At 45.4% G+C, this 243793-nt stretch overlaps 2 protein-coding genes across 5 annotated transcripts; both read left to right on the top strand.

The window, feature by feature from the left end:
* Positions 1 to 7146: 7146 nt before the first annotated feature.
* Positions 7147 to 56895, top strand: vps28 (VPS28 subunit of ESCRT-I). The gene is made up of 10 exons (XM_072254354.1): positions 7147 to 7206; positions 19033 to 19091; positions 27961 to 27989; positions 28501 to 28538; positions 29458 to 29547; positions 45264 to 45369; positions 45803 to 45904; positions 51214 to 51267; positions 54079 to 54170; positions 55152 to 56895. The coding sequence occupies exons 2-10, from the start codon at positions 19061 to 19063 to the stop codon at positions 55270 to 55272; spliced, it is 663 nt and encodes a 220-aa protein (XP_072110455.1). The 5' UTR covers positions 7147 to 7206; positions 19033 to 19060; the 3' UTR covers positions 55273 to 56895.
* Positions 56896 to 58398: 1503 nt separating this feature from the next.
* On the top strand, positions 58399 to 235426 carry mapk15 (mitogen-activated protein kinase 15). 4 transcript variants are annotated; one of them, XM_072254350.1, is made up of 14 exons: positions 58399 to 58501; positions 80133 to 80231; positions 80814 to 80843; positions 85807 to 85897; positions 95295 to 95425; positions 111910 to 112073; positions 131694 to 131833; positions 167131 to 167188; positions 167270 to 167407; positions 180540 to 180645; positions 189421 to 189661; positions 202260 to 202408; positions 202612 to 202776; positions 232824 to 235426. In XM_072254350.1, exons 1-14 carry the CDS (start codon positions 58433 to 58435, stop codon positions 233007 to 233009), a joined length of 1767 nt encoding a protein of 588 aa, XP_072110451.1. In that variant the 5' UTR covers positions 58399 to 58432; the 3' UTR covers positions 233010 to 235426. The 4 variants fall into 4 exon arrangements, with proteins under 4 accessions (XP_072110451.1, XP_072110450.1, XP_072110453.1 ...); XM_072254349.1 differs by having other exon boundaries at positions 202609 to 202776; XM_072254352.1 differs by lacking the exon at positions 232824 to 235426 and adding an exon at positions 218883 to 219280 and having other exon boundaries at positions 202609 to 202776.
* The last annotated feature ends 8367 nt before the right edge of the window (positions 235427 to 243793 follow it).

Raw genomic sequence — 243793 nt, 5'->3', positions numbered from 1 at the left:
CGATGTGACTCCAGTCCCAGAGAGACATCAGGAGGGAGGATGACTCTGGTCCAGGGATCGGAAATGGCGAGGGAGTATACAGGATGGGGCAGTGGGGAAAGGGAGTGGAATGTATATATGGTACGGGGGGGAGGGGGGCAATGAGCAAGGAGTATGTGGTGCAAGTCCGGTCGGGATGGGTGATGGGAAGGTCGGATGTGGTGTGTCTCCTGTCTGGGAAGGGGCGCTGGGGTGGAAGGATGCAGTTTGACTTCCGTCCAGAAGGGAGTGGAGTTACTCGTCCAGGCCACTGTAATGGGGAGCAAGGTGCTGTGTGACTCGGGTCCAAGAGAAGGTGATGGGCCGGGAGAGTCTGCCTGTCTCCAGTCCAGGCGAGGAAAGGGAAACAGGCAGAGAGGGTGTGGTATGACTCTGGTCCAAGAGGGGGCAAAGTGGAGGGAGGGTGTGGTGTGACTCTGGTCCAGGAGGGGGCGATGTGGAGGGAGGGTGCAGTGTGACTCTGGTCCAGGAGGGGGCGATGTGGAGGGAGGGTGCGGTGTGCCTCTGGTCCAGGAGGGGGCAATGTGAAGGGAGGGTGCAGTGTGACTCTGGTCCAGGAGGGGGCAATGTGGAGGGAGAGTGTTGTGTGTCTCCGGTCCAGGAGAGAAAAGGGAAATAAGCAGAGAAGGTGTGGTGTGTTTCTGGTCTGGTGGTCAGAAATGTGGAGGGAGGGTGTGGTATGACTCTGGTCCAGGAGGGGGCAATGTGGAGGGAGGGTGTGGTGTGACTCTGGTCCAGGAGGGGGCAATGTGGAGGGAGGGTGTTGTATGACTCCTGTTCGGGAGGGGGTGATGAGGAGGGAGGCTCTGATGTGACGCTGGCCCAGGAGGGAAATGGGAATTGGGCAGAGAGGGTGCAGTGTGTTCTGGTCCGTTAGTCAACAATGGGGAGGGAGGTGAAGTGTGACTCTGGTCCAGGGGGGAGTGATGAGGAGGGAGGGTGTGATGTGTCTCTGGTCCAGGAGGGGGTGATAGGGAGTGGGGTACTGTGTGGTTCCAGTCCGGGATGGAGGGCGTGAAGGGGTGGGAGGGTGTGGTGTGTCTCTGATCCAGAAGGGGGTGATAGGGAGGGGGTGGTAATGTGTGGTTCCCTTCTGGGAGGGAGTGGTGTGACACCAGCCCGGGAAGACGAGGCGGGGTGGGAGGATTTGGTATTACATAACAGAGGCATGAGAGAGGAGCTTGCTCAGGTGGATTGGAGGGGGATATAAAGAGTGAAGGGGAGGTGAGAGTTGATATTGGACCACTGGAAAATGATGCTGATGAGGTAGTAATGAGGGAGAAAGAAATGGCAGATAAATTTCATGGGTACTTTCCATCTGTCTTCACTGTGGAAGACACTAGCAGTGTGCCAGAGGTCCATGAGTGCCAGGGAGCGGCAGTGAGTGCCATTGCTATTCCAAAGGGAAAAGTGCAAGGTAAAATTGAAGCTCTTAAGGTGGATAAGTCACCTGACCCAGATGGACTACATCCCAGAGCCCTGAGGGAGGTTGCTGAAGAGATAATAGATGCATTGGTCATGATCTTTCAAGAATCACTTGATTCTGGCATGTCCCAGAGGACTGGAAGATTGCAAATGTCACTCCACTCTTTAAGAAGGGAAGATACCAAAAGGAAGGAAATTATAGGCCAGTTAGCCTAACCTCAGTAGTCGGGAAAGTGTTGCAGTCTATTATTAGGAATTAGGTTTCGAGGTACTTGTAGACTAATGATAAAAATAAGTCAAAGTCAGCATGGTTTCTGTAAAGGGAAATCTTGCCTCGAACTTTCTCCTTTGTAATGGCAATGGCACTCACTCCCTGACACTCAGAGACCAGTGGCACAGTGAAGACTGATGCAAAGTATCCATTATGTTCATCTGCCTTTCCTTTGTCCCCCATTACTTCCTCACCAGCAGCATTTTCTAGTGGTCCAATATCAACTCTTTATATAACTGAAAAAACTTTTGGTATCCTGCTTTATATTATTGGCTAGTCCATCCTCATATTTCATTGCTTCCCTTCTTATAGCTTCTTTAGTTGCCTTTTATTCAATTTTAAAAGCTTCCCAATCATCCAACCTCCCACTCAGTTTTGCTACCTTATATCCCCTTTCTTTTATACAGTCCTTAACATCCCTTGTCAGCAACCGTTATCTACCCTTGCCATTTGATAATATCTTCCTCTGTGGGACATATCTATCTTGCACCTTGTGAACTATTCCCAGAAGCTTCAGCCACCTCTGCTCTGACATTGTCCTCCTCCGGAGCAAGAGGCTAGAGTGGCGAATGGAGACATGTGTGGACAAGGAATGCCAGAAGTAGTGATCCCTGAGAAAAGCAGTGAGGGCCGGAGTGAGGGGAGGTAAGGATGTGTTAGTTGGTGGTATCCCTTTGCAGATGGTGGAAGGAGAAGATGGCGGCACGACACAGCTCGCAGCGACCACTCTGGTGGTGATCTCTGTTATTTGTTCCTCCGTGCACAACCCTGATTTGATGGAGACAGACGTGAGAGCACGGAGGAACATCAGGTGAAACTTCTGAAATGTCTGCTTCGCTGCTGCTGCTACTGTGTAGTCCAGAATCTCTGGAGGGGAAGGCCCCAAGTCCTCGGCTTTGCTTGTTGCTCGGCGGCCAGGGCGGGGTCGAAGCACTCGGCAGAGGATGGTGCTCGGAGAGGCTGTGTCGGAAGGGCTAGTCGGAGGCTTGAAGTTTTTGGACGGACTCAGAGTCGGCTGCGGTCAGGTGCTTCCAATGGTGCTGCATCGGCAAGTTTGTGGCGCTTGGAGGTTCATGGCGGGGAGAGTTCCTCCCTTCTACCGTCTGCGTGAGATGATGAGGCTATTGGGACTTTGAGACTTTTTTTTACCGTGCCCATGGTCTGCTCTTTATCAAATTACGGTATTGTTTTGCACTGTTGTAACTATATGTTATAACTATGTGGTTTTGTCACTTTTAGTTTTGGTTTGTCCTGCGCGTTCTTGTGATATCATTCTGGAGGAATGTTGCATCATTTTTTAATGCATGCATTTCTAAATGACAATAAACGAGGACTGAGTATCCTCATAATCTAATCTAAATTGTGGAAGATGATGTGTTGGGTGCGTAGTCTCAGCTGATGGTAGGTAAGGGCAAGAGAAACTCTATCACTGTTGAGGTGGCGGGAAAGTGGATCTATGGGAAATGGAGGAAATGGAAACTCTATCACTATTGGGAAGATGGATCTATGGGAAATGGAAGAGTTGCGATGAAGGTAGTATCAGCAGTGGAGTAAGGGAAACCCTGTACTTTCAAGAAGGAAATACTCTCTGATGCTCTGGGAACAGATTGGAATAGATCAGCAGAAAGCCGTTGATTAGACAATCAAGATTTGAATAGCTCAGACCCAGCAGAAAGCAGCTGATTGGGCAGTCGAGGTCAGGTGACCAAACATTTTGAAAAGCCCAAACAGATAAATACAGGGATAGCTCAAGTGAGGCGGCCAGTGCGTGAGTGGGCCAGTGAAGGATTGGAGCTTTGAGGCTTTGACTCGAGAGGCTTCGAAGAGAAGAGGCAAGTTAGCTCGCAGTTAGTTTTTACAATGTCTCCTGAGATGGTGATGTGCCTCTCATGTGAGATGTGGCAGTCTTGGGGGAACTCCCCTCTCCCACAGAGTCACATCTGCCAGAAGTGCATACGGCTGGGCGATCTGGAAGACCGTGTAAGGAATCTGGAGCAGCAGCTGGATGACCTTCCACTCATAAGGGAGAATGAGGCAGTCAGAGATGGGAGCTACAGGGAGGTAGTCACAACTAGGCTGTCGGAAACAGGTCGTTGGGTGACAGTCAGAGGGGGGAAGGCGAAGGTGAGCAGACGGGTAGTGCAGAGCACCCCTGTAGCCATTCCCCTGAATAATAAGTTTACCGTCCTGGATACTGTTGGCGGGGACGACCGACCAGGTGTGAGTCACAGTGGCAGGGCCTCCGGCACTGAGTCTGACCCAATGGTGCAGAAGGGTGGGACAGAGAAGAGGAGAGCTGTCGTCATTGGAGACTCTATAGTCAGGGGAGCAGACAGGAGATTTTGTGGACGTGAGAAGGACATCCGCATGGTTTGTTGCCTGCCGGGTGCCAGGGTCCGGGATGTCTCTGACCGGGTGCACAACATCCTGGTACGAGAGGGAAAGCAACCAGAAGTCGTGATACATGTGGGGACCAACGACATAGGCAGGAAGAGGGATGAGGTCCTGAAATGTGAGTTTCGGGAACTAGGCAGAAGGCTGAAGAACAGGACCTCAAGGGTGACGTTTTCAGGATTGCTGCCAGTGCTACGTGAAAGTGATGGTAAGAATTGGAGGAGATGGCAGTTGAATGCGTGGCTGAGGAGTTGGCGCAGGGAGCAGGGTTTTAGATTTTTAGATCATTGGGATCTTTTCTGGGGAAGGTGGGACCTGTACAGATTGGATGGGTTGCACCTGAACTCGAGGGGGAGCAATATCCTTGCAGGTAGGTTTGCTAGCATGGTTCGGGAGGGTTTAAACTAATTTTTGAGGGGGATGGGACCCAGAGCGATAGAGCAGTGAAAGAAGTGCATGGAGTAAAGCCAGATCTAACATACAGAGAGGCTTTGAGGAAAGAGAAGCAGAATAAATGGTGTAAAGACAGTAAGATAGAAGGGCTGAAATGTGTGTACCTCAATGCAAGAAGCATCAGGAACAAAGGTGATGAACTGAGAGCTTGGATACATACATGGAATTATGATGTAGTGGCCATTACAGAGACTTGGCTGGCACCAGGGCAGGAATGGATTCTCAATATTCCTGGATTTCAGTGCTTTAAAAGGGATAGAGAGGGCGGAAAAAGGGGAGGAGGGGTGGCATTACTGGTCAGGGATACTATTACAGCTACAGAAAAGGTGGACAATGTAGCAGGATCCTCTTTTGAGTCAATATGGGTGGAAGTCAACAACAGGAAGGGAGCAGTTACTCTATTGGGGGTATTCTATAAGCCCCCTAGTAGCAGCAGAGATACAGAGGAGCAGATTGGGAGGCAGAATTTGGAAAAGTGCAAAAATAACAGGGTTGTTATCATGGGTGACTTTAACTTCCCTAATATTGATTGGCACCTGATTAGTTCCAAGGGTTTAGGTGGGGCAGAGTTTGTTAAGTGTGTCCAGGATGGATTCCTGTCACAGTATGTTGACAGACCGACCAGGGGGAATACCATACTAGATCTAGTACTAGGTAATGAACCCGGTCAGGTCACAGATCTCTCAGTGGGTGGGCATCTGGGGGACAGTGACCACCGCTCCCTGGCCTTTAGCATTATCATGGAAAAGGATAGAATCAGAGAGGAGAGGAAAATTTTTAATTGGGGAAAGGCAAATTATGAGGCTATAAGGCTAGAATTTGCGGGTGTGAATTGGGATGATGTTTTTGCAGGGAAATGTACTATGGACATGTGGTCGATGTTTAGAGATCTCTTGCGGGATGTAAGGGATAAATTTGTCCCGGTGAGGAAGATAAAGAATGGTAGGGTGAAGGAACCATGGGTGACGTGGAAAATCTGGTCAGATGGAAGAAGGCAGCATACATGAGGTTTAGGAAGCAAGGATCAGATGGGTCTATTGAGGAATATAGGGAAGCAAGAAAGGAGCTTAAGAAGGGGCTGAGAAGAGCAAGAAGGGGGCATGAGAAGGCCTTGGCGAGTAGGGTAAAGGAAAACCCCAAGGCATTCTTCAATTATGTGAAGAAAAAAAGGATGACAGGAGTGAAGGTAGGACCGATTAGAGATAAAGGTGGGAAGATGTGCCTGGAGGCTGTGGAAGTGAGCGAGGTCCTCAATGAATACTTCTCTTCGGTATTCACCAATGAGAGGGAACTTGATGATGGTGAGGACAATACGAGTGAGGTTGATGTTTTGGAGCATGTTGATATTAAGGGAGAGGAGGTGTTGGAGTTGTTAAAATACATTAAGACAGATAAGTCCCCGGGACCTGACGGAATATTCCCCAGGCTGCTCCACGAGGCGAGAGAAGGGATTGCTGAGCCTCTGGCTAGGATCTTTATGTCCTCGTTGTCCGCGGGAATGGTACCGGAGGATTGGAGGGATGCGAATGTTGTTCCCTTTTTCAAAAAAGGTAGTAGGGATAGTCTGGGTAATTATAGACCAGTGAGCCTTACGTCTGTGGTGGGAAAGCTGTTGGAAAAGATTCTTAGAGATAGGATCTATAGACATTTAGAGAATCATGGTCTGATCAGGGACAGTCAGCATGGCTTTGTGAAGGGCAGATCATGTCTAACAAGCCTGATAGAGTTCTTTGAGGAGGTGACCAGGCATATAGATGAGGGTAGTGCAGTGGATGTGATCTATATGGATTTTAGTAAGGCATTTGACAAGGTTCCACACGGTAGGCTTATTCAGAAAGTTAGAAGGCATGGGATGCAGGGAAGTTTGGCCAGGTGGATTCAGAATTGGCTTGCCTGCAGAAGGCAGAGGGTGGTGGTGGAGGAGTACATTCAGATTGGAGGATTGTGATAGTGGTGTCCCACAAGGATCTGTTCTGGGACCTCTACTTTTCGTGATTTTTATTAACGATCTGGATGTCAGGGTAGAAGGGTGGTTTGGCAAGTTTGCAGATGACACAAAGGTTGGTGGTGTTGTAGATGAGTTGGTCAGGACCAGGTCACTGAAAGCTACTGAGGAGATTCAGGACATAAATGGTGATGTTGGTGGGAAGGGACTGAACCGGGGGATAAACGGAACCGAGGTATGAGGACATGAGTTTAGTGGGCAGGAGCAGACAGAGACAATAGGCCTACCCAGACAGTCAATGTTGTGGATCTGGGGTAGGAGGTAGAGGCGAGCATGGTAACAGTGGAAGGGAGTTCTCCAGGCTATATGAGATTACTGGTGGAGGCGGTCACTGGTTGTGCTGTCACTCCGGTTCGTGAGGTGGCGCTGCAGGAGGCTGCGCGCTGACTGGTCTGGCAGGTGACGATTGGAGGGAGGTTGTGCTTTCACTCCGGTTCGTGAGGTGGCGCTGCAGGAGGCTGCGCGCTGACTGGTCTGGCCGGCGGCGATTGGAGGGAGGTTGTGCTGTCACTCCGGTACGAGAGGTGGCGCTGCTGAAGGAAGTTATGCTCTGACGCAGTTTCCGGTCTAATACGGAAGTAGAGTGGGGTCTGCGCCTCGAAGAGTGCGGACGGATTTGGTAAGATTACGGTACTGGGAGGGAGGAGGGTGCGGGTCGGTAACTGCGTCGGGGCCGATCGGAAACACTGAGCAGTCGTTCGCAGCCCTGGTCTTCCGGCATTCTCCATCACCCCCGGCACCGCTCACCACGCCCTCCGACCCCTCCCTCCCGTCTCCCATTAACACCTTCCTCCTCCACCGGTACCCGGCCGGTGCATCCAGCTGAGGCTCCCAGCGCTCGCACTAAGGACTTGGAGCTGGAGCTGGGTGAACTCCGGATCATTTGGGAGGCTGAAGGGCTCATATATAGGACATTTCGAGTGGTAGTTATATCCAAGGCGCAGGAAACTGTTTGACAGTCAGAAAGGAGCCAGTGCAGAGTACCCCAGTTAACATCTCCGTCAGTAGCATGTATATCACTTTGGATAGTGTGGGTTTGGTCCGTCAGCAGCAGGTATATCCCTTTGGATAATGTGGGTTTGGTCCGTCAGCAGCATGTATATCACTTTGGATAGTGTTGGGGGTGGGGGGGGGGAAGGGGGAGGTGTATGATCCAGCAGAGGAAAGTCACAGTGGTCGGGTCTCTGACACTGAGTGTGGCTCTGGGTCTCAGAAGGGAAATGGGAAGAGGCCCGCTGTGGTGAAAGGGGATTCGTTCATTAAAGTATGGAGCAGGAGGCTCTGTGGGTAAAAACGAGATTCCCTGATGGTATAAACACACACAAAATGCTGGTGAACGCAGCAGGCCAGGCAGCATCTATAGGAAGAGGTACAGTCGATGTTTTGGGCCGAGACCCTTTGATGGTATGTTGCCTCGCAGGTCCCAGGGCCCGGAATATCTCAGATCAAGTCTTCAGCATCCTTAAGTGGGAGGGAGAACAGCCAGAGGTCATAGTCCATGCAGGTACCAATGACATGGGTAGGACGAATGATGAGGTTCTGCAGAGGGAATTCAGGGAGTTAGGTGCTAAATTAAAAGGGAGCACCGCTAGGGTTGTGATCTCAGGATTGCTACCCATGCCAGGTGCTAGTGAGGCCAGAATTTGGAAGATTATATGGTTTAACATTGGCTAAAGTGTCTGTGTAGGAGGGCAGGCATAAGATTTTTGGATCATTAGGCTCTCTTCCAGGAAGGTGAACTGTACAGAAGGGACTGTTTGTACCTGAACTTGGTGGGGGGGGGGGTGGATTGCTCTAATATCAGAGTGGGAAGGTTTCCTAGTGCTGCGTGGTGGGAATTAAACTGGACTTGCAGGGAGATAGGAAGTTTAATGTTCCAGGGTTCCGAATTTTCAGACGTTATAGAGGCAGAGGACTGAAGGGTGGGGGGTGGCATTGCTAGTCAGGGAAAATGTTATAGCAGTGCTCAGGCAGGACAGATTAGAGGGCTTGTCTACTGAGGCCATATGGGTGGAGATGAGAAACAGGAAAGGTATGACCACATTAGTGGGATTGTATTACAGACCACCCAATAGTCAGCGAGAATTGGAGGAGCAAATCTGCAGAGAGATAGCAGACAATGCAGGAAACATAAAGTTTTGATAGTAGGGGATTTTAATTTTCCACATATTGATTGCGATTCCCATACTGTTAAAAGTCTAGATGGGTTAGAGTTTGTAAAATGTGTTCAGGAAAGTTTTCTAAATCAATATATAGAGGTACCAACTAGAGAGGATGCAATATCAAATCTCCTATTAGGAAACGAGTTAGGACAGGTGACGGAAGTGTGTGTAGGGGAACACTTTGGTTCCAGTGATCATAACACCATTAGTTTCAACTTGATCATGGATAAAGATAGATCTGGTCCTAGGGTTGAGGTTCTGAACTGGAAAAAGGCCACATTTGAAGAAATGAGAAAGGATCTAAAAAGCGTGGATTGGGACAGGTTGTTCTCTGGCAAGGATGTGATCGGTAAGTGGGAAGCCTTCAAAGGAGAAATTTTGAGAGTGCGGAGCTTGTATGTTCCTGTCAGGATTAAAGGCAAGGTGAATAGGAATATTGGTTCTCAAGGGATATTGCAACTCTGATAAAGAAGAAGAGAGAGTTGTATGACATGTATAGGAAACAGGGAGTAAATAAGATGCTTGAGGAGTATAAAAAGTGCAAAAAAAAACTTAAAGAGATCAGAATGGCTAAAGAAGACATGAGGTTGCCTTGGCAGTCAAAGTGAAGTATAATCCAAAGAGCTCCGACAGGTATATTAAGAGCAAAAAGGATAGTAAGGGATAAAATTGGTCCTCTTGAAGATCAAAGTGGTCAGCTATGTATGGAACCAAAAGAAATGGAGATCTTAAATGGTTTTTTTGCGTCTGTGTTTACTAAGGAAACTGCCATGGAGTCAATGGAAATAAGGTAAACAAGTTGTGAGATCATGCAACCTATACAGATTGAGGAGAAGGAGGTGCTTGCTATCTTGAGGCAAATCAGAGTAGATAAGTCCCCAGGACTTGACAGGGTGTTCCCTCGGACCTTGAAGGAGACTAGTGTTGAAATTGCAAGCGCCTTGGCAGAAATATTTAAAATGTCACTGTCTACAGGTGAGGTGCCGGAGGATTGGAGAGTGGCTCATGTTGTTCCGTTGTTTAAAAAAGGATCGAAAAGTAATCCGGGAAATTATAGGCTGGTAAATTTGACGTCGGCAGTAGGTAAATTATTAGAAGGAGTACTGGGAGATAGGATCTACAAGTATTTGGATAGACGGGGACTTATTTGAGAGAGTCAACATGGCTTTGTGCGTGGTAGGTCATGTTTAACCAATCTATTAGAGTTTTTAGGGGAGGTTACCAGGAAAGTGGATGAAGGGAAGGCAGTGGATATTGTCTTCATGGACTTCAGTAAGACCTTTGACAAGGTCCCGCATGGGAGGTTAGTTAGGAAGATTCAGTCGCTAGGTATACATGGAGAGGTGGTAAATTGGATTAGACATTGGCTCAATGGGAGAAGCCAGAGAGTGGTAGTTGAGGATTGCTTCTCCGAGTGGAGGCCTGTGACTAGTGGTGTGCCACTGGGATCAGTCCATTGTTATTTGTCATCTATATTAATGATCTGGATGATAATGTGGTAAATTGGATTAGCAAATTTGCTGATGATACAAAGACTGGAGATGTAGTGGACAGTGAGGAAGGTTTTCAAAGCTTGCAAAAGGATTTAGACCAGCTGGAAAAAAAGGCTGAAAAATAGCAGACGGAGTTTAATATAGACAAGTGTGAGGTATTGCACTTTGGAAGGACAAACTAAGGTAGAACATACAGGGTAAATGGTAAGGCACTGAGGAGTGCAGTAGAACAGAGGGATCTGAGAATACAGATACAAAATTCCCTGCAAGTGGCGTCACAGGTAGATAGGGTCGTAAAGAGAGCTTTTGGTACATTGGCCTTTATTAATCAAAGTATTGAGTATAAGATTTGGAATGCTATGGTGAGGTTGTATAAGGCATTGGTGAGGCCGAATCTGGAGTATTGTGTGCAGTTTTGATCACCAAATTACAGGAAGAATATTAATAAGGTTGAAAGTGTGCAGAGAAGGTTTACAAGGATGTTGCTGGGACTTAGAAACTCAGTTACAGAGAAAGGTTGAATAGGTTAGGACTTTATTGCTAATCTAGTCTTTGACTAGAAGTACCTCGGGTCAAGAATGATGAGCTCAGAGAAGGACATAAAGATACGGGAGGCGCTGGCGTGGAGGGCTATGAATGACATGAAGGAAATCTGGAAGTCAAACCTGACCAGAGGGCTTAAAAAGAGGATCTTCATAGCAGTCATAGAGTCCATTCTCACGTACGGATGCGAGATGTGGACACTCACCAAGACTATGCGAAAGTCTCTAGATTGTTGCTATACACGAATGCTCCGGATGGCTCTTGATGTGAGTTGGCAACAGCACATGATGAACATCGAGCTCTATGACCACCTACTGATGCTCTCCACTAAAATCGAGGCGAGAAGACTGCAATTAGCGGGACACTGTCTACGCCACCCCGAGCTACCTGCCAGCCTAGTCATCATATGGGAGCCCAAGCATGGGACGATGAACTCTGGGCGCCCTCCCAAGACTATGGTCAACACGCTCCTAGAAGACAGCGGCGCGGCTAATGTAGATGAACTGAACACACTGGTGAGGGAGAGGGAGAAGTGCAGAGTCCGTCATCATGCCTGACGCCGGCCACCTAGGCCTGAGTCTACGTAGTAGTTATTCCCTGGAGCATAGAAGAATGAGGGGTGATTTGATAGAAGTATTTCAGTGCTTTAAAAGGGATAGAGAGACGGGGAGAAAGGGGAGGAGGGGTGGCATTACTGGTCAGGGATACCATTACAGCTACAGAAAGGGTGGGTAATGTAGCAGGATCCTCTTTTGAGTCAGTATGGGTGGAAGTCAGGAACAGGAAGGGAGCAGTTACTCTATTGGGGGTATTCTATAGGCCCCCTGGTAGCAGCAGAGATACCGAGGAGCCACTACATTTTGGATCTCCCCGTCCCCCTCCAACTTTCAAATCCCTTACTCACTCTTCCTTCAGTTAGTCCTGACGAAGGGTCTCTGCCTGAAACGTCGACTGCACCTCTTCCTAGAGATGCTGCCTGGCCTGCTGCGTTCACCAGCAACTTTTATGTGTGTTGCAGAGATACCGAGGAGCAGATTGGGAGACAGATTTTGGAAAAGTGCAAAAGTAACAGGGTTGTTATCATAGGTGACTTTAACTTCCCTAATATTGATTGGCACCTGATTAGTTCCAAGGGTTTAGATTGTTAAGTGTGTCCAGGACGGATTCCTGTCACAGTATGTTGACGGGCTGACTAGGGGGAATGCCATACTAGATCTAGTACTAGGTAATGAACCAGGTCACGTCACAGATCTCTCAGTGGGTGAACATCTGGGGGACAGTGACCACTGCTCCGTGGCCTTTAGCATTATCATGGAAAAGGATAGAATCAGAGAGGACAGGAAAATTTTAATTGGGGAAGGGCAAATTATGAGGCTATAAGGCTAGAACTTGCGAGTGTGAATTGGGATGATGTTTTTGCAGGGAACTGCACTATGGACGTGTGGTCGATGTTTAGAGATCTCTTGCAGGATGTTAGGGATAAATTTGTCCCAGTGAGGAAGATAAAGAATGGTAGGGTGAAGGAACCATGGGTGACAAGTGAGGTGGAAAATCTAGTCAGGTGGAAGAAGGCAGCATACATGAGGTTTAGGAAGCAAGGATCAGATGGGTCTATTGAGGAATATAGGGAAGCAAGAAAGGAGCTTAAGAAGGGGCTGAGAAGAGCAAGAAGGGGGCATGAGAAGGCAGGGTAAAGGAAAACCCCAAGGCATTCTTCAAATATGTGAAGAGCAAAAGGATGACAGGAGTGAAAGTAGGACCGATTAGAGATAAAGGTGGGAAGATGTGCCTGGAGGCTGTGGAAGTGAGCGAGGTCCTCAATGAATACTTCTCTTCGGTATTCACCAATGAGAGGGAACTTAATGATGGTGAGGACAATATGGGTGAGGTTGATGTTCTGGAGCATGTTGATATTAAGGGAGAGGAGGTGTTGGAGTTGTTAAAATACATTAAGACAGATAGGTCCCCGGGGCCTGACGGAATATTCCCCAGGCTGCTCCACGAGGCGAGAGAAGAGATTGCTGAGCCTCTGGCTAGGATCTTTATGTCCTCATTGTCCACAGGAATGGTACCGGAGGATTGGAGGGAGGCGAATGTTGTCCCCGTGTTCAAAAAAGGTAGTAGGGATAGTCTGGGTAATTATAGACCAGTGAGCCTTACATCTGTGGTGGGAAAGCTGTTGGAAAAGATTCTTAGAGATAGGATCTATGGGCATTTAGAGAATCATGGTCTGATCAGGGACAGTCAGCATGGCTTTGTGAAGGGCAGATCGTGTCTAATGAGCCTGATAGAGTTCTTTGAGGAGGTGACCAGGCATATAGATGAGGGTAGTGCAGTGGATGTGATCTACATGGATTTTAGTAAGGCATTTGACAAGGTTCAACATGGTAGGCTTATTCAGAAAGTCAGAAGGCATGGGATGCAGGGAAATTTGGCCAGGTGGATTCAGAATTGGCTTGCCTGCAGAAGGCAGGTGGTCGTGGTGGAGGGAGTACATTCAGATTGGAGGATTGTGACTAGTGGTGTCCCACAAGGATCTGTTCTGGGACCTCTACTTTTCGTGATTTTTATTAACGACCTGGATGTGGGGGTAGAAGGGTGGGTTGGCAAGTTTGCAGACGACACAAAGGTTGGTGGTGTTGTAGATCGTGTAGAGGATTGTCAAAGATTGCAGAGAGACATTGATAGAATGCAGAAGTGGGCTGAGAAGTGGCAGATGGAGTTCAACCCAGAGAAGTGTGAGGTGGTACACTTTGGAAGGACAAATTCCAAGGCAGAGAACAAAGTAAATGGCAGGATACTTGGTAGTGTGGAGGAGCAGAGGGATCTCGGGGTACATGTCCATAGATCCCTGAAAGTTGCCTCACAGGTAGATAGGGTAGTTAAGAAAGCTTATAGGGTGATAGCTTTCGTAAGTCGAAGGATAGAGTTTAAGAGTCGCGATGTAATGATGCAGCTCTATAAAACTCTGGTTAGGCCACACTTGGAGTACTGTGTCCAGTTCTGAGAGCTTGGATGCATACATGGAATTATGATGTAGTGGCCATTACAGAGACTTGGCTGGCACCAGGGCAGGAATGGATTCTCAATATTCCTGGATTTCAGTGCTTTAAAAGGGATAGGGAGGGCGGAAAAAGGGGAGGAGAGGTGGCATTACTGGTCAGGGATACTATTACAGCTACAGAAAGGGTGGGTAATGTAGCAGGATCCTCTTTTGAGTCAATGTGGGTGGAAGTCAGGAACAGGAAGGGAGCAGTTACTCTATTGGGTGTATTCTGTAGGCCCCCTGGTAGCAGCAGAGATACAGAGGAGCAGATTGGGAGGCAGATTTTGGAAAGGTGCAAAAATAACAGGGTTGTTATCATGGGTGACTTTAACTTCCCTAACATTGATTGGCACCTGATTAGTTCCAAGGGTTTAGATGGGGCAGAGTTTGTTAAGTGTGTCCAGGACGGATTCCTGTCACAGTATGTTGACAGGCCGACTAGGGGGAATGCAATACTAGATCTAGTACTAGGTAATGAACCGGGTCACGTCACAGATCTCTCAGTGGGTGGACATCTGGGGGACAGTGACCACCGCTCCGTGGCCTTTAGCATTATCATGGAAAAGGATAGAATCAGAGAAGACAGGAAAATTTTAATTGGGGAAAGGCAAATTATGAGGCTATAAGGCTAGAACTTGCGAGTGTGAATTGGGATGATGTTTTTGCAGGGAACTGCACTATGGACATGTGGTGGATGTTTAGAGATCTCTTGCAGGATGTTAGGGATAAATTTGTCCCAGTGAGGAAGATAAAGAATGGTAGGGTGAAGGAGCCATGGGTGACAAGTGAAGTGGAAAATCTAGTCAGGTGGAAGAAGGCAGCATACATGAGGTTTAGGAAGCAAGGATCAGATGGGTCTATTGAGGAATATAGGGAAGCAAGAAAGGAGCTTAAGAAGGGGCTGAGAAGAGCAAGAAGGGGGCATGAGAAGGCAGGGTAAAGGAAAACCCCAAGGCATTCTTCAAATATGTGAAGAGCAAAAGGATGACAGGAGTGAAAGTAGGACCGATTAGAGATAAAGGTGGGAAGATGTGCCTGGAGGCTGTGGAAGTGAGCGAGGTCCTCAATGAATAATTCTCTTTGGTATTCACCAATGAGAGGGAACTTGATGGTGTGGACAATATGAGTGAGGTTGATGTTCTGGAGCATGTTGATATTAAGGGAGAGGAGGTGTTGGAGTTGTTAAAATACATTAGGACAGATAAGTCCCCGGGGCCTGACAGAATATTCCCCAGGCTGCTCCACGAGGCGAGAGAAGAGATTGCTGAGCCTCTGGCTAGGATCTTTATGTCCTCGTTGTCCACGGGAATGGTACCGGAGGATTGGAGGGAGGCGAATGTTGTCTCCTTGTTCAAAAAAGGTAGTAGTTATAGTCCGGGTAATTATAGACCAGTGAGTCTTACATCTGTGGTAGGAAAGCTGTTGGAAAAGATTCTTAGAGATAGGATCTGTAGGCATTTAGAGAATCATGGTCTGATCAGGGACAGTCAGCATGGCTTTGTGAAGGGCAGATCGTGTCTAACGAGCCTGATAGAGTTCTTTGAGGTGGTGACCAGGCATATAGATGAGGGTAGTGTAGTGGATGTGATCTATATGGATTTTAGTAAGGCTTTTGACAAGGTTCCACACGGTAGGCTTATTCAGAAAGTTAGAAGGCATGGAATGCAGGGAATTTTGGCCAGGTGGATTCAGAATTGGCTTGCCTGCAGAAGGCAGAGTGTGGTGGTGGAGGGAGTACATTCAGATTGGAGGATTGTGATAGTGGTGTCCCACAAGGATCTGTTCTGGGACCTCTACTTTTCGTGATTTTTATTAACGACCTGGATGTGGGGGTAGAAGGGTGGGTTGGCAAGTTTGCAGACGACACAAAAGTTGGTGGTGTTGTAGATAGTGTAGAGGATTGTCAAAGATTGCAGAGAGACATTGATAGGATGCAGAAGTGGGCTGAGAAGTTGCAGATGGAGTTCAACCCAGAGAAGTGTGAGGTGGTACACTTTGGAAGGACAAACTCCAAGGCAGAGTACAAAGTAAATGGCAGGATACTTGGTAGTGTGGAGGAGCAGAGGGATCTCGGGGTACATGTCCACAGATCCCTGAAAGTTGCCTCACAGGTGGAGAGGGTAGTTAAGAAAGCTTATGGGGTGTTAGCTTTCATAAGTCGAGGGATAGAGTTTAAGAGTCGCGATGTAATGATGCAGCTCTATAAAACTCTGGTTAGGCCACACTTGGAGTACTGTGTCCAGTTCTGGTCACCTCACTATAGGAAGGATGTGGAAGCATTGAGAAGGGTACAGAGGAGATTTACCAGGATGCTGCCTGGTTTAGAAAGTATGCATTGTGATCAGAGATTAAGGGAGCTAGGGCTTTACTCTTTGGAGAGAAGGAGGATGAGAGGAGACATGATAGAGGTGTACAAGATAATAAGAGGAATAGATAGAGTTGACAGCCAGCGCCTCTTACCCAGGGCACCACTGCTCAGTACAAGAGGACATGGCTTTAAGGTAAGGGGTGGGAAGTTCAAGGGGGATTTTAGAGGAAGGTTTTTTACTCAGAGAGTGGTTGGTGCGTGGAATGCACTGCCTGAGTCAGTGGTAGAGGCAGATACAATAGTGAAATTTAAGAGACTACTAGACAGGTATATGGAGGAATTTAAGGTGGGGGGGGTTATATGGGAGGCAGTGTTTGAGGGTCAGCACAACATTGTGGGCCGAAGGGCCTGTTCTGTGCTGTACTATTCTATGTTCTATAAAATTATGATGGGTATAGATAGAGTGAATGCAAGCAGGCTTTTTCCACTGAGGCTAGAGGAGAAAAAAACCAGAGGACATGGGTTAAGGGTGAAGGGGGAAAAGTTTAAAGGGAACTTTATGGGGAGCTTCTTCACACAGAGAGTGGTGGGAGTGTGGAATGAGCTGCCAGATGAAGTGGTAAATGCGGGCTCACTTTTAACATTTAATAAAAGCTTGGAGAGGTACATGGATGGGAGGTGTATGGAGGGATATGGTCCAGGTGCAGGTCATGGGGACTAGGCAGAAAAATGGTTCGGCACAGCCAAGAAAGGCCGAAAAGCCTGTTTCTGTGCTGTAATGTTCTATGGAACTGGAGTGCCAGAGCAGTTAATGGAGAGGTTGTGAAGGCAGATGTTCGTGACCTCAGCCAGAGTCAGGAATCAAAAGGTTGAGCATGGTGTGACTAATATCCTGAGATGTGTATATTTCAATGCAAGAAGTATCATAGGAAAGTCAGATAGGCTCAGGGTGTGGTCAACACCTGGAATTATGATATTGTGGCCATTAGTGAGACTTGGTTGTGCGAGGGGCAGGACTGGCAGATCAATATTCTGGGGTGACAGAGCGGGAGGGATTAAAGGAGGGGTGGTGTTACTGGTCAGGGAAAATATCACAGCAGTGCTGTGTCAGAACAGACTGAAGAATTGGACTGGTAAGGCTTTATGGGTGGAACTGAGAAGTAAGAAAGGTATGACCGCATTAATGGGGCTATATTACAGACCACCCAATGGTTCAGTGGACTTAACGAAACATATTTGGAGGGAATCGCAGATTGTTGCAAGAAACACAAGGTTGTTATAGTAGGTGGTTTTAACTTTGCGTTTACTAACAGGGACTCCCATTCTGTAAAAGGTCTACACGGGATAGAGCTTGTCAAATGTGTTCAGGAAAGTTTCCTTAATTAGTCCGTAGAAGCTCAATGAGAGAGAGTGATCTGCAGTAAGGAAATGAGACAGGGCAGATGACAGAAGTTTGTGATCGTAATGCTATTACTTTCAAAGTAAGTATGCAAAAAGATAGGTCTTGTCCTTGGGTTGATACTTTGATAGTGTTAGAAATGATCTGGAAAGTGTGGATACAGACAGACTGTTTACTGGCAAGGTGCAATTGCTAAACAGGAGGACTTTAAAAGTGCCGTTTTCTGAGTACAAAGGTTGTATGTGCCTGTCAGATATCGAGGCCCAGGGAAAACAAAATGTGGTGCTTATGGAAAAGTGCAAGGGAACACTTTAGAAAGAAATCCAGAGGCATGAGGTTGCCCAAGTAGTCAAGGCAAAGGAGAATTCAGATGTGTTAAGAACAAAAGGATTGCAAGGCACAGAATTGGTTCTCTGGAAGATCAGAATGGTAATGTATGCGTGGAGCCTAAACAAATAGAGAAGGTATTAAATGGAGATTCTCTGCATCTGTATTTACTCAGGAGACAACACAGAGCCTACAGAAGTCAGGCAAAGTGGCATCGACTTCATGGGACCCTATAGAAATTAGAGAGGAGGGGGTGTTTTCTACCCTGAGGCAAGTTAGGGTGGATAAATCCCTGAGGCAGGACAAGGTATGTCACTCGGATCCTGTGGGAGACAAGTGTGGAAATTACCAGGGCCCAAGCAGGAACATTTAAATCATAATGACAGTGTGTTACCATAGGATTGGAGGATAGCCAATGTTGTTCCACTGTTTAAGAAAGGCTCTAAAAATAAACCAGGAAATTATAGGCCAGTGAGCCTGACATCATTCGTGGGGAAGTGATTGGAAGGTATTCTGAGACCAGACATATGAATATCTGGATAGACAGGGACTGATTAATGATAGTCATTGTGGCTTCATGCGTAGTAGGTCGTGTCTAGCCAATCTTACGGAGTTTTTCGAGGAAGTTACCAGGAAAGTTGATAAAGGCAAGGTAGTGGATGCTGTCTACGTGTAATTTCGTAAGGCCTTTGACAGGGTCTCACATGGAAGGCTGGTCAATAAGGTTCAGTCGCTTGGCATTGAAGATGATGTAGCAGATTGGATTAGACATTGGCTTTGTGAGAGAAGTCAGAGCAGTAGTAGAGAGTTACCTCTCTGACTTGGAGGCTTGTGACTAGTGGAGTGCTGCAGGGTCCTTTCTCCCCTAATCAATGATCTGGATGATTGATGTGGTTAACTGGATCAGCAAAGTTGCAGATGACACCACGATTGTGAGTGTAGTGGACAGTAACGAAGGCTGTCATGGCTTACAGAGAGATTTGCATCAGCAGGAAAAATGGGCAAAAAAGTTGGTAGATGGAATTTAATACCCCCTACAAACCACTCCATCCGCCCTTCCCCCAGTCCCCATTGCCACCACTGGCCCCAGATTTGACCCTGTTCCTCTCTTGGTAGGGGTTCTCTTCTCCCCTGACCTCACATTTGACCCTGTTCATCTGTTGGCAGGGATTCCGTGAAGGTGTCTCTCGTCAGGATGTTCCAGGGTATTGCAGCCAGTACGGGAGGTGAGCACGTGTGGTGTGTGTGAGTATGGGGGGTGATCACGTGTGGTGTGTGTGAGTACAGGGGGGGGGGTGATCACGTGTGGTGTCTGTCAGTACGGGAGGTGATCACGTGTGGTGTGTCAGTACAGGAGGTGATCACGTGTGGTGTGTGAGTACGGGAAGTGAGCACATGTGTGTATGAGTATGGGAGGTGATCACGTGTGGTGTCTGTCAGTACGGGAGGTGATCACGTGTGGTGTGTGTCAGTACGGGAGCTGATCACGTGTGGTGTGTGTCGGTACGGGAGGTGATCACGTGTGGTGTGTGTGTGAGTACGGGAGGTGATCACGTGTGGTGTGTGTCGGTACGGGAGGTGATCAGGTGTGGTGTGTGAGTACAGGTGATCACATGTGGTGTGTGTCGGTACGGGAGGTGATCACGTGTGGAGTGTGTCAGACGGGTCACTGCTGTAATCTTTATAATTCAGAATCAGGTTGTGAAATTTGTTCATTTGCAGCAGCAGTACTGTGCAAACAAAAAGATTACTGTATGGTACAGTGAAAAATGTATGTTAAAAAATTGCAAAAATACAGCAAAATAGTGAGATGCTGTTCATGGACCGTTGAGAAATCTGATGGCGGAGGCAAAGAAGCTGTTCCTGAAACATTGAGTGTGTGTCTTCAGGCTTGTGTAACTCCTCCTTGATGATAGGGAATGGGGGAGATCTTAAATAGGTTTTTTCCGTCTATATTTACTAAGGAAGCTGGCATGAAATCTATGGAATTCAGGGAATCAAGTAGTGAGACCATGGAAACTGTACAGATTAAAAAGGAGGAGGTGCTTGCTGTCTTGAGGAAAATTAAAGTGGATAAATCCCCGGGACCTGATAGAGTGTTCCCTCGGACCTTGAAGGAGACTAGTGTTGAAATTGTGGGGGCCCTGGCAGAAATATTTAAAATGTCGCTGTCTACGGGTGAAGTGCCGGAGGATTGGAGAGTGGCTCATGTTGTTCCGTTGTTTAAAAAAGGATCGAAAAGTAATCTGGGAAATTATAGGCCGGTGAGTTTAACGTCAGTAGTAGGTAAGTTATTGGAGGGAGTACTAAGAGACAGAATCTACAAGCATTTGGATAGACAGGGGCTTATTAGGGAGAGTCAACATGGCTTTGTGCGTGGTAGGTCATGTTTGACCAATCTATTGGAGCTTTTCGAGGAGGTTACCAGGAAAGTGGATGAAGGGAAGGCAGTGGATATTGTCTACATGGACTTCAGTAAGGCCTTTGACAAGGTTCCGCATGGGAGGTTAGTTAGGAAAATTCAGTCGCTAGGTATACATGGAGAGGTGGATTAGACATTGGCTCGATGGAAGAAGCCAGAGAGTGGTGGTAGAGAATTGCTTCTCTGAGTGGAGGCCTGTGACTAGTGGTGTGCCACATGGATCAGTGCTGGGTCCATTGTTACTTGTCATCTATATCAATGATCTGGATGATAATGTGGTAAATTGGATCAGCAAGTTTGCTGATGATACAAAGATTGGAGGTGTAGTAGACAGTGAGGAAGGTTTTCAGAGCCTGCAGAGGGACTTGGACCAGCTGGAAAAATGGCAGATGGAGTTTAATACTGACAAGTGTGAGGTATTGCACGTTGGAAGGACAAACCAACGTAGAACATACAGGGTTAATGGTAAGGCACTGAGGAGTGCAGTAGAACAGAGGGATCTGGGAATACAGATACAAAATTCCCTAAAAGTGGCGTCACAGGTAGATAGGGTCATAAAGAGAGCTTTTGGTACATTGGCCTTTATTAATCAAAGTATTGAGTATAAGAGCTGGAATGTTATGATGAGGTTGTATAAGGCATTGGTGAGGCCGAATCTGGAGTACTGTGTTCAGTTTTGGTCACCAAATTACAGGAAGGATATAAGTAAGGTTGAAAGAGTGCAGAGAAGGTTTACAAGGATGTTGCTGGGACTTGAGAAACTCAGTTACAGAGAAAGGTTGAATAGGTTAGGACTTTATTCCCTGGAGCGTAGAAGAATGAGGGGAGATTTGATAGAGGTATATAAAATTATGATGGGTATAGATAGAGTGAATGCAAGCAGGCTTTTTCCACTGAGGCAAGGGGAGAAAAAAACCAGAGGACATGGGTTAAGGGTGAGGGGGGAAAAGTTTAAAGGGAACATTAGGTGGGGCTTCTTCACACAGAGAGTGGTGGGAGTATGGAATGAGCTGCCAGACGAGGTGGTAAATGTGGGGTTTTTTTTAACATTTAAGAATAAATTGGACAGATACATGGATGGGAGGTGTATGGAGAGATATGGTCCGTGTGCAGGTCAGTGGGACTAGGCAGAAAATGGTTGGGCACAGCCAAGAAGGGCCAAAAGGCCTGTTTCTGTGCTGTAGTTTCTATGGTTTCTATGATAGTTATGAGAAGAGGCCTTGTCCTAGGCTTTGGGGGACCTTGATGATAGATGCCACTTGTTTGAGATCTGCCTCGTGAATTCATCCTCAATGGTGGGGAGGCTGGTGCCTATAGACTCGTATAAAAGTACAGTACAGAAACAGGCCTTTTGGCCCCTCTAGTCGATGCTGAACTATTTAAAGTGCCTACTCACATCGAACTCACGAGAACCACAGCCATACATGTACCTTCCAGACTTCCATTGAACTTTGAAATGGAGCGCGCATACGCCACTTGTGCTGGCGGCTCGTTCCACACTCTCACCACCCTGTGAGTGAAGAAGTGTCCCCTCATGTTCCCTTAAACTTTACACCTTTCACTCTTAACCCAGAACTTCTTGTTGTTGTCCCATCCAACTTCAGTGGAAAGAAGATTGCTTGCATTTACCCTATCTGTGTTGCTCATAATTTTGTATATTTCTATAATATCTCCTCTCAATCTTCTACATTCCAAGGAGTAAAGTCCTAACCTATTCAAACTTTCCCAATAACTCAGGTCCTCCGGACTGGGCAACATCCTTGCAGATTTTCTTTGTACTCTTTCAACCTTCTTTACATCTTTCCTGTACGTAGGTGACCAAAGCTGCACACAATACTCCTAATTAGTCCTCGTCAACGTCTTATCCAATCTTAACATAACATCACATCTCCTATATTCAGTACTTTGATTTATGAAGGCCAATGTGCCAAAAGCTTTCTTTACTACCCCATCTGCCTGTGACATCACTTTCAAAAGATTATGGACCTGTATTCTCAAATCCCTTTGTTCGACCGCGCTCCTCACTGCTTTACCAGTTACCCCACAGACTCCTCTCCAGAAATGCTTTGGGAACACCTAAAAACCACCATCCTGCAAACCTCTGAGGGAGTCCTAGGGTGTTCCACAAAGAGGAACAAGGACTGGTTCGATGAAAACAACTAGGAGATCCAAGAATTGCTGGCGCAGAAGAGATCCGCCCACCAGGCGCACCTTGCTCAGCTGTCTTGTCCTGATACAGAGGGTTTTATGAAGCCCTGAGAGCGGTGTACGGCCCTTCGCACCAGGTCCAGAGCCCCTTGCGCAGTGCAGACGGTCAGACGCTCTTCACCGACAAGGCGTCCATCCTGAACCGGTGGTCGGAACATTTCCAGACTCTCTTCAGCACCAACTGCATGGTCCAAGACTCAGCAATTCATCACATCCCACAACAGCCAGAGAAAACAGAACTGGACAAGATTCCAACCCTAGAAGAGACAGTCAAGGCCGTAGAGCAGCTGAAAAATGGCAAGGCAGCGGGAGTTGATGGAATCCCACCTGAGATTTGGAAGCATGGGGGCCCAGCGTTACACACCAAACTCCACGAGTTCTTTGTCTGCTGCTGGGAACAAGGTAAACTACCACAGGACCTCTGTGATGCAGTCATCATCGTCCTGTATAAGAACAAGGGGGAAAAGTCCGACTGCTCCAACTACCGGCAGATAACTCTGCTCTCTATCGCAGGGAAAATCCTCGCAAGAATACTCTTGAACAGATTGGTGCCCATCATTGCAGAAGAACACCTCCCAGAGAGCCAGTGTGGCTTCAGAGCCAACAGGAGCACCACCAACATGGTATCTGTTCTCAGGCAGCTCCAAGAGAAATGTAGAGAACAGAACAAGGGATTGTACGTGACATTTGTCGACCTTACCAAAGCGTTCGACACCGTGAGCAGGGAAGGTCTGTGGCAAATCGTGGAACGACTGGGATGCCCCCCAAAGTTCCTCAGCATGGTCATCCAGCTACATGACGATCAGAGTGGCCAAATCAGACACAACAACGACCTCTCAGAACTTTTCCCAATAGGTAGCAGAGTAAAGCAAGGCTGCGTCTTCGCGCCGACTCTCTTCACCATCTTCTTCAGCATGAGGGTTGAAAGGGTCACAGAAGACCTTGATGATGGGGACAGTGTTTACATCCGATACTGCACTGATGGCAGCCTGTTCAACCTGAGGCGACTACAGTCCCACACCAAGACATTGGAGCAACTCATCCGAGAGCTACTGTTCGCAGACGATGCTGCCCTTGTTGCCCACACAGAGACAGCCTGCAGCATGTAACACTCTGCTTCGCAGAAGCTGCCGAGCTCTTCAGACTGGAAATCAGCTTGAAGAAGACAGAAGTTCTCCATTGGCCCGCACCTCAGGAAGATTACCACCCTCCCCGCTTCACCATCGGTGAGGTAGAGCTGAAGACAGTCCACCAGTTCATCTACCTGGGGTGCACCATCTCGTCAGATGCCAAGATTGATAAAGAGATTGACAACAGACTGGCAAAGGCAAACAGTGCATTCGGCAGGCTGTACAAAAGAGTCTGGAACAACAAGCATTTGAAGAAAGGCACAAAGATCAGTGTGTACAGAGCCGTTGTACTGACCACCCTCCTGTACGGCTCCGAGTCATGGGTCACCTACCGTCACCACCTACGACTCCTTGAGTGTTTCCATCAGCGCTGCCATCCTCAACATCCACTGGTGACTTCGTCACCAGCATCGAAGTTCTCCAACAGGTGGAGGTCACCAGCATCAAGGTCACGCTGTTGAAGACGCAGCTGCACTGGGCAGGGCACGTCTCCAGGATGGAGGATCATCGCCTGCCCAAGGTTGTGCTGTATGGCGAACTCCCCACTGGCCACCGTGACAGAGGGGCACCGAAGAAGAGGTGCAAGGACTCTCTGAAGAAATCCCTTGGTGCCTGTCACACTGACCATCACCAGTGGTCTAATCCAGCCTCCGATCGCGAGGCCTGGTGACACACCATTCACCAGTCCGTCTCCTCCTTCGAGGACGCACGCAGGGCTGGCATTAAGGACAAAAGGAGAAGGAGGAAGAACCGTGACACAGCAGCACCAAACCCAGAACAGATTTTCCCTTGCAGTTGCTGCGGCCAGGCCTGCCTGTCCTGTATTGGCCTTGTCAGCCACCAGCGAGACTGCAGCAGACGTGGTCAGCCCCCTTCCTAAATCTTCGTTCGCGAAGCCAAACCATGATGATGATAATAATGAGTGGTTTGTACATTCTTTTATGATACCAGCGACTGAGCTGAGCAATTCTGGTCACTGGCTGTAGGGAGTTTGCACATTCTCCCTATGACTGCAAGGATTTCCTTCGGGTGCTCTGGCTTCTTCCCACAGTGCCTACTCCCCACGGTATTTCAATAAATAAAGAAAGAAAACTCTCCACGGACTGTTCTGGCACTCTGGTTCCTATCCTCCCTCCAATTCTAGTTTAAACCCCATCGTGCAGCATGAGCAAACTTTTCCACTAGGATATTTGTCCCCTTCCAATTCAGGTGCAAGCCGTCTCTTCTGTACAGGTCCCACCTTCCCTGGAAGAGAGTCCAATGATCCAAAAATCTTATGCCCTTCCTCCTACACCAATTCCTTTGCTGTGTATTAAACTGTATAATCTTCTTATTTGAGCTCTCAGATAACTTTTACCAAGGTCTTAGACCTTAATTAGTATGTTAGGGCTATGGCTTGTTCACAGTCATTGTTAGGAAAAGCCAGGTGATGCAAATTTTAAAGCTTTATAAATACCCTGACTCCTTAAACCTTGTCCCAACAATCAGCAGCTATGGGTTCCTCTAAGCAGCTGCCTAGCACTCTGAAAATTAAAATAAATGATGCCCACAAAGCAGGAGAAGGAGAAGATAGCAAAGCGTTCTCAGGTAGCCATTTCCTCAGTTCGTAATGTAATTAAGAAATGGCAGTAAACAGGAACGGTGGAGGTCAAGTGGAGGTCTAGAAGACCAAGAAAACCTTCTGAGAGAACTGCTCGTAGGATTGCTAGAAAGGCAAATCAAAACCCCTATTTGACAGCAAAAGACCTTCAGGAAGATTTAGCAGACTCTGGAGTGGTGGTGCATTGTTCTACTGTGCAGCGGCACCTGCACAAATATGACCTTGATGGAAGAGTCATCAGAAGAAAACCTTTCCTGCGTCACCACCACAAAATTCAGTGTCAGAAGTTTGCAAAGGAACATCTAAACAAGCTTGATGCATTTTGGCAACAAGTCCTATGGACCGATGAAGTTAAAATAGGACTTTTTGGCCGCAATGAGTAAAAGGTATGTTTGGAGAAAAAAGGTTGCAGAATTTCATGAAAAGAACCCCTCTCCAAATGTTAAGCACGGGGGTGGATCGATCATGCTTTGGGCTTGTGTTGCAGCCAGTGGCATGGGGAACATTTCACTGGTAGAGGGAAGAATGAATTCAAATAAATACCAGCAAATTCTGGAAGCAAACATCACACCGTCTGTAAAAGAGCTGATGATGAAAAGAGGATGGCTTCTACAACAGGATAATGATCCTAAACGCCCCTCAAAATCCACAATGGACTACCTCAAGAGGCTCAAGCTGAAGGTTTTGCCATGGCCCTCACAGTCCCCTGACCTAAACATCATCGAAAATCTGTGGATAGACCTCAAAAGAGCAGCGCATGCAAGACGGCCCAAGAATCTCACAGAACTAGAAGCCTTTTGCAAGGAAGAATGGGTGAAAATCCCCCGAACAAGAATTGAAAGACTCTTAGCAGGCTACAGAAAGCGTTTACAAGCTGTGATACTTGCCAAAGGGGGTGTTACTAAGTACTGACCATGCAGGGTGCCCAAACCTTTGCTTCAGGCCCTTTTCCTTTTTTGTTATTTTGAAACTGTAAAAGATGAAAATAAAACAAGTAATCTTGCTTAAGATATTAAAGAAATGTGTCCATCTTTAACTTTATGCCTTTTGGAAATCAGGGTATCTTTTACTTGCTTAGCTATTCACAGTAACAGAAATTTTGACCGGGGTGCCCAAACATTTGCATTCCACTGTATATTTTAAATGGAAATTGATAGTTTTCTGATCGGTCAGGACTTCAAAGGATATGGTGAGAAGGCAGGTGTACGGTGTTGAGTGGGATTGGGGATCAGCCATGATGAAATGGTGGAGCAGATTTGATGGGCTGAATGGCCTAATTCTGCTCCAATGTCTTATGGTCACTCCAACGATGACCGCTACGACAATGGCCACCTTGCTTGCCCCTGCCTTACTTTAATTTGTTCTTGCCAATCAATCCAGAATGTTGACTGGCTGCTGCTCAAAGCTTCTAACTGCCGTGAGTCATTGCCTTTTCTGCTTAGTTGACAAAGTTGAGTGAAGTACGTCTTCTCAGGTTTCTGATCCCTGTTTTGCTGCTGCTCATAAGACTACCCAAATTGTACACAATACTCCAAGTGTGTCCTCACCAATGACTTGGACAACTGTACCAGACTAACAGAATGTCCCAACTCCTGTATTGATGAAAAGTTTCAACCTGAAACATCAACTGCTTATTCCCATCCATAGATGCTGCCTTCCCTGTTGAGCTCCTCCAGCACATTGGGTGAATTGCTGATGAAGGTCGGTGTTAAACACTTCTTCCACCACCCTGTGTACTTATGATACTGCTTTCAACAGACAATACATTTGTGCTCCTAGGTCTACTGTTGCCCTACATTGCCTCATGCCCTACATTATTCAGTGCAAGTCATATGCTGGTTTGCCTCACACTTATCTCTATTGAAATCCATTTAACACACCCCAGCCCACTTCATAACTGATCAAGATTCCCTTGTAATCTTCTTCGTTATCAACATCTAATTTCGTGCCATTGGCAATTACTGATCAGGCCTTGTACATTCACATCCTAATTATTTACATAAAAATAAATTGATATAGGAATAAATTGCTAAGTTGATTTGTCAGGGCATCAAAGGTTATGGGGAGAAAGCAACAGAATAGGGTTGAGAAGGATAATGAATCAGCCATGATGGAATGGCGGAGCAAACCCAATGGGCTGAATGGCCTAATTCTGCTCCAATGACTGATGGTCTTGTAATGAATTAACACGGTTGCAACAATAACCTCCTGGTGAAAGCTTTGGAGAGGGTGCAGAAGAGCTTCAGCAGGATGCTGCCTGAATTAGAGAGCATGTGCTAGAGAGGGTGGGCAAACTTGGGTTGTTTTCTCTGGAGCAGCAGAGATGGGGAGGTCTGATGGAGGTTTATAAAATTATGAGAGCCACAAACAGGGTAGACAGACTTTTTCCCAGGGTAGGAATGTAAAATATGTAGTTGTTTTCTTTACACAGAGACTGTGGGTGCCTGAGTGTGCTGCCAGGGCAAGTGCTGGAGACAAATGTGATGGTCTTGTTTCAAATGTACGGGTGAATGCCACTTTGCTGTCAAATGCAATTTCTCCGTTATAGAGCTCAGCTCCTTGTTTGACCCAAGGCCACTGGGGTCAGGTATAGGTGGCTGTGGTGGCAAAGGGAATTGCGGGTGGTGGGCTTGCCATTTGAGCAGCTGGGAAATGTGTGAGTGAATGAGAGGCCCTGTCCCTCACGTCATTGCCAGCAGTGAATCGGTGCTAACTATTCCTTTTGGATATTACAGCACAAGGCAACAAGCCGGAACTTTATGAGGTGAGAAATGAATGGGGCAGGGGGAACTGGAGGAGGGGCTGAGGGAGCTGGAGGGAGGGGTGGGGGAGCTGGAGTTAGGGGCCGAGGGGAGATGCTGTTGGAGCTGGAGGAGGGACCTAGGGGAAGGGCAGGGGTAGCTGGACGAGAGGCAGGAGGGAGGGGCAGGGGGAGATGCTGTTGGAGCTGGAGGAGGGACCTAGGGGAAGGGCAGGGGTAGCTGGATGAGAGGCAGAAGGGAGTGGTGAGGGAGCTGGAGGAGGGACTGAGGGTAGGAAGGTGGTGCTTAGAGAAGGAGCAAGGTGAGAGGAATGAGGAAGGGAGGGGTTTTTCCAAAGGAGGAGGAGCAGGGAAGCTGGAGGAGGGGCTGAGGGGAGGGAGGTGGTGCTGAGGGAAGGAACGAGGTGAGGGGAATATGGAAGGTAGGGTTTTGGGGAGGGTGGCGGAGGCAAGGGCAGGAGTTTCTTTGCATGGAGTCTGGCTCTGCACTGACTGATGGCTGCTTGTGTTTCAGGAGGTGAAGCTGTACAAAAATGCCCGGGAGCGAGAGAAGTGAGTGAGGATGTGTGGCTTCCTACAGGGATGGATGGAGGGAGGTCAAGGGTCTTCAGTGAGGAGGGAGTTTGGGTATAGGAAGGTGGGGGAAGACAGAGGGAGGGATGGGGGTATAAGTGACGAATGGTGCTGTAGCGAGGAATGGATGTGGAGGGCTGTGATGAAGGACCGAGGAAGGGCTGGTGTGGGAGAAATCTCAGAGAATCAGGGTGCGGGGTAGGGCCAGGGGGCGGGTGGTTGGTGAATGGATAGGGAGGGGGTAGGGGTGGCTGGTAGGTGGTGGGAGAAGAGTAGGAAGGGCTGAGTGATCATGGAGGAGGATTGGTCAGTGAGGGAAGGTGCTCTGTGAGGTAGGGTTGGATGGTGGGGGATGAGTAAGGAGGGCTCAGTTGGTGGGGGAGGGGATGAGGGGGAGTGGGACAGTTGGTGGGGAAGGGGATGGGTGGTGGGGAATGTGTAGAGAGGGGTGAGTGGTCTGGGGGGAGGGGATGAGGGGGTGGGGGATGTGTAGGGAGGGGTGAGTGGTCTGGGGGGAGGGGGTGGGCAGTGGGGGATGTGTAGGGAGGGGTGAGTGGTCTGGGGGAGGGGATGAGGGGGAGTGGGACGGTTGGTCGGTGGGGGAGGGGGTGGGCTGTGGGGGATGTGTAGGGATGGGTGAGTGGTCTGGGGGGGGATGGGTGGTGGGGGAAGGTTGGTTCCTGGGTGAGGGGGTGGTCAATGGAGGAGGGTTGGGTGGTGGAGGATGTGTAGGGATGGGTGAATGGTCTGGTGGGGGTGAGGGTGATCGGAGGCGGAGGGGTTGGGCAGTGGGGGATGTGTAGGGAGGGGTGAGTGCTCCAGGGGAATGGAGGGCTGGGTGTTGGGGGTGGGGGCAGGATGTAATGGAACCCTACCTGATGCTGTTCTCGAACCCCAGATATGACAACATGGCGGAACTGTTTGCTGTTGTAAAGACTCTTCAGGCTTTGGAGAAAACCTACATCAAGGACTGTGTCACTCCAACTGAGTGAGTGTCTCATTCTGTGGACAGGTGATGGAGTGGGTGGGCAAGGGTCCGTCACAGATTTGGAACAGTTCATTTATCTATCTTGTCATGTTTGGACTCCCAGTTGCTGGGAAAGTAACTGTACCATTTATCTATCATGGTTTTCTGTCCCTGAATCAGGTCCCCCTCGGCCTGAGCCTGAGATCTATCTTCTTTGCAATCAGGCCTCCCAAACCCAGTAAAATCATGGTGATCATTTCTGCTCCCTCTATAGCCTCCTGACATCTGGATAAGCAGAACTGAACACACATCTGCAAGTGTGGCCTCACCAACATCTCATGCAATTACTGTGTCACGTGACATTCCTACGGTGACACTTAAGGTCAAGTTTATCACCTGACTGTACAGATATACACTCAAATGAACCAACGTTCCTCCAGACCATGGAGCCTCCACAGCACATATAACAAAATATTACCATAAATAAATTAACAAAGTAGAGTTCCAAGTGGATTTAATGCACAGCACAGGTAAACAGTACAGTTAACAGCTCGCTATCTTGGTGATGAGGTCTCAGTGCTGGCAGGGTATTCATTTGTCTCAAAGTCTGAGGGAAGGAGCTGTTATCCAGTCCGGCAGTCCTAGTCGAGATACTCCTGTACCTCCTTCCTGACAGTGGGTCAAAACGATTGTGGGATAGGCGTTAGGGATCCTCAACAATGTTTTGCGATGCTCCTGGTAAGTATCATAGTAGTGAGGAAGAAGACCCTGCTGATCTTCTTGGCAGTTTCTGTTGCCTTCTGTAGGGTCACGCGGTCTGATTGGTTGGTGACCTGATCAATGATGGGACTTTTGTAAAATGCTGCCTTCTCCACCCTTTCTCACTGTGTCACCACTCTCGGAACTGTGTCCCTGAACCCCGAGGTTTCTGTTCTTCACCACTGTGTGTCATCACTCTCAGAACTGTGTCCCTGTACCCCGAGGTTTCTGTTCTTCACCACCCTGTGTCACCACTCTCAGAACTGTGTCCCTGTACCCTGAGGTTTCTGTTCTTCACCACCCTGTGTCATCACTCTCAGAACTGTGTCCCTGTACCCTGAGGTTTCTATACGTCACCACCCTGTGTCATCACTCTCAGAACTGTGTCCCTGTACCCCGAGGTTTCTGTTCTTCACCACCCTGTGTCATCACTCTCAGAACTGTGTCCCTGTTCCCTGAAGTTTCTGTTCTTCACCACCGTGTCACCACTCTCAGAACAGTGTCCCTGTACCCTGAGGTTTCTGTACGTCACCACCCTGTGTCATCACTCTCAGAACTGTGCCCCTGAACCCTGAGGTTTCTGTTCTTCACCACCCTGTGTCATCACTCTCAGAACTGTGTCCCTGTAACCTGAGGTTTCTGTTCTTCACCACCCTGTGTCACCACTCTCAGAACTGTGTCCCTGTTCCCTGAGGTTTCTATACGTCACCACCCTGTGTCATCACTCTCAGAACTGTGTCCCTGAACCCCGAGGTTTCTGTTCTTCACCACCCTGTGTCATCACTCTCAGAACTGTGTCCCTGTACCCTGAGGTTTCTGTTCTTCACCACCCTGTGTCACCACTCTCGGAACTGTGTCCCTGTACCCTGAGGTTTCTGTTCTTCTCCACCCTGTGTCATCACTCTCAGAACTGTGTCCCTGTTCCCTGAGGTTTCTGTTCTTCACCACCCTGTGTCACCACTCTCAGAACTGTGTCCCTGTACCCTGAGGTTTCTGTTCTTCACCACCCTGTGTCACCACTCTCAGAACTGTGTCCCTGTACCCTGAGGTTTCTGTTCTTCACCACCCTGTGTCATCACTCTCGGAACTGTGTCCCTGTACCCTGAGGTTTCTGTTCTTCACCACCCTGTGTCATCACTCTCAGAACTGTGTCCCTGTACCCTGAGGTTTCTATACGTCACCACCCTGTGTCACCACTCTCAGAACTGTGTCCCTGAACCCCGAGGTTTCTGTTCTTCACCACCCTGTGTCATCACTCTCAGAACTGTGTCCCTGTTCCCTGAGGTTTCTATACGTCACCACCCTGTGTCATCACTCTCAGAACTGTGTCCCTGTACCCTGAGGTTTCTATACGTCACCACCCTGTGTCACCACTCTCAGAACTGTGTCCCTGTTCCCTGAGGTTTCTATACGTCACCACCCTGTGTCATCGCTCTCAGAACTGTATCCCTGTACCCTGAGGTTTCTGTTCTTCACCACCCTGTGTCATCACTCTTGGAACTGTGTCCCTGTGCCCGGAGATATCTGTACGTCACCACTCTCAGAACTGTGTCCCTATACCCTGAGGTTTCTGTTCTTCACCACTGTGTGTCCCTGTGTCCCTGTACCCTGAGGTTTCTGTACGTCACCACTTTGCAGGGCCCTATATGTGTCAGTCCTCTCCTGGTTTGACATCCCACCACTTAATTTGAAGAGTTAAAATATGAAGAAGTAGAAATCAAATCACTAAATGGTGTTTTTTAAAATGATGACATTAATAGGGTAGATGGTGAGAAAGTTTTAGCCAGGGTAGATATGTCAAGTACTACACGATGTAGATTTAAGATGAGAGAGGCAAAGTTTAGAGGAGATTGTGGGTCAATCTTGTACTGTTTAGGGCCCCAAGCACTCCTTCCAGGTGAGTAACAATTCACCTGTCAGTCTATCTGCGCCATCTGCAATATCTGGTATTTACGATGCGGCCTCCTCTGCAGCAGTGAGACCTGACATAGATTGGGGTCTGCTTTGTAGAATACTTTCACTTGTCCACAATAGAGAGGATTTCCCAGTGGCCAAACATTTGACTTTGACTTCCCATTCCCATTCTTAATTGCTGGTCCAAGAACTCCTCTGCTGCCATGATGAGGCCACTCTCTGGTTAGAGAAGCAACAGCTCATATTTTGTCTGGGCAGCTTCCTAACTGACAGCATCAACATCAAATTTCCCTTCTTCCGGTAATTTGTCCCCATTACCTGTTGTCTCTTTTCTGTTTCCTGTTCTGTCTCCACTTTTACCCCTTTCTGCTCTCCCTCTGGTGCCCCTCCTCTTTCCCTTCCTCCTATGGCCCATTCTCCTCTCATATCATAAGACCATCAGTTATAGGAGCAAAATTAGGCCACTTTGCCCATAGAGTCTTCACCACCATTTCATCACGCCTGATTAAATTTTCCTCTCAGTCTCAATCTCCGGCCTTGTCCCTGTATCACAGAGACATGGCTCCAGGGTGACCAAAGATAGGAGCTCAACATTCAGGGATATTCAATATTCAGGAGGGATAGACATGAAAGAAAAAGAGGTGGGGTAGCATTGCTGGTTAGAGAGGAGATTAACACAATAGAAAGGAAGGACATTAGCCAGGAGGATGTGGAATCGATATGCGTAGAGCTGCATAACACTAAAGGGGCAGAAAACGCTTGTGGGAGTTGTGTACAGGCCACCTAACAGTAGTAGTGAGGTTGGGGATGGCATTAAACAGGAAATTAGAAATGCGTGCAATAAAGGAACAGCAGTTATAATGGGTGACTTCGATCTACATATAGATTGGGTGAACCAAATTGGTAAGGGTGCTGAGGAAGAGGATTTCTTGGAATGTATGCGGGATGGTTTTTTGAACCAACATGTCGAGGAACCAACTAGAGAGCAGGCCATTCTAGACTGGGTATTGAGCAATGAGGAAGGGTTAATTAGCAATCTTGTCGTGAGAGGCCCCTTGGGTAAGAGTGACCATAATATGATGGAACTCTTCATTAAGATGGAGAGTGACATAGTTAATTCAGAAACAAAGGTTCTGAACTTAAAGAAGGGTAACTTTGAAGGTATGAGACGTGAATTAGCTAAGATAGACTGGCAAATGATACTTTAAGGGTTGACGGTGGATATGCAATGGCAAGCATTTAAAGATCGCATGGATGAACTACAACAATTGTTCATCCCAGTTTGGCAAAAGAATAAATCAAGGAAGGTAGTGCACCCGTGACTGACAAGGGAAATTAGGGATAGTATCAATTCCAAAGAAGAAACATACAAATTAGCCAGAAAAAAACGGCTCACCTGAGGACTGGGAGAAATTCAGAGTTCAGCAGAGGAGGACAAAGGGCTTAATTAAGAAAGGGAAAAAAGATTATGAGAGAAAACTGGCAGGGAACATAAAAACGGACTGTAAAAGCTTTTATAGATATGTGAAAAGAAAAAGATTGATTAAGACAAATGTAGGTCCCTTACAGACAGAAACAGGTGAATTGATTATGGGGAACAAGGACATGGCAGACCAATTGAATAACTACTTTGGTTCTGTCTTCACTAAGGAGGACATAAATAATCTTCCGGAAATAGTAGGGGACAGAGGGTCCAGTGAGATGGAGGAACTGAGTGAAATACATGTTAGTAGGGAAGTGGTGTTAGGTAAATTGAAGGGATTAAAGGCAGATAAATCCCCAGGGCCGGATGGTCTGCATCCCAGAGTGCTTAAGGAAGTAGCCCAAGAAATGGTGGATGCATTAGTGATAATTTTTCAAAACTCTTTCGATTGTGGATTAGTTCTTGAGGATTGGAGGGTGGCTAATGTAACCCCGCTTGTTAAAAAAGGAGGGAGAGAGAAACCGGGAAATTATAGACCGGTTAGCTGGACATCGGTGGTGGGGAAAATGCTAGAGTCAGTTATCAAAGATGTGATAACAGCACATTTGGAAAGTGGTGAAATCACCGGACAAAGTCAGCATGGACTTGTGAAAGGAAAATCATGTCTGACGAATTTCATAGAATTTTTTGAGGATGTAACTAGTAGAGTGGATAGGGGAGAACCAGTGGATATGGTATATTTGGATTTTCAAAAGGCTTTTGACAAGGTCCCACACAGGAGATTAGTGTGCAAACTTAAAGCACACGGTATTGGGGGTATGGTATTGATGTGGATAGAGAATTGGTTGGCAGACAGGAAGCAAAGAGTGGGAATAAACGGGACCTTTTCAGAATGGCAGGCAGTGACTAGTGGGGTACCGCAAGGCTCAGTGTTGGGACCCCAGTTGTTTACAATATTTATTAATGACTTAGATGAGGGAATTAAATGCAGCATCTCCAAGTTTGCGGATGACACGAAGCTGGGCGGCAGTGTTAGCTGTGAGGAGGATGCTAAGAGGATGCAGGGTGACTTGGATAGGTTAGGTGAGTAGGCAAGTTCATGGCAGATGCAATGTAATGTGGATAAATGTGAGGTTAGCCACTTTGGTGGCAAAAACAGGAAAACAGATTATTATCTGAATGGTGGCCGATTTGGAAAAGGGAAGGTGCAACGAGACCTGGGTGTCATTATACACCAGTCATTGAAAGTGAGCATGCAGGTACAGCAGGCGGTGAAAAAGGCAAATGGTATGCTGGCATTCATAGCAAGAGGATTCGAGTACAGGAGCAGGGAGGTACTACTGCAGTTGTACAAGGCCTTGGTGAGACCACACCTGGAGTATTGTGTGAAGTTTTGGTCCCCTAATCTGAGGAAAGACATTCTTGCCATAGAGGGAGTACAAAGAGGATTCACCAGATTGATTCCTGGGATGGCAGGACTTTCATATGATGAAAGACTGGATTGACTAGGCTTATACTCATTGGAATTTAGAAGATTGAGGGGGGATCTTATTGAAATGTATAAAATCCTAAAGGGATTGGACAGGCTAGATGCAGGAAGATTGTTCCCGATGTTGAGGAAGTCCAGAACGGGGGGTCACAGTTTGAGGATAAAGGGAAAGCCTTTTAGGACCGAGATGAGGAAAAACTTCTTCATACAGGGAGTGGTGAATCTGTGGAATTCTCTGCCACAGGAAACAGTTGAGGCCAGTTCATTGGCTATATTTAAGAGCAAGTTAGATATGGTCCTTGTGGCTAAAGGGATGAGGGGGTATGGAGAGAAGGCAGGTACAGGGTTCTGCATTGGATGATCAGCCATGATCATACTGAATGGTGGTGCAGGCTCGAAGGGCCGAATGGCCTACTCCTGCACCTATTTTCTATGTTTCTGTATGTTTCTATGTATCCCTTCATACCCTGACTGATCAAGAGTCTATCAACTGCTGCCTTAAGAATACATAAAGATAAGGCCACTCAGCAGCCTGTGGCAAAGCATACCGCATATTCACCACTCTCTGGCTGAAGAAATCCCTCCTCATCTCCGTTCGAAAAGGACACACTTTTATTCTGAGGCTGTATCCTCTGGGCTTAGACTCTCCCACCATCGGAAACATCCCTTCCACATCCACTTTATCAAGGCCGTTCACCGTTTGATTGTTTTCAATGAGGTCACCCCTGATTCTTCTGAATTTCAGTGAATACAGGCTCAGAGCCATCAAATGCTTTTGATATGATAGGCTATTCAATCCTGGAACCCTTTTCATGAACCTCCTTTGAACCCTCTCCAGTTTCAGCACATTCTTCCTAAGATAAGGGGCTCAAACCTGCTCGCAATACTCCAAGTGAGGTCTCACCGGTGCTTTATGAAGTCTCAACATTACATCCTCGCTTTTATATTCTAGTCCTCTTGAAATGAATGTTAACATCACATTTGCCTTCCTCACCACAAACTCAACCTGCAAATGAAATCCTGCACAAGGACCACCAAGTCTGTTTGCACCTCAGATTTTTGTATTTTCATTCTATTTAGAAAATAGTCAACCCTTTCATTTCTTCTGAAGTGCATGACCATACACTGTGTCCCATCTGCCATTTTTTGCCCATTCTCCTAATCTAAGTCCTTCTGTAGCCTCTCTACTTCCTTAAAACTACATGCCCTTGCACTTACCTTCTTGTCTGCAAACTTTGCAACAAAGTCATCAATTCTATCATCCAAATCATTGACAAACATAAAAAGAATTGGTCCCAACACACGCCCCGGGGAACACCAGTAGTCACCTGCAGCCAGCCGGAATAGAGTCCCTTTATTCCCAATCTTCACCTCTTACCAATTAGCCACTGATGTATCCTTGAGAGGATCCTTCCTGTAATACCATGGTCTCGCAGCTCGTTAAGCAGCCTCGTGTGGCACCTTGTCAAAGGCCTTCTGAAAATCCAAGTATACAATATCAGCCAGTTCTCCTTTGTCTATCCTGCTTGTTATTTCTTTAAAGAATTTCAACAGGTTTGAATTTTCCCTGAGGAAACCATGCTGACCGCGCCCTATTTTATCATGTGCCTCTCAGTACCCTGAGACCTCATCCTTAATAATCAACTCTTTTCAACCACACGTCGGACTAACTGGCCTATAGTTTCCTTTCTTCTGCCTCTCTCCCTTATTGGAGAGTGGAGTGACATTGGCACTTTTCCAGTCTTCCGGAACCATTCCAGAATCTATTGATACTTGAAAGATAATTTTTAATGCCTCCACGATCTCTTCAGCTGCCTCTTTCAGAACTCTGGGGTTTACACCATCTGGTCCAGGTGACTTATCTACCTTCAGTCCTTTTAGTTTCTCAAGAGCCATCTCTCTAGTTATGGTAACCACACACCTCATGACCCCTGACACCTGGAAATTCTACCATGAAGACTGATGCAAAGTACTTATTCAGTTTGTCTGCCATTTTGTTATCCCCTATTGCTACCAATCCAGCATTGTTTTCCAGTGGTCCAAAATCTGCTCTCACGTCTTTTACACTGAGCAACTTTTGGTATCTTTAATATTATTGGCTTGCGTACTTTTGTATTCCATCTTTACCTTAATTACTTTTTTAGTTGCCATCTGTTGGTTTTTAAAAGTTCCCCATTTGTCTAACTTCCCACTAATTTTTGCTCTATTATATGCCCTCTCTTTGGCTTTTATGTTGGCTTTGACTTCCCCTGTTAGCCATTTTTCCCTTGTTAGCCTTGTTGTCTCATTTTTCCTTTAGAGTACCTTGTCCTCTTTGGGATGTATTTGCTCTTTGCCTTCCGAATTGCTTCCAGAAATTCCAGCCATTGCTGCTTTGCTGTCAACCCTGCCAGTGTTTTCCTTCTCAAATTTCAGCGTGAATTCAATCACTCTCCCCTTAGGGTTCTTTTACCTTAAGCTCTCTAACCAATTCTGGTTCATTACAGAACACCCAATCTAGAATGAGTCCTGATGAAGGGTCTCGGCCTGAAACGTCGACTGCACCTCTTCCGAGAGATGCTGCCTGGCCTGCTGCGTTCACCAGCAACTTTTATGTATGTTGCCCCAATCTAGAATAGCTGATCTTGCAGTGAACTCAACTGTCTGGTCTAAAAAGCCATCTTGTAGGCACTTGTGAAATTCCCAGCACCAATCTCATTTTCAGAATCAGGTTTATTATCACCGGCATGTGGCGTGAAATTTTTTAACTTAGCAGCAACAGTTCAATGCAATACATAATATAGAAGAAAAAAATTAATAAATAAAGGTCAATTACAGTATACGTATATTGAATAGATTAAAATTTGTGCAAAGTACAGAAATACTATATATTTTTTTAAAAGTGAGGTAGTGTCCAAGGGTTCAATTTCCATTTAGGAATCGGATGGCAGAGGGGATGAAGCTGTTCCTGAATTGCTGAGTGTGTGCCTTCAGCCTTCTGTACCTCCTACCTGATGGTAACAATGAGAAAAGGGCATGCCCTGGGTGCTGGGGATCCTTAATAATGGATGCTGCCTTTCTGAGTCACTGCTCCCTGAAGATGTCCTGGGTTCCCAATCTACCTGCATGTCCCATGATGATTGTAACATTGCCCTTTTAGCATGCATTTTCCATCTCCCTTTGTAATTTGTAGGCCACATCCTTACTACCGTTTGGAGGTTTGTATACAATTCCCATCAGGGTCTTTTTACCCTTATATTTCCTTAGCTCTGCCCAAAACGATTCAACATCTTTCAACCCTATGTCATCTCGTTCTAATGATTTGATTTAAATTTTTACCAACAGAGCAATGTTGCCCCCTCTGCCTTCCTGTCTGTCCTTTCGATACAGTGTGTATCCTTGGACATTAAGTTCCCAGCTGTGTGGGCACGTGGCCAAGTAGTTAAGGCATTGGACTAGCGATCTGAAGGTCGTGAGTTTGAGCCCCAGCTGAGGGAACATGTTGTGTCCTTGAGCAAGGCACTTAATCACACATTGCTCTGCGACGACACTGGTGCCAAGCTGTATGGGTCCTAATGCCCTTCTCTTGGACAACATTGGTGTCGTGGAGAGGGGAGACTTGCAGCATGGGCAACTGCTGGTCTTCCATACAACCTTGCCCAGGCTTGCGCCCTGGAGAGTGAAGACTTTCCAAGCGCAGATCCATGGTCTCGCAAGACTAACGGATGCCTTTACTTTACTTTTACTTTAAGTTCACAGCTATCATCTTCTTTCAGCCGTGATTCAGTGATGCCTACAATATCATGCCAATCTGTAACTGTGCTACAGGTTCATCTACCTTATACCGTATACTGTGCACATTCAAATATAACACCTTCAGTCCTGTATTCACCCTTTTGGATTCTGTGTACCTTTTACATTGCAACTCATCCTGTTGACGGCAATTTTGCCGTATCAACTGTCTCTACACATTGCCTCTATTTATAAACCAGCTACCTAATCTTCAGCACTATTATCTGCCTTTCCTACAATATTTCTTGCATTGAAATATACGCAAGTCAGGACACTAGTCGCACCGTGCTCAACGTTTTGGGTCTTATCAATATCTGACTCCACAACCTCTGTTCGGCATTCTGGTTCCCATCCCTCTGCAACACTAGTTTAAATCCCACCATGCAACATTAACAAACCTTCCTGCTAGGACAGTGCAAACTGTCCCACCTTCCCTGGAAGAAGGCCCGATGATCCAAAAAAACCTTGTGCCTTCCCTCCTTCACTAAATCCTTAGCCAAGTATTAAATTGTATAATCTTCCTAGTCCTGGCCTCACTAATATGTGGCACGAGTAGCAATCCCAAGATCCCAAAGCTGGAGGTCCTGTCCTTTAACTTAGCACCTAACTCCCTGAATTCACCTTGAAGAACCTTGTCACTGGTCCTAGCCATGTCATTGGTACCTACACCCTCCCACTTAAGAATGCTGAGGACTTGGTTTGAGATATCCCAGACCTTGGCACCCGGGAGGTGACACACCATCCAGGAATCTCGTTGTTGCCCACAGAATCTCCTGTCTGTTCTCCTAACTAATGAATTCCCTGTCACCACAGCATGACTCTTCTTGCCACTTCCCTTCTGAGTCACAGAGGCAGACTCAGTGCTAGAGTCCTGATCACTGTGACTCTTCCCTGTTAGGTTATCCACCCCGACAGCATCTAAAGTGTTATACCTGTTGTTTAGGGGGACGGACACAGGGGTACTCTGCAGTGGCTCCTTAACCCCTTTCCCCTTCCTGACTGTCACCCAGTTTTCTGTGTCCTGCACCTTGGATGTAACTACCTCTCTAATTGTCGTATCTATCACCCCCTCAGCCTCCCGAATGATCCGGAGGTAGACGACAAGACATGATAGTGGAATTTGGCCACTCAGCCCATCAAGTCTGCTCTGCCATTCCATCATGGCTGATCCTGGATCCCATTCAATCCGTACACCTGTATTCCCACCATATCCCTTGATGCCCCGACTAATCAGGAACCTATCAACTTCTGCTTTGAATACACCCATGGTTTTGGCCTCCACTGCAGTCTATGGCAGAGTATTCCACAGATTCACCACCCTGGCAAAAAAAAAAAAATTCATCTTTACTTCTGTTCTAATCGTTCATCCCTCAATTTTGAGGTTGTCCTCTAGTCCTCTCGTCCACTAGAGGAAACATCCTCTTCATATCCACCTTTCAATAGTCAGTAGGTTTCAATGAAATTCCCACACATTCTTGTAAATTCCAGCGAGTACAGGCCCAAAGCCTCCAAATGTTCCTCATATGTTAATCCCTCCATTCCCGGAATAATCTTCGTGAACCTCCTCTGGACCCTCTAATGACAATACATCCTTTCTGAGATAAAGGGCCCAAAACTTGACAATAATCCAAGTGCGACTTAAATAGTGCCTTATTTGACTTATATAGTGCTCAGCATTATCTCCTCATATTTAATAGAACATAGAATAGTACAGCACAATACAGGCCCCCGGGCCCACAATGTTGTGCCGACCCTCAAACCCTGCCTCCCATATAAGCCCCCACCTTAAATTCCTCCATATACCTGTCTAGTAGTCTCTTAAACTTCACTAGTGTATCTACCTCCACCACTGACTCAGGCAGCGCATTCCACTTACGAACCACTTTCTGAGTAAAAAACCTTCCTCTAATATCCCCCTTGAACTTCCCACCCCTTACCTTAAAGCCATGTCCTCTTGTATTGAGCAGTGGTGTCCTGGGGAAGAGGCGCTGGCTATCCACTCTATCTATTCCTCTTATTATCTTGTACGTCTCTATCATGTCTCCTCTCATCCTCCTCCTCTCCAAAGAGTAAAGCCCTAGCTCCCTTAATCTCTGATCATAATGCATACTCTCTAAACCAGGCAGCATCCTGGTAAATCTCCTTCTGTACCCTTTCCAATGTTTATGTCCAATAGAATATCTATATTCTATTCCCCTTAAAATAAATGCTAACATTGCATTTCCTTACTATACCACACACTCAAACTGAATTAACCTTCTGGGAGTCTTGTGTGAGGACTCCAAAGTCCCTCTGCACCTCTGATGTTTGGACTTTCTCCCCATTTAGATAATAATTTGCACTTTTGTTCCTCTTGCCACAACACATCATCGTACATTTCTGAACACTATTCTGTCTGCCACTTTTCTGCCCATTCTTCCAGTTGTCTAAAACCTGCTGCAAATGCATTGCTTTCTCAGCACTAGCTACCCCTCCACCTAACCGTATCATCCGCAAACTTGGCTACAAAGCCATCAGTTCCATTATCTAATCATTGACAAACAATGTAAAAAGTAGCGGTCTCAAAACTGACTCCTGAGGAACACTGGCAGCCAACCAGAAAAAGCCCCCTTTATTCCCAGTCACTGCCTCCTGCCTGTCAGCCATTCCTCTATCCATGCCAGCTTATTTCTTGTAACACCATAGGATTTTATCATGTTAAGCAGCCTTGTGAGGCAACTTATCGAATGCCTTCTGAAAATCCAAGTAAATGACATCCACTGCTTCTCCTTTGTCCATGCTGCTTGTTACTTCCTCGAATAATTCTAACAGATCTGTCAGGCAAGATTTCCTTTTACATGAAACCATGCTGACTGTGACTTGTTTTATCATTAGTCTCCAAGTACCCCGAAATTTCTCTTTTATAATGGACCCCAATACTTTCCCAACCATTGAGGTTAGGATAACTGCCCTATAATTTCCTTTCTTTTGTTTTCCTCCCTTTTTTGAGTGGAGTGACATTTGCAATGTTGCACTCCTCCAGGAACATGGTAGAATCAAATGATTTTTTATCACCTCTTGCACCTGTTACCTCCCAGCTTCTCACTTTATCCTCCCTTCCCCCACCCATCCACCTTCCCCCTCATCTGGCCTCACCTTCCACCTGCTAGCTTGTCCTTCTTCCCTCCCGCCACCTTATCATTTTGGCTTCTTCTCCCATCCTTTCCAGTCCTGATGAAGGGTCTCAGTATGAAACATCGACTGTTTATTCTTTTCCATGGATGCTGCCTGACCTGCTGAGTTTCTCCAGCATTTTGTGTGTGTGTGTGTAACTCTCCTGTGTTTATTGTAGCAGGGACAGGTGTTTTTCACACAGAGGGTACAGGTGCTGGTGGAAACCCTGAGTGTTGAGGGAATGGAGAGATATGGATGACATACAGGCAGAAGAGATTGACTCTAACTTGCATTGTGTTCAGCATAGGCATTGTGAGCTGAAGGGCGTGTTCCTCAGTTAAATTCCATTAGCCATCCCTTTGCCCACTTCCCCAGGTGATTGAGACCCTGTTGAAACTCTGGACAAGCTCTTCAATGTCCACTACGACCACCATCCACAGACTTACCACATCACCAACATTCTTATACAAGCGGTAAATGTAAATGACGAACAAAGTGGACCCAGCACCAATCCCTGACACAGCACTGTACATCGGCCTCCAGGCCTCCACTACCATCCTCTGACCCATATCACCAAGCCATTTTCTATTCACTTGTCCAGCTCACCCTGAGTCCCACCAAACGTTCTGGACCAACGTCACTTGACAAAAGCTTTGCTGAGCACATGTACTGCCCTGCCCTTGTCAAAACCTGAGCAGTGTTTTGTACATGTCGTACAGCTGAACCCCTTAAACTGAGGGGGACCAATATCCTTGCAGGCAGGTTTGCTGGAGCTCTTTGGGAGGTTTAAACTAATTTGGCAGGGGGATAGGAACCAGAGTGATAATGCTGAGGATGGGGTAGTTGGTTTACAAATAAGGGCATTGTGTGCTGAGACTCCCAGCAAGGAGAGCCCGATGATAGGGCAAAATTGAAGTCAGCAGGATGAGTTGCAACGTAAAAGACACTCAAAATCCAAAAGTGTGAATACAGGACTGAAGGTGTTATATTTGAGTGCTCGCCGTTTACAGAATATGGTAGATGAACTTGTAGCACAGTTACAGATGGGCATGTATGATGTTGTGGGCATCACAGAATCGTAGCTGAAAGAAGCTTATAGCTGGAAGCTTAATGTGCAAAGATACACATTGTGTCGAAAGGACAGGCAAGTAGGCAGAGGGGATAGGATGTAAACGGGGAGAAAATTTAAAAATCCGAGGTGCCAAGTGACTTGAGAGTCCTCATGTAGGATTCCCTAAAGGTTAGCTTGGAGGTTCAGTTGTTGGTAAGGAAGGCTTTATTGTCGCCAAACAATTGGTACTAGAATGTACAATCATCACAGTGATACTTGATTCTGCGCTTCGCACTCCTGGAGTACAAATCGATAGTAAATATTAAAAATTTAAATTATAAATCATAAGTAGAAAATGGGAAAGTAAGGTAGTGCAAAGAAACCGAGAGGCAGGTCCGGTTATTAGGAGGGTAGAATGATTCCAGGATGAAAAGGTTAACGTATGGGGGGCGTTTGAAGACTTGTGGGCCTGCATTCACTGGAGTTGAGAAGAATAAGCAGATCTCTTTGAAACCTATTGAATATTGAAAGGCCTAGATAGAGTGGATGTGGAGAGGTTGGTTTCTAGTGGAAGAATCAAGAGCCGGGGGCACAACCTCAGAAATGGAAATGTCCATTCAAAACAGAGATTAGAGGAATTTCTTTAGCTAGAGGGTAGTGAATTTGAAATTGATTGTCATGGATGGCTGTGGATGCCAATCATTCAGTATATTTAAAGTGGAGGTTGATAGGTTCTTGATTGGGGAGGGTGTCAAAGATTATGGGGAGAAGGCAGGAGAGTGGGTTTGAGCGGGAGATGAATCAGCCATGATGAGATGGTGGAGCAGACCCGATGGGCTGGATGGTCTAATTCTGTTCCAATGTCTTCTGGTCATAACACTCCTGTACCCACTCTTAGATCGAAACAACGAGAAGAGGGCATGTTCTGGGTGATGAGGGTCCTTAATAGTGGATGCTGCTTTTTTGAGGCATTGCCTTTTGAAGATGCCCTTGAGGCTGTTGTGCATGATGGAGCTGGAAGTGTACATGAAAGTTTACAACTTCATGCAGCACTTTCCTATCCTGTGTGGTGGCCACTTCATACCAGACGGTGATGAAACCAGTTAGAAAGCATCTGTAGAAATTTGTGAATGTCTTTGTTGACGTGCCAAGTCTCATCGAGCTCCTAGTCAAATTGATAGATTGCTCAAAGTTGCCACGCAAGTTGATAATGTGGTTAACAAGAGATATGGTGTATTGGGTTTCATTAGTCAGTGACTGAGTTTGAGTTGAGCAATAATGTTGCAGCTCTATAAAACTCTGGTTAGACCACACCTAGAATATTGTAAGCACAAGAGATTCTGGAAATCCAAAGCATCACACACACAAAATGCTGGAGGAACTCAGCAGATTAAGCAGCATCTGTGGAAAGCAATAAAGAGCTGATGTCATGAGCCGAGACCCTTGATCTGGACTCTGTTCAGCTTAAAATGATGTCCTCTGTGCGTCCTGATGGCATGAGGCTGGAGAATTTGTAATAGCTGATGGAGTGAAAGGTCTGAGTGTTGTTGGGGAATACCTGGATTCTGGTTTCCGAAGGGAGAGCCGCTTATATGGGGGGCAATGCAGAGAAGGTTCCCGAGATTGGATTTATTTTGGGATACAGCATGGAGTACGCCTTCTATCCCTTCGAGCTATGCCACCCCGGCAACTGCCAACAAACCCAATTAACCCAAACCTAATCACGAGACAATTTACAATACCCAGTTCACCTATCTAATACATCTTTGGAATGTGGTTGGAAACTGGAGCACGTGCACACAGGCAGGAATGAAGGAATGTACAAACTTGCTTACAGAGTATGCTGGGATTGAACTCTGGATTGCCTCGAGCTGTAACAGCATTGTGCTAAGTGCTACATTTCCTTGACTGCCGTGAGATGTGAGATGGGCTGAGGCTCCCCTGATGGGGCAGCGTAGGGTGTTGGGGAATCACTTGGGGATAGAGAGTGAGGCAGGGAGGGTGGCTGGCAATATTCATCCTCAACCCCGGAGCTACTCCCGATGGGGCAATGTAGGGTGTTGGGGAATCGTGGGGATACAGAGTGAGGCAGGGAGGCCAGTCATGTTCACCCGCAACCCTTCTCACTGCGCAGACCCAGGCTGTTGCTCTCTCACTGACACGGGTTGATGTTCCAGATACACAGCTGCCTGCTCCCGCCTACTGGTTCAGTACAAAGCGGCGTTCAGACAGGTGCAGGGAACGGACGTCACCTCCATCGATGAGTTCTGCAGGCGTTACAGGGTATGTCAGTCCTCAGGGTAGGGAAGGGTGATGAGGGAGTGGAAATCATCTCCATCGATGAGTTCTGCAAGCGTTACAGGGTACATAAGGCCTTGGGCTGGGGGAGGGAGACGAGGGAGTGGACATCATCTCCATTGACGAGTTCTGCAGGCGTTACAGGATACATCGAGGCTTGGGATGGAGAAGGGTGATGGGTGAGGGGCTGAAGCGTGATGTGGGAGGGTGTGAGGGTGCTGGGAAGAGGTTACGGGGATGGTGTGAGGGTGACTGGTGGAGAGGGTGTGAGAGTGATAGAGGGAGGGTTTGGGGAGAGGTTGACCTGTGGGGAGGGGAGCAGATTTTGTGGAAAGGTGGGGTGTGAACTGGGAAGGGTACGTACAGTGTGTTTTTTTGGGGCAGTACTGTGCTGATTTCACGGTGTCTCATCCCTCAGCTGGACTGTCCGCTGGCCATGGAGAGGATTAAGGAAGACCGTCCCATTACCATCAAGGATGACAAAGGAAACCTGAATCGCTGCATTGCTGACATTGTTTCGGTGAGTGTCCAGGGTCACACTCCATCCTGTCTGAACCAGTATTACCGAAATTGTCTCAGTGACAGTATCCTCCCCCACCCCCCATGGACAACGCTTCCACCCGGTGGTTTCCAGGGTTGTTATACTGAAGTTGTATAAGGTGTTTCTTGGTGAGCCTAATTTGGAATATTGTGCGCAGTTTATGTTACCTACCAACAGAAAAGATGTAAATAAGACTGAGAGTACAGAGAAAATTTATGAGGATTTTGCTGTGACTTGACCCGAGTTATTCATTAATTTATTGAGATGGTGTGGAAAAGGCTCTTCTGGCCCTTCAAGCCATGCCACCCAGCAGTCCCCTGATTTAATCTGAGCTGAATCAGGAGACAATTTACAACGACCGGTTAACCATAGAAACTACAGCACAGAAACAGGCCTTTTCGCCCTTCTTGGCTGTGCCAAACCATTTTCCGCCTAGTCCCACTGACCTGCGCACGGACCATATCCCACCATACACCTCCCATCCATGTATCTGTCCAATTTATTCTTAAATGTTAAAAAAGAATCCGCATTTACCACCTCATCTGGCAGCTCATTCCATACTCCCACCACTCTCTGTGTGAAGAAGCCCCCCCCTAATGTTCCCTTTAAACTTTCCCCCCTCACCCTTAACCCATGTCCTCTGGTTTTCTTCTCCCCTTGCCTCAGTGGAAAAAGCCTGCTTGCATTCACTCCATCTATACCCATCATAATTTTATATACCTCTATCAAATCTCCCCTCATTCTTCTACGCTCCAGGGAATAAAGTCCTAACCTATTCAACCTTTCTCTGTAACTGAGTTTCTCAAGTCCCGGCAACATCCTTGTAAACCTTCTCTGCACTCTTTCAACCTTATTTATATCCTTCCTGTAATTTGGTGACCAAAACTGAACACAATACTCCAGATTTGGCCTCACCAATGCCTTATACAACCTCATCATAACATTCCAGCTCTTATACTCAATACTTTGATTAATAAAGGCCAATGTACCAAAAGCTCTCTTTACGACCCTATACTTGAGGCCACTGTGACGCCACTTTTAGGGAATTTTGTATCTGTATTCCCAGATCTCTCTGTTCTACTGCACTCCTCAGTGCCTTACCATTAACCCTGTATGTTCTACCTTGGTTTGTCCTTCCAACGTGCAATACCTCACACTTGTCTGTATTAAGCTCCATCTGCAATTTTCAGCCCATTTTTCCAGCTGGTCCAAGTCCCTCTGCAGGCTCTGAAAACCTTCCTCACTGTCTACTACACCTCCAATTTTTGTATCATCAGCAAATTTGCTGATCCAATTTACTACATTATCATCCAGATCATTGATATAGATGACAAATAACAATGGACCCAGCAGTGATCCCTGTGGCACACCACTAGTCACAGGTCTCCATTCAGAGAAGCAATTCTCTACCACCACTCTTTGGCTTCTCCCATTGAGCCAATGTCTAATCCAATTTACCACCTCTCCATGTATACCTAGTGACTGAATTTTCTTAACTAACCTCCCATGCGGGACCTTGTCAAAGGCTTTACTGGAATCCATGTAGACAATATCCACTGCCTTCCCTTCATCCATTTTCCTGGCAACCTCCTCAAAAAACTCCAATAGATTGGTCAAACATGACCTACCACGCACAAAGCCATGTTGACTTTCCCTAATAAGTCCCTGTCCATCCAAATGCTTGTAGATTCTGTCTCTTAGTACTCCCTCCAATAACTTACCTACTACCGACGTTAAACTTACCGGCCTATAATTTCCCGGATTACTTTTCGATCCTTTTTTAAACAACGGAACAACATGAGCCACTCTCCAGTCCTCCGGCACCTTACCCGTAGACAGCGACATTTTAAATATTTCTGCCAGGGCCCCCTCAATTTCAACACTAGTCTCATTCAAGGTCCGAGGGAACACCCTGTCAGATCCTGGGGATTTATCCACTTTAGTTTTCCTCAAGACAGCAAGCACCTCCTCCTTTTCAATCTGTACAGTTTCCATGATCTCACTACTTGATTCCCTTAATTCCATAGACTTCATGCCAGTTTCCTTAGTAAATACAGACACAAAAAACCTATTTAAGATCTCCCCAATTTCCTTTGGTTCCACACATAGCTGACCACTCTGATCTTCAAGAGGACCAATTTTATCCCTTACAATCCTTTTGCTCTTAGTATACCTGTAAACGCTCTTTGGATTATCCTTCACTTTGACTGCCAAGGCAACCTCATGTCTTCTTTTAGCCCTCCTGATTTCTTTCTTAAGTATTTTCTTGCACTTATACTCCTCAAGCACCTGATTTACTCCCTGTTTCCTATACATTTCACACAACTCTCTCTTCTTCTTTATCAGAGTTGCAATATCCCTTGAGAACCAAGGTTCCTTATTCCTATTCACTTTGCCTTTAATCCTGACAGGAACATACAAACTCTGCACTCTCAACATTTCTCCTTTGAAGGCTTCCCACCTACCAATCACATCTTTGCCAGAGAACAACCTGTCCCAATCCACGCTTTTTAGATCCTTTCTCATTTCTTCAAATTAGGACTTCTTCCAGTTCAGAACCTCAACCCTAGGACCAGATCTATCCTTGTCCATGATCAAGTTGAAACTAATGGTGTTATGATCACTGGAACCAAAGTGCTCCCCTACACAGACTTCCGTCACTTGTCCTAACTCATTTCCTAACAGGAGATCCAATATTGCATCCCCTCTAGTTGGTCCCTCTATATATTGATTTAGAAAACTTTCCAGAACACATTTTACAAACTCAACCATCTAGACCCCTAACAGTATGGGAGTCCCAATCAATATATGGAAAATTAAAATCCCCTACCACCACAACTTTATGTTTCCTGCAGTTGCCTGCTATCTCTCTGCAGATTTGCTCTTCCAAGTCTCGTTGACTGTAATACAATCCCACTAATGTGGCCATACCTTTCCTGTTTCTCAGCTCCACCCATAAGGATTCAGTAGACAAGCCCTCTAATCTGTCCGGCCTGAGCACTGCTGTAATATTTTCCCTAACAAGCAATGCTACTCCCCCACCTTTCATTCCCCTGCCTCGATCACATCTGAAACATCGGAACCCTGGAACACTAAGCTGCCAGTCCTGCCCCTCCTGTAGCCAAGTTTCACTAATTGCTATAACATCATAATTCCACGTGTCAATCCACACCATCAACTCATCCGCCTTCCCCACAATACTTCTAGCATTGAAATATATACACCTCAGAAGATTTTTACCACCACTCACAACCTTTCTATTAGCGGATTTGCTTGAACTTTTAACATCATTTATTTTCACCCCAGCCACACTGTCAGCTCTGGGACTCTGGTTCCCATCCCCCTGCAAATCTAGTTTAAAGCCTCCCCAATAGCACTAACAAACCTCCCTGAAAGGATATTGGTCCCCCTGTAGTTCAAGTGTAACCCGTCTCTCTTGTACAGGTCCCACCTGCCCCAGAAGAGGTCCCAATTATCCTGAAATCTGAAACCCTGCCCCCTACACCAGTTCCTCAGCCACTTGTTCATCCTCCAGAGCATCCTATTCCTACCCTCACTGGCACGTAGCACAGGTAGCAATGCTGAGATTACCACCCTCGAGGTCCTGCTAACCTACCGATCTGTTTGTGTTTGGACTGTGGGAGGAAACCGAAGCACCCAGAGGAAACTCTCGCGGTCACGGGGAGAGTGTATAAACTTCTCCCAGACAACTGTTGGGAAATGATCCTGGTCACCAGTACTGTAAAGCATTGTGCTAGCCACTAGACTACCATGTTGCCCTTGGGAAGTTTGAATGGGTTAGAACCTAATTCCCTAGAACATAGAAGATTGAGGGGAGATTTGTCAGGGGTATATAAAATTATGTGGGATACAGATAGGGTAAGTGCAAGCAGGCTTTTTCCATGAGGTGGGCGAGACTACAACTGGAGGTCACGAGTTAAGGCTGAAAGGTGAAATGTTTAAGGGGAACACAAAGGGAAACCTTTTCCACTCAGAGGGTGGAATGAGGGGTGGATGTGATTTTGATTTCAATGTTCTAGCGATGTTTGATTAGGTACATGGATGGTCAGGGTATGCAGGGCTATGGTCCAGCTTCAGGTCGATGGAAGTAGGCAGTTTAAATGGTTCAACATGGACTAGATGAGCCAAAGAAACTGTTTTGGTACTGTACTTTGCTATGACTATGACCTTGTCAAAGGTCTTCTGAAAATCCAAGTACACAATATCCATTGACTTTCCTTGTTTATCCTGTTTGTTAATTCCTCAAAGAGATTTGTCAGGCAAGATTTTCCCTCAAGGAAACCATGCTGACTATGGCCTATTTTATCATGTGCCTCCAAGTACCATGAGATCTCATCCTTAACAATCGACTGCAGCATCTTCAGAAAATAGTCATCCAGGAAATAGCCTTAACTTCTGTCATTTACTCCACAATAGAAAGAAATTTCTTTAAGAATTTCTCCCAATTCTTGTGGTTCCACTCATGGCCATGCAAAGAGAAATGATGAAAGAGCTTTCACAGTGAATGGCTGAGTCCTGGGAAATGTAGAACAGGGATCTAGGAGTACACTGAAAGTTGTGATGAAGAAGAATCTTGGCACACTGGCCTTCATCAGTCTGGGCACTGGGATGTTATGTTGGTGAGGCTGCATTTGTTCAGCCTTAGGAACGATGCCATGAAGCTGGACAGAGCACAGAAAAAATGTACAAGGACTTTGTCAGGACTCACTCGGGACTGAGTTATGGAGAGAGGTCAAGCAGGTTGGGACTTTCACATTTAAACGTGGGAGAATGACGGGTGATCTAATAGAGGTGTGTAAAATCACGAGGGATAGAAATTGGGTGAACGCACTCAGTTGTTTTCCCCAGGGTTGATCAAGAACTAGAGGGCACAGGTTGAAGTTGAGAGGGAGAGATTTAATAGGACTCTGAGGGGTAACACTGAGGATGGTCAATATATGGAATGAGCTGCCAGAGGAAATGATTGAGGCGGGTAATACTGAAAAAGTACTTGGGCAGGTATATAGATAGGTAAGCTTTAGAGGGATACAGGGCAAACGGAATGAGGATAGATGGGAATCAGTCACATGAGTTGGGCAGTAGGTCTAGTGTCTATGCTATGACCATTTGACCCCATGACCTCTCCCACAGTGCTCCGTTACCATGGTTTTTACTCCTTGACCATCTGTTTCTTCACACGAGGGTGGGTTGGGCAGCAGGGCCAACGTCCATACTGTGTGACTGTCTGCCATAGTTTATACTCCTTGACCATCTATGTCTCTCCACAGCTCTTCATCACGGTGATGGACAAGCTGCGTCTGGAGATCAGAGCCATGGATGAGGTGAGTAGGTGAACCATTGCAGCGTGTGGCCAGTGCCTGCCATACGTAGCTCCTGGAGGCTGTAGTGAAACCCCAGGTTAATGTTTCCAGCATGTAAAAGGTACTGATTTCTGGATCATCACAGAACAAATCCACACTTCCTGTTTGTTTTCGTACAGCTTTAAATGTGCCCTGGGCCCTGAACCAAGGACTAAATTAGTTTCAGTAGACGGTGATGTGGCAGGGGTGTTATTCTATCTGCACATCAGTGATCAGTGTTGGCGTTGCCCGTGGAAACTCTCCTCGTAACTCAAGCCCTGTTCTCTGGACACCGTCTCTGTGGATCTTTTCTGTACCCTTTCCAACCTAACCACATCCTGCCTATAGTAAAATCACTTGGACAGGTGAGGTACCAGAGGATTAGAGTATAGTTAACATTGTTATGCTAAGAAAAGCTCTGAGGATAAGCCTGGGAAGCCAGTGCAAGTAGTCGATATGGGCTCAATTTCAGAGAAATTTGAATGGCTAAATGGATGTGAGGGGTATGGAGGGCTGCTTTTTGGGTACAGGTCAATGGGATGAGGCAGATTAACAGTTTGTATAGACTAGACGGGCTGAGAGGCACGTTTCTATGCTCTAGCGTTATATGACTATGACTAAACATGGATAAGAAAGGGTTCGAGCAGGGGGCCCCCAACCTTTTTGTGTGCCATGGACCAATACCATTAAGCAAGAGCTCCGTGGACCCCAGTTTGGGAACTGGGTTGTCTGTTGGAGGGTCCTCTGGCTGTAGAGATTTATCCAGGGTCCACATATTCTGGTGCGGTGTGGGCAAGAGTAAGCTGTGGCTGTGCTTGGCAGTTAGGTCTTTCAGTGGTTCAGTCTGTCCTTTTGCAGCTGCCGCTTGTGTTCTCAGGCAACACCATGGTCGCTCTCATGTAACTCAGCTCTTCTTGACAGATTTCCTCCAGCTGTACCATGTCTTATCACCAACAAGAGAAAATCTGTAGATGCCGGAAATCCAAGCAGCACACACAAAATGCTGGAGGAACTCAACAGGCCAGGCAGCATCTATGAGAAAGAATAAACAGTCAATGTTAAGGGCCGAGTCGCTTCATCAGTACTGAAGAAGAACGATGAGAAGTCAGAGTAGGAAGATGGGGAGAGGGGAGGAAGAAATACAAGGTGAAATAAAGAGCTAGGAATTTGATTGGGCTGGAGAAGGGACAATCCGATAGGAGAGGACAGAAGGCCATGGAAGAAAGAGAAGGTGAGGAGCACCAGAGGGAGGTGATGGGCAGGGAAGGAGATAAAGTGAGAGAGGGATATGGGGATGGGGAATGGTGAAAGAGAGGGCGGGGTACGGGAGGGCATGACTGGAAGTTTGAGAAAATGATGTTCATGATGTCAGATTGGAGGCTACCCAGACGGAATATAATGTGTTGCTCCTCCAACCTGAGTGTGGCCTCATCACGGCAGTATAGGAGGCCATGAACTGACATGCTGGAATGGGAAATAGAATGAAAAACAGGTGGCCACTGGGAGCCCACTTTTTGGGGTGGATGGAGCGTAGGTGTCTGGCGAAACGGTCTCCCAATCTACGTCAGGTCTCACCGATATACATAAGGCCACACTGGGAGCACCGGATATAGATGAGTCCAGCAGACTCACAGGTGAAGTGTTGCCTCACCTGGAAGGACTGAATGATAATGAAGGAGGTGAAGGGCAGGTGTAGCTCTTGTTCCACTTGCAAGGATAGGTGCCAGGAGGAAGATCAGAGGGGAGGGACGAATGGACAAGGGAGTCATGTTTTGAAAGCAGTAAGTGGGGGGGAGTGAAAGATGTGCTTGGCGGTGGGATCCCGTTGGAGGTGGTGGAAGTTACAGAGAATTTATGTGCTGGATGCGGAAGCTTGTGTGGTGGTAGCTGAGGACAAGAGGAACCCTATCCCTGGTGTGGTAGCGAGAGGATGGGGTGAGGCTAGACGTGCGCGAATGAGACTTTTCATTCCAGACTATAGCCCTCAGCCCTAATCTCCTGCCTTCTCCCCGTATCCCTTCATGCCCTGACCTATTAGGAATCTATCAACCTCTGCCTCAAATATACATAAAAGCTTGGCCTTCCCAGGGTGGAAGTGTCTAATACCAAAGGGTATGCATTTAAGGTAAGGGGGGTAAGTTCAAAGGAGATGCAAGGGATATGACATGCTTGCCTTCATCAGCTGAGTCTAAGTATTGTGATGCTGTGTTACACTGAGATGACAATACACAGGACTGGGGTGTTCCAGGTTTTGTGCAATTCTGTAACTACCTCATAGTTCAGTAAGGATGTAGGTCCAAAGGACCCTGGCAGTGGCAGTACAGGTGAATGGAGCATTGAAGGTGTACAGGATACTTTAAGAGAAGATCATACTTTTCTTCATTAACCCGGGCAGGGATGTCATGTTACAACTCTATAAAACAATGTTCAAGCTGCAGTCCTGGTATGGTGTTCATTTCCCATCACTACACTTTAGGAAGAATGTGGATGTGTTTGAGAGGATGCAGAAATAATTCACCAAGATATTGCCTGGATTGGAATATTCCACTATCTCCCCTTAACCTCATGCAATCTAACCTTCCCAAGCAGCCTGCCATAAGGGACCTTGTCAAAGGCCTTAGTGTGTTGTCCATATAGACAACATCCACTGCCCTACCCTCATCCACCCTCCTGGTAAACTCCAATGCTTTTTCCCCAGAGGTAGCTGGAATCTGGAACATGACCTGAGGTTTTCAGAACCTCTGTGAGCTCAATACAGCATCACGTTCCACGTCTTAATAACTGTTTCCTTAGATCCAACCTGACCTGCGAGAGCTGATGGAGACCATGAATCGGATGAGTAACCTGCCACCAGATTTTGAAGGAAAGGAGAAAGTTGATCAGTGGTGAGTGGTTGTGCAGTGTGGTCGGAGTGAAAAGGTAAGGGGAGAGAGTGTGACAGTGGGATTAGTGTGGGGACTGACACAGGACTGTGGGGAGAGTGGGACAGTGGGATTAGTGTGGGGACTGACACAGGGCTGTGGGGAGAGAGTGGGGCAGTGGGATTAATGTGGGGACTGATCCAGGACTGTGGGGAGAGAGTGGGGCAGTGGGATTAGTGTGGGGACTGACACAGGACTGTGGGGAGAGTGGGACAGTGGGATTAGTGTGGGGACTGACACAGGGCTGTGGGGAGAGAGTGGGGCAGTGGGATTAATGTGGGGACTGATCCAGGACTGTGGGGAGAGAGTGGGACAGTGGGATTAGTGTGGGGACTGACACAGGGCTGTGGGGAGAGAGTGGGACAGTGGGATTAGTGTGGGGACTGACACAGGGCTGTGGGGAGAGAGTGGGGCAGTGGGATTAGTGTGGGGTCTGACACAGGACTGTGAGGAGAGAGTGGGACGGTAGGATTAGTGTGGGGACTGATACAGGACTGTCAGGAGAGAGTGGGACAGTGGGATTAGTGTGGGGACTGATACCGGACTGTGGGGAGAGAGTGGGACAGTGGGATTAGTGTGGGGACTGATACCGGACTGTGGGGAGAGAGTGGGACAGTGGGATTAGTTTGGGGACTGATACCGGACTGTGGGGAGAGAGTGGGACAGTGGGATTAGTATGGAACTGATGAAGGGCTGTGGGGAGAGAGTGGGGCAGTGGGATTATTGTGGGTCTGATACAGGGCTGTGGGGGAGCACAGGGCAGTGACATTAGTGTTGGACTTGTCCAGGGTTTTGTGGAGAGAGTGGGTCACTGTGATTAGTTTGGGGAATGATTACAGGCTGTGGGGATAGTGGAATCCATAATCTCGCGCTGGATACTCTGGGCACCTGCAGTCAGTCAGTGATCTGTGGAGCAGACTGTAACCTGCACCCTCTCTGTTCCAGGCTTCAGAAGCTCAGTGCTATGTTGGCTTCTGATGAATTGGATGACGTGCAGGTTCGTCAGATGCTGTTTGATCTCGAATCTGCCTACAACTCGTTCAACAGGTTCCTCCATGCATCCTGAAGCATCTGGTTATGCAGAGATTTTTGTGCCCACCAATGGGGACTGGTATTGGTTCACTGAAATAGGTTCCTTCTGCTTTCTCTGTACTTCCTACTGTCATTGTGTATGTCTGGTCTGTCCCCGGGTTCATTGGATCCTCCTTTCTAGAGTTTTTGTTTCAGACACCATTTTCTTTAAATAAACCGGTTTAAGAAAAACAATGATCCTGGTGTTGTGCTGCAGTTGACTCATCCAATGACCATAACTCAGGCTGACTGCCTGTTACCATAAGACATGGGAGCAGAATTTAGCCATTTGGCCCATTGAGTCTGCTCTGCCATTCTATCATGGCTGATTTATTATCCCTTTCAACTCCATTCTCCTCCCTTCTCCCAATAACCTTTGATATCCTGACTAATCAAGAACCTAACAGCCTCCCCTTTAAATATACCCAGTGATTTAATCTCCACAGCTGCCTGTGGCAATGAATTCCACGGATTCACCATCCTTTGGCTAAAGAAATTAATTCTCGTCTCTTCTAAATGGATTTCCCTCCAGTCTGAGGCTGTGCTCTTTGGTCCTGTACTCCTTCACCATTCTCTCTGCATCCATTCTTTAGACTCTCAATATTCAGTGTGTAAACCAGGTTAATTAAACCCAAAGACGTAATGTTAGAAAGCTCTACCTGTGGAGGGGTGAAAATGAAGTTTACTGAATTTAACAAAAAGAACTTGGGGAAACTATGTAAGAACAAGGTGTGGTTGACGCAGGTGTGGGAAAGAAAGAGAAATGCAGCAAACTTAGAAACAAAAAATATAAACCATTAGAAGTGGAATTAGTAGTGGGTATCTCTACCCTACTTGAAAACCTCAGGGTGAAACCCCTGGAGGAGAGACGATAGCAATAAAAGATCCATTGAAGCTCTGACAATAACAAGCAGCAGCTGTAATGAGACAATATCGGCAGAGACGAATATCCATGATCTCTACCGGGTAACCGGAATTAGTTCTGTTAAATCACACCAAGGGATTTTGTTTTTGTATAAGTTTGTGAATCAACTTTCTGCGGATGATCAACTATTTCATTCAACAAAACAAACAAGATTGCGAGCCACCCAAGATCGAAGAACCAGCTTGGGAATGAAATGTTTAATAACGACAGTAGAATGTATAAGATTATTTTCATTCAAAGGATCTGAATTTGATTTTCTGCAAGAACTGATTATTTTTGCAAAGACTTTGATAAATTACTGAATAAGATTTACTTTAAAAGTTGCGATGTTGGAGAATTGAAAAGAGTTAAGCTATAATATAAACTTTGAAACTGAATTTGTAGACATACTGACTGGAATTGAAGTTAACCATAATACTTAAAAATAGGAATTCAATTAGTTTTCCAATTAATAAGGATAAATTGAGAGCAAAGTTTAGTCTGTAATCTTTCTAATAGGGAGTAACATTAGATATAATTAGAGGAATTGGAGCAATAAAAGTTATTCTAATGAATATTGCTGATTTTAACTAAATAGAAATTTGTTTTTTGTTGATATGAGATTTGGAACCTAAACAGGATGTTGGAATTTTGAATTGTCCTTACACATGTAAATATTTTGTATATCTTGCTATTTTTAAAATAAAAACTTACCTCCTGATGTGATGTGTGTTTTCTATTCACTGCCTCCTTCTGATATCTAAAGCTCCTGATGACTGACCAGCACCTAGTGTAGTACTGTGTAATTTGATTCTTCTGAGGGTGGTGACCAGTCACAAGAGATAGGACCAGTACTACACAGGATATAAATGGGTTTCAGTGATTCCCCTCACTAGAAACATAGAAAAACCTACAGCACAATACAGGCCCTTTGGCCCACAATGCAGTGCTGAACATGTACTTACTTCAGAAATTAACCTAGGATTACACATAGCCCTCTATTTTTCTAAGCTCCATGTACCTGTCCGGGAGTCTCTTAAAAGACCCTATTGTATCCGCCTCCACCACTGTCACCGGCAGCCCATTCCACGCACTCACAAGTCTGCGTATGAAAACTTACCCCGGCATCTCCTCTACTTACTTCCAAGCACCATAAAACTGCCCTCTCGTGCTAGCTATTTCAGCCCTGGGAAAAATCCTCTGACTATCCACATGATCAGTGCTTCTCATCATCTTATAAACCTCTATCAGGTCACCTCTCACCCTCTGTCGCTCCAAGGAGAAAAGGCCGAGTTCACTCAACCCATTCTCATAAGGCATGCTCCCCAATCCAGACAACATCCTTGTAAATCTCCTCTGCACCCTTTCTATGGCTTTCACATCCTTCCTGTAGTGAGGCGACCAGAACTGAGCACAGTACTCCAAGTGGGGTCTGACCAGGGTCCGATATAGCTGCAACATTACCTCTCGGCTCTTAAACTCAATCCCACGGTTGATGAAGGCCAATACACCGTATGCCTTCTTAACCAGTCAACCTGCGCAGCAGCTTTGAGTATCCTATGGACTCTGACCCCAAGATCCCTCTGATCCTCCACACTGCCAAGAGTCTTATCATTAATACTACATTCTGCCATCATATTTGACCCTCCACATATTTAACAACCACCTCGCACTTATCTGGGTTGAACTCCATCTGTCACTTGAGAAGTTTTGCATCTATCAATGTCCCGCTGTAACCTCTGACAACCCTCCACACTATCCACAACACAACAACCTTTGTGTCATCAGCAAATTTACTAACCCATCCCTCCACCTCCTCATCCAGGTCATTCTATGGAACTCCAGCGAGTACAAGCACTGAAATGCCGGGTGTTGGGCATAAATTAGCCCTCTGCTGTAGTGACTGTGGGGCCGAGACTGGGGACCAGCCACGCAGCTGACCGTTTGTGCACCGGCCACTACCTGTCAGAGGTTTGTTCTGTTCCTCGGACCCCCGCCCACATCACCAGTTGCCCGGGGCGCTGGGTCCCCCACCCCGTACACCTGACGCCCACGGCACCGGGGCCAAGCTACCAGGTCGGACCCGTCCGCCGGGTTCCGCCGTATCGGCCACCCGACGATCCGCCCGCCCTGCCGCCCGCTTCGACCTTCCCGCCATCACGTGAAGTGGCGTCCGTCAGTCCGGCTGCGCAGGCGCCGCCCCGCCCCCACCGTTGCCTCGGTAACCAGGCCCAGCGTTTGAACGGATGCGATGAGCGCGGCTGAGGTGGACGAGAAGATCAGCCGCAAATATCAGCTGAAGCGGCGTCTGGGGAAGGGGGTGAGTGCGGCTTGTGGCGGTGATCATTGCGGATGGGGTCCGGGGCCCGGGGCGAGGGCAGGGGTCGCTACGCAGCGTACAAATGGGTCCATGCCGACTAAAACGCCCGTATAATTTGGCCCATTTCGCGGTAGCGTAATCGAACTTTGACCAGCGGCCACACGGGATGTCGGAAGTTTGGGGAGGAGTGGACTTCAATCAGGTCCACTGCCCGAGGAAGAAAGGCAGGAGCGGGTCGCAGCAGCGTGAGAGAGATTTGGCCAGCGACCATTCGGACCTGGGATCGATTAGTGAGAGCAAGCTAAAGGAAGAGCAAGCCCAGCGGCCATCGTCCGAGTGGACAGAGTCGGAGTGGTGATATTAACGTTTAGCTTGAAGAGGTTTTACTCAGAAAAAGCAAAGGAAAGAAAACCTAACGTTTTTTCATTCTCTTATTTATATCTGTTCAGCTACAACAGTAGAGTGCCAGGCAGGATAGTGAAATCAAGTGTCAAGTGAAGTTTATTGCCATTTAACGACATACATGTATATAAAGTATATAGAAATGAGACAGTGTTTCTTGAACCAAGGTGTAAAGTACAGAATACACATAACACCGATAACTTATGGTAAGGATAAAATCTACAGATGAATCACACATGAGTAATAAACAGAACTGTGTTCATTTAAATATTGTAAGGTAAGGAACAGATTAACCAGTGGTACTTCTAATATGAATCAGCCGAGAGTTCAGAAGCTTGATTGTGCCTGCAGGAAGAAACTGTTTCCCATCCAAACCATTCTTGTTTTTATGCAACACACATAAAAGTTGCTGGTGAACGCAGCAGGCCAGGCAGCATCTCTAGGAAGAGGACTAACGAAGTCCTGACGAAGGGTCTCGGCCTGAAACGTCGACTGCACCTCTTCCTAGAGATGCTGCCTGGCCTGCTGCGTTCACCAGCAACTTTTATGTGTGTCGCTTGAATTTCCAGCATCTGCAGAATTCCTGTTGTTTTTGTTTTTATGCAGTTTAGTCTCCTGCCAGATGGTAGAATGTAAAAGAGAATGCTGGATGGATTAGATTATGGGAACACTCAGTCCTCTTTTATTGTCATTTAGAAATGCATACATGCATTAAGAAATGATACAATGTTTCTCTGGAGTGATATCACAGAAAACAGGACAGACCAAGGACTAACACTGACAGAACCACATAATTACAACATAGTTACAGCAGTGCAAAGCAATACCATAATTTGATAAAGAACAGACCATGGGCACAGTAAAAAAAAAGTCTCAAAGTCCCGAGTCGATCGACTCCTGAGTCCCCAATAGCAGATGGCAATAGGGAGAAACTCCCTGCCATAAACCTCCAGGCACCATCAACTTGCTGATACCTTGGAAGCAGCTGACCCTGAGTCCATCCGTCTGAAAACTCCAAGCTTCTGAGCAGCCTCTCCGATACAGCCTCCCGAGTGCCTTCGACCTCTCCCCGGCCGCTGAAACACGCAAAGCCATGGATCTCGGGGCCTTCAGCTCCGGAGATTCCGGTTACCACACAGTAGCAGCGGCAGCGAAGCGGGCATTTCAGAAGTTTTCCAGATGTTCCGCTGTGCTCTCACGTCTGTCTCCGTCAAATCAGGATTGTGCATGGTCCCCTACTTGACAGATTACAGACATCATCACCGAAGTGGCCGCGCGCACTGCTGGATGGGTGGGATCCTGATATGCAGCGCTCCTGGTAAATGTCCCTGATGGATGGTCGGGAGATCCCTGTGATCCTCTCAGCTGTTCACCATACCAGATGGAGATGCAACTTGTCAGGATGCTCTCACTGGTGCTACTGTTAAACACAGTTAAGGTGGTGGGAGGTGGTTAGTGGGAGCCTTGCTTGCCTCAATCTTCTTAGGAAGTGGAGGTGCTACTCTGCTGCCTCCTTCAGAGGGATGATAATAAGGAACCAGGTGAGATCACCTGTGATGTGAACTCCCAGGAAATTGGTGTACTTAACACTCCCAGGAACTTGGTGCTCTTAACATTTTCTACAGAGGAGCCATGTATTAACAGAGGGGGATGGTTTGTCTGCAACTTCCTGAAGTCCACAATGAATTCCTTTGTCTTCTCACATTCAGGCGTAGGTGTTCTTCTCACACTAATCTACCAGCTGGTTCACATCCTCTCTATACTCCGTCTCATCATCGTTATTGATGAGGCCAACCATTGTTGTGTTATCCACAAACTTGATGACACAGTTTGAGCTGGATCCTTGGAGAATGCCAATGTTCAGTGTTAAGGGACCATAGACAATAGGTGCAGGAGTAGGCCATTCAGCCCTTCGAGCCAGCACCACCATTCACTGTGATCATGGCTGATCATCCACAAGCAGTACCCTGTTCCTTCCTTATCCCCATACCCCTCTACTCCGCTATCTTTAAGAGCTCTATCTAACTCGTTCTTGAAAGAATCCAGAGAATTGGCCTCCACTGCCTTCTGAGGCAGAGCATTCCACAGAACCACAACCCTCTGTGTGAAAAAGTTTTTCCTCAACTCCGTTCTAAATTGTCCACCCTTTATTGTCCATGAAATTCAGTCACTTGCGAGGGGGGACATAGAATCAGGAGACGTAGAGTCAGTATGGATAGAACTAAGAAACTGTAAGGGCAAAAAGACCCTGATGGGAGTTATCTACAGGCCCCCAAACAGTAGCCTGGATATAGGGTGCAAGTTAAATCAAGAGTTAAAATTGGCATGTGGCAAAGGTAATTCTACGGTTGTTATGGGGGATTTTAACATGCACGTAGACTGGGAAAATCAAGTTGGTACTGGACCCCAAGAAAGAGAGTTTGTGGAGTGCCTCCGAGATGGATTCTTAGAGTAGCTTCTATTAGAGCCTACCAGGGAGAAGGCAATTCTGGATTTAGTGTTGTGTAATGAGCCAGATTTGATAAGGGAACTCGAGGTAAAGGAGCCATTAGGAGGTAGTGACCATAATATGATAAGTTTTAATCTACAATTTGAGAGGGAGAAGGGAAGATCGGAAGTGTCAGTATTACAGTTGAACAAAGGGGACTATGGAGCCATGAGGGAGGAGTTGGCCAAAGTTGACTGGAAAGATACCCTAGCAGGGATGACAGTGGAACAACAATGGCAGGTATTTCTGGGAATAATACAGAAGGTGCAGGATCAGTTCAATCCAAAGAGGAAGAAAGATTCTGAGGGGAGTAAGGGGCGACCATGGATGTCAAGGGAAGTCAAGGACAGTATAAAAATAAAGGAGAGGAAGTATAACATAGCAAGGATGAGTGGGAAGCCAGAGGATTGGGAGACTTTTAAGGAGCAACAGAAGATAACTAAAAAGGCAATACGGGGGGAAAAGATGAGGTACAAAGGTAAACTGGCGAAGAATATAAAGGAGGATAGTAAAAGCTTCTTTAGGTATGTGAAGAGGAAAAAATTAGTTAAGACCAAAGTTGGGCCCTTGAAGACAGAAACGGGTGAAATTATTATGGGAAACAAGGAAATGGCAGACGAGCTGAACAGGTACTTTGGATCTGTCTTCACTAGGGAAGACACAAACAATCTCCCAGATGTAATAGTGGGCAGAGGACCTAGGGTAACAGAGGAACTGAAGGAAATTCACATTAGGCAGAAAATGGTGTTGGGTAAACTGTTGGGTCTGAAGGCTGATAAATCCCCAAGACCCTGATGATCTGCATCCCAGGATACTTAAGGAGGTGGCTTTAGAAATTGTGGACGCATTGGTAATCATTTTCCAATGTTCTATAGATTCAGGATCAGTTCCTGCGGATTGGAGGGTAACTAATGTTATCCCACTTTTTAAGAAAGGAGGGAGAGAGAAAACAGGCAATTATAGACCAGTTGGTCTGACATCAGTGGTGGGGAAGATGCTGGAATCAATTATAAAAAATGAAATAGTGGCATATTTGGATAGCAGTGCCAGAATAGGTCTGAGTCAGCATGGATTTATGAAGGGGAAATCATGCTTGACTAATCTTCTGGAATTTTTTGAGAATGTAACTACGAAAATGGACATGGGAAAGCCAGTGGATATAGTGTACCTGGACTTTCAGAAAGCCTTTGATAAGGTCCCACATAGGAGGTTAGTGTGCAAAATTAGAGCAAATGGTATTGGGGGTAGGGTACTGACATGGATTGAAAATTGGTTGGCAGACAGGAAACAAAGAGTAGGGATTAATGGGTCCTTTTCAGAATGGCAGGCAATGACTAGTGGGGTACCGCAAAGCTCGGTGCTGGGACCGCGGCTATTTACAATATACATTAATGATTTAATGAAGGGATTAAAAGTAACATTAGCAAATTTTCAGATGACACAAAGCTGGGTGGCAGTGTGAAATGTGAGGAGGATGTTATGAGAATGCAGGATGACTTGGACAGGTTGGGTGAGTGGGCAGATGCAGCTTAATGTGGATAAATGTAAGGTTATCCACTTTGGTAGGAAGCACAGGAAGGCAGATTACTATCTGAATAGTGTAAAGTTAGGAAAAGGGGAAGTACAACGAGATCTAGGTGTCCTTGTTCATCAGTCACTGAAAGTAAGCATGCAGGTACAGCAGGCAGTGAAGAAATCTAATGGCATGTTGGCCTTCATAACAAGGGGAGTTGAGTATAGGAGCAAAGAGGTCTTTCTGCAGTTGTACAGGGCTCTGGTGAGACCACACCTGGAGTATTGTGTGCAGTTTTGGTCTCCAAATTTGAGGAAGGACATTCTAGCTATTGAGGGAGTACAGCGTAGGTTCACGAAGTTAGTTCCCGGGATGGCGGGACTGTCATATGTTGAAAGATTGGAGTGACTGGGCTTGTATACACTGGAATTTAGAAGGATGAGAGGGAATCTGATTGAAACATATAAGTTTATTAAGGGATTGGACACGCTAGAGGCAGGAAACATGTTCCCGATGTTGGAGGAGTCGAGAAGATGGTGGCTTGTTGGTGAGGAATGATGGTTTAACTTTTCTTATTCTCACTTTCCCTTTAACTCCATTCTTATATTTCCAGTTCATCCCCTCCCCCCCACTACTTAGTTTAAACACACCCGTGTAGCAGTGGCAAACCTGCCTTCCAGAGCACTGGTCCCCCGTCTGTTAAGGTGCAACCCGTCCCTTCTATACAATTCATTCTTACCCCAAAAAAGATCCCAGTGGTCCAGGAATCTAAATCCCTGCTTCCCGCACCAGCTCCTCAGCCACACATTCAGATCCCCTATCTCCCTGTTCCTGTCCTCTCTAGCACAAGGAACTGTATGCAAACCTGAGATAACAACCCTGGAGGTCCTGCTTTTCAGCCTTCTTCCGAGTTCTCTGAAGTCACGCTGCAAAATGTCTCTCATCTTCTTCCCGACGTCATTTGTGCCAACATGCACCTTTCCTCTCCTCTCCTCCGTCTCCTCTTCTCCTCAATGAGGATAGTTTCCCCACCAGTTTCTGGGGTATGATGGTGTTGAACACTGAACAGCAGTCCACGAACCTGCCTGTCCAGGTAGACCCATTGTTTCAGCTTGCTCCTGCCCCACAAAACTCATTTCTACATACCTCGACATTGTTTTGTCCCCCCTTGTTCAATCCCTTCCCGCCTATGTTCGTAACACTTCCCACACTCTGAATTTTTTCAATGATTTTAAGTTCCCTGGCCCCCACCGCTTTATATTCACCATGGATGTCCAGTCCCTATATACCTGCGTCCGCCACCAGGAAGGTCTCAAAGCTCTCCGCTTCTTTTTGGATTCCAGACCTAACCAGTTCCCCTCTACCACCACTCTCCTCCATCTAGCAGGATTAGTCCTTACTCTTAATAATTTCTCATTTGGCTCCTCCCACTTCCTCCAAACTAAAGGTGCAGCCATGGGCACCCGTATGGGTCCCAGCTATGCCTGCCTTTTTGTTGGCTTTGTGGAACAATCCATGTTCCAAGCCTATACTAGTATCTGTCCCCCACTTTCCTTCGCTACATCGACGACTGCATTGGCGCTGCTTCCTGCACGCATGCTGAGCTCGTTGACTTCGTTAACTTTGCCTCCAACTTTCACCCTGCCCTCAAGTTTAGCTGGTCCATTTCTGACACCTCCCTCCCCCTTCCTGATCTTTCTGTCTCTATCTCTGGAGACAGCTTATCTACTGATGCCTACTATAAGCCTACGGACTCTCACAGCTACCTGGACTATTCCTCCTCCCACCCTGTCTCTTGCAAAAATGCCATCCCCTTCTCGCAATTCCTCTGTCTCTGCCGCATCTGCTCTCAGGATGAGGCCTTTTATTCCAGGATGAAGGAGATGTCGTCCTTTTTTAAAGAAAGGGGCTTCCCTTCCTCCACCATCAACTCAGCTGTCAAATGCCTCTCTCCCATTTCACGCACATCTGCTCTCACCCCATTCTCCTACCACCCCACTAAGAATAGGGTTCCCCTGGTCCTCACCTACCACCCCACCAGCCTCTGGGTCCGACATATAATTCTCTGTAACTTCCGCCACCTCCAACGGATCCCACCACTAAGCACATCTTTCCCTCCCCCCCCTCTTTCTGCTTTCCGCAGGGATCGCTCCCTACGTGACTCCCTTGTCCATTCGTCATCCCCATCCCTTCCCACTGATCTCCCTCCCGGCACTTATCCTTGTAAGCGGAACAAGTGCTACACATGCCCTTACACTTCCTCTCTCACCACCATTCAGGGCCCCAGACAGTCCTTCCAGGTGAGGCGACACTTCACCTGTGAGTCGACTGGGGTGATATACGAAGGGTCTCAGCCTGAAACGTCGACTGCACCTCTTCCTAGAGATGCTGCCTGGCCTGCTGCGTTCACCAGCAACTTTTATGTATGTTGCTTGAATTTCCAGCATCTGCAGAATTCCTGTTGTTTGTGATATACTGCGTCTGGTGCTCCCGATGCGGCCTTCTATATATTGGCGACACCCGACACAGACTGGGAGACCGTTTCCTTGAACACCTACGCTCTGTCCGCCAGAGAAAGCAGGATCTCCCCGTGGCCACACATTTTAATTCCATGCCCCATTCCCATTCTGATATGTCTATCCACGGCCTCCTCTCCTGTCAAGATGAAGCCACACTCAGGTTGGAGGAACAACACCTTATATTCCGTCTGGGTAGCCTCCAACCTGATGGCATGAACATTGACTTCCCTAACTTCTGTTAATGCCCGTCCTCCCCTTCGGACCCCATCCCTTATCTATCTATCTATCTATTTATTTATTACTTTTTCCCTCTTTTTCTCTCTCTGTTTTTTCTCCCTCTGTCCCTCTCACTATAACTCCTTGCCTGCTGTTTATCCTCTGGGCTCCCCTCCGCCTTTCTTTCTCCCTAGGCTTTCCATCCCATGATCTTCTCCATTCTCCAGCCTTGAATCCCTTTTGCTAATCAATTTTCCAGCTCTTAGCTCCATCCCTCCCCGTCCTGTCTTCGCCTTATCTTTTCGGATCTCCCCTCCCCCTCCCACTTTCAAATCTCTTACTATCTCTTCTTTCTGTTAATCCTGACAAAGGGTCTCGGCCCGAAGCATTGACTGTACCTCTTCCTATAGATGCTGCCTGGTCTGCTGTGTTCACCAGCATTTTTTGTGTGTGTTGCTCTGGTATATGAGACTCCATTTAGATAGATAGATAGATATACTTTATTGATCCCGAGGGAAATTGGGTATGACAGGATAGAGTGGAGGGCAGAGGCTATTGCATCATCAGTGGATCGATTTGAGTGATAAGCAAATTGGAAGGGATCCACTGTAGTCAGAAGAAAGACTTTAAAGTGCTCCATGACCAGCTGCTCAAAGCATTTCATAATGGTTGAGGTTAATGCCTCCAGATGATGGTCATTTAAGCAGGACACTGTCGCTTATTTTGGCACTGGAATGATAGTTGCCACCTTGAAAACTGAGGGGACAACGGATTGTACCAGAGAGATGTTAAATATATCTGTCAGCACCTCTATCAGCAGGACGTTTGACGAAGGGTCTCGGCCCAAAACGTCGACTGTACCTCTTCCTAGAGATGCTGCTTGGCCTGCTGCATTCACCAGCAATTTTTGTGTGTGTTGTCTCTGAATATTCTCCTGTTTGTATTATCAAAGCAGTCCTGCAGTGCAGAAATTGCACCCTCAGGCCAGGTTTTCACTGCCTTTAGAACTGGTTTGACCTGTTTGTTCACTGGAATTAACATTACAGATAAGTGATCTGAGAGTGATGTGGGTGCTGTATAGGCACCCGGTATGTTAGTGTAAACCAGGTCTAGTGTATTTATGCTTCTCTTGCAGGATGTGGGAAGGCAGGGAGTCCTCTAGTGTCCCTAATGACGGCAACTGCAAGAAATGCATCCAGCTGCAGCTTCTATCAAACAACGTTCTGGAGCTGGAACTGGATGTGAATGAAGTCTGAATCTTTCAGGAGGCTGAAGTGGTGATAGATAGGACATATAAAGAGATAGTTACACCCAAGGTGAAGGACACAGGAAGCTGGGTGACAGTCAGGAAAGGGAAAGGGACTAAAGAGCCGGTGCAGAGTTCCCCTGTAGCCATTCCCCTCAAGAACAGGTATATCACTTTGGATACTGTAGGGGAGATGACCTAACAGGAGAGAAGTAATAGTGGTCAGGTCTCTGGCCCTGAGTCTGCCTCTACGACTCAGATGGAAAGGTGGGAAAAGAGGCCTGCTATGGTGATAGGGGATTCGTTAGTTAGCAAAATGGACAGACTGTTTTGTGGGTGAGAACGAGATTCCTCAATGGTATGTTGCCTCCTGGGTGCTAGGGTCCAGGATATCTCCATAAGACCATAAAAATAGGAGCAAAACTAGGCTATCTGACCCTGTTTTTTTCTAGACTGTCCTAGATCCATCTGTTAAACTCCTGAAGTTTGCAGACGACACTGTCATAAGGAGGTGGCTGGGAACAGACCCAAGTGCAAGACACAGACACTGAAGTACTAGGGACAGGACTAGGATACAGAGTGAGGGCTAGGACATGAACACAAAAACCAGGAACCCGGAACAGGACTGGAGGCGAGGCTTGAGTCCGGAGACCTGGGGCGAGGCTGGAGACCTGGGGCTTGGGGTCTTGAAGCTCCTCCTGGGCAGAGCGCGGTATTCCTGGGCAGGGTGCAGATCTCCACCCGACGGAGGCAAGGGATAGGAAGGGACAGAACCAACCGCAGGATAACGGCAATACAGCCTGGCTTACCCGACAGAGGCAAGGGACCGGAAGGGACAGAACCAATCGCAGGGTAATGGCAAGACGGCCTGACTTACCCAACGGAGGCAAGGGACAGGAAGGGAGCTAGGTACAGGGTGGCTCCAGGACAAGACTTCAGGCGAGTTGAGGCGAGAATTACCAGCAAGACAAGGCAAGGCTTCAGGCAACGCAAGGCGAGATAAGAACTTCGGGCGAGGCGAGAGTTACCGGCAAGACAAGGCAAGGCTTCAGGCGAGGAAACAGAAGGCAGGGGAAGGGATACAAGGAGTAAGGACAAAAAAAACAATCCAGCAGCCACACCCTGGTCTCTGGAGGTATTTATGCAGCCAGCCCCAATGAGAATCAGCTGCCTCAATTAGAGCTCAACAGGAACAGAAACAGTGTAGACAGGAAAACCTGGAGCAAGGGTCGATGGACCGGACCGTGAACCGGAATGCGGACTTCACAGACCAGACCATGACAGACACAACTGTCATTGGCCTTATCCGAGACGGTGATGAGTCTGCGTACAGACGGGTGGTGGAACAGCTGGCCCTCTGGTGTGGTCAACAATCTGGAGCTAAATACGCTCAAGACTGTGGAGATGACAGTGAACTTCAGGAGGTACCCCCCAATGCTCCCCCCACTCACTATACTCAAGAGTATTGTGTCTGCTGTGGAGACCTTCAGGTTTCTGGGTGTCATAATCTCCCAGGACCTGAAGTGGACACCAACGCGGACACTCTTATTAAAAAGGCTGAGCAGAGGTTGTATTTCCTACGTCAACTCAGGAAGTACAAGCTGCCTCAATTTCTGATTCAATTCTATTCAGGAATAATCCAGTCTGTTCTCTGTTCGTCCATCACTGGTTTGGATCAGCTACCAAACAAAACGAATAGACTCCAAAGAACTGTCAGGGCTGCGGAAAGGATTATTGGTGTGAAGCTGCCCTCGATCCAGGACTTATATGCATCTGGAGTCGGGAAGCGAGCAAGCAGCATCGTTGTAGACCCATCACACCCTGGACGTCACTTGTTCCAACTCCTTCCTTCTGGTAGGTGCTTTAGATCACTGTATGCCGGGACAAATAGGTACAAGAACCATTTCTTTCCATATGCCATCAGTCTTATGAACACTTGAATTTTAGTCTATTATAAACCAAGTCCACCTGTGCATACACAGGTATACCTCATTGTATATAGTTCATGATTATTTGCACTATTGTTTTGTTTGCTTTTTGATTCTGTTCAGCGAGAGCTCAGGGAAACCGGCATCAAATTCCCTGTATGTGTCCACATACTTGGCGATAATAAAGGATTCTGATTCTGATCCTGATTCTGATTCTATCTCCTCCTCAAGCCAAGTTCCCGGGCTTCTCCCCATAACCTTTGATACCAGTCCAATCAAGAACTTATCAATCTCTGCCTTAGACACACCCAACAACTTGGCCTCCAGAACTGCATGTGGCAACAAGTTTTAGATTAGATTAGATTCAACTTTATTGTCATTGTGCCGAGTACGGATACAAAGCCAATGAAATGCAGTTAGCATCTGACCATAAATGCAAAGAATACTGTTATTTACAAAGTAACTACAAATAAAAAGTAAGTGCTACAGCACACAAATATAAAAGTACTGAGACAGTCCAATTTGGGTGCAATACTGCTTAGCGCTGTGATGTGAGGTTCAGCAGGGTCACAGCCTCAGGAAAGAAGCTCTTCCTGTGCCTGCTGGTGCGGGAGCGGAAGCTCCTGTAGCGCCTACCGGATGGGAGAAGAGCAAAAAGTCCATGGTTAGGGTGAGATGCATCCTCGATAGTGCTTTTCATCCCCTCCAGGCAGCGTTTATGGTAGGTGTTCTCAATGGTGGGCAATTGGGTGCCAATAATCCGCTGGGCAGTTTTCACCACACGCTGGAGTGCTTTGCAGTCCAATAGGGGACAATTGCCATACCACACTGAGATGCAGTTGGTGAGTATGCTCTCAATGGTACAGCGGTAAAAGTCCGTCAGTATCCTGGGGAAGAGGTGAGCTTTCTTGATGCTCCGCAGGAAATAAAGGCGCTGTTGTGCCTTTTTGATCTGGATGGAGGAGTTCAGGGACCAGGTGAGATCCTTAGAAATGTGGACACTAAGGAATTTGAAGCTTGATACACGCTCCACTACAGTTCCATTAATGTAGATGGGGACATGAGTGTTCCACAAATTCACCATCCTTTGGCTAAAGAAATTTCTCCGCATCTGTTTTGAAAGGGCACCCCTCGATCCTGAGGCTTTGCCATCCTGTCCTAGACTCTCCTACTATGGGAAATATCCTTTCCACATCTACTCTGTCCATGCCTTTCAACATTCAGAAGGTTTCAATGAGATCCCCCCTCATCCTTCTGAATTCCAGCGAGTACAGACCCAGAGCCATCAAACATTCCTCGTATGATAACCCTTTCATTCCTGGAATCATCCTTGTGAACCTCCTCTGGACCCTCCCCAATGCCAGCACATCTTTTCTAAGATGAGGGGCCCAAAAGTGTTCACAATACTCACAGTGAGGCCTCACCAGTGCTTTATAAAGCCTCAGTATCACATCCTTGCTCTTGTATTCTAGACCTCTTGAAATGAATGTAACATGGCATTTGCCTTCCTCACCACCGACTCAACCTGCAAGTTAACCTTCAGGGTGTTCTGCACAAGGACTTCCAAATCCCTCTGCATCTTAGATTCCTGGATTTTCTTGCCGTTTAGAAAATAGTCTGCACTTTTATTTCTACTTCCAAAGTGCATGACCATGCATTTTCCAACATTGTATTTCATTTGCCACTTTCTTGCCCATTCTTCTAATCTGTCTAAGTCCTTCTGCATCCTACCTGTTTCTTCAACCCTACCTGCCCCTCCAGCAATCTTCGTATCATCTGCAAACTTGGCAATAAAGCCATCTATTCCATCATCTAAATCGTTGATATACAGCATAAAAAGAAGTGGTCCCAATACCGATCCCTATGGAACACCACTAGTTACTGGCAGCCAACCAGAAAAGGATCCTTTTATTCCCACTCGCTGTCTCCTACCAATCAGCCAATTCTGTAACCATGTTAGTAACTTTCCTGTAATACCATGGGCTCTTAACTTGGTAGGCAGCTTGTCAAGGGCCTTCTGAAAGTACAAATACAACATCCACTGCATCCCCTTTATCTATCTTACTTGTAATCTCCTCAAAGAATTCCAACAGGTTCATCAGGCAGGATTTCCCTGAAGGAAACCATGCTGACTTTCTACTATCTTGTCCTGTGTCACCAAGTACACCATCACCTCAACCTGAACAGTTCACTCTTTAACATCTTCCCAACCACTGAGGCCAGGCTAACTGGTCTATAATATCCTTTCCACTGCCTTAGAAACATAGAAACATCGAAACATCAAAACCTGCGGCACGTTACAGACCCTTCGGCCCACAAAGTTGTGCCGAACATGTCCTGACCTTATAATTACCTAGGATTACCCATAGCCCTATATTTTTCTAAGCTCCATGTACCTATCTAAAAGTCTCTTAAAAGACCCTATCGTATCCGCCTCCACCACCACTGCTGGCAGCCCATTCCACACACTCACCACTCTCTGAGTTAAAAACTTACCCTGACATCTCCTCTCTACTTACTTCCCAGCACCTTAAACCTATGTCCTCTTGTGGCAACCATTTCAGCCCTGGGAAAAAGCCTCTGACTATCCACACGATCAATGCCTCTCATCATCTTATACACCTCTATCAGGTCACCTCTCATCCTCCGCCGCTTCAAGGAGAAAAGGCCAAGTTGACTCAACCTGTTCTCATAAGGCATGCTCCCCAATCCAGGCAACATCCTTGTAAATCTCCTCTGCACCCTTTCTATGGCTTCCATATCCTTCCTGTAGTGAGGTGACCAGAACTGCACAGTACTCCAAGTGGGGTCTGACCAGGGTCCTATATAGCTGCAACATTACGTTTTGGCTCCTAAATTCAGTTCTACGGTTAATGAAGGCCAATACACTGTACACCTTCTTAACCACAGCGTTAACCTGCGCAGCTGCTTTGAACGTCCTATGGACTCGGACCCCAAGATCCCTCTGATCCTCCACACTGCCAAGAGTCTTACCATTAATACTATATTCTGCCATCATATTTGACCTACCAAAATGAACCACTTCACACTTATTTGGGTTGAACTCCATCTGCCACTTCTCAGCCTAGTTTTGCATCCTATCAATGTTCCACTGTAACCTCTGACAGCCCTCCACACTATCCACTACACCTCCAACCTTTGTGTCATCAGCAAACTTACTAACCCATCCCTCCACTTCCTCATCCAGGTCATTGAAGAAAGGCCTTCCTCCTTTCTTAAAGAGTGGAGTAACATTTGCAATTTTCCAGTCCTTTGGCACCGTGCCAGAGTCCAATAATTTTTGAAAGATCATTTCTAATGCCACCACAGTCTCTAATGCAGGTTGACTCTGTGGTTAAGAAGGCATACAGTGCATTAGCCTTCATCAATCGTGGGATTGAGCTTAGGAGCCGAGAGGTAATGTTGCAGCTATATAGGATTCTGGTCAGACCCCACTTGGAGTACTGTGCTCAGTTCTGGTCGCCTCACTACACGAAGGATGTGGAAACCATAGAAAGGGTGCAGAGGAGATTTACAAAGATGTTGGGATATTGCCTGGATTGGGGAGCATGCCTTATGAGAATAGGTTGAGTGAACTTGGCTTTTTCTCCTTGGAGAGATGGAGGATTGGAGGTGACCTGATAGAGGTGTAGAAGATAATGAGAGGCATTGATTGTGTGAATAGTCAGAGGCTTTTTCCCGGGGCTGAAATGGCTAGCATGAGAAGGCATAGTTTTAAGGTGATTGGAAGTAGGTACAGAGGAGATGTCAGGGTATGTTTTTTACTCAGAGAGTGGTGAGTGTGTGGGATGGGCTGCTGGCGACAATGGTGGAGGTGGATACGATAGGGACTTTTAAGAGACTTCTGGATAGGTACAAAGAGCTTAGTAAAATAGAGGGCTATGGGTAACCCTAGGTAATTTTTAAAGTAAGTACATGTTCAGCACAGCTTTGTAGGCTGAAGTGCCTGTATTGTGCTGTAGGTTTTCTATGTTTCTAATGCTACCTCTTTCGGAATCCTGGGGTGCAGTTCCTTTGGTCTGGGTGACTTATGTACCTTTAGATCTTTCAGCTTTTTGAGCACCTTGTCTCTCGTAACAATAACTATCCCACTTCTCTTCCTTCACACACCACATCATCAGGCCTACTGCTAATGTCTTCCACAGTGAAGACTGATGCAAAATACTCAAAATGATCTTGGATCAAGTTCTCAGCATTCTTAAGTGGAAGAGTGAACAGCCAGAAATTGTGGTCCATATAGGTACCAATGACATGGGTAGGACGAGAAAACAAGCTTCTGCATAAGGAATTCACGGAGTTAGGTGTAGGGTGAAGGGCAGGACCTTCAGGGTTGTGATCTCAGGATTATTACCCATCCCACGTACTACTGAGGCTAGAACTAGGAAGATTACACAGTTTAATACGTGGCTAAGGAGTTGATGTAGGAAGGAGGGCATGAGATTTTTGGATCATTGGGCTCTCTCCCAGGGAAAGTGGGACCTGTACAGAAGGGACAATAGGGGGACTGATATCCTAGTGGGAAAATTTGTTATTGCTGCACGGTGGGGTTTAAACTGGAGTTGGGATGGGAACCAGAGTGCTAGAAAAGTTAGTGGAGAGGTTGTGGAGGCAGGTGTTGGTAAGACCTCAGACCAAGTTAGAAATCAAAAGGTTGAACATGGTGCAACCGGTGTCCTGAGCTGCCCAAATTTCAGTGCAAGGATATTGTAGCAAAGATGGATAACAGTGCTGAAGATGAGGTAGCTGGTTTACAAGCAGAGGAGAGGCTGTTGATAGGGCAAAATTGGAGTCAACAGGATGAATTGCAGCTTAAATGCAGACAGGATCAAAAAAGGAGAATACAGGACTGAAGGTGTTGTACCTGAATGTGCGCAGTATATGTCATAAGTTAGATGAACTTGCAGCACAATTGCAGATTGGCAGGTATGATGTTGTTGGCATTACTGGATCATAGTCAAAAAAAGATTACAGCTTGTGGGAAGTTAGAGGATTGGGAAACTTTTAAATACCACCAGAAGCAACTAAAAAAGTTATTAAGAAGGTAAAAATGGAATATGAAAGTTAGCTAGCAAATGATATTTAAGAGGATACATTGAATTGAATTGACTTTTATTTCTTACATCCTTCACATACATGAGGAGTAGCATGCTGCAGATGGAACCTTTGACCAGCCTCTCAAAACATTTGCTTATGATTGAGGTTAGTGCGACAGGACGCCAGTCATTCAGGCATGTTACTTTGGTCTTTTTTGGTACAGGGACAATGGTGGATAATTTGAAGCTGGAGGGCACTCTGCGCTGGGAGAGGGAGTGATTAAAAATGTCTGTAAACACACCTGCCAGTTGTGCTGCGCACATCCTGAGTACTTGCCCTGGGATGTCATCTGGTCCCGCAGCCTTGCGGCTGTCCACTCATTGGAAACATCTGCATACCTCACCCTCAGAGATGGCCAGGTTGCAGATTGTAGCGGTGGCTTTTCTCGAAGGCTCAGAGTTAGCGACATCGAACCGAGCATAAAAGCGATTGAGCTCACCTGGGAGAGAGGCCGCGATGTTGGCGGCACCACTATGTTTGGCTTTGAAGTCTGCGATGGTATGCAACCGTCGCCACAAGTTATGTGTGCTATTTGTTGTGAATCTTGACTTAATCGTGTCCCTGTATTGTTGTCTAACAGCCTTGATAGCCTTGATCGTAGCTACTTTTCTTGAGCTCCTGCTGATTGCCAGCAATGTAAGCTTTATGTCGTGCGGTAAGTGCTGCTCGCACGGAACAATTGATCCAAGCGTTCTGGTTCAGGAAGACCCTGACTCACTTCTGCGGGACAACATCTTAGATGGATGAAGCATGTGACTCCATCCGTGATCTCAGAGACATCCTCATCATGGAAGACATTCCAGTCGACATCATTGAAGTAGTCCTGCTGCATGGAGGCCAATTGGTCAGACCAACAGTGGACGGTTTTAACTATGGCCGCCTCTTGTTTCAGCTTCTGCCTGTACATTGGCAAAGCAGGATCGAAAAGTGATCTGATTTTCCAAAAGCTGGGCGAAGAAGAGTTTTGTAAGCGTTGCAGAGCATTACAAAGGTTTCTTCAGATACATAAAGAGCAAAAGAGAGACGAGAGTGGAGATTGGGCTGCTAGAAAAATATGCCAGAGAGGTAGCCATGGGGGACAAGGAAATGACAGATGATCTGAATAAGTATTTTAACATCAGTCTTCACAGTGGAAGTTCCAGGTGTCGGGTCATGAAATGTGTGAAGTTACCATAGCTAGAGAGAAGGTTCTGGGGAAACTGAAAGGTTTGAAGGTAGATATATCACCTGGACAAGATGGTGTACACCTCAGAGTTATAAAAGAGGTGGCTGAAGAGATCATGGAGGACATTACTAATGATCTTTTGAGAATCACTAGATTCTGGAATTGTTCCAGAAGACTGAAAAATTGTAAATGTCTCTCCACACTTCAAGATCCTTTACCATAGCATTGGAGATGGAAAGGAAGAGACAAGTTAGGAAAGGTTTTAATTGGAGTAAGAGGAAGTATGAAGCTATCAGGCAGGAACATGGAAGCATAAACTGGGAAAAAATGTTCTCAGGAAAATGTATGGCAGAAATGTGGCAAATGTTCAGGGGATATTTGCGTGGTGTTCTGTATAGGTATGTTCCAATGAGACAGGGAAAGGATGGTAGGGTACAGGAACCATGGTTTACAAAAGCTGTTCAAAATCTAATCAAGAAGAAATGAAAAGCTTACAAAAAGTTCAAAAAAACTAGGTAATTATCGATAGAGATCTCGAAAATTATATGGCTAGCAGGAAGGAATTTAAGAATGAAATTAGGAGAGCCAGAAGGGGCCATGAGAAGGCCTTTGCGAGCAGGATTAACCCAAGGCATTCTACAAGTATGTGAAGAGCAAGAGGATAAGACGTGGAGAATAGGACCAATCAAGTGTGACAATGGAAAAGTCTGTATGGAACCGGAGGAGGTAGCGAAGGTACTTAATGAATATTTTGCTTCAGTATTCACTACGGGAAAAGACCTTGGCGATTGTAGGGATGACTTACAGTGGACTGAAAAGCTTGAGCATATAGACATTAAGAAAAAGAATTGCTGGAGCTTTTGGAAAGCATCAAGTTTGATAAGTCACCGGGACTGGGTGAGATATACCCCAGGCTATTGTGGGAGGTGAGGGAGGAGATTGCTGAGCCTCTGGCAATGATCTTTGCATCATCAATGGGGACAGGAGAGGTTCTGGAGGATTGGAGGGTTGCAGATGTTGTTCCCTTATTCAAGAAAGGGAGTAGAGGTAGCCCAGGAAACTATAGACCAGTGAGTCTTACCTCAGTTGTTGGTAAGTTGATGGAGAAGATCCTGAGAGGCAGGATAATCCACATTTGGAGAGGCATAATATGGTTAAGAATAGTTAGCATGGCTTTGTCAAAGGCAGGTCGTACCTTACGAGCCAGAGTCCTGAGAGAAATTATCATCCCAGAGTCCTGAGAGAAATTGCTGAAGAGATAATGGATGCATTAGTAATGGTCTTTCAAGAATAACTTGATTCTGGCATAGGCCTGGAGGACTGGAAGATTGCAAATGTCCCTTCACTCTTTAAGAAGGAAGGAGGGCAAAAGAAAGGAAATTATAGGCCAGTTGGCCTAACCTCAGTGGTTAGGAAAATGTTAGAGTCTATTATTAAGGATGAAGTTTCGAGGAACTTGGAGACTAATGATAAAATAAGTCAAAGTGAGCATGGTTTTTGTAAAAGGAAATCTTGCCTGACAAATTTGTTAGAATTCTTCAAGGAAGTAACAAGCAGGACAAAGGAGAGGAAGTGGATGTCACTTACTTGGATTTTCAGAAGGCGTTTGATAAAGGTGCTACACATGAGGCTGCTTAACAGGATAAAGTCCAATGGCGTTAGAGGAAACAAACTGGCATGGATAGCGGAATGGCTGACAAGGCAGGAGGCAATGAGTGGGAATAAAAGGGGCCTTTTCTGGTTGGCTGCCAGTGACCAGTTGTGTTCCTCAGGAGTCACATTGTTTGTCAATGATTTAGATAATGGCTTTGGCAAAGTTTGTGGATGATATGGTTAGGTGGAGAGGTAGATAGTGCTGAGGAAGCAATGCTATTGCAGCAGGACTTAGACAAATTGGAAGAATGGACAAAAAGTGACAGATGGAATACAGTGTTCAGAAATGTATGATGCATATTGGTAAAAGGAACAATAATGCAGATTATTATATAAATAGAGAGAAGGTTCAAACATCAGAGGTGCAGAGGGATTTAGGAGTTCTCCTGCAATACTTCAAGAAGGTTAATTTACAGGATGAGTCTGTGGTAAAGAAGGCAAATGCAATGTTGCCATTTATTTCAAGGGAAATAAAATATAAAAGCAAGGAGATAATGCTGAGCCTTTATAAGACACTAGTCAGTCCGCAGTTGAAAATTGTCAACAATTATGAGCCCCGTGTCTCAGAAAAGATGAGCTGTCATTGGAGAGAGTCTAGGGGAGGTACATGAGGATGATTCCGGGAATGAAGGGGTTAACATAGGAGGAGCATTTGGCAACTTTGGGCCTGTACTCACTGGAACTTAGAAGAATGTGGGGGGGGGGGATCGAATTGAAAACTACTAAATGTTGAAAGGACTAGTTAGGGTGTATGTGGAGATCATGTTCCCTATGGTGGGAGTATCCAGAACTAGAGGGCACAGCCTCAAAATTGAAGAGCGACCTTTTAGAACAGAGGTAAAGAGGAATTCATTTTTAGCCAGAGTAGCGAATCTGTGGAATGGTCTGCTACAGACTGTGGTGGAGGTGGAAATTGATCGTTTCCTGATCGGTCAGGTCATCAAAGGATATTGCGAGAAGGCAGGTGTATGGTGTTGAATGGGACCCAGGATCGGCCATGATGGAATGTCTCGATGGGCTGAATGGCCTAATTCTGCTCCTATGTCTTATGATGTTATGGAAATCTGATCAAAATTGATGGGAAGATGAATGCTGCTAAATACACAGAGATCCTGGATAAAAACTTGCTAGCCTCTGCCAGAAAGCTTAAACTGGGGCCAATGTTCATCTTTCAGCAACAACCCCAAAGTACTCTGCCAGAATGACTACAAATGAGAAAAAAATTGATGTGCTTGAGTTGTCCAATTAGTCCTGACCTTAAACTGATCAAACATCTCTGGCAAAATCTCAAGACCGTTGTTCACCAGCACTCCCCAATGAACCTGGCACATTTTGAGCAATTCTCCAAGGAGGAATGGGCAAATCTTTCTTCATCACCTGCAAAGTTAATACAGATGAGAGTCATTGATCGTGTGGATAGTCAGAGGCTTTTTCCCAGGGCTGAAATGGTTAACACGAGAGGGCACAGTTTTAAGGTGTTTGGAAGTAGATACGGAAGTGATGCCAGGGCTAAGTTTTTTACTCAGAGAGTGGTGAGTGCATGGAATGGGCTGCCGGCGATGCTGGTGGAGGTGGATATGATAGTCTTTTAAGGGACTCTTGGATAGGTACATGGAGCTTAGAAAAATAGAGGACTATGGGTAACCCTAGGTAATTTCTAAGTAAGTACATGTTTGGCACAGTATTGTGGGCCGAAAGGCCTGTATTGTGCTGTAGGTTTTCTATGTTTCTTGATTAATCCAAAAACTACAAGCTGTAATAGCTGCAAAAGATGGTTCAACTAGGTACTGAGCAAAGAAAGATGAATACTTTTGATCTGATGACATTTAAATTTTTGAATTTTTATGCCTTTCATTCTTTACAGTTTTACCTGATTTTGGGGTTCTATGAAAAAAGAAGCATGTGATTTACAAGTAAAAATGATCAGTTAAATTGATCCAAATCCCTGGTTGTTATACTCATTTCTGTGAATGAGGGTTTGGGGGCTGAATACTTTTTTAAAGCATTTTATATCAATGATCTGGATGATAATATGGATCAGCAAATTTGTAGATGACACCAAGACTATCAAAGCTTGTAGCGGGATCTGGACCAGCTGGAAAAATGGGCTGAAAAATGGCAGATGGAACTTAATGCAGGTAAGTGTGAGGTGTTGCATTTGGGAGGACAAACCAGGGTAGAACTTGTATGGTGAGTAGTAGGGCACAGAAGAGTGTGTTCGACTTGAAGGATATGGGATTACAGATGCATAATTCCTTCAAAGTAATGTCACAGGTAGGTATGGTTGTAAAGAAAGCTTTTGGCACATTGGCCTTCATAAATCAAAGTACTGAGTACAGGAATGGTGATGTTATGTTCAAGTTGTATAAGATATTGGTGAGGCCTAATTTGGAGTAGTGTCTAGTTCTGGTCACCTACTTACAGAAAAGATGTAAATATGTCTGAAAGAATGCAGAGAAAATTGACAAGGATGTTGCTGGAATTTGAGGACCTGAGTTATAGGGCAAGGTTGAATAGGTTAGGACTTTATTCCCTAGAACATAGAAGCATGAAGGTAGATTTGATAGAGGTATACAAAATTATGAAGAGTATTGATAAATTAAATGCAAGCATGCTTTTTCCACTGAGATTGGGTGAGTCTACAACTAGAGGTCATGGGTTAAGTGTGAAAGGTAAAAGTTTAAGGGGAACATAAGGGGGGCATTTCTTCTCTCAGAGGGTGATGAGGGTGTGCCAGCGCAAGTGATGGATGTGAGCTCGATTTCAACGTTTAAGAGAAATTTGAATAAGTATATGGATGGGAGGGGTATCGGGGGCTCTGGTCTGGTGCAGGTCAATGGGACGAGGCAGAATAATGGTTTAGCACAGACTAGCTGAGCCAAAGGGCCAGTTTCTGTACTGTAATGTTCTATGATTCTTTGACTCTGTTGGGGAGATGTCAGAGGCAGGTTTTTTTTCACAGGGTGGTAGGTGCATAGAATGCTCTGCCAGAGTTGACAGTAGAGGCAAATGCATCTGGGGACATTTAAGAGACTCTTAGATTGGCCCATAAATAATAGATAAATGGACGGTTATGTTGAAAGGTAGGGTTAGATTGATTGTAGAGCAGATTAAAAGATTGTGGGCTGAAGGTGCTGTATTTTGTTGTAATGTTTTATGACCTATGATTCTCCAGATGCTCATAATTCCTGGGTGGATTGTTCTCTTTCCACGCTGTGTTTCTGTGACTGTGACTTCCCAGACCTATATTGATCCTGACATAGTCAGTGACTCTCTGGGCAAGATATTGTCAAAGATTCACAGTGTTTTGGGCAAGGAAATTGTAGTGCGGGGCACAGATACAATCATTCAGTCCCATCAAACACATCCATATATCTTATTTCCAGGCTTATGGAATAGTGTGGAAAGCCATCGATCGACAAACAGGAGAGGTGGTGGCTGTGAAGAAAATCTTCGATGCCTTCAGAAACCGGACAGATGCTCAGGTACCTTGGGGCAGGGGTAGGGATTGTTCTGTGTTCATTGTGGAGATCACAGTACTAGTTGCTGTATCCCCAAAAGTGGAAGTGTTTTTCCTAGTCCTAGTCACAGTTGGGTGCCAGAGCAGTTGCTTGTTCTGCACTCCTGCTTCCCATTCCCAACTGCTTGCTGGTTAGGGTCCTGATTTTCTGCTAAGCTGAGGGTACATCTTCACAATCATGCCACTGTGTGGATCTTCCCTCCCCAATCCTGCTTCAGGGTTGGAAGGGGGCTTCATTTTTCAATGATGGTTTGGGGTACTCCAATTCCTGCCAGGTGGGTTTGTCTTTTTCCAATCCAAACCTAAAGAGGATGCCTCCTCCTCAACCTCATTGATTGTCCCTCTGTTTTGTCATGAAAGGTGGAGACAGTTTCTCTCCATTTCCTCCCTGAGGTTCAGGAGAGCGTGCCTTTGCTTCAAAAGGTAGGAGTCCTTTCCTGTCCCCATCCCATTTAGGTTGTCCCTTGATATGCTGGTTCTGTGGTGTGGGAAGTAGGGTTTGTCCTGCCCTGTCTGATCACTGTCTGACGTACTTTTTATTTTCCAGAGGACGTTTCGTGAAATTTTGTTACTTCAGGTGAGTTTCTTGTAGAACATAGAATAGTACAGCACAGTACAGGCCCTTCTGCCCACATTGTTGTGCTGACCCTCAAACCCTGCCTCCCATATAACCCCCCACCTTAAATTCCTCCATATACCTGTCTAGTAGTCTCTTAAACTTCACTAGTGCATCTGCCTCCACCACTGACTCAGGCAGTGTATTCCACGCACCAACCACTCTCTGAGTAAAAAACCTTCCTCTAATATCCCCCTTGAACTTCCCACCCCTTACCGTAAAGCCATGTCCTCTTGTATTGAGCAGTGGTGCCCTGGGGAAGAGACGCTGGCTATCCACTCTATCTATTCCTCTTAATATCTTATATACCTCTATCATGTCTCCTCTCATCCACCTTCTCTCCAAAGAGTAAAGCCCTAGCTCCCTTAATCTCTGATCATAATCCATACTCTCTAAACCGGGCAGCATCCTGGTAAATCGCCTCTGTACCCTTTCCAATGCTTCCACATCCTTCCTGTAGAGAGGTGACCAGAACTGGACACAGTACTCCAAGTGTGGTCTAACCAGAGTTTTATAGAGCTGCATTATGTTACAAAGGAGGCCTTTCAGCTCTATTCTGGCTCCCAGTGGAGCAATCCCAGTAGCTCTCAACAGCACACTCAAGATGCTGAAGGAACTTAGCAGGCTAGGCAGCATTGAGGAAAAGAATACAGTTGACGTTTCGGGCTGAAACCCTTCGGCAGGACTGGAGCAAAAGTTGAGTAGATTTAAAAGGTGGAAGAAGGGGAGAGAGCAACACAAAGTGATAGGTGAAAGCTGGAGGGGGAAGGATGAAGAAAAGAACTGGGAAGTTGATTGGTGGAAGAGACAGAAGGCCATGGAAGAAAGAAAAGGAGGGAGGAGCGCCAGAGGGAGGCGATGGGTGGGCATGAACATCAATTTCTCAAACTTCCGGTAATGCCCCCCCATGCCCCCTCCCCCCTTCACCATTTCCCATCCCATTCTCTCTCTCTCTCTCAACTTATCTCCTTGCTTGCATCGGTACAGAATGTAGAACAGCAACAGGCTTCTTGGCTTATGACATTGTGCTGAATGAATGAAACAAGTCCATAAATAACCAACTATACAAACCCCTCCATTCTCTGCACATTTGTGTGCCTGTCTGGAAGGCATCTATTATATTTGCCTCCACTATCACCCTGGCTGCACATTCCAGGGACCCGTGAAAATTTTAGGATGTCTTTAATTAAACGCAAGAGTTCACCTCATTAGTTGGCCGAGAAGAATAAACCTTCACATATGGTGTATGTTCAGAGTCATTGGCACATGAACAGATAAGGAATGGATGGATATGGTCCATTGGCATCACTGTCAGCACAGAGCAAATGCTGTGTTCCAGCTTTATGCTGTCTGATGTTTCATGTTAAATGTACTATAATATCTGTGTTCAACAAACAAGGAAGGCACAGAGCAGGGAAAGGTGGGTTTGCTCGTGAAACATCTGTAAAAGTCTCTAGAAGCCATTAGTAAGGGAGAAACAGATAGAAAATCAGAAAACCATTAGGGTGCCATGGTAGTGTAGTGGTTAGCGTGACACAATTACAGCTCTAAGCATCAGAGTTTGGAGTTCAATTCTGTCGTCATCCGTAAGGAGTCTCCCTGAGAACACATGGATTTCCTTTTGGTGCTCTTATCTCTTCCCACAGTCCAAGGACACACCAGTTAGTAGGATCATTGGTCACTGTAAATTGTCCTGTGATTAAAAGGCTAGGGTTAAATCAGTGAGTTGTTGGGCAGTGCACATGATGGGCCAGAAGAGCTTTTTCCGTGCTGTATCATGAAATAAAATAAAAGTAAATAAAGTCAGTATGAGTGGGAAATTTTGGCTTGGCAAAGCTACTGAAGATTATTGAGGATCTGATAAGCAGGGTGGGTATAGGAGAATCAGGTTCCTGCACAGACAACAAGGGAGGGGAGCAGGAGGAGATCCTGTAGTCATTCACGATGAATCAGAATCAGGCTTATTATCACTGGCATGTGTCGTGAAATTTGTTAACTTCGTTCAATGCAGTACATAATATAGAAGAAAAAAAAGTAAAAGTAAATAAATAAGTAAATCATTGGAGTATATGTATATTGATTGAATAGATTAAAAATCATGCAAAACAGAAATAAAATATGTTAAAAAAGTGAGGTAGTGTTGATGGTTTCAATTTCCATTTATGAATCAGATGGCAGAGGGGAAGGAGCTGTTCCTGAATTGCTGAGTGTGTGTCTTCCGGCTTCTGTACCTCCTACCTGATGGTAACAATGAGAAAAGGGCATGCCTTGGGTGCTGGGGGTCCTTAATAATGGATGCTGCCTTTCTGAGACACTGCTCCTTGAAGATGTCCTGGGTTCTTTGTAGGGTAGTACTCAAGATGGAACTGACTAAATTTATAGCCCTCTGCAGCTTCTTTTGCCCCTGTGCAGTAGCCCCCCCCTCTCCCCCCCCCTCCCATACTAGACAGTGATGCAGCCTATCAGAATGCTCTCCATGGTATATCTATGGAAGTTTTTGGAAGTTTTTCTTGACATATCAAATCTCTTCAAACTCCTAATGAAGTATAGTTGCTGTCTTGCCTTCTGTATAGCTGTATCGATACGTTAGGACCAGGTTACGTGCTCAGAGATCTTGACACTGCTTGAAACTACTCACTTTCTCCACTTTTATTCCCTCAGTGAGAATTGGTATGTGTTCCTTCATCTTACCCTTCCTGAAGTCCACAATCAGCTCTTACTGATGTTGAGTACAAGATTGTTGCTGCGACACAACTCCCCTAATTGGTATATCTCGCTCCTGTGTGCCCTCTCATCTCCATCTGAGATTCTACCAACAACAGTTGTATCATCAGCAAATTTATAGATGGGATTTGAGCTATGCCTAGCCACACAGTTATGGGTAGAGAGAGAGTAGAGCAGTGGGCTAAGCACACACCCCTGAGGTGCACCAGTGTTGATCGTCAGCGAGGAGATGATGTTATCACCAATCCACACAGATTGTGGTCTTCCGGTTAGGAAGTCGAGGATCCAATTGTAGAGGGAGGTACAGAGGCCCAGGCTCTGTAACTTCTCAATGAGGATTCTGGGAATGATGGTGTTAAATGCTGAGTTATGGTCAATGAACAGCCTCCTGACATAGGTGTTTGTATTGTCCAGGAGGTCTAAGGCTGTGTGAAGAGCCATTGAGATGGCATCTGGTGTTGATCTATTGTGGCGATAGGCAAATTGCAGTGTGTCCAAGTCCTTGCTGAGGCAGGAGTTCAGTCTTGTCATGACCAACCTCTCAAAGCATTTCATCACTGTAGATGTGAGTGCTACCGGGTGATAGTCATTGAAGTAGCTCACATTATTGTTCATCGGCACTGGTATAATGGTTGTCTTTTTGAAGCAAGTGGGAACTTCCGCCTGTAGAAACATAGAGAAACTTAGAAAACCTACAGCACAATACAGATCCTTCGGCCCACAATGCTGTGCCGAACATGTACTTCAGAAATTACCTGGGGTTACCTATACCCATTGCGGTGAGAGGGTGAAAATATCCTTGAATACACCCGCCAGTTCGTTGGCACAAGCAGGATGGGTATTGGAGAAGCAATGGATGCAGTGTATTTGGGGTTTGATTGACAGGGTTTCTGCACAGGAGGAGGTGTTGGGGTAAATACTGACTACAAGTGAGGGGAGCAGGAAGAGACCTCTGCAGTCTGCTTGGTCATTTCTGCCTGATCTGCACTTGACATTGGTTCAGTCTGAGTGAGTGGAGGGCTGGGCTGTGGATGGGCGATTGAATATGCTGGGAGTGCAGGGAGGGAGCGTGATGAGTGGGAGCCTCAAGCCTTCAATTTGGCTCTGTCCCAAAGCTACAGATGTTTCTGTTCTTGCCTTGGCACTGTATGTGTGTGGTTGGGTGCCAAGCCCCTCCCCCCACTGTGTTGCTCCTGTTATTGCATGTGTGGACAGAACATCAACAGGAATTACTCCTGTGTGACTGCTGAGCAATCAACAGAACCCATTAACTGTGTACCAACATACCTTCACTGAGACAGAGAGATAGGTCTCAGAGAGGGAGTCACACACACCAGAACCCACTAACTGTGTACCAACATACCTTCAACTGAGACAGAGAGATCGGTCTCAGAGAGGGAGTCACACACACCAGAACACACTAACTGTGTACCAACATACCTTCACTGAGACAGAGAGATCGGTCTCAGAGAGGGAGCAAAGTCTTGGAGAGGGAGAAGCACGCACCAAAGCCCACTAACTGTGTGCTAAATTCAGGGGCAATGTCTCAGAGAGGGAGTCACACACATTAGAGCCTTGATAACTCAGGTCTATTAACATATAGTGGCTTCACAGAGATGGAGGTTAAAGAAGATCTATAGGACAAGTTATTTTTAAAGCAGAGATTGGGAGGTGCTTGGAGCTTGCTACCAAGGGAGGTAGTGGTGGTAGATGCCATAGTAAAGTTTAAACAACATTTGGACCGAGATGGCATGAAAGGGTGCAGACCATATGTGGGCAGATGGAATTTATTAGGGATACAGTGGCATTTATTAGGGATACAGTGATAGTGTAGTGGTTCGTATAATGCCAATGCAGAGCCAGCGACCTGGGTTCAATTCTTGATGCTGACTTTAAGTGTTTGTACATACTCCCCTGACTGCCTGGGTTTCCTCTGAGTATTTCGGTTTCCTCCCACGTTCTACCGTTTAGCAGGTTAATTAGTCACATGGGCATAATTAGGCAGCACGGGCTCATTGAGCCAGAAGAGCCTGTCAGTGTGCTGTACCTCTAAATAAGTAAATGGAATAATGTGGTCAGCACAGACACAGTGGGCTGAATGGTCTGTTTGTGTGCTATGCTGCTGTGTGTTCCATGTGACTGCTGGCAATATTTCATTCTCCCTGTACCTACTCCATTAAATTCTGTCTTTGTCTCCTAGGAATTTGGAAATCATGACAATGTCGTCAAACTGCTTAATGTCATCCGAGCAGCAAATGACAGAGACATCTACCTGATCTTTGAGTTCATGGGTAAGGTGCAGAGCCGTGGGACAGGCTCAGGGGGAGAACTGGCTGATGGAGAGCTGTTGGAGAGGAGCAGAGTTAGGGAGGGTTTATGTGTTGGTGAGGTGGGGGCAGAGAGAAGGATTCCAGATCAGAGGGAGTGAGTGGATTTGTGTGTTGGGGTGGGAATCGCCCGTTCACAGACTATAGCACCTGCCGTTTCTTCCGCCGGCAGGCACGAGCGTCTCCAGACTGTGACCCTGCTGCCGACCTCAACAGTTCTAAAGATCTTGAGCAGGTTCAAAACCTGGACCACCGCTGTCAATTTGGGTTCCAACAACCTTGGGCACCTTCGAAGTACAGATTGCACAACCTCCAACTCCGACTCCAGCCTTAACCGATGGCACCTCCAGGCTGGGACTTCACATGCTGCAGCTGGAACCCCTGTCTCCTGTTCCCCCACCACCACTCTGCAATCCCGTATCTCTCAGGTTCCACTGCCAGCTCTTGGGTCCACAGACACTCCATCTTCCTCTCAGCTCACCTTCCTTGAACGCCCCGACCCTCCCCTCTCCTCTGACATTACCAACCCCCTTCCTCCCTCTGATCCCAGCTCTCATCTGTGCCGGGTCTTCACCATCCCCTCTGACCTTCCCCTCTCTGAGGTAGAACGTTCTGTCCTCAGTAAGGGCCTCATGTTTGTTATAATAGACTGATGCCTATTATAAACACACTGACTCTCAGAGCTACCTAGAGTACACCTCTTCCCACGCTGTTACTTGTAAAAATGCCATTCCTTTCTCTCAATTCCGCCATCTCTGCCACATCTGCTCTCAGAGTGAGTGTTTTCATTCCAAAACGAAGGCGATGATGTCCTTCTTCAAAGAAAGGGGATTCCCTTCCTCCACCATCAGTGCTGCCCTCAACCGTATCTCTTCCAGTTCACGCACGTCTGCCCTCACTGCATCCTCCCGCCACCTTAGCAGGGAAAGGGTTCCTCTTGTCCTCACCCACCACCCCACCAACCTCGGTATCCACAACATAATTCTCTGTAACTTCCAATATCTTGAACAGGATCCCACCCCAAGCACAGCTTTCCCTCCCCCCCGCAACTTTCTGCTTTCCGCAAGATTCGCTCCCTACTCTACTCCCTTGTCCATTCGTCCCTCCCCACTTATATCCATCCTGACACTTATTCTTGCAAGCAGAACAAGTGCTACACCTGTCCCTACACCCCCTCCGTCACTACCATTCAGGGCCCCAAACTGTCCTTCCAGTGAGGTGACACTTCACCTGTGAGTCTGTTGGGATCATCTACTATATCTGGTGCTCCTGGTGTGGCCACCAGTAAATTGATGAGACCTGATGTAGATTGGGAGGCCACTTTGCTGGGTACTTATGCTCAGTCCACCAAAACAAAGGTGATCTCCCAGTGGCCATCCATTTTAATTATACTTCCCATTTCATTCCAGCATGTCAGTCCATGGCCTCCTTTACTGTCACGATGAGGCCACGCTCAGTCGGAGGAGCAATACCTTATATTCCATCTGGGTAGCCTCCAACCTGATGGTAATAACATCGATTTCTCAGAGCTGGTAATGCCCCCCCCACCTCCACCTTTACCATTCCCCATTCCATTTTCCCTCTCTCACCTTATCTCTTTAACTGCCCATCTCCTTCCCCTTTCTTTCTTCCACAACCTTCTTTCCTTTTCTATGAGATTCCCTCTTCTCCAGCCTGTATCTCTTTCACCAATCAACTTCCCAGCTCTTTACTTCACCCCCCCATCCCACCTGTTAGTTTCACCTATCTCCTCATGTTTTTTTTTTCCCTCCATCTTCTAAATCTGACTCCTCATCATTTTTCTCCTGTCCTGATCAAGTGTCTCGGTCCGAAATGTCGACCATACTCTCTTCCATAGATGCTGCCTGGCCTGCTGAATTCCACCAGTAGTTTGTGTGTGTTCCTTGGATTTCCAGCATCTACAAATTTTCTCATGTTTGGGAAAGTGTCTGTGTTGTGGGGGATAGGGGAGGGTCTCAGTCAGGGTTCGTGTTTTGGGGGTGGGTGGAAGTTGAAAAGTTGTGTCACAAGGGCAATGTTAGGATAGTAGTGAGAGGTTTCAACATGCAGGTCGATTGGGAAAACTAGGTTGGAAATGGATCTCAAGCGAGTGAGTTAGTTGAATGCCTACAAGATAGTTTTTTAGAGCAGTTGGTCGGTGAACTTACTAGGGGATCAGGTATACTGGATTGGGTGTTATGTAATGACCCAGAGGTGTTTAGGGAGCTTAAGGAAAAAGAATGCTTAGGAGTCAGTGATCACAATATGATTGAGTTCAAATTGAAATTTAATAGGGAGAAAGTAAAGTCTGACATAGCAGTATTTTAGTAAAGGAAATTACAGTGGTATGGGAGAGCAGCAATGGTGTGAGTTTCTAGGTGTAACCTAAGGTTCTGCCGGCTGCATACAGTAAGTCTAGAGAAGACAATCTCTGGCCCCAGCAAACCTGTGAGATTGAAGTGCAAAACCTCCTGTTGTGTGGATGCCGTGTGATGTGTTACCCTGTTTCAAATGAGTACCACGAAATAACTGACAATATGCCACATTCAATTAAACAATTTAGCTTTATAATTCTTAATTTGGCTAAAGGGTTAGTAAAGTAAAACAAAAAGAAAAGGGCTCATTTTAATGAAACAGTCTAACGTGCACAAGTTGGAGCTCACGGTTTCCCTTCCGTTGGTCCTCCATTGATTTCCCCAGGCTTTGTCGACTCCCGGCCCCACTCTTAAGTATACTCCTTTCTGCTAAATACGACCTCTCCTTTCTGGCATCCTCTCTCCCCATCTTTGGATGAACAAAAGACCCAGATCACCATGGTCTCAGGCGCACAAGAAAAAAACACTCCCTTCATTGGATGGCGCACATTCCAAAGCTCCCGTTATCTCTAGCCATAACCCAAACACTGCTGTTACAGAAAACCATTACATTAGCAGTGCTACTACAGAAAGACCATTACATTAGCAGTGAAACCTTTCCCAGGGTGTTACACTCTCCCCCACCAAATTTAGTCATGTCCTCGTGACATTGAGATAATTTGCCAACCCTTCATGCAAAGCACAAAGTCCAACTCAGGTGTAAAAGGCAGTGACATAGCTCCCCAAAATGGTAGGGGTCACACTCTGTCCCCCTAGTGCTACATAGGCCAGCCTATCCAGTGGCCTCCTGATTCTTTGCGACCTCCGTACCCCCTCATCTACTTCTTCATGTTCTGACACTACTGGGGATACTTCTGGTCTACCTGGTGAGGCCTCCCCCGGTCTATCACTCGTGCCCTCCTGCAACTTGGACCCCTCTGTCCCTTGGCTGAGCCCTGTTTCATCCCTTGCAAGGTCCCGCTGAAACCCAGGCTGTCCACAGATAGCATCCCCCCCCCCCCCCCCCACCGATTTCACCTGACTCAGTGTAAGAAGTGTTGGGAATCTCTTCCTCAGTCAGTGGGGAGTTAGCAAAAGGCAGCATAAACCACACCCCCATTTCCTCATCCTCTAAATCAGTATCCCATTCAGAGCCGGGGGCCAGTCTAATTTCCTGCTGCTGGTCCTTCAGTTGCCGCATGTCACTGCAGAGTCATCTTACTAGGTGTAGGCTCCAGGTGGGGCTCTGGGTCAACCCACACCTCCTTTCCCAGAGGCAGAAGGTGGCTCCGAAGGAATCTTGGCAGGTCCATTCCCATCCTCTGGTTTCACTTGGAAAACTGGTACATTTGGCATCTGACTCACCACTACATAGGGTGTAGCTGCCCAGTGGTCAGCCAACTTATGCTTCCCAGGTAGCCTCAAATTCCTTATCAGGACTCGGTCTCCTGGCATGAGTTGGGAGAAACATAGAAAACCTACAGCACAATACAGGCCCTTCGGCCCACAAAGTTGTGCCGAACATGTCCCTACCTTAGAAATTACTAGGCTTACCCATAGCCCTCTATTTTTCTAAGCTCCATGTACCTGTCCAAAAGTCTCTTAAAAGACCCTATCCAGCACCGTTGCCGGCAGCCCATTCCACGCACTCACCACTCTCTGAGTAAAAAACCTACCCCTGACATCTCTGTACCTACTCCCTAGCACCTTAAACCTGTGTCCTCTTGTGGCAACCATTTCAGCCCTGGAAAAAAGCCTCTGACTATCCACATGATCAATTGCTCTCATCATCTTATACACTTTTATTGGGTCACTTCTCATCCTCCGTTGCTCCAAGCAGAAAAGACCGAGTTCACTCAACCTATTCTCATAAGGCATGCTTCCCAATCCAGGCAACATCCTTGTAAATCTCCTCTGCACCCTTTCTATGGCTTCCACATCCTTCCTGTAGTGAGGCGACCAGAACTGAGCACAGTGCTCCAAGTGGGGTCTGACCAGGGTCTTACAGTGGCATGCAAAAGTTTGGGCATCCCAGTCAAAATTTCTGTTACTGTGAATAGCTAAGTGAGTAAAAGACGACCTGATTTCCAAAAGGCATGAAGTTAAAGATGACACATTTCTTTAATGTTTTAAGCAAGATTACTTTTTTATTTCCATCTTTTACAGTTTCAAAATAACAAAAAAGGAAAAGGGCCTGAAGCAAAAGTCCGGGCACCCTGTATGGTCAGTACTTAGTAACCCCCCCCACCCCTCGGAAGGAATCACAGCTTGTAAATGCTTTTTGTAGCCAGGTAAGAGTCTTTCAACTCCTGTTTGGGGGATTTTCGCCCATTCTTCCTTGCAAAAAGCTTCTAGTGTTGTGAGATTCTTGGGCCGTCTTGCATGCCAAGAAGTTCTATTTTAACTTCATCAGTCCATAGGACTTGTTTCCAAAATGCACCAGACTTGTTTAGATGTTCCTTTGCAAACTTCTGATGCTGAATTTTGGCCGCAATGAGCAAAGGTATGTTTGGAGAAAAAAGGGTGCAGAATTTCATGAAAAGAACACCTCTCTAACTGTTGAGCACGGGGGTGAATCGATCATTCTTTGGGCTTCTGTTGCAGCCAGTGGCACGGGGAACATTTTACTGGTAGAGGGAAGAATGAATTTGATTAAATACCAGCAAATTCTGGAAGCAAGCATTACACTGTGTGTAAAAAAGCTGACGATGAAAGAGGATGGCTTCTACAACAGGATAATGATCGTAAGCACACCTCAATCCACAGTGGACTACCTCAAGAGGCATAAGCCTCTTTTGCTATGGCCCTCACAGTCCCCCATCCTAATGATGATGATGTCGACTCAGGCCTGAGAGGCCAGCGTCGAGCATTTTCATGCCTTACAAGGTGCAGATGGGAAGGCTGTGTGGGGTGTCACTCCTCGCACAGACATTTTGCAGTATTTTTCTTTATCTTCACGAGGTTGAGTTGCAAGCTCAACACTCAACCCGGCATGGATGGAAAGCGTACTCGAGAGCGGCGCCCGACTGGATTCGAATCCGGGAACCTCCGTTCCGGAGTCCAGCGCTGATGTCATTGCTCCACAGCTGACCTAAACATCATCGAAAATCTGTGGATAGACCTCAAAAGAGCAATTTGGCCCAAGAATCTCACAGAACTAGAAACCTTTTGCAAGGAAGAATGGGCAAAAATCCCCCAAACAGGAGTTGGAAAGACTGTTAGCTGGCTACAAAAAGCGTTTACAAGCTATGATACTTGCCAGATGGGGTTTTACTAAGTACTGACCATGCAGGGTGCTCAAACTTTTGCTTCAGGCCCTTTAACTTTTTTGTTATTTTGAAACTGTAAAAGATGGAAATAAAAAAAGTAATCTTGCCTAAAACATTAAAGAAATGTGTCTTCTTTAACTTTATGCCTTTTGGAAATCAGGTCATCTTTTACTCACTTAGCTACTCACAGTAACAGAAGTTTTGACCAGGGGTGTTCAAACTTTTGCATGCCACTCTATATAGCTGCAACATTACCTCTCAGATCCTAAATTTAATTCCATGATTGATGAAGGCCAATACACCATGAGCCTTCTTAACCACAGAGTCAACCTGCGCAGTTGCTTTGAGCGTACTATGGACTCGGACCCCAAAATCCCTCTGCTCTTCCACACTGCCAAGAGTCTTACCGTTGATACTATATTCTACCATCATATTTGACCTACCAAAATGAACCACTTCATACTTATCTGGGTTGAACTCCATCTGCCACTTCTCAGCCCAGTTTTACATCCTATCAATGTCCCGCTGTAACCTCTGACAGCCCTCCACACTATCCAGAACATCTCCAACCTTTTCATTAGCAAAATTACTAACCCATCCCTCCACTTCCTCATCCAGGTCATTTATAAAAATCAGGAAGAGTAAGGATCACAGAACAGATCCCTGAGGCACTCCACTGGTGACTGACCTCCATGCAGGATATGACCCGTCTACAACCACTCTTTGCCTTCTGTGGGCGAGCCAGTTCTGGATCCACAAAGCAATGTCACCTTGGATCCCATGCCTCCTTACTTTCTCAATAAGCCTTGCATGGGTACCTTATCAAATACCTTGCTGAAATCCATATACACTACATCTACTGCTCTTCCTTCATCAATGTGTTTAGTCACATCCTCAAAAAATTCAATCAGGCTCGTAAGGCATGACCTGCCCTTGACAAAGCCATGCTGACTATTCCTAATCGTATTATACCTTTCCAAATGTTCATAAATCCTGCCTCTCAGGGTCTTCTCTATCAACTTACCAACCACTGAGGTAAGACTCACTGGTCTATAATTTCCTGGGCTATATCTACTCCCTTTCTTGAATAAAGGAACAACATTCGCAACCGTCCAATCCTCCGGAACCCCTCCCGTCCCCATTGCTGATGCAAAGATCATGGCCACAATCTCCTCCTTCGCCTCCCACAGTAGCCTGGTGTATATCTCATTCGGTCCTGGCGACTTATCCAACTTGATGCTTTCAAAAAGCTCCAGCACATCCTCTTTCTTAATATCTACATGCTCAAGCTTTTCAGTCCGCTGCAAGTCATCGCTACAATCCCCAAGATCCTTTTCCATAGTGAATACTGAAGTAAAGTATTCATTAAGTACCTTTGCTATTTCCTCCGGTTCCATACATACTTCCCCACTGTCACACTTGATAGGTCCTATTCTTTCACGTCTTATCCTCTTGCTCTTCACATACTTGTAGAATGCCTTGGGGTTTTCCTTAATCCTGCCCGCCAGGGCCTTCTCATGGCCCCTTCTGGCTCTCCTAATTTCCTTCTTAAGCTCCTTCCTGTTAGCCTTATAATCTTCTAGATCTCTAACATTACCTAGTTCTCTGAATCTTTTATAGTTAAGTTTTGGCCTCCTCATCTAAGAAAAGATGTGCTTGTTTGGAAAGGGTTCACAAGACTGATTTCAGGAATGAAAGGGACGTTTGATAGGTTTGGGTCTGTACTTGCTGGAATTATAATGATGAGTGGGATCTCCTTGAAACATTTTGAATGTTGAAAGGCCTAGACAAAGTAGACGTGGAAAGGATGTTTCCCATGGTGTGGGGTAGTCTATGACTAGAGGGCACAGGTTCAGGATAGAGGGGCATCCATTTGAAACAGTGATGCAGAAGAATTTCCTTCACCAGAGTGTAGTGAATTTTTGAAGTTACTACTACAGGCAACTGTGGAAGCCAGGTCATTGGGTATATTTAAGGCAGAGCTTGATTAGTTCTTGTTTGGACATTACATCAAAGGTTACAGGGAGAAGGGGCTGAGCTGAGTAGGGAAAACAGGATCAGCCATTATTGAATGGCAGAACAGACCTGATGGGCCAAATGGCCTAATTCTGCTCCTATGTCTTATAGTCATACCAGATGCAATTATAATGTGTGGACATTGGTTGACCTGGATAAATTACAATGTGTTGGCAGTGGTAGACTGGGGTAAAATTACAATGTGTGGACAGTGGTAGATGTGGGTACAATTACAATGTTTTGACAGTCGTCGACTGGGTATATTACAATGTTGGCAGTGGTAGACCTGGGTGCAATTACAATGTGTGGACAGTGGTTGACCTGGGTAAATTACAATGTATTGGCAGTGGTAGAACTGGGTACAATTACAATCAACGGACAATGGTAGACCAGGATACAATTACAATGTGTGGACTGTTCACCTTACAATGTGGGAGGAGGGAAGTGTCTTTACTGGGCATAGGGGGAGTGTCTCTGTCAGGGTTGCTGTATTAGGGATGGGAAGTGTTTGTATTGGGGTAGGGGTGGGGGGGTTTTAAGTTAGGGTTGTGTCAGGGATGGGAGGAGGGAAAGTGTATTGGGCTGGGAGGGTGTTCTCTATCACGGTTGGTGTGTTGGGGTGGGAGGAGGGAAAGTGTCTGTGTATTGGTGGTAGGGGAAAGGGGTGTCTTCAGGGTTGCTGTGTCGGGGGTGAGAGGGGAAGTGTTTGTGTAGTGGTGGTGGGAGGAGGCGAAGTCTATGTGGGCGTAGGGGGAGAGGTGTCTCTTGTCAGGGTTGGTGTGTCGGGGGTGGCAGGAAGGGAAGTGTCTTTATTGGGATGGGGGTTGGAGTGTCTCTATCACAGTTGGTGTTTCAGGGGTGAGAGGAGAGGAAATGTCTGTGTAATAGGTTGGGGAGGGTCGCTGTCAGGTTGGTGTATCGGGGGTGGGAGGAGGGGCAATGTGTATTGGGGGTGGGGGGGATCGTCTCTGTCTGGTAGGTGTGTCAAGAATGGGAGGAAGGGAAGTGTCTGTGTCATGGGAGATAAAGGGAGGGGGTTTCTGTTAGGGTTGGTGTGTTGGTGGTGGGAGAAGGGAAGTGTCTGTAGTGGGGGAGGGGATAGGTGGATTGTCATGTGTTAAGATGGAGCTCCTGTCCAGTGGGTGTAGATAAAAGTGGATTCCGGAAACTCGATAGGTTTCTATCTGAATGACACACAGAATGCTGCGTCAGTTAAGCAGGTCAGGCAGTATCTGTGGAGGGAGATAGACAATCAATGTTTCAAGAAGGGCATTGACCCCAAACATCGACTGTCCATTTCTTTCCACAGATGCTGCTTGACCTGCTGAGTTGCTCCAGCTGCTTGTTTATTTTCCAAATGTCAGCGTCTGCAGTCATGGGACAGGAGGTCCGGGGAGAAAGACAAGGCGGGGGGGAAAGACCAGGGGATGGGCAAGGGGTATAGTCAGAGGGAGAGTGAGAGAACGAATGTGTGTATAAAAATGGATAACGGATGGGGTACGAGGGGGAGGTGGGGCATTCCTTCAGTTAGTCCTGACGAAGAGTCTCGGCCTGAAACGTCGACTGTACCTCTTCCTAGAGATGCTGCCTGGCCTGCTGCGTTCACCAGCAATTTTGATGTGTGTTGCTTGAATTTCCAGCATCTGCAGGATTCCTGTTGTCTGCAGTCTCTGATGTTTTTGCCTTTCTGAGAGACACTGGCCTATCCTTTTCTTTTTACAGAGACGGATTTGCATGCAGTGATAAGGAAAGGAAACCTCCTGAAAGACATTCACATCCGCTACATCCTTTACCAACTGCTTAAGGCCACCAAGTACATCCACTCAGGGAATGTCATCCACCGGGATCAGAAGGTACTAACTGGAACTGACTCCATTCTCACTCTCCTCTCTAATCAGGCTGCCTGCTGCAGCTGCCCCTGTGGGTTTATGTACATAAAACAAAGTGAGGCATTTTATGTTTAAGAAAACCCTGAACGCACTTTATTGAACTCCAAAACCTACACCACCAAAGTGCGCTAAAAATCCTTATGTAACAACATCATCATGCCAGATCAGCCTCTTAAAGTGAAACTCCAACTCCATGTCGATGCTTGTGAATTACGCACATTTCTCCCAATTACGTTACCTATACAAGCCAAGAGTGCTGTACGCCATGGTGGGAGGTAGAGACAGGTGAAAAGGTATTGGAATTTACTGAGGAGGGTGGAGTGCTGTTGAGAGGAAGACCAGGTGGCCATGGCATCAGGAAAGAAATCACCTGGCATTCGTAACATCTGCCGTATACCAACTCAGCTGCAGATGACTGTAGTTCACCTTTGGAGCAGTTCTGAGGGCCAGCAGGACCCACAGGAGCCAATCATGCCAACAGTCATCAGGGAAGCCCTCCGAGCAGCTTTTAAGGAGTGGTGAAGCTGCTCGCATAGGCCATTGGACTGCAGGGGATATGCTGTGGTGTGAAGTATTCTAACACCGAGATTCTGGACCATCGCAACCCAGAGGTCTGAAATGAATTTGGGACTCTGGTCAGAGAAAATATCAGATGGGGTGCCAAACTGAGGAGCCAAGCCACGTCTGCGGCCGTCGTTGATGCTAGAGGGATGACCTCTGGCCACCTGGTATTGTGCTCCACCATGGTCATAAGGTGTGTGAAACTGCGGGAGGGGGGGAAGAAGACCAACAAGGTCAAACTGTTGCTTAAGGACCTCAAAAGGTGCCAATGGTTAGTTTTTTTCCCCCACTGGACTTCCACACAAGCTGCAGTCCAATCACTTGTGTCCTTCCTGAGGCTGTGCCAAACAAACTTCAGTGCAACCAGTTTCTGCAAAGCCTTGCGGCCTGGATGCGAGAGGCCATGTATGGAGTCGAAAACAGTCAGCCTCCAGTTTGCAGGTACGATGGGGCGAGGACAACCAGCTGAGACATCGCACAGGAGAGAAACCCCAGCTTCCCTGAACTTAATGTCAGCCAACCTCAGGCCTGTGACTGCTGTATGGTAAGCCTGGACCTCTGGATCAATAACTTTGGTCAGCTGCCATGCCGGCATAACCAACCCCTATCAATGGCTGGCTGTGAGAGAGAATCGGCCACAGCGTTACTTTTCCCATGATATGCTGTATATCAGTTGTGAATTTGGGTATGTAGGCCCCGTAGTGTTACTGCCATGCAGAACAAGCGTCTGATATTTTGTCCATAGCATGCATGAAGGGTTTGTGGTCAATAAACGATGTGAAATGGTGACCCTCTAGAAAAAAACAGCCAGATAGAGACCGAGAAGCTGGACTGGCAGCCAGTTGTAGGAATGTGGTGTTCGACCCCATGTCTTGCAACTGTAGTGGACAATGTGAGCTTGGTGAGGTCTGGGAATTCACCCAGCGGTCAAGTGAACTCACACACAGAGGCGCATGCACTTGATGGAGTTGTAGTGAGGAACTTACTAGGGGAGCAGGGTAATGACCCACAGTCTTTGACATCCATTAGCCAGCAGTTCTTAAGACCGACCAACAGTCCTTGGGCACACAGGGAATCTGCACCGAGCAGAGTCTAGCCACTTTAGCCAGGATGAAGTCCCATGTGTAACATCACCCACTGAAGCAGAGCATTGCGATGTCGTTGGCAAACTCCAGTCGGGTTTTGTCACTCTTTGCCTTCTCATCAATAGGCGAATGCTGGCAGTACGCCCACTTGAGCACCTGTGTTACACAGGAACCGTTGCCCTGAAAGGGCATCCGTTATGTATAGTAGCTGACCCTGGCAGCTGGAACCCACAGTGTTCACAGACCTGTGATGACCCGATGCACTGGCACTGTTGAAGCTGCCACGTGGTTGGCATCTCTGGGTGTTCCTACCAAAGCGGGCATGGTAAAAACACAGGCCTGGCATCGTCTGTTTTGCAGCTGCATGTGGCCTTCATGACTGGGCTTATTGAGATAGAGAAAAGATGAGGAATGATGCACCACTGCCTGGCTGACTGTAGATTATCAGCCATCCTAGCAAGCTCCTAATCACAGGTGCATTAGCTAGGGCTATGCGAAGTGGATCGGGCATTTGCTGCATGAAGAGATTTTTAAAAATAAAACAACGATGGTGATTTTCCAGGAGAGACAGCATGTGGTCCATGAGCTTCAAAGGCTATTATCTCTGAGACTGAGTAAGGAGAGCAAAGGGAAGGAGTGGCCGGATTTGTAATGTCCAGTTAGTCCTCATCCCCCAGTGAAGGGTGAGAGTTCTGAGTTGGCATCAGCCCTCACCTCTCTGGCGAATAAGTGGCCCAGTGCACAGGCTGAGGGTCCCCACTGGAAGCTAAGAATATTCTCTGGAATAACACCCACCGCCGAGGGGAAGAGGAGTATGAGACTTGGGCGGAACAGATCTCTCAGTTGTTAGATGAGTGGCGGTGCTCTGATGATGTAAAGAGACAGAGATTGGTTGAGAGTTTGAGGGGGTTGGCTGCTGACGTGAGAGCTGTGAAAACACGGCAACCCCTAGCCAACACTGCCGATTATCTGGGAGCATTGGAGACCGCCTTTGGCATGACAGGGAGCCCACTGGAGCTCATGGTGGAGTTTCAGAACATGCTGCAGGAGAAGGGGGAGAAGTTTTCTGCTTATGTTTTTCGGCTAGAGAGGCAGCTAAATTGCTTGCAGCGCAGAGGGGTCATTCAGGCGGCTGAGGTGGATCAGTTAAGAATGGACCAGATAGCCAAGGGTGCCCAGTCCCAGGACCTGATTGCTTGGGGTCTCCAACTGTCTCGTAAGACGCGCCCCCTTCCCTCTTTTGTTGAGCTGATCAGTGAGGTACGGGAGTAGGAGAACATGACAGAAGCGCGGGAGGGCTCCGTCAGCAGTGGTCCCCTGTGGTGAAGTGACCGTGGCTAGCCCAACCCGGGGAATGGTAAAGGAGATTGTGGCAGAGTTGAGAACTGAGATATCCCGGGTGATAACAGCAGGTGTAGAGCCCCCATATAATAGGACTGGTAGAAAGGCGGACCCCCTAAGGGGACAGACTACGTGGAGGGCTGCGGTTCACTGGGGTTCCACGAGGAGGGGGGCAGCTGGTATTGTCTGTTATAACTGTGCTGAAGAGAGATACTCCAGGCAGGAGTGTGAGTGGTGGGAAGCCCCTCGGAGAGTGAGTCCTCAGGTACCTAAGAGAGAGAGGTGTCGGAAAACTTAGAGGAGACTGAGTGAGGGAACCGCCTGGTGTCTCTGGGAGAACACGTTCCCGACAATATATCAAGGTACCCCCAAAAGCGAAAGACCCAATTCTTGAAGACTTAGTGGGACCATGCTCCAGTGTGTCACTATGGATAGAGGGTATTTATGCTAAAGCCATACTTGATACCGGGTCGCAGGTCACATTGTTGTACCGTTTGTTTTACAACAAACTCGGAGTTCTCGGAGGCCAATGTGGGAGTGTCTGAGGTTCTTGGTACATTAGTGCTGGTTTGTCCGGACCCCCTTGAGAAGGGCAGTGTTTCATTTCTGGAGGGGACCAACACCCCTCTTGTGAGGAAGCTCATGGGGGCCTGCCAGGAGAATGCTGGTGAGAGGTTTCTGGGAACATTGTCCGTGCACCCGGTGTTTCAAGCTGCTTTTGAGGAAGTGTGTGGTTGCATTGGATTGGATACCAAATTTAGACAAAGGGTTGTGTGGTTCACCCGGTTGAAGTCGATGGTGGTGCTGCCTGGGGAAGTAGCGAGAGTGATAGGGACACCCAAATTTCCCGGAGTGCCTGGGGACGAGGCCCTCTTAGTGGATGCTCTGGAAGACCACGAAGGGGAGTTAGGATTTTGTGCTGGGGTACTGGTGAGTCTCGAACTGTAGAAGCCCTTGATTGTACTGGCGAGCAGGTTGGCAGTGATTGTCAGGAACACTACGAAGAAAGAGGGCACTTTCAAGTGGGGGATGCCCCTGGCATATCTGTTCCTGGTGACGGTAATGTCCAGTGTCCCTTTGAGACAAGCCAGGGAGAAACTGTTGGAAAAAGGGGAAAAATTGACTGCTAAGTCATTCAACTTCGGGGACTTCCCAGTTCCTGCGGGTTGGAAGAGGAGCTTTGTAGGGAAGATGTTGAAGCTGGAAGGTGTCTTTTCCACTGACGAGTTTGATGTGGGTTGTTCCAGGAGCACTTGTTACACTATCTGGATGATGGAGGACACCCCATTTAGAGAGAGTTTGCAGAGATTGGCCCTGCAGACGTGGAAGACGTTCATCAGCATTTGTGTAAGTTGAAGGAGGCTGGGATCATCACCGAGTCCCAAAGCCCCTATGCGTCCCCAGTAGTAGTGGCCTGAAAGAAGAATGGGAAGGTATGGGTGTGTGTGGGCTATAGGACTCTGAACAGGCGTACCGTCCCTGACCAATATACGGTCCCGAGGATTGAAGACACACTGGCCTGTCGGAGTGTTGCGAAGTGGTTCAGCGTGCTGGATTTGAGGAGTAGCTATTACCAGAGCCCCATGACTGAGGCTGACAAAGAGGAGATGGCATTTATATGTTCCCTGGGATTCATCCAGTTCGAAAGGATGCCCCAGGGCATATCAGGAGCCCCTGCAACCTTCTAGCAGATCATGGAGAAGCCGGTGGGGGATATGAACTTGCTTGAGGTATTGGTGTATCTGGATGACCTCATAGTGTTTGGATTCACCTTGGAAGAACATGAAGCGAGGCTAGTGAAGGTGCTGGGCTGCCTGAAAGCTGAAGGGTTAAAACTTTCCTGGGACAAATGCCAGACCCGCAAAAAGTCTGTCAGCTATGTTGGGCACATAGTCTTACGGAATGGAGTAGCTACATCCGGCTAAGATAGAGGTGGTGACCACTTGGCCAAAACCCCAGACTGTGAGTGCTCTGCGCTCGATCCTCTGGTTCTATGGTTACTACCGGAGGTTCGTAAAGGGTTATGCGAAAGTGAGTCACCCATTGAATCAGCTCCTGTGTGGTTACCCTCCCTTGGGGAAGAAAGGGAAGGGGAAAAAGGACAGGAAGGTGGAGAGTATCTTAGCCTGTTGGAGCCCTTTGGACCAAGGTGGAACCCAAAATGTGAGGAGGCCTTTCATTTGCTGAAGGAGCTGCTGACCCTGGTGCCGGTGCTGGCTTTTGCGGACCCCCGATTGCCGTATGTACTGCATATGGATACCAGACGAGAGGGCTTGGGGGGCATCCTGTATCAGGATCGGGGCACTGGCTTGAGACCTGTTGCGTTTGTCAACTGGAATCTGTCGCCCTCCGAGAAAAGCTATCCCACGCATAAGTTGGAATTTCTGGCATTGAAACGGGTGCTGATGGATAAGCCGAGTGACTACTTCTATGGGGCCAAGTTTGAGGTGAGAACGGACAACAACCCCCTAACTTATATCCTGACCTCAGCAAAACTGGATGCCACAGGCTATCGGTGGCTGGCGGCATTGTCTGCCTATGATTTCAGCCTGAAGAACCGGCCAGGAAGCAGGAACATTGATGCTGATGCTTTGTCCCAACGGGCGCACGAGAGACTGGACAGGGACAAGGAGTGGGAGAGTGTCCCTGCCCCAAGGTTAAAGGCCATGTGTCAGTTTGCCATCACCGTGAAGGCAGAGGGAAAGGAGGGGTAGGTTCAAACAGTGGATCAATTGGGAGCTTCTGATGACGCCATACCCCAAATTTACTGCAACCTGACTGCGCTGAAGACAAATCAGCTGCCGCAATTGAGTTTGACTATAAGACTATAAAATATAGGAGCAGAAGTGGGCCATTCGGCCCATCAAGTCTGCTCTGCCATTTAATCATGGGCTGATCTTATTCTTCCAGTCATCCCCATTCCCCTGCCTTCACCCCATCCCCCTTGATGCCCTGGCTGTCTGGGGAAGTGGCAGCTGCTCAGCGAGATGACCCTGGCATCGGCACCATTTGGTCAGAGGTCGAAAAGGGAGAGATAGCTCAGGCAGAGAGAGGAAACATGTAGTGGTGTCCCTATTACTGAGAGAATAGCGTCGGCTGGAGTTGCAGAACCAGATCCTTCACCGGGGTCATGTCACCCCTGGACCGACCTCAGCGTTGCCAGTTGGTTCTGCCAGAGAAGTATCGGAGGATTGCGTTGAAGTCAGTTCATAAAGTTTCTGGACATTTGGGGGTTGAAAAGACCTATGGGTTGCTCAGAGACCAGTTTTACTCGCCCTGAATGAAGTCGGAGGTAAAAGAATACTGCAAGTCATGCATTCGATGGATACGGCGGAAGATGCTGCCTACGCGGGCAACTCCCTTGTCCCACTTGCAGTGTGTGGGTCCCCTGGACCTGGTGTGTATGGATACCCTGTCAATAGAACCCATTGCCAGTGACACGGCAAATGTCTTAGTCATCATGGACCACCACACCAGATATGCTCAGGCTTTTCCTATCAAGGACCAGAGGACGTCTACCATGACTAAAGTGTTATGGGAGAAGTATTTCATTTATCATGGCTTTTCAGGCAGATACACAGTGATCAGGGACGGGATTTCGACAGCAGACTCATCCATGAGTTACTGGGCGTGTTTGGAGTTGCGAAGACGAGGACTACGGCTTATCACTCGCAGGGCGATCCCTAGCCTGAGAGGTTTAATGGGACCTTGCTAGACATGCTCGTCACCCTGGAAGTCAGCAAGAAGAGCAGGTGCAGTCAACATATTGGAAATCTGGTTCACAGTTACAACTGTACATGAAATGAAGCTACTGGGTACTCGCCAAACTATCTGATGTTTGGGCGCAAGGCGAGGTTGCCTATTGGCCTTTGTTTTGGGATTGACAAGGGCGACTTACCACTGAAGATTTATCTGATGTGTCTGATAGGAGAAGGGAGCTGAAAAAGGCTTATGAATTAGCTGGGGTTGCAGCTGCCAAGCAAAATCAAGGAAATAAAAAGAGGTATGATCAAACGGAAACAACTCTTACTAACTCTTCCTTCAGTCAGTCCTGACGAAGGGTCTCGGCCTGTTACGTCGACTGTACCTCTTCCTAGAGATGCTGCCTGGCCTGCTGCGTTCACCAGCAACTTTGATGTGTGTTGCTATGATGAAATGGTGAGGTTCTCCCAACTCCTGCCGGGAATCCAAGTCCTCAAGGAATTTGGGGCTACCTGGGAAACATAAATTGTCTTACCGTTGGGCGGATATACCCTATGTGGTGGAGAGTCAGATGCCAAACTTACCAGTTTGCTGGGTGAAACCAGAGAATGGGAATGGGCCTGTCAAGATTCTCCATTGGAACCACCTTCTGCGCTGGGACAAAAGGTGCAGGTAGACTCAGGGCCCGACTTGGAGCCTACACCTAGTAAGATAACTCTGCAGAAACGCGGGGCGACTGCAGGGCCCACAGCAGGAGAGGTTAGACTGGCCCCACCCCACCCCTGAGAGGGATACTGATTCGGAGGATGAGGACCTGGATATGTGGTATATAGAACATAGAACATAGAATAGTACAGCACAGTACAGGCCCTTTGGCCCACAATGTTCTGCCGACCCTCAAACCCTGCCTCCCATATAAGCCCCCACCTTAAATTCCTCCATATACCTGTCTAGTAGTCTCTTAAACTTCACTAGTGTATCTGCCTCCACCACTGACTCAGGCAGTGCATTCCACGCACCAACCACTCTCTGAGTAAAAAACCTTCCTCTAATATCCCCCTTGAACTTCCCACCCCTTACCTTAAAGCCATGTCCTCTTGTATTGAGCAGTGGTGCCCTGGGGAAGAGGCGCTGGCTATCCACTCTATCTATTCCTCTTATTATCTTGTACACCTCGATCATGTCTCCTCTCATCCTCCTTCTCTCCAAAGAGTAAAGCCCTAGCTCCCTTAATCTCTGATCACAATGCATACTTTCTAAACCAGGCAGCATCCTGGTAAATCTCCTCTGTACCCTTTCCAATGCTTCCACATCCTTCCTATAGTGAGGTGACCAGAACTGGACACAGTACTCCAAGTGTGGCCTAACCAGAGTTTTATAGAGCTGCATCATTACATCGCGACTCTTAAACTCTATCCCTCGACTTATGAAAGATAACACCCCATAAGCTTTCTTAACTACCCTATCCACCTGTGAGGCAACTTTCAGGGATCTGTGGACATGTACCCCGAGATCCCTCTGCTCCTCCACACTACCAAGTATCCTGCCACTTACTTTGTACTCTGCCTTGGAGTTTGTCCTTCCAAAGTGTACCACCTCACATTTCTCCAGGTTGAACTCCATCTGCCACTTCTCAGCCCACTTCTGCATCCTATCGATGACTCTCTGCAATCTTTGACAACCCTCTACACTATCTACAACACCACCAACCTTTGTGTCGTCTGCAAACTTGCCAACCCAGCCTTCTACCCCCACATCCAGGTCGTTAATAAAAATCACGAAAAGTAGAGGTCCCAGAACAGATCCTTGTGGGACACCACTAGTCACAATCCTCCAATCTGAATGTACTCCCTCCACCACCACCCTCTGCCTTCTGCAGGCAAACCAATTCTGAATCCACCTGGCCAAACTTCCCTGGATCCCATGCCTTCTAACTTTCTGAATAAGCCTACGGTGTGGAACCTTGTCAAATGCCTTTCTAAAATCCATATAGATCACATCCACTGCACTACCCTCATCTATATGCCTGGTCACCTCCTCAAAGAACTCTATCAGGCTTGTTAGACACGATCTGCCCTTCACAAAGCCATGCTGACTGTCCCTGATCAGACCATGATTCTCTAAATGCCTATAGATCCTATCTCTAAGAACCTTTTCCAACAGCTTTCCCACCACAGACGTAAGGCTCACTGGTCTATAATTACCCGGACTATCCCTACTACCTTTTTTGAACAAGGGGACAACATTCGCCTCCCTCCAATCCTCTGGTACCATTCCCGTGGACAACGAGGACATAAAGATCCTAGCCAGAGGCTCAGCAATCTCTTCTCTCGCCTCGTGGAGCAGCCTGGGGAATATTCCGTCAGGCCCCGGGGACTTATCTGTCCGAATGTATTTTAACAACTCTTAACACCTCCTCTCCCTTAATATCAACATGCTCCAGAACATCAACCTCACTCATATTGTCCTCACCATCATCAAGTTCCCTCTCATTGGTGAATACCGAAGAGAAGTATTCATTGAGGACCTTGCTCACTTCGACAGCCTCCAGGCATATCTTCCCACCTTTATCTCTAATCGGTCCTACCTTCACTCCTGTCATCCTTTTTTTCTTCACATAATTGAAGAATGCCTTGGGTTTTCCTTTACCCTACTCGCCAAGACCTTCTCATGCCCCCTTCTTGCTCTTCTCAGCCCCTTCTTAAGCTCCTTTCTTGCTTCCCTATATTCCTCAATAGACCCATCTGATCCTTGCTTCCTAAACCTCCTGTATGCTGCCTTCTTCCACCTGACTAGATTTTCCACCTCACTTGTCACCCATGGTTCCTTCACCCTACCATTCTTTATCTTCCTCACAGGGACAAATTTATCCCTTACATCCTGCAAGAGATCTCGAAACACCGACCACATGTCCATAGTACATTTCCCTGCAAAAACATCATCCCAATTCACACTCGCAAGTTCTAGCCTTATAGCCTCATAATTTGCCTTTCCCCAATTAAAAATTTTCCTGTCCTCTTTGATTCTATCCTTTTCCATGATAATTATAAAGGCCAGCGAGCGGTGGTCACTGTCCCCCAGATGCTCACCCACTGAGAGATCTGTGACCTGACCCGGTTCATTACCTAGTACCAGATCTAGTATGGCATTCCCCCTGGTCGGCCTGTCCACATACTGTGACAGGAATCCATCCTGGACACACTTAACAAACTGTGCCCCATCTAAACTCTTGGAACTAATCAGGTGCCAATCAATATTAGGGAAGTTAAAGTCACCCATGATAACAACCCTGTTATTTTTGCACCTTTCCAAAATCTGCCTCCCAATCTGCTCAATATGGTGCGTTTTGCTAACCCCCCCATTGATTGGTGAAGAGACTTCCAGCCATTCTCCTGCTGGGTCAAGTGAAGTGTGGGGGAGGGGTGCTAACTCTGAACATGGACAGCCTGGGTTGCAGTGGGACCCTGCAAGGGATGAAGCAGGGCTTGGCCACGAGACAGAGGGGTCCGAGTAGCAGGTGGGCACGAATGATTGGCTGGGGAAGACCTCGCCAGGGAGACCAGAAGTATCAGAAGTATCCCTGGTAATGTCTGAACCTGAAGAGTTAGGTGAGGGGGAGGTCTCAGAGAACTAGGAGACCACCGGATAGGCTGGCCTACATAACACCGGGGAAACAGAGTGCGACCCCTATTGTTTTGGGGAGCTATGTCACTGTCTTTTACCCCTGAGTTGGACTTTGTGATTTGCAGGAAGGGTTGGCAAATTATCTCAACGTCATGAGGACATGACTAAATTTGGTGGGGGGAAAGTAACGCACCATAATGTTTCACTGCTAATGTAATGGTTTCTCTGTAGCAGCAATGTCTCAGTTATAACTAGAGATAACAAGGGCTTTGGAATGTGCACCATCCAGTGAGAGGCATGTTGTTAGAAACATAGAAAATAGGTGTAAGAGTAGGCCATTCGGCCCTTCGAGCATGCACCGCCATTCGGTATGATCATGGCTGATCATCCAACTCAGAACCCTATACCTGCCTTCTCTCCATACCCCTGATCCCTTTAGCCACAAGGGCCATATCTAACTCGCTCTTAAATATAGCCAATGAACTGGCCTCAAACTGTTTCCTGTGACAGAGAATTCCACAGATTCACCACTCTCTGTGTGAAGAAGTTTTTCCTCATCTCAGTCCTAAAAGAATTCTCCTTTATCCTCAAACTGTGACCCCTCGTTCTGGACTTCCCCAACATTGGGAACAATCTTCCTGCATCTAGCCTGTCCAATCCCTTTAGAATTTTATACGTTTCAATAAGATCCCCCCTCGATCTTCTAAATTCCAGCAAGTATAAGCCTATTGGATCCAGTCCTTCATCATAAGAAAGTCCTGCCATCCCAGGAATCAATCTGGTGAATCTTCTTTGTACTCCCTCTATGGCAAGGATGTCTTTCCTCAGATTAGGGGACCAAAACTGCACACAATACTCCAGGTGTGGTCTCACCAAGGTCTTGTACAACTGCAGTAGTACCTTCCTGCTCCTGTACTCGAATCCTCTTGCTGTGAATGCCAGCATACCATTTGTCTTTATCACCCCCTGCTGTACCTGCATGCCCACTTTCAATGACTGGTGTACAATGACACCCAGGTCTCGTTGCACCTCCCCTTTTCCTAATCGGCCACCATTCAGATAATCTGTTTTCCTGTTCTTGCCACCAAAGTGGATAACCTCACATTTATCCACATTAAATTGCATCTGCCATGAACTTGCCCACTCACCTAACCTATCCAAGTCACCCTGCATCCTCCTCACAGCTAACACTGCCGCCCAGCTTCGTGTCATCCGCAAACTTGGAGATGCTGCATTTAATTCCCTCGTCTAAGTCATTAATATATATTGTAAACAACTGGGGTCTCAGCACTGAGCCTTGCGGTACCCCACTAGTCATTGCCTGCCATTCTGAAAAGGTCCCGTTTATTCCCACTCTTTGCTTCCTGTCTGCCAACCAATTCTCCATCCACATTAATACCATACCCCCAATACCTTGTGCTTTAAGTTTGCACACTAATCTCCTGTGTGGGACCTTGTCGAAAGCCTTTTGAAAATTCAAATATACCACATCCACTGGTTCTCCCCTATCCACTCTACTAGTTACATCCTCAAAAAATTCTATGAGATTCGTCAGACATGATTTTCCTTTCACAAATCCATGCTGACTTTGTCCGATGATTTCACCGCTTTCCCAATGTGCTGTTATCACATCTTTGATAACTGACTCTAGCACTTTCTCCATCAGCGATGTAAGGCTTACCGGTCTATAATTCCCCGGTTTCTCTCTCCCTCCATTTTTAAAAAGCGGGGTTACGTTAGCCGCCCTCCAATCCTCAGGAACTAATCCAGAATCGAAAGAGTTTTGAAAATTTATCACTAATGCATCCATTATTTCTTGGGCTACTTCCTTAAGCACTCTGGGATGCAGACCATCTGGCCCTGGGGATTTATCTGCCTTTAATCCCTTCAATTTACCTAACACCACTTCCCTACTAACATGTATTTCCCTCAGTTCCTCCATCTCACTAGACCCTCGGTCCCCTACTATTTCCGGAAGATTATTTATGTCCTCCTTAGTGAAGACAGAACCAAAGTAGTTATTCAATTGGTCTGCCATGTCCTGGTTCCCCATGATCGATTCACCTGTTTCTGACTGTAACGGACCTACATTTGTCTTAACCAGTCTTTTTCTTTTCACATATCTATAAAAGCTTTTACAGTCAATTTTTATGTTCTCTGCCAACTTTCTCTCATAATCTTTTTTCCCTTTCCTAATTAAGCCCTTTGTCCTCTCCTGCTGGACTCTGAATTTCTCCCAGTCCTCAGGTGTGCCGCCTTTTCTGGCTAATTTGTATGTTTCTTCTTTGGAATTGATACTATCCCTAATTTCCCTTGTCAGCCACGGGTGCACTATCTTCCCTGGTTTATTCTTTTGCCAAACTGGGATGAACAATTGTTGTAGTTCATCCATGTGATCTTTAAATGCTTGCCATTGCATATCCACCGTCAACCTTTTAAGTATCATTTGCCAGTCTATCTTAGCTAATTCACATCTCATACCTTCAAAGTTACCCTTCTTTAAGTTCAGAACCTTTGTTACTGAATTAATTATATCGCTCTCCATCTTAATGAAGAATTCCACCATATTATGATCACTCTTACCTAAGGGGCCTCACACGACAAGATTGCTAACTAACCCTTCCTCATTGCTCAATACCCAATCTAGAATGGCCTGCTCTCGACATGTTGATTCAGAAAACTATCCCGCATACATTCCAAGAAATCCTCTTCCTCAGCACCCTTACCAATTTGGTTCACCTAATCTATATGTAGATTGATGTCACCCATTATAACTGCTGTTCCTTTATTGCACGCATTTCTAATTTTCTGTTTAATACCATCCCCAACCTCACTACTATTGTTAGGTGGCCTGTACACAACTTCCACCAGCGTTTTCTGCCCCTTATTGTTATGCAGCTCTATCCATATCGATTCCACATCCTCCCAGCTAATGTCCTTCCTTCCTATTGCATTAATCTCCTCTCTAACCAGCAATGCTACCCCATCTCCTTTTCTTTCATGTCTATCCCTCCTGAATATTGAATATTCCTGAATGTTGATCTCCCATCCTTGGTCACCCTGGAGCCATGCCTCTGTGATCCCAACTATATCATATTCATTAATAACTATCTGCACATTTAATTCATCTACCTTGTTACGAATGCTCCTTGCATTGACACACAAAGCCTTCAGGCTTGCTTTTACAACACTCTTAACCCTAATACAATTATGTTGAAAAGTGGCCCTTTTTGATTTTTGCCCTGGATTTGCTGGCCTGCCTCTTTTGCTTTTCACCTTACTACTTTTTGCTTCTACCCTCATTTTACACCCCTCTGTCTCTCTGCAGTTGTTCTCATCCCCCTGCCACGTTAGTTTAACTCCTCCTGAACAACAGTAGCAAACGCTCCCCCTAAGACATTGATTCCAGTCCAGCCCAGCCCAGGTGCAGACCGTCCTGTTTGTACCGGTCCCACCTCCTCCAGCACTGGTTCCAATGCCCCAGAAATTTGAATCCCTCCCCCTTGCACCATTTTTCAAGCCACGTATTCATCTGAAATATCCTCCTAGTTCTACTCTGAACTGGTAGTAATGGCACTGGTAGTAATCCAGAGGTTATTACCTTTGTGATCCTACTTTTTAGTTTATCACCTAACTCCCTAAATTCACCTTGTAGAACCTCTATTGTTTTTTACCTATGTTGTTGGTTTCTATGTGCACCACGACCACTGGCTGTTCACTCTCCCACTCCAGAATGTCCTACAGCCGCTCAGAGACATCCTTGACTCTTGCACCAGGGAGGCAACATACCCTCCTGGAGTCTCATTTGCGGCCGCAGAAACGCCTATCTATTCCCCTTACAATCGAATCTCCTATCACTATAGCTCTCCCACTCCTTTTCCTTCCCTCCTGTTCTTTCTTCTCGGTCTGAGAGAAGGGATTTTGTGGTCTTTTGTTGGCGAGAGATGGAGAGAGAGGATGTGAGTGGAGAGAGCTGGTAGACTGCTGGACAGAGTGGACTTGGAGCGAGGGTTCGGGGGTCAGCAACGCTTGGAGGAGGTCAATGGGGAACGAATTGAAGGAAACGTGAGCTCCAACCTGCACCTTACACTGTTTCATTAAAATGGGCCCTTTTTCTTTTTATCTTCTTTACAAACCCTATAGTCAGATTAGGATTTATAAAGTTCAGTCGTTTAATTGCACATGGTCTACTGTCTGATATTTTGCGGTATGGATTTGTAACCGGGTAACACATCATGCAGCATCCACATGAATGAGATTTCTCAGTCTGGCTGGGCCAGAGGCTGTCTTCCCCTGGACAAGTGCATGCTGGCCGACTCTGAGGGTTACATAGGTTTATGCCAATGTAACAAAGTGAAGCGTTTTATCTATATACAGTACTACTAAAACTCTCATGCTCAGTCTGTCTGTTTGTCTGTGACCTCCAATTAACGTAAACGCTGCATTACAGCGGCACTTTTTTTGGCTAAATCGAATTAAAATGCGCTAACTTACAGAATGCAGGCAAAGTTCAGGGTTCGGTATTCGTATAAAATTTCTCATTCGCCAAAAATCAACAGGCTGGCTTTCACCCAAGACCCGATCGGCCATGATGGAAATCGGGACGTGACAGCCTGACGCATGTGCACGGCCAGCCTCAGCAGCGACACCTACTGGAGCAAAAGGGCAGGGCAGCTCTATTTGGAGGGGTCACATTCTGCTAATCACCGTCAGCATGTGCAGGATTGGGACAGATCTAACTGCCACCCATCAATAAGAGATAATTAAGTCTTATTGTAATGACCTACGTTTGTACTTTGAGATACCCATAAAACCCTTTGCTCCAGTCAAAGGACAGCGGTGACTATATCATGTCCATTTAGGAAAGCACCAACCACTTCATCAAGAATAATCAGCATCCTTTGGTGTTAGTGCTTCATATCTTCTATCCAGTTTTAGGGTAAAAAAAAATGGTCAGCCTAATTATGCCGTGTGGAAAGGGAAGGGGGACATTATGGTTGAGAGATGACGCCAAACGTCGTCGGGAAGCAGCAAGGAGAGGGAGAGAACAAAAATTGGATGAGGCCAGGGCTGCACGACTCCAGGATCAAAGGGTCAGGACAAGAAAAGATGAGAGAAGAGACAGAAGAGGAGAGGCATGCACGTCTCCAGGATCAGAGACAAAGAACAAACAACAGAAAAGATGAAGAGACGGGGGATGAAAGTGCTGCAAGTCTCCAGAATGATAAAAACAGGCACAGAAGGAGGAGAGAGGAAGAGACAAAGGAGCTGAGAAATGCACGTCTCCAAGATCAGAGACAAAGAACAAACAGCAGAAGAGATGAAAAGACGGGGGATGAAAGGACTGCACATCTCCAGAATGACAACGAGAGGCACGAGGATGGCAGATAAACCAGAAATGATGCCATCTAGAGTGTCCTTCATTAAACGAGGAGGAGCCATATTTGCTTTGCTACACGTTGTTCTTCTTTAATAAACTGAGGTATTCTACTTCAGTTTCCAAAGCAAAGTGATACCAATAGCAGTCAGGAAAATTTAATGTTCATTTTGGTCACATCAGACTGCACTACCCTTCTCTCAAAGGGTGCCCCAATGGGTCACCCCGCTGTCTAGTGTTTAAAAAGACCCGTAACACATTTTATTGAATTCCGAAACCTACACCACCAAAGTGTGCTAAAAGTCCTTGTGTAATAATGTCATCATGTCAGACCAGCCTTTTAAAGTGAAACCCCAGCTCAATGTAGGTGGTAACGAATTATGTACATTTCACCCATATACATTACCCTACACTACCACCCCCATGCCCACGAGCATGTGGGTTTTCTCTGGATGCTCCGATTTCCTCCCACATTTCAAAGACTTTGGGGTTAGTAGGGTAAGTGGATGTTGTTAATTTTCCCATGATTAGGTCAGGGTTAAATAGGTGGGTTTCTGGGCAGTGCGGCTCGTTAGGCTGGAAGGGCATGTCCACGCTGTAACTTGAATAAATAAATATAATTCTTCCTGCTCCATTTTCAGCTCCTATCCCGTCACTGTACACTATCTTCGTTCTGTTTCCAGCTGTGTCTTTAACACCCACCTCTGCTCCTGCACCGTGTGCACTAACCCTGGGCTCTGTTGTCACCTCCCTCCCAGCCTTCAAACATTCTCCTGGATGCAGACTGCTTTGTCAAACTGTGTGATTTTGGACTGGCTCGCTGCATCAACCAGATACAAGAGGAGCAGGGGAACCCAGCACTGACGGAGTACGTGGCTACTCGATGGTATCGAGCACCGGAAATCCTCCTCGCATCTCCCAGGTCAGCTGTTTGCTTTTCTTATTGATTGATTTTTGGAATCTGAGCATTTATTGTCCTGCCCTGATTGTGGTGCTGAGCAGGCAGCTTTAGCAGCTCAGAATCACAGAGTTGTACAGCACTGGAACAGGCCCTTCAGCTCTCTGCTTCCGTTCTGACCTTTTGTCCTGCTTCCAGCTGTAAATTTCAATAGCTTGCTAATTTAAGGCAAGATAACCATATCTGACTCCATACCATCCAGCAGCGAAATCCAGGTATCAGTCACTCTCTGTAAACAACTTGCATCTCAAAGTCCCTTTAAAACTGTTTCTTTTCATCATCAACCTATTTTTCTTCTTTTTAAGCACCATCATCCCTATTGGGGCATAGTCTGTGACAGTAGCTTACCAGAGTCCATTGCGCTGGGCCAATCTTTCGTTACCCATCTTCTTGGTGTATCGTTCCTCTCCCAGAGAGCTTCTGTTGTGTAGCACTGGGGTTTTAAAGGATGGGGTTGCTGGCCCTATGCCCAGTGCCGCTGGGCTTGGGACCATCTAGGGTGGAGTTATCGTCAACCAATGCCCTTTTGTTTTTGATACCCCAACCATGGTCAGCAGATTCTGATTGTCTGCCCTGTGATTTTAAATACCACATTTAGATCACCATTCAGCTTCTTTCACTCCAGGGAAAACAAAGTAATCTCTTCCCATAACTGAAGTCCAGGTGAATCTGCTGCAGGTGTTCTTCAACATTACCACATCCTTCCTATGGTGTGGAGACCAGATATGCACATAATACTCTATGCAGTCTAACTAGTGTTTGTAAAGAGTCATAAACTATGAGAACAGGCCCTTCAGTCCAACTGCTTCATGCTTCATCTAAGTGAGTCCTATTTACCAGCATTTGTTTGGCCCACATCCCTTTAAACCTTTCTAATCCAAGTATCTTTTAAATGTCGTGATTGCTCCTGCCACAACCACTTCCTCTGGCAGCTCATTCCATTTACCCTACTAAATATCAGGTACTTACTAAATCTCTCCCTGTCTACTTAAACTTATGCCCTCAGGTCTCTATTCCTAACACCGAGAAAAAGACTGTGCAAGAAGATCGGTCCTGCTGATGGGTCTCAGCCCTAAACATCAACTGTACTCCATAGATGCTGCCTGGCCTGCTGAGTTCCTCGAGCATTTTGTGTGTGTTGCTTGGATTTCCAGCCTGTACAGATTTTTTCTTGTTTGTGGCTGGAAGATTATACCTCATTCTGTTATCCTGCAGCAAAAACAGTGCCAACCTGCCCAAACTCTCACCATAAATCAATCTCTGAAGTCCTGACATCGTCCTTGTAAATCTCCTCTGAACTCTGTCCGGTTTAGTGGCATCTTTCCTATAGTAAGGTGACCAAAACTGAGCACAATATTCCAAATGCAGCCACATTAACGCCTTTTGCAATTGCAATGTAATATCCCAATTTCCAAATAATTACCCTGACTAATGGCCAGCATGCCAAAAACCTCCTTCACCACCCTGTCTACCTGTGAAGCACTTTCAGGGAACCATATATCTGAGGAATAAGATGTCTCTGTTCTTCAACACACCCCAGGGCCCTACAATTCGCAGTGAAAATTCCACCCTCATTTGTCACCTCAAGAAGCAACACCCTGCACTTATCTGATTTTAAACTCCATTTGCCATTCCTTAGCCCACATTTCCAGCTGCTCAAGATCCCTATGTAAATCTTAAGAACCTTCTTCATTGTCAATTTTGGATCCAATTAATCAGGTGTATTTTCACCTTCTGAACCAGTCACCCATGTGGGATCCTGTCAATGTCCATATATGTCCTGTCTTTTTTGATCTTCGTTTCTCAACAAAAATGGAACCAAATCAGTAGTGTACTTCTCTTGTACAGCGATGTAATTATTCCTGACCTGCCCTTGGTTTTAGGAACAGGCCCCTCGGCCCACAGCATAGTACCAAACGAATAAACTGAGCTATGGCCTAAATAAACTAATCCCTTCTGCCCACTCAATGCCTAAACTCGTACATTCTCTGCTCATTTGTCTGCTCATCTAAGAGCCTCTTATATATCTCTATTGTATTTATCTATAACACTCAAACACCAGGAAATCTGCAGATGCTGGAATTTCAACAGACTAGATGGGCCAAAGGCCTACTTCTGTACTGTACTTATCTATGACTCTGTGACCATCTCACAACCCCCACCCCATTCTCCCACATTTTCCTTAAGATTAAGGAAAATCCCAAAGCATTCTATAGACCAGGAGCAAGAAGGCAGCCAGGGAAAGAGCGGACTGTCTCGGCCCGAAACGTGACTGTACCTCTTCCTATAGATGCTGCCTGGCCTGCTGTGTTCACCAGCAATTTTTTTATGTGTGTTGCTTATCTATAACACTGTTGTGCATTCTGCCTTCCACATCATCTTTGAATTTACCCCTTTTATCATAAATGCCTGACAGCTAGTATTAAAGTTAATTCCCTGGGATTTTCCACAATAATTTCCCAGCTACTGATGTAAAACTCACCATTGTGTAGTTTCCTGGTTCATTGGTGCGGTCTGAAATAGAGGAACAGTATTAGCTATGGCCCAGTGTTCTGGTACTGAAAATCTCCATTAGGGCCCAGTACCTCCTGGCTGGTTTTCCATAGCATCCTGGGGCTGATCTTGTCTGGCTCTTGGGAATTATCAACATTTAAGTATCCTGCATGATCTAACATCTGCTTCTTAATATCAGCCTGTTGCAGATGATCCCTCCCTGAACTCACTATGTTACATGCCTTCCAGTGAATAAAAGGGAAGTGGGACCTTGCCCACATCCCTAGCTCCACCACAGATCATCCCTTTGGTCCCGAAGGGGGCCCACTCTTTCCCTGGCTGCCTTCTTGCTCCTGGTCTATAGAATGCTTTGGGATTTTCCTTAATCTTAAGAAAAATGTGGGAGAATGGGGTGGGGGTTGTGAGATAGTCATAGAGTCATAGAAAAGTACGGTCCAGAAGTAGGCCTTCGGCCCATCTAGTCTGTGCCAAACTATTTAAGCTACCTAATCCCATCGACCTACACTGGGACTATAGCCCTCCATACCCCTACCATCCATGTACCAATCCAAACTTTTCTTGAACGTTGGAATCGGGCTCGCGTGCACCGCTTGCGCTGGCAGCTCATTCCACATTCTCATGACCCTCTGAGTGAAGAAGTTTCCCCTCATAGTCCTTTAACCTTTTCACCTTTCACCCTTAACCCATGACCTCTGGTTGTTATCCCACCCAACCTCAACGGGAAAAGCCTGCTTGCATGTATCATATCTCTATCTTTCATAATTTTGTATACCTCTTTCAAATCACCTCTCAATCTCTATGTTCAAAGGAATAAAGTATGAACCTATTCAATCTTTCCTTCTAGTTCAGGTCCTCCAGACCCAGCAACATTCTTGTAAATTTTCTTTGTACTTTTTCAAACTTATTTACATCTTTCTTGTAAGGAGGTGATCAAAACTGCACACAATACTCCAAATTAGATCTCACCAAAGTCTTTTACAACTTCAATATAACATCCCATCTCCTATACTCAATACTTTGATTTATGAAAACCAATGTACCTAAAGCTTTCTTTACTACCCTATCAACCTGTGACGCTGCTTTCAATGAATAATGGACCTGTATTCCCAGATCCATTTGTTTTACAGCACTCCTCAGTGCCCTATCATTCATTGTGTCAGACCTACCAGATTGGTCCTACTGACGCACTTGTCTGCATTAAATTCAATCTGCCATTTTTCAGCCCATTTTTCCAGCTAGTCAAGATCCTGCTGCAAGCCATGATAGTCCTCATTGCTGTCCTCTTCACCCCCAATCTTGGTGCCTTCTGCAAACTTGCTAATCCAGCCAACCATATTATCAACAGCCAACAGCCAACAGCCAACAACAGACCCAGCACCGATCCCTGTGGCACTCCACTAGTCACAGGCCTCCAGTTAGAGAGGCAACGATCTATTACCACTCTCTGGTTTCTCCCACAAAGCCAATGTCTAATTCAATTTATACTTCATGCCACATAACTGAACCTTCCTGACCAACCTCCTATGCAGGACCTTGTCAAATGCCTTGCTAAAGTCCATGTAGACATAGTAACTTGCTCAAAACACTCTATAAGATTGGTTAGATACTACCTGCCACACACGAAGCCATGCTTAATCAGTCCACGTCTATCCAAATGCTCATATACCTGGTCCCTAGAATATCTTCCAATGACTTTCTCACTACTGATGTCAGGCTCACTGGCCTGTAATTTCCTGGTTTATTTTTAGACGGTGGAACAACCTTGGCTATCCTCCAATCCTCCAGCACTTTGTCTGAGGATGTTTTAAATAACTCTGCTAGGGACCCAGGAATTTCTGCACTTGCCTCCTATAGTTTCCAAAGGCCTTGGGGATTTATCCACCCTAATTTAGAACCATAGAACACTACAGCACAGAAAACAGGCCATTCGGCCCTTCTAGTCTGTGCCGAAACATTATTCCGCTAGTCCCATTGATCTGCATCCAGTCCGTAGCCCTCCAGATCTCTCCCATCCATGTACCTATCCAATTTATTCTGAAAACTTAAGAATGAGCCCGCATTTACCCCGTCGGATGTCAGCTCGTTCCACACTCCCACCACTATGCGAGTGAAGAAGTTCCCCCTAATGTTCTCCCTAAACCTTTCCCCTTTCACCCTAAAGCCATGTCCTCTCGGATTTATCTCTCCTAATGTAAGTGGAAAGAGCCTATTCACATTTGCTCTCTCTATACCCGTCATCTCTCCTGGGTATAAGGATAAACTACATCCGGCTGTGGAGCATTTGCTTTGGGTAATGGGGTTACCATTAACCACAGCTAACTGCAGGTTACTCTTAGGCAAGGTGTAGCACCTGTTAGCCTCCCTAGTTGGGTTACAGTGAAGCCACAGAATGCAGGTGGTGGATGAAGCAGAAGGCAAGTTATGAGTAACACAATCGATGGTTCCTGCTTCTCTGACGCTGAGCAGTAGATCCTTCTAATAGGACAATGGTCAGGGCACCCGTCTTGTAAAGACACTGCATCGGAAGCAAGCAAGGGGGAGCTGCTTCTTGAATTTTATCCCTAGTACAACCATGGTTAATACATACACAAATGTAAAAGGCAACAGCGTAAATGGCAGCCCACTTCCAAATAGTGCAGACACCTCGCTCAGTACGGGATATCATGTAAACAGACAGGTGAACCCGTATCGTCATACAAGAACAAGAGACTGCGAATCGCCACTTGGAATGTTTGGACCCTGCACCAAGCTGGTAAGCTAGAAAATGTAAAATTAGAAATGAAGAGGCTAGAAGTCAGCATCCTAGGCCTAAGTGAAATAAGATGGAAAGACACTGGAGTATTCCAATCAGACGACTACAGGATGATATACTCTGGTGGAGATAAACATGAAAAGGGTGTTGCAATCATCTTAGACAAAGATACATCCAAGAGCCTGCTAGGATACTGGCATATCTCAGACAGAATGATGCTAATCAAACTAAAAGGACAATAAACAACATCTCATTCATCCAAGTATATGCACCCACAATGGCAAGCTCAGAGGAAGAAATTGATGCCTTCTACACTCCCTAGACAAAGCACTAGAAGAATGCAAATCACAAGAAGCCATCATAGTCATGGGCGACTTCAATGCAAAAGTTGGTGAGGGAAGAGAAGACCATATTGTTGGAGACCAGGGATTGGGAGAAAGAAATGAAAGCGGAGAAACGCTTATATCATGGTGTTAAACAAACAATCAGTTAATCACCAGCACTTTGTTTAAACAACATCCAAGAAGGAAATGGACATGGAGAAGCCCAGATGGGAACAACAAAAATCAAATCGACTACATAACAATCAATAACAGATTCAAAAACTCGATAACTCAATCTAAAAGCTACCCTGGAATAGACTGTGGAAGCGACCACATACCAGTCATTTGCAAAATGAAAATAAAGATGAGAAAATTAAAGAAACCAAAAAGATCAGAACCACTGGATTATCAACAACTACAAAACAACCCTCATCTGAAAACAGAATACACAATCAAGGTGAGAAAACGTCTTCAATTGCTGCAGGCTGAAGGAGGCAAATCTTCCTGGGACATACTGAAGGAATGCTTCCTTCATGGAAACATGGTTGTAGCTGCAAAAGAAACCATCCCACGAAAAGAACAGAAAAGTAAGAAGAAATGGATAACTGAACATATAATACAATTGATGCAACAAAAACAGACCATCAAACTAAGAGACAGCAAAGAATACAAACAACTTGATAACATAGAACATAGAATAGTACAGCACAGTACAGGCCCTTCGGCCCACAATGTTGTGCTGACTCTCAAACCCTGCCTCCCATATAAGCCCCCACCTTAGATTCCTCCGTTCACCTGTCTAGTAGTCTCTTAAACTTCACTAGTGTATCTTCCTCCACCACTGACTCAGGCAGTGCATTCCACGCACCAACCACTGTCTGAGTAAGAAAACCTTCCTCTAATATCCCCCTTGAACTTCCCACCCCTTACCTTAAAGCCATGTCCTCTTGTATTGAGCAGTGGTGCCCTGGGGAAGAGGCGCTGGCTATCCACCCTATCTATTCCTCTTATTATCTTGTACACCTCTATCCTGTCTCCTCTCATCCTCCTTCTCTCCAAAGAGTAAAGCCCTAGCTCCCTTAATCTCTGATCACAATGCATACTTTCTAAACCAGGCAGCATCCTGGTGAATCTCCTCTGTACCCTTTCCAATGCTTCCACTTCCTTCCTATAGTGAGGTGACCAGAACTGGACACAGTACTCCAAGTCTGGCCTAACCAGAGTTTTATAGAGCTGAATCATTACATTGAGACTCTTAAACCCTATCCCTCGACTTATGAAAGCTAACACCCCATAAGCTTTCTTAACTACCCTATCCACCTGTGAGGCAACTTTCAGGGATCTGTGGACATGTACCCCGAGATCCCTCTGCTCCTCCACACTACCAAGTATCCTGCCATTTACTTTGTACTCTGCCTTGGAGTTTGTCCTTCCAAAGTGCACCACCTCACACTTCTTCGGGTTGAACTCCATCTGCCATTTCTCAGCCCACTTCTGCATCCTATCGATGTCTCTCTGCAATCTTTGACAATCCTCTACACTATCTACAACACCACCAACCTTTGTGTCGTCTGCAAACTTGCCAACCCAGCCTTCTACCCCCACATCCAGGTCGTTAATAAAAATCACGAAAAGTAGAGGTCCCAGAACAGATCCTTGTGGGACACCACTAGTCACAATCCTCCAATCTGAATGTACTCCCTCCACCACCACCCTCTGCCTTCTGCAGGCAAGCCAATTCTGAATCCACCTGGCCAAACTTCCCTGGATCCCATGCCTTCTAACTTTCTGAATAAGCCTACCAAGTGGAACCTTGTCAAATGCCTTACTAAAATCCATATAGATCACATCCACTGCACTACCCTCATCTATATGCCTGGTCACCTCCTCAAAGAACTCTATCAGGCTTGTTAGACATGATCTGCCCTTCACAAAGCCATGCTGACTGTCCCTGATCAGATCATGATTCTCTAAATGCCTATAGATCCTATCTCTAAGAATCTTTTCCAACAGCTTTCCCACCACAGACGTAAGGCTCACTGGTCTATAATTACCCAGACTATCCCTACTACCTTTTTTGAACAAGGGAACAACATTCGCCTCCCTCCAATCCTCCGGTACCATTCCTGTGGACAACGAGGACATAAAGATCCTAGCCAGAGGCTCAGCAATCTCTTCTCTCGCCTCGTGGAGCAGCCTGGGGAATATTCCGTCAGGCCCCGGGGACTTATCTGTCCTAATGTATTTTAACAACTCCAACACCTCCTCTCCCTTAATATCAACATGCTCCAGAACATCAACCTCACTCATATTGTCCTCACCATCATCAAGTTCCCTCTCATTGGTGAATACCGAAGGGAAGTATTCATTGAGGACCTTGCTCACTTCGACAGCCTCCAGGCACATCTTCCCACCTTTATCTCTAATCGGTCCTACCTTCACTCCTGTCATCCTTTTTTTCTTCACATAATTGAAGAATGCCTTGGGGTTTTCCTTTACCCTACTCGCCAAGGCCTTCTCATGCCCCCTTCTTGCTCTTCTCAGCCCCTTCTTAAGCTCCTTTCTTGCTTCCCTATATTCCTCAATAGACCCATCTGATCCTTGCTTCCTAAACCTCCTGTATGCTGCCTTCTTCCACCTGACTAGATTTTCCACCTCACTTGTCACCCATGGTTCCTTCACCCTACCATTCTTTATCTTCCTCACAGGGACAAATTTATCCCTTACATCCCGCAAGAGATCTCGAAACACCGACCACATGTCCATAGTACATTTCCCTGCAAAAACATCATCCCAATTCACACCCGCAAGTTCTAGCCTTATAGCCTCATAATTTGCCTTTCCCCAATTAAAAATTTTCCTGTCCTCTTTGATTCTATCCTTTTCCATGATAATTATACAGGCCAGGGAGCGGTGGTCACTGTCCCCCAGATGCTCACCCACTGAGAGATCTGTGACCTGACCCGGTTCATTACCTAGTACCAGATCTAGTATGGCATTCCCCCTGGTCGGCCTGTCCACATACTGTGACAGGAATCCATCCTGGACACACTTAACAAACTCTGCCCGATCTAAACCCTTGGAACTAATCAGGTGCCAATCAATATTAGGGAAGTTAAAGTCACCCATGATAACAACCCTGTTATTTTTGCACCTTTGCAAAATCTGCCTCCCAATCTGCTCCTCTGTATCTCTGCTGCTACCAGGGGGCCTATAGAAAACCCCCAGTAGAGTAACTGCTCCCTTCCTGTTCCTGACTTCTACCCATATTGACTCAAAAGAGGATCCTGCTACATTACCCACCCTTTCTGTAGCTGTAATAGTATCCCTGACCAGTAATGCCAGCCCTCCTCCCCTTTTTCCGCCCTCTCTATCCCTTTTAAAGCACTGAAATCCAGGAATATTGAGAATCCATTCCTACCCTGGTGCCAGCCAAGTCTCTGTAATGGCCACTACATCATAATTCCATGTATGTATCCAAGCTCTTAGTTCATCACCTTTGTTCCTGATGCTTCTTGCATTGAGGTACACACATTTCAGCCCTTCTACCTTACTGTCTTTACACCGTTTATTCTGCTTCTCTTTCCTCAAAGCCTCTCTGTATGTTAGATCTGGCTTTACTCCATGCACTTCTTTCACTGCTCTATCGCTCTGGGTCCCATCCACCTCGCAAATTAATTTAAACCCTCCCGAACCATGCTAGCAAACCTACCTGCAAGGATATTTAAACGCAAACAACAGGAATTTTGCAGATGCTGGAAATTCAAGCAACACACATCAAAGTTGCTGGTGAACGCAGCAGGCCAGGCAGCATCTGTAGGACGAGGTGTAGTCGACATTTCAGGCCGAGACCCTTCATCAGGACTAACTGAAGGAAGAGTGAGTAAGGGATTTGAAAGTTGGAGGGGGAGGGGGAGGGGGAGGGGGAGGGGGAGATCCAAAATGATAGGAGAAGACAGGAGGGGGAGGGATAGAGCCAAGAGCTGGACAGGTGATAGGCAAAAGGGGATACGAGAGGATCATGGGACAGGAGGTCCGGGAAGAAAGATGGGGGGAGGGGGGACCCAGAGGATGGGCAAGAGGTATATTCAGAGGGACAGAGGGAGAAAAAGGAGAGTGAGAGAAAGAATGTGTGCATAAAAATAAGTAACAGATGGGGTACGAGGGGGAGGTGGGGCCTTAGTGGAAGTTAGAGAAGTCGATGTTCATGCCATCAGGTTGGAGGCTACCCAGACGGAATATAAGGTGTTGTTCCTCCAACCTGAGTGTGGCTTCATCTTTACAGTAGAGGAGGCCGTGGATAGACATGTCAGAATGGGAATGGGATGTGGAATTAAAATGTGTGGCCACTGGGAGATCCTGCTTTCTCTGGCGGACAGAGCGTAGATGTTCAGCAAAGCGGTCTCCCAGTCTGCGTCGGGTCTCGCCAATATATAAAAGGCCACATCGGGAGCACTGGACGCAGTATATCACCCCAGTCGACTCACAGGTGAAGTGTTGCCTCACCTGGAAGGACTGTTTGGGGCCCTGAATGGTGGTAAGGGAGGAAGTGTAAGGGCATGTGCAGCACTTGTTCCGCTTACACGGATAAGTGCCAGGAGGGAGATCAGTGGGGAGGGATGGGGGGGACGAATGGACAAGGGAGTTGTGTAGGGAGCGATCCCTGCGGAATGCAGAGGGGGGGGAGAGGGAAAGATGTGTTTAGTGGTGGGATCCCGTTGGAGGTGGCGGAAGTTACGGAGAATAATATGTTGGACCCGGAGGCTGGTGGGGTGGTAGGTGAGGACCAGGGGAACCCTATTCCTAGTGGGGTGGCGGGAGGATGGAGTAAGAGCAGACGTACGTGAAATGGGGGAGATGCGTTTAACCATGGATTTTCACCATGTATGTCTAGTCCTTATATACTTCCATCCCCCATCAGGAAGGTCTCAAAGCTCTACGCTTTTTGGATTCCAGACCTAATCAGTTCCCCTCTACCACCACTCTGCTCCGTCTAGCGGAATTAGTCCTTACTCTTAATAATTTCTCCTTTGGCTCCTCCCACTTCCTCCAAACTAAAGGTGTAGCTATGGGCACCCGTATGGGTCCTAGCTATGCCTGCCTTTTTGCTGGGTTTGTGGAACAATCTATGTTTCGTGCCTATTCTGGTATCTGTCCCCCACTTTTCCTTCGCTACATCGACGACTGCATTGGCGCTGCTTCCTGCACACATGCAGAACTCATTGACTTTATTAACTTTGCCTTACCCTGCCCTCAAGTTTACCTGGTCCATTTCCGACACCTCCCTCCCCTTTCTAGATCTTTCTGTCTCTGTCTCTGGAGACAGCTTATCCACTGATGTCTACTGACTCTCACAGCTATCTGGACTATTCCTCTTCTCACCCTGTCTCTTGCAAAATCGCCATCCCCTTCTCGCAATTCCTCTGTCTCCGCCGCATCTGCTCTCAGGATGAGGCTTTTCATTCTAGGACGAGGGAGATGTCTTCCTTTTTTAAAGAAAGGGGCTTCCCTTCCTCCACTATCAACTCTGCTCTTAAACGCATCTCCCCCATTTCACGTACATCTGCTCTCACTCCATCCTCCTGCCACCCCACTAGGAATATGGTTTCCCTGGTCCTCACCTACCACCCCACCAGCCTCCGGGTCCAACATATTATTCTCCGTAACTTCCACCACCTCCAACGGGATCCCACCACTAAGCACATCTTTCCCTCCCCGCCTCTCTCTGCATTCCGCAGGGATCGCTCCCTACACAACTCCCTTGTCCATTCGTCCCCCCCATCCCTCCCCACTGATCTCCCTCCTGGCACTTATCCGTGTAAGCAGAACAAGTGCTACACATGCCCTTACACTTCCTCCCTTACCACCATTCAGGGCCCCAAACAGTGCTTCCAGGCGAGGCAACACTTCACCTGTGAGTCGACTGGGGTGATATACTGCGTCCGGTGCTCCCAATGTGGCCTTTTATATATTGGCGAGACCCGACACAGACTGGGAGACCGCTTTGCTGAACATCTACGCTCTGTCCGCCAGAGAAAGCAGGATCTCCCAGTGGCCACACATTTTAATTCCACATCCCATTCCCATTCTGACATGTCTATCCACGGCTTCCTCTACTGTAAAGATGAAGCCACACTCAGGTTGGAGGAACAACACCTTATATTCCGTCTGGGTAGCCTCCAACCTGATGGCATGAACATCGACTTCTCTAACTTCCGCTAAGGCCCCACCTCCCCCTCGTACCCCATCTGTTACTTATTTTTATGCACACATTCTTTCTCTCACTCTCCTTTTTCTCCCTCTGTCCCTCTGAATATACCTCTTGCCCATCCCCTGGGTCCCCCCCCCCTGTCTTTCTTCCCAGACCTCCTGTCCCATGATCCTCTTGTATCCCCTTTTGTCTATCACCTGTCCAGCTCTTGGCTCCATCCCTCCCCCTCCTGTCTTCTCCTATCATTTTGGATCTCCCCCTCCCCTTCCCCCTCCAACTTTCAAATCCCTTACTCACTCTTCCTTCAGTTAGTCCTGACGAAGGGTCTCGGCCTGAAACGTCGACTGCACCTCTTCCTACAGATGCTGCCTGGCCTGCTGCGTTCACCAGCAACTTTGGTGTGTGTTGGGGAAATTACTTTGCTCAGCAAGTGGATGCATCAAGGCAAAAGATGGCAGCTTAATTATGAACAAAGAGGTAATCCTAAACAGATGGACAGAATATATAAAAGAACTTTTTGAAGACCAAAGAGGAGAAAAACCGAACATAAAGAAGAATCTTGAAGGACCTAGCATTCTAAAATCAGAAATTCGAGCATCCGTAAATAAAACAAAACATAAACAGAGCAAATGGTCCAGACAACATTGCTGTTGAAATGATACTGGCCTTAGAAGATTTTGGAATAGAGAAAATAACAGAAATAGCAAATGAAATCTATGATCATGGAGTGATACCTGATGATTTAAGTAAAACAGTGTTCATCACAGTTTCAAAGAAAGAGGCAGCAACAGAATGTGAGTTACATCGTACAATAAGCCTGATGAGCCACGTGGCAAAAATTCTTCTCAGAGTAATCATGATGAGAGCAAGACGCTGTATAAAACCAGAAATCAGTAAAGAACAATACAGCTTTGTGGAAAACACTGGAACCAGAAATGCAATTTTCATGCTACGGATGATCTGTGAACGAGCAATCCAGGTACAAAAAGACTTCTACCTATGTTTCATTGACTATACAAGAGCTTTTGACACTGTCAGACAGCAAGATCTTCTGGAAATGCTTCAAGATCTTGACATAGATGGGAAAGATATATGTTTCTTAAGAAACTTATACTGGGACCAGACAGCATCCATCAGAATAGGAGAAGTGAATGAGTATGTGAATATCATGAGAGGAGTCAGGCAAGGTTGTGTCTTTTCGCCAGACTTACTCAACCTGGTATAGTGAAAATATCTTGAGAAGTATCAAAGACATCAAAGGATTCACAATTGGAGGGCATAATATAAATAACATCAGATATGCTGATGACATCGTACTAATAGCTGACTCAGAAACAAAACTTCAAGAACTACTCACTACAGTGGCAGCAGAAAGTGATCGCAGAGGCCTCTCAATCAACACCAAGAAGACAGAAAGCGTGGTCATCTCCAGAAGGACAAACATCCCACAATGTGTGATCAAGATCGGAAATACAAACATCAAACAAGTCAACAGATTCAGATATCTTGGCAGCATAATAACAAGTAATGGCAGGTGCGACACAGATATCAAATACAGAATAGCAATGGCGAAAGAAGCTTTCCAAAAAATGAAGACCATATTAACAGACAGAAAGATGAGCACATACACTAAAAACAGAATACTGCAGTGCTACATTTATTCTATCCTGACTTAAGGAAGTGAATGCTGGACCATTTCCCCAGCAATGGAAGAGAGACCGGAAGCAGCTGAATTATGGTTCTACAGGAGAACGTTAAAAATATCATGGACCACACACACATCAAATGAAGAAATTCTCAGAAGAGCCCAAGCAGTTCAATCACTCATACCAACAATAAGAGAAGGACAACTCAGATTCTTAGGACACATCGTGCGGAAAGATGAACTAGAAAAACTCATACTCTATGGAAAGATTGAGGGGAGTAAACCTAGAGGAAGACTTCGGCTTACGTACATCAAAAGCATAGCCAGGTGGCTACACATCGAGGAAATGGAAGTCATCCAAAAAACGAAGAATAGATCTATATGGAAAACCATGGTCACCAAATTCTTCATCGGATATGGTACCTAGACAGACAGACCGATACCCCTCATAATTTTGTAAACCTCTATCAAATCTCCTCTCATTTTTCTACACTCCAAGGAATAAAGTCCTAACCTGTTCAATCTTTTCCTATAACTCAACTTCTGAAGATCCGGCAATATCCTAGTAAATCTTCTCTGCACACTTTCAATCTTACTGATATCCTTCCTATAGTTAGGTGACCAGAACTGTACACAATACTCCAAATTTGGCCTCACCAATGTCTTATACAACCTCCCCATAACATCCCAACTCCTATACTCAATACTTTGATTTATGAACGCCAGGATGCTAATAACCTTCTTTACAACCCTGTCTACCTGTGACGCCACTTTCAGGGAATTATGTATCTGAACTCCCAGATCCCTTTGTTCCTCTGCACTCCTCAGTGCCCTACCATTTACTGTGTATGTCCTACCTTGATTTGTCCTTCCAAAATGCAACACCTCACACTTGTCCACTTGCCTTTAGACAGCAAGCACCTCCGATGTAATCTGTACAGAGTCCATAAAGTTGATGCCATTTTGTCTTCCTTCTATGTCCATCTCCTGATTTCTTTCTTAAGTGTTCTGTTGCATTTCTTGTACTCCTTAAGCCCTTCACTTGCTTCTTCCTGCCTATACCTGCAATTCACCTCCTTTTTTTTCTTAACCAGGGCCTCAATATCTCTTGAAAATGAAGATTCCCTACAACTGTTAACTTTATCTTTTATTCTGACGGGCACATACAAGCTTTGTACTCTCAAGATTTCAGTTTTGAAGGCCTCTTACTTACCAAGTATACCTTTGCCAGAAAACAGCCTGTCCGAATCCTCACTTTTCAGATCCTTTCCAATATCAACAAAATTGGCCTTTGTCCAATTTGCAATCTCAACCCACGGACCAGAACTATCTTTATGCATACTTACTTTGAAACTAGTGGCATTGTGATGACTAGATGTGAAGTGTCCAGATTCCATTGAATTTCCGCTGCCATTGAATCAGGTCTGATATATTTTCCTTTTCAACTGCATTCTCCTGCCTTCTCTGCATAACCTGTGATGTCCTTGCTAACCAAGAACATCTCAACCTCTGCTTCAGATACACCTAGTGACTTGGCCTGTACAGCTGTCTGTGGTGATGATTTCCACAAATCTACTAAAGTTCAAACCAAAGTAAATTTATTATCAAAGTACATATATGTCGCCATATACAACTCTGAGATTCATTTCTTTTGTTTTCTTCAAAGGATTTAAAGTTGCTGACCCTCTCCATTCATGGACCTCTTGTTTCCTTTCCCTGAAGTCTATAATCATCTCCTTGGTATTGATGACATTAAGAGGTTGTTGTTATGGCACCACTTAACCAGATTTTCAATCTTTCTCTTATATGGTGATCTGTCACTACCTTTGCTTTGCCCTACTGTCGTTAGCAAAGTTGAATATTTAATTTGAGCTATGCTTCGCCAAGAAGTCATAAGTCTAAAGTGAGTAGAGCAGGGGACTAAGCACATAGTCTTGTGGTGCACCTGCACTGATGGAAATCATGGAGGAGATGCTGTTGCCAATGCGAACTGACTGGGGTCTGCATGTGAGGAAATCAAGGATCTAATTGCACAAAGGTGTATTGAGAACAAGGTCTTGAAGCTTATTGACTAGTTTTGAGTTGATGATTTTATTGTTAGTTTTTATTGAATGCCGAGCTGTATTTGATAAAGAGAAACTTGATGTATGCATCAGGGTGCTCTTTACCAACAGGAATTCCTTGAATCCACTTTCTGACTCAAGAAATTCCTCCTTATCTCTGTTCCAAACGGATGTATTTCTGTTTTGAGGTTGCGCTCTCTAGTCCCATAGGAAATATCCTCTCCATATTCACTTTATCTTGGCCTGTCAATATTCATTAGGTTTCAATGAGATCCACACTCATTTTACTAAACACCAGCTAGTGCAGGCCCGGAGCCATCAAACACTTCTCATAAGGTAACCCTTTCATTGTGAGAATAATTCTCGTAAACATGCTCTGTACCCTTGCCAATGTCAGCACATCCTTTTGTAGATATTGGACCCAACACTGCTCACAATACTCCATATGCGCTCTGCCCAATGCCTTGTAAAACCTCAGGATGGACTATTATAATTGTTTATTGTTTACTTCTGTAAAATTAAACAAGTGATGTTTGAAAGGGTTGACTGCACCTCAGTGTGAATCAATAAGTGATCACAGGCTCAGTAGGAGTAGTAACCCAGTGCTTGCAGTGATGTGCTTGCCAAAGCTTGGAGGCATGTACGTTGATTCACATAAGAGCATAAGAAATAGGAGCAGGAGTCGGCCATCTGGCCCATTAAATCTGCTCCGCCATTCGATAAGATCATGGCTGATCTGGCCATGGACTCATCTCCACCTACCTGCCTTTTCCCCATAACTATTAATTCCCCTAATATGCAAAAATCTATCCAACCTTATCTTAAATATATTTACTGAAGTAGCCTCCACTGTTTCATTGGGCAGAAAATTCCACAGATTCACCATTCTCTGGGAAAAGCAGTTCCACCTCATCTCCGTCCTAAATCTACTCCCCTGAATCTTGAGGCTATGTCCCCCAGTTCTGGTTTCACCTACCAATGGAAACAACTTTCCAGTCTCTATCTTATCTATCCCTTTCATAATTCTATATGTTTCTATAAGATCTCCTCTCATTCTTTTGAATTCCAGTGAGTACAGTCCCAGGTGACTCAATCTCTCCTCATAGTCTAACTCCCTCATCTCTGGAATTAACCTGGTGAACCTCCTCTGCACTGCCTCCAAAGCTAGTATATCCTTCCTCAAGTAAGGAGACCAGAACTGAGTGCAGTACTCCAGGTGTGGCCTCACCAGTACCCTGTACAGTTGCAGCATTACCTCCCTGCTCTTAATTTCAATCCCTCTAGCAGAGACGACCAACATTCCATTTGCCTTCTTGATAGCCTGCTGCACCTGCAAATCAACCTTTTGTGATTCATGCACAAGCGTTCCCAAGTCTTTCTGCACAGCAGCATGCTGCAATTTTTTACCATTTAAATAATAATCTGCTCTTTCATTTTTCCTTCCAAAGTGGATGACCTCACATTGTATTCCATCTGCCAGACCTTTGCCCTCATTTAGCTTATCTATATCTCTGTGCAGTCTCTCCAAATCTTTTGCACAATTTTCTTTTCCACTTAATTCAGTATTATCAGCAAACATAGATGACTACACTCAGTCCCCTCTTCCAGATATTTAATTTATGTCATGAACAGTTGTGGGCCAAGCATCGTCTCCTGCGGCTCACCACTCGTCACTGACTGCCAACCAGAGTAGCACCCATGTATCCCTACTTTCTGTTTTCTATTAGTTAACCAATCCTTTATCCATGCAAATGCATCACCCCCAACTGTATACGTCCTTATCTAATGGATAAGTCTTTTATGTGGCACTTTATCGAATGCCTTCTGGAAATCCAAGTAAATAACGTCCATCTGTCCCTCTCTATCCGCTGCTCTCATTATATCCTCAAGCAATTCCAGTAAGTTTGTCAAACAGGACCTTCCTTTGAAACCTTTGCTGAATCCATGCTGTGTCTGCTTGATGGATCCATTTCTTTCCAGATGCCTCAGTATTTCTTCTTTAATGATAGCTTCAAGCACTTTCCCAACTGCAGATGTTAAACTAACTGGCCTATAGTTACCTGCCTTTTGCCTACATCCTTTTTTGAACAGTGGTATAACATTCATTGTCTTCCAATCTGCCTGGACCTGCCCAGAGTCCGGAGAATTTTGGTAAATTATCACCAAAGCCTCTACTATAACTTCCGCCATTGCTTTCAGTACCCTGGGATGCATCCCATCAGGACCAGGGGACTCATCTATCTTCAGGCCCACAAGTTTGCTCAGCACTACCCTCTTTAGTGATAGCTATTGTATTAAGGTCCTTACCTCCCATTGCATACTTAACATCTCTCATTGGCCTGTTAGGTGTGTCCTCCAGCATGAAGACCGACACAAAATAGTCATTCAAAGCTTCGGCCACTTCCTCATTACCAAATATTAATTTCCCTCTTCCTCCAATTCCCTAGGGACCTACTTTCACTTTAACTACCCTTGTCTGCTTTATATAATTATATAAGCAGTTTTGGTCTCCTTATTTAAGAAAGGATGTGCTGGCGTTGGAGAGGGTACAGAGAAGATTCACTAGAATGATTCCGGGAATGAGAGGGTTAACATATGAGGGACGTTTGTCTGCTCTTGGACTGTATTCCTTGGAGTTTAGAAGAATGTGGGGAGACCTCATAGAAACGTTTCGAATGTTAAAAGGTATGGACAGAGTGGATGTGGCAAAGTTGTTTCCCATGATGGGGGAGTCTAGTACGAGAGGGCATGACTTAAGGATTGAAGGGCGCCCTTTCAGAACAGAAATGCGAAGTAATTTTTTTAGTCAGAGGGTGGTGAATCTATGGAATTTGTTGCCACGGGCAGCAGTGGAGGCCAAGTCATTGGGTGTATTTAAGGCAGAGATTGATAGGTATCTGAGTAGCCAGGGCATGAAAGGTTATGGTGAGAAGGCGGAGGAGTGGGACTAAATAGGAGAAAATGGATCAGCTCATGATAAAATGGCGGAGCAGACTCGATGGGCCGAATGGCCTACTTCTGCTCCTTTGTCTTATGGTCTAAAACTTTCACCATCCATTTTTATATTTTGTGCTGGTTTATTTTCATAATCCGGCTTCCCTTTCTTTATTAGTCCTGACGAAGGGTCTCGGCCTGAAACGTCAACTGCACCTCTTCCTACAGATGCTGCCTGGCCTGCTGCGTTCACCAGCAACTTTTATATGTGTTGCTTGAATTTCCAGCATCTGCAGAATTCCTGTTGTTTTCCCTTTCTTTATTGTTCACTCAGTGGTACTTTGTTGCTTTTTAAAATTTTCCATTCTTCCTGTTTCCCACTACTCTTGGCGATTTGCATGACCTTTTAGTTTGATGCCTTCTTTTATTTCCTTAGTTATCCAAGGTTGGCTCTCCCCACCCTTACTTTCCTTGATCTTTCTCTTCTGACACACCCTAGTGAGATGCTGACTGTCTGGAAGAGAAGGGACTTTAATCCAATAACAAGGCTGGTGGCCTTGGGAAGGTTATCAAAATAGCACAATAAGGATGATAGCAAAGTCCATACTGTATACACAATGTGAGAGGTAGATAAGGTTCAGAAACAAATGTTGGAAGCAAACCTGAATCACTGATGAAAATACAGTGCAAATGATCACAAGGAGTGTGATCAGTTTACTATGGGTTTAAAGTCAGGGCAGAATAGCAGTGGGATAATTGGTTTCACAACACCATAGATAAAAACAAATCCATTAGCATGAAGGTAATGTTGGAATAGCATAGGTGAAATCTGGTTATAAACTGGTGATACATGACTGCAGATAGTGGAGTCCAGAGTGAAAAAACAACCTGCTGAAGGAACTCAGTGGGTCAGGCAGCATCTGTGGAGGCAAAGGCAAAAGTTCAGGTTAGGGCTCAGAGAGAGCGAGGGAAGAAAAAACTGGTTGAGGAAATCAGGAGGATGGAGGGCAGGTGATACTGGGAGGCAGTGGGATCTTGACATTTGGTCTGGTGCTGTGGACATTTGTACACTGGTATTTAGTTACTTTGATGGAAAGCATTTAGGGGTCTCAAAACTAAGTGAAATATATCTCTTTATACAGATATACCAAAGGCGTGGACATGTGGAGTGTTGGGTGTATTTTAGGAGAGATGCTGCTCGGGAAACCGCTCTTTCCAGGAACTTCCTCAATAAATCAGATTGAAAGAATCATGAGTGTAATTCCAGCCCCCTCAAATGAAGGTACATTCCTCATGCAATGATGCTGCACTCAGATGCACTCATCAGTCTGGCTGAAGGTCCACAGGGATCAGTGCTGGCACCTTTGTTTGTGGTTCATATATACGTAACTTGAACAACAATGTACAGTGCCTCTAAAAAGTATTCAGCCCCTCTAGAAGTTTTCATGTTTTATTGTTTTACAACATTGAATCGCAGTGAATTTAATTTAGGTTTTTTGACACTGATCAACAGAAAAGACTCTTTTGTGTCAAAATGAAAATAATTTTCGATCAATTGGTCTAAATTTATTACAATTAGTTACACAAAATTATTGATTGCATAATTACTCACCCTCTTCAAGTAAGTATTTAATAGATGTACCTTTGGGAGCAATTATAGCCTTGAGTCTGTGTGGCTAAGTCTCTATCTACTTTGCACATCTGGACACTGCAGTTTTTCCTCATCCTCCTTTACAAAAGTGCTCACGCACTGTCAGATCACATGAGGATTGTGAATGAACAGCCCTGTTCAATCCAGCCACAAATTCTCACAAGGTCTGTACTTTGACTTGGTAATGCCAGGACTTCAACTTTGTTGATTTTAAGCCATTTCTGTGTAGGTTTGCCTTTATGCTTGGGTTCATTGTCGTGCTGGAAGACAAATCTTTTGCCAATTTGCAGTTCTCTTGCAGACTGCAACAGGTTTTCCTCCAGGAATTCCCAGAATTTTGCTGCATTCATTTTACCCCCTACCTTCATAGGCCTTCCAGGGCCTACTGCAGGGAAGCATCCCCACAACATGATGCAACCAGCACCATGCTTCACGTTTGAGATGATGTGTTTTTGATGTTGTGTGGTGTTTGGCTTATGCCAGACATGGCATTTAGTCTGATAGCCAAAAAGCTCAATTTTAGTTTCATCAGACCATAGAACCTTCTTCCAGCTGAATTCAGAGTCTCACACGTGTCTTCTGACAAACTCTAGCTGAGATTTCATTTGAGTTTTTTCAACAGTGACTTTCTCTTTGCCACTCTCCCAAAAGCTGTGACTGGTGAAGCACCTAGTCAACAGTTATATGTGCAGTGTCTCCCATCTCAGTCACTGAAGCTTATAACTCCTCCAGACATTGTGAGGGAGGTCTCTTGGTGACCTGCCTCACTAGTCTCCTCCTTGCACAGTCACTCAGTTTTGGAGGATGGCCTGCTCTAGTCTGATTTACAACTGTGCCATATTCTTTCCATTTCTTGAGGACTGATTTAGCTGTACTCCAAGGTATTCAGTGACTTAGAAATTTTTTTTTTGTATCCATCTCGTGTCTTGTGCTTTTAAATAACCTTTTTTGCAGAGTTGCGTGGAGAGCTCTTTTGTCTTCATAGTGTAGTTTTTTGCCAGGATACTGACTCACCAGCAGTTGAATCTTCCAGATAGAGGTGTATTTTTACAGAGACATCAGATACTCTTCATATGACAATCTATTCATTTTCATGAACCTCTTTTGAACCCTCTTCAATATCAGCATATCCTTTTGAAGATATGGGGCCCAAAACTGCTGACAATACTCCAGGTGAGCCCTCATCAGTGCATTATAAGGTTTCAACATTACATCCTTGCTTTTATATTCTAGTCCTCCTGCAATGAAGGCTAACATCGCATTTGCCTTCCTCACCACAGACAAAGGCTGCAAAATAACTTTAAGAGAAACCTGCACAAAGACTCCCAAGTCCCTTTTTGCCTCTGTATTTTTATTTTCTCTCCATTTGGAAAATTGTCAACCCTTTCATTTCTTTTACCACAGTGCATTACCATACAGTTCCCGACACTGTATTTCATCTACCATTTCTTTGCCCATTCTCCTAATCTGTCTAAGAGCTTCTGTGACCTTTCTACTTTCTCAAAGTTACCTGCCTCTCCACCTAACTTTGTATCATCTACAAATTTTGCAACAAAGCTATCAATTCTATCATTCAACTCATTGACATATAATGTAAAAATACGTGTTCCCAACACAGACCCCTGTGGAACACCACTAGTCACTGGCAGCCAACCTGAAACGGCTCCCATTATTCCCACTCTTTGCCTCCTGCCAGTCAACCACACCTTTATCCAGGCTAGAATACTGTGTAATACTGTGGGCTCATAGCTTGTTAAGCAGCCTCATGTGAGGCACCTTGTAACAGGCCTTCTGAAAATCCAAAATACACAATATCAAATGATTCTTCTTTGTCTATCCTGCTTGTTATTTCTTCAAAGAATTCCAAAAGATTTGTCAGGCAAGATTTTCTCTTAAGGATAACATTCTGACTTTGACCTATTTTATCATGTGCCCCCCAAGTACTCTGAGACCTCATCCTTAATAGTCGAATCCAACATCTTTCTAGCTATTGAGGTCAGGCTAATTGGCCTTTTCTTCTGCCTCTCTCCCATCTTGAATAGTGGAGTGACATTTGCAATTTTCCAGTCATGCGGAACCATTACAGAATTAAGTGATTCTTGAAAGATCATTTCTAATGGCTCCACAATCTCTTCAGCCAACTCTTTCACAAACCTGGGCTGTAAACTATCTGGTCCAGGTGATTTATTGTCTTTGGACCTTTCAGGTTCCCAAGAACCTTCTCTCTAGTAATGGTAACTTCACACACTTTATAACCCTTGACACCTGGAACTTCCACCATACTGCTAGTGCCTTCCACAGTAAAGACTAAAGCAAAATACTTATTCAATTCATTTGCTATTTATTTGACCCTCATTACTACCTATCCAGTGTCAGTTTCCAGCGGTCTAAATTCCACTTTTACCTTTCTTTTACACTTCATATATCTGAAATACCTTTTGGAGTCCTCTTTCACATTATTGGTTACCTTACTTTCATATTCCATCTTCACATTGTTAATGACTTATGAAGATAGAAACATAGAATCGTTGAAAACCTACAGCACAATACAGGCCCTTCGGCCCACAATGCTGTGCCAAACATGTGCTTACTTTAGAAATTACCTTAGGTTACCCATAGTCCTCTATTTATCGAAGCTCTATGTACCTATCCAGGAGTCTCTTAAATGACCTTAGCATATCTGCCTCCACTACCGTTGCCGGCAACCCATTCCACACACTCACCACTCTCTGCATAAAAAAAAAACTTAACCCTGACATCTCCTCTGTACCTACTTCCAAGCACCTTAAAACTGTGCCCTCGTGTTAGTCATTTCAGCCCTGGGAAAAAACCTGATCAATGCCTCTCATCATCTTATACACCTCTATCAGGTCACCTCTCATCCTCTGCCACTCCAAGGAGAAAAGGCTGAGTTCACTCAACCTATTCTCATAAGGCATGCTCCTCAATCCAGGCAACATCCTTGTAAATCTCCTCTGCACCCTTTCTATAGGTTCCACGCCCTTCCTGTAGTGAGGTGACCAGAACTGAGCACAGTACTCCAAGTGAGGTCTGAACAGGGTCTTATATAGCTGTAGTATTACCTCTCGGCTCTTAAACTCAATCCCACGATTGATGAAGGCTAATGCACCATATGCTCCTTAACCACAGAGTCAACCTGCGTAGTGGCTTTGAGTGTTCTATGGACTCGGACCCCAAGATCCCTCTGATCCTCCACACTGCCAAGAGTCTTACCATTAATAGTATATTCTGCCATCATATTTGATCTACCAAAATTAACCACCTAACACTTATCTGGATTGAACTCCATCTGTCACTTCTCAGCCCAGTTCTGCATCCTATCAATGTCCTGCTGTAACCTCTGACAGACTTCCACACTATCCACAACACTCCCAGTCTTTGTGTCATCAGCAAATTTACTAACCCATTCCTCCACTTCCTCATCTAGGTCATTTATAAAAATCAGGAAGAGAAGGGACCCAGAACAGATCCCTGAAGCACACCACTGGCCACCGACCTCCATGCAGAATATGACCTGTCTACAACCTGCCTTCTGTGAGCAAACCAATTCTGGATCGATAAAGCAAGATCTTCTTGGATCCCATGCCTCCTTACTTTCTCAATATGGGGTATTTTATCAAATGCCTTGCTGAAATCCATATACACTGCATCTACTGCTCTTCCTTCATCAATGTGTTGAGTCACATCCTCAAAATTTTCAATCAGGCTCGTAAGGCACAATCTGCCTTTGACAAAGCCATTCTGACTATTGCTAATCATATGATGCCTCTCCAAATGTTCATAAATCCTGCCTCTCAGGATCTTCTCCATCAGCTAACTAACCACTGAAGTAAGACTTGCTGGTCTATAATTTCCTGGGCTATCTCTACTCCCTTTCTTGAATAAAGGAACAACATCTGCAACCCTCCAATCCTCTGGAACCTCTCCCTTCCTCATTTATGATGCAAAGATCATCGCCAGAGGCTCAACAATCTCCTCCCTTGCCTCCCACAGTAGCTTGGGGTACATCTCATCTGGTCCCAGCGACTTATCCAACTTGATGCTTTCCAAAAGCTCCAGCACATCTTCTTTCTTAATATCTATATGCTCAAGCTTTTCAATCCGCTGTAAGTCATCCTTACAATTGCCAAGTTCCTTTTCTGTAGTGAATACTGAAGCAAAGTAGTCATTAAGTTTCTCTGCTATCTCCTCCGGTTCCATACACACTTTTCCACTGTCACATTTGATTAGTCCTATTCTCTCACGTCTTATCCTCTTGTTCTTCACATACTTGTAGAATGCCTTGGGTTTTTCTTTAAGCCTGCTTGCCAAGGCCTTCTCATGGCCCCTTCTGGCTCTCCTAATTTCATTCTTAAGCCTCTTCCTGCTAGCCTTATAATCTTCTAGATCTCTATCATTACCTGGTTTTTTGAACCTTTCGTAAGCCTTTCTTTTCTTCTTGACTAGATTTTCAACTGCCTTTGTACACCACGGTTCCTGTACCCTACGATCCTTTCCTTGTCTCATTGGAACATATCTATGCAGAACTCCAACACAAATATCCCCTGAACATTTGCCACATTTCTGCCATACATTTCCCTGAGAACATCTGTTCCCAATATATGCTTCCAAGTTCCTGCCTGATAGCTTCATATTTCCCCTTACTCCAATTAAACGCTTTCCGAACTTGTCTGTTCCTATCCCTCTCCAATAGATAGAATTGTGATCACTATCTCCAAAATGCTGTCCCACTGAGAGATCTGACACCTGACCAGGTTCATTTCCCAATACCAGATCAAGGACAGCCTCTCCTCTTGTAGGCTTATCTACAAACGTACATATTATGTCAGGAGACCTTCCTGAACACACCTAACAAACTCCAGCCCATCTAATCCCCTCGATCTAAGGAGATGCCAAAGAATATTTGTGAAATTAAAATCTCCCACCGCGACAAACCTGTTATTATTACATCTTTCCAGAATCTGTCTCCCTATATACTCCTCAATGTCCCTGTTGCTATTGGGTGGTCTATGAAAAAACACCCAGTTAGTTATTGACCCCTTCCTGTTTCTAACTTCCATCCACAGAGACTCAGTAGACAATCCCTTCATGACTTCCTCCTTTACTACAGCTGTGACACTATTTCTGATCAACAGTGCCATGCCCCCACCTCTTTTGCCTCCCTCCCTGTCCTTTCTGAAACATCTAAAGCCTGGGACTCTAAATAACCATTTTCTGTCCCTGAGCCATCCAAGTCTCTGTAATGGCCACAACATCATAGCTTTAAATACTGATCTACGCTCTAAGCTCATCCTCTTCGTTCATGATGCTTCTTGCATTAAAATTTATATCTCAAACTATCAGTCTGAGCACATCTCTTCTCTATCACCTGCTATGCCCCCTCTCGCACTGTCTCCAAGCTTTCTGTATTCATGAGCCAACATCCCCTTGCTCCGTCTCTTCAGTTCGGTTCCCAACCCCCAGCAATTCAAGTTTAAACTCTCCCCAATAGCCTAAGCAAACCTCCCTGCCAGGATATTGGTCCCCCTCGGGTTCAAGTGTAGCCTGTTCTTTTTGTACAGATCACGACTGCCCCAAAAGAGGTCCCAGTGATCCAGAAATCTGAATCCCTGTCCCTTGCTCCAATCCCTCAGCCACACATTTATCCTCTACCTCACTCTATTCCTATACTCACTATTGCATGGCATAGGCGGTAATCTCGAGATTACTACCTTTGAGGTCCTGCTTCTCAACTTCCTTCCTAACTCCTAGTAGTCTGTTTTCAGGACCTGTTCTCTTTTCCTGCCTGTGTCATTGGTACCAATATGTACCATGTCCTCTGCTGTTCACCTTCCCACTTCAGAATATCGTGGATGTGATCAGAAACTTCCCGGACTCTGGCACCTGGGAGGCAAACTACCATCCGTGTTTCGTTTCTGCGTCCACGGAACCGCCTGTCTGAACCCCTAACTATAGAGTCCCCTATCACTGCTGCCTTCTTCCTTTCCCTACCCTTCTGAGCCACAGGGCCAGACTCTGTGCCAGAGGCATGTCCCCCCCAACAGTACTCAAACAGGAGTGCTTACTGTTAAGGGGGACAACCGCAGTTTACTCTCTTATATTTTACCCTTGCCCTTCCATCTCATGACTGTTACCCAGTTATCTGAGTCTCGAAGCCCTGGTGTGACTACTTGCCTATAGCTCCTCTCTATCACCTCACTTTCCCTGACTAGACGAAGGTCATTGAACTGCAGAAGATACCTTCTGTTAGTTTTTAAAAGCATCCCAATTCTCTTGCGTCTCACTAACTTTTGCTCTATTTTATGCCCTTTCTTTGGCTTTTATGTAGGCTTCAACTTCTCTTGTTTGCCACAGTTATGTCATCTTTTAGAATCCTTCTTCTTTGGGATATATATATCTTGTGTCTTCCAAATTGGTTCCAGTAATTCCAGCTATTGTTGCTCTGCTGTTACCCCTGCCTGTGTTCTTTTCTAATCAATCCTGGCTTACTCCTCTCTTGTGGCTCTGTAATTCTAATTATACCACTGTAATACTGATACATCTGCCATCAGCTTCTCTTTCTCAAATTTCAGGGTGAATTTAATCATATTATGATCACTTGACCCTAAGGGTTCTTTTACCTTAAGCTCTCCAGTCAGTTTTGCTTAATCACACAACATCCAATAAAAATAGCTGATCCCCTAACGATCTCAAACACGAGCTGCTCTAAAAAGCCATTTCATAGGCACTTTAGAAATTTCCCCTCTTATAACCCAGCACCAAAACTGATTTTCCCAATCTACGTGCATATTGAAATTCCCCACGACTATTGTAACATTGCCCTTTTCTATCTTCTGTTGTAATTTGCAGACTACATCCTTACTACTGTTTGGGGGGCTATGTACAACTCCCATCAGGGTCTTTTTACCATTGCAGTTCCTTAGCTTGGTCCACAATGATTCAGTAGCTTCTGCCACTTTGTCACCTCTTTCTAATGACTTGACTTTGTGTTTTACCAAAAGAGCAAAGCTGCCCCCTCTGCTTTCCTGCTTCTCATTTTGATACATTAGGTATCCTTGGACATTCAGCTATAATCTTTTTTAGCGATGATTCAGTGATACCTACAACATCACACTGCCAATCTGCAACTGTGATGCAAGTTCATCTGCCTTGCGCATACTGGGTACATTCAGGTCACTTGTCTGAGTGCTACTGGTACCATGTAACCCAGTACTACCTATTGCATGGTCGGGTGGTCGGCGACTAAACCAGCTCCCCGCCAGGCTTGCCTGGTGAGGAGGGTGGCTAGACACCCTGCAGGACCCTCTTGTAGGGTGAATGGCCATCCAACAAACACGTGCTGTGAAGCGCGGAAAGGGCATCCCTGGCATCAAAGCTTGGTCTGGCCATTCACTGCAACAGAACTTCCCCCAGCCATCTTGGACCCTACCATGCTGCTGGATCTGGGAGGGGATGTCGAGAGGGTGGGTCTGGACCTGTGCAACCCCCTACTCACCTAAAATCCACTCACACACATGCTGTTTCTTTCTGAGGAGTGGTGTATCCTATATCAAACCCCACTAACTGACTGAAAGGAACCATCATCATCCTATGGGATGGATAGCCAGAGAGAGAGAAAGGATACATTCAAATACAAAACCTTTAGTCCTGTATTTGCCTTTTTGATTTTGTCTGAATTTTACATTGCTGTTGACTGCAATTTTACCCTATCAGCAGGTTGTCCTAACTACACATTGCCTCTATTTGTAAACCAGCTACTTCATCTTCAGCACTATCATCCACCTTTGCTAAGATACTTCTTGCACTGAAATATAATACTAATATATTTCATATATTGCAATATAGCTGCTGGTACATTGAAATATAAATGTACCTGTGGCTCAAGAAAGTAATACATTACTTCTGGTAAAGAATGGCATCAAATCAGTGGAAAGATGTGACATAGGATAGGAAGACGTTGAATCCTTGTGGGTTCAGTTAAGAAACTGCAAAAGTAAAAGGACTCTGAAGGCAGTTATATACAGGCCCACAAACAGGAGCTGGATTGTAGACTACAGGTTATAATGGGAAAGAGAAGAGCCGTGTCAAAAGGGAAATTTTATGATAGAGATTTTAACATGCAGGTTGATTGAGAAAATCAGGTTGGTAATGGATCTCAAGAGAGTAAGTTTGTTGAATGCCTACGAGATGGCTTTTTAGAGCAGTTTGTCATTGAATGTATGAGGGGATCTGCTATGCTGGATTTGGTGTTATGTAATGAACCAAAGATGATTAGGGAACTTGATATAAAGGAACCCATAGGAGACGATGATCACAATATGATTGAGTTCAACTTGAAATTTGATAGGGAGAAAATAAAGTCTGATGTAGTAGTATTTGGGGTGCCACAGGGCTCGGTATTGGGACCATAGCTGTTTACGATTTACGTCAGTGATTTAGAGGAAGGCATTGTGAATAACATCAGCAAGTTTGCTGATGATACTAAGCTGGGTGGCAGTGTGATATGTGATGAGGATGTTAGGAGAATTCAAAGTGACTTGGATAGGCTGGGTGAGTGGGCAGAAACTTGGCAGATGGCGTTTAATGTGAATAAGTGTGAGGTTATTCACTTTGGGAGCAAGAACAGGAAGGCAGATTATTATCTGAATGGTGTGGAGTTAGGTAAGGGAGAAATACAAAGAGATCTAGGAGTACTTGTTCATCAGTTTCTGAAGGTGAATGAGCAAGTGCAGCAGGTAGTGAAGAAGGCTAATGGAATGTTGGCCTTTATTACAAAGGGAATTGAGTACAAGAGCAAGGAAATCCTTTTGCATTTGTACAGGGCCCTGGTGAGACTACACCTGGAGTATTGTGTGCAGTTTTGGTCTCCAGGGTTAAGGAAGGACATCCTGGCTGTGGAGGAGGTGCAGCGCAGGTTCACTAGGTTAATTCCTGGGATGTCCGGACTGTCTTACGCAGAGAGTTTAGAGAGACTGGGCTTGTACACGCTGGAATTAAGGAGATTGAGGGGGGATCTGATTGAGACATATAAGATTATTAAGGGATTGGACAAGATAGATGCAGGAAATATGTTCCAGATGCTGGGAGGGTCCAGTACCAGAGGGCATGGTTTAAGAAAAAGGAGTAGGTCATTTAGGACAGAGTTGAGGAGGAACTTCTTCTCCCAGAGAGTTGTGGAGGTGTGGAACGCGCTGCCTCAGAAGGCAGTGGAGGCCAGTTCTCTGGATGCTTTCAAGAAGGAGCTAGATAGGTATCTTATGGATAGGGGAATCAAGGGTTCTGGGGACAAGGCAGGAACTGGGTATTGATAGTAGATGATCAGCCATGATCTCAGAATGGCGGTGCAGGCTCGAAGGGCCGAATGGTCTACTTCTGCACCTATTGTCTATTGTCTATTTCTAAAGGAAACTACAGTGGTATGAGAGAGGAGTTGGCCAAAGTAAATTGGAAGGAGATTCTGGCAGGGATGACAGCAGAGCAGCAATGGTGTGTGTTTTTATGAAAAATGAGGAAGGTGCAGGATCGACGTATTCCAAAATCGAAAAATACTTAAATGGCAAAATAGTACAACCATGGCTGACAAAAGAAGTCAAAGCTAATGTAAAAGTGAAAGAGAAAGCATACAACAAGCAAAAATTAGCAGGAAGACATGGGATTGGGAAGCTTTTAAAAATCTACAGAGAACAACTAAAAGAATCATTAGGAGGGAAAAGATGAAATATGAAAGCAAGCTGGCAAACAATATCAAAGTGGATAGTAAAAGCTTTTTCAAATATGTAAATAAAGTAAGATGAAAGTGGATATAGGATCACCAGAAAATGAGGCTGGAGAAATTATAACAGGGGACAAGGAGGTGGCAGATGAACTAAATGAGTATTTTGAATCAGCCTTCACTAGCAGTGTCACAGATGTTGAAGGGTGTAAGGGAAGAGAACTGAGTGCAGTTACTTTTCAAGGGAGACGTTGCTCAAAAAACTGAAAGACCTAACTGCACCGTGCACCATAGTGTTCTGAAAGAGGTAGCGGTAGAGATTGTGGAGGCATTAGTAATGATCTTTCTAAAATCATTGGGCTCTGGCATGATGCCAGAGGACTGGAAAATTGCAAATGTCACTCCACTCTTTAAGAAAGGAGGAAGGCAGCAGAAAGGAAATTATAGACCAGTTAGCTTGACCTCAGTGGTTGAGAAGATTTTAGAGTCAATTGTTAAGGTTGAGGTGATGGAGTACGTGGTGACACAGGACAAGATAAGCCAGAGTCAGCATGGTTTCCTTGAGGGGAAATTTTCCCTGACGAACCTGTTGGAATTCTTTGTGGAGATTACAAGTAGGATGCATAAAAGGGATGCCGTGGATGTTGTATATTTTGACCTTCAGAAAGCCTTTGACAAAGTGCCACACGTAAGTCTGCTTACCAAGTTAAGAGTCCATGGTATCATAGGAAAGTTGCTGGCATGGTTAGAGCATTTGCTGATTGGTAGGAGGCAGCAAGTGGGAATGAAAGTATCCTTTCGTGGTTGGCTGCCAGTGGCTAGTGGTGTTCTGCAGGGGTCGTTGTTGGGACTGCTTCTTTTTGTGCTCTATATCAATGATTTAGATTGGCTTTGTTGCAAGTTTGCAGATGATAGGAAGATTGATGGAGGGGCTGGTAGTGTTGGGGAAACAGGAATGCTGCAGAAGGACTTCAACAGATTAGGAGAATGGGAAAGAAAGTAGCAAAATGAAATTAAATGTTGGAAAATGCATGATCATACGCTTTGGTAGAAGAAATAAATGTGCAGACACTTTTCTAAATGGGGAAAATCCAAAAAGCTGAGGTGCAAAGGGACTTGGGAGTCCTTGTGCAAAACACCCTAAGTTGCAGATAGAGTTGGTGGTGAGGAAGGCAGATGCAATGTCAGATCAAAAACAAGAGAAAATCTGCAGATGCTGGAAATCTGAGCAACAAGCACAAAATGCTGGAGGAACTCAGCATTTGAGTCCTGCTGAAGGGTTTCGGCCAGAAACGTTAACTGTACTTTTTTCCATAGATGTTGTCTGGCCTGCTGAGTTCCTCCAGAATTTTGTGTGAAGTGCAGTGTTAGCATTCATTTCAAGATGTCCAGCAGGGATATGATGCTGAGGCTTTATAAGGCACTGGTGAGGCCTCACCTCGAATATCATGACCAGTTTTGAGGTCCTCATCTAAGAAAAGATGTGGTGGCATTAGAGAGGGTTCAGAGGTTCACAAGGATGATTCTGGGAATGAAGAGGTTATCATATGAGGAACATTTGATAGCTCTTGGTCTGTACTCACTGCAATTTAGAAAGACGGTGGGAGGATCTCAATGAAACCTTTCAACTGTTGAAAGGTCTAGACAGAATAGATGTGGAAAGGATGTTTTTCATGGTGGGGGAGTCTAGGACAAGAGGGCACTGCTTCAGGATAGAGGGCATCTATTTAAAATCAGAGATGCGGAGAAATTTCTTTAGCCAGAGAGTGATAAATTTGTGGAATTTATTACCACAGGCTGCTGTGGAAGCCTTGTCGTTGGATGTATTTAAAGCAGAACTTGATAGGTTCTTGATTGGACCTGGCATCAGAGGTCAGGGGGAGAAAGCCAGGGTGTGGGGCTGGGGAGGGGAAAAGAGGATCAGCCATGATTGAATGACAAAGCAGACTCGATGGGCCAAATGGCCTAATTCCACTCCTATGTCTTATAGTCTTGTATACAGATCAGGACACTAGTCACACCATGCTCAACCGTTTGGTTCCTAACTTTGTCTGAGGACTTACCAACATCTGTGTCAACAACCTTTCCACTCACTGTACTGGCATTCTGGTTCCCATCCCCCTGCAACTCTTGTTAAAACCCCACCGTGTGGCATTAAGAAACCATCCTGCTAGGACATTAGTTCCCCTACAGATCAGGTGCAAACAGACTCTTCTGTACAGGTCCTACCTTCCCTGGCTGGAAGAGTGCCCAATAATCCAAATCTCTTATGCCCTCCCTCCTACACAAACTCCTTGGTCAGATATTAAATTGTATAATCTTCCTCATTCTGGCCTCACTAGCATGCGGCATGGGTAGCAATCTTGCAATCAGAACCCTGGTGGTCCTGCCCTTTAACTTAGCACCTTACTCTTTGAACTCCCCATAAGACCATAAGACATAGGAGCAGAATTAGGCCATTTGGTCCAACCTGCCCCTCCACCAATCTTGATATCATTTGTAAACTTGGCAACAAAGCCATCTATTCCATCATCTAAATCAATGATATGTAATATATATATTTATTTACATCAATTTACATCAGTGGTGCGCAAGTGGAACAGGTCACAAGCTTTAAGTTCCTTGGGGTCAATATCACAAATGACCTGACTTGGTCCAACACTTCACTGCCAAGAAGGCCCACCAGCGCCTTTACTTCTTGAGAAAACTAAAGAAATTTGGCCTGTCCCCTAAAACCCTCACTAATTTTTATAGATGCACCGTAGAAAGCATTCTTCTAGGGTGCATCACAACCTGGTATGGAAGTTGTCCTGTCCAAGACCGAAAGAAGCTGCAGAAGATCATGAACATGGCGCAACACATCACACAAACCAATCTTCCATCTGTGGACTCACTTTACACCGCACACTGTCGGAGCAGTGCTGCCAGGATAATCAAGGACACGACCCACCCAGCCAACACACTTTTCGTCCCTATTCCCTCTGGGAGAAGGTTCAGGAGCTTGAAGACTCGTACAGCCAGATTTGGGAACAGCTTCTTTCCAACTGTGATAAGACTGCTGAACGGATCCTGACCCGGATCTGGGCCTTACCCTCCAAATATCCAGACCTGCCTCTCAGTTTTTTTGCACTACCTTACTTCTCATTTCTCTATTTTCTATTTATAATTTAAATTTTTAATATTTACTAATTTTAACTATTTTTAATATTTAATATTTGTAATCCAGGGAGTGCGAAGCGCAGAATCAAATATCGCTGTGATGATTGTACGTTCTAGCACCAATTGTTTGGCAACAATAAGGTATAAAGTATAAGTATAAAAAAGAAGTGGTCCCAACACCAACCCCAGCGGAATGTCACTAGTCACTGGCAGCCAACCAGAAAAGGATCGTTTTGTTCCGACTCATTGTCTCCTACCAATCAGCCAATCAGCTAATGCTCTAACCATGCCAGTAACCTTCTTGTAATACCATGGGCTCTTAACTTGGTAAGCAGCCTCGTGTGGCACCTTGTCAAAGGCCTTCTGAAAATTCAAATATGCAACATCTCCTTTATCTATCCTACTTGTAATCTCCTAAAAGAATTCCAACAGGTTCGTCAGGCAGGACTTTTCCTGAAGGAAATCATGCTGACTTTGTGCTATCTTGCCCTGTGTCACCACGTACTACATAACCTCATCCTTAACAATTGACTCCAGCATCTTCCGAGCTACTGCAGTCAGGTTAACGGGTCTATAATTTCCTTTCTGCTGCCTTCCTCCTTTCTTAAAGAGTAGAGTGACATGTGATTGATAACGACATGGATGACGACTTCTAGCTATTCACCTTCCCACTTAAGAATGCTGAAGAGTTGTTCCGTGATGACCCAAACACTGTACCTGTGAGGCAACATACCATTCAGGAATCTCATTCTCGCCTACAGAATCCCCCTGCCCGTTTTCCTAACAAACAAATCCTCTGTCATCCCAGCGTGCCTCCTCTTTCCCCCCTTTCCCTTGTGAATCAGAGAGGCAGACTCAGTGCCAGACACCAGAGAGACATGGCCACTGTGACTTTCTTCTGTTAGGTCAACCCCTGACACTATCCAGAGTGGTATCCCGTTTGTTGAGGGAGATGGCCACAGAGGTACTCTGCATTCGATCCTTTACCTCTTTCTTCTGATTATCACCCAGTTTCTTGTGTCCTGCATCTTTGGTGTAACCACCTCTCCATATGTCCTATCTATCAACCTTTCTGCCTCCTGAACGATCCAGAATTCATCCAGTTCCAGATTGTTGGAAGCTGCTGCTGGGTGCACTTCTCTCAGTTTTACTTGCCAGGGACACTGGAAGTCTCCCTGTCTTCCCACATTCTGGAAGAGGACCATTGAACTCTCATTCCTGGCATCTCTACTGTCCGAGCTGAGTAGATATAGAGAAAGGAAGGAAGTAAAAACCTTAGCTTGGAGCTTATTTTTCTTTGCTTTCTCTGGCTGAAGCCTCTCTTCTAAGAAGCCTGGAAGAGATTAAGCCTCAGGACCTAGTGATTCTTGAAAAATCATTAGTAATGCCTCCACAATTTCTTCAGCCACCTCTTTCAGAACCCTGGGGTGTACACCATCTGGTCCAGGTGACTTATCTACCTTCAGATCTTTCATTTTCCCAAGAACCTTTTGCTTGGTAATGGCAAGTTCACACGCTTCTCACTCCCGACACTCTGGAACTTCTACCATCCTGCTAGTATCTTCTACAGTGAAGACTGATGCAAAATACTTATTCAGTTCTTCTGCCATTTCCTTGTCCCCCATAACTACCTCTCCAGCATTCTTTTCCATTGCTCCTATATGCACTCACGCCTCTCTTTTACATTTTACGTATCTAAAGAAACTTTTGTACCAGAGGAATCTTGGGGTCCAAGAACATAGCTCCCCAAAAATGTCAAAGAAAGCATATGGCAGGGCTGAAATAGCTAACACGAGTGGGTATAGTTTTAAGGTGCTTAGGAATAGGTACAAGGGGGATATCAGAGAATGGTGGGTACATGGAATGCATTGCCAAGGAAGATGGTAGAGGCAAATACAATTAGGTCTTTTAAGAGATTCTTAGGTACACGGAGCTTAGAAAAATAAAGGGCTATGTGGTAGGGAAATTCTAGGCAGTATCTAGAGTAGGTTACATGGTCAGCACAGCATTATGGGCTGAAGGGCCTGTAATGTGCTGTGGGTTTCTATGTTTCTATGGCATGCTTAAACACAAGAGATTTTGCAGGTGCTGGAAATCCAGAATAACACACACAAATACTGGAGGAATATACAGTTGAAGTCAGAAGTTTACATACACCTTAGCCAAATACATTTAAACTCATTTTTTCACAATTCCTGACATTTAATCCGAGAAAACATTCCCTGTCTTAGGTCAGTTAGGATCACTACTTTATTTTAAGAATGTGAAATGAATGCCAGAATAATAGTAGAGGGAATGATTTATTTCAGCTTTTATTTCTTTCATTGCTTTCCCAGTGAGTCAGAAGATTACATACACTTTGTTAGTATTTGGTAGCATTGCCTTTAAATTGTTTAACTTGGGTCAAACGTTTTGAGTAGCCTTCCACAAGCTTCTCACAGTAAGTTGCTGGAATTTTGTTCCATTCCTCCAGACAGAACTGGTGTAACTGAGTCAGGTTTGTAGGCTTCCTTGCTCGCACACACTTTTTCAGTTCTGCCCACAAATTTTCTATCAGATTGAGGTCAGAAAATGATGTCAAGTCTGGTTCATCCTTGGGAGCAATTTCCTGAAAGTACCACATTCATCTGTACAAACAATATAAACACCATGGGATCACGCAGCCCTCATACTGCTCAGGAAGCAGACGCATTCTGTCTCCTAGAGATGAACATACTTTGGTGCGAAAAGTGCAAATCAATCCCAGAACAACAGCAAGGGACCTTGTGAAGATGCTGGAGGAAACAGGTAGACAAGTATCTATATCCACAGTAAAATGAGTCCTATATCGACGTAACCTGAAAGGCTGCTCAGCAAGGAAGAAGCCATTGCTCCAAAATCACCATAAAAAAAGCCAGACTACAGTTTGCAAGTGCACATGGGGACAAAGATCTTACTTTTTGGAGAGATGTCCTCTGGTCTGATTAAATAAAAATTGAACTGTTTGGCCATAATGACCATTGTTATGTTTGGAGGGAAAAGGGTGAGGCTTGCAAGCCGAAGAACACCCTCCCAACCTTGAAGCATGGGGGTGGCAGCATCATGTTCTGGGGGTGCTTTGCTGCAGGAGGGACTGGCGCACTTCACAAAATAGGAATTCATCATGAGGAATGAAAATTATGTGGCTATATTGAAGCAACATCTCAAGACATCAGCCAGAAAGTTAAAGTTAAAGTCGGTTGCAAATGAGTCTTCCAAATAGACAATGACCCCAAGCATACCTCCAAAGTTGTGGCAAGATTGCTTAAGGACAACAAAGTCAAGGTATTGGAGTGGCCATCACAAAGCCCTGACCTCAATCCAATAGAAAATTTGTGGGCAGAACTGAAAAAGCGTGTGCGAGCAAGGAGACCTACAAACCTGACTCAGTTACACCAATTCAGTCTGGAGGAATGGAATGAAATTCCAGCAACTTACTGTGAGAAGCTTGTGGAAGGCAATCCAAAATGTTTGACCCAAGGTAAACAATTTAAAGGCAATGCTACCAAATACCAACAAAGTGTATGTAAACTTCTGACCCACTGGGAAAGTGATGAAAGAAATAAAAGCTGAAATAAATCATTCTCTCTGCTATTATTCTGACATTTCACATTCTTAAAATAAAGTAGTGATCCTAACTGATCTAAGACAGGGAATGTTTTCTGGGATTAAAGGTCAGGAATTGTGAAAAGCTGAGTTTAAATGTATTTGGCTAAAGTGTATGTAAACTTCTGACTTCAACTGTAGCAGGTCAGGCAGCATCTATGAAAGTGAATAAAGAGTCGATGTTTCAGGTCAAGATCATTCATCAGTCCTGTTTATTCATTTTTATATATGGTAGCCTTGCCTTCATTGGTTGTGGTGCTGCCCCATATGAGTTAGGCAGTCATACTGCAGCTATATTAATCTTTGGTTAGTTTGTACTATGTGGAGTTATAGCAGAAATGAATAATAAAGTTCAAAGTAAATTTTATAATCAAAGTACATATATGTCACCATTTACAATCCTGAAATTAATTTTTTTGCAGGCATCCTCAACAGATCTATAGAATAATATCTAAAATGTTATGTTGAAGTTGTGTAAGAAGTTGGTGAGGCCTAATTTGGAGTATTGTTTGCAGTTTTGGTAACCTACCTACAATTACTACTACGTCGACTCAGGCCTAGGGGGCCGGCATCGGGCACGATGACGGACTCTCCACTTCTCCCTCTCCCTCATCAGTGTGTTCAGTTCATCTGTATTAGCTGCGCTGCTGTCTTCTAGGAGCGTGTTGACCATAGTTTTGGGAGGGCGCCCAGGGTTCATCGTCCCATGCTTGGGCTCCCATATGTTGACTGGGCTGGCAGGTAGCTGGGGGTGGTGTAGACAGTGTCCTGTTAGTTGCAGTCTTCTCACCTCGATTTTAGTGGTGAGCATCGGTGGTCGTTATAGAGCTCGACATTCATCATGTGCTGTTGCCAACACACGTCAAGAGCCATCCGGAGCATTGGTGTATAGCAACCATCTAGAGACTTTTGCATAGTCTTGGTGAGTGTCCATGTCTCACATCCGTACATGAGAATGGACTCTATGACTGCTATGAAAATCCTCTTTTTAAGCCCTCTGGTCAGGTTCAACTTCCAGATTTCCTTTATGTCGTTCATAGACCTCCACGCCAGCGCCTCCCATATCTTTATGTCCTTCTCCGAATTCATTCTTGACCCGAGGTACTTGTAGTCAAAGACTTTTTTAATGGTATCATTCTTTATGGTCTTGAGAGTACCTTCGTTGCAGTTAAACGCCATGTACTCTGTCTTTTTAGCATTTAGGTGAAGTCCAACTTTATTGCATTCAATTTCCACTTTTGTCAGTAGCTGCTGTGCTTCCTCCATCTGGTCAGAGAGCAGGACTATGTCATCTGCAAAATCGAGATCTGTGAGCGTAACTGGTCTGACCCTTTTGGTTCCTCCTGGTTTTATGTAAAACCAAGCTTGTCATGATCTTTGGTAGCTTGACGCAGAGCGTAATCAAGGACGATTATAAAGATGTAGGGTGCCAGAGTGTCTCCTTGCAGCACACCAGCTAGGAGCTCGAACACTGGTGTTTCTCCGTCTGGTGATACAACTTTCGCCATGGTTTTGGTATAGCTGGACTCTATTGCTCTCAGTAGATGGTCTGGCACTCCGTAAGCTTTCAGGATCTTCAGCATTTTGCCTCAGTGAATGGAGTCAAAAGCTTTGTGAAAATCGATGCAAGTAAGCACGGCTGGTAGGTTGTTCTTCTTGATTTCCTTGATGATCCTATGGAGAGCAAGTATTTGCATTACTGTTGTGCGCTTATGCCGAAAACCATTCTGATTGAATCTTAGCTTAGGGTCAATGGCGGTGCGAATCCTGTTCAAGATCATCCGATTATATAACTTTGTTAAGATGCAGGTCAAGCTGATACCGTGGTAGTCATCTGTCTTCGTGAGGGATCCAGACTTGGAGACTGGGATAATGTTTGAGAGTGACCACTGTTCTGGTTTGTCGCCTTTCATCAGTGCCATATTACATATGTCCAGCAAGGTGTCGTCTAGGTCGCAGTTCTTCAGGACATCTGGTGGTATCCCATCTGGTCCAGTGCTCCTGCCCTGTTTGAGTGCATATTTGGCCTTCTTCAGTTCCTCAATGGTGAATAGGCTGTCATCGATGTCGACTTGCGTTAGTATCGTGAGTATGTCCTCTTCTTCTGTGATCGTTAGAGGGCTTCCCAGCAGGTTCTTAAAGTGGGTAAACCATGTCTGGACACAGTCATCTGCTGTTTTACCACTTATCTGACCTGATGGTGACTTCTTCTGTCTTCTGCTCTCATTGACTAGGCGCCGTGCTTCTCCATGCTGCATATCTTCATTAGCAGCCTCTATCTCTCTAATCCTCTCAGCTAGTTCCTCTTCCTTCAGTTGGTCGTAGGTGGCAAAGAGATTCTTCTTTGCTATCTTGAACTTGCCTCTTAACTCTTCTGTTTCGCTCCTCCTAAGTTCAGCATGACAAGCATTGACCACACTTCTTGCTGCGACGACGTCAGGATGTTTCGAGATCCAGCTTTTCTTGATTCGCTTCACAGTAGGCAAACTCTTTGTTGCATCTGTGTGTGCGTCTATGAGCTGTTAATAACGGTCGGTGGCGGTCTCTTCCTCTCCCTTTTCCAGTGGGCCGAAGCGATTTCTCACCTCCACTGTGTACTGGGCTTGAAGAATAGGTTGTGAGGAGAATGCCTTCCAGTCTGCCTTCTCCTTGGGGCCTGTGGCTTTGGGTTGCCGCAGGCTCAGTCTCACTTGCATTGATACTACTCTGTGGTCAGAACTGACCAAGTTGAAGGTGCTGTAGGCTTCTGTGTTGATCACACAATTACGACATTTCGTTCTTACGAGGATGTAGTCGAGCTGTTTGCTGCAGATGGAGGCTCTGTTTTCCTATGTCCACAGTTTACCAGCTCGCTTCTTGAGTTGTGCGTTGGCGGCAAAGAGACTGTGTTCCTGGACGAAATCAACTAGATATTGTCCATTTCTGTTGGTAAAGTCTTGGTATGAGTATGGAACATCTTCCAATCCAACCTGGGCATTAAAATCGCTGAGCACAGCCAGGAAGTTATGTGCTGGTATTGAAGTGATCAGTGTTGTGAAGTTAACTATAGAAGGCCTCCACCTCCTCCTCCTTGCTGCAGTTGAGCGGGGAGTAACAGATGATGACAGAGGTCGCCGGGTTTCCGCTGAATTTCGCAGTAAGGATTCTGTCACTGACTGAGACTATGCCCCTCAGTGCCTTTTTGCCTTGCGGTTCAACATCAGCCCTACTCCACCTTGTGCTGACATCGTCGTCGGCTCTCTCCATGCGGACGAGGTGATGAGGTGCTTCCCCTCTAGCTCTGTGAACCTTATCTCTTTGTCAGGGTGTACATGACGGTGTTCTTGGATCCCCAGAAAGGAGATCTCGTAGCTGCTTGCCTGTGATGCCAACTCTGTGCATCAAGGCAAGAGGCGGATGGTGTTTGCGTTGAAGGTTGAGATGATCGTTTTTACCTTGCAACGCAAAAGAGGCGCAGTTCGCTCGGCACCCCTGTCGGACTCAACCCTCCCTGTGGGGTTTGAGGTTGCATCTTCATTCTGCCTGTCTAGGCCAGGGTCTGGGCGTTCCGCAGAGTTCTGGAGCACTCCTGGCTCTGGAAGTATAGGGTTTATTGGCTTGTCTGTCATCATAACGCCTTACAAGGCACGAAACGGAAGACTGTGTGGCACGCCACTCCTCACACAGACAGTAGGTGGCCGTTGACTCACAAAGAGTTTATCCGCCCTTTGACAGGTTTTGTTTTTAGTCCTGCTGAGTGCCTACACACCCTGCTCCCTGGTTAACCAAAGTGCACCAGGGGACGTGCCGGTTGAGTCGCCAACAACCTGACCCGAGACAGGCAGTACTGGGCTACGTGGTACCAGTAGCAAGGCACGGCCCTGACCTGACACCTACATGGAAGATGTAAATAAGGTTGAAAGAGTACGGAGAAATTTACAAGGATGTTGTCAGCTTTGTAGGACCTAAGTTATAAGAAAAGACTGAGTCAGTTTGGACTTTATTCCTTTGAACGTAGAAGATCCAGATGGTATGTTGCCTCCCTGGTGCCAAGGTCAGGGGTGTCTCAAAGGCCAGGTTGCGCAACCAGAAGTCTTGGTGCATATTGGCACCATTAACATTCGTAGACAAGGTAGCAAGTTCCTGAAGAGAGATTTTAAGGAACTTGGTAGAAAGCTGAGAAACAGGACCTCCTGGGTAGTAATCTCTGGATTGCTGGCTGTGCCATGTGTCAGTAGGGCAAGTGGGAATAAAGGGAGCCTTTTCTGATTGGCTGCCAGTGACTAGTGGTGTTCCACAAGGGTCTGTGTTGGGACTAATTCTTTTTACATCGTGTGTCAATGACTTGGATGATGGAATTGAAGGCTTTGTTGCAAAGTTTGCAGACAATGATATGAAGATAGGTGGAGGGGCTGGTAATTTTGAGGAAATAGAGAGGCCACAGAAGGATTTACACGGATTCGGAGAATATTCCGAGAAATGGTAGATGGAATACAGTGTCAGGAAGGGTATGGTAATGCACTTTGGTAGAAGAAATGGAAGGTTTGACTATTTTCTAAATGGAGAGAAAATACAAAAAACTGAGGCACAAAGGGACTTGGGAGTCCTTGTACAAGATTCCCTAAAGGTTAATTTGCAGCTTGAGTCTGTGGTGAGGAAGGCAAATGCAATATTAGCATTCATTAAAAGAGGACTAGAATATAAAAGCACGTTGAGACTTTATAAAGCACCGGTGAGGCCTTACTTGGAGTATTGTGAGCAGTTTTGGACCCCTTATCTTTGAAAGGATGTGCTGAAATTGGATGTGATCAAAGCAGGTTCACAAAAATGATTTCAGTTTTGAATCAGGATCAGGTTTATTATCACCGCATATGTTGTGAAATTTGTTAACAGCAGCAGCAGTTCAATGCAGTACATAATATAAAAGAATAAAAAAAATAAAAAGTAAATCAATTTACAGTATACACATATTGATTAGATTAAAATTGTGCAATAAATAGAAATACAGGTCGACCTTCACTAATCCGGCACCATTGGGACCTGAGGAGTGCCAGATTAGTGAAAATGCCGAATTACAGAAGGATTACATTGAGCATGATCATTGCCGGATTATCGAAGGAACCGGATTACAGGTAGTCGGATTAGTGAAGATCGACCTGTAGTATATATTAAAAAAGTGAGGTAGTGTCCACAGGTTCAATGTCCATTTAGGAAACGGATGGCAGAGGGGAAGAAGCTGTTCCTGAATTGCTGAGTGTGTGCCTTCAGACTTCTGTACCTCCTACCTGATGGTAACAGTGAGAAAAGGGTATGCCCTGGGTGCTGCCTTTCTGAGACACCTTTCTGCCTAATGGATGCTGCCTTTCTGAGACACCACTCCCTAAAGATGTCCTGAGTACTTTGTAGGCTCATGTCCAAGATGGAACTGACTAAATTTACAACCTTCTGCAGCTTCTTTTGGTCCTGTGCAGTAGCCCCTCCATACCAGACAGTGATGCAGCCTGTCAGAATGCTCTCCACAGTACAACTATAGAAGTTTTATCGACTACACAAAAGCATTTGATAAAGTGAAGCACAATAAGTTATTTGAAATAGTACAGAAAAATCTAGATCTAGATTCGAAAGACCTCCGCCTAATCAGAAATCTGTACTGGGAACAAACTGCCGCTGTAAGAAAAGGTGGAGAAGTGAGTCAGTTTACAAAAATCAAGAGAGGTGTTAGACAAGAGTGTGTTTTCTCCCCTGATTTGTTTAATGTGTACAGTGAAACAATATTACAAAAAATAAGAGACATCTTGGGAATCAAAGTTGGTGGTGAAAACATCAATAATTTTAGATATGCGGATGACACTGTGTTAATTGCAAGTACGGAGGAAGAACTACAAAACTTAATTGATATAGTTGTTGAAGAAAGTGCAAAAATGGGTCTATCTATCAATTGCAAAAAGACAGAATGTATGGTGATATCCAAAAAGAAGGAGAATCCTATCTGCAGGCTGAGAATAAACGGGGAAGACATAAAACAAGTACAGAACTTTTGCTACTTAGGAAGCTGGGTGACATCAGATGGCAGGTGTGACATGGACGTCGAAAGAAGAATAGGGATGGCACCTTTACGAGAATGAAGAGTATACTGACCAACACTAAACTAGGCATGACAACCCGCCTCAGAGCACTGAAATGTTACGTTTATCCAGTTATATGGCTCAGAATGTTGGACAATATCTAGTAACATGAGGAAACGAATTGAAGCTGCAGAGATGTGGTTTTTGAGGAGGATGCAAAGAATATCATGGATGAAGCGAATATCTAATGAGGATGTCATGAACAAAGCTAGCACAAAAAGAGAAATAATGTATGAGATCATGAAAAGGCAACGTGACTTCATTGGACATGTGATTAGGAAAGAGGAGTTAGAATGCACGGTAATTATGGGAAAGACTGAAGGGAAGAAAGCAAGAGGAAGGCAAAGAAAAATGATGGAGGCAGCAGCCAGAGAACTGGAAATGAATACCAATGAATTGATCCACTTGACCCGAAACAGGAGTGTGTGGGCCACGGCAGTCAAAGCTCAAACTGGGCATGGCACCTGATGTTGATAATGATACATCTCTAGAGTTAGAAAATATGTGATAGCATTGCACCAGTGGTAGCTTTATGTGTGCTATCATGCATTTTATAACACTACCCTAAAATGAGCATTTCTGAAAAGTGACCAATATAAAGTACAACGTATATATCCAACCTAGTGGTATTTTGTCATCAGTGATCCCTCAACTTTGAAATTTCTCACAATGATAGCTGAGTTCAAGCACTTTTCATCAAATGTTGTTATAAAATTGTACGTTGAAAACTCTGTCATTGGTGACACTCACAGTACAGTGCCCAATTTTGGTAGCGTGAATCATTTTATTTTTTAGAAAAATATTTGTTTGTTGTTTATTTTGGAAAAGTCAATAAAAACCCTAGGACACATATTTGTAGAGAATTTATTCAGGAATTCAAATAAGTAATCACTTTTTGTATATATTCCATATTTAATATCAGTACAGCAGAAAATGTTACCCCCCCCAAAAGGTAAAAAACCTCTTTTGGAGAAAGTTCTGGAGTCTTATCAATGTCATGGTGTTTTCCATATTGTTGTGTCAAATCAAAACAATCTTAAGCTTTTGTCATAGCATATAGAATCACAGTACAATAATTCAAATGTGGGGTTCCACACGGCCATAATTTAGGCCCCATTTGGTTGTAAAATGAAAATATTTAATCCAAGACTGATTTCCATACTTTGTTTTCCATACTTTCATAACATATTAATAATCATAATAATTTTCCAAGTCTTCCACATCTTCCACATCTTCATCTGAACTTTCCACACTCTTTGAGGTGGATGCCTGGTTCTCACAGTCTGCCAGTCTACACATGTCAGTATACCTGAGGCCATTTGCAACACACATACAACTTGGGAGTGAACATTTTTTTGGACAGTGTCAGGCCAGTAGATCCAGGACGGCATCGGGTGCTGGCTGGCCTTCCATCCAGTGCACCACCAACTGTTCAGCTTCCTCTTCTCTCTTCATCTTCCATCCTGTGCCAACAGGGCTTGGCACGTGGGTCCTTCTCCAAACATCTTCTCCGTATACCAGCCTGGTAGTTGGCTTGTGTGCATGTTTTGTTAAGCAGTCCTTGCATGGTGGGAGTTGGTGACTTTCGATTTCACCTTTTTTGGCATAGAAAAGGTGATACCTGAGCTCATTGACCTTGGTGGTCGATGCTTTTGGGGCATACAGGAGACATATAAATGCCTCCAGTTTGTCCGTCAGTTCTGGGGTGAGGTCCCATTCCTGACCCAGCTCTGAGAATGTGTCCTGAGTTTCCCTGTTGCTGGTCAGAAGTTTTAGAGCACTTGTCTTCCCTTGGCCTGCAAAAGCGCCTATAGTGTCACATCCTGTATATGCGTGCAACCCGAGGAGAGCCCTACAAACCTCTATGCCAACAGTGGCAGCAACGTTCCTGATGTCTACAAGCCTTGTACTGATTCTAGTGCCACACCTCTGGAACAATGGGGCCTCAATCTTGTCACAAAATGCTAAAGACATGATGAAGACATCTGTGTCTTCTGAGCAGATCACTACAGACTGGTATCTCTCTCTTGTGGCATGGGCAGCATTGGGAAGTAGGTGGCCATCTGCTTCTTCTTGTTGACACTGAAGAACTGACACCTCTTCACTGTCTTGAGATGTGATTCTGTAACATTTGTCATTCACAGTTGCACACAGAATCTTCTCCTGTAGCTTTGCTCTGTACTCCCCCTTCCTCCATTCATGGACTATGAAGCTAATGATACTATTATTGTTACTGACTTTGGTCAGGAAGCTCCTCCACTGCCTCACCATCTGTGTGCCTGTGATACCTTGCAACTCATGACCAGTCTCTTCACCCCGTAGAGATCTTTCACTATTCTTATAGAGTTCTCCTTGTATGTGTCGAACACAACATCTATTCTGCTACTCTGACTGCCTTCCCTCAGAGCCATACCCAGAAATGTTGTGGCAACATCGCTGAAAGTAAATTGATCACCTTTTATTCTTTGGACAAAGTTCATTCCATCAACCACTGTAGCAGAGTTTCCTGGGAGTTGCTCTTCTACTGCTACATTTTTCTGCAAGGTTGTGGCTAAAGTAGCTTTATTTGTCTTTCTCAGCAATCCTTCTGGTGTGGAGAGGGCTCAGGGCAATGGTCCAAGGGGATGAGAAAGGATATCCTCCATACGTAGACTGTGCCCTTGTGCCATCACTAAGATGCGTCCAAACAAAGACCTGTCTGCTTTCAAGATGATCGCCCTCCCATTTGATTTCACTTCTCTCTTCTTACACATATCACTGAATGTTTTCAGCTTGTTGGTTTTCATTGGTTCATGGAATTTCTTTGCTGGTGGGTCTTCCTCTCGTCTCTTATCTTTGAAGGTTGCATAGCATTGCTCACCAATCTCATATGCCTTCATCAGGTCGGAGGCAATGTCCTTGGGGGCTGCCTTTGCTGTAGAGATGCTAATGAGATCCTGCTTCTCTGCAAATGGGTTGACCCATTCATGTATGAGGCTACCCACTGCTGAAACTGCCTCCTCATCTTTCTGGATTCTTGGCCGCTGTAGTTCCGCATGATAAAGCTCTGATTTGTTGTCTTGCACCATCTCCCTTAACTGTCCCAGGAATGCACTGCGGTGCTCAGCTGATAGCTCCAGCATTCAGGCTGAACCGTGATGTGCCTCCAGGAGTCTGTGTGTCTTTGTTTACTGTGGCTTCAATAGTCTGGTCCACAGGGATCTGCCCAAGGGGGTTGTTACTTGACAGCTGCACTGAGAATTGGCCTGTCTTGAAGGCCTCATACACAGAAGGATTCTTCTCTGGGAGGTTCATCATCTGAGCAAAGTAAGGGGACAGGTACCTGGCATAATTCATCTTATCATAGGCAAAGCACCATAAGATCATGGTTCTTATAGCATGGAGATGCAACTCTCAGTCCCCCTCACAGAAAGCTACCACCGCTGCAATGCTATCACATATTGTCTAGCACTAGGGGTGCATACCTTGCCAAAAATCACTATAAGAATTATTCCCCCCAGATGGTACCGGTGGCCCAAATTTGGGGTCCTGGCTCATGGACTATATGGTGAGAGAGTCTATGACAAGAGGCAGCCTCAGAATAGACGGGCATCCTTTTAAAACAGAGCTGAGAAATTTGAATCTGTGAAATTCTTTGTCACATGCAGTTGTGGAGGCTAAATCTTTATGTATATATTTAAGGCAGAGATTGATAGATTATTGATTGGTCAGGGCATGAAGGGATATTAGGAGAAAGCAGGAGATTGGGGCTAAGAGAAAATTGGATCAGCCATGATGAAATGGTGGAGCAGACTCGATGGGCCAAATGGCCTAATTCTGCTCCTCTATCTTATAGTCTTATTATGGTCTAAGTAAAAACTGTAATTCAATTGTAAGCAAGTTGGGACTGCAGAAACTTGATTGGATAAGTACTAACCAATCAGGAGGCATGGATTATGGGGGTATAAATACCACCGTTCCTGACATGCCCAAACATCATCCCTGAAGAAGACAGCAGAATTTATCATTGATATGTTGGTTATGATCGATACCTGTATCCAGCTGGAAGTCTGAGAAGAGTTCATTGAACATTGGCTATTCTCCAACCCTCTGGGACCAATAGTTTGAAGCCAATAATATAATAGCATAATTTAAAAGGAATCTAGTAGTAAGGCTTTTATATAGAGTGATTGACATATGACACGCAGCCCCAACAGATGATGGAATCAAAGTTCAAAGTACAGTTACTATCAAAGTATGTACATCATATACAACCTTGAGATTCTTCTTCTTGCAAGTAGCCACAAAACAAAAACATAATAGAACTCATTAATAAAAACCCGCACAACAAAGACCGTCAAACGTCCAACATGCAAAAAAAAAGAACAAATTGTGCAAACAATAACAAAAGAAAACAAATAATACACAGAATGTGAAGTGCAAAGTCCCCAAAAGTTAATTAATCTACAGCCGTGGAGCCAGATCAGCACTGCAGCCAGTCCAGGAACCTGATGTCTGCAGCCCACAGCTGCAGAGTTAGTACAGCGCTGAGGGGAGCAAAGCCTCATGCAGTAGTGAGCTGCATACTGGTTTGTCCTTTACTCTCAGCCTTGAATAAGGGAACAACATCCGCAACCCTCCAATCTTCCGGAACCTCTCCCATCCCCATTGATGATGCAAAGATCATCGCCAGAGGCTCAACAATCTCCTCCCTCGCCTCCCACAGTAGCCCGGGGTACCTCTCATCCAGTCCCGGTGACTTATCAACTTATGCTTTCCAAAAGTTCCAGCACTCCTCTTTCTTAATATCTACGTGCTCAAGCTTTTCAGTCTGCTGCAAGTCATCAGTACAATCACCAAGCTCCTTTTCCATAGTGAATACTGAAGTAAAGTAGTCATTAAGTACCTCTGCTATTTCCTCCAGTTCCATACACACTTTCTCACTGTCACACTTGATAGGTCCTATTCTATCATATCTTATCCTCTTGCTGTTCACCATACTTGTAGAATGCCTTGGGGTTTTCCTTAATCCTGCCCGCCAAGGCCTTCTCTGGCCCCTTCTGGCTCTCCTATTTTCATTCTTAAGCTCCTTCCTGCTAGCCTTATAATTTTCTAGATCTCTATCATTACCTGCTTTTTTGAACCTTTTGTACACCATGGTACCCTACCATCCTTTCCCTGTGGCATTGGAACGTACCTATTCAGAACACCACATTTCTGCTGTACATTTCCCTGAGAACATCTATTCCCAGTTTATGCTTCCAAGTTCCTGCCTGATAGCTTCATATTTCCCCTTACTCCAATTAAACACTTTCCTAACTTGTCTGTTCCTATCCCTCTCCAATGCTATGGTAAAGGAGATAGAATTGTTATCACTATCTCCAAAGTGCTCTTCCACTGAGAGACCTGACCAGGTTCATTTCCCAATACCAGATCAAGTACAGCCTCTCCTCTTGTAGACTTATCTACATATTGTTTCAGGACACCTTCCTGAATACATATAACAAACTCCACTCTATCTAAACCTCTTGCTCTAGGGAGATGCCAATCAATATTTGGGAAATTAAAATCTCCCACCACGACAACCCTGTTATTATTGCATCTTTCCAGAATCTGTCTCCCTATCTACTCCTCGATGTCCCTGTTACTATTGGGTAGTCTATAGAAAACACCCAGTAGAGATATTGACCCCTTCTGGTTTCTAACAGAGAATCAGTAGACAATCCCTCCATGACATCCTCCTTTTCTGCAGCTGAGACACTATCTCTGATCAGCAATGGCATGCCCCCACCTCTTTTGCCTCCCTCCCTGTCCTTTCTGAAACATGTAATGCCTGGCACTCTGCCATTCCTGCCCCTGAGCCATCCAAGTCTCTGTAATGGCCACAACATCATAGCTCCATGTTCTAAGCTCGTCTGCTTTGTTCATGATGCTCCTTGCATTAACATAGGGACATCTCAAGCCATTAGTCTAAGTACATCCCTTCTCTATTACCTGCCTGTCCTACCTCTCACACTGTCTACAAGCTTTATGGATTTGTGAGCCAACCGCCCCTTCCTTCAGTTTGGTTCCCATCACCCAGCAATTCCAGTTTAAACTCTCCCCAATAGCCTGAGCAAACCTTGCTGCCATGATATTGGTCCCCCTCAGATTCAAGTGCAACCCATCCTTTTTGTACAGGTTATGACTGCCCCAAAAGAAGTCCCAATGATCCAGAAATCTGAATCCCTGCCCCCACTCCAGTTCCTCAGCTGTGCATTTATCCTCTACCTCACTCTATTCCTATACCCACTGTTGCAAGGCATAGACCGTAATCCCGAGATTACTATCTTTGAGGTCCTCCTTCTCAACTTCCAGGATCTATGAACATTTGGGGAGGCATAATATGAGCAGGAATAGTCAGCATAGCTTCGTCAAAGGCAGGTCGTGCCTTATGGGTCTGATTGAATTTTTTGAGGATGTGATTAAACACATTGATGAAGGAAGAGCAGTAGATGTAGTGTATATGGATTTCAGCAAGGCATTTGATAAGGTACCCCATGCAAGGCTTATTGAGAAAGTAAGGAGGCATGGGATCCAAGGGGACAAGAGAACTGGCTTGCCCACAGAAGGCAAAAAGTGGTTGTAGATGGGTCATATTCTGCATGGAAGTCTGTAACCAGTGGTGTGCCTCAGGGATCTGTTTTGGGACCCCTACTCCTTGTGATTTTTATAAATGACCTGGATGAGGAAGTGGAGGGATGGGTTAGTAAGTTTGTTGATGACACAAAGGTTGGGGGTGTTGTAGATAGTGTGGAAAGCTGTCAGAGGTTACAATGGGATATTGATAGGATGCAAAACTGGGCTGAGAAGTGGCAGATGGAGTTCAACCCAGATAAGTGTGAGGTGATTCATTTTGGTAGGTCAATTATGATGGAAGAATATAGCATTCATGGTAAGACTCTTGGCAGTGTGGAAGATCAGAGGGATCTTGGGGTCCGAGTCCATAGGACACTCAAAGCTGCTACGCAGGTTGACTCTGTGGTTAAGAAGGCATTTCGTGCATTGGCCTGCATCAATCATGGGATTGAGTTTAAGAGCCGAGAGGTAATGTTGCAGCTATATAGGACCCTGGTCAGACCCCACTTGGAATACTGTGCTCAATTCTGGTCTGCTCACTTTTGGAAGGACGTGGAAACCATAGAAAGGGTGCAGAGGAGATTTACAAAGATGTTGCCTGGATTGGGGAGCATGCCTTATGAGAATAGGTTGAGTGAATTCGACTTCTTCTCCTTGGAGTTTCAGAGGATGAGAAGTGACTTGATAGACGTGTACAAGATAATGAGAGGCATTGATCATGTGGATAGTCAGAGGCTTTTCCCGAGGTCTGAAATGGCTAGCATGAGAGGGCATAGTTTTAAGGTGCTTGGAAGTAGGTACAGAGGAGATGTCAGGGGTAAGTTTTTTTACGCAAAGAGTGGTGAGTGCGTGGAATGGGCTGCCAGCGGCGGCAGTGGAGGCGGAGACGATAGGGTCTTTTAAGAGATTCCTGAATGGATACATGGAGCTTAGAAAAATAGAGGGCTATGGGTAAAGCCTAGGTAGTTCTAAGGTAGGGACATGTTTGGCGCAGCTTTGTGACCAAAAGGCCTGTATTGTGGTGTATGTTTTCTATGTTTCTACGTTTCTATTTCCTTCCTAACTCCCTGTCGTCTGTTTTCCTCCATTTTCCTACCTATGTCGTTGGTACTAATGTCCTTGCTTTTATATTATATGCCCCTTGAAATAAATGCCAACATTGCATTTGTGTTCTGGGAGTTTTACACAAGGACTTCTAAGTCCCTCTGCACCTCTGATGTTTGAACCTTCTCCCCATTCAGATAATAGTCTGCACTATTGTTCCTTTTACCAAAGTGCATTATCATACATTTTCCAACACTGTATTCCATCTGCCTTTTTTGTCCATTCTTCCAATTTGTCTAAGTTCTGCTATATTCGCATTGCTTCCTCAGCACTACCTACACCTCCACCTATCTTCGTATCATCTGCAAACTCTGCCACAAAGCCACCATTTCTATTATCTAAATTATTGAGAAATGATGTGAAAAACAGCGATCCCAATACTGACCCCACGGCAGAAATGTGGCAAATGTTCAGTTGGTTGGCACAGGTTTTCAGAACCTTACTAAGTACTCCATCTGGACCTTCCGCCTTGCGAGGATGCCGCTCTTTAAAGACAGCCTAACATTGGCCTCTGAGACAGAGATCACAGGGCCATCAGGTGCAGCAGGGATCTTCACAGCTGTAGTTATATTCTCCCTTTCAAAGGGGGCATAAAAGACGTTGAGTTCATCTGGTAGTGAAGTATCATTGCCATTCATGCTATTGGGTTTCACTTAGTAGGAAGTAATGTCTTGCAAACCCTGCCAGAGTTATCATATTTCTGATGTCGCCTCCAACCTCATTTGAAATTGTCTCTTCAACTTTGAAATAGCCCTCTGCAAATCAAAGCTAGCCTAGGTTGCCAGACTTGAATGCTACAGATCTAGTTTTTATTAGACAGCGTACCTCCTGGTTCATCCACAGCTTTGCTTATCTTTTTAAGCAGCCTTATGTGTTGGAAATGCCTTCTAAAATCCAGGTAAATTACGTCTACTGCCTTTCCTTTGTCCACTCTGCTTGTTACTTCCTTGAAGAACTCTAACAGATTTGTCAGGCAAGATTTCCCTTCACAGAAACCAATCATCCAACTTCCCACTCACTTTTGCTAAATTATATGCCCTTTCTTTGGCTTTTATGCAGTCCTTAACTTCCTTTGTCAGCCACAGTTGCCTTCTTCTTCCATTTGAGAACCATTTCTTCTGTGGGACATGTCTATCCCCAGAAACCTCAGCCATCTCTGCTCTGCCATCATCCACACCAGTATCCTCCTCCAAATCACCTGGGGATTGTTCCCTTCTTAAGCAGGTATGCATTTGCCACTTTCCAGTCCTCCAGGACCTCGCCTGTGGCTGGAGAAGATATGAAGATAATGGTCAAGGGCCCAGCAATCTCGTCTCCTGAGACCTTCAATGACCTGACATGAATCCCATCAACCCTGGGGACTTATCCACCTTAATACTCAGTAGGAGATCTAACACTTCCTCCTTCTTGACCTGTAAACGCATTAAGATATTTATGCATTCAGCAATGATCTCTTGGTGTTTCATATCCTTTTCCTTGGTAAATACTGAGGTAAAGTACGCACTAAGTACCTCAGCCACATTGTTTGCATCCAAGCAAATGTTACCACATTTATCCTTGAGTACCCCACGCCCTCCCTAGTTATCCTCTTACTCTTGATGCCTGTAAAGAAAGCCTTGGGGTTCATTTTAATCTTACTTGCCAAGGATGTTTCACGGCCCCTCTTGGCTTTCCAAATTCCTTTCTTTAGTTCTTTTCTGGCTTCCTTGTGGTCCTCATGTGCTTCATTTGATCTTAACTTCCAAAGCTTTACATACTTTTTCTTCCTGACTAAATTCATCAACTATCTGGACATCCAAGGTTCTCTTATCTTTCCATACCCTGTCCTTCCTACTAACAGAAATATAAGCAACACACATCAAAGTTGCTGGTGAATGCAGCAGGCCAGGCAGCATCTCTAGGAAGAGGTACAGAAATATAACTTTCCTATACTCTGTGCAATTGATCTTTAAACAACCTCCATCTCTGATGTGAAGTTGCCAGTAAAAAGGTGTCCCAAATTAATGCTTCTTAGTTCCAGCCTAATGCTTACTCCAATTTAAAACTCTCCCACAGGATTATACCTATCCTTATCTATAGCTATCTTGAAAGTTAAGGAATTGTAGTCACTTTTCCCTAACTGTTCACTCACTGAAACGTCAATCACCTGATAAGGCTCATTACCCAGCACTAGATCTGTTATGGCCCCTCCTCTGTTGGACCATCCACATATTGATTTAAGAAACCTTCCTGGATACAGTTAACAAATTCTGCTCCATCTAAGCTCATTGCACAAAGAAGCTTCTAGTTTATATTGGGGAAGTTGAAATCCCCCATGACAATAACCCTATTATTTTTACACATTTCCTTAATCTGATTACATACCTGTTTCTCAATGTCCCAGTGACTATTCGGGGGTCTGTAGTACAATCCCATCAGTGTGATTGCACCCTTCCTATTCCTGAATTCTACCCAAATGGAGTCAGTGTCTGACCCCTCAAAGATGTGCAGCTATGATATTGTCCCTGATTAGTAGTGCAATTCCCCTGCTCTCGCTCACATTTACCTCCTCCTTTATCTTCTCTAAAATGTTGAAAACCTGGTACATTAATCACCCATTCCTGCCCCTCTCTCAACCAAGTTTCAGTAATGGCTACAACATTGTAGTTCCGTGTACAGATCCATGCTGTAAGTTCATCACCCTTACCCATAATATTCCTAGCATTAAAATATATACACTACAAACTATCCAACCCATCATAAACACGAGGAAATCTGCAGATGCTGGAATTTTAAACAACACATGTAAAAGTTGCTGGTGAATGCAGTAGGCCAGGCAGCATCTCTAGGAAGAGGTACAGTCGATGTTTCGGGCCGAGACCTTTCGTCAGGACCCATCATACTTCTTATTTCAATTTTGCCTTTCAATACTTCCCCTGACATCTACCTTCTGATCAGATCCTTCCGTTCATGGAACAATTGATAATGAACAATTCTTCTACTAACAGGTCTTTGGACTCTGGGAGGAACCCCATGCATTCCATGGGGAGGATGTACATACAAATGCCTTACTGAGGACCCAGGGATTGAACTTTGATGCCCAGAGCTGTGTAGTATCCTGCTGTCTGTTCTGCTACTGTGGCACCCCTAATTAGGCATCATAAGTTTAATTAGTTCAACCTGGACTTCTGTCATCTTCAATGCGATCCCACTATTAAACACATCATTTTCCTCCCCCTCACTCTTCGCATTCCACAAAGTTTGCTATATCATTACCTTTTCCACTTGTCTCTCCACACTGATCTCTCTCCTGGCATTTATCCCTGCAAGCAGAAAAAGTGCTACATCTGTCTTTACACCTCCTTCCTCACCACCACTCAGGGCCCAAGAGAGTCTTTCCAGGTGAGGCAACACTTCACATGTGAGTCTGCTGTGGTCACCTACTGCATCCAGTACTCCCTGTGCAGCATCATCTACATCGGTGAGACGTGATGCAAATTCGGGGACTGCTTTATCGAGCACCTTTTCTTCGTATGCCACCACACCATTTCAATTTGACTTCCCATTCCCATTCCAGCATGTTGGCCCATAGACTTCTCTACTGTCACGATGAAGCCACTCTACTCTCAATCTGGATACCCTTTATCCTGATGGAATTGACATAGATTTCCCTAACTTCCAGTAATTTCTCCCACCTTCCTGTTCTCTATTTTTCCATTGTCCATTCTGGTATCCATCTTACCTCTTCTCCTCACCTACCCATCATATCCTCTGGTACCTCCTTCCCTTTCTCCCATGGTCCATTCTCCTCTCCTATCAGATTCCTCCTTCAACCTTTTACCTTCCATCTGACACTTCAAACATTTTTACTTCATTCTCTCTCTCTCGTGATCTCACCCATCACCTGCCAGGTTGTATCAATTCCCTTCCCCCCATCTTATTTTCTCCTTTCCTTTCCAGTGCTGAAATATTGACTGTATATTCCCCTCCATAGATACTGCTTGACTTCTTGAGTTTCTGCAGGACTTCCGGGATGCCTAGGCACAACTCAAGTAGCAGCAATACTCTCAATGGATACGATTAAATTTTGTGTGTGTTGCTCAAGATTTCCAGTCTGTAGAATCTCCCGTATTTCTGGTCAGAAGGACCTCCCCCTGTGTTGTATTGTTCTTTGTTACAGACAAATCCCATCCCCTACAGCCCCAATAACCACTTGTGTCAAATGACCGGCAGGCAGTCCTGTCATAGTTGTGGGCACACAACAGGAATTCTGCAGGTGCTGGGAATTCAAGCAACACACATCAAAGTTGCTGGTGAATGCAGCAGGCCAGGCAGCATCTCTAGGAAGAGGTACAGTCGACGTTTCAGGCCGAGACCCTTCGTCAGGACTGATGAAGGGTCTCGGCCTGAAACGTCAACTGTACCTCTTCCTAGAGATGCTGCCTGGCCTGCCGCATTCACCAGCAACTTTGATGTGTGTTGATAGTTGTGGGCACAGTGGTTTGAAGTATGGGAGGAGGTGGCTGATTCTGGTGTGGTGTAGTGGTATGATGGGACATTTCCTGTATCAGTACAGCTCAAGTATCAGAGGCAGGGCTCAATGGTGAAGCTATTCTGTCTCTTCACAGATGTGCAGTCCATTAACTCGGATTATGGAGCTTCCGTTGTGCGGAAAGTTTTGACCAGGTGAGTTGGTACTTCCCTCCAAAGTGAGAGCCTGCCATTGGAAAACTCGCTTAGTGCTGTGACAAGACCTCTCATTCACAGGCCCAGAACCTCGATTGATCAACTCCTACCGAGCAGCACACCACCAGATGCTCTTGACCTCCTGAACAAGTTACTGATCTTCAATCCAGTTTATCGGCTCACTGCAGAGCAGGCCCTTGGACATCCGTACCTCAGCAGGTAAAAACAAAAAGCTTGTACTTCAGGGACCAATACAGTGGGGTTCTCGTAATACACCCGGACATCAACGGGTAAACTTATGCACTAATGCCAACAGGGTGCAAAGACACCAGGGACTGCAGAAGATGGAATGTGTGATGCTTGTCTGTCATATACAACATAATAGGGAACCTGTGTGGGAGGATTTTTAAAGTGGAAAAGCTGTTGCACTTGGGCAATTCCACTCTCTCAACCTTTGGAAGTCTAGGTCCAGTACTACGAGTATCATCACACTGGGGTCTTCCTTGGTTGCAGTGGATCCCCATGACTTCTCTGTACCTTGTCAAGGAATCATAGAGTTTTAAAACACTAGAGCACAGAAAATGGCCCTTCAGCCCATCTAGTCCATACCGAAACATTAATTGGCCTGGTCCCTTTGCCCTGCAGCCAGACCATAGCCCTCCATATTCCTCACATTCAGGTACTTATCACATATTTCTCTAAAATGTTGAAATCAAACCTGCATCTACCACTGGCACTGGCAGCTTCTTCCTTACTCTCACAACCCTCTGAGTGAAGGAATTGCCCCTCTTGTTCCTCTTAAACTTTTCACCTTTCACCCTTAACCCATGGGCTGTGGTTGTAGTCCTACCCAAGTTCAGTGGAAAAAGCCTGGTTGCATTTACTGTATCTATACCATAATACCATAAGCTACAGGTGCAGAATTAGGCCATTTGGCCCATCGAGTATGCTTTGCCATTTATCGTGGCTGATCCTCTCAGCCCCAGTCTCTTGCCTTCCCTCATATCCCTTCATGCCTTGACCAGTCAAGAATCTATCAACTTCTGCCTTAAATATATATAATGACATGGCCTTCACAGCTGCCTATGGCAATGAATTCCACAGATCCACCATTCCCTGGCTAAGGAAGTTTCTAGACACCTCCATTCTAAGGGACGTTCCTCTATTCTGAGGCTGTATCCTCTGGTCTTCGACTCTCCCACCATAGGATCTATCCTGTCCACATCCACTCTATCAAAACCTTTCACCATTCAGTAGGTTTCAACAAGGTCACGCCTCATTCTTCTGAATTCTAGAGATTACAGGCACAGAGCCATCAAACACTTTTCATATGCCAAGTTGTTCAATCCTGGAATCATTTTTGTGAATCTTCTTTGAAGCCTCTTCAGTGTTGGCACAGCCTTTCTAAAATAAGGAGCCTGAAACTGCTCACAGTTCTCCATGAGGCCTCACCAATGCTTTATAAAGTCTCAACATTACATCCTTGTATTTACATTCTAGTCCTCTTGAAATGAATATGAACATCGCAGTTGCCTTCCTCACCACAGACTCAACCTGCAAATTAACCTTTACAGACATCCCACCCTGCAAAAACTAATTTCAGGGAGGTAGCGCCATCAATTTGCGGGAGACTCCAGGAACTTCCAGGAGAGGTGGGATGTCTGCAATAGAGTAGCTCCTTAGCTGCTAGCCAGCTAGTTTAAATAACGTTAGCTATGCTAATGAGTGAATGACACCTGTTAAACTCACCTCAACATGTCTTTTACAGTCTTAACCCGCCATGGGCAATAGAAAAGTCACTGTTGCAAATAGTGCAGCGAGCAACATTTTTGATCCCTATTAAACAGGGGTACTGTTTAGTGTAGTCTGGGGTGAAGTACATTTTCTATTTTCTTTTTTTGGAACACTCTGCCATGGCGCTTGCTCTGTCTTTCTCTCCCTCTTGCACTCTCTCTCACTCTCGCACTCTCTCGCTCTTGCGCTCACTCTCTCCCTCGCGCGTGCGCGCTTTCTCTTACTCGCTCTCAAAAAAATCGATTTCCAGGATATTGTATATAATTTGCGGGCATCAGGGAGCTGCTATCAATATGTGGGAGACTCCTGGAACTTCCGGGAGAGGTGGGATGTCTGCCTTTAGGGAAATCTACAAAGGACTCCCAAGTGCCAAAAGCTTTCTTTAAAACATTATTTACCTGTGGCATACTTTCAAGGAATTCCCAGATCCCTCTATTCTACTGCACTCATCAATGCCCTATCGCTCACTATGAAAGTTCTACCCTGGGTGATCCTCCCAAAGTGCAACATCTCATAATTGTCTGCAATAAATTCCATCTGCCATTTTTCATCCCATTTATCTGGATAGTTCAGATCCTACTGTAAGCTTTGATAGTCTTCCTCACTGTCTACTACACCTCCACTTTTGCTGTCATCAGCAAATTTGCTGATCTGGTTTACTACATTACCATCAGGATCTTTAATATAGATGACAAACAATGGACCCAGAACTGATAACTGTGACGCACCATTAGTCACATGCCACTAGTCAGAGGCAACGTCCACTATCACTCTCTGACCAACTTCTAAAACAATTTACTACCTCATCTTGAATGCTGAGCAAATGAACCTTGTTAACCAACCTGCCTTGTGGGACCTAGTTAAGGTCCATGTGGACAACATCCACTGCATTGCCTTCATCAACTTTCCTGGTATCTTTCTCAAAAAGCTCTCAGGTTGGTTACACATGCCACACGCGACCTACCGGGCACTAAGCCACACTGATGATGTCTATCCAAATAATCATATATCAGGTGTAACCTAAGGTTCTGTCGGCTGCATACAGTAAGTCTAGGGAAGTCAGTCTCTGGCCCCACCAAACCTATGAGATTGAGATGCAAAACCTCCTGTTTGTGTAGATGCTGTGTGATGTGTTACCCTGTTACAAATCACAACCATGAAATAACAGATAATATACCACATTCAATTCAACGATTTAGCTTTATAATTCTTCATTTGACTAAAGGGTTGGTAAAGTAAAACAAAAAGTAAAGGTCTCATTTTAATGAAACAGCTAATGTGCACATGTTGGAGCTCACCGTTTCCCTTCTGCTGGTCGTCCATCAGTTTCCCCAGGCTTTGTCGACTACCGGTCCCACTCCAAGTACACTCCTTTCTGGTTTTCTACAACCTCTCCTTTCTGGCATCTTCTGCCTCCATCTTCCGCCGAACAAAAGACCCAGATTCCCTCTGTGTCAGGCACACAGCCAGAAAAAATACTCTCCTCTTTGGGAGGCTCATATTCCATAGCACCCGTTATCTCTAACCATAACCCAACACTGTTGCTACAGAAAGACCATTACATTAGCCGTGGTTCTAAAGACCATTACATTAGCAGTGAAACCTTTCCCAGGGTGTTACGCTGGTTTCATAGAACACATTCCAATAAGCTTCCCACTTCCCACTTATAAGCTCATCAGTTTATAATTCCCTGGTTTATTTTTAAAGCCTTTCTTAAACACTGGAACATTAGCTATCCTCCAATCCTCCGATACTTCACCTGTTGTTATGGATCTTTCAGATATCTCTGCCAGGGCTTCTGCAGGTTTTGCACTGGCCTCCCACAGAGTCCAAGAGAACACCTTGTCAGGCCCTAGAGATTTATCCAGCCTAACTTGCCTTGGAAAGAAAACACCTCCTCTTCTGTAATCTGTATAGGGTCCACGACATGGCTGCTGCTTTGCCTCACTTCCATAGACTCTGTCCATGTCGGATAAATACAAATGGGAAAAGTCTACTTAAGGCCTCCCTCTCAGATAGTGACAGTAGGTGGTTGTCATGCTCATCGATGAATTGCTGCAAGCAGTTTCAGGCCCCTTATTGAAGGAAAGACGTGCTGACATTGGTGAGGTCTCAAAGGAGGTTCACAAAAATGATTCTGTCTTATCATATGAAGAACACTTAATAGCTGTGGGCCTGTACTCACTGGAGTTCCGATGAATGAGGGTATATCTCATTGAAACCTATCAAATATTGAAAGGCCTTGATAGAGTAGATGTGCAGAGGATATTTCCTATGGTGGGAGAGTCTAGGGCCAGAGGACACAGCCTCAAAATAGAGGGACGTCCTTTTAGACCAGAGATGAGGAGGAACTTCTTTAGCCAAAGAGTGGTGGATCTGTGGAATTCCTTGCCACAGGTAACTGTGTAGGCCAAGTCTTTGGGTATATTTATGGCAGAGGTTGATAGATTATTGATTAATCAGGGCATGAAGGGATACGGACAGAAGGCAGGAAATTAGAGCTGAGATGGAAAAGAACAGCCATGATGAAATGGAAAAAATATGATGGGCCAAATGGCCTATTCGTGCTCTTACATCTTTTGGTCTTATGGAGTTTTACAGATCTCCCTTCCTGGCCATTGGATCTGACTAGATCTCATCTACCGGAGATGACTTTACATGTTAGGATAGGCATGTCCCTGTATCACTGAGGTCTGAGACCTGCTGGAAACCATTACCTGGCCAGTTGAAGCAGTATACCAGGGAGTGGCCATTGTTGCCAGCAATCAGCCACTGGAATCTGTAGAAACAAAAAAACTGCTGGGGAGGAAATCAGCAGGAGAGAGTACCCCACAAACTGCTGGGGAATTCAGCCGATCAGGTGAACAGACAAACTACTAGGAGAACTCAGTGAGTCAGGGTAACAGACAAACTGCAGGAGAACTGGGATGGGGAAACAAACTGCTGGGGAACTCATTTGGTCAGGGTAATTGAAAACTACTGGGGGAGCTCAGTGGGTCGGGTTACAGGCAAACAGCAGGGGAATACAACAGATCAGGGTAACAGACAAACTGTGAGGGACCTCAGTGGGTAAGAGTAACAAACAAAATGCTGGGAAACTCAGTGGGTCCGTAAAACCACAACATCTAGTCGCCAAATTAAGCCATTCAGCCCTTAAGAGACTGCTCCGCCATTCCATTATGGCTGATCTTGCGTCCCACTCAACCCCACACACCTGCCTTCTTGCCATATCCTTTGATGCCCTGGCCGATCAGAAAACGATCAACTTCTGCCTTAAATATATGCACGGACTTGGCCTCCTCCACAGTCTGCGGCAGAGCATTTCCACAGATTTATTATTCTCTGTTTAAAAAAATTTCTCCTTATCTCTGTTCTAAAGGGTCACCTCTCAATTCTGAGGCGGTGCTCTCTAGTTCTGGATACCCTCGCCATAGGAAACATCCTCTCCACATCGACCCTATCTAGTCCTTTCAACATTCGGTAGGTTTCAATGAGAACTCCCGCCCCCACGCCCCCCAACATTCTTCTAAATTCCTGTGCATATAGACCCAATCACAAACAAGAGAAAATCTGCAAATGCTGGAAATCCAAGCAACACACATATAAAATGGTGGAGGAACTCAGCAGGCCAGGCAGCATTTATGGAAAAGAATACAGTCGATGTTTCGGGCCAAAACCCTTCAGCAGGACTGGAGATAAAAGCTGAGGAGTAGATTTAAAAGCTGGAGGGAGGGGAAAGAGAAACACAAAGTGATAGGTGAAACGTGAAGGGAGAGGGATGTAGTAAAGAGCTGGGAAATTGATTGGTGAAAGAGACAGAAGGCCATGGAAGAAAGAAAAAGGGGGAGGAGCACCAGAGGGAGGCGATGGGTGGGCAAGGAGATAAGGTAGAGAGGGAAAAGGGGATGGGAAATGGTGAAGAAGAGGGGAGGTGGGGGCATTACCGGAAGTTCGAGAAATCAGTGTTTTCTCCAACCTTCCAGGTAAGGTGACATTTCATCAATTAGTCTGTTGGGTCATTTTCTGTGTCCAGTGCTCCCGGTGCAGCCTCCTGACGTGGATTGAGAGACCGCTTTGCTGAGCACCTACACTCCATCTGCCAGGAAAAGCAGGGTCTCCCAGTGGCCACCCATTTTAATTCCACTTCCCATTCCCATTTCAATATGTCTATCCACGGACACCTCCACTGTCGTGATGAGGCCACACTTAGGTTGGAGGAACAACCATTTAGGTAGAGTGGACAGATCACCGACAAACTACTGGGAAACTCAGGTGTTCAGAGTAATATACAGCTGCTGGGGAATTCTGCAGATCAGTGTAACATCCAACTGCAGGAGGACTCGATGTGTGACAGTATCAGACAAAGTGCTGAGCAACTCAGGAGTTCAGTATAATCGAGAAACTGCTGGGGAACAGCAGATCAGTGTAACAGACAAACTGCTGGGGGATCTCAGCGGGTCAGTGTAACAAACAAAACTGATGGGGAACTCGGTGGGTCAGGATAATAGACAAGCAGTGAGGGAACTCTGTGTAACAGTAACAGACAAATTGCTGGGCTACTTAGTGGGTCAGAGGAACAGAGAACCTGCTGGGGAACTCAGTAGGTCCGGGTAACAGACAAACTGCTGTGGAACTCAACAGATAGGGGTGACAGACAAATTGCTGGGCCACTCAGTAGGTCGAGGTAACAAACTGCTGAGGAACTCAGTGGGTCGGGATATCAGTCAAACTGCTGGAGAACTTGGGGTCAGCATAACTGACAAACTGCTGGGAGAGGTCAGTGGCCAAGTGGTCGGTTGGTGTTGTACGTTGGGTGGGTAGTCCCTGGGTGTTGTACATTAGGTGAGTGGTCCGTTTGTGTTAGACCATAAGACGTAGGAGCCGAATTAGGCCATTCAGCTGCCAATGAGTCCGTTCAGCCATTCTACCATAAATGATCCCAGATGCCTCTCAACCCCATATACCTGCCTTCTCGCCATATCCATTGATGCCCTGACCGATCAAGGAACAATCAACTTGTGCCTTAAATATACACACAGACTTGGCCTCCACCACAAACTGTGGCAGAGCATTCCACAAATTCACTGCTCTCTGCTTAAAAAAATTCCTCCTTAACTCTGTTCTAAAGGGTCGCACCCCTCCAATTTTGAGGCTGTGCCCTCTAGTTCTGGATACCCTAAACATAGGAAACATCCTCTCCACATCCACCCTATCTAGTCCTTTCAACATTCGGTAGATTTCAATGAGATCCCCACGCATTCTTTTAAATTCCAGTGAGGACAGGCTCAAAGCTGCCAAATGCCCCTCATGCATTAAGGGGTCCATGTCCATAGGACACTCAAAAGCTGCTGCACAGGTTGACAGTGTTGTTAAGAAGGCATATAACATGGTGTGATGGCCTACCTCAACTATAGGATTGAGTTCAAGAGGTGTAAGGTAATGTTAAAGCTATATAAGACCTTAGTTAGACACCGCTTGGAATACTGTGCTCAGTTCTGGTCACCTTGCAACAGGAAGGATGTGGATGCTATAGAGAGAGTACAGAGGAAATTTACCTGGATTTGCCTGGATTGGAGAGCATCCCTTATGAGAACATAGAACATAGAAAAACTACAGCACAATATAGGCCCTTTGGCCCATGAAGTTGTGCCGAACATTAGAACTACCGAGGCTTACCTATAAACCTCTGTTTTTCTAAGCTCTATGTACCTATCCAGGAGGCTCTTAAAAGAACCTATTGTTTCCGCCTCCACCACTGCCGCCGGCAGCCCATTCCACGTACTCACCACTCTGCGTTTTTAAAAAAAATTACCCCTGACATATCTGTACCTACTCCCAATCATCTTAAACCTGTGGCAGCCATTTCAGCCCTGGGGAAAATGCCTCTGACTATCCACATGATCAATGCCTCTCATTATCTTGTACACCTCTGTCAGGTCACCTCTCATCCTCCGTTGCTCCAAGGAGAAAAGGCCGAGGTCACTCAATCTATTCTCATAAGGCATGCTCCCCGATCCAGCCAACATCCTTGTAAATCTCCTCTGCACCCTTTCTATGGCTTCCACATCCTTCCTGTAGTGAGGTGACCAGAATGGAGCACAGTACTCCAATTGGAGTCTGACCAGGATCCGATATAACTGCAACATTACCTCTTGGCTCCTAAATTCAATCCCACGGTTGATGCAGGCCAATACACCGTATGCCTTCTTAACCACAGAATCAACCTGCGTAGCAGCTTTGAGTGTCCTAAGGACTAAGACAAATTGCTGGGGCACTCAGTAGGTCGAGGTAACAAACTGCTGGGGAACTCAGTGGGTCAGCATAACTGACAAACTGCTGGGAGAGGTCAGTGGGGCAGGGGATCAGACAAACTGCTGGGGAACTCGGGGGTTGGGGTAATTGACAAAGTGCTGGGGAAGTTAGCAACTCAGGGATTAGACAGACTGCTGGGAGAAGTCAGTGTGTCAGGGATCAGACAGACTGCTGGGAGAAGTCAGTGTGTCAGGGATCAGACAGACTGCTGGGAGAAGTCAGTGGGTCGGTCAGGATCAGACAAACTGCTGGGAGAAGTCAGTGTGTCAGGGGATCAGACAGACTGCTGGGAGAAGTCAGTGGAGCAGGTGAGTCAGTGGGTTAGCCTGACGTCAGTGGTGGGAAAGATGCTGGAGTCAATTATAAAAGATGAAATTATGACACATTTGGATAGCGGTAACAGGATCGCTCCAGTCAGCATGGATTTACGAAGGGGAAATCGTGCTTGACTAATCTTCTGGAATTTTTTGAGGATGTAACTATGAAAATGGACAAGGGAGAGCCAGTGGACGTCGTGTACCTGGGCTTTCAGAAAGCCTTTGATAAAGTCCCACATAGGAGATTAGTAGGCAAAATTAGGGCACATGGTATTGGGGGCAGAGTACTGACCGGAAACAAAGAGTAGCGATTAACGGGTCCCTTTCGGAATGCCAGGCGGTGACCAGTGGGGTACTGCAGGGTTCAGTGCTGGGACCACAGCTGTTTACAATATACATTAATGATTTAGATGAAGGGATTAAAAGTAACATTAGCAAATTTGCAGATGACACAAAGCTGGGTGGCAGTGTGAAATGTGAGGAGGATGTTATGATAATGCAGGGTGACTTGGACAGGCTGGATGAAAGATAGAAACATAGAAAATAGGTGCAGGAGTAGGCCATTCGGCCCTTCAAGTCTGCACCACCGTTCAGTATGATCATGGCTGATCATCCAACTCAGAACCCTCTACCTGCCTTCCCTCCATACCCCTGATCCCTTTAACCACAAGGTCCAGATCTAACTTCCTCTTAAATATAGCCAATGAACTGGCCTGAACTGCTTCCTGTGGCAGAGAATTCCACAGATTCACCACTCTCTGTGTGAAGAAGTTTTTCCTCATCTCGGTCCTAAAAGGCTTCCCCTTTATCCTCAAACTGTGACCCCTCGTTCTGGACTTCCCCAACATCGGGAACAATCTTCCTGCATCTAGCCTGTCCAATCCCTTTAGGATTTTATACGTTTCAATAAGATCCCCCCTCAATCTTCTAAATTCCAACGAGTATGAGCCTAGCCGATTCAGTCTTTCATCATATGAAAGTCCTGCCATCCCAGGAATCAATCTGGTGAACCCTCTTTGTACTCCCTCTATGGCAAGAATGTCCTTCCTCAGATTAGGGGACCAAAACTGCACACAATACTCCAGGTGTGGTCTCACCAAGGCCTTATACAACTGCAGTAGTACCTCCCTGCTCCTGTACTCGAATCCTCTTGCTATGAATGCCAGCATACCATTCGCCTTTTTCACCGCCTGCTGTACCTGCATGCCCACTTTCAATGACTGGTGTATAATGACACCCAGGTCTCGTTGCACCTCCCCTTTTCCTAATCAGCCACCATTCAGATAATAATCTGTTTTCCTGTTTTTGCCACCAAAGTGGATAACCTCACATTTATCCACATTAAATTGCATCTGCCATGAATTTGCCCACTCACCCAACCTATCCAAGTCACCCTGCATCCTCTTAGCATCCTCCTCACAGCTAACACTGCCACCCAGCTTCGTGTCATCTGCAAACTTGGAGATGCTGCATTTAGTTCCCTCGTCTAAGTCATTAATATATATTGTAAACAACTGGGGTCCCAGCACTGAGCCTTGCGGTACCCCACTAGTCACTGCCTGCCATTCTGAAAAGGTCCCGTTTATTCCCACTCTTTGCTTCCTGTCTGCCAACCAATTCTCCATCCACATCAATACCATACCCCCAATACTGTGTGCTTTAAGTTTACACACTAATCTCCTGTGTGGGACCTTGTCAAAAGCCTTTTGAAAATCCAAATATACCACATCCACTGGTTCTCCCCTATCCACTCTACTAGTTACATCCTCAAAAAATTCTATGAGATTCGTCAGACATGATTTTCCTTTCACAAATCCATGCTGACTTTGTCTGATGATTTCACTGCTTTCCAAGTGTGCTGTTATCACATCTTTGATAACTGACTCTAGCATTTTACCCACCACCGATGTTAGGCTAACCGGTTTATAATTCCCTAGTTTCTCTCTCCCTCCTTTTTTAAAAGGCGGGGTTACATTAGCCGCCCTCCAATCCTCAGGAACTAGTCCAGAATCTAAAGAGTTTTGAAAAATTATCACTAATGCATCCACTATTTCTTGGTCTACTTCCTTAAGCACTCTGGGATGCAGACCATCTGGCCCTGGGGATTTATCTGCCTTTAATCCCTTCAATTTACCTAACACCACTTCCCTACTAACATGTATTTCCCTCAGTTCCTCCATCTCACTGGACCCTCTGTCCCCTACTATTTCCGGAAGATTATTTATGTCCTCCTTAGTGAAGACAGAACCAAAGTAGTTATTCAATTGGTCTGCCATGGCCTTGTTCCCCATAATCAATTCACCTGTTTCTGTCGGTAAGGGACCTACATTTGTCTTAATCAATCTTTTTCTTTTCACATATCTATCAAAGCTTTTACAGTCAGTTTTTATGTTCCCTGCCAGTTTTCTCTCATAATCTCTTTTCCCTTTCCTAATTAAGCCCTTTGTCCTCCTCCGTTGGATTCTTAATTTCTCCCAGTCCTCAGGTGAGCCGTTTTTTCTGGCTAATTTGTATGTTTCTTCTTTGGAATTGTCAACCATGGGTGCACTACCTTCCCTGATTTATTCTTTTGCCAAACTGGGATGAACAATTGTTGTAGTTCATCCATGCGATCTTTAAATGCTTGCCATTGCATATCCACCATCAACCTTTTAAGTATCATTTGCCAGTCTATCTTAGCTAATTCATGTCTCATACCTTCAAAGTTACCCCTCTTTAAGTTCAGAACCTTTGTTTCTGAATTAACTATGTCACTCTCCATCTTAATGAAGAATTCCACCATATTATGGTCACTCTTACCCAAGGGGCCTCTCACGACAAGATTGCTAATTAACCCTTCCTCATTGCTCAATACCCAATCTAGAATGGCCTGCTCTCTAGTTGGTTTCTCAACATGTTGGTTCAAAAAACCATCCCGTATACATTCCAAGAAATCCTCTTCCTTAGCACCCTTACCGATTTGGTTCACCCAATCTATACGTAGATTGAAGTCACCCATTATAACTGCTGTTCCTTTATTGCATGCATTTCTAATTTCCTGTTTAATGCTATCCCCAACCCAAGTTAGGAAAAGGGGAAGTACAACGAGATCTAGGTGTTCTTGTACATCAGTCACTGAAAGCAAGCATATAGGTACAGCAGGCAGTGAAGAAAGCTAATGGTATACTGGCCTTCATAACAAGGGGAATTGAGCATAGGAGCAAAGAGGTCCTTCTGCAGCTGTACAGGGCCCTGGTGAGACCACACCTGGAGTATTGTGTACGGTTTTGGTCTCCAAATTTGAGGAAAGACATTCTTGCTATTGAGGGAGTGCAGCGTAGGTTCACAAGGTTAATTCCCGGAATGGCGGGACTGTCATATGATGAAAGATTGGAGCGACTGGGCTTGTATACACTGGAATTTAGAAGGATGAGAGGGGATCTGATTGAAACATATAAGATTATTAAGGGATTGTACACGCTGGAGGCAGGAAGCATGTTCCTGCTGAAGGGTGAGTCCAGAACCAAAGGCCACAGTTTAAGAATAAGGGGTCGGCCATTTAGGATGGAGTTGAGGAAAAACCTTTTCACCCAGAGAGTGGTGGATATGTGGAATGCTCTGCCCCAGAAGGCAGTGGAGGCCAAGTCTCTGGATGCTTTCAAGAAAGAGATGATAGAGCTCTTAAAGATAACGGAATCAAAGGTTATGGGGACAAGGCCAGAACTGGACACTGATAGTGGATGATCAGCCATGATCAGAGTGAATGGTGGTGCTGGCTCGAAGGGCTGAATAGCCTACTCCTGTACGTATTGTCTATTGTTTATTGTCTATTACCTCTAAATAAATTAAAAAATAAATGAAATTATGGGACGTTTAGTTTAGTTTTTTCCCTAGTTAGAAATATCAAGTTCCTGTAGGCATAGGTTTAAGGCTAGGAGAGGGAGGGGACTACAAAGGAGATGTACAGGTAAGTTCATAAATACGGAGAGTTCCTGTATGTATGTATTCACATTTTTTTACAGTGTGATAGGCCTGAAATGTGCCCCCAGAGGTGATATTGGAAGCAGATACAACACTAACATTTAAGAGGAATTTAGACAGACACATGAACATGGGGCAAGATGGACCATGTGCAGGCAGGTGAGATCAGTTAATTTGTCATTGTTGTCAGTGTAGACAGAATTGGCCAAATGGCCTGTTCCTGTGTTGTACTCTTCACATTTTCTATTCTGTCCCCTTGAACACAATGGCATTCTGAATGGTTGAGGATAATAATATCCTTCAGAGTTAATACTGTTGAAGGCAAACTAATAAGGAAGCCGAGAAGTTGGCTGAACAGCAGGAAACAGAATTAAAATTAGTAGTTTGGTTTATTATTGTCACATTCCCACTGCTGCTTGTAGTGAGTTTGTATGTTCTCCCCGTGACCGCGTGGGTTTCCTCTGGGTGCTTTGGTTTCCTCCCACAGTCTGAAGACCAATTGATTAGTGGGTTAAATTGTTCTGTGATTAGGCTAGGGGATTATTGGAAGCACAGCTCGAAGAGCCCGTAGGGCCTACTCTGTGTTGTACCTCAATAAACAAACAAATAATTAATGTACTGAATTTTGCCAAGCATAACAGATAATTTCATTACACAGTGCATTGGAAAACAAGGGAAAACAGCAGTGCAGAATAAAGTTAGCAGCTACAGAGAAAGTGCTGTGTAGGAAAACAATAAGGTGCAAGGACATAATCAGGTAGATTTTGAAGTCAAGAATTGAATTTATCATACCAGGGAGCCATTCAGTAATCTTGTTCTAAAGTGGGGGCTAGAGGCTGTCCTTGACCCCAGTGACATTTATGCTTTGGTATCTGCAGCCCTCACTGAAGACAGGCTGATGTGTCCTGCTTCACTGATGTGAGTGTGTAGATGTTTTGATACCCAGATCACCTTGTGTATTCATACAGGTTTCACAACCCATCCAAGGAGCCCAAGCTGGATTATGACATTGTCCTGCCCGTAGACGATGACACACAGCTGTCTGTGGCTGAGTATCGCAACAAGTTGTACCAGGTAGAAAATCAGGATGTGGAGCAGTGGGAGGTCTGTGGGTGTTTACAGTGGATGTTGGGCCTAGACTGTCTCTGTGACATGAGAGTTGATGGAGCAATGGGTGGTCTGTGATGTGATGAGGTTGTGGGTATGTGAAATTGAGCAGTTGTACAGTGTATGGGTGTGTATACAGTGGCCAAGTGGTCGGTTGGTGTTGTACATTGGGTGGGTAGTCCCTGGGTGTTGTACATTAGGTGAGTGGTCCGTGTGTGTTAGACCATAAGACGTAGGAGCCAAATTAGGCCATTCAGTTGCCAATGAGTCCGCTCAGCCATTCTACCATAACTGATCCCGGATGCCTCTCAACCCCATAAACCTGCTTTCTCGCCATATCCATTGATGCCCTGACCTATCAAGAAACAATCAACTTGTGCCTTAAATATATGCACAGACTTGGCCTCCACTGCAATTTGTGGCAGAGCATTCCACAATTTCACTGCTCTCTGCTTAAAAAAAATTCCTCCTTACCTCCGTTCTAAAGGGTCACCCCCCCCCCCAATTTTGAGGCTGTGCCCTCTAGTGATGGATACCCCACACATAGGAAACATCCTCTCCAAATCTACCCTATCTAGTCCTTTCAACATTCGGTAGGTTTCAATGAGATCCCCACGCATTCTTCTAAATTCCAGTGAGGACAGGCTCAAAGCTGCCAAATGCCCCTCATGCGTTAAGGGGTCCATGTCCATAGGACACTCAAAAGCTGCTGCGCAGGTTGACAGTGTTGTAAGAAGGCATATAACATGGTGTGATGGCCTACCTCAACCGTGGGATTGAGTTCAAGAGGTGTAAGGTAATGTTAAAGCTATAGTAAGACTTCAGTTAGACACCGCTTGGAATACTGTGCTCAGTTCTGGTCACCTTGCAACAGGAAGGATGTGGATACTATAGAGCAAGTGCAGAGGAAATTTACAAGAATGTTGCCTGGATTGGAGAGCATCCCTTATGAGAACATAGAACATAGAAAAACTACAGCACAATACAGGCCCTTCAGCCCATGAAGCTGTGCCAGACATGTCCTTACATTAGAACTACTTAGGCTTACCTATAAACCTGTGTTTTTCTAAGCTCCATGTACCTATCCAGGAGGCTCTTAAAAGAACCTATTGTTTCCGCCTCCACCATTGCTGCTAGCAGCCCATTCCACGTACTCACCACTCTCTGCGTTTTATTAAAAAAAATTACCCCTGACATCTCCTCTGTACCTACTCCCAATCATCTTAAACCTGTGGCAGCTATTTCAGCCCTGGGGAAAAAACCTTTGACTATCCACATGATCAATGCCTCTCATTGACTAAATGCCTTTTCATAGAAACATAGAAAACCCACAGCACAATACAGGCCCTTCAGCCCACAAAGTTGTACCGAACATGTCCCTACCTTAGAAGTTACTAGGGTTATCCATAGCCCTCTATTTTTCTGAGCTCCATGTACCTATCCAAAATGCTCTTAAAAGACCCTATCGTATCCCTTTCCACCACCGTTGCTGGCGGCCCATTCCACACACTCACCACTCTCTGCGTAAAAAAAACTTACCCCAGACATCTCCTCTGTACCTACTCCCAATCACCTTAAACCTGTGTCCTCTTGTGGCAACCATTTCAGCCCTGGGAAAAAGCTTCTGACTATCCACACGATCAATGCCTCTCATCATCTTATACACCTCTATCAGGTCACCTCTCATCCTCCGTCGCTCCGAATGTTCAGAAATTCCTGCCTCTCAGGATCTTCTCTATCAACTAACCAACCACTGAAGCAAGACTCACTGGCCTATAATTTCTTGGGCTATCTCTACTCCCTTTCTTGAATAAGTCAACAACATCTTCAACCCCCCAATCCTCCAGAAGCTCTCCCATCCTCATTGATGATGCAAAGATCATCGCCAGAGGCTCAGCAATCTCCTCCCTCGCTTCCCACAGTAGCCTGGGATACATCCTGTCAGGTCCAGTGACTTATCCAACTTGATGCTTTCCAAAATCCCTAGCACATCCTTTTCCTTAATATCTATGTGCTCAAGCTTTTCAGTTCGCTGCGCGTCATCCTTACAATCACCAAGGTCCTTTTCCTTAGTGAATACTGAAGCAAAGTATTCATTAAGTAGCTCTGCTGTCTCCTCCGGTTCCATACACACTTTTCCACTGTCACACTTGGTTGGTCCTATTCTTTCACGTCTTATCCTCTTGCTCTTCACATACTTGTAGAATGCCTTGGGGTTTTCCTTAATCCTGTCTGCCAAGCCCTTCTCATGGCCCCTTCTGGCTCTCCTAATTTCATTCTTAAGCTCCTTCCTGCTAGCCTTCTAATCTTCTAGATCTCTATCATTACCTAGTTTTTTGAACCTTTCGTAAACTCTTCTTTTCTTCTTGACTAGATTTACAATAGCCTTTGTACACTACAGTCCCTGTACCCTACCATCCTTTCACTGTCTCATTGGAACGTACCTGTGCAGAACCCCATGCAAATATCCCCTGGACATTTGCCACATTTCTTCCGTACGTTTTCCTGAGAACATCTGTTTCCAATTTATGCTTCCAAGTTCCTGCCTGATAGCCTCATATTTCCCCTTACTCCAATTAAACGTTTCCCTAACTTGTCTGTTCCTATCTCTCTCCAGTGCTATAGTAAAGGAGAAAGAATTGTGATCACTATCTCCAAAATGTTCTCTCACAGGGAGACCTGACACCTGATCAGGTTCATTTCCCAATACCAGATCAGGGACAGCCTCTCCTCTTGTAAGCTTATTTACATATTGTGTCAAGAAACCTTTCTGAACACACCTAACAAACTCTACCCCATCTAAACCCCTCACTCTAGGGAGATGCCAATGAATATTTGGGAAATTAAAACCTCCCACCACAAGAACCCTGTTATTAAACCTTTGCAGAATTTGTCTCCCTATCTGCTCCTCGATGTCCCTGTTACTATTGGGTGGTCGATAAAAAAACACCCAGTAGAGTTATTGACCCCTTCCTGTTTCTAACTTCCACCTGCAGAGACTCCATAGACAACCCCTCCATGATTTTTTTCCTTTTCTGCAGCCGTGACACTATCCCTGATCAACAGTGCAATGCTCCCACCTCTCCTGCCTCCTTCCCTCTCCTTTCTGAAACATCTAAAGCCTGGAATAGGTTGAGTGAACTTGGCTTTTTCTTCTTGGAGCGACGGAGGATGAGAGGTGACCTGATATAGGTGTATAAGATGATGAGGGGCATTCATCGTGTGGATAGTCATATCGTTTTCCCCACAGCTGCAATGGTTAACACAAGGGAGTGTAGTTTTAATGTGCTTGAAAGTATGTACAAGGGGGATGTCAGAGGTAAGTTTTTCACGCAGAGTGATACGTGGAATGCACTGCCAGCAACAGTGGTAGAGGCAGATACAACAGAGTTTTAAGAGATACTTAGATAGGTACATAGAGCTTAAAAAAATAGAGGGCTATGTGGAAATTCTAGGTAGTTTCTAGAGTAGGTTACATGGTCGGAACAGCATTATGGGCCGAAGGGCCTGTAATGTGCTGTAAATTTCTATGCTAACCCCTTCATTCCTGGAATCATCCTTGTGAACCTCCTCTGGACTATCACCAATGACAACACATTCTTTCTGAGATAATGGGCCCACAACTATTGAAAATATTTTGTGCAGTCTGACTAGTGTCTTATAAAGGCTCAGCATTATTTCCTTGCTTTTATATTCTAGTCCCCTTGAAATTAATGCCAACATTGCATTTCCCTTTACCACAGACTCAACTTGTAAATTAACCTTCTCGGAGTCTTGCACGAGGCCTCTTAAGCCCCTCTGTACCTCTGATGTTTGAACCTTCTCCCCATTCAGATAATAGACCACACTATTGTTCCTTTTACCAAAATGCATAATCATACATTTCTCAACACTATTTCATTTGCCACTTTTTGCCCATTCTTCCAATTTGCCTAATTCCTGCTGCAATTGTATTGCTTCCTCAGCACGCAGCACCTCTACCTATCTTCATATGATCTGCAAACTTTGCCATAAAGCCATCGAGTCCATTATCCAAGTCCTTGATAAGCAATGTGAAGAGTAGCAGTCCCAATGCTGATCCGCAAGGAACACTACTAGTCACTGGCAGCTAACAGAGAAGGCCCCTTTTATTCCCAGATACTGCCTCCTGTCTGTCAGCCACTCCACTATCCATGCCAGTATCTTTCCTGTAACACCATTGGATTTTATCTGGTTTTATTACCCTCATGTGTGGCCCCTTTTCAAACGCCTTCTGAAAATCCAAGTAAATGACATCCACTGCCTCTCCTTCATCCACCCTGCATGCTACCTCCTCAAAGAACTCCAACAGTTTTATCAGGCAAGACTTTCCTTGACAGAAACCATGCTGACTTTGATGTACGGTATTTTGTCATTAGTCTCCAAGCACCCTGAAACTTCATCCTGAGTAATTGACTCCAACCACTGAGGTTAGGCTAACTGGCCTATAATTTGCTTTCTTTTGCCTTCCTCCCTTCTTTAAGAGTGGAGAAACATTTGCAATCTTCCAGTCCTCCAGAACAATGTCAGAATCAAGTGATTCTTGAAAGATCATGACCAATGTATCCATTATCTCTTCAGCAATGTCTCTCAGGACTTTGAGAGGTGGTCCAGCTGACTTATCCACTTTAAGACAGTTGAGTTTGCCTAGCACTTTTTCCTTTGTAATAGAAATGGCACTCACTCATGCTCCCTGGCACTCATGGACCACTACCCACAATGTCATACCGGCCAATCTCTAATTGCGCCACGAGTTCATCCACCTTATTCCGAATGCTATGTACATTTAAATTGAATTGAATTGTCTTTATTTCTTACATCCTTCACACACATGAACAGTGATAATCTTTTATTTTACATCCCCTTCTGAATGTGCGAAGTGCAAATTATAGTAATTTGTAATAAATAGTATGTACAGCTTAGAACTACAGTGTGTCAGCGTAAATTAATCAGTCTGATGGCCTGGTGGAAGAAGCTGTCCCGGAGCCTGTTGGTCCTAGCTTTAATGCTGCGGTACTGTTTCCTGGATGGTAACAGCTGGAACAGTTTGTGGTTGAGGTGACTCAGGTCCCCAGTGATCCTTCAGGCCCTTTTTACACACCTGTCTTTGTAAATATCCTGAATAGTGGGAAGTTTACGTCCACAGATGTGTTGGGCTGTCCATACCACTCTGTGCAGTGTCCTGCAACTGAGGAGGTACAGATCTCATACCAGGCAGTGATACAGCCAGTCAGGATGCTCTCAATTGTGCCCCTGTAGAAAGTCCTTAGAATTTGGGGACTCATGCCGAACTTCTTCAATCGTCTGAGGTGAAAGAAGTGCTGTTATGCTTTTTCACCACATAGCTGGTATGTACAGACCAAGTGAGATCCTCAGTGATGTGTACACCGAGGAACTTAAAGCTGTTCATCCTCTCAACCCCAGATCCATTGATGTCTATAGGGGTTAGCCTGTCTCTTTTACTCCTATAGTCCACAACCAGCTCCTTTGTTTTTGTGACATTGAGGGAGAGGTTTTTTTCTTGACACTACTGTGTCAGGGTGATGACTTCTTCTCTGTAGGCTGCGTAGTTAGAATTTGAGATAAGGCTAATCAATGTGGTATCGTCAGCAAATTTAATTAAGAGATTGGAGCTGTGGGTGGCGAACCTGTCATGGGTGTACAGAGAGTAAAGGAGGGGCTTAGGATACAGCCCTGAGGGGCTCCTGTGTTGAGGGTCAGAGGGGCAGAAGTGAGGGAGCCCACTCTTACCACTGTGGCGGTCTGACAGGATGTCCAGGATATAGCTGCACGAGGCAGGGTGAAGGCCGAGGCCTCTGAGCTTCTTGTCAAGCTTGGAGGGAATTATTGTACTGAATGCTGAACTGAATCCAAGAACCCCATTTTCACATGAGCATCCTTCTTCTCCAGATGTGTGAGGATGATGTATTGATCTGTGGCTATTGCATCATCTGTTGATCGGTTGTGTCAGTAGGTAAATTGTAGAGGTTCTAGTGTGGGTGGTAGCATGCTGTGGATGTCGTCTTTGACCAGCCTCTCAAAGCATTTGCTTGTTATTGAGGTGAGTGTGACAGGACACCAGTCATTCAGACATGTTACCCTGCTTTTTTTAGGTATAGGAACAATGGTGGATGTTTTGATACAGGAGGGCACTCTACACTGGGATAGGGAGAGATTAAAAATGTCTGCAAACACACCATTGCACATTCTCAGTACCCACCCTTGGATGCCGTCCTTGTGGCTGCCCACTCACTGGAGACACCTGAATACTTCAGCGTCAGAGATGACCAAGGTGCAGGTCACATCAGCGGCTCTCCTTGAGGGTCAGTGTTGGGGACATCGAACCAAGTGTAAAAAAGGTTTAGCTCATCTGGGAGAGAGACAGCGATGTTGGCAGCACCGTTACATTTAGCTTTGAAGTCTGTGATCATGTGCAAACCTTGCCATAAGCTGCATGTGTTGTTGGTTGAGAGTTGTGTCTGAATCTTGTCCCCGTATTGTTGTTTCGCTGCCTGATGACTTTGCGTAGATTGTAGCTACATTTCGTGAGTTCCTCTTGGTTACTGGCAATGTAAGCTCTGTCTCACGCGGTAAACGCAGCATGCACAGAACTGTTGATCCAGAGTTTCTGGTTTGGATAGACCTTGACCGATTTTTGCAGAACAACGTCCTCGATGCACTTTTGGATGAAGCTCGTCACCCCTTCCATGAACTCGGAGACATCCTCATCATGAAAAACATTCCAGATGATGTCATCAAAGCAGACCTGTAGCATGGAGACTGATTAGTCGGACCAAGAGTGGACGGTTTTAACTATGGCCGCCTCTTGTTTCAGCAAGATGGAGGAGTGATCAAACTTCCCCAGCTGCAGACAGAGGAGTGCTTTGTAAGCATTGCAGAAGGGAGAGTAGCAGTGGTTGAGTATTCTATCTCCCATGTGCTCTCCTGGATGTGTTGACAAAACTTTGGAGAGATTTTAGTCAGTGAGGTTCGATTAAAGTTTCCGGCGACAATGAAGGCAGCCTCCAGGTGTATAGTCTCCAGGGTGCTGATGGTTTCATAGTTCTTTGAGAGCCAGGTCAGTATCAGCCTGCAACAGAATATACACAGCTGTGAACTCTCCAGGCAGCCAAAAAAGGTCTACATGGCAGCACAAGGTATGCCAGGTCTAGGGAACAGAAGGAGTTGAGGGCATGCACATTCTGGGGATTGCGCCAAGCATAATTGACCATGAAGCATACCTCACCTCCTTTACTCTTCCCAGAGAGGTTTTTAGACCTGTCCACCTGGACCAGGGAGAACCCAGAGGACTCGATGGTCTGATCCGATATCTCCTCTGTCAGTCGGGTCTCCACGAAGCACAAAACATTATATTCCTTTCTTTCCCACTGATAGGAGATTCTGACTCTCGATTTGCACAGCTTATTGTCCAGGGACTTAATGTTAGCCAGGAGTATATGAGGAAGCAGCCGTCACAACCTCACCAGGGCACCAGCCCTTCTCCTTTGCCTCCGGCGACGGTGTAATAAAATGAGCTTCTCACGGATCATGTAAGCAGGGCCTCCCAGTGTAGACATAATTGCTGTCTTCCTGATGTGCAGAAGATCATATAGCAGCTTCAGTCCTGCATTTTTCGTCCTTTTGAATTTTGCCTCTGTGGTACAATTTAACTCTTTGCTCTGTCTACATTTGTATCCAATCATTGGCTTCCCCTTCCTTACATTTCTGTTACACCCATCATCTACTTGTAAACCTGCTGGCTCACCATCAACTTGATCATCCTGGTTCCCATCGCCCTGCCTTATTTGCTTAAACCACTTCCAACAGCTCTGCTAAACTGACCCACAAGAATATTGGTCCCTTTTGGATTCTCGATTATTGTCCTTGGGTGTTCTACCTCGTGTGGGTTGTCGGTGGGTGATGTACAGTGGGTGGGTGGTCTGTGGGTGATGTACAGTGGGTCAGTGGTCCGTGGGTGATATACAGCGGGTGGGGTGGTCCGTGGGTGATGTACAGCGGGTCGGTGGTCTCTGGGTGATGTACAGCGGTGGGTGGTCCGTGGGTGATGTACAGCGGGTGGGTGGTCTCTGGGTGATGTACAGCAGGTGGGTGGTCTCTGGATGATGTACAGCGGGTCGGCGGTCCGTGGGTGATGTACAGTGGATGGGCAGTCTCTGGGTGATGTACAGCGGGTTGGCGGTCTCTGGGTGATGTACAGCGGGTGGGCGGTCCGTGGGTGATGTACAGCGGGTGGGCGGTCTCTGGGTGATGTACAGCGGGTGGGCGGTCTCTGCGTGATGTACAGCGGGTGGGCAGTCTCTGGGTGATGTGCAGTCGGTGGGCGGTCCGTGGGTGATGTACAGCGGGTGGGCGGTCTCTGGGTGATGTACAGTGGGTGGGCGGTCTCTGGGTGATGTGCAGTCGGTGGGCGGTCCGTGGGTGATGTACAGCGGGTGAGCGGTCCGTGGGTGATGTACAGCAGGTTGGTGGTCCGGGATGTTATCGGTAGGTGATCCGGGATGCTGTGGGTGGTTTTTGAATGTTGTACAGTGGCTGAGCAGTCTGTGTATGTTTTTGTAGAGCGATGAGCTGTTGGGACACTAGGCAGAGAGTTGTGGGCTCTCGGCAGTAACTGTTTTGGTTGGCTGGGAGGGAGTGTCGGCGGAAGTGGCTATGTGAGCAGGCCTTTATACATTTGATGGTTTTTCTCTCCCGCTTGGTCAGATGATCCTGGAGAGGAAGGCAAATGCTCGCCTGCAGAGGCAGCTGATGAAGGAACCAGAGCCATTTCAATCGCCTCTAGTTGTGGAACCGAAAGAAGGGTCTTCAGCCATTTCCTGTATCCCAGCAATTGCGGACTCTGGGATTTCTGCTCACAAGGAGAAGGGGTTGAGCCACCTCACAACAAATGTCACCTTGTATAATCCAATCACTCACAGCCCGTTAATATATGCTGCTGCTCCAAGTGAGTACTGGATAATGGCAACAGCCCAGATTACCACTGTTATATGGGCTCTGGGTTTCTAACCGTTCATTCTAGATCTTCACCCGATGTCACTGCCTGAGATTTGTCACCATCCTGTCTGTCCTATACTTCATTACATACATTCCCATTCCAGGTGCTTAATATTAAATGCTCCCTGCATCAGCCTTTGGCCTCTAGGGAGCACTACAATGGTAATTCACAAGTCTTGCTTTTCATCCACCTAGCTTCACCTATCACTTTCTACCTATCCTCCCTCCCTTCCCCCAGCTTAATATTCTGGCATCTTGCCCCTTCCGTTCCAGTTTTGATGAAGGATCTCAGCCCGAAACATTGACTGCTTATTCTTCTCCATAGATATTGCCTGATCTGCGGAGTTCCTCCAGTATTTTGTGTGTATTGCCCTGGATTTCCATCATCTGTTGTGTTTCTGGCTTTTGACCACTGCTTTGCTTCATAACTAAGTTATTATTGCTATTGAAAGGAAACCCTTACACAGCTGGATGCTGAGTGAGCGATCACCTAATCTCACAAAGATGGGAAGCTCAAAGAAAGGATGCTGACAAAACTTCCTGGAGCGCTAGGGAGGAAAGATCTCAGCTGCAGTGTTTGACTAGAGAAACTGGCTGGTTCTCCTTCGGCAGTGCCAAGGAGCGATGATTTCAGCTGCAGGCTTCCACTGGAGAAATTGAGCTGATTCTCCTTGGCATGAAGGAGGCTAAGGTCTTTCAGAAATATAAAGATAGCAGGAAAAAACAAACAGAGAATCAGGAGGCTGCAGGAATCTAGAATAACAACCAATATGCTGGGGGAGCCTGGCAGGACAAGAGCTTCTGTGAGGGAGGGCGGGGGCGGGGGAGGAATGTTTTGGATCGAAACTCTGCAGTATCAGGAGGGCTAAATGATCTTATGGAAATTGAGCCAAGCACAGACAAATGCGGCAAGCTTAGATCAGGATCTTGGTCAGTATGGATGAGTTGGGCTGAAGCGCATGTTTCTGTAATCTCTGACTCTATAAAATTATAAGAGGTTTGTAGTCAGTTTCCCCCACCAAGGTGAAAATATGAAATACTAGAGCGTATAGGTTAACGATGAAATGGGAAAAGTTCAAAGGGCAACCAAAATCAGGATTATATCTCTGATATAACATGAAATTTGTTGCTATGTGTCAGCGGTCATTGCAAGATATTTGATAAAAGTGACGATAAGTTATAAAATAAATTTATAAAAAGCAATTATGTTGAAAGTGTGGTGTTGTGGATAGTGTGGAGGACTGTCAGAGGTTACAGCAGGACATTGATAGGATGAAAAACTGGGCTGAGAAGTGGCAGATGGCGTTCAACCCAGAGTGAAGTGTGAAGTGGTTCATTTTGGTAGGTCAAATATGATGACAGAATATAGTATTAATGCTAAAACTCTTGGCAGTGTGGAGGATCAGAGGGATCTTTGGGTCTGAGTTCATAGGACACGCAAAACAGCTGCGCAGGTTGACTCTGTGGTTAAGAAGGCATACGGTGCATTGGCCTTCATCAATCGTGGAATTGAATTTAGGAGCTGAGAGGTAATTTTGCCGCTATATAGGACCCTGGTCAGACCCCACTTGGAGTACTGTGCTCAGTTCTGGTCGCCTCACTACAGGAAGGATGTGGAAACCGTAGAAAGGGTGCAGAGGGGATTTACAAGGATGTTGACTGGATTGGGGAGTATGCCTTATGAAAACAGGTTGAGTGAACTCGGCCTTTTCTCCTTGGAGCGACGGAGGATGAGAGGTGACCTGATAGAGGTGTATAAGATGATGAGAGGCATTGATCGTGTGGATAGTCAGAGACTTTTTCCCAGGGCTGAAATGGTTGCCACAAGAGGATACAGGTTTAAGGTGCTGGGAAGTAGGTACAGAGGAGATGTCTGGGGTAAGTTCTTTACGCAGAGAGTGGTGAGTGCGTGGAATGGGCTGCCGGCAACGGTGGTGGAGGCGGATACGATAGGGTCTTTTAAGAGACATTTAGATAGGTACATGGAGCTTAGAAAAATAGAGGGCTATGGGTAATCCTAGGTAATTATAAGGTCAGGACATGTTTGGCACAACTTTGTGGGCCGAAGGGCCTGTATTGTGCTGTAGGTTTTCTATGTTTCTTTGAAAAGGCATTTAGTCAAGCACAGGAACAGGCAGGGACTGGAGGCATGCATCACATGCAGACAGTTGAGTTATGTTTGGATCATGGTTGGCACAGACATGTGGCTGAAGGGTTTGTTGCTCTGCTGGATGTCAAGAGGACGTTCAATACAGGTGGACAAGGCTATACAGGTAATTTAAATTGGGATGATGAAGGGAAATATTCCCCATTCGTGGATGATCCACACACAGGAAGGTGCACAACTACAAGTGCTCACAAAGGGTACAAGAGTGAACGTGAGGATTTCATGTAGAGAGGCGCCTGGAATGGGCTGCCTGTAGGGGTGGTGGAGGCACAATCAGTAAAATTCTTCAGAGGGGTGTTGGCTCAGAAGTTGATGGAGAATGCTCTGGGGAAATGGGGTTGTTGGGATTAACCTTCAAGTAGGTTAAAATATCGTGACAACATCATAGGCTGAAAGACCTATGTATACTGTGCTATGATCTATACTGTCCCCTAATCTGAGGAAAGACATTCTTGCCGTAGAGGGAGTACAAAGAAGGTTCACCAGATTGATTCCTGGGATGGCAGGACTTTCATATGATGAAAGACTGGATCGACTAGGCTTATACTCATTGGAATTTAGAAGATTGAGGGGGGATCTTATTGAAACGTATAAGATCCTAAAGAGATTGGACAGGCTAGATGCAGGAAGATTGTTCCCGATGTTGGGGAAGTCCAGAACGAGGGATCACAGTTTGAGGATAAAGGGGAAGCCTTTTAGGACCGAGATGAGGAAAAACTTCTTCACACAGAGAGTGGTGAATCTGTGGAATTCTCTGCCACAGGAAACAGTTGAGGCTAGGTCATTGGCTATATTTAAGAGGGAGTTAGATATGGCCCTTGTGGCTAAAGGGATCAGGGGGTATGGAGGGAAGGCTGGTACAGGGTTCTGAGTTGGATGATCAGCCATGATTATATTGAATGGCGGTGCAGGCTCGAAGGGCTGAATGGCCTACTCCTGCACCTATTTCCTATGTTTCTATGTTCTATATTCACAGTGGGTGATGTTGGATCTTGGTATCTTTTGATCCCTGAGTTCTTTAAGGAGTTCAGGAATGGGTGACAAACTTTGGTTCTTCATGATCATTTATTTTAAAGTTTAAACAAAGGACAGACACTAAACAGACAAAGTAAAGGTGATAAGAAGCAGATGAGATACAAGAAATTAAAGGATATTCAATACGGCACTTTTAAAAAATCTATCACCTTTATACTCCAGCTAACAGAAATTCCTTAGGTAAAGATACACTAATTAAAAGGCTACACAATTATAACACGACATAAAGTGTATTTTTCACAGTATGTGGTGTTTTACTTCCACTTGGTGGCAGAACACAGTATAGCAGTTACATGATGGTTTATCATCCTTTGTTTCATTTTTTTAATTGGCTAAGTGTTATAATTGTGTATAAAATCTAACACTTAGCCAATTAAAACATGAAAATGGCTGATTAAACCATCGTGTAACTGCAACACCGCGTTCTGCCAGCAAGTGGGGGTAAAACACAACATATTGTGAAAAATACAATTTATGTCAGTAAGAAAGAAACTATGATTAACACTACTAACAACACACACAAAATGCTGGAAGAACTCAGCAAGCCAGGCAGCATCTATTGACTGACCTGCCAAAAGGTCTCAGCCCGAAATGTCAACTGTACTTTTTCCATAGATGCTGCCTGGCCTGCTGAGTTTTTCCAGTATTTTGTGTGTGTTGCTTGGATTTCTAGCATCTGCAGACCATAGGCCTGTAAGTCTGACCTCAGTAGTTGAAAAGATATTGGAGTCAATTATTATGGATGAGGTCTCAGAGTGCTTGGAGGCACATGATAAAATAAGCTATAGTCAGCATGGTTTCCTCCAGGGAAAATCTTACTTCACAAATCTGTTGGAAATCTTTGCAGAAATAACAAGCAGGATAGACAAAAGAGAATCAGTTGATGTTGTGTACTTAGATTTTCAGTTGCCCATGCTGCAAGTCTCCACTCTCCACGCCACCGTTGTTGTCCAAGGGAAGGGCACTAGGGCCGATACAGCTTGGCACCGGTGTCGTCGCAGAGCAATGTGTGGTTAAGTGCCTTGCTCGAGGACACAACACTCAGCTGAGGCTCGAACTAGCGACCTTCAGATCACTAGACCGACACCTTAACCACTTGGCCACATGCCAACACAAGCTCCAACAAGCTACAAGCTCATAGTATTACAGGAAAAATGGGTAAAGCAGAGGCTGATTGGCAGGAGGCAAAGAGTGGGTAAAAAGGAAGCCTTTTCTGGTTGGTTGCCAGTGCTTAGTGGTGTTCCACAGGGGTCTGTGATGGGACCGATTCTTTTTGTTATGTGTCAATGATTTGCATGATAGAAGTGATGGCTTTGTTGCAAAGTTTGCAAACAATTTGAAGATAGGAAGAGGGGCAGATAGCTTTGAGAAAGTAGAGAGGCCACAGAAGAACTTGGGCAGGTTAGCAGAATGGGCAAAGTAGAGACAGATAAAATACAGTGCTGGGAAGTGTATGAGCATAAGACCATGCAATATAAGAGTAGAGTTAGGCTATTTGGCCATCGAGTCTGCTCTGCCATTTTATGATGGCAGATCCAATTTTCCTCTCAGCCCCATTTTCCTGCCTTCTCCCCATATTCGTTCCTGCCCTGACCGATCAAGAATTTATCAACTCTGTATTAAATGTACATAAAGACTTGGCCTCCACAGCTGCCTGTGGCAAAGACTTCTACAGATTCACCACTCTCTGGCTAAAATAGTTCCTCCTCATCCCTCTTCAAAAAGGACATCCCTCTATTCTGAGGCAGTGTCCTCTGGTCTTAGACTCTCCCACCATAGGAAACATCCTCTCCAGATCCACTTGATCAAGGTCTTTCACCATTCATAGAAACATAGAACACCTACAGCACAATACAGTGCCAAATGCCACAATGCTATGCCAAACATGTACTTAGTTTAGAAATTACCCATAGCCCTCTATTTTTCTAAGCTCCATGTACCTATCCAGGAGTCTCTTAAAAGACCCTATTGTATCCATCTCCATCACCTCCACCAGCAACCCATTCCACGCACTCACCACTCTCTGCATTTAAAAAAAAACAAACAAACAGCTTACCCCTGACATCTCCTCTGTACCTAATTCTAAGCACCTTTAAAACTGTGCTTTCTCGTGTTAGCCATTTCAGCCCTGTGAAAAAGCGTCTGACTACCCACACAATCAATGCCTCTCATCATCTTATACACCTCTATCAGGCCACCTCTCCTCCTCCGTTGCTCCAAGGAGAAAAGGCCGAGGTCAGTCAACCTATTCTCATAAGGCATGCTCCCCAATCCAGTCAACATCCTTGTAAATCTCCTCTGCACCCTTTCTATAGTTTCCACATCCTTCCTGTAGTGAGGTGACCAGAACTGAGCACAGTACTCCAAGTGGGGTACCTATATAGCTGTAACATTACCTCTCGGCTCTTGAACTCAATCCCACGGTTGATGAAGGCCAATAATTTGATGGGTTTCAATGAGATCACCCCTCATTCTTCTTAATTCTAGTGAATACAAGCCCAGAGTCATCAAATGCTCTTCATATGACAAGCTGTACAATCCTAGAATCATTTTTGTGAACCTCCTTTGAGCCCTCTCCAGTTTCAGTACATCCTTTCTAAGGTGAGGGGCCCAAACTACTCACAGTACTCCAAGTGAGGCCTCACCAGTGATTTATGAAGTCTCAATATTACATCTTTGCTTTTATATTCTAGTCCTCTTGAAATGAATGCTAATATTGTGTAACCCTCTCACTGGGCTCGTATACAAACTTGGCTTGCCAGCTAGCAGCCACAGGACTCGGCAGTCATAAGGCCACCTTTCAAAACAATATACTTCTATGGTCTATATGAATAGGGGTTCAATCAAACAGGAATTGTCTGTCGGCCAGAAATAACAGATCATACACTGCATAAAAATTATGAAGGAAGTAAACTTACAAATTTCTGCTTTATCAAACAGTTAATCGGAAAAAAAGAAAAGAGATAAAAGGGCCCACTACAGCTGAACCAGTCCAATGTGCGCAGGACTGTTGGAGCTCATACTGGAGTTATATTTTACTCATACGCTGGATCCACAGTCTGCGTGAAAATGCACACCACATTCCAAACTTCCCTCATAGTCTAACTCAAACGAACTGGCTCTCTCGCAGCTGTATTGGCCCTTCCTCCTTGGAGCCATTCAGCTGCACAAAGCACTTCATGCAATGGGGACTCTGCTTCCAACGGCATTCTGCTGCATCTTCCCTTCTGACCCACTCTGCAGCTCCCACCAAAAGCCTCCAAACCAGCCTGATTGGCTAACTCACATTCCTAAATTGGACAACATGTGTCCTTATCTTAGCTGAAACCAAAACACACTTCCCAGCATGGCACACTGCTTTTACAGAAAACTGCTAATGTAAGCTACCTCATAGTATAGCAGTAGAAATCTTAACCAGGGCATTCCACCCGCATTTGCCTTCCTCACCACAGACTCAACTTACAAATTAACCTTTAGGGACTCCCAAGTCACTCTGTGTCTCAGGTTTTTGGATTTCCTGTACATTTAGAAAATAGTCAACCATTTAATTTCTTCTACCAAAGTGCATGACCATATAATTCCCATCACTGTACTCCATCTGCCACTTCTTTGCCCCTTCTCTGAATCTGTCTAAGTCCTTCTGTAGCCTTTCAACTTCTGAAAAACTACCTGTCCTTCTATCTATATTTGTATCATCCACAAACTTGGCCACAAAGCTATTAATTCCATCATCCAAGTCCATGACATACAATGTGAAAAGAAGCGGTCCCAACACAGACCCCTTGGAACACCAATAATACAACCTGAAAATACTCCCTTTATTCCTATTCTTTGCCTTGTGCCAATCAACCACTGCTTTATTCATGCTAGAATCTTTCCTGCAGTACCATAGGCTCTTAACTTGTTACGTGTGGCTCCTTGTCAAAAGCCTTCTGAAAATCCAAGGATACTACACCCACCTTTGCCCATCCTGCTTGTTATTTCTGCAAAGAATTCTAACAATTTTGTCAAGGGTGATTCTCCATAAGACCATTGCAGAATTAGGGCATTTCAATCCCTTTGCCTATCCTATGTGTAATCTCCTCAAAAAATTCCAACAGGTTCATCAAGGAAGATTTTCCCTTAAGAAAACCATGCTGATTTTGTCCTATGCAAACACGAGGAAATCTGCAGATGCTGGAATTTCAAGCAACACACATAAAAGTTGTTGGTGAACGCAGCAGGCCAGGCAGCATCTGTAGGAAGATTTATGTGTGTTGCCTGATTTTATCCTACCTTGTTCTATGTCACAATATCTTCTATTACCTCATCTTAACAATTGGCTCCAATATCTGCCGAACCACTGAGATCAGGCTAAGTGGTCTATAATTTCCTTTCTGTTGCTTTCCTCCTTTCTTGAAGAGTGGATTGACATTTGCAATTTTCCAGTCCTCTGACACTGTACCAGAGTTCAATGATTTTTGAAAGATCTCTATCGCTGCCTCTCAGAACCTTGAGGAGCATTTCATCTGGTCCGGGTGACTTGTGTACCCTCAGCTAAAAAAAATTCCTCCTTACCAGTGTTATGAAGGGTCACCCTTTAGAAGACTGTGCCCTCTAGTTTTGGATACCCCCACTATCCTCTCCACATTCACCCAACTAATCCTTTTAACACTCAATAGGTTTCAATGAGATCCCCCCACATTCTTCTAAATTCCAGTGAGTACAGACCCAAATCTACCAAACGCTCCTCATATGTTAACCCCTTCATTCCTGGAATCATCCTCGTGAACCTCTTCTGGACTCTCTCCAATGACAGCACATCCTTTCTGAGATATGGGGCCCAAAACAGTTACCAGTGCTCCAAGTGTGGCCTGACTAGTGTCTTATAAAGGTTCAGCATTTTCACCTTAGTTTTATATTCTATTTTCTTTGAAATAAATGCCAACATTGCACTTGCCTTCTTTACCACAGACTTAACCTGTGAATTAACCTTGTGGGAGCCTTGTATGAGGACTTCCAAGTCCCTCTGCACCTCTGATGTTTGGACTTCATTTGGATAATAGACCGCACTATTGATCCTTTTACCAATATGCATCATACATTTCTGCCATTTTTGCCCATTGTTCCAATTTTCCTAAGTTCTGCTGCAATGGCACTGCTTCCTCAGCACTACCTACCCCTCCATCTATCTTTGTTTTATCCACAAACTTTGCCACAAAGCCATCAATTCCATTATCTAAATCATTGACAATGTGAAAGGCAGCAGGCCCAATACTGACCCCTGAGGAACACCACTAGTCACCGGCAGCCAACCAGAAAAGGCCCCCTTTATTCCCATTCACTGCCTCTTGCCTGTCAGCCACTCCACTATCCATGCCAGTATCTTTCCTGTAACACCACACAATTTTATCTTGTTAAGCAGCCTCTTGTGGCACTTTATCAAATGACTTCTGAAAATCCAAATAAGTGACATCCACTGCCTTTCCTTTATCCACCCTGCTTGTTATTTACAGATTGAGTCTGTGGTAAAGAAGGCAAATGCAATGTTGGCATTTATTTCAAGAGGAATAGAACATATAGCAAGGAGATGATACTAGGGCTTTATAAGCCACTAGTCAGACTGCGTTTGGAGTATTGTCAACAGTTTTGGGTCCCATATCTCAGAAAGGATATAATGTCTTTGGAGAGAGTCCAGAGGAGGTTCACAAGGATGATTCCAGCAATGAAGGGGTTAACATATGAGGAGCATTTGGCAGCTTTGAGCCTGTACTCACTGGAACTTAGAAGAATTCAGGGGGATCTCATTGAAACTTACCGAATGTTGAAAGGACTAGATAGGGTGAATGTGGAGAGGATGGTGGGGGTATCCAGAACTAGAGGCCACAGCATCAAATCTGAAGGGCGACCCTTTAGAACAGAGGTAAGGAGGATTTTTTTTTTTAGCCAGAGAGTAATCACTTTGTGGAATGCTCTGCCACAGACTGTGGTGGAGGCCAAGTACATATATTTAAGGCAGAAGTTGAGAGTTCGGGGCATCAAAGGATATGGCGAGAAGGCAGATGTATGGTTTTGAGTGGGATCTGGGATCAGCCATCATGAAATGATGGAGAAGACTCGATGGGCTGAATGGCCTAACTCTACTCCTATGTCTTATGGTCTATTACTACGCTGGTGATCCTGTTTTTAAGCTTTCTGCCTGGTTCCCTAAAGTCTCTCTTCAGGACCTCATCACCTTTCCTACCTGTGTTATTGGTGCCAATTTTACCAAGACTTCCCCATTAGAATGCCATTATCCCAATCTGAGACATCTCTGACCTGGTACCTGGGAAGGAACATGCCATCTGAGTGTCTCTCTCATGTCTAAAGAACCTCATCTCTGTTTTTCTGGCTATGGAATCTCCTATCACTTCTCTTCTCTTCTGAACCACAGCTCCAGACTCAGTGACCTGGTCACCGTGGCTCCCACCAGCAATTAATATCTAAAGTGGTATACTTATTATTGAGGTGAATACCCATAGGGATGCTCTGGGGAGTGGTCTCATTGCCCCAGTCTCTCTGCACTGGTCGCCCAGTGAATGGTGCTGAGACTCTAGTGCTAGATCCATTAACTATCTGCTTGTGAATGTAAAAGGTAAATTGGCAGATGAGATTAAAATGGGTGAGGTTGATAGTGAGGAGGATAGCTGTAACCTACAGGATAATATAGATCAGTTGGGAAGGTGAACAGCGTAACGAGACACAATTTAATCTGAGCAAGTGTGAAGTAGATGCACTTTGTGAAGACTGGGAAGTCTAGGACAAATGTAATTGTAAAATCTTGTGGACAACTGAGGAATGGAGGGAAAACATGAGAAAATCTGCAGATGCAGCATTTTGTGTGTGTTGATGAGGAAGGGAGGATGGTAGCATGCCAGTTGACGGTAGCAATGGTTAAAACTAATCCCAATGTCCCCACAGCCCTGTATATGTCCTGCGCTATTTCCAGTGCCCCACTCTCTCCCCACAGCCCTCATCAGTCTCCATACCAATCCCTCTGCACAAATGCAGACATACCAGTACAGATCCCTGTGAAACACCACTAATACCAGATCTCCAGTAAGAATAACTCCCTTCAACCATCTTCTATGGGCAAGCCAGTTCTAAATCCAAGCAGCCTATTCACTAGGGATCCCATACATCTTAATTTTTTGGATGTTCCTCCCACAGGGAACCTTATTAAACACCTTACTAAAATCCATGTCAACAACATCCACAGATCCTCCATCATAAGTTCATAAGATATGTCTGTCTGTCTAAGTACCATATCCAATGCGGACTTTGGTGACCATCGTTTTCCATATAGATCTATCCTTCGTTTTTGGATGACTTCCATTTCCTCGATGTGTAGCCACCTGGCTATGCTTTTGATGTACGTAAGCCGAGGTCTTCCTCTAGGTTTACTCCCCTCAATCTTTCCAGAGAGTATGAGTTTTTCTAGTTCATCTTTCTGCATGATGTGTCCTAGGAATATGTGTTCATAAGATATAAGAACAGATATTATAGCCCATGGCCTATCAAGTCAGCCCCACCATTTCAGCATGGCTGATGAAATTTTCTTCTCAGCCCCAATCTTCTGAGCTCCCCCAGTGTCCCTTCATGCCCTGAGCAATCAAGAATCATATCTACTTCTGCCTTAAGTATACATAAAGACTTGGCCTCCAAAGCTGCGTGTGGCAAAGAATTCCACAGATTCACCACTCTTTGGCTAAAGAATTCCTCCTCACCTCCATCCTAAAAGGACATTCCTCTATTCTGAGAATGTGTCCTCTGGTCTTAGACTCTCTAATCATAGGAAACAGCCTCTCCACATCCACTCTATCAAGGCCTTTCACTTGTGGATAGGTTTCTATGAGGTTACCCCTCATTCTTCTGAATATTAGTGAATACAGGCCCAGAACCACCACATGCTCTTCGTATGATAGGTCGTTCAATCCTCGAATCATTTTCATGAACCTCCTTTGAACCCTGTCCAATTTCAGCACATCCTTTCTAAGGTAAGGGGCCCAAAATTGTTCACAATATTCCAAGTGAGGTCTCACCTGTTCTTTATAAAGACGGAACATTACATCATTACATCCTTGTTTTTATTTTCTAGTTCTCTTGAAATGAATGCTTACATCACATTTGCCTTCCACACCATAGAGTCAACCTGCAAATTATCTTTTGAGGAATCCTGCACAATGACTCCCAAGTCCCCTTGCACCTCATTTTTTTGTATTTTCTCTCCACTTAAAAAAAAGTCAACCCTTTCATTTCTTCTACCTAAGCGCATGACCTTATCCTTCCTGACACTGCATTCCATTCTCCTAATCTGCCTCAGTCCTTCTGTAGCCTCTCTACTTCCTCAAAACTACCTGCTCCTCCACCTATCTTTATATCGTCTGCAAACTTTGCAACAAAGGCTTCAATTCCATCATCCAAATTGTTGACATGTAATGTAAAAAGAATTGGTCCCAACACCCACCTCTGTGGAACACCACTAGTCACTGGCAGCCAGTGCTTTATTCACACTCTTTGCCTCCTGCCAGTCAGCCACTTTATCCATGGTCGAATCTTTCCTGTAATACCATGGGCTGTTAGCTTGTTAAGCAGCCTTGTGTGTGGTACCTTGTCAAAGGCCTTCTGAAAATCCAAGTTCACACATCTACTGATTCTGCTTTGTCTATTCTGCCTGTTATCTCTTCAAAGAATTCTGACAGATTTGTCAGACAATAACTGGTTGCATTACAGCCTTGTATAGAGGCACCAAAGCCTAGGAACGGAAAAGTTTACAGAAATTGATGGATGCAGTCCTGTCCATAGGAGGTAATATCCTCTCCAGCCACTGAATACATTTACAAAGAGCACTGCCACAGGAAAGCAGGGTCCCCATCATCCAGGCCGTGCTGTCCTGTCGCAACTACCATCAGGCAGAAGATGCAGAAATCTTAGGTCTCATAGCACCAGGTTCAGGAACAGTTATATCCTTTCAACCATCATGCTCCTGAACAAACATAGTTAAATTCATCCTTTACAACTGAACTGATCACAAAACCTGCAGACTCACTTTCAAGGATTCATGTTCTGAGAACTGCTTTTTTATATTTTTATTTGAATAATTTGTCATCATTTACATATTGTTTGATATGGGCCAAATGTGGGCAAATGGGACAAGTTTTGATGGGAATTATTGTCAGCATGGACCGGTTGAGCAGAAGGACATACTTCCATGCTGCAGGATTCTGTGAACAAGCCTGTGGGGCCGAATATCCTTCTCTTTTGATAGATTCTCAAGTATCTCTCCTCATGTTCACCTCCCCCTCCCTCCCTCTTTCTCTTTCTCCAGATGATGTGATTTCGAGGAGCCAGACCCATTGCGGCAGCACTGCCCCTCCTCAGTGGGCACCCAGAGCGAACCAGGGAGGTGATACCCATGGAGCACAGGAGCACTGCAGAGCACAGTACCAGCATCCTGATGTCCAGCAGATGACTGCTGTGAGTATCTGCACCCTGACACACTTCTCCCTCCCCCCCCCCCACTCTTCCACCACCCTTCCGTAACATCTCACCTACCTCCTTCCTCACCAAAGTCCAAACCCACTGCTCCTCTGATTTCCCGGTCTCCTTGTACTTTGTGATTGGGAAAATCACTGTGTCCAGTGTGATTATCACCATTATCCTCTGCTTCTACCTAGCAGGCACCACAGGGTCCTTCATACACCGAGGCGCACAGAACCAAATCAGCTACTGTGCCCCGGGTCCGTCCTGTCTCCCATCACCATCGCACAGCTATCCACAGCATCCTGACCAAGAAGGAAGCTGGACATCAAGAGATGGGAATGGCCATATCCTGTGCTCCGCTGGTGAGTATCTCAGCTTGTGCTCAGAGTAGGTCGTGAGATGATGATGCAGAGGGGCGTAGATTGGGTGGATGCAGACAGGCTTTTCCCCAGGATTGGCACAGGTTTAGGTTGAACATAGAACATAGAGCATAGAATAGTACAGCACAGTACAGGCCCTTCGGCCCACAATGTTGTGCCGACCCTCAAACCCTGCCTCCCATATAAGCCCCCACCTTAAATTCCTCCATATACCTGTCTAGTAGTCTCTTAAACTTCACTAGTGTATCTGCCTCCACTGCTGACTCAGGCAGTGCATTCCACGCACCAGCCACTCTCTGAGTAAAAAACCTTCCTCTAATATCCCCCTTGAACTTCCCACCCCTTACCTTAAAGCCATGTCCTCTTGAAATATGAGAGGGGGGGAGATTTACTAAGGACCTGAGGGGCAACTTCTCCAGCCACTGAGGTTAGATGAACTGGCCTATAATTTCCGTTCTTCTGCCTCTCTCCCTTCTTGAAGAGTGGAGTGACATTTGCAATTTTCCAGTCTTCTGAACCATTCCAGAATCTAGTGATTCTTGAAAGATCATTACTAATGTCTCCACAATCATTTCAGCCACCTCTTTCAGAACTTTTGGATGTACTGCATCTGTTCCAGGTGACTTAGTTATCTTCAAACCTTTCAGTTTCCCCGAGAACCTTCGCCCTAGTAATGGTAACATCACACACTTCTTGATCCCTGACACATGGACCATCTGGCATACTGCTAATGTCTTCCACAGTGAAGACTGATGCAAAATACATATTAAGTTCATCTTCCACTTCCTCGTCCCCATTACTACTTCTCCAGCATTGTTTTCCAGTGGTCCAATATCCAGTCTTGCCTCTCTTTTACATTTTATGTATCTGAAGAAATGTGTGGTATCCTTTTTACTATCATTGGCTATCTTACTTTCATATTCCATCTTTGCCTTCTTAATGGGTTTTTGAGTTGTTTTCTGTTGGTACATAAGTTACCCAGACTAGATGAACTGTATCCAAGGGTTCTGAGAGAGGTAGCAGTAGAGATTGTGGAAGCATTAGTAATGAATTTTCAAAAATCATTGGTCTCTGGCATGGTGGCAGACGTCTAGAAAATTGCAAATGTCACTTCACTCTTTAAGGAAGGAGGAAAACAGCAGAAAGGAAATTATAGGCCAGTTAATCTGACTTTAGTAGTTGGCTCCAATCAATTCTGACCAATTTTTCACTCATGCCTCTGTAACTTCCTTTGTTCCACTGTTATACTGATACATCTGACTTTAGCTTCTCTTTCCCAAATTGCAAGGTGAATTATGATCACTTTCCCCTGAGGGTCCTTTTACCTTAAGCTCTCTAATCAATTCTGGTTCATTGCACAACACCCAATCCAGAATAGTTGACCCTGCTAAAGGGCTCAACCACAAGCTGCTCCACAGAGCTATCTCGTAGGCATTCTAGAAATCCCCTCTCTTGGAATCCCGCACAAACCTGATTTTCCCAATCTACCTGCATACTGAAGTTCCCCCCGCCGACTGTTTTGACATTGCCCTTTTGGCATGCAATTTCCTAATGTAGCTTGTAAACAACATCCTTACTACTGTTTGAGCATATGTATCTAACGCCCATCAGGGTCTTTTTACCCTAGCAGTTCCTTAGCTCTATTCACAATGGTTCAACACCTTCCAACCCTATGTTACCTCTTTCTAATGAACTAATTTCATTTTTTATCAACAGAGCCACGCCACCCCCTCTATCTTCCTCCTTATCCTTTCGATACAGTCTAACCTTCGACATTAAGCTCCCAGTTATAATCTTTCAGCCATGATTCAGTGATACCTACAACATCATATATGCCAGTCTATAACTGTGCTAAAAGTTCATCTACCTTATTCCGTATACTGCGCGCATTCAAGTATAACACCTTTAATCCTTTGTTCACCTTTTTCGAGTTTGTCTACCTTTTACATTGCAAATCGTACTGGTGACTGCAATTTTGCCCTATCATCAGCCACTCCTTGCTAGGAGTCTGACTACGTCTTCCCTTGGTTTAACTATGTCATCCTCAGCACAATTGCTCCAAATTAGTTTAAACTCAACCATACGTATCTGCCAATCTGCCTGCAGGGATAATGGACCACCTCTGGTTCAGGTGTAACCTGTCCCTTTTGTATACATCATACCTTCCCCAGAAGAGATCCCAATGATCCATAAAGCTGAAGTCCTGCCCCCACACAAGTCCTTTAGGCAATGCCAAATCATCCTGTTCTTATTCTCACTAACACAGGCAGCAGTCCAGAGATTACAACCATGGAAGTCCTGTTTCTTAGCTTTCCACCTAACTCTCTAAAATCTCTCTGTAGGACCTCCTCACCTTATCTATCTTTGTCACCTGTGCCAATATGTACTAAGACTGATGATGGAACAAAATTACAGTCAACAGGATGAGTTGCTGCATAAAAGTCAGGCAAAATTGAAAAGGGTGAATACAGGATTAAAGGTGATACATTTGAATGTGCACAGTATATGGAATGAGGCTGATGAACTTGTTGTACAGTTACAGATTAGCAAGTACCATGTTGTAGCCATCACAGAATCATGGCTGAAAGAAGACAAGAGCTGGAAGCTTAATGTTCAAGGATTCACATTGTCTTCTTGCCAATCCTTTTGATACAGAGGGGATGGTGTGACTCTGTTGGGAAAAAATGAAATTCAATGAAATTAGGTATTTGATAAGGTACCCCATGCAAGGCTTATTGAGAAAGTAAGGAGGCATAGGATCCAAGGGGACATTGCTTTGTGGATCCAGAACTGGCTTGCCCACAGAAGGCAAAGAGTGGTTGTAGACGGGTCATATTCTGAATGGAGGTTAATCACCAGTGGTGTGCCTCAGCGATCTGTTCTGGGACCCCTACTCTTTGTGACTTTTATAAATGACCTGGATGAGGAAGTGGAGGGCTGGGTTAGTAAGTGTGCTGATGGCAGAAAGGTTGGGGGTGTTGTGGATAGTGTAGAGGGATGTCAGAGGTTACAGCGGGACATTGATAGGATGGAAAACTGGGCTGAGAAGTGGCAGATGGAGTTCAACCCAGATAAGTGTGAAGTGGTGCATTGTGGTAGGTCAAATATGATGGCAGAATATAGTATTAATGGTAAGACTTGGCAGTGTGGAGGATCAGAGGGATCTTGGGGTCCAAGTCCATAGGACACTCAAAGCAGCTGCGCAGGTTAACTCTGTGGTTACGAAAGTATATGGTGCATTGGCCTTCATCAATTGTGGGATTGAGTTTAGGAGCCAAGAGGTAATGTTACAGTTATATTGGAGCCTGGTCAGACCCCACTTGGAGTACTGTGCTCATTTCTGGTTATCTCACTACAGGAAGGATATGGAAACTATAGAAAGGGTGCAGAGGAGATTTATAAGGATGTTGTCTGGATTGGGGAGTATGCCTTATGAGAACAGGTTGAGTCAACTCGGCCTTTTCTCCTTGAAGCGGTGGAGGATGAGAAGTGACCTGATAGAGGTGTATAAGATGATGAAAGGCATTGATCCTATGGATATTCGGAGGCTTTTTCCCAGGCCTGAAATGGCTAGCACAAGAGGGCACAGTTTTAAGATGGTTGGAAGTAGATGTAGAGGAGATGTCAGCTCTTTATACAGAGAGTAGTGAGTGTGTGGAATGGGCAGCCGGCAACGGTGGTGGAGGTGGATATGATAGGGTCTTTTAAGAGGTACTCCTGGACAGGTACATGGACCTCAGAAAAATAGAGGGCTATGGGTAAACCTAGGTGATTTCTAAGGTAAGTACATGTTCAGCACAGCTTTGTGGGCCGAAGAGCCTATATTGTGCTGTACGTTTTCTATGTTTTGAAGATGAGAGGCCTAAAACTGTTCACAATACTCATGGTGAGGCCTCACCAATACCTTTATAAAGCCTCTGTATCACATCCTTGCTCTTGTATTCTAGACCTCTTAAATGAATGCTAACGTGGCACTTGCCTTCCTCACCACCGACTCAACTTGCAAGTTAACCCTGGGTGTTCTGTACAAGGACTCCCAAGTCCCTCTGCATTTGAGATTCCCTGTTTAGAAAGTAGTCCACACATTTATTTCTACTACCAAGGTGCATGACCATGCATTTTCCAACATTGTATTTCATTTGCCACTTTCTTCCTCATTCTCCAAATCTGTCTTAGTCCTTCTGCATCCTACCTGTTTCCTCAACACTACCTGTCTCTCCTCCAATCTTTGTATGATCTGCAAACTTGGCAACAAAGCCATCTATTCCATCATCTAAATCATTTATACACAGCATGAAAAGAAGTAGTCCCAACACTGACTCCTGCGGAACACCACTAGTCACTGACAGCCAACCAGAAAAGTATCTTTTTATTCCTACTCACTGCCTCCTACCAATCAGCCAATGCTCTGACTATGTTAATAACTTTTCTGTAATACCATAGCCCCTAACTTAGTAAGCAGCCTCATGTCAGGCACCTTGTCAAAAGCATTCTGAAAGTCTAAATATACAACATCCACTACATCCCCTTTATCCATCGTCAAGGAATTCCGCCAGGTTTGTCAAGCAGGATTTTCCCTGAGGCAAACCATGCTGATTTTGTACTATCTTGTCCTGTGTCACCAAGCACTCCATCACCTCACCCTTAACAATTGACTCCAACATCTTCCCAACCACTGAGGTCTGGCTAAATGGTCAATAATATCCTTTCTACTTCCTTCCTCCTCACATCTCCTTTCGGGAAGATGTGGAATCGATATGGGTAGAGCTGCGTAACACTAAGGGGCAGAAGACACTGGTGGGAGTTGTGTGCAGGCCACCTAACAGTAGTAGTGTCAGAGATGGTATTAAACAGGAAATTGGAAATGTGTGCAATAAAGGAACAGCAGTTATAATGGGTGACTTCAATCTACATGTAGATTGGGTGAACCAAATTGGTAAAGGTGCTGAGGAAGAGGATTTCTTGGAATGTATGCGGGATGGTTTTTTGAACCAACATGTCGAGGAACCGACTAGAGAGCAGGCTATTCTGGACTGGGTTTTGAGCAATGAGGAAGGGTTAATTAGCAATCTTGTCGTGAGAGGCCCCTTGGGTAAGAGTGACCATAATATGGTGGAATTCTTCATTAAGATGGAGAGTGACATAGTTAATTCAGAAACAAAGGTTCTGAACTTAAAGGGGTAACTTTGAAGGTATGAGACGTGAATTAGCTAAGATAGACTGGCAAATAACACTTAAAGGATTGACGGTGGATATGCAATGGCAAGCATTTAAAGGTTGCATGGATGAACTGCAACAAATGTTCATCCCAGTTTGGCAAAAGAATAAATCAAGGAAGGTAGTGCACCCGTGGCTGACAAGAGAAATTAGGGATAGTATCAATTCCAAAGAAGCAACATACAAATTAGCCAGAGAAAGTGGCTCACCTGAGGACTGGGAGAAATTCAGAGTTCAGCAGAGGAGGACAAAGGGCTTAATTAGGAAGGGGAAAAAAGATTATGAGAGAAAACTGGCAGGCAACATAAAAACGGACTGTAAAAGCTTTTATAGATATGTAAAAAGGAAAAGACTGGTAAAGACAAATGTAGGTCCCCTGCAGGCAGAAACAGGTGAGTTGATTATGGGGAGCAAGGACGTGGCAGACCAATTGAATAATTACTTTGGTTCTGTCTTCACTAAGGAGGACATAAATAATCTTCCAGAAATAGTAGGGGACAGAGGGTCCAGTGAGATGGCGGAACTGAGCGAAATACATGTTAGTAGGGAAGTGGTGTTAGGTAAATTGAAGGGATTGAAGGCAGATAAATCCCCAGGGCCAGATGGTCTGCATCCCAGGATGCTTAAGGAAGTAGCCCAAGAAATAGTGGATGCATTAGTGATAATTTTTCAAAACTCGTTAGATTCTGGACTAGTTCCTGAGGATTGGAGGGTGGCTAATGTAACTCCACTTTTTAAAAAAGGAGGGAGAGAGAAACCGGGGAATTATAGACCGGTTAGCCTAACGTCGGTGGTGGGGAAACTGCTGGAGTCAGTTATCAAGGATGTGATAACAGCACATTTGGAAAGCGGTGAAATAATCGGACAAAGTCAGCATGGATTTGTGAAAGGAAAATCATATCTGACGAATCTCATAGAATTTTTTGAGGATGTAACTAGTAGAGTGGATAGGGGAGAACCAGTGGATGTGGTATATTTGGATTTTCAGAAGGCTTTTGACAAGGTCCCACACAGGAGATTAGTGTGCAAACTTAAAGCACACGGTATTGGGGGTAAGGTATTGGTGTGGGTGGAGAGTTGGTTAGCAGACAGGAAGCAAAGAGTGGGAATAAACGGGACCTTTTCAGAATGGCAGGCGGTGACTAGTGGGGTACCGCAAGGCTCAGTGCTGGGACCTCAGTTGTTTACAATATATATTAATGACTTGGATGAGGGAATTAAATGCAGCATCTCCAAGTTTGCGGATGACACGAAGCTGGGTGGCAGTGTTAGCTGTGAGGAGGTTGCTAAGAGGATGCAGGGTGACTTGGATAGGTTGGGTGAGTGGGCAAATTTATGGCAGATGCAATCTAATGTGGATAAATGTGAAGTTATCCACTTTGGTGGCAAAAATAGGAAAACAGATTATTATCTGAATGGTGGCCGATTTGGAAAAGGGGAGGTGCAACGTGACCTGGGTGTCATTATACACCAGTCATTGAAAGTGGGCATGCAGATACAGCAGGCGGTGAAAAAGGCGAATGGTATGCTGGCATTTATAGCGAGAGGATTTGAGTACAGGAGCAGGGAGGTACTACTGCAGTTGTACAAGGCCATGGTGAGACCACACCTGGAGTATTGTGTGCAGTTTTGGTCCCCTAATCTGAGGAAAGACATCCTTGCCATAGAGGGAGTACAGAGAAGGTTCACCAGATTGATTCCTGGGATGGCAGGACTTTCATATGAAGAAAGAATGGATGAACTGGGCTTGTACTCGTTGGAATTTAGAAGATTGAGGGGGGATCTGATTGAAACGTATAAGATCCTAAAGGGATTGGACAGGCTAGATGCAGGAAGATTGTTCCCGATGTTGGGGAAGTCCAGAACGAGGGGTCACAGTTTGAGGATAGAGGGGAAGCCTTTTAGGACCGAGATTAGGAAAAACTTCTTCACACAGAGAGTGGTGAATCTGTGGAATTCTCTGCCACAGGAAACAGTTGAGGCCAGTTCATTGGCTATATTTAAGAGGGAGTTAGATATGGCCCTTGTGGCTACGGGGGTCAGGGGGTATGGAGGGAAGGCTGGGGCGGTGTTCTGAGTTGGATGATCAGGCATGATCATAATAAATGGCGGTGCAGGCTCGAAGGGCCGAATGGCCTACTCCTGCACCTATTTTCTATGTTTCTATGTTTAAAGAGGACTGCAATTTTGTAGTCATCTGGCACCATGCCAGAGGTCAATGATTTTTGAAAGATTATTTCTAATAGCACCACAATCTCTAATTTTACCTCATTCAGGATATTAGGTTGCAGTTCATCTGGTCCCAGTGACCTGTATACCTTTAGATAAGAACATAAGAAATAACAGCAGGAGTAGGTCATCAGGCCCATCGAGCCTGCCCGCCATTTAATAAGATCATGGCTGATCTGTCCGTAAACTCGGCTCTATCTACCTGCCTTTTCCCCATAACCCTTAATTCCCCTACTATGTTAAAATCTATCTAACTGTATCTTAAATATATTTAGTGAAGAAGCCTCAGCTGCTTCCCTGGGCAGAGAATTCCACAGATTCACCACTCTCTGGGGAAAAACAGTTTCTCCTCATCTCCATCCTAAATCTTCTCCCCTGAATCTTGAGGCAATGTCCCCTAGTTCTAGTCTCACCTACCAATGGAAACAACTTTCCTACTTCTATCTTAACTATCCTTTTCAAAATTTTGTATGTTTTATAAGATCCCCTCTTATTCTTCTGAATTTCAGAGAGTAGAAACATAGAAAACCTACAACTCCATACAGGCCCTTCGGCCCACAGAGTTGTGCCAAACATCTCCCTACCTTAGAAATTACTAGGCTTACCTATAGCCCTCTATTTTACTAAGCTCCATGTACCTATCCAAAAGTCTCTTAAAAGACCCTATCTAAGCGGCCTCCACCACTGTTGCTGGCAGCACATTCCACGCACTCACCACTCTCTGAGTAAAAAACTTACCCCTGACATTTCCTCTGTACCTGCTCCCCAGTACCTTAAACCTGTGTCCTCTTGTGGCAACCATTTCAGCTCTGGGAAATGGTTGACTATCCACATGATCAATGCCTCTCATCATCTTATACACCTCTATCAGGTCACCTCTCATCTTCCGACGCTCCATGGAGAAAAGGCCGAGTTCGCTCATAAGACATGCTCCCCAATCCAGGCAACATCCTTGTAAATCTCTCCTGCACCCTTTCTATGGCTTCCACATCCTTTCTGTAGTGAAGTGACCAGAACTGAGCACAGAACTCCAAGTAGGGTCTGACCAGAGTCCTATGCAGTTGTAACATTACCTCTCGGCTCTTTAACTCAATCGTACGGTTGATGAAGGCCAATGTTGGGAGGCCAGTATATAACTGCAATCAACGTCCTTTTACCCTTGCATTTTCTTAACTCAACTCACAAGGATTCAACATCTTCCAGTAGCAGTAGAGCCACACCACCCCCTCTGCCTACCTTCCTATCCCTCCGATCTAACGTGTAACCTTGGACATTCAGCTCCCAACTACAACCATCCTTCAGCCACGAATCACTTATGGCCACAACATCTACCTGGCAACCTCTAATATTGCAACAAGATCATCCACCTTATTTCTTATACAATACCTTTTAGATACATTTAGATACAATACCTTGAGTACCGTATTTGCTATCCTTTCTGATTCTGCATCCCTAATGATTTGATACTCAGCCTGTTGGCTGCAACTAAGTCCCATCACCTGCCTGCCCTTCCTGACAATCTGACTGCACACTGTCTTTACTCTTTTACCATCCTTCCTATCCTGAGTCTCTTCTCTCCAGTTCCCACCACCCTGCCAAGTTAGTTTAAACCCTTCCCATCAGCTCTAACGAGCCTGCCCACGAGAATATTGGTTCCCCTCGGGCTCAGGTGCCACCCGTCACTTTTGAACAGGTCATACCTTCCCCTGAAGAGATCCCAGTTATTCAAGAACCTGAAGCCCTGCCCCTTGCACCAGCTTCTCAGCCACGCATTTATCTGCCAAATCATCCTGTTTCTACCCTCACTGGCATGTTTAATCCTAGCCTAATCACAGAACCATTTACAATGACCAATTAGCCTCCCAACTGGTACATCCTTGGACTGTGGGAGGAAAATGAAACATCCAGAGAGAACATATTAACTCCTTACAGGCAGCAGGCAGGAATTGAACTCTGGTTTCCTGTACTGTAAAGCATTGTGCTAGCCGCTACAACTCTGCCATGGCCAGATCGTTGGCATAGGTCATGAAATTTGTAGTGTTTGTGGATACAACGCAATACATAAAAATAGAAAAATATGAACTACAGTAAGTATGTATATATATTGAATAGTTAAATAAGTAACGCAAAAGTAAAAATTAAAAACTGGTGAGGTAGTGTTCACAGGTTCAATGTCCATTCAGAGATCAAGTGGCAGAGGGAAACAAGCTGTCTCTGAATCACCGAGAGTGTGCCTTCAGGCTTCTGCACCTCCTCCCTAATGACAGCAATGAGTACAAGGCATGTCCTGGTTGACGTGGATGCTGCCTTTTTCAGGCATCATTCCTTGAAGATGACCTGGATGCTATGGGAGCTAGTGCCCATGATGGAGCCTACTAAGTTGACAATTCTCTGTAGCTTATTCCGATCCTTTGCAGTAGCGCCCCCGCCCCACCATACCAGATAGTGAAGCAGCTAGTTTGAATTCTTTCCACGGTACATCTATAGAAATTTGCAAGTGTTTTTAGTGACGCACCAAATCTCCTCAAGCTCCTAATGAAATATAGCTGCTGTCGTGCCTTCTTCATGTTGCATCGATTATTTGGGCCTGAGATAGATCTTCAGAGATATTGACACCTAAGAACTTGAAATTGCTCACTCTTTCCACTTCTGATCTCTCTGTGAGGACTGGTGTGCCTTCCCTCATATTTCCTTTTCTGCAGTCCACAATCAGTTCTTTGGTATTACTGATGTTGAATGAAAGGGTTTTGTAGCGACACCACTCAACTAGCTGATATATCTCGCTCCTGTACGCCGTCTTGACACCATCTGAATTCTCCCAACAGTAGTTGTATCATCTGCAAATTTATAGATGGCATTTGAGCAGTGTACACAGTCATGGGCTTGAGAGAGTAGATTAGTGGAGTAAGCACACATCCCTGAGGTGTGCTGGCAATGACTGTCAGCCATGTGGACATGTTCTTTCTGATCTGCACAGACTGTGGTCTTCCAGTTAGGAAGTCAAGGATCTATTTGCAGAGAGAGGTACAGAGTCCTAGGTTCTGTACCTTTTCAATCATCACTGTGTTGTCACAAGAATCACCCCTTGTAATAACGAAGTGAGACACAGATAATATGTATTTATCGACAAGTAACTTCTATTGTTTCCACTAAAAGCACGTGGGTTCACAAACTGGGTCCGTGTGCACCCTACTGAAATCCCTGACCCTCCACGAACAGTCAGTGAAGAGAAAAGGTATTAATCGGGAAAGGACGCAAACACAAGGAATTCTGCAGATGCTAGAAATTCAAGCAACACACATCAAAGTTGCTGGTGAACGCAGCACAGCAGGCAGCATCTCTAGGAAGAGGTACAGTCGACGGTTCAGGCCAAGACCCTTAAAAGGTTGGAACGGGAACAAGGTGTGGTGAAGTCGAGAAGGGTCTCGGCCTGAAACGTCGACTGTACCTCTTCCTAGAGATGCTGCCTGGCCTGCTGCGTTCACCAGCAGCTTTGATGTGCGTAACCAGGAAAGGAGTCTGCACTGGCCAGGCATTCCTTGGGCTCTCAGTCTCCATGTGTCTGTGGGGTCCTCGTTGTGTGCAATGGTTGGTCTGTGCCTGCTGGAGAGTTATCGCTCCTGTGTATTTGCAGCTGCTGAGTCTTGTACTGTTCCTCATCAATTGGACCATTCGATCTCCATCCCATTGGCTCAAGGTCACCTGACCTACCTGGGTCACTTTTTTACTGGTCATTGTACAGGGCTGCAACCAATATTGTTTCATGGCTCTGCCCACCCAGCCTTGTGTATTTGTGTCTTTACACTCTGACTGATCCAAACCAGTTAAATGAGACAACCCAGTCAGAGTCTAACGAGATTACCAATTGCAGGTCTGGCATTTTACGTAACAAGTAGCTACTCCTCTGAGAATGGTTTCAGGTTTTGTCAAGTCAAGCCAAGCCACTTTTTATTGTCATTTCAACCATAACTGCTGGGACAGAACATAGTAAAAACGAGACAGTGTTTTCCAGGACCATGGTGCTACATGAAACAATACAAAAACTACACTGAACTACATAAGAAAAAACACAAAAACTACACTAGACTATAGACCTATCCAGGACTGCATAAAGTGCACAAAACAGTGCAGGCATTACAATAAATAATAATAAATAATAAACAAGACAATAGACACAGTAGAGGGCAGTAGGTTGGTGTCAGTCCAGGCTCTGGGTATTGAGTCTGATGGCTTGGGGGAAGAAACTGTTACATAGTGTGGTCGTGAGAGCCCGAATGCTTTGGTGTCTTTTTCCAGATGACAGAAGGGAGAAGAGTTTATATGAGGGGTGTGTGGGGTCCTTCATAACGCTGTTTGCTTTACGGATGCAGCGTGTGGTGCAAATGTCTGTAATAGCGGGAAGAGAGACCCCGATGATCTTCTCAGCAGACCTCACTATCCGCTGCAGGGTCTTGTGATCCGAGATGGTGCAATTTCCGAACCAGGCCATGATGTAGCTGCTCAGGATGCTCTCAATACAACCTCTGTAGAATGTGGTGAGGATGGCGGGGGTGGGGGGGGGAGATGGACTTTTCTCAGTCTTCGCTGAAAGTAGAGACGCTGCTGGGCCGTCTTTGCTATGGAGCTGGTGTTGAGGGACCAGGTGAGAATCTCTGCCAGGTGGACACCAAGAAATTTGTGCTCTTAACGTTCTCTACAGAGGAGTTGTTGATGTTCAGTGGACAGTGGTCACTCCATGTCCTCCTGAAGTCAACAACCATCTCCTTTGTTTTGTTTATGTTCAGAGACAGGTTGTTGGCTCTGCACCAGTCCGTTAGCCGCTGCACCTCCTCTCTGTATGCTGACTCATCGCATTTATTGCTCTGATTAGATTGCCCCAGAGCAAGAATCAGTTCAGAGTCCATGCCCTTTACATAACAAATGGCTACTTGTTTGAGAATGGTCTCAAGTTTAGCAGATCATTACCTGAAGTTTCCTGTGCATTCAGTTGCTCTGATTAGGTTATCCAAGAGCAAGAATCAGGATACGTCCACACTACGCCGGATAATTTTGAAAACGAAGCCTTTTCTCTTCGTTTTGCCCTCCCGTCCACACTGAGCCGGCGTTTTCAGCCCCCGAAAACGGAGATTTTCGAAAACACTCTCCAGAATGAATAAATCTGAAAACTCTTAATATCCGGTGTGGTGTGTACGGGATAAACAGAAAGATTTTAAAACGTTGTCATGACAACACCACAACAACAATGCTTTTTTCTGCTTCTGCTTGGTACTGCGCAAGCTGTTATAACGCGCAGTCGGTGTGAACAGCGTGAGAGTTAAATTGTAAAGTGAGCTTCTTTTGACTATTTAAAAACGCTGACATGACATGCCGGAACGTTGTTTTCTTGAACGCCACCACCTAACAATTTCAGAACAGACGGACGAGACTGAAGCCCGAAGGGTTAGAAATGGCTCACCAAATACTTTGACCCATAGTTTACTGAATAAATAAGTATACTCACTTCGCCCTGTTTTCTGTCCTTGCTTGTATGAAGGTGGTTTACCTATTTATGCAAGTACTTCTCTGACAATAGATGTGTAACAGCCTAATGTAACATTGTATGGAAATACAAGATAATGCTGATACAGACGTTTTATACATTTAACAAGGTACTTTATTAATGCAACAGAGTTAGTCAGTTTTTCAATGTTCGTCGTCAGCTGGGTCATACTGTCCGTGAACTCCCTGTCGGATGCCTCCATACGCTCCAGTATTTGTTTTTTTTTAAGTTTTAAGTCCTCCTGCGCGAGAGCCAAGAACAATTCCTTTAAAGTTTTTCTACTCTAACTGGACAAACACGCACTAAGTATATGGTTTCCTCTTCGCTTGTTTTTTTGTGTCCTGCGCATGCCCAGTAGGAGGAGATTCGCCCAAATATCCGCCTAATGTGGACGGAGATATTTTAAAAAACGCTTAGTGTGGACGCCTGTCATTTTTACTCGAAACCAGCGTTTTCAAAATTATCTGGCATAGTGTGGACATAGCCTCAGCTTAGAGTCTACAGAAAGGGGGAAAACAAAGACAATTTGGGTGAACCAAATTGGTAAAGGTGCTGAGGAAGAGGATTTCTTGGAATGTATGCGGGATGGTTTTTTGAACCAACATGTCGAGGAACCAACTAGAGAGCAGGCTATTCTGGACTGGGTTCTGAGCAATGAGGAAGGGTTAATTAGCAATCTTGTCGTGAGAGGCCCCTTGGGTAAGAGTGACCATAATATGGTGGAATTCTTCATTAAGATGGAGAGTGACATAGTTAATTCAGAAACAAAGGTTCTGAACTTAAAGAGGGGTAACTTTGAAGGTATGAGACGTGAATTAGCTAAGATAGACTGGCAAATGACACTTAAAGGATTGACGGTGGATATGCAATGGCAAGCATTTAAAGGTTGCATGGATGAACTACAACAATTGTTCATCCCAGTTTGGCAAAAGAATAAATCAAGGAAGGTAGGCTGACAAGAGAAATTAGGGATAGTATCAATTCCAAAGAAGAAGCATACAAATTAGCCAGAGAAAGTGGCTCACCTGAGGACTGGGAGAAATTCAGAGTTCAGCAGAGGAGGACAAAGGGCTTAATTAGGAAGGGGAAAAAAGATTATGAGAGAAAACTGGCAGGGAACATAAAAACGGACTGTAAAAGCTTTTATAGATATGTGAAAAGGAAAAGACTGGTAAAGACAAATGTAGGTCCCCTGCAGACAGAAACAGGTGAATTGATTATGGGGAGCAAGGACATGGCAGACCAATTGAATAATTACTTTGGTTCTGTCTTCACTAAGGAGGACATAAATAATCTTCCAGAAATAGTAGGGGACAGAGGGTCCAGTGAGATGGAGGAACTGAGCGAAATACATGTTAGTAGGGAAGTGGTGTTAGGTAAACTGAAGGGATTGAAGGCAGATAAATCCCCAGGGCCAGATGGTCTGCATCCTAGAGTGCTTAAGGAAGTAGCCCAAGAAATAGTGGATGCATTAGTGATAATTTTTCAAAACTCGTTAGATTCTGGACTAGTTCCTGAGGATTGGAGGGTGGCTAATGTAACCCCACTTTTTAAAAAAGGAGGGAGAGAGAAACTGGGGAATTATAGACCGGTTAGCCTAACATCAGTGGTGGGGAAACTGCTGGAGTCAGTTATCAAGGATGTGATAACAGCACATTTGGAAAGCGGTGAAATGATCGGACAAAGTCAGCATGGATTTGTGAAAGGAAAATCATGTCTGACGAATCTCATAGAATTTTTTGAGGATGTAACTAGTAGAGTGGATAGGGGAGAACCAGTGGATGTGGTATATTTGGATTTTCAAAAGGCTTTTGACAAGGTCCCACACAGGAGATTAGTGTGCAAACTTAAAGCACACGGTATTAGGGGTAAGGTATTGGTGTGGGTGGAGAATTGGTTAGCAGACAGGAAGCAAAGAGTGGGAATAAACGGGACCTTTTCAGAATGGCAGGCGGTGACTAGTGGGGTACCGCAAGGCTCAGTGCTGGGACCCCAGTTGTTTACAATATATATTAATGACTTGGATGAGGGAATTAAATGCAGCATCTCCAAGTTTGCGGATGACATGAAGCTGGGTGGCGGTGTTGGCTGTGAGGAGGATGCTAAGAGGATGCAGGGTGACTTGGATAGGTTGGGTGAGTGGGCAAATTCATGGCAGATGCAATTTAATGTGGATAAATGTGAAGTTATCCACTTTGGTGGCAAAAATAGGAAAACAGATTATTATCTGAATGGTGGCCGATTAGGAAAAGGGGAGGTGCAACGAGACCTGCGTGTCATTATACACCAGTTATTGAAAGTGGGCATGCAGGTACAGCAGGCGGTGAAAAAGGCGAATGGTATGCTGGCATTTATAGCGAGAGGATTCGAGTACAGGAGCAGGGAGGTACTACTGCAGTTGTATAAGGCCTTGGTGAGACCACACCTGGAGTATTGTGTACAGTTTTGGTCCCCTCATCTGAGGAAAGACATCCTTGCCATAGAGGGAGTACAAAGAAGGTTCACCAGATTGATTCCTGGGATGGCAGGACTTTCATATGAAGGAAGACTGGATGAACTGGGCTTGTACTCGTTGGAATTTAGAAGATTGAGGGGGGATCTGATTGAAATGTATAAAATCCTAAAGGGATTGGACAGGCTAGATGCAGGAAGATTGTTCCCGATGTTGGGGAAGTCCAGAACGAGGGGCCACAGTTTGAGGATAGAGGGGAAGCCTTTTAGGACCGAGATTAGGAAAAACTTCTTCACACAGAGAGTGGTGAATCTGTGGAATTCTCTGCCACAGGAAACAGTTGAGGCCAGTCATTGGCTATATTTAAGAGGGAGTTAGATATGGCCCTTGTGGCTATGGGGGTCAGGGGGTATGGAGGGAAGGCTGGGGCGGTGTTCTGAGTTGGATGATCAGCCATGATCATAATAAATGGTGGTGCAGGCTCGAAGGGCCGAATGGCCTACTCCTGCACCTATTTTCTATGTTTCTATGTGACTAGTTTGTCTGCTTCCCCTGTCCGTGATCAGAGTGAAGTTTCTTCTGGCCAACAGTGTTAAATGCTGAGCTGTAATCAATAAACAGCATCCTGACACAGGTATTTGTATTGTCCAGATGATCCTAAGCCATGTGAAGAGCCAGTGAGATCTCATCTCCCTTAGGCTACGTCCACACTACGCCGGATAATTTTGAAAATGCCGGTTTCAAGTAAAAACGACAGGCATCCGCACTAAGTGTTTTTCAAGATATCTCCGTCCACATTAGGCGAATATTTGGGCGAATCTCCTCCTACTGGGCATGCGCAGGACACAAAAAAAACAAGCGAAGAGGAAATGATATACTTGGTGCGTGTTTCTCCAGTTACAGAGTAGAAAAACTTTAAAGGAATTGCTCTTGGTTCTTGCGCAGGAGGACTTAAAACTTAAAAAAAACAAATACTGGAGCGTATGGAGGCAACCGACAGGGAGTTCACGGACAGTATGACCCAGCTGACGACGAACATTGAAAAACTGACTAACTCTGTTGCATTAATAAAGCACCTTGTTAAATGTATAAAACGTCTGCATCAGCATTATCTTGTATTTCCATACAATGTTACATTAGGCTGTTACACATCTATTGTCAGAGAAGTACTTGCATAAATAGGTAAACCACCTTCATACAAGCAAGGACAGAAAACAGGGCGAAATGAGTATACTTATTTATTCAGTAAGCTATGGGTCAAAGTATTTGGTGAGTACATTTCTAACCCTTCTGGCTTCAGTCTCGTCCGTCTGTTCTGAAATTGTTAGGTGGTGGCGTTCAAGAAAACAACGTTCCGGCATGTCATGACAGCGTTTTTAAATAGTCAAAAAAAGCTCACTTTACAATTTAACTCTCACGCCGTTCACACCGACTGCGCGTTATAACAGCTTGCACAGTACCAAGCAGAAGCAGAAAAAAGCATTGTTGTTGTGGTGTTGTCATGACAATGTTTTTAAATCTCTCCATTTACCCTGTACACACTACGCCGGATATTAAGCGTTTTCAGATTTATTCACTCTGGAGAGTGTTTTCGAAAATCTCCGTTTTCGGGGGCTGAAAACACCGGCTCAGTGTGGACGGGAGGGCAAAACGAAGAGAAAAAGTTTCATTTTCAAAATTATCCGGCATAGTGTGGACATACCCTTAGTCCTATTGTGGCATAGGCAAATTGCAGTGGGTCCAGATCCTTGCTGAGACAGAAATTAATTCTAGCCATAACCAACTTCTCAAAGGACTTCATCACCATAGATGTGAGTGTTGCTGGACGATAATAGTTAAGGCAGCTCAACCTTCTCTTCTTGGGCTCTGATAGAATTGTTGCCCTTTTGAAGCAGTTGGGAACTTCCACCTGCAGCAATAAGAGATTGAAAATGTCTTTGAGCACCCCCACCAGCTGGTACAGGTTTTCAGAGTCCTACCAGGGGCCTGTCGCCTTGCAAGGTTTCACCTTGTTGAAAGACACCCTGACGTCAACCTCCAAGACAGGGATCACAGGGTCACCAGATGCTGCAGAGATCCTAATAGCTGAAGTTTATTCTCCCTTTCAAAGTGTGCATGAAAAGCATTGAACTCATCTGGGAGTGAAGCATCACAGCTATTCATGATGTTAGGCTTAGCTTTGTAGGAAGTTATTATATTATGAGGACACTCGGTCCTCGTTTATTGTCATTTAGAAATGCATGCATTAAAAAATGATACAACGTTCCTCCAGAATGATATCACAAGAAAACACAGGACAAACCAAGACTAAAACTAACAAAACCACATATTATAACATATAGTTACAACAGTGCAAAGCAATACCGTAATTTGATAAAGAGCAGACCATGAGCATGGTAAAAAAAAGTCTCAAAGTCCCGATAGCCTCATCATCTCATGCAGGCAGCAGAAGGGAGGAACTCTCCCCACCATGAACCTCCAAGTGTCGCCAACTTGCTGATGCAGCACCATTGGAAGCACCTGACCGCAGCGGGCTCTGAGACCGTCCAAAAACTTCGAGCCTCCGACCAGCCCCTCCGACACAGCCTCTCCGAGCACCATCCTCTGCTGAGCGCTTCGACCCCGCCCTAGCTGCCGAGCAACAAGCAAAGCCGAGGACTCAGGGCCTTCTCCTCCGGAGATTCTGGACCACACAGTAGCAGCAGGAGCGAAGCAGGCATTTCAGAGGTTTCACCCGATGTTCCTCTGTGCTCTCACGTCTGTCTCCATCAAATCAGGATTGTGCACGGCACCCTACTTGACAAATAACAGACATCACCACCAGAGTGGCCCCTGCGAGCTGCGTCACGCCGCTCTCTTCTCCCGCCTGCAAACCCTGGCAGAGTTGATGTGCATCTGATTCCACCTCTAACCTTGTTCAGAATTGTTCCTTTGCTCTTGAAATACCCTCTGCAAGTTATACAGTACTTGGGTTGCCATACTTGAATGCCACAGATGGAGCCCTCAGCAGACTACGAATCTCCATGGCTTTTGATTTGGGTATATACAATATGTTCTTGTAGGCACATACTCATCCAGATGCAGTAGGTTTTAATGAAGTCAGTAACAGCTGTGGACTACTCATTCACGCTCAAAAATGAATCCCTGAATCCATTCCACTGATCCAAAGCAATCCTGTAGGCACACCTGTGCTGCCCTTGGGCCTCACTTCTGGTGAAAATAAATGTGAAACCCCTTTTTTATGAAAAGGCATTCAACAAGGGTAACTTTCCCTAATACTTTAACAATACTTAAAACCCCAAACACAAATTCACCTGGGCTGTGGATATCCACCCCATTCAGAACACAAATATTTGTTGCAGGTAATCTCTTTAAATCACACCAAATGGGGTAGTGGAGGTATAATTAGTCCATCTGTGCTGATCACCCCATCCTTGACTAAGCTGTTCCACCGTGAAAATGATCTGTTATGAGTCAACATGATGCTTTCAGATGAGGTCATGCATAGCACAGACCTTCACCGCACTGCTCAGGTGTGTTTCAGAGGTACAGGGGCTAGCGACCCTTGTAACACACATAAAAATTGCTGGTGAATGCAGCAGGCCAGGCAGCATCTATAGGAAGAGATACAGTCGACATTTTGGGCCGAGACCCTTCGTCAGGACTAACTGAAAGAAGAGCTAGTAAGAGATTTTAAAGTGGGAGGGGGAGTGGGAGATCTGAAATGATAGGAGAAGATAGGAGGGGGAGGGATGGAGCTAAGAGCTGGAAAGTTGATTGGCAAAAGGGGTATGAGAGGATCATGGGACAGGAGGTCCAGGGAGAAAGACAAGGGGGAGGGGGGAAGCCCAGAGGATGGGCAAGGAGTATAGTGAGAGGGACAGAGGGAGAAAAAGGAGAGAGAGAGAAAGAGAGAGAGAAAATTAATAATAATAAATAACGGATGGGGTATGAGGGGGAGGTGGGGCATTAACGGAAGTTAGAGAAGTCAGTGTTCATGCCATCAGGTTAGAGGCTACCCAGGCAGAATATAAGGTGTTGTTCCTCCAACCTGACTGTGGCTTCATCTTGACAGTAGAAGAGGCTGTGGATAGACATATCAAAATGGAAATGGGATGTGGAATTAAACTGTGTGGCCACTGGGAGATCCTGCTCTCTCTGGTGGACAGAGTGTAGGTGTTCAGAGAAACGGTCTGCCAGCCTGCATTGGGCCTCGCCAATATATAGAAGGCCACATCCCTCGGTCCCTCTCACTATACTTTTTGCCCATCCTCTGGGCTTCCCCTCTTCCCCCTGTCTTTCTCCGAAGGCCTCCCATCCCATGATCCTCTTATATCTGTTAAAGCAAAGGAGAGGGCATACAAGGAAGCAAAAATTAGTGGGAAGACAGAGTATTGGGAAGTTTTTAAAAGCTTACAGAAGGAAACTAAGAAGGTCATTAAGAGGGAAAAGGTGAACTATGAAACGAAGCTAGCAAATAATATCAAAGAGGATACTAAAAGCTTTTTCAAGTATATAAAGAGTAAAAGACAGATGAGAGTAGATATAGGACCGATAGAAAGTGATGCTGGAGAAATTGTAATGGGAGATAAGGAGACGGCAGAGGAACTGAACGAGTATTTTGCATCAGTCTTCACTGAGGAAGACATCAGCAGTATACCGAGCACTCAAGGGTGTCAGGGAAGAGGAGTGTGCGCAGTCACAATTACGACAGAGAAAGTACTCAGGAAGCTGAAAAGTCTAAGGATAGATAAATCTCCCGCTCCAGATGGAATGCACCTGCCTGTTCTGAAGGAAGTAGCTGTGGAGATTGCGGAGGCATTAGCAGTGATCTTTCAAAAGTCAATAGGTTCTGGCGTGGTTCCAGAGGACTGGAAGATTGCAAATGTCACTCCGCTATTTAAGAAGGGGGCAAGGAAGCAAAAAGGAAATTATAGACCTGTTAGCTTGACATCGGTTTTTGGGAAGTTGTTGGAGTCAATTGTCAAGGATGAGGTTACAGAGTACCTGGAGGCATATGACAAGATAGACAAAACTCAACATGGTTACCGTAAAGGAAAATCCTGTCTGACAAACCTATTGCAATTTTTTGAGGAAATTACAAGTAGGCTAGACAAGGGAGATGCCGTAGATGTTGTATGTTTGGATTTTCAGAAGGCCTTTGACAAGGTGCCACACATTAGACTGCTTAACAAGGTTAGAGCCCATGGAATTACAGGAAAGTTACACACGTGGATAGAACGTTGGCTGATTGGCAGGAAACAGAGAGTGGGAATAAAGGAATCCTATTCTGGTTGGCTGCTGGTTACCAGTGGTGTTCCACAGGGGTCTGTGTTGGGGCCACTTCTTTTTACGTTGTATATCAACGATTTGGATTGTGAAATAGATGGCTTTGTGGCTAAGTTTGCTGATGATACAAAGATAGGTGGAGGGGCCAGTAGTGCTGAGGAAACAGAGAGTCTGCAGAGAGACTTGGATAGATTGGAAGAATGGGCAAAGAAGTGGCAAATGAAATACAATGTTGGAAAGTTATGCACTTTGGCAGAAGAAATAAATGGGCAGACTATTACTTAAATGGGGAGAGAATTCAAAGTTCTGAAATGCAACGGGACTTGGGAGCCCTCGTGCAGGATACCCTTAAGGTTAACCTCCAGGTTGAGTCAGTGGTGAAGAAGGCGAATGCAATGTTGGCATTCATTTCTAGAGGAGTAGAGTATAGGAGCAGGGATGTGATGTTGAGGCTCTATAAGGCACTGGTAAGACCTCACATGGAGTACTGTGGGCAGTTTTGGGTTCCTTATTTAAGAAAGGATGTGCTGACATTGGAGAGGGTACAGAGAAGATTCACTAGAATGATTCCGGGAATGAGAGGGTTAACATATGAGGAACGTTTGTCCGCTCTTGGACTGTATTCCTTGGAGTTCAGAAGAGTGAGGGGGGGAACCTCACAGAAACATTTCGAATGTTGAAAGGTGTGGACAGAGTGGATGTGGCAAAATTGTTTCCCATGGTGGGGCAGTCTAGTACAAGAGGGCATGACTTAAGGATTGAAATGTGCCCATTCCGAACAGAAATGCGAAGGAATTTTTTTAGCCAGTGGGTGGTGAATCTATGGAATTTGTTGCCACAGGCAGCAGTGGAGGCCAAGTCATTGGGTGTATTTAAGGCAGAGATTGATAGGTATCTGAGTAGCCAGGGCATGAAAGGTTATGGTGAGAAGGCGGGGGAGTGGGACTAAATGCGAGAATGAATCAGCTCATGATAAAGTGGTGGAGCAGACTCGATGAGCCAAATGGCCGACTTCTACTCCTTTGTCTTATGGTCTTATGGTCTATCCCTTTTGCCAATCAACTTTCCAGCTCTTAGCTCCATCCCTCCCCCTCCTGTCTTCTCCTATCATTTTGCTTCTCCCCTCCCCCTCCCACTTTCAAATCTCTTACTATCTCTTCTTTCAATTAGTCCTGTTGAAAAATCTCGGCCCGAAATGTCAACTGTACCTCTTCCTATAGATGCTGCCTGTCCTGCTGCATTCACCAGCAATTTTTATGTGTGTTGCTTGAAATTCCAGCATCTGCAGATTTCCTCGTGCTAGTGATCCTTGTGCCTGTTTTCTGTGTTCTATCGCTGAGCAGCAGTGAACCATCTGATTGGCCTATCAGAGTTCTCTTTGGGAACTAGTTGACTTGATCAGCATTTCTGATTTGGCCATTGTTCACGATTGCACTAAATAAAAAAAAAGGCTTATTCCCTGTGGGGTCCATAATCAAGTATCTTAATTTTTTCTGGGCACTAGTTTAAACACAGTCTTAAACACACAACCCACTTAATCAATTCTTACAACAAATACACAGTATTAGCGAATTAGATCACGGATGATAGCCCCCACAATGAAACCCCTTTTAACCGGGCATCTCCCGAAAATGGCTGGTTAACCCCTCACTAACAGGCCAATAGACTCTTTGGAACAATGTACATCTAGGGTCGATATGACTTGGGTCCTACCAGACTGGGAGAGCCAGGATATTTCAGCCACCTGCACCCCAAGCTGAGTGAATACTGTGTAAATGCAGCCCATATACAATTACCTGTCAGGAAGAAATAACAGGTCATACACTACGTACAATTATAAGGAAGTATATTTATAAATTAGAAACATAAAAACATAGAAAATCTACAGCACAATACAGGCCCTTTGGCCCACAATGCTGTGTCGAACAAGTACTTACTTTAGAAATTACCTAGGGTTACCCATAGCCCTCTATTTTTCTAAGCTCCATGTACCTATCCAGGAGTCTCATAAAAGACCCTATCATATCCACCTCCACCACCGTCACTGGCAGCCCATTCCATGCACTCACCACTCTCCGTGTAAAAAAAATTTAACCCTGCCATCTCCTCTGTACATACTTCCAAGCACCTTAAAACTGTGCCCTCTCATGTTAGCCATTTCAGCCCTGGGAAAAAGCCTCTGACTATCCACACGATCAATGCCTCTCATCATCTTGTCCACCTCTATCAGGTCACCTCTCATCCTCTGCCGCTTCAAGGAGAAAAGGCCGAGTTCACTCAACCTATTCTCATAAGGCATGCTCCCCATCTTGTAAATATCCTCTGCACCCTTTCTATAGTTTCCACATCCTTCCGTAGTAAGATGACCAGAAATGAGCACAGTACTCATGGGGTCTGACCAGAGTCCTATATAGCTGTAACGTTACCTCTCAGCTCTTGAACTCAAATCCCACAGTTGATGAAGGCCAATGCACCGTATGCCTTCTTAACAACAGAGTCAACCTGGGCAGAAGCTTTCAGTGTCCTATGGACTTGGACCCCAAGATCCTTCTGATCCTTCACACTGCCAAGAGTCTTGCCATTAATACTATATTCTGCCATCATATTTGACCTACCAAAATGAACCACCTCACGCTTATCTGGGTTGAACTCCATCTGCCACTTCTTAGCCCAGTTTTGCATTCTATCAATGTCCCGCTGTAACCTCTTGACAGCCCTCCACACTATCCACAACACCCCCAAACTTTGTGTCATCAGCAAACTTACTAACCCATCCCTCCACTTCCTCATCCAGGTCATTTATAAAAATCATGAAGAGTAAGGGTCCCAGAACAGATCCCTGAGGCACACCACAGGTCACTGACCTCCACGCAGAATATGACCCATCTACAACCACTCTTTGCCTTCTGTGGGCAAGCCAATTCTGGATTCGCAAAGCAAGGTCCCCTTGAATTCCATGCCTCCTTACTTTCTCAATAAGCCTTGCATGGGGTACCTTATCAAATGCCTTGCTGAAATCCATATACACAATACCTACTGCTGTATCTTCAACGTGTTTTGAAAAAATTCAATCAGGCTCATAAGGTACGACCTGCATTTGACAAAGCTATTTTCTAACCATATTATGCCTCCCCAGATGTTCATAAATCCTGCCTCTCAGGATCTTTTCCATCAACTTACCAACCACTGAAGTAAGACTCAGTAGTCTATAATTTCCTATCTCTACTCCCTTTCTTGAATAAGAGATCAATATCTACAACCCTCCGATCTTTTGGAACCTCTCCCGTCCCCATTGATGATGCACAGATCATTGCCAGAGGCTCTTCCCTTGCCTCCCACAGTAGCCTGGGGTACATTTAGTTTAGATTATGAGGACACTCAGTCCTCGTTTAATGTTATTTAGATATGCATGCATTAAAAAATGATGCAATGTTCCTCCAGTATGATATCACAGAAACACAAGACAGACCAAGACTAAAACTGACAAAAACCACATAATTATAACACATTGTTACAATAGTGCAAAGCAATACTGTAATTTGATAAGAGCAGACCATGGGCACGGTAAAAAGAAGCCTCAAAGTCCCGATAGCCCCATCATCTCACACAGATGGTAGAAGGAGAGAAAAGCTGTCCCTGCCATGAACCTCCAGCACCGCAAACTTGCCGATGCAGCATCCTGGAAGCACCCGACCACAGACCGACTGTGAGTCCGTCTGAAAACTTCGAGCCTCCAACCAGCCCTCCAACACCAAGCACTGAGCACCATCTCTGCCGACCACTTCGATCCTGGCCTCGGCTGCCGAGCAACAAGCAAAGCCAAGGATTCGGGGCCTTCCCCTCTGGAGATTTCGTATCACACAGTAGCGGCGGCAGCGAAACAGGCATTTCAGAAGTTTCACCAGATGTTCCTCTGTGCTCTCACGTCTGCCTCCATCAAATCAGAATTGTGCACGGCATCCTACTTGACAGATAACAGATATCATCACTGGAGAGGCCACATTGCGCCACCATCTTCTCCTCCTCCTCCCAACCATTTCATCTGGTCCCGGAGACTTATCTGACTTGATACTTTCCAAAAGCTCCGGCACATCCTCTTTCTTAATGTCTATATGCTCAAGGTTTTCAATCCACTGTAAGTCATCCCTGCAATCACCAAAATCCTTTTCCGTAGTGAATACTGAAGCAAAGTATTCATTAAAAAAAAAAGGCGAATGGTATGCTGGCATTTATAGCGAGAGGATTTGAGTACAGGAGCAGGGAGGTACTACTGCAGTTGTACAAGGCCTTGGCGAGACCGCACCTGGAGTATTGTGTGCAGTTTTGGTCCCCTAATCTGAGGAAAGACATCCTTGCCATAGAGGGAGTACAGAGAAGGTTCACCAGATTGATTCCTGGGATGGCAGGACTTTCATATGAAGAAAGAATGGATGAACTGGGCTTGTACTCGTTGGAATTTAGAAGATTGAGGGGGGATCTGATTGAAACGTATAAGATCCTAAAGGGATTGGACAGGCTAGATGCAGGAAGATTGTTCCCGATATTGGGGAAGTCCAGAATGAGGGGTCACAGTTTGAGGATAGAGGGGAAGCCTTTTAGGACCGAGATTAGGAAAAACTTCACACAGAGAGTGGTGAATCTGTGGAATTCTCTGCCACAGGAAACAGTTGAGGCCAGTTCATTGGCTATATTTAAGAGGGAGTTAGATATGGCCCTTGTGGCTATGGGGGTCAGGGGGTATGGAGGGAAGGCTGGGGCGGTGTTCTGAGTTGGATGATCAGCCATGATCATAATAAATGGCGGTGCAGGCTCGAAGGGCCGAATGGCCTACTCCTGCACCTATTTTCTATGTTTCTATGTTTCTATTAAGTACCTCTGCTATCTCCTCCGGTTCCATGCACACCTTTCCACTGTCACTCTTGATTGATCCTACTCTCTCACATCTTATTCTCTTGTTCTTCACATACTCGTAGAATGCCTTGGGGTTTTCTTTAATCCTACTCGCTAAGCCCTTCTCATGGCCTCTTCTGGCTCGCAGAATTCCATTCTTAAACTCCTTCCTGCTAGCCTTATAATCTTCCAAATCTCTATCATTACCTATTTTTTGAACCTTTCGTAAGCTTTTCTTCTTGACAAGATTTTCAACAGCCTTTGTACACCACGGTTCCTGTACCCTACCATCCTTTCCTGTCTCATTGGAACATACCTACAGTATGCAGAACCCCACACAAATATCCCCTGAACATTTGCCACATTTCTTCTGTGCATTTCCCTGAGAACATGCACTGGAATAGATGGATTATGGAATAGATGGCTTTGTGGCTAAGTTTGCTGACAATACGAAGATAGGTGGACGAGCCGGTAGTGCTGAGGAAACAGAGTGTCTGCAGAGAGACTTGGATAGATTGGAAGAATGGGCAAAGAAGTGGCAAATGAAATACAATGTTGGAAAGTTATGCACTTTGGCAGAAGAAATAAACGGGCAGACTATTATTTAAATGGGGAGAGAATTCAAAGTTCTGAGATGCAACGGGACTTGGGAGTCCTCGTATAGGATACCCTTAAGGTTAACCTCCAGGTTGAGTTGGTGGTGAAGAAGGCGAATGCAATGTTGGCATTCATTTCTAGAGGAATAGAGTATAGGAGCAGGGATGTGATGTTGAGGCTCTATAAGGCGCTGGTGAGACCTCACTTGGAGTACTGTGGACAGTTTTGGTCTCCTTATTTAAGAAAGGATGTGCTGATGTTGGAGAGGGTACAGAGAAGATTCACTAGAATAATTCCGGGAATGAGAGGGTTAATATATGAAGAACGTTTGTCCGCTCTTGGACTGTATTCCTTGGAGTTTAGAAGAACGAGGGGAGACCTCATAACAACATTTCGAATGTTGAAAGGCATGGACAGAGTGGATGTGGCAAAGTTGTTTCCCATGGTGGGGGAGTCTAGTACGAGAGGGCATGACTTAAGGATTGAAGTGCACCCATTCAGGACAGAAATGCGAAGAAATTTTTTTAGCCAGAGGGTGGTGAATCTATGGAATTTGTTGCCACGGGCAGCAGTGGAGGCCAAGTCATTGGGTGTATTTAAGGCAGAGATTGATAGGTATCTGAGTAGCCAGGGCATGAAAGGTTATTGTGAGAAGGCGGGGGAGTGGGACTAAATGGGAGAATGAATCAGCTCATGATAAAATGGCGGAGCAGACTCGATGGGCCAAATGGCCGACTTTTGCTCCTTTGTCTTATGGTCTAACATCTGTTCCCAATTTATGCTTCCAAGTTCCTACCTTAATAGCTTCATGTTTGCCCTTACTTCAATTAAACACTTTCCTAACTTGTCTGTTCCTATCATTCTCCAGTGGTATAGTAAAGCAGATAGAATTGTGATAACTATATCCAAAATGCTCTCCCACTGAGAGATCTGACACCCGACCAGGTTCATTTCCCAATACCAGATCAAGTACAGCCTCTTCTCTTGTAGGCTTATCTACATATTGTGTCAGGATACCTTCCTGAACACACCTAACAAACTTCACCCCTCTGCACCCCTTGCTCTAGGGAAATGCCAGTCAATATTGGGGAAATTACAATCTCCCACCATGACAACCCTGTTGTTATTACACCTTTCCAGAATCTGCCTCCTTATCTGCTCCTTGATGTCCCTGTTATTAATGGGTGGTCTATAAAAAATACACCCAGTAGAGTTATTGACCCCTTCCTGTTTCTAACTTCCACCCACAGAGACTCAGTAGATAATCCCTCTATGACTTCCTCCTTTTCTGCAGCTGTGACACTATCTCTGATTAACAGTGCCACGCCCACACCTCCTTTGCCTCCCTCATGTCCTTTCCAAAACTTATAAAGCCTGGCACTCCATTAACCATTGCTGCCCCGAGCCATTGAAGTCTCTTTAATGGTCTCAGCTTCAGAGCTGCAAGTGCTGATCCACGCTCTAAGCTCATCTGCTTTGTTCATAATACTCCTTGCATTAAAATGGACACATCTCAAACCATTGGTCTCAGCGTATCCCTTCTCTATCACCTGCCAATCCTCCCTCTCACACTGTCTCCATGCTTTCTCTATTTGTGAGCCAACCGCCCCTTCCTCGGTCTGTTCAGTTCGGTTCCCATCCCCTAGCAATTCTAGTTTCAACTCTCCCCAATAGCTTTAGCACACCTCCCTGCCAGGATATTGATCCCCCTCGGATTCAAGTGCAACCTGTCCTTTTTGTACAGGTCACACCTGTTCAAAAAGAGGTCCCAGTGATTCAGAAATCTGAATCCCTGCCCCCTGCTCCAATCCCTCAGCCACACATTTATCCTCCAGCTCATTCTATTCTTATACTCACTGTTGCATGGCACAGGCAGTAATCCTGAGATCACTACCTTTGATGTCCTGCTTCTCAACTTCCTTCCTAACTCCTTGTAGGCTGTTTTCAGGAGTACCTCCCTTTTTCTACCTATGTCATTGGTACCAATATGTACCATGTCCTCTGGCTGTTCACCTTCCCACTTCAGCATATCGTGGACATGATCAGAAACATCCTGGACCCTGGCACCTGGGAGGCAAACTACCATTCATGTTTCTTTCCTGCATCCACAGAATCACCTGTCTGACCCCCTGACTATAGAGTCCCCTATTACTGCTGCCTTCCTCTTCCTTTCCCTACCCTTCTGAGCTACAGGGTCAGACCCTGTGCCAGAGGCACGACCACTGTTGCTTCCCCCAGGTCAGCCGCCCCCCCCCAACTGAACTCAGACAGGAGTACTTATTGTTAAGGGGGACATCCACAGGGATACTTTCTGATATCTGACTCCTGCCGTTCCCTCTCCTTACTGTTACCCACTTATCTGACTCCTGAGGCCCCGGTGTGACTACCTGCCTATAGTTCCTCTCTATCACCTCCTCACTTTCCCTGACCAGACAAAGGTCATTGAGCTACACCTCCAGTTCCCTAACATGGCCCCTAAGGAGCTGCAGCTTGCCGCACCTGGTGCAGATGTGGCCGTCCGGGAGCCTGGGAGTCTCCTGGACTTCCCACATCTAACACCCAGTACAGAACACCAGTCTCACAGACATGCTTCCTGTTTCTATTCCTCACAGGTAACCTACCTCGCCTCGACCCGTTATTGCCGAAGCCCGATTGAATTGATTTTATTGCTTACATCCTTCATATACATGAGGAGTAAAATTCTTTACATTATGTCTCCATCTAAATGTACAATTTAAAGTACTGTATAATAAATAGTAGGATAGTCAGTATAACATAGAAATACAAATGTATCAGCTTGAATTAATCAGTCTGATGGCCTGGTGGAAGAAGCTGTCCCGGACCTTCTGGTCCTGGCTTTTATGCTGCGGTATCGTTTCCCGGATGGTAGCAGCTGGAACAGTTTGTGGTTGGGGTGACTCGGGTCCCCAATGATCCTTCGGGCCCTTTTTACATACCTGTCTTTGTAAATGTCCTGAATAGTGGAATGTTCACATCTATAGATGTGCCTGGCTGTCTGCACCACTCTCTGCAGAGTCCTGTGATTGAGGGAAGTACAGTTACCATATCACGCAGTGATTCAGCCAGTCAGGATGCTCTCAGTTGTGCCCCTGTAGAAAGTTCTTGGGACTTGGGGGCTCATACCAATCTTCTTCAACTGTCTGAGGTGAAAGAGGTGCTGTTGTGCTTTTTTCACTATACAGCTGGTATGTACAGACCACGTGAGGTCCTTGGTGATGTGTAAGTGTCACTTAATGAAATGGTTATTAAAGAAGAAAGGGGAAAAATGATAAACGGGCCTTTTATAACTAAAACAGTCAAGCGTGCACAGGTTGGTGTCCATATACGCATGACACCAACTCCTATTCATCAATCACTGAGAGAACTGTCCATCTTGGACTCCATCAAATCACACATTCTGGATGGATCGAATCCTACCGTCAGTTCTCTCGATCTTCTCTCTCCATCTCCTGCAGAAAAGGACCTCGACATCTTTCGTGTACATCACAAAACCTCTCTGCCTAGCTTTCTCTAGAACCTTCTCCTAATTCCATCATTCCTGACTGACCCGACATTCCTAAGCTGAACATCACAACCCATTAACCCAAACACTGCCAGCAGAACACACTGCTTAGATATTAGATGAAATATCCCACAGCATTAGCAGTAAAATCTTAACTAGGGCGTTACAAATGTAATGAATAATTGTGCAGAAGACAGTACCCAGAGAGTCAGCAGAGGCATGAAGGGAGACAGTATCTGACTGAATGGTATGATGGCACTGCCTCCAACATTCCTTTCTGCTCTATTTTATAGAACCCAAGGCCACAGTCGCAAAGCCGAGAGAACCGTCCTGTGAAGAAGATGTTCCAGGTGACATCAAACATGGAGGCGGCAGGGAACCCAAAAGCTGCCTGGGGCAGTTACTCACAGACATATGGAGTCATCAGTCAGACAGGGCTGGAAAACCTTCGTAACTTTCAGAGGCAAAACAAGCCGTAGGAGGCATCGACCGCAGGGTCTTGGGACTGGGTGTCAGTGCAGGATAAGAAAACCACAGCTCAGATGGGCAGAAGGAGGATCACAGGATGGACAGCAAATGGACCAGGAGGGCTGGGATGGGTTGGACAATGTAGGACAGATATATTACACACGGGACAGGAGGGCTGGGATGGGTTGGACAATGTAGGACAGATATATTACACATGGGACAGGAGGGCTGGGATAGGTTGGACAATGTAGGACAGATATATTACACACGGGACAGGAGGGCTGGGATAGGTTGGACAATGTAGGACAGATATATTACACATGGGACAGGAGGGCTGGGTTGGGTTGGACAATGTAGGACAGATATATTACACACGGGACAGGAGGGCTGGGATAGGGTGGACAGTTTAGGACAGATATATTACACACGGGACAGGAGGGCTGGGATGGGTTGGACAGTGTGGGACAGATACATTACACACAGGACAGGAGGGCTGGGATAGTTTGGGCAGTGTTAGACAGATACATAACCCAGTACAGGAGGGCTGGATGGATTGGGCCCTGTCAGGCAGATACATAACACACAGTACAGGAAGGTTGGGAAGGGTTGGGCATTGTAGGACAGTTACACAACGTATGTCATAAGGAGGGCTGAGACAGGTTGGGCTGTATTGGACAGATGTCAGATACAGAATGTACATGCTACAGGAGAGATGGGAATTGTTGGGCAGTAATGGACACCTACACAGGACAGGAAGGATGGGATGGGTTCAACTGTGTTTGCCAAATGCACAACATACACAAGGACCAGACAGGAGGGCATAGAGGGATGAAGGATGGTGTCTGCAGACACTGGAAGGAGTGTACACCAGGTCACATAGGGCTGCGTCCAAATAGCTTCATTTCTCTCATGTAACTTCAGTTACACAAGAGACTCTGCAGATGCTAGAAATCCAGAGCAACACACACACAAAATGCTGGAGGTGCTAACTAGGTCAGGCAGATTGATGAAAATGAATAAACTGTCCTGATGAGGGTTCTCAGCCCAAAATGTCGACTGTTCATTCATCTCCATAGATGCTGCCTGACCCGCTGAATTCCTCCAGCATTATGTGTATTGCCATGTGAGTGTAGCCTCTCTGATCTCAGGGGGCAGGTTTTGTATATTGTACTGAGTTTTGTTCCCTTGTGTTTACTGACAGTTCTGGTTTAGTGCCACAAGGAGATTGTCCTTCCCTGCTGGGCTTGTGAAGTTTGGTAACACACGCAGAATGCTGGGGGAACTCAGCAAGCCAGGGAGCATCTCTGGAAAAGAGTAGTCAATCAATGTTTTGGGCCAAGATCCTTCATGAAGTTGATTTCCAGCATCTGCAGATTTTCTTTTGTTAGTGAAGTTTCGTGCTATTCTCCAGTGACAGTTCTTGGACTTTGGGACAGCCCAGCAAATGATCCATGAAGTTCTAAGGCAAAGGGATCCCCAACCCAAGGGGGTTGCAGTGCCAGCGCTGATGCAGTTCCCAGAAAGGGTTAGTGTGTGCAGATATTCACCATCTTCTTCTCCAATTGCTTACCTCCTGCTGTGGCCAATGTGATGATTCTGGGGTCTACTAAGGGATTGGTTCTTGTAAATATATAGTAATTGGACTGGCACATTGTCTGGATATGCCTAGACCGTGTTGTTGACAGTTGATGTTTAATAAAACTCAACAATTTACTCACTTCATGGAAGCAAACTAGTTAAGTGATTCCACCTCCATATCTAAACCCACCCTAACCACCAAATCCACCTCTATGACCACTGATAATCTTCTCATAACTTCTACATAACCATCATCCTCTGCAGAATCTTCTACCCATGCATTTTATGCAATCTGACCCTCTTTGCTGACTGTGGACCTACCCTTTCCTCCTGTTCTGTGATGGGGTTCCCCCCCCAACTCCGTTCTTGAGCCCTTTTCCCACATTGCCTGCCTCTATGCTCACAGCACAGGTCTTATCACCGGCCAACTAACGCAGATCAGAATCTGGGTGTATTTTCACTGACTTAGATGTGAAATGTATTGTGTTATGGCAGAAGTACAGTGTAGTTATAAAATTATTATAAATTGCAAATATAAGATGGGTGCAAGGAAGAACTAAATAGGTAGAACTGCAGGCACAGTGGAAACATTCCTGTGCAAGTCTGGCAAAAAGCTTTAAAAACCCAGACTCCATAAAGGAGTGGTACTGTCTAGTGGAGCGGTCATCATGGGAGTGGTCATTGTCTGAGTGGTCTGAGTCAGAGTGATACGGCATTGGCTCAACCGGGCTTTGGCGCGGAAAGACGGAAGCAAGGTAGGTAGGTAAGTTCATTACTTATTTCTTATTTCTTTTTACTTATTTAATTCTTGAGAGAATAGGGGGTATGTCTACAGGGCCAGCATTCCGTTCTGGGTGTCAGATGTGGGATTTCTGAGAGACTACCAGCCTCCCCAGTGGCCACATCTGCGCCAGATGCATCAAGATGCATCGTCTTGGAGTCTGTGTTAAGAAGCTGGAGCTGCGGCTCGATGACCTTTGTTTTGTTAGGGAAACTGAAGCAGTGATAGACAGGAGCTACAGGGAGTAGTGACCGCAAGGGGTGACTGTCAGAAGAGGGAAGGGAGAACATCAGATAGTGGAGAGCACCCTTGTGGCCACCCTCTCAACAATAAGTACTCCATTTTGAATACTGTTGAGGGGAGGGGGTCTATCTGGGGGAAGCAACAGCAGCCATGCCTCAGACACTGAGTCTGGCCCTGTGGCTCAGAAAAGTAGGGAAGTGAAGAGGATGGCAGCAGTAATAGGGGACTCAGCTAGGGGGACAGATGGGCAATTTTGTGGACGTGAAAAAGAAACATGAATAGTAGTTTGCCTTCCTTGTGCCAGGATCCACGACATTTCTGAACGTGCCAACAATATCCTGAAAAGGAAGGATGAGCAGCCAGAAGCCGTGGTACATATTGGCACCAATGATATAGGTAGAAAAAGGGAGGAGGTCCTGAAAGCAGAATACAAGGAGTTAGGAAGGAAGCTGAGAAGCAGGACCTCAAGCATAGTAATCTCGGATTGATGCCCTGTGCCAGGCAACAGTGAGGATAGGAATAGAATGAGGTGGCAGATAAATGTGTGTGCTGAAGAATTGGAACGGGGGCAGGGATTCAGATTTATGGATCATTGCCTCTTTTGGGGCAAGTGTGACCTGTACCAAAGGGACGCGTTGCACTTGAATCTGAGGGGGACCAATATTCTTACTCGACCTGTTAAGAGTGGTTTAAAGTAATATGGCAGGGGGATGAGAACCAGGATGATAGAACTGAAGATGAACCAGAAGGTTTACATGGATCCAACATGAAAGTAAGGAAGGACAAGCCAGTGATTGTGTACAAATGCAGACAGAGCAAAGAGTTAAATTGTACCACAGAGGCAAAATTCAAAAGGACGAAAAATGCAGGACTGAACGTGTTGTATTTACCTATGCGTAGCATTCGGAATAAGGTGCATGAACTTGTGGCGCAGTTAGAGGTTGGTTGGTATGATGTGGAGCACATCACTGAGTCGTGGCTGAAAGAAGAGCATAGTTGGGAGTTTAACATCAAAGGATATACTTTGTATCGAAAGGGTGTAGGCAGGAAGATATAGGTGGTGGTGTGGCTCTGTTGGTAAGAGATGGCTTTGTCGGTGGAGTTAAGAAACTGCAAGGGTGAAAAACCATTATGGGAATCCTATATAGGCCTCCACATAGTAGCCAAGATATGGGGTTGAGATTGCAAAGGGAGCTGGAAAGGGCATGTAATAAGGGTAATGTCACAACTGTAATGGGGCAATATGCAAGTAGATTGGGAAAATCAGGTTGATGTCAGATCACAGGAGGGGAAATTTGTTGAATGTCTAAGAGATGGCTTTTTAGAGCAGCTTGTGCTTGAGCCTACATGGGGAAAGGTAATCTTAGATTGTGTGTTAAGTAATAACCCAGATCTTATTTGGGAGCTTAACATAAAGGAACCTTTAGGAGACAGTGATCATAATATGATTGAATTCATACTGCAATTTGAGAGGGAGAAGCACAAGTTAAATGTATCAGTATCAGAATGGAATAAAGGGAATAACAGAGGCATGAGAGAGGAGCTTACCAGGTGGATTGGAGGATGGTGACAGCAGTACAGAGGTGGCTGAAGTTTCTGGGAATAGTTCACAAAGTGCAGGATTGATACAGTTCCTGTAAAAAATATTGACCCCCCTCCCACCTTGGAAGTTTTCATGTTTTATTGTTTTACAACATTGAATCACAGTACATTTAATTTGGCTTATTTTGACACTGATCAACAGAAAAAGACTCTTTCGTGTCAAAGTGAAAACAGATCTCTACAAAGTCATCTAAATGAATTACAAATATAAAACACAAAATAATCTATTACATGAGTATTCATCCCCCTTTATTATAACAAACCAAATCATCACTTGTGCAGTCAATTAGTTTTAGAAGTCACCTAATTAGTTAAATGGAGATCTGTTTTTGGGGACCTTTATGCAGTTAATGTGTTTCAATTCATTGTAGTAAAAATGCATTTGTATCTGAAAGGCCCAACTGCTGGTGTGTCAATATCCTGGCAAAACTACACCATGAAGACAAAAGAACACTCCAAGCAATACCGCAAAAAGGTTATTGAAAAGTACTCGTCAGGAGATGGATACAAGAAATTTTCCAATGAATATTGGAATTTTCAATGAATATCCCTTGGAGTACAATTATCAAGAAATGGAAAGAATATGGCACGGCTGTAAATTTGCTAGAGCAGACTGTTCTCAGAAATTGAGTGACCATGCAAGAAGTGGACTAATGAGGGAGACCACAAAGAGACCTATGATAACTCCGGAGGAGTTACAAGCTTCAGTGGCTGAGATGGGGGAGTGCGCCATACAACTGTTCAGCTGCAGCTTTATGGGAGCATGGCAAAGAGAAAGCCACCGTTGAAAAATACTTGCAAGAGTTCTCAGCCAGAATTTGCCTGAAGGCATGTGGAAGACTCTGAAGACAGCTGGAAAAAGGTTCTATGATCTGATGAAACCAAAATTGAGCTTTTTTGCCATCAGAGTAAATGCTATGTTTAGTAGAAGCCAAACACCACACATCATCGAAAGCACACCATTCCTACTGTGAAGCATGGTGGTGGCTGCATCATACAGTGGGATACTTCACCGCAGCAGACCCTGGAAGGCTTGTGAAGGTACAGGATAAAATGAATGCAACAAAATACAGGGAAATCCTGGAGGAAAACCTGATGCAGTCTGCAAGAGAACTGCAACTTGGGAGAAGATTTATTCTCCAGCAAGATTTATTATCTGAATGGTGGCCGATTAGGAAAAGGGGAGGTGCAACGAGACCTGGGTGTCATTATACACCAGTCATTGAAAGTGGGCATGCAGGTACAGCAGGCGGTGAAAAAGGCGAATGGTATGCTGGCATTTATAGCGAGAGGATTTGAGTACAGGAGCAGGGAGGTACTACTGCAGTTGTACAAGGCCTTGGTGAGACCGCACCTGGAGTATTGTGTGCAGTTTTGGTCCCCTAATCTGAGGAAAGACATCCTTGCCATAGAGGGAGTACAGAGAAGGTTCACCAGATTGATTCCTGGGATGGCAGGACTTTCATATGAAGAAAGACTGGATGAACTGGGCTTGTACTCGTTGGAATTTAGAAGATTGAGGGGGAATCTGATTGAAATGTATAAGATCCTAAAGGGATTGGACAGGCTAGATGCAGGAAGATTGTTCCCGATGTTGGGGAAGTCCAGAACGAGGGGTCACAGTTTGAGGATAGAGGGGAAGCCTTTTAGGACCAAGATTAGGAAAAACTTCTTCACACAGAGAGTGGTGAATCTGTGGAATTCTCTGCCACAGGAAACAGTTGAGGCCAGTTCATTGGCTATATTTAAGAGGGAGTTAGATATGGCCCTTGTGGCTACGGGGGTCAGGGGGTATGGAGGGAAGGCTGGGGTGGTGTTCTGAGTTGGATGATCAGCCATGATCATAATAAATGGCGGTGCAGGCTCGAAGGGCCGAATGGCCTACTCCTGCACCTATTTTCTATGTTTCTATGTTTCTAAGGCAATGGCCCCAAGCACAAAACCAAAGCCACACAGAAATGGCTTAAGAACAACAAAACTAATGTCCTGAAGTGGCCAAGTCAGTGCAGACCTCAGCCCAAATGAGTATTTGTGGCTGGAATTGACAAGAGTGGTTTATTCACAATCACGATGCAATCTACAGAGCTTGAGCAGTTTTGCAAAGAAGAATTTGGAAAAAAAATAGCAGTGTCCAGATGTGCAAAGCTGATAGAGACCTATCCACATAGACTCAAGGCTGTAATTGCTGCCAAAGGTGCATCTACAAAATACTGACTAGAAAGGGGTGAATACTTATACAATCAATTAATTTAAGTTTTATATTTGTAATTAATTTAGATCACTTTGCCAAGATCTGTTTTCATTTTGACACAAAAGTGTTTTTTTTTTCTGTAGATCAGTGTCAAATAAAGTAAAATTAAATCTACTGTGGTTCACTGTTGTAAAACAATAAAACACGAACACTTCCACGGGGTGGTGGGGGGGTGAAAATTCTTTCTATAAGCACTGTATATCCCACAGAAGTAGTTCTCAAATGAAAGGGTTTGGCAACCATGGCTGACAAGGGAAGTTAAGGGCTGCATAAAAGCTAAGGAAAGGGCACATAAGGTAGCAAAAGTGAGTGGGAATTTGGGAAGCTTTTAAAATCCATAAGGGAACTAAATAAGCTATAAGAAGGTAAAAGATGAAATATGAGGGCTAACTAGCCAATAATATAAAGCAGGAATCTAAATGTTTTTTCCGTTATATAAAGAATAAAAGGGAGGTGAGAGTTGATATTGGACCACAGCAAAATAAAGCTGGTGTGTTAGTAAAAGGGGACAAAGGAGTCTCAGATGAACATAATAGGTTCTTTGTATCTGTCTTCACTGTGGAAGACACTAGCAGTGTGCCAGAGGTACGTGACATTTGTGGAAATAACAAGCAGGGTGGACATTGGAGAGGCAGTGGATGTCATTTACTCAGATTTTCAGTAGGCATTTGATAAGGTGCCATGCATGAGGCTGCTTAACAGGATAAAATCCTATAGTTTTACAGGAAAGATACAAGCATGGATAGAGGAATAGATGACAGGCAGGAGGCAGCAAGTGGGAATAAAGGGGGCCTTTTCTGCTTTGCTTCCAGTGACTAGTGATGTTCCTGAGGGGTCGGTATTGAGACCTCTACTTTTCACATTGTTTGTCAATGATTTGGATGATGGAATTGATAGCTTTGTGGCAAAGTTTGTGGATGATGCACAGATAGGTGTAGGACTTAGACAAATTGGAAGAATGGGCAAAAAATTAGTAGATGGAATGCAGTGTTCAGAAAAGTATGATAATGCATTTTGGTAAAAGGAACAGTAGTGCAGACTATTATCTAAATGGGGAGAAAATTCAAACATCAGAGGGGCAGAGGGACTTGGGAGTACTCATTCAAGACTTGACAGGTTGACTCTGAGGTAAAGAAGGAAAATGTAATGATGACATTTACTTCAAGGGGAATAGAATATAAAAGCAAGGAGATAATGCTGAGGTTTTATACGACACTAGCCAGTCTAAACACGGAGTATTGTCAACAGTTTTGGGCCACATATCTCAGAAAGGATGTGTTGTCATTGGAGAGAGTCCAGAGGATGTTCGCGAAGGTGATTCTGGGAATGAAGGGAATTAACACATGAAAAGTGTTTGGCAGCTTTGGGCCTGTACTCACTGGAATTTAGAAGAATGCACGGGGTGGGAGGGTGGAATCCCATTGAAACCTACTGAATGTTGAAAGGAATACATAAGGTGGATGTGGAGAGGATGTTTCCTAAAGTGAGGGTATCCAGAACTAGAGGGCACAGTCTCAAAACTGGCGGGTGACCTTTTAGAACAGCAGTAAGGAGCATTTTTTTTATCCAGAGAGTAGTGAATCTGTGGAATACTGTGCCACAGATTCTGGTGGAAGCTAAGTCCGTGGGTATATTTAAAGTGGAAGATGATAGTTTCCTGATTGGTCAGGGCATCAAAGAATATGGTGAGAAGACAGGTTATGGGGTTGAGTTGGTTTCGGAATGAGCCATGATGGAATGGCAGAGCAGACTCGATGGGCTGAATGGCCTAATTCTGCTCTATATCTCATGGCCTTATGGATGTATCTCAGGTAATGATGAGTTTGAGCACAGAGAGGAAATTAAGTACCTGGTGGCCTGGTGCAAAGACTATAACCTATCCCTCAACGTTAGCAAGACGAAGGAATTGGTTGTTGACTTCAGAAGGAGTAGCGGACCACATGACTCAACTTATATCAGTGGTGCGCAAGTGGAACATGTCAAAAGCTTTCAGTTCCTCGGGGTCAATATCACAAATGACCTGACTTGGTCCAACCAAGCAGAGTTCACTGCCAAGAAGGCCCAACAGCACCTTTACTTCCTGAGAAAACTGAAGAAATTTGGCCTATCCCCTAAAACCCTCACTAATTTTTATAGATGCACTGTAGAAAGCATTCTTCTAGGGTGCATCACAACCTGGTATAGAAGTTGTCCTGTCCAAGACCGGAAGAAGCTGCAGAAGATCATGAACACGGTGCAGCACGTCACACAAACCAGTCTTCCATCCGTGGACTCACTTTACACCGCAGGCTGTCGGAGCAGTGCTGCCAGGATAATCAAGGACGTGACCCACCCATCCAACACACTTTTTGTCCCTCTTCCCTCTGGGAGAAGGCTCAGGAGCTTGAAGACTTGTATGGCCAGATTTGGGAACAGCTTCTTTCCAACTGTGATAAGACTGCTGAACGGATCCTGACCCAGATCTGGGCCGTACCCTCCAAATATCCAGACCTGCCTCTTGGTTTCTTTGCACTACCTTACTTTCCATTTTTCTATTTTCTATTTATGATTTATAATTTAAAATTTTAATATTTACTAATTTGTACTATTTTTAATATTTTTAATATTTAATAATTGTAATCCAGGGAGTGGGAAGCACAGAATCAAATATCACTGTGATGATTGTACGTTCTAGTATCAATTGTTTGGCAACAATAAAGTATAAAGATTCCCCTGCTGCCCCGCCCCCCCAACTGTATTCTTTTAAATTCCAGTGAGTACAGGCCCAAATCTACCAAACTCTCCTCATATGTAAACACCTTCATTCCTGGAATTATCTTCATGAACCTCCTCTGGACTCTTTCCAATGACAACACATCCTTTCTGAGAACTGGGGCCCAAACCTGTTGACAGTATTCCAAATGCACCCTGACTAGTGTCTTATAAAGACTCAGCATTATCTCCTTGCTTTTGTATTCTGTCTCCCTTGAAATAAATGCCAACATTGCAATTGCCTTCTTTACCACAGACTCAACCTGTAAATTAACCTTCTGGGAGTCTTGCACGAAGAATCCTCTGACCCTCTGCGCTCCTTATATGTCGATACTCTCCCAACACATATTTCTGAATCAGCGGGTCTGGCTTTGAACTGAAGATCTTCAACTCAAGAAGAGAAAATCCGCAGGTGCCAAAAATCCGAGCAACATAAACAAACTGCTGGAGGAGCTCAGCAGTCTAGGCAGCATCTATGGAAAAATTGACAGTTAACATTTCATGCCGAAGGGTTTCAGCCCAAGATGTTGCCTGTACTTTTTTCCATAGATGCTGCCTGGCCTGCTGAGTTCCTCAGTATTTTGTGTGTGTTGCAGCTTCAACTCAACCTTGGCTCATGGAAGCTAGTTCCTTACTTTTTTATTTCCTTTAGAGTCATTTGGTAAAATAACTCGGTAATGTACATACAGGTTACAACTTCCCTGATCATTGGCAATCCATCCCTTCTTTCATGTTTGTAAATTGAAACCTTTGCATTGTTGCCTCTTTGCCCCCATCCCCCATTACCAAGATTCATAAACAGTGAAACTGTCTGCACATTCCGCAGACCTCTTAAATCATGGTAATTAAGTTGACAACTACAGAGGTCTGGTGAAACGGTGATGGCTTCTTTCCAGGGTTACATTTTGGATCCTTATCTTAATCCACATTATCCAAGATCTTGCACATTCAACTGTTTAGTTTTGTGAATATCATTCCTCATTATGGTTTCTGCCTTGGAACTTGGACTGTCCCACGTATCTGACAAAATGCCAGGTGTAACTGGGGACCATGCTAATGCCAAATCATTTATTAAGGGCAGAAATAAAGAGAGCACCAAGTTCTCAGAACAGCCTTGCTGTGGGTGATGAGATATGAGAAAGGTCGCTTTCTTTCCCAGGCCGTCCTTACTGCTGATGCTGCGTTCTCACAGGTGGGAACATGCTAAACGGCAGAATGATCAGCAGACACTGCAAAAACTCTTGGCAAAAATCTACAAGTTAATAAAATTAATGAATCTGCATTCTTGCACAAACCTCACAAGTCCTCACTGATGATAGGGCCTCAAGGTCTCCTGGAAAAATCTCCATCTGACCTCCATTCTGTTTGTTTCAGAAAGGTTGGAAAGAGATGGGTGGGGGGAGGGTGTTGCACAGATAATCATGGACAATATCACGGCTGCCCTCAAAGGAAGCATTGTGAAGTTATTTCTACATGGGTAGAACTCAAAAATAGCAAGGAATCAAGAACTCCGATTGATCGTACCACAGACCCCTCAATTGTCACCAGGACATTGACGAATGGATATGCAGGTAGATTAAGGAAAGGTT

Source organism: Mobula birostris, chromosome 3 (genome assembly GCF_030028105.1).
Source record: "Mobula birostris isolate sMobBir1 chromosome 3, sMobBir1.hap1, whole genome shotgun sequence".
Taxonomy (NCBI): Eukaryota; Metazoa; Chordata; class Chondrichthyes; order Myliobatiformes; family Myliobatidae; genus Mobula; species Mobula birostris.
Note: the sequence above shows the minus strand (reverse complement) of the source record. Positions and strands in the feature narration are given on the sequence as shown.

What these genes read in the sequence shown, in the direction of transcription:
- vps28 (XM_072254354.1), top strand. Translation starts at nt 19,061, where the DNA reads ATGTTCCAGGGTATTGCAGCCAGTACGGGAG. An exon ending in AATGCCCGGGAGCGAGAGAA is followed by an intron (nt 28,539 to 29,457) that starts GTGAGTGAGGAT and finishes CTCGAACCCCAG; the next exon opens with ATATGACAACATGGCGGAAC. An exon ending in GACTGTGTCACTCCAACTGA is followed by an intron (nt 29,548 to 45,263) that starts GTGAGTGTCTCA and finishes TTGATGTTCCAG; the next exon opens with ATACACAGCTGCCTGCTCCC.
- mapk15 (XM_072254349.1), top strand. Translation starts at nt 58,433, where the DNA reads ATGAGCGCGGCTGAGGTGGACGAGAAGATCAGCCGCAAATATCAGCTG. An exon ending in TCCAGCCCCCTCAAATGAAG is followed by an intron (nt 131,834 to 167,130) that starts GTACATTCCTCA and finishes GTCTCTTCACAG; the next exon opens with ATGTGCAGTCCATTAACTCG. An exon ending in AATATATGCTGCTGCTCCAA is followed by an intron (nt 189,662 to 202,259) that starts GTGAGTACTGGA and finishes CTCTTTCTCCAG; the next exon opens with ATGATGTGATTTCGAGGAGC.